Source organism: Microcebus murinus, chromosome 10 (assembly GCF_040939455.1).
Source record: "Microcebus murinus isolate Inina chromosome 10, M.murinus_Inina_mat1.0, whole genome shotgun sequence".
Classification (NCBI taxonomy): Eukaryota; Metazoa; Chordata; class Mammalia; order Primates; family Cheirogaleidae; genus Microcebus; species Microcebus murinus.
Window position 1 is genome coordinate 81,355,964 of NC_134113.1, and position 288,358 is coordinate 81,644,321.

The window sequence follows — 288,358 nt, forward strand, 5'->3', positions numbered from 1 at the left end:
TTTTTTCTATATATTTTTAGTTGGCCAAATAATTTCTTTCTATTTTTAGTGGAGACGGGGTCTCGCTCTTGCTCCAGCTGGTTCGAACTCCTGACCTTGAGTGATCCTCCCACCTCGGCCTTCTAGAGTGCTAGGATTACAAGCGTGAGCCATCTCGCCCAGCCTATCTTTCACTATTTCTTATTTCAATAAATGCCATCGCTAATTTTGCCAGTTTTAGCTTGAGTTAGAACCCAGGGAGATCCAAAGCCCGTGCTCTTTCCACTACACTCCCTAGTCTCATGGAACCAGATGCATAAAGATGTGGAAGCATAAAAATGTGTGGTGTCTGGAAGCAAAATTTATTTGCAAATACCTTTGTAGGTTTTTTTTTTTTTTTTAAATGGGAGGGTCTTTTACAGAGTAATTTGAGTAACTGATCTAGGTCTGGACTTTTACCCTCAAAAATAAACATACCCATGAGCTTTTGCATACTACTTCAGGAGGTTTATTGAAATCAGGTCAAATAAGGAATCATGCTAAAAAAAGAAATTTAGAACAACAACAACAAAAAAGGAACCATGCTAAAGGAAGTGTTGGGAATGATTGGGTAGATGCTATTCTCTAGGATATAGTTTGGCTTTTTTTTCTGGTGGGAAAGCCAAGGCATTATAACCATACATTTAACTTACCTGTTTAATTGCTTTAAAATTTTTAATTGACAAAAAAAATTGTATATATTAGGATACACAACTTTTTATAAAATTGAGACAAAGTCTCACTCTGTTGCCCCTAGGGAGGGCAGTGGCATCATCACAGCTCACAGCAACCCCGAACTCCTGGGCTCAGTTCCCGAGGAGCTGGGCCTACATGCACACCAGGACACCGGCTAATTTTTTCTATTTTTGGTAGAGACAGAGTCTCATTCTTGCTCAGGCTGGTCTTGAAATCCTGAGCTCAAGTTATCATCCCACTTCAGCCTCCCAGAGTGCCAGGATTACAGGCGTGAGCCACTGCGCCCTACCATGTATAATATGTGTTGTTTTGAAATATGTATACATCGTGGAATGACAAAGTTAGGCTAATTAGCATGCATTACTCCACATACTTATTCTTTGTGTTGGGACCACTTAAAATCTATTCTCATTAATTTTCAAGAATGCACTACGTTATTAACTATAGTCACCATGTTGTACGATAGAGCTCTTGAACTTATTCCTCCTAATTGTAATTTTGTATCCTTTGAACAACATCTCCCCAACGCCCCACCCCTGGTAACCACCATTCTACTCTCTATTTCTGTAAGTTCAGTTTTTTAAGATTCCATATATACTATGTGAGATCATGTGGTCTTTGTCTTTCTGTGCTTGGCTTATTTCACTTAACATAATGTTCTCCAGGTTTATCCATGTTGTCAAAAATGGCAGGATTTCCTTCTTTTTTAAGGCCGAATGGTATCCCACTGCACATATATATCACATTTTCTTTATCCATTAGTTCGTTTATGGACACTCTTAGGTTGATTCCGTATCTTGGCTCTTGTGAAAAATGCTTCAATGAACATGAGAGTGCGGATATAGCTTACACATACTGATTTCATATTCTTTGGATATATACCCAGTAGTGGGATTGCTGGATCATGTGGTAGTTGTATTTTTATTTTTTGAAAAACCTCCAGACTGTTTTCCATAATGTCTACTACTTTACATTCCCACTAACAGTGGCAAAAGTTCCCTTCCTCCACATCCTCTCCAACAAAGACTGTGTATTTGTTTGATTGATTGATTGATTGAGACAGAGTCTCGCTCTGTTGCTATCGCTAGAGTGCCGTGGCTCAGCCTAGCTCACAGCAACCTCACACTCCTGGGCTCAAGTGATCCTCAAGTGCCTCAGCCTCCCGAGTAGCTGGGACTACATGCCACCATACCTGGCTAATTTTTTGTTTCGATTTTTAGTTGCCTGGCTAATTTTTTCTAGTTTTAGTAGAGATGGGGGTCTCACTCTTGCTCAGGCTGGTCTCGAACTCCTGAGCTCAAGCCATCCTCACGCCTCGGCCTCCCAGAGTGCTAGGATTACAGGCATGAGCCACTTCACAAGGCCTAGGTCTGTATTTTTTTAAATTTATTTTTATTTTTTTTAATTTCAGCATATTATGGGGGTACAAATGGTAAGGTTATGTATATTGCCCATGTCCCCCCGCCCCCTCAAGTCAGAGCTTCAAGCGTGACCATCCCCCAAATGTTGCACATCTCACTCATTATGTTTCTATATACTCATCCCTTCCTCCCCCCTCCCACCCGCCCGACACCCAGTAAATGTTATTCCTATATGTCCACTTAGGTGTTGATCCATTAAGGACTGTATTTTTAAAAATAAAAATATAAAAATGTTTCCTCTGCTCTTTGAAAGTATTATATCTGTACAAATTCTTTTAAATAAACATATGTTTGTTGGAGTTTTTTTAAAAAGACTATATCTAAATATTTTAGGAACCCTCAAAATATCTAGTAGAACAATGCTCCTCCCACAAGATGTCCACATCCTAATCCTGTGACTATATTACATGACATGACAAAAGTGACTTTGCTGATGTGACCAAGGTTAAGGACCTTGAGATGGAGACATTATCAGGGTTTACCTGGGAGAATAATTACATGGACCCTTAAATGTGGAAAAGGGGGGTATAAGAGAAAGCCAGAAAGATTTGTGAGGAGGACTCAACGTGCCATTGGTGGCTTTGAAGAGGGAAGACGGGAGCTACACGCCAAGACATGTGGGTGGCCGTCGGATGCCTGGGATGGCTCTTAGCTGACAGCCAGAAACGTAGGGAGGTCTTGGTCTACACCACAAGGAACCGAATCATGCCAAAAAACTCGAATGAGCAAGGAAAATGGATTTTCTCCTGGAGTCTCCAGAAAGGAATAGCGCCTTATCCCCTGACTTGATCTTAGCCTGGTGAGACCATGTCAATTCTAGCCCAGCGAACTGCAAGATACTTAATTTGCGTTGTTTAAGCCACTAAGGTTGTGGTAAATTGTTGTGGTGCCAACAGAAAACTAACCATTTAATTTTGCTACTTGGGGTAACATACAACACGCAGTGCTTCCCAAACTGAGGGTACGAGTAGAGTCATATCTGCTTTATTTTTCCAAGTAATTTGTGTATATCCACCTGAATAATTAGAAGAAGTCCAAAATCTCCTTCCTTTGAGCTCGACTCCACTTCTGGAAGTGCCCGAGAACTCCAGGGGTGCAATGCAGCCCCAAACGTTCAGCTATTAGCCTGCGGGAACCTCCTTGGTTCCCGTTGCATTTGCTCCTTGCTGTCACATGGTGTCGCTGTTGGAATGGGTTCCACACAGCAGAACCGCGATGATGCCTTAGAAGCCGAGACTCCTGCACAGGTTTCCAGGGTTCTTTGGCCATAGTCTTATTTCTTCCATGCCCACTCCAGGCGTGGAAGCCTGCTCAAGCTTAGTTTCTAGTGCCCAGCCCAACCCTCTTGTTCTCATTCACAGCTGCCTCCCAGAGGACCAGGAAGGCCCAGGGGCTCCCTACCATAACTCATTCTGGGGTCTGTCTCTTCATACATCTTCAAGTGCTTCCAGGGGCCTTGCCTTACTCTCCAGAGGGAGCCATGCTAGAGAATTCCAAGGTATTCATACTCACCCCCCCCCTTTTTTTTTTTGAGACAGAGTCTCACTCTGTTGCCCAGGCTAGAGTGAGTGCCCTGGCATTAGCCTAGTTCACAGCAACCTCCTGGGCTCAAGCAATCCTATTGCCCCAGCCTCCACGGTACCAGGGACTACAGGCATGTGCCACCATGCCTGGCCAATTTTTTCTATGTTTTTAGTTGTCTGGCTAATTTCTTTCTATTTTTAGTAGACACAGAGTCTCGCTCTTGCTCAGGCTGGTTTCGAACTCCTGAACTTGATCTATCCTCCTGCCTCGGTCTCCGGGAGTGCTAGGATTACAGGTGTGAGCCACTGTGCTTGGCCCATACTCACCCTTTTATAAGGAGGGTTTAGCAAAGTTAGGATGATTTTCTGGTAACAGCCAGAGGGCTTACTGGTACCTCTCTTTAAATCTTTTAGGACATAATTCCACTTTTTTTTTTTTTAACTTTAAGGATCAGATTTAATTAGAGAAAACAAAAAACCCACACCCCAAAGGATGGGATTTTACATCTCAAGACATCTCCCAGGTATTAAGTCTACCAATTACAAATCATTTTCATAGAAGTTATTTCTGTACAAATTTTACATGTATTCAGGAGCAGAACATACATCAATCCGTTTCTATTTTAACAGTGGGGACAAGGTAGGGTAGTGGGAAAACCAGCTTTTTTGGATACAACTCTTTGGAAGAGAGTAGACACGAAGAGGGAAAACCCTAGTTTTTCATTATCTGCAATCAATGTTTTTTTTATTTTTAAATCCTTTCATCCTTGGGTATTTCTCTTTAAAAGCCCACTTCCTAGCTACTAGCCAATCTGTGCCAATTATTTAAAGTTAATTCACTTAAGCTACCTTTTATCCCCTTGGTAAATTATTCATTATGCTGGCTGCTGAAGCACACATAAACCAACACCTCTGCATGGCTGGACAGGGTCTAACCTAGGGCTGATGGGAAAAGGTCTTGCAAACAAGAGATCAAGGTGTCATTTCTCTGCAAGTACTGACATATTGCCCATGATGGAGAAAGATACTGTCTACTGAGTTGATCCCTACAAAGTTGCACGTAGAAGCAGGCAAGTTTAGCTATTGTGTTGCAAGAGAAACCAGGACCTTGTTAAATAGTTCTCTCCATTACTATTTGCTCTCTCAAGGGAAGCTTAAAAAAACCACACACACACACACACACACACACACACACACACACACACACACACACACACACTGGTCTAGGCCACATAATAAATCCAAGCACTGGTGTGGAATTTCAGTGGAAAGAAGGAAAGTTGAAAACAAACCAACCCCAACCAAGTTTGTAAGAAAGGCTCGCAATTTAACTGTCCCTATTTATCCACTTTTATTTGTCACCCAAGACTGTCAATTCTAGAGTAGTCTGATCTGTAAAAGAGCTCTAAGCAGCAGGAGCAAGCATGGGTGGAGGGAAGGAGTGAGAGTCAAAAGACATCAAGGGACCAATTCTCTCGAGAAAAGCAGTAATTCTTCTTTTCACGGCTCCCAGTGGCTGAAATATGAAATGCCATAGAGATCAGGTATGTGACTTAAATAGAGGTAAGAGGACCACGAAGAACTTAAGACAGTGACAAGAATCTAAATTTTCAAAGCTTCAAGGTTTCAACAGAATTTATTTGAATATATTTGAATTTTCAAAAAGGAGAGTGTTTGAGAAAGGGCAAAACCAGTACACATAAAAGATTGGGAATTGCCACAACCCCTAAATGCTCCCTGCTGTGGGAAATAACCATTCATGTGTTTTTTGGAGGTCACACCATTTTCCCCCGATTAGTTGGTGCAAAATGATTCATCACCTCCCAAAAGCTTCTTTTCTAACCATGATTTTCCCATTTATTCTGGTTCCAAGCAATCCTATTTTTTAGTGGCTTATAGACTCACTCCTAACTACCTCCCTGGGGGGTAAAAAATGAAGGAATTCCCCCTAGGCTGGCCCTAATAACTCAGAATTAAATAAGAGGAGGGTCTAGCAACCTCCTGGAGACAGACTAAAACTGCTTGAGAGGCTAAATCTACCTTTCCAAGGATGAAAAGTTTATTCAGATAACATTTGGGAATTCATATTAATATAAGCCACAATAGGATAAGAAGAATTAAAATGTAGAAATCTCACATTCCCTCTTACACCTCCCTGATTGCTCAACCAGATTCTAATCACTATCATTACATTTGTGCTAAATGGAGTCTCCCAGGCACGAAACACACAGGCAACTGCATGGTGTCATAAAAAATGCACCGCGACTTTTCCATTAAAAGGCTGTGGTCTCAAATACTTTTTCTGCATCTATTGAGATGATCATAGGGTCTATGTTTTTGCTTCTGTTTATGTGGTGGATCATATTTGTGGATTTATGTATGTTGAACCATCCTTGCAACCCTGGGATAAAGCCCACTTGATCATGGTGGATTATTTTTTGATATGATGCTGAATTCAGTTTGCTAGAATTTTATTGAGAATTTTTGCATCTATATTCATAAGTGATATTGGTCTGTAGTTTTCTTTTTTTCCTGTGTCCTTTCCTGGCTTAGGTATCAAGGTGATACTGGCTTCGTAGGATGAGTTAGGGAGGATTCCTTCCCTCTTGATATTATGAAATAAATTCTGTAGTATGGATACCAATTCTTCTTTGTAGGTATGATATAATTTGGCTGTGAAACTGTCTGGTCTGGGACTTTTTTTTGTTGGGAGATTTTTATTGCTGCTTCAATTTCATAGCTCATTATCGGTCTGTTCAGGAGTTCTATTTCTTCCTAACTGAGCTTTGGGAGGTTTTGTGTTTCCAATAATTTGTCCATTTCCTCAACGTTTCCAAATTTATGTAACATTAGGTTGTTAATTTGTGATCTTTCTGTCTTTTTGATGTGGGCATTTAAGGTTATGAATTTTCTCCTGGAACTGCTTTTGCTGTATCTCATAGATTTTATAAAGCTTGGGTCTCCTTTGTTATTCAGTTCAAGCAATCTTGATTTCCATTTTAATTTCATCATTGACCCAAGAATCATTTAGAATCAGGTTATTTAATTTCCATGACTTTGTGTAGATTTGAGTTCTTTTCTTGGAATTGATTGCTAGTGTTTTTCCATTGTGTTCTAAGAAGATACATGATATGATTTTGATTTTTTTACATTTGTAGAGACTTGTTTTGTGTCCTAAAATGTGATCAGTCTTGGAAAATGTCCCATATGCTGATGAGAAAAATGAATATTCAGAAGTTTTGGGATAGAATGTTCTGTAAATGTCTGTTAGGTCCATTTGTTTTTGGGTCCTATTTAAGTCCAATATTTCTTTATTGATTTTCTGCTTTGATGATCTGTCCAGTCTTGTCAGTGGGGTGTTAAAATCTCCAGTAATTTTGATGCTACTATTTATTTCTTTGCTTAGATATAGTAGAATTTACTTTATGAATTAGGGTTCCTGTGTTAGGTGTATATATATTTAGGATTGTTATGTCTTGTTGAATTGCTTCTTTTACCATTATATAATGACAATACTGGTCTTTTTAATTTTTTTTTTACAATAGCTGATTTAAAATCTATTTTATCGATATGAGAATGGCTACACCTGCTTGCTTTTGGTTTCCATTTGCATAGAATTATTTTTCCATCCCTTGACCTTGAATCTGTGAGTACTTGTGAGATAGATGTATTTCTTGGAGACAGCATATCCTTGGGGTGTCTTTCTTTATTCATTCAACCAGTCTATGTCTTTTAAGTGAGGCAATCATAACGTTCATGTATAATGTTAATATTGACATGTGGGATACAGTTCTATTAATCATGTTTGAGGATACTTTGTTGTTTTGTTTTCCCTCTTGTGCTATTGTTTTATTAGAGCTGTGAGCTTTAACTTTTGGATGTTTTTACACTGGTAGGGATCTATTCTGCTGTTCCACGTATCATGCAGTTTTGAATATTTCCTGTAGGGCAGGTCTATTAGTGACAAATTCCCTTAGGGTTTGCTGGTCTAGAAACGTTTTTATTTCCCCATCATTTAAGAAACTTACTTTTGCAGGATACAAAATTCTTGGCTGGCAGTTGTTCTGATTAAGAAGACTAAAAATGGGGCCCCAATCCCTTCTGGCTTGTAAAGTCTCTGCTGTGGACTCTACTGTGAGCTGGATGGGTTTTCTTTTGTAGGTTAGTTGTTGCTTTATTCTTGCAGCTTATAGAATTTTCTCTTTCATTTTGACTGTGGTCAGGGTGATGACTGTGTGTCTCACAGAAGTCCTATTTGCTATGAATCTTCTCAGTGTTTGATGACCATCTTGTATCTTGATATTCGAATCTCTGGTCATACCAGGGACCTTTTCCAGGGAAATTTTCCTCAATAATTCCCTCAAATAGGTTTTCCATGATTTTTGCTTTTTCTTCTTTTCTATCAGGGATACCTATAATTTGTATGTTGGCTTATTTCATATAGTCCAATATTTCTCTGAGTGATTTTTCATTCTTCTTTATTCTTTTTTCTGCATCTTTGGGCTAGCCTGAAAGCCCTGACCACTAGTTCTGAGATTCTTTCTTCTGCTTGGTCAAGCCTTTCGAAGCTTTCGATTATATTTGAAATTCCCCAAATGACTCTGTCATTTCTTTAAGTTCTGTTATATCTTTTCTAATGTTGTCTATCTCTTTTTTTTTTTTTTTTGAGACAGAGTCTCGCTTTGTTGCCTAGGCTAGAGTGAGTGCCGTGGCATCAGCCTAGCTCACAGCAACCTCAAACTCCTGGGCTCAAGCAATCCTCCTGCCTCAGCCTCCCGAGTAGCTGGGACTACAGGCATGCACCACCATGCCCGGCTAATTTTTTCTATATATATTAGTTGGCCAATTAATTTCTTTCTATTTATAGTAGAGACAGGGTCTCGCTCTTGTTCAGGCTAGTTTCGAACTCCTGACCTTGAGCAATCCGCCCGTCTCGGCCTCCCAGAGTGCTAGGATTACAGGCATGAGCCACCGTGCCCGGCCATTATGTTGTCTATCTCTTTAGCAAGTTTTTCATTTTTTTATTTATGTCCTGAATTTTTTTTTTTTTGCTTTTTTGTGTTGGTTTTCAACTTTCTCTTCAATCCTATTCATCTTATTTGCCATCCATATTTTGAATTCCATCTCTGACATTTTGACAATTTCCTTTAGATTGGAGTCCATTGCTGGAGACCTACTGTTACCTTTTGCAGGTGTTAAAACAGCTTATTTTTTCATGTTGATAGAGTTCTTATTCTGGTTCCTTCTCACCTGAAATTTCTTCTCTTAGCTCAAGACAGATAAGCTTTCAGTGCACCTGTTTTCTGCTGGGAACTCTCCTACCTAATGCAAAGAAGGAGAGGTCCCTGGATAGTGCACTTGTTTTCTACTCTGGAGTATTGACCCAGCACGAGAGGGGCAGATGCACTGAGAGCATTTAACATTGCAGCTCTCCTGCCTCATTGCTCCCTTGTGGTTGTCATGGGTGGTCCCCACAATGCAGAGTGACTGAATGCCACCTAGTTCTGTCAGCAGCAGCAACTGTCAGCCCAAGCTGGCATGAGAGCTGCTCATCTGTGGGTGGTGGCATTTGTTACCGTGTGTCATGAGTGCTGTCCTGCTCATGCCCTCCAGAGGTGGCACTTGATGGCCTGTGCCTCATAGATCTGCAGATGGCAACATTTGTCAGCTGAGGCTCTGGCTTGAGCACAGCCCTTCCCCCCCGCCCCCCACATTGAAAGGCAGCAGTGATTGTCAGCCCAGCCAGACCCCCCAGAAGCAGGGGAAGCACCAGCTCCTGCCTACAGAGCTCACGAGAGTTCCCGGCCTCCCTGCCTCTTCTCCCTTACTGGACTGGCAGGCGTAAGGGGGAGGCAGCAGAAATGGGTCTGACCCCTGGGTAGAGGCACTGCTCTGGGTCTACAATTTTAAAATGTCTCCAGCCATGGAACCCAGCGTTTTGCGAACCAGTGGGTCACCATCGTGCCTTCTCTCCAGAACACAGAATCCAGATAGATTTTTTTTTTTTTTTTTTTTTTGAGTCAGAGTCTCACTGTGTCACCTGGGCTAGAGTGCCATGGCACACAGCAACCTCAAACAATCCTTCTGCCTCAGCCTCCCGAGTAGCTGGGACTACAGGCATGTGCCACCACACCTGGCTAATTTTTTATATATATTTTTAGTTGTCCAGATAATTTCTTTCTGTTTTTAGTAGAGACGGGGTTCTTGCTCTTGCTCAAGCTGGTCTCGAACTCCTGACCTCGAGTAATCCACCTGCCTCGGCCTCCCAGAGTGCTAGGATTACAGGCGTGAGCCCTGCGCCTGGCCCAGATAGATTCTTAAGTCAATTTTGCAGGCTTCTGCAGTGGAAGGTGCCTCCCCTGGCTCAGGTAGCAATGATCGTGGGGGGAGTGTGAAGCCCGGCATTTTCCCCTTGACATGTGCGCTCGTCTTCCTTGTGTACCTCCAGACCACAGAGGAGGTTGCCTCTCTTCCTTCTCCTTTGCTTTGGGTGTCTCCTGTCACCTCTCTTTTGATCCACAAGGCTCTCTCTTCTACAATCTATCCGAAGGTGGATGTCCACTCACCACCTTCAATCCTCCCCGTGAGAATAACACGTACAGGCTGTTTCTAGTCTGCCACCTTCGCCCTGTCCCTCCGTTTCTGTTTTTTAAATCCATCTGTGTTTCAATTGAATTGTGAGAGTTCTTTATATATTCTGGATACCAGTTTTGGTCAGGGCGGAGGGGGGTTGGGCAAGATCTGTTTTTTTGCAGACATTTTATTTCAATCTGTGGCTTGTCTTCATATCTCTTCACACTATCTTTTGAAGAACAGAAGTTTTTAATTTTGGTGAAATGCAATTCATCATTTTTTTTTTCTTTTGTGGTTCATGCTTTTTGTGTTCTACCTAAGAAATTTTTGCCGAATGCAGGATCACAAAGATTATCTAGATGTTTTAGAGTTTTTGGCATTACATTAGGGGTACAATCATTTTAAATTACATTATGTATATGGCGTGAGATATGATCAATATTCGTTTGTTTATTTTTGCCTGTAGATAATCAATGGCTCCAGCACAATTTGTAGAAAAGACTAACTTTTCTACATTGAATTGACTTGACATCTTTGTTGAAAATTGTTTGGCCACATATATATTCCTGGATTCTGCCATATGTTCCATTGATCTATATGTCTATCTGTTTTCCAATATTGCACTGTCTTGATTCCCAAAAACTTATAGTTAGTCTGGAAATCAAAAAATATGAACCCTCCAACTTTGTTCATGTGTTTAAAAAAATTTTGTTTGGCTATTCTAGCTTCTTTGTCTTTTTTCTTTCCCCACGTAAATTTTAGAATAGGCTTTTTAATTTTTATTTTTAAGAAACCCAGTTGGTATTTTTTATTGAGATTGTGTTGAATCTATACACCACTTTATAGAGCATTCACAGCTTGACAATATTGAGTCTTCCAATTCATTTCTGTTTATTTAGGTCTTATTTGATTTCTCTCATAAATGTTTTATAGTTTTTGGTACACAAATGTACTTTTTTTGGCTTTATATTTAAGTATTTTAGGTTTTTTCATCCTATTGTTTTGTTTTAATTTTATTTTTCAGTAGTTCTTCATTTTTAGTATGTACAAATATAATTGATTTTTATGTTATTGATCTTGTATCCTACAGCTATTTATTAATTTTGGTCTAATGTAGAATCATTTGAGTTTTCTATATAGACAATCATTGTCATGATTGTGAATAGGAACGGTTTTATTTCTTCCTTTTTGATCTGGATGATTTTTATTTCTTTTTCTTATTCCTTATTAAATTGACCTTAATAATTACTGTATTAAATTATGATGTAATGTATACATATACTACAATGTATGGTGATTATAGTGGACTTCCTAGCCTTGCTCTAGAACTTAGGGGAAAGGCATTTAGTCTTTCACTATTAGGTATGTTATCTGTGGGATTTTCTAAGACACTCTTTTTCAAATACTTATTCTGTATCTATTGAGATGATCATACAGATTTTCTTTTTTAGTTTGTTGATATGGTGAATTATACTTATTGATTTTCAAATGCTGAACCAAATGTTCCTCTTCTTTTACTTTATGGAAGAGTCTGTCTGTAACTGATGCTATTTGATTTATAAATATGTGATAGCATTTGTCAGTAAAGCCATCCAAGCCTTGAATTTTCTTTGCTGGAAGGTCTTTAATTATGAATTAATTTTATTAATAAACATAAGGCTATTCAAGTTATCTTTTTCTTTTTGTATAAACTTTGGTAGTTCGTGTCTTTAAGGAATTTGCCCATTTTTTCTAAATTGTTGAATTTGATACTGAGTTGTTCATAATATTCTCTCTTTTTTAATAACTGTAGGATCTACAGTGATATGTCCTCTATCATTCCTGATATTGGTAATATGTGTCTTCTCTCTTTTTTCTCAATCAGATTAGTTTGGCCAGAAGTTCATCTTGTCTAATCTATTGATCTTTTCAAAGAACGAACTATTGATTTCATTGATTTTTCTTTACTTTTTCTGTTTTCTGTTTAATTGTTGTTTCTGCTCATATCTTTATTTCCTTTTTTATGTTTTTAGTTTAAATTGCTCTTATTTTTCTAATTTCTTAAGATGCCAGAAAGAATCCAGCCTGTTCCACCAACCTGGTCTCTGGGTTTAGATCATTGATTTTAAGCCTTTCTTCTTTTTAATATAAGCATTTAATATGATACCCTCTATGCACTACTTTAACTAGACCCACACACTTGGCTATAGTGTTTTTAAATTTTTTTCAGTTCAAGTATTTGATAATTTCCCTTTTAACTTCATTTTGACATATGTGTTATTTTAAAAAGTATTGTTTAATTTGCAAATATTTGAGGATTTTCCAGATATATTTCCTTTTTTTGACTCTTAGTGTTTGTCCTAGAGTCCAGATATATTTCTGTTGTTGATTTTTAATTTTATTTTCAGAGAACATAGATTTTTATGGTTTCAAGTCTTTAAAATTTATTAAGACTTAGTTTATGATCCAGAATATGACTTATCTTATTAGATTTTCCATATACACCTGAAAAAATGTTCATACTCCTTTTGTCGAATGATATTTTCTGTACATAGTAACTAGGTAAAGTGTAGAGGAGTATTGAGAATTCATATTAATATATGCCACAATAGGATGAGAAGTGGATAATCCAGGATAATCCCCCATCCCAAGAACCTTAATTTAATTACATCTGCAAAGTCATTTTGCCATATAAAGTTACATTCACAGGTTTTTGGAGATTAGGATATAGATACCTCTACAGAACATTCATTATTCTGTTTACCATATATGTATTTACAGTAAAGTGATAAGTAGCTTCAAGCAAATTAACATACCGATCATCTCATATAGTTATCTTTGTGTGTGTTTGTGGTAGGAGTACCTAAAATCAACTCTTTTGGCAAGTTATCAGTATACGATACAATATTATTAACTATAGTCCTCACGTTGCACATTAGATCTCTATCTTTATTCATTCTACATAACTGCAACTTTGTACCTTTTGACCTACATCTTCCTATTTATTTTTAAAATTTTATTTCTCTAACAAGGCTAAACTTAGACTTCTACCCTCCATGCAAATAAACAAGGAATTAATGTTACTAAGTAAACGTAAAATAATTAATATCAATTCAGAAACATTTCCAAAATGCTCATTTAAATCTATATCTACTTGTTGAGTTTGAAAATGTGTTTGGCAAATGATCCAGAATGTTTGATAAAGTTGGTTTCTTTCTCCTTGCTAAATAATAGAATCTTTTATTATGTTTAACAAACAACTCTTATCTATGGGATTTAATTATAGGAATTTGTGTCGATAGTGGCTTTTGTATATTGCTTCAGCTGTTCTTGGTGTATTAAGTAGAGTTCTACTACTTAGCGGCACAGAGATTGATACATAATAAGGGTACAGTAAATATAAATTACTTATAAAATTTATTACATATAAAAAGTGTACTAAAAGAAGTATTCTGCCACAGCGAGAATAGGTACTATGTATTTGAAGACCCTCCTCCGGTATATCAACATACTGTTTTTTCACTGTGGTGGTTTTTGAAGTAGGTTCAAGTATAAATGGTTAATTGGAAAACTTGATCTTTCTAGCAGTAATGTTTTCTTGACAGGAAATTATTTATTTGAGATTGTTTAAGGGAATTGATTAGATTTCTAGAGAAGATGAAGCTTAGGATGAATAATGACATATGAAGCTTAGGATGAATAATAACCCATCATCTATAATGGTTAGAAGAGTTTTTCTCCTCCTTTTATACTGCAGCCAGTCACAATATTTTATCCTCACAGATAAGATTTTTGAAGAAACTGCCAGAGACCAGGTTGGTGGAACAGGCTGGATTCTTTCTGGCACAAGGATGAAGGTAACTATTCCATACCCCACAAGATAGAAACACACACACACACACACACACACACACACACACACCATTTTAATAGCAGAGTAGCCTCATTAAGTTATTCTTGCCTGCCTTGGGTGGTATTTGTTAGGCTTATTTAGAGAAACTGGTCTATTTACAGATGCCATTTCTATCTCATTCTCACTGTCTGAAATTGAGGAAAAATGATTTCTGTTTTTGCCTGACCACACTCAGTTATGTTTGATGGACCTCCTCAGAATTTAAATTGGTCAGTGTCCTAATCCTCTACGTTGAAATAAAGTACTCAGCTATTGTTGACTCCCAGTATAGATACTGAAAATACTTATTGGTCTATAAGGTTTTCCTCCACATGTTGGCGCAAATATCTCATTTACTGAAGTGGTTATAATGATGGAAATTAAAGCTGAAGCATCGATTCTTAATGGGTGAATGCAGTGGGGTGCAGCTGGGCTCAGTACATTGATTGCTATTTGTCCTCTTGGGCATTTTCCAGAAAGGCTTTTCCTATTTATTCTTATTATGTTACAGAGGCATCAATCTAAGGGGTCTCCACTTAATGGGTCCCAGCTAGAGACCGGTTTTCTTTGATATTCAATGGAATGGACATAGGCACCACTGTAACCCTCGGACTTGGGCTGTGCAAAGCAACATATGTAACCTACACGTTTGTACCCCCATAACATTTTAAAATAAAAAAGTAATAATCTGTTTATAGTGGCTTTTTGATGTCACTTCAGCTGATCTTGGTGTATTAAGAAGAGTTCTACCACTACCAGCGCAGAGATTGGTATATAATAAGGATGCAGTAAATACTTCTTACATATAAGGTGAATAAAAACATTTTTTTAAAAATTAAATGCTGTTATTTAGGGTCCAAGATAGACAGACTTTGAAGCATAAAGCTCTTTAAGCTAAAAACCAGTTAATCCTCTTAGTGTTTATGTGTTTCTAATAGCTTGTTACCATTTTAAGATCATTCTATTTGAGTTTTAATCTGTGCTAGGCATTACCTTGTGTGTCTGTGTGTGTGTGTGTGTTAACATTTTACTATTCTTTGCTCCCAATGTTTTATTATCTTTTAAAGTTATGCCATTTCTTTTGCAGGCTTATTTTTAGAATCTTTAAAACTAAAGTTACTGGCCAAGAACCTTTGAACTAATCCCTTCATAAACGTCCTGATATTTGTTTTTTTGTTTGTTTGTTTGTTTTGTTTTTTAACAGAGGCTCACTCTGTTGTCCAGGCTAGAGTGCCGTAGTGTCAGCCTAGCTCACAGCAACCTCAAACTCCTGGCTCAAGCGATCCTCCTGCCTCAGCCTCCTAAATAGCTGGGACTACAGGCATGCACCACCATGCTCGGCTGATTTTGTCTATATATTTTTAGTTGTCCAGCTAATTTATTACTATTTTTAATAGAGATGATGTCTCACTCTTACTCAGGCTGGTCTTGAAGTCCTGAGCTCAAATGATCCTCCTGCGACGGCCACCCAGAGGGCTAGGATTACAGACGTGAGCCACTACACCCAGCCCCTGGTTTTTAAATACCTGCTATATAAACATCAATCAATCAAGGAAAATAATGAAATGCCAATTAGGTCAATTATCCCTTACCCCAGCCCCCAAGTTGATAGAGTCTTCAATTCTAATATTGGTTTTGTCTAACTATTTAAAGATTTGGCAAAAGTTCTGAAGAGTAAGGAAGTTGACATTAAACATTTCTTGCTTTGTTTGTTTTTTGCATTTCACAGAGATCTGTCTGTGCTCAGCCTCAGGGTCCTCAATCTCCAGATGTGGCTGAAATGTCACTTTCTGGGTACAGAATTGCTCCTTTATAAGCCTCAAGTCAATGTCTAAAAAATTAGGGAGCAACTGCATGATCCACCAGATAAGCTATATATAGATATATGCACCACCTAGCCCTGCCCAACATGGCTACCTCCACCAATTAATTTCGAGGGCCTTAAACTTGTTCTACATCTACCTGTGCAATGTTTTAGGAGGCTCTATCTTGGATATAGTGAAAGGACTGAAACTGTTACATCAGTGAAAGGACTGAAACTAGAATAAGGAAAACAGGGATCCATTTTTTCCCCACACATTATTTTGTTTCCTGTACATTCTTCTGTTACTGCAAGTATCTGGCTCTATTATAATTACTTGCTTCCGGCTGGGCGCGGTGGCTCACGCCTGTAATCCTAGCACTCTGGGAGGCTGAGGCGGGCGGATTGCTCGAGGTCAGGGGTTTGAAACCAGCCTGAGCGAGATCCCCCTCTCTACTAAAAATAGAAAGAAATTAATTGGCCAACTAATATATACAGAAAAAATTAGCCAGGCATGGTGACATATGCCTGTAGTCCCAGCTACTTGGGAGGCTGAGGCAGAAGGATCACTTGAGCTCAGGAGTGTGAGGTTGCTGTGAGCTAGGCTGACACCACAGCACTCTAGCCTGGGCAACAAAGCGAGACTCTGTCTCAAACAAAAATAAAAAAAATAATAATAATGACTTGGTTCCTGCCTGTTTCTTTCTTTAGGTTATGAGATCCTCCTTAGAGAATGGAGTAAGGACAATGGACTATGTTGTTAACTAAAGGCAGCATATTCCTTGGTTTTATGTATTTTCGTTTGTTGGTTTTAAACATTCTGGGGGGAAACAGATAATTTATTGTACTTTGTTGCCTCAGAAAACATTTCCTTTTGGTTACATGACACAGAGTATCCGTGCCTTAAATTTCCCTCAGAGCCTTCATATACTTGGCACGGTGCCAAGGATTCTCACTGATGTGGGAATCTTCTCTTCCCAGCAAAATTTGAATTTCTACTTTCAAGTCAAAATCAAAGAAGTATTAGAAAGGAGTCCATTTCAATATTTAAACACCACTTCAGGAATACTTATCCTATCCTACCAGTTCTGAATAGATTACACTTGCTAAAAATGGCTAAGTGCCCTGCCAAATTTTTGTTAATTTTTGTTAATATAATCAAAGGTACTTAGTTGTTGGTATTTCTACAGCCACTGAAAATGCCATGCAATTATATACAGACTATATTTTTTTGCTTTGAAACTGCAAAGCCCCAGAGATTCTGACTAATAGCCACCGTCTTCCAGGTACATTATTCATTTTAAACTAGTATCCTAGAATTCTAGATTATGGAAAACTAATTACCTGTCACATTTTAAACCACTTATATGCTACTTTATTTTCCTTTCTGGGTCAACTGTGTTTTTTTTGTTTATAATAACGACACTGAACATTTTTTTTTGTAATGCTTAAAAAATAAAAAAATAGCAAATTGGAGATTTTGACACAATTCATTACTAGATGAATGACAAACAGGTAAAATGGAAGATGGGCAACAGACTGATTTACTGTATCAACTGTTTAAATGCAAGTCTTTATTGCTTATGATTCTGTATAGATGCTGGGTCTGAAATGGAAGTGATAAAAGGTGTATCTCCCAATTAAGAACATGAAAAACTTTTTTTAGTATTTCATGGTTCTCCTTGTATAAATCTTTCGTATCTCTCGTTGCAGATGATTTAAACAGATGGAAAAATCTACCATGCTCATGGTTTGGAAGAATCAATATTGTTAAAATGTCAATATTACCTAAGGTGATCTACAGAATCAATACAATTCCCATCAAAATAACACCAGCATTCTTTACAGATCTAGAAAAAATAATCCTTCACTTTGTATGGAACCAGAGAAAACCACGCATAGCCAAAGCAATCTTAAGTAAAAAGAACAAACTGGGAGGGATCAGTCTTTCTGACTTCAAGCTGTACTATAAGGCAATAATAGTAAAATCCACCTGGTACTGGCACAAGAACAGAAACATTGATATCTGGAATAGATCTGAGATTCCAGAGATCAAACCATCTGTATGCGGTAACCTAATCTTTGATAAAGCAGAACAAAAATACACTATGGGGAAAAGATTCTCTCTTCAATAAATGGTGCTGGGAAAACTGGTTAGCAATATGCAGAAGAGCAAATCAGGACCCCAACCTCTCACCCCTCACAAAACTTCACTCAAGATGGATAACAGACCTAAACCTAAGACATGAAACTTTAAGAATCCTAGAAGAAGATGTTGGGAAAACCCTATCAGATATTGGTCTAGGCAAAGAATTTCTGAGGAAGACCCCCAAGGCAATCACTGCCACAGCAAAAATAAACAAATGGGATCTGATCAAATTAAAAAGTTTCTGCACTGCCAAGGAAACGATCATTAGAGCAAATAGACAACCCACAGAATGGGAGAAAATATTCACTCTCTACACTTCCGATAAAGGTCTAATAACAAGAATCTATCTAGAACTTAAAAGAATAAACAAGAAAAAAAATCAAACAACCCCATCAAGAAATGGGCAATGGAAATGAACAGAAATTTCTTCAAAGAAGACAGAATAATGGCCTGCAAACATATAAAAAAAGTTCAACATCTCTAATCATGAGAGAAATGCAAATCAAAACCACAATGAGATACCATCTAATACCAGTGAGAATGGCCTGTATCAAGAAATCCCAAAACAACAAATGCTGGTGAGGATGTAGAGAGACAGGAACACTCTTACACTGCTGGTGGGACTGCAAATTAGTGCAACCTTTGTGGAAAAGAATTTGGAGATATCTCAAACAACTAGAAATACCATTCGACCTAGCAATAGCATTGTTGGGCATCTATCCAAAAGAACATAAATCACTCTATTATAAAGACATCTGCACCCTAATGTTTATGGCAGCACAATTCACTATTGCACGATCATGGAAATTACCCAAGTGCCCGTCAATTCATGAATGGATAACTAAAATGTGGTATATACTCACAATGGAATATTACTCAATCCTAAGAAACGATAGTGAACTAGCACCATTTATGCTATCTTGGATTAAGCTTAAGCCTATAATACAAAGCAAGATGACACAAGACCTGGAAAATGGGCTACACATCTATGCGCCATCAAATTGGTACTGACAGACTAAAACTATGGTGCTCAAAAAATTGTAGTGTTCAACAGGGATCTGGGAGGGGAGACCCACATTTTAAGGATGTGATGAGCATTGTAGGGGGGAAAGGATTACCTCTATCCATTTTTAGGGAGAGGCAAAGAAACACACTGTAACCAAAATGTCTAAAAAAAAAATTTGTTAATGGGAGGTGAACAGGTGGAAGGGGGGGTGGGGAAGGGCACGCACTTTCATGGTGGGTGCAGGGCGCACCACTTGGAGACTGGACCCGCTTGAAGCTCTGGCAGAGTGGGGTGGGAGGGGGGGCAGGGGCAAGATATGTAACCCTAACAATATTTGTACCTACAGACTTTGAGATTAAAAAAAAGAACATGAAAAACAAGACTTATGGGTTGTCAGGAACACTTTTGGGAGGATCAGAGGGGACACTTTTGCTAGGTGGCCTGCATCCTACATATGGAAGCTTCCCAAAAGACAACATATAGAATTAATTATATGTCTGTAGAGGACTTTCAGGAAGTCACCCAGAGTGGTCTTCTCGCTATTAAATTTGTCCTTTGTTACAATTTTTAGGGAAGGATATTCCAAAACTAGTCAGAGGTTTTAATTATCAAAGACCTTGGGAATTCTTGCAATATTATCATGTGTTGAACAAACATAGAGCAAAGTTTTAAAAAAAATCAACAGCAAAGCAGATACAATTGTATAGAAACACCTAGATCACAGAGCTCCCCCCATCAAGCCTCCCGCCCATTAACGCCACCAGCCCACATTGACTGGTTACATTTAGAATGAAATTAAAGTGGTGCGAGAGTCTGTACGAATTGTCCCCTGCCTCCCTTTCTGACATCAGCTTCTGCCACTCCCCGGGTATCCCAGCGTCCTGTTTCAAACACTGGAAGGTAGCAACAATGTGTCCCTTGTTCTTCACTGCATCCCTCACACTGTGTTTAATAAATATTTTTACAAGTCTACAAAAGATGGAAAAGTTTTACATATAAATTATTGTATGGATATATATGTAATTATTTTAATAGTGGTGTTTTATAGTTTTCAAGGTGCCTTCACGTGCTTTTTTTTTTTTCCCTTAGAGCTCCCTCTTGCTCCCTAGTTTCTTAAAACTCCCACATTCTTGCTATTCTTGCTAGTGGTTGGAATAAGTCATTGATAAGATAGATGAATCATTCAACACGGCTTGGTACTGGTATTGAAAAAAAAAACAGCAGTAGTTGGGGAAAACGAGTTTATTGCTGTCTGAAAAAGTCAGAGGCTCTGGTCAGAGAAGTCAGACTGCAAATGAGTATTGTAGCCCAGTCCTTCTGGAAGCAAAGCGTACAGACGCAAGATGGAATGACTCAGCTAGCCAAGATTCAATTAGTGTAAGGTACGGAAGCTGCGTTTAGGGGGAACTTTGTGAATCATAGACAACAGCCCTGAATCAGAGGGAAAAGTCATCGTCCTTACGCTGGAAAGTCTGTTGTCTCTTTCTCGCTTGTGCCAAGGTGGTGACAACATTTTCCATCATGGCAACACTTAATGAGAAACGCTGGGCAAATGTACCAGTGACAGGAAGAATAATTACATGGGCATTGAGATTCTGTTTATGCTTCTGCTGTGAATGGAAGCCATTTTCTAGGGTGAACGAAAACAACCTTCCCCACCTCGTCCTAGCTCCAGTTTCAGCAAACGTGAGCTGGGTATGGGCCACACTGGCTGAGCTCACTCACTCAGCTCTGAGCTTCCCCACCTCCACTCTTGATATCACAAAACATCAATAGAAAGCACCTGCATGTATTTTACATATCTCTGAGGTTCAGGTGTGAAATGAAACGGTTTGGTTTAAAAGGCCAGATCGCTGCAGTGTGTCAAATGAAGGTACTATAAGCAACAGGAGAATGATACATCCTTCTCCCTCCCAGCCCAGTTTCTATCCATAAACATTTAAAAGAGATATTGGCCCAGCTCAGGAAGGTCGAATGAGTTCCTGCCATGAGTTACTGTGAAGCAGACTGTATCTTTTAAAATTGACACTACAATATTTTCAGTCCCACATGGTTTTCAAGAACATTGTCTTTTACCTACCAAGAGGTGGGTTGGTGCTCCTCCACTTGAAATTGGAAGCAGAACAGAAGAAAATAGAAGAGATGTTGCCTGAATTCTGAGGCTAGGTCGGTCCTAGGAGGTGACACATTCAGTTTCTCTTTCTCTCTCTCCCTCTCCCTGCTCACCTTTGGAATGTAGCCATTATGTTTTCAAGAAGCTCAAACTGGGCGATGTGAAAAGACCACATAAAGAGGCCGTCAGCCCCAGCTAAGCTCTCAGTAGATAGCAGTATTGCTGCCACTCGTGACAGAGTGAGTTTTAGTTGATTCAAGCCCTCAGCGTGTTATGCAGCAATTGATAACTAATATGGATTTCATGTTCTTTGTTCATTAACTTTCATTCTGGTGAGTTGCTGTAGCCAAATTCTACATGATTTGCATTGGGCTTTTGCATGGACTCCACTTGGAAGTATAAAGGGTGTGAGCTATAGTATATATGACAGTCCCTGCCATATATTAAGAGCTATATAACTGTTAGTTACTACTATTACTTCTTTGTACAAGTATTAATATACAGTACTCAGAAAAATTTGCACTGTTCATAATTTGTATTTATTAAGACTACTTGTGTAATGAAGGCTACTTATGTTTTGCTGTAAGAATCTTGACAGATTAGTACATAGAATCCATCCAACTATGGTTTCTAAAAGTCAGAATGCTTTTTTCTTTTATATTATGTTTTTACAATAATTTTAAAAAAAAACTTCTTGAGAGCAGCTGAACTTGCACTATGACAATAGACAATTAGCCATAAATAATATAAAGAATGATAGAAGTTTCCAGCCACTGCTCATTAAGGAGCCGCTGATAATCCCTAATCAATGAGCAATTAAACTGGTTCTGGTCTGGTGTAGGCTCTTCTTCACATTTCTAGGTCTCTTCTCAAATGTCCCACAAAATATTGGGACAGCTACCTCTTGAATCAAAGCCCTATTACCAAGCCCTAATCTTTATTAATGTATGTAAAGTACAAATGTATAATAAAACTAAGTCTTTGCCAATGGCTTCTATGGAAGACTTTGCTTCACCCCAACTTGCATGTATAAATCTAGGCTTCTTGCTTTCCAGGGAAGCTGCCTGATGTCAATGCTGTAGCTTAGCGCTTCTCTCTTGCACTTGAGTAATTGGTCTTATGTTTCCATTCTTCCAGGCCGCTACTGTCTCCTTAGAATGCAAGGATGAGGTGAAGGCTTATAGTCCATCTATTGGCAGAGAGAATAATTTCCTCATTGTGATACAAACTGAAATGGATTCTTTTGCAAAACTAGAATTTGGTCTTCTCTCTGTTAAAAGGACAAAGTTTTCTTCAATTATTGGTCTGCTTTTGATAAGAGATTATGAGAATTTTCTCTTTACCTCTTAAGTGACTTGCCTAAAAGCAAACATTTTTTTGTCCTATCCAAACAATTTACTGTGCTTCATGTTGTCTTGACCAAGTCCTTGATTACTTAAGAAACTGAGGCTTCTCTTTTAAAAGTTTTTTTCTTTCCCCAACTATGTATTTGCCTTTGAAATCTTTAGCTTTCCTTTTGGTTATACAGATAACTAAGTATTGTTTGACAGTGAACAGTGATCCTATTTAATCAGGTGTTTAAAATCTTTTGACATTTATGACAATTTTGCCCTCTCAAAACCAAATCTTAAGTGCAATCTTCTTGACCTAAACCTAACTTTGAGATTGCCCAGAGGGTCCGTGGAGAACTTCAAAAGATTTCTCTCTCATCTTATCAAAGAAAGATGCTAAAGTAATTAAGTTTATTTGGTATGTTAAATTATGCGGGGAGCATTATTAAATACAAAATGATGATAAACCTTTAGGTTATATTTATGTTGATATATGTGTTCCAGAAACTGTATAAAGTTCCTAGAAAATTTTCAACATTCTTACTGTCTGTATTATGCATTATAATTCAAGTTATTACCTTAAAATGTTATATGTCACAGACATAACCAAATTTCTTTATTAATATTATTAAAATAAACTCTCATCAGATCTTTTAACTATGGTCACTTTGAGTCTTGTCATTCATGGACGGTTATTGTTTTATTCTCATGCTTTTGTAAAAGTTTTGCAAGAAGCTATGTTATAAAATTGCAAGAGAACTCTGACAAATACAGGTTTCTGATAACTTTCAGCTGATACCATTGAACTAGAGTTGTTCCTAGACTTGCAGACCTACAGCTGAAGCTGGATGTTTTGATATAAATGTCAGTGAAATCACCTCAATGGCTCATACATGGACAATATTCATGCCTGTTGCTGGGTGGGCAACGCAGAAAGTTCACCAGAATACCCAATGACATTGCCAGAGACATTCCAACTGCAAACCAGGAAAATCCATTCCATTGGAACTTCCATCTTAGAAAAAAACAATATGCTGCTTCTACATCAATGCATCAGGAATTATAACCCAAAATGTTGGGGATCTAGAAGATCACAAAAATAAGTTAGGGTATACTTTAAAAATAACTAAATTGGAATAGGAATTGGAATGTTCCTAACACAAAGAAATGATAAATGCCTGAGGTGATGGACACACCAGTTACCCTGATTTGCTTAATTTACATTGTATGCCTGTCGCAAAACATCAAACATAACCCATAACAACATACAACAGTTATATACCCATAATAATTAAAAAATTAAAACAAATTAAAAATAAAAGATCAGATCTAGGTATTCCACCAGCTTAGGGGAGGACAATCAATTGATTTATTTAATTGGTTAGATTTTGGCCATTGGGGACCTTGGCTTTGGGGTATTTTTCAAAGGCTTAATATTATGCTCCCGTTACTCATATTTAAAATATCCCTTCTGTGTCATATTCTCTCAAGAATTTTGAATGCTTGTCAGCAGCCACTAACTCAACAGATGATCTCCATGAGGACCGAATGACAAAAACTACAAGAACAAGAATCACTGAAAAAAAAAAACCTAATGAGATTCTATTAATTAACAACTGTAGACCAACAGATGTCTACAGAAAGAAAACAGGTGGAGACCGAGTAAGGCTGACTAATCAGTCGAACTCAGTTCAACTGGGAGAATGACCAGAGAATGACCTGGGAGAATTATTAAAGAAAACTAAAAATGGAGACCACAGTTGAGATATATACCTCAAGGCCAACCATCCATAACCACGTACCCAAAACTAAAGTCACTCTGATTTTCTTGAAATGCTAGCTCTAATCATAAACTAAACACAAAATGTGAGCTTTTGCCCTTGTCAGTATGATTCAATGAAATTAAATCAATCAGCTACAGACAAATCAGCTTACACAGCTCTGCTTGCCTGGAAAAAAGAATGTTAACATACAACAGCCAATCAGGCAAAAGGTCAAAATACTTTCTTATCTATGCTTTGTAAGCTCCACTGTAACCATGTATCAGAGGGGGCTTCGTACCATTTTCAGTTTCATGTCTGCTGATTGCAATCTGTGCTTTCTTTCATTGTATGAGAATGTAGTTTACAAATTTTCCTAACTTAATCTGATTTTATTTTATTTTTTGACACTATTATATATGCAAAAGACAACGAAGAGCAGGCTGTTAATGATGGTACTGCAGGTGCTTGCAGGGGAGGTGGCTGGCCTTGGAGCTGGGGAAGGATATGCAAGAGGGTTGGAGAGTTTCAGGAGCAGCTGGAATTCCCTTTACTGAATGGCATTTTGGACATTTATCATTCTTTTAAAAGAAAGATATGCATTGGTTTCTATTTTCCGTTACATCACTGAAAACTGCTAAAATAGAAATTACTGTAAATGCTCAGCAGATGTGGGCAAAAACATCTTCTGGCTGCCTTTTACCAGCTAAACACAAAGCAATGTCTTGCTGATATTCCTTGTGGAAGTCGAGGAGGTGCTTTGATATTTGTGTCATTGAGGTTATAAAAATGAAGAAGTGGAAAAATTGTATGTGTGAAACACCAAGAGAAGTTCCTGATTATTGAATGTATTTTTATTTTAAAAGCAAAACTTTTTTTTGAATGATATGATTTCTCTTCCCAAATTCCAAGATTTTTTTTTTTTTTTTTTGCTTTTTTGGATTGAGATTCCACTGGAGGGTGGATCTTAAATGTAAATTAACAAGGAATCTATGTTCATGTTTCAATAATGAGCCTTCACAGTCTCTGTGTGGATACTTCTGTTAGGTAGATAGCCAAGAGGCCTCCAGCTCTCTCTGGGACAGGGGACGAATGTCCCACTTGAGCAGGAGAGAGGGGGAGTAAACTGCTAATCAGAACTCAACAGGCTAACCTCAAAGTGGCTGGGATCCTCGGAGACAGAAATTCCCCAAAAGCCAACCAGCACAGGTGCAGCTGGGGCTGGAAGGTACCAATAAAAGTAACCTCGGGGCAAATGATCTTGTTGATAGCATAAATCTGCACTGTGGTTTTGCCCCAGCCCCCTAGTGGGCTAGCAGAGAGGCTCACAGGACATCCACATGCACAGTAAGACTCTGGTTTTATAACTAACAGCCTTCCATCAGGGAGAGGCACGAGTCAAGCCTGCCTGGGAGGGTCTAACCCGCATAACATAAATTGAAAACCCGGGCCCAGAGTGTGCACTCTCCAACGATCTGAGGGACAGCGAACTGGCCCCCTGTTTAAAAAGTTTGGGGACCCCTGGACTCTAGAGGTTAGGATTCGGAGCTCCCACTGCTGTGGTGTGGGTTCGGGAACCAGGTTGAAACCTGACACTTCCTGTGACAAGAAACTTAGTCCTCACAAGGCTGCTTATTCTATTTTAAAAATGCAACTAAAGGCCGGGCGCTGTGGCTCACGCCTGTAATCCTAGCTCTTGGGAGGCCGAGGCGGGCGGATTGCTCAAGGTCAGGAGTTCAAAACCAGCCTGAGCAAGAGCGAGACCCCGTCTCTACTATAAATAGAAAGAAATTAATTGGCCAACTGATATATATATAAAAAATTAGCCGGGCATGGTGGCGCATGCCTGTAGTCCCAGCTACTCGGGAGGCTGAGGCAGAAGGATCGCTCGAGCCCAGGAGTTTGAGGTTGCTGTGAGCTAGGCTGACGCCACGGCACTCATTCTAGCCTGGGCAACAAACCGAGACTCTGTCTCAAAAAAAAAAAAAATGCAACTAAAAATACCAAAACACTGATATCAGGTGATTTCCCCAAAATGTTTGCATACTTTGTAAAGAAAAAATATTTCTCGTGGTTTGTGGCTAACCATCTGACAGAGGTGTGGTAAGATGTTTCAGATCTTTAAGATGATTATAAAACTACTAGTTTAACGGACTCCTCATCTCCTCCCTCTTTCCCCACCCCTAGGGTTGGCCCCTGTGGCTGCAGGCGTGCTACTGTTCCCCCCTCCACGCTTGCCCAAGACTCGACCTGAATCCTTTGTACATGCTAATGAGTCCCGTACACAGTGACACTGTACTACCTGAAAGGCGTGGCCTTGCAGAAATAACAGCAAAATACCTAATCCCACAATTTCCGCAGTAACAGTTAAAAGATCAACCCTATGAGTTCCCTCGCTAACAGGTACCGTGCAGGAGATGTTTTGCACAACTTCTGAAAACAGCCGAATGAACGGAAAAGCATCGTTAAGTCTCTTACTTTCAAAATTGTTTTTTTTTTCTTTTTTCTTTTTTTGAGAATCTGCTCTTACAGAGTTCCTGAGTAAACAGCAGGACATCAAGCTCCAAGCCTCAACCATAAGGTGAGGTCAGTCACATCTCCTGTGATAATCCTTTCTTCAAGGAAAGGCAGGAAACCAAGTCTTGGACTTTGATGTCCTTACAGTTTTTGTTATCTACCTGCTGCTGCTTTTTTTTTTTTTGAGACAGAGCCTCGCTTTGTTGCCCAGGCTAGAGTGAGTGCTATGGTGTCAGCCTGGCTCACAGCAACCTCAATCTCCTGGGCTCCAGCGATCCTCCTGCCTCAGCCTCCCGAGTAGCTGGAACTACAGGCATGTGCCACCATGCCCGGCTAATTTTTTGTATATATATTAGTTGGCCAATTAATTTCTTTCTATTTTATAGTAGAGACGGGGGTCTCGCTCTTGCTCAGACGGGTTTCAAACTCCTGACCTTGAGCAGACTGCCCGCCTTGGCCTCCCAGAGTGCTAGGATTACAGGCGTGAGCCACCGCGCCAGCCTGCTGCTTTTGTTATCAACTGACAGCCCTCTTTGGTTTTTTTTTTTTCTCTCTTTGTCCCATAAAAGCAGCAAGCCACTTGTCCTGGCTGCTGGCATCTCCCTCTTCCTTTGGGACGTCACTCTGTCTCTCTCCCTCTCTTTCCTCTTCTCTCTCTCTCTTTCTCCTCTGAAAAGGATAAAATAAACTTTTGTTTTTTACTTTTATATATCTTAATTTCTGCATGAGAAATCTTTCTCCAACTGTGCCGTGAGCACCTACTAGCCTTTCTACCCTAACACTACCAGTTCTGACATAGAGAATTCTTCATGTAGAAAGTGTAGAAGAGCAAACCTCTATGACTATATAACATCTCCTACATGGGGTTGTTTTTAGTTTTTCTGATCCTAAAAGCCAGACTCCTAACCAAAAGAGTAGACTTGTTTCAGAAATGTCATTGAAAAATTGTACTGGTAAATGAGAAAACTTACCATTTTCATTGTAATAGTGACAAAAGCAAGTTAAAATTCTAATAAGAGAAGGGATTAAAAAACACCCATAAAATACCTTCACTGAAGTTCTCAAAGGGGGATAAGACAATGGCTAGTACTCAACACTCATCTGGGAAAAAGGGTCAGAGAAGTAAATACTGGAACTTGTCCTAGAATGACAAATGATAAATCATCCAAGGTGTTATCATTGTCCTAGACAGAAAAGTTATGATATCTACCCGCAAAACATAATATTTGTTACAAGTAATATCTGAAGAATATGTGTGGGAAGAAAATATTACCAGTACTTTTAGCAGCTTTTCTTCAGGGCTGAGAGTGTAACAGGCATGCAATTGAAATAGTAAAGTGATATATTTTCCCTCCCTTTAAGTCATGGTGTTCTGAGACTTTTTACCTAATGAACTAATGGGTTTCAGTCCTTCAAAGGAAGGTCAGAACAAGCTATTTACTGCACAAATGCATTTAGGGCTCTTGTCAAAGTGGGTTCTTGGGAGGCAAGATTTGTTAGAGAAAAAGAATTTATACATTTCCATACTCTTAAAAGATTGAAGGACTGAACTTCAAATTTGACAAGGGATCACAAGAAGAGGTAGAGTACAGGCTGTGACGTGGAGAGGCTGCTGTTTGCTTGGGAAGAGGAAGAGATCTGGGAGTGAGGGTGGAAAAGTAATTGGAGAAGAGGAAAGAAAAAAAGGATGTGGTCACATCTCTGACTTCTTCTCTCCCCACTTCAGGCCAAGCTCTGGGGTGAGGTGTTAAAAACAATTGGATATGAAAAGGATACAATCAGCAGAGTGAAAAAGCAACCTACAGAATGGAAAAGAGTATTTGCAAAGCATATATCTGATAAGGAGATAATATTTAGAATATATAAACTCCTACAACTCAATAACTACAAAAAAAAACCTGATTAAAAAATGGACAAAGGACTTGAATAGAGATTTTGCCGACAAAATGCAAATCAAAACCATGAGCATCATCTCACACCTGTTAGGATGGCTACTATAAAAAAACAAAACAGAAAATAGCAAGTGTTGGTGAGGATGCGGAGAAATTGGAACGCCTGTGCACTTTTATGGGAACGTAAAATAATGCAGAAGCTATGGAAAACGGCATGGCAGTTCCCCCAAAAATTGAAAGTGGAATTACCATATGATCCAGGTATTTCACTTCTGGGTGAAGCGAATCTGATAGATTTGAAAGTAGCATCTTGAAGAGATATTTGCACACCTATGTTCATACCAGCATTATTCACAATAGCCAAGAGCTATAAGCAGCTCAAATGTCTGTCTATGGATGAATGGATAAACAAAATGTGTTATATGCAATACAATGGAATATTATTCAACTTTTTTAAAAAAGAAAATTCTGACACATACTACGACATGGATCAACCTTGAGGATATTATTCCAAGTGAAGTAAGCCAATCATAAAAAGACAAATACTGCATGATTCTACTTATATGAAGTACCTAGAATAGTCAAATTCACAGAAACAGCAAATTTCCAGGGGCTAGGGAAAGAAAGAAAAGGGGAGTTGCTTAATGGGTATAAAGTTTCAGTTTTGCAAGATGAAAGTTCTATAGAGCAGGTGCATGATAGTGTGAATATAGTTAACACTACTGAACTGTACATTTAAAAGTGTTTAAGACATTAAATTTTATGTTATATATATTTTACCACAATTAAAAAAAACAAAATATGGTTCAGGCATGTGAGTGAATGGTCTGCCCCAATTGATAAACATAATAAATACATACTAACATAACAGTTACTTCTTTTACTCACAACAAAAATGTCAAGTGCTAAAAATATTGTTATAACAGTGCTATGGAGAAGAACTAACAATATGACCTTCTGAAATATCACGGGCAAGCTAGGAAGATCATTAGAAAGTATCTCTTCTCCATGAGCTACTAAGGTGAGTTCTTTTAATATTCAATACTGAGCTATGAAAATATTTTTTTAAAAGGCACAGTTTTCTGTAAAAAATAGTGTGCACAGGCCGGGCTCAGTGACTCATGCCTGTAATCCTAGCACTCTGGGAGGCCGAGGTGGGATGATCGTTTGAGCTCAGGAGTTCGAGACCAGCTGGAGCAAGAGCGAGACCCCGTCTCTACTAAAAATAGAAAGAAATTAATTGGCCAGATAAAAAATATATATAAAAAATTAGCCGGGCATGGTGGTGCATGCCTGTAGTCTCAGCTACTCAGGAGACTGAGGCAGGAGGATCGCTTGAGCCCAGGAGTTTGAGGTTGCTGTGAGCTAGGCTGATGCCATGGCACTCTAGCCTGGGTAACAGAGTGAGACACCGTCACACACACACACACACACACACACACACACACAAAATAGTCTGCATAAAGTTGTTACAAGGTCCATATGGTATAAAAGTTAGTTTATCTCATATCAAAAGTGAAACCATAGGTTACATTTCTTGAAATGATATTTAACATTTCCTACAACTGAGGAGTAACAAGTGTCTTTTGTGCTTATAATGATTGCCACTATTTAATTTTAAGGATGATTGGACTGACTTTCCACCTGCAAGATAAACCATCTGAATAGTTTTCCAGTAACAGAGACAGGTTCATACATACTTATTCCCCCACCCACCCACCCACCCACCTTTTTTGTTTTGTTTAAGGGCAAATTGCACAACATAGCATGAAAACAAAGAAAACTAGCCCACTAGGGGATTGAACACATAACTTGGACTTCATTACTGGTACGTTTAACACCATTTTTTACTCAAAAGAGCAAATCTGCCACAGATTCTAGGTCTCCGTCATTATAACAAGTATGCAATTTTCTGCTTTCATGAGGTTCCACAATGGGTACAATTTGACTCTATCACCCTTAATTATATGTCTGTTCAAGTAAAGAGTGTGACTTATTCTTTTCCTCCTAGAATCTATCATTCTGGAATTCTATGTTTTATAAAAAAAAAATAGAAATTTCCTGTTTGGATTTCTGGATGATTTAATTTCTGACTACCCAACCGACTTTGATGACGGATACCTGCTATGGCAAAACTGGTGACAGTCCATAATGATCCATGGATGATGCTATTTCCTAAACTCATGCACTGATGTTTGTTTTCCAAGCAGATTTATGTTGTCTATTAAGTCTTCTACCATCATCTGGTATAATGAAGGACTGTACAAGTTACCTCTTGTAGCACAAAATCCATCTCATGGCAAACAATGCAGATGGGCATTCTTTGACAGGAGCCAAGATATTGAACACAAAGGCCTTCTCAGCGCTGGGAGCAGATATATGAAAACCTCTGCCACCTGGACTTTATTCTCCTTCCCCCCTCATTGTCCCAGAACACAGAGGAACAGCTAGAATTTGGCTACAACTGAAACTGAAGCTTCAGTTAGCAACAGTATCAACCTAGCCTGGACCCAGTCAGCTTCTGGATGTTGACGCCAGACACTGTCTGCCAGTATCTTTGTGTCCTTGTTCTTTATTCACACCTCTGTTCTCCCTTTTATCTCTCCCTGACCTCACAAATTGCCATTTTTTCTATCTCTTTTTTTAGAAGTAATGCATGCTTATGATAAAAACATTCAACATTAGAAAAGTATTATAAAGCAAAATTTGGTATCACAAAACAGAAATCAACATTAATAGGTTCTCCTTTTCGTTTTTGCTTGGATAAATATTATACTTTATATTATACTTTATAAGTGTAGATAATATTATACTTCTACATCTTTTACCCAAATGAAACCATATTATACTACTATTTTGGATTTTCAAAAATGTTTCAACATATTTATTGAAAACAAGCTACCGTGTTTCCATGAAAATAAGACGGGGTCTTATATTTATTTCTCCTCAAGAAGACACCCTATGACTTATTTTCAGGGGGTGTGTTATTTTTTTAAGTACGGTACAACAGTCTACATTTATTCAAATATAGCTAAGTCGTCTTCTTCTGGAATATCTTCATAACTCTCCAAACCCTGAATTCCATCCTGAATTTCTTGCGGCTCTATTTCCTTTAGAACCACTGGCCTCAATCTCTCATGTCGAGCAATAGAGCTCTCATGGGGCAGATGAGAAGGGCTGCTCGTCGTCTTTACTGCTCCACGACCAAATGCATGGGTTGTGCAGATACGCTGTGTAGCCACGCCCATCACTAGGTCTTATTTTCAGAGTAGGGCTTATATTGTGCAAATGCTTAGAAATCCTGCGAGGGCTTATTTTATGGGTAGGTCTTATTTTCGGGGGAACACGGTATGCTTCAACATATTTCCATATCAGTGCATACAATTTCAGCCCCTTTTTAATACAATGAGGGACATTTATTATGTGAGGAACAAGAAGTCCTGAGATAAGAAAGCTTACAGCAGGTTAATTCAAAGGGGCGAGAATATCATCAAATACCCTACTCTTTCCAACTTTCTACTCAACTGACATTGGCATGTTGGCTTTTTTCTCCTGGTTACAAAACAACTACAGAAGTAATAGGGATCATGTTTAGAGAGGCCAAAGAACAATATTAGAAGAGAAGCTGTCTTCTCTTGTCTCTGTAAGAGTGAAGAAACCTTTCCCAGAAGGCATCCAATAGACTTTCCCTCACGTATTGTTGGCCAGGTCACACCCAATGCCCACACCTAACCTAATTACTGGCAAACAGAGTGGGCTGACATCATTACCTAAGACTGATCAGGATGTACTCTGAGAAAGCCCTAGAAACAGGGTTATTCCTTCAGTCACATGGAAGCAGGTAAACAAAAACAGAGCTCTGCTAATAAGAAAGAATGGGGAAATGACTGTTGTGTAGGTAACTAACTGTATTAGTTATCTTCCCTTTACTCTTCTTTTTCAAAATTGTGCCAGTTATCCTTTGCCATTTATTCCTTCACCTAAATTTGAGAAAATCTTTGTCCTTCTGTTTCAAAGTCCACTGAAATCACAGAGAATTTATATTAATAGATTATTTTCTCTGTATACGTCTGTGTATGGGGAAAATATTTTTTGCAATCCATGTCTTTCAACTATGAAAGATATTGTATTTCTCCATTTATTAAGTTTTAAGGCCTAATAGAGTTTAAAATTGTTCTTTGTAAAATTCTATTTATACTTTGTTAAGGTTAGTTCCTAGATATTTTATAGTTTATTGCTCCCCTTAAGGGTATTTTGTTTGTTTGTTTGTTTGTTTTTTTGTTTGTTTGTTTGTTTTTTTCTGAGACAGTCTCACTTGTTGACCAGGCTAGAGTGAGTGCCGTGGCGTCAGCCTAGCTCACAGTAACCTCAAACTCCTGGGCTCAAGCAATCCTTCTGCCTCAGCCTCCTGAGTAGCTGGGACTACAGGCAAGCGCCACCATGCCCAGCCAATTTTATATATATATATATTAGTTGGCCAATTAATTTCTTTCTATTTATAGTAGAGATGGGGTCTTGCTCTCGCTCAGGCTGGTTTTGAACTCCTGACCTCGAGCAATCCGCCCGCCTCGGCCTCCCAGAGTGATTACAGGCGTGAGCCACCGCGCCCGGCTCCCTTAAGGGTATTGTACATCCTAGTACATTTTCCAGGTGGTGGTTGCTGCTGTAAAGGAATGTTGTTGATTTTTTTATATGTTGATCTTGTATTGAGCAAACTTGCTGATCTCTCTTATTCCAATAAGATTCTCTAGTACCAATATTGGTTATCTTGCTTCTTTCCTTCCAACTCTTGTACCTATTATTTCTTTTTCTTTCCTCTTTATGTTGGCTAGGACTTCTAATAATGAAAGAATAGATTGGGTAGTAGATAATGTCTTAATTCCAGTTTTTCTTTTCTTTTTAAGACAAAGTCTCACTCTGTTGCCCGAGCTCGAGTGAGTGCCATGGCGTCAGCCTAGCTCACAGCAACCTCAAACTCCTGGGCTCAAGCAATCCTCCTGCCTCAGCCTCCCAAGTAGCTGGGACTACAGGCATGCGCCACCATGCCTGGCTAATTTTTTTTTCTATATATTTTTAGTTGTCCAGTTAATTTCTTTCTATTTTTAGTAGAGACACAGTCTCACTCTTACTCAAGCTGGTCTTGAACTCTTGACCTTGAGTGATCCGCTTGCTTTGGCCTCCCAGAGTGCTAGGATTACAAGCATGAGCCACCACCGCGCCTGGCCTTAGTTCCAATATTAAACAGAATGTATCTAAAGTTTATTTATAAAATCAGGTGATTACTATGGCTTTTCAGTATGTAGTTTCTATTAGGAAGTTCCATTCTTTCAGATAATCACAATTTCACCCCCTGCTCCCATCCCACTACAAAATTAAATCAAAACAAAACAAAAATCCCAGGCTCCGAGAGAAGATGTACCCCAAGCAAAATGATATTCCTCAAATGATATTTGGAGTACTTGGCAAACTCCAGTGATGGGAAGTTTGTGGAAACAGAGTGAAGGTAGTGGACAGAGAGAGAGAAAACTTTGATTTCAGACTTAAAAAAATGCCAGGCCTTCCAAGCCAGCTGTTTGGATTCCACGATCTGTGGATGTCAGTTCATCGGAGGTAATCGTGGTACTTCGTGTTTCCATGTGAAGGGAAAAAAAAAAAAATACACGTGCATATACAATCATCTCTCTCAAGAATGGAGACCTTTCAAAGGTGGTGGCCCCAGTCACCAGGTCTTGTCTGGGTCTCTATTGTTGCCTCAACAAGAATATGCAAAATTTCATTTCCACTTTCCTTTCGAGTGTGGGCATCGTCTGGAAGCAGCCTCCGATCTCCTGTGAGCCAAGTTCAGTTCCTGCCACTGAGGCCTATGCAACTTGCTGTTGCTAAAGAAATGCCCGTGAAACCTGCTGCTTTTCACTTAGTCTCCACTTTTGTTCCAACTGGAGAAAGAGCCTCAGCAGCTTCCCCAAGCGAAGGTCTCCTCAGATCTCAAGCACGTGCCTCTGGGGGCGTAGGTGGGCAAATACTTCTGCCGTGTGCTCCTCAAGACGTGTTGCCCTCAGCCTTTGCATGTTTCAAGCCTCGGGTAGCATTGCTTACTTGTACATCTTTATTTTCCCGGTTGTGGGCTATGTCTCCAGTGTTTCTTTTCCCTCTGCTCTTCCTCTACTCCTTTCAGGAAGCCCAGCTGAATCCCTCACATTTCGACTGCTTTTAAAATGACATCCTTTACTTCTGTTCTGCAGAAAAATCCAAAATTGAGGGCATTTTTGTTTTTCATTCCTCTTTTTATCCTGGCCCATATGTTTGTTTTCTCATGTGCTCTTCTAGAATTTCTTTTGTGGAGTCTCCTATTGTAAGAGAGATGAGTCATTAAGTTATGGATCCACTGAAAGCATCAACTGTTGAAATAAACCTCCTCCATCTTCACCTTTTTTTTTTTTTTTCATCTTCACCTTTTTAAATTGACTAATCTGACACAGGAGGTATTTTTCTATCCAACAAACACCAGACAGAAGTTTACACTTGTTCTATTGTTGTCCTGCCTGGCTTCCTTTTATCTTACCCTATCTTGATGACTTCTCTTAGAGTCCCAGTTCCATACATTTTTGGGACATGCCCCCACAAGGCATAGCTATCACCCACTTACAATAAACTTTGTGCTACTTTGAAACCCATCCAATAATTTCTTGAGTATTTGATTCTGTTCTTCTTGGTTTTTCCCTCTTGCGTGGCCCAAATTTTATTTAGCAACTTTGCATACCTTTCCCAATCTTCAAAGGTTATTCTTCCAATTGATCTCCCTGTGGCTCTCTGCCCCTTTAAGGAAGGCTGCTTCATCTTGGCTCCTGTGAAAAACAAGGGTGAAAAACAAGGGCTGGGTTATTCCAGGCCGTCTGAGACCTCATCTCTCTTCCTTTCTCAGTCATATCTGGGCTCCAATCATCCTCTTTCTGTTTTTTCTTTTTCTTTTTTTTTTTTTTTGAGAAAGAGTCTCGCTCTGTTTCCTGGGCTAGAGTCCCGTGGTGTCAGCCTAGCTCACAGCAACCTCAAACTCCTGGGCTCCAGCAATCCTCCTGCCTCAGCCTCCCAAGCAGCTGGGACTACAGGCATGCACCACCATGCCTGGCTAATTTTTTCTATATATTTTTAGTTGTCCAGCTAATTTCTTTCTATATTTGGTAGAGACAGGGTCTTGCTCTTGCTCAGGCTGGTTTTGAACTCCTGACCTTGAGCAATCTGCCCTCCTCGGCCTCCCAGAGTGCTAGAATTACAGGCGTGAACCACCGCGCCCGGCCCATTTTTAGTATAGCTTTACTTTCTTGTGATCTATTTCCATTATGATTTATTAATTGGATCATAGATCAGTTAGAAGCATATTTCTTTATTTACAAACATGGAATTTCTCTCAGTTATATTTGTGTTACTGACTTCTAGGTCAATTGAATTACAGTCAATCAAATAGTATATCATCTGTATGACTTTAAACCATTGACAGTTGTTTTGGGGCCAACTTGATAAATTTTTGTAAATGGTTCATGTGTTTTTGAAAGAATGTGTTTTGCAGCTTGTAGAGTGTGCTATTTAAATATTTTATAGTTTCCTTTGTTTTTTTTTTTTTTTTTTTTGAGACAGAGTCTCACTCTATTGCCCGGGCTAGACTGCCATGGCGTCAGCCTAGCTCACAGCAACCTCAAACTCCTGGGCTCAAGCAATCCTCCTGCCTCAGCCTCCCAAGTAGCTGGGACTACAGGCATGCACCACCATGTCCGGCTAATTTTTTCTATATATTTTTAGTTGGCCAGTTAATTTCTTTCAATTTTTTTTTTAGTAGAGATGGGGTCTTGCTCTTGCTCAGGTTGGTTTCGAACTCCTGACCTTGAGCGAACTGGAGTCTTTTTTGCTCTGATCATCCCGGGTTGGGTCAGGTGCCCATTCCTCAATCAATCACTGCAGTAAGGGAGCCCAAGTGTTCCGACTCTCCATGCTTATGTCACAGGCCCGGTCCTGGAATTGGCCGGAGTCAGCCTTACCTGAGTTACAGGAATAGATACTAAAGGACCGTGGTCTGTCGCTGTGCTGGGACTAGAAGAAGGCGCATTAGGGAATGGGAAGGCAAAAACTACAACGTCTATTCTAAGTGTGCTCGCTGGGAATGCCTGGAAGAAAATTCTACCATGTTTTGGGTTGTAGGTTGGAAACCATAGCGTATCATTCAAGATCATTCTTCTCAATTCATCCCAACAGACAATGCATTTAGTGGGAAGCCTCAGAATTTGGTATATTGTCTTCTCTTAGCTTTTATTTATAGTGCTCTTTCCAGTCTGTCTTTTTATGTCTTTTCATTGGTATTTTAGTGAATATAGTTTGATTTGAAGAATTTACTGTTTTATTTTAATGAAAGAAGTTATTTCCTATGATATGAAGACACCCACGTCATATTGTACTGTTACAAATGTTAAAGTACTACAGAGTTTATTGATAACTTTATGGTAATCTTTATCTGGCTTATAAATTGATTTCAATGTTGTTTTCAACTTATTAATAAAATCTATGGAGAAAGCAGTTTTTCTACATTTAAAGGATATGAGAACTTGCCTCAGAGGTACTCATGAAAGAACATTTAGACAATTTCATTTTCTGAGATAGACAGTTATATTTTTACATGCTAGCGCAAAGGGAATATAATCAACAATCTTTTTTTCAATGAGGGAGACTTTTAGTAATTTGTTTCACTGTGTGAGAAAGTTAATTCAACTTACCAAAAAGAAGAAACATTTAGTACTCACTTGACTTTGTTTTTGCTTTATAGCTACAGCCATGGAAAATATATTCTGCATAAGAAACACATAAAAATCTTACACACTTCCTATTTCTTCTATCATATTCTCTTCTCCCTTAATCTTGTCTTCCTTTTCCAACTTTCTCTCTCTCTTCCCTTTTACCCTGCATTCTTCCCTTTTCACCCTGCCTTGCACTTTCCTGTCTATTCCTTTGGGATTGGTTTTCTCATCTCTTAATAGTTTATCAAATAGCCTGCCATGATTTTTGACTGTCTCTTTATGGAGGAGAGAATTGCTACAGTTTTTTTTTTTCTGCCACCTGCAAATTTTTAATCTCCTCATCCTTTTTCTTTATGGGCCTTTATAGAAAGGGTTTGCATTAGTGAATAATCCCATGCAGCATTAAACTTTCTATAGTGAAGACTACTAATTGTTCACAAAAGTCTATTCATCACTTACACTATAGTCATAGAATTGTGGCTAAATATAAGGAAAAAGCACACTGGAGTGGAAAAACTAAATGCAGAGAGGATCCAACAAGATTAGAATTTAATTTATTATATTTTAAACTATATGTCTATGATTATGTTTTAATTTTACATATGGTAAAATTTACTTTTTAATGTACAGTTCTATGAGTTGTGAAACATATATTGAGTCATGTAATTGCCACCAGCACAATCAAGATACATAACAGTTTGTCACCCAAAGAAGTTCCTCATGACACCCTCTGCAGCCCGAACTCCTGACAGACACTGATCTATTCTCTGTCCCTGTAGTTCTGCCTTTGCCACAATGTCATATATTTGGGATCATGCAATATGTAGTTTATTGAGCATATGGCTTTTAAAACCTAGCATGATGTATTTGAGGTTCATTCTTGTTCTGTATCAATAGTTTGATTTTTTTTTTTTTTTAATTGCTGAGTCATTTTCCTTTTTATAAATGTACCAGAGTTTGTTAATCATCTACCATTTAAAGGACATTGGGGTTGTTTCCAGTACTTTGCAATTATTAATTAAGCTGCTACAAACAGCCATGTACAGGTTTTTGTGTGAGCATAAGTTTTTCTTTCTCTGGGATAAATAACTGGAAATGGGATTGCAGAGTTTTATAGTAAGTTATGTTTAGCTATAAAAGAAACTGCCAAACTGTTGTCCCAACTGGCTATGCCACTTTGTATTTCCATTAGTCACATATAAAAGTTTTGGTGCTTTACATCCCCACTAGCGTTTGATATTGTTAATGGCTTTAAATTAATTAATTAATTAATAATATTTAGCTATTGTAATAGGTGTTTAGTGATATCTCACTGTAGTTTTAAGTAATTACTCATAATGGAAAATGATGATGTGCATTTATTCATGTGCTTATTTTCCCATCTGTTTATCTATTTTGCTAAAGTGTCTTGAAATCTTTTGCCTTTTCCCCCCTGGATGATTAATTTTCTTATTGCTGAGATTTGAGACTTCTTTATTCTTCATACAAGTCCTTCGTCAGTAATGAGATTTGTAAATATTTTCTCCCAGTCTGTGGCTTTCATTTCACTCTCTTCACAGTGTCTTTCAAAGACTAAAATATTTTAATGTTCATGAAATCCATTTTGACAAATTTTTTTTACAACAGCTTATATTTTTGGTGTCATATCTATGAAATCTTTGTCTAATTCCGAGTCATAAGAATTTTCTCCTATGTTTTTTTCTAAAAGTTTTATGCTTTTATGTTTTGCATTTAGGTCTATGGTCCATTTGCGTTAATTTTTGTATCAGTTATGTGTTACGTGTTGAAGTTCTTTTTTTTTTCTTGCATATGGAGGTTTCAGCACCATTTGTTCAAAAAACTATTTTTGCTCCTTCAAACTTCCATTGTGTCTTTGTAAAAAATTCATCGCCTATATTTTTGGGAGTCTATTTATGGATTTCCTAGTCTGTTCCATTATAATATATGTCTGTCCTTTCACCAGTACTACAGTTCTCATTACTGTAAATCTTGAAATTATGTGATATGAATCCTCCAACTTGGTTCTTCTTTTTCAAAATTGTTTTGGCTATTCTAGTTCCTTTGCCTTTCCATATAAATTTTAGAGTAAGTTTGCCAATATCTATACAAAATCCTGCTGAGAGTTTGTTTGGGATTTTCTTAAATTTATAGACAAATTTTGGAAGAATTAGCTGCTTAATAATATTGATTAAGCAGTCTATGGCCATCGTAAATTCATTTGTTTAGATTTTTTTGACTTTTTTCATCAATGTTTAACATTTTTCAGCATGCCTATCCTGCACATATTTTGTTATATTTATATGTATTTCTGATGCTGTTTTAAATGATACTTTTCCCCTCTGAATTTTTATTTCCACTTGTTTGTTGCTAGTATATAGAGTATAAATGCTAGTATATAGAACTACAATTAGTTTTTTTATATTGACCTCATAGCTTGCAAACTTGCTAAACTCATTTACTAGTTTTGACAGTTTCTTAACAGATTATTTTAAATTTTCTATGTAGACAGTCATGTCTTCTACAAATAGAAGTAATTTTATTTGTTCCCTTTGCAATCTGTAGGACGTTTATTCTTTCTTCTTCTTCTTTTTTTATTTTTTTTGCATTATGGCATTAGCTAGGACTCTAAATATGATATTGAACAGGAGTGAATGTAGACATACTTGCCTCACTATTGATCTTAGGAGAAAGACTTCAGTCTTTTATTAGTAAATATAGTATATAGTATATAAGGTGTTTTTTTTTTTTTTTTTTTGGTAACTTGCCCATTATCAGGGGGCAAAGCATTCATTCATTCACCATTTAGTATGATGTAGGATGTAGAGATTTTTCAGATCTTCTTGATTAGGCTAATATCGTTTGTATTCTTAGTTTGCTAAAGGTTCATATCAATGCCTGTCGAATTTTGTAAAATGCTTTCCTTTTTGAATCTCTGTCTTCATGTAGTTTTTCTTGTGTTGATAATGTGAAATACATTAATTGACATTTTAATATTTAATTATCCTTAAACTACTGGGAAAATACCTCTTGGTCACGATACATTGTCTTTTTAACATGTTGCACATCTGCAAGATACTATTGCTAATATTTTGTTGAAAATTTTTGTGTCCATATTTATGAATGATATTTTTCTATAGTTTTTATTTCTTATAATTTCTATGCCTGGTTTTGGTATTGGTAATGCTGGTCTCATAAAATGAATTGAGGTGTTTCCTTCTCTTCTATTTCCTGGAAAAAGATTATATAAAATAGATATTGTTTGTTCTTTGAATGTTTGGCAGAATTTGCCAACCAAATTCTCTGGGCATGGAGTTTTCTTGTGCAAAGGGTTGTAAGTAAAAATTTAATTTCTTTAATGAATATGTGATTATTCATTTTATCTATTTCTTCTTGAGTCAATTTTGGTAGTTTCTGTCATTCAAAGAATTATCCTATTTTATCTACCTTTTCATATATATGGGGCATAGATTAGTTTATAGTGTTCTTTTCTGTCTTTTTTTGGATTGTTGTATTTTTAAAAATATTCTATTTTATGTTATTATTGGTTTTTTCACTACAGGTTGCATGTGTGCACGTGTGCCCTAGGAATTGCAATATACCTATGAAATCATTAACAGTCTTCCTAGAGTTAATATTTTGCCACTTCAGGCAAAGTTTAGCACCCTTCTCTTCAACCTTTTCCTTTTATGTTATTTTATAATAATTGGCATATATTTTAATCTAAATAAACTGAAAAGCCACGCCAGAAAATGCTACAATTTTTGTTTCTGATGGCTAAACATATTAAAAGAACTTCAGAGGAGAAAAGTAATTTTTAAAAATATTTACTCAGCTATATACCCACTCGTGTCACTCTGCCTTCATTATTGAACTTCCAAATATTTCCCTGGTATCATTTTCCTTGAACTGGAAAAACTTCTTCTATCATTTATTTTAGAGCAAGTCTACAGGCAACAAACTCCTTAATTTTCCTTCATTTGAGAATATATTTATTGTGCTTTCATCCCTGAAGGATATTTTCATAAAATTAAGGGTTGGCAGTTATTTTCTTTCAGTACTTTGAAGATATTGTTCTACAGTCTTTTGGCCCTCCTAGTTTTTAATGAGAAATTTATAGTCATTCAAATTGTTATTTCCCATATATATAATGTATCTTTTTTTATGAGTCATTTTATGGCTTTTCTTAATCTTTGGTTTTCAGCAATTTTCTTATTACATGTCTGGGTTTTTTTTTTTTAGTTTACCTGTGTGTACCTTGCCAAACTACTCAAATCTGTCGATTTATGCCTTTCTTCAAATTTGGGAAGTTTTCAGTGTTATTTCTCCAGGTATTTTTCCCTTGCTAATTGTTTCTTCTCTCCCTCTGCAATACCAATGATATGCATATTAGACCATTTAATATTGTCTCGCAAGTTCTTAAGGCCCTGTTAATTTATTTTCAACCTCTTTTTCTCTGTTCTCCAGATTGGATAATCCCTTTGTTATCCATTCTCCCCCCTCACCTCCATTCTGCTATTGAGCCCATCCACTGATATTTTTGTTTCTGATATTCTAATTTGTGGTTCTAAAGTTTTTATTTGGTTTATTTTTATAGCTTCTATTTCTCAGCTGACAGCTTCTATGTTTGCATTCATTTTAAGAGTTTTCACCTTCGCCTCACAGAGTGGAGTTATAATGGCTATTTTATTGTGTTTTTCTGATAATTCCAATATCTGAGTCATCTCAGGGCTATTATCTCAATTGTCTTTCCCCTTGATAATTGGGTACATTTTTCTAAATTTTGATATTTTCAGAAATTTTAGATGGTATCCTAGACATTATGGATATTATGTCATGAAACACTGAGTCCTGTTCAAATTGTCTGGAGAAAGTTGATTGTTTGTTTTAAAAGACAATTAGGAAAAACTTACTTATTAGGTACAATGAACACTATTCTGTTTAAAGGCACACCAAAAGCCCTGACTTAAACAGTATGCAAGGAATCCACATAACAAAAATGTAAGTTTCCTGGTGGCGGAGGAAGTGTAATGAGGCCAAATAGATGCTAACAAACATAGCGCTTATTTTAAACGTTCCCGGGCGAGGTTCAAGGGTCCCAGAGCAGGGGTCCCAGAAGTTTGCGCCACCCAGGACTGCAAGTTACTTTTTATAGGGGGCTAGCTGTTGTTGTTGTCTGTCTCTGGAGGTCAGGGCAGGATGTTTTGCACCCAGGGCATCTTCCTGCTTTGCCTTGGTGGGGGTGGGGGTCCAGGCTGAGATTTTCCATTGGTAACAGGATGCAGTTAGGGCAGCTGTTGGGCAAGGTCTGTAGGCTTTGCAATGCGGTGACAATAGGGGAAAGGGATGCAGCCACCAGCCTTACAAAAAACATTTGTACCCCTTAATATTTTGGGGAAAAAAGATAATTAGGATTTCTCTGGTTGTAAGACAAGATGAAAGAGACAATCTTTTCCCTAGTCCTTCCATCAAGTACCGCTAAAAATCCGGAACATTATATATGAAGCAAACATAGAAGACTTCAGAAAGCAGAGAGAAGACAGACAGGCTATGGACCTATGACTTGAAGAAAACCTTGCAGAATTCCCTGGTTTGGTTTTGTTCTTGTTGCTGTTGATTTATATGCCCTGGACTGAGTGCTGAAGAAGGAGGCAATCCGGACATACCAAGGGGCATAGACAAAATAATTCCCGCAGAAAACTTATTCTGTCTAGTTAAAGGAACAGGAGAGTGGCAGTCCAGAATGAAGCATTTTAGACACTCACCACCCTAATGCAATCACTACAATGCAGAATAAACCGTGACTACACCCCTTCAGCAGATGCTGCATGAGGAAGCTAGACTTCCACCCTCATCTGGCTGTAATGAACCCCTTCCTTCCCCTGTGGAAGCAGTAGAGAACACATGGGGAACTTGGGCTTCCGTCCTCACTTGGGATTAATGAGAAGGTTCCTCCTCTTTCCTCTCCCTCAGTGTCAGAAAAGGACTGCTAAACCAGAATATTTAAATAAGCTCTAGAGACTCATAACAATGCTCAAAATGTGCAGAATATTATCAAAATCACTCATCATAAGGGTCAGGGCAATCTTAACTTGAATGAGAAAAGACAACTAACCAATGCCAGTACTGAAATGATAGAGATGCTAGCATTATCAATATCTGACAAAAAATTTAAAGCATCCATCATAAAAAAATATTCCGGTAAGCAATTTCAAACATACTTGAAACAAGTGGAAAAAATAGAAAGTCTTAGCAAAGAAATAGAAGATATAAATAAGGACCTATTTTTCTGGTCCTTTGGCAAGAAAGAGAGGGTGTCTTTTGAAGTTCTTGTTAACTGTGCCTGCCGTGCAGTGGTCACCCTTGGGTCAAGGGAGGGTGACAAAGGAGGGAAAAAAATGAAAAAACGCTCCGTTATCCTGGTCATTCTTAAAGTTTTGGTTTCTCTTCCCACTCTGCCTCCTACTGTTTAATTTATAGAGCTCTCAGGCAGTTGCTTTTTGTACCTTGTCCAGAGTTGTTATGAGGCTACAGTAGACTTACTCTTTCTTGGCCGGCATGGAAATGGGACAACATTTGGAAGCCAGGATGGTTGCCTACCCACCATAGGTTCGAAAGAGTAAAAGGTCTTTGAAAGATTACCAGGGACAAATATTATCAATGGAATTTGGATGATACAGCGTTGACTGTTGTAGAATTGACCAGATATATTAAAAAGGAGAGACAACACGAGAAGGAAAGAGCCAGAAATACTGCTCACAACAAAAGCACTTTAGTGAAAATTATATTCTCACTGTCGAGGCTGGGGGAGGAGAGTCAGACCCCCAGGAAGTTGAAACAAGTATTTAGAAAAGAAAGGAAAATGTGTCCACGTTGCACTTTGCCAGTTTGCACATTATTGCGAGCTGGGAGGAAAAAAAATTGCTTCTGCAGAGGCAATCGCCCTGCCTAATTTGTCCTGTTTAACCCAGCTTGGATGAATTTAAATCCAGTGGGAAGTGGGAGAAGAATGTGTTAGAGTCAAGGACTGAGTTTACTCCACCCATTGAGGTAGAGAAAGAAAAGAAGATTGACTTGAATTCCACTGGGGGATCCAAGGCCATATGTTATGTCTACATTGCATAGCCTTGCAGTGATGGGACTATTGGATACTGGTGAACAACCTATACCTGCTATATAGTGGGATGAAAATATCAGGAGACGAGTAAACAAGCCTTTAGGGCTATGGTAGTATTGTGAGGTCAAGTACTAGGGTTGTGGTGAAACCACTGTTTGGGAAGTGAAAAATAAGCAAAACAAAAATGAAAACCCAAATTCACAAAACCTGCAGTGTCATGACTTATACCTGAGTGCATAGCTGGAATGAATGCAATTATGAATAGAAGGCTTTGCCATTGCTAGCGGTTCTACCCTTTGCCTGATTTTAATTGATAATGTTAATTAGGAAATTTTAAAATTGCTCAAACTGTCCTCCATAATGAATATTAAGCAGTACCCAGTCCCAGGAGGACAACAACAAATTTCAGGTTTAATTTAAATATATTATAGAATTGGTGGGAATGCAGATTGGTATAGCCATTATGGAAAAAAGTGTGGAGGTTCCTAAGGAAATTAAAAATAGAACTACCATACGACCCGGCAATCGCTCTTCTGGGCATATACCCAAAGGAAATGAAATCACCACTTCATCTACACTCCGGTGTTCACTGCAGCATTATTCACAATAGCCAAGATATGGAAACAGTATTCAGGATACCATTTTAATTCCTCCAAATTTGATGCAATGTATTATTTTTTTTTATTTCAGGAAAATATGGGAGTACAAACATTTTGGTTACATTTTGTATCTTTGCCTCTCCTTAGCAAGGGTTAGAGGTATGCCCTTCCCCTCCACAATGCTCACCGCATCCCTCAGTTGTGAGTGTACCCCCTCCCCCCCAGCCCCTAATCCCTGGAGAACACCACCACCATTTGAGCACCATAGTGTTTATCAGTCAGTACCATTTTGATGATGTAACATATTCTTAAGGGCACAGTGACCTGGACAGTGACTTTATGTCATATGGCTACCAAGGCCTGACCATAAAGGGCCACCTCACTGCCTCGTAGTAGAAGTAGTCCCGTCATTCTTAAGCTTTTTAACACAACTCTTCTTTCCTGGACAGGGCCAAAAGAGAAAACTCTGGCAAGGCTACGTCTGCTGCCTGCTCTGTGGTTGGGCAGAGACTCCCACCCAGGGAGGCTGAAACTGGGTAATAAGCAAAAACAAATGAAAATTGAGGGAGATGGGAAGTATATAACCGGCAACAATGCCAGGAAATGGAAGCATCATTATTCTTTTCTTGAGACAACATCTTCAGAGCAAGAGAATAATGCTTTTAGCCATCTCAGATGTGGTGTTGAATCTTGGCCAATGCTAGGCAAAGCCCCTAGCTTGTTTATCCCAGATAGATTTGTTTTCCCCTGAGAAGGAGAACTGGAATGGATCCATAATATAAGATTCACCCAAAGACTGTACTTGGGAAATTTACAGAAAAGATATTAATCTGCATCCCTTGATGACTCTCTTTTTTTAAAATTTATTATTATTTTTTATTTCGACATATTATGGGGGTACAGATTTTAAGGTTTCAATAAATGCCCTTTCCCCCCCACCCCCCACAAGTCTGAGTTTCCAGCATGACCCTTGATGACTCTCTTGAACATAAGCAGGTTGCAATTGCCATTTGGCTTGTGTTATGTTGATTGCATTTATTGTATTGATACTTTTATAGTTTTTAGGGGAAACCTATTTTTGAACTGGAGGATGCATTGTGAATTTGGCCTCTGTAGCTGATACTATGCATTGCTGAGAACCAAGATGACAGCCTGTTCAAGCAACTGTGTACGATGAGAAATGTCTTGCTGCACTGCTTGCCTGACTTATAGATCACAGGGTCTCCTTCGCTCATTTGACAGTACCAGATGCGAATGCAGATAGAGTGCTATACACACTCGTCCTGCTGGGGCTGTGCCCCAGATGATGACTATTGGCTTGATATGCATATTATATATCAATGATAATTCATTCCTGACACTTCACAAAGGACAATTATGGGAAATTTCATGGCTTACTCAAAATGAACTGTACCTTGGAGGCTCAACTAACACAATTCTTGAATTTCACTCAAACCAAAAATATACAGTGGTAACATGTGTTGTGCCTTAGCCAATATGGGCTGGAAGCTCCCCATTGTGATAGGAAAGAGCTGTCAAGCCAGATAAGGACATCTAGAGGGACTACTGTGGGCTTGGCAGTTGGTCTGGAAAGAAAATAAAGCAATATGCAGGTGAATGTTGCCAATTACCAAACTGATGGAGAATCATCAGGCTTGGTAACATGTCTGGGTGTAAGCATGTTGTTTACAATAGAATCTGATGTAGTCAAAGGGCAGTGCCCAGGTTTAAGAGAGGATCAGGCTAGAAGGATACAATTGTGAGAAAGCTATGATCAGCCCCAAACTATGGCAAAGCTATCACTGGTAGGTGTGTTCTCTGTACCAATTCCAACACGCTCACAGTGCCACAAGTGATTAATAAAAAGGTTCTTATATTCTCTGTGCTACAAATTGGTTGGGTTTTGGCAAATTAAGTATCATTGCCTACCATTCAGAATAGCAGGCCCTGACTTCAAACCTTCTGAATCAGAATCTGCATTTTAACAAGATCCCCAGATGAATTGTATGTATGTTAAAGTTTGAAAATCACTAGAATAGGCTTTGTCTACCCTTCTTATGATACAAGAATGTCTCCATTTCTGTCTGTAGAGTCGAAGGAATAATTAGGGACTGGCTTTGATATTTTCACATGTGTTATGTTGCACAAAAGAGATTTGTCAAAAGCCAAGTATTTATCCAAAATCATCAGGTTAAGTTTTGATTGATCCATTTGCACCCAAACGTGTCTATCTGTAGTGGCTGGGCAGTAGTTCTAGTAAGGATGGTGGGAGCTCATCTGAATCTACATGCTGGCCTCTCTGACCACACTGGTTCTATCCCATTTTCATTTATGATTAAAGAAGTTTTTTCTTTGTTTCTCATTCTTTACTATGTTTACCACTCTCATTCTACCTCTAGGAGGTATGTATATAAGTATAATCATAGAATTCTATAACTTGAGAAACCTGAAACATTATCAAGCATAATTCTCTAATTTTAGAAGAGCAAAACATGTGGCCCAGAAAGATTAGGAGACTTTGTAATCCATTTGGTATAGCGTATATATTGACATTTAGAGAAAAATGAATATATTATGCCAGAGGGAGCTGGCATTTAGTCTCTACTGGGTCTCATAAAATAGATTATCTTACAAAGTACACAAAGAACTTATTTGAATATGGCTCCTATGATAAAACCATCTACCATAAGCCACTGCTATGGCTTGAATATTTGTGTCCCCCTCCAAAATTCATGTTGAAATTTAATCTCCAATGTGGCAGTATTGAGAGATGGGGCTTTGAAGAGGTGACTGGGTCATAAGGAATCTGCCCTCATGAATGGATTAATGGGTTATCATGGGAGTGGAACTGGTGACTTTATGAGAAGAGGAAGGGGGACCTGAGAGCTAGCATGTTAGCACCTTAGCATGTTGGCATGTTAGCACATGAGCACACTCAACCCCCTTGCCATGAAGGGAGTCCCCATCAGCAACAAGGCCCTCACCAGATGTGGCCCCTAGACCTTGACCTTCTTAGCCTCCCAAGTTATAAGAAATAAATTCCTTTTCTTTATAAATTATCCAATTTTAATTATTTTGTTATAAGCAACAAAAAATGGACTAAGACAGCCACTTAAACAGCATTCAGTACCGATTTGCTTCTGGATATTTTTCCTGAGAGGAGAAAAGATATTTGGGTAGGGAGAAGGAGGGGATTTCTTTGTGTTAGACTTTAAACTTGGGAATACAGACTTGTCTTCATAATTTTTTTTTTCATGTTCCACGGGTACTTTGTATAACATACAAAGTCTGATTTGTGATATGCTAGCAGGAATCATGTAAGCATAGTCACTGATCACAGCCTTATCTCCACTAACACACAAAAGGCTGGCTGGAGCTAGAGAGGATGGAGACCGTATGCACTGTGTGAACTGGGACCGTCTGTCTTGTTTATAGCGATGTCTTTCCTCTACCTTAGTGGCTTGGCTTGAAAAGGTGGCCTTTTATTTGCATTTTATTGGTGTCTACGCCGAAGGAGTTTAAAGTATAACCGGGAAGCTAAATCATGTAAATCTATTATGTTCATAAGAAAACAAAATGAAAATTCAAACCATGTTGCAGTAGTTTTTGATGCACTACTGCAAAAGGTTTATAGATATTGGCATAAAGTCACAAGGGAAGAGATGATCAGGACCTGGAATGCTGTGAGGGAAAAGAAACATTCGTGAAAAGGCTGAGATTTTGAATATAGGTGATATATGGATAGGCAGAGAAAGTGGAACAGAATTTCAAATGAAGGTAGCTGAGTGTGGGTGGTGCATGCTGTAGTCCCAGCTACTTGGGAGGTGGGGGGATTGCTTGAGCTCAGGAGTTTGAGGTTGCAGGGAGCTATGATGACACCTCTGCACTCTAGCCTGGGTGACAGAGACCCTGTCTCAAAGAGAGAGAGAGAGAGAGAGAGAGAGAGAGAGAGAGTTTCAAATAGAGAAGCTTACATGAGTGAAGCAATCACAGAAAAGCTGGGACACAGTGTAGAGTGACTTGGATGGAGGCACTTGTGTGTATAAGGATGTGAGGCTGAGAATAAGGGTTGCTGAGATTGTGGTGCATCCCGCCTGCTGGGTTATGGTTTTTAAACACATATATGTAGGCAATGGGGAGCCCTTGTTTAAATGCAGAATGGTGCAATTAAAAGTGTCTTAGAAAGATAAATATGTAAGTGTTACACAAGATGGATAAGTTAAAGAACTGTAGGCAAAGAGAATGTTAGGAAATAAAAGGAAGCTAGCATCAGAAGTAGGATGGTAGCAAATGGACTACAAAGGGAAGATTGTATTCTAAAGGTACAACAAAGGAAGAATTGGCAGAACTTAATACTGAGTAGCTGAGAGGAATTCACCAATGCTTCATTCTTTCTACCCATGACCTGGGGACCTAGGATTTTCTTAAAGTTAAGACAAATATTTACCATATATAAAATTAAACCATAATATATTCTTTTCATGGAAAGAGGTTAACAGATTATTTTTAAAGTAATCTTTGAATATACATGGGAAGAATAATACTCTAAGTCCCTTCAGTTCTGTTGTTCAGGGTTACTTAATAAGGAAATCGTCCATTAACAAAAAAGTTTTTCTCAAGATATTTCTAGGCAGACCTTGAAAAAGAATATAATGTTGTAAGTTGTTTGATCTCTACATGTCTCAAATTGCTCCTTTGAAAAACAGAGATAACAATAAGTAGTACATCCCAGGGCTGGCCTGAGGATTAAATGAATCAATACATGTTAAGTGTCAAACTTAGTGTCTCAGTAAGTGTTAGCTGCCCTCCTCATTCTCCTCCTTATTTTTTGAGACAGAGTCTCCCTCTGTCACACTGGGTAGAGTGCAGTGGCGTCATTGTAGCTCACTGCAACCTCAAACTCTGGGCTCAAGTGATCCTATTGCCTCAGCCTCCCAAGTGGGTAGGACTACAGGTGCATCCCATGATGCCTGGCTAATTTTACTATTTTTTTTTTAGTAGAGACGAGGTCTTGAACTCCTGAGCTCAAGCAATCCTCCTGCCTCAGCCTCCCAGGGTGCTAGGATTACAGGTGTGAGCCACCATGCTTGGCCCTGATTCTCATTTTTAATGCATCTGAAGTAGACGTTTTAAAAATCCTGGAACTGTTTCTGGATACCAAAATTGCCATTTCCTCTTCAAACTATAGTTTGGTAAAACTATAGTTGTGAAATGATTAAATATCAATACAGAAAATTATCCTTTGGTATGCCAACCAGACTGTGACCTTGGATCACCTAAAATTTACAGACCACATGAAGGGAATAATATTCTTTTTTTATACACCACTGATCATGTCTTCCTCCACCCAATCCTCTATTCCCTTGCCTTCTGTGGTAAACCTAGTTGATAGCGAAATATGGTTATATCCAGAAGCAAATTTGTATTGAATCCCGTTTCAGTGGCTGTCTTAGTCCGTTTTCTGTTGCTTATAACCAAATACCTGAAACTGAGTAATTTATAAGGAAAAGAAAAACATAGAAACCCCTTTCTCCCTTCCTCCACCATCATGGTGTGTGTGTTTGACTCTGTTTCTCGCCATGTCTTCTTACAAGACTTTCAGAATCAAGCAATTTCTGGCCAAGAAATAAAAGCAAAATCATCCCGTTCCCCAGTGGATTTGGATGACAACTGGTAATAAAATCAGGTACAACTCCAAGAGGAGACATTGGAGAAGAACCAAGCTGGGTCTATAAGAAATTGTACACAAGATGACGGCACACATATTTATGCTGTATCAAGGTCACTATCATCTTACCATATCAAGCTGAAAATGTCACTGCTATCCAGACAGTCAGACACATTTCATTGGGAAAATGATTTTTCTCTTTGTTTATATGATCTGCGTTAATAAGCTGGTTCAGTAATAAATATGTGAGATCTTTTGTTTGAAATTAAAAAAAAAAGAAAAACAAAGAAAGTAAACCATACTTTCTGGATTTTCATTCCACTTCTTGTGCCAATCCTTTTCTAATTATTTCACACACTTCTTCTCTTCTATCCTGCCACCTGCGTATTGAGTATTCATAGCTCAGTCTTAGGCCCTCCTCTCTGCTCTATGTTTTCCTCCACTAAATAGTTTTGTCTATGTCATCATCCACAAGCTTGTGATTTCCAACTATATAATCATGCCCAAACCTCTCCTCTAAGTGCCACATACAAATACCTCCCTGCCTAGAAGATATTTCTACTTGGATGTCTCAAAGTACCTCAAATCCATATGGCCAACACCAAACTCAAGTCCTCAGACCCAATTTGCTCCTCTTCTAGTCTTTCCTCTGTTTAAAAAGAGCATCTTTTATTATTTAGCCAGAAACCTATGAGTTACTGTCAACACCCACCTCTTCCTCATGTTTGCTTCCAAATTCATCTTCAACTCTCATCAGTTTTATCTTCTAAATGTTTCTCTAATGTACCCTTTTTTCTTCATCTCTACTGTAAGCATCCCAGACTCTTAATGATCTCCCTGGATATCCTTTGGCTCTTCTCCTGCTTGTTTTTTTTTCTTTTCTAAAAGTTACTTTTTTTAATTAAAAAAATGAATAACAACACTTATTTTTAAAAGTCAGGTAGTACTACCAGTACTACTAGGCTTGAAATACTAAATACATAGACAAAAACACAAACAAGTAAACAAATAAATAGTACTACTTACTTGCTCCCTCCCTAATTCACTACTCCAAAGAGGAAATCACTTTCATCTTTTTTTGTTGTTTCTTTAGGCAGTTACTTCATCATTCTGAATGTTCTTATGTTGCTTTTTCTTGATTTTTTTTTAAAAAAAGTTATATGTTGTGTCTTTCTGAGGAAGACGAGGATTTTGTTGTCTTATATACCCATATTACCCGACCCTCACCCAATAGTATTGTATTACATGTTTGGTTAAATTAGCATTTATTATTTATGTTATTAATATTCTGGATTGAATGTACTGAAATGTTTCTTGCACAATTTTTTTGTTTTATCTGGGGTTAATTCTTGCCTTGTTTTTTTTACATTGGCTTAGTTTTCTATATACCTGTTAGTATTTCAGCCCCAAAGGAGCTAACATAAACGTTCATTCTCAACACACCCAAACTTACCAGGAGGCCTCTCACTTTAGTCTCATGTTCTTCTGAGAAAACTCCTTTCTCAGGCCCTCTGTCTTTCTGCTCCAAGGTAGATTGGTTGTTCTTTTTCCTCCCTCTCTTTTTTAGCCCTCTCTGGTTTTAACTGAGCACTTTATATGACTCCATTTTATCTCCTCTCTTAGTATATCAGTTATATCATATGAGATTGGAAGAGATTTCAATATACATTTTTAACTAGTCTAAGTCTGACTTCAAATGACACTATACTGCTTCAAGTATAGTATGGGTAACTTAGAGAATTTCCAATTCCTCCTTCCTGACCCTTATGATTTTGCTATCATTCATTTCACTTATAATCACCCTATATATTGTTACTACTATTACTCTAAACATTATTTTTTTAGTTGAATGAAGAATAAGAAAAAGAAAAGATTTTATTTTACCTTCCTTTATTCCTTCTCTGATGCTCTTCCTTTCTTTAGCTCTGAATTTCTCACCTTTACCATATCCTTCCCTCTAAGAACTTCTTCTAACATTTTTTTCTAGGGTCAATCTGCTGGTGATGTATCACCTCAGTTTTTGTTGAAGAAAGTCTATTTATCCTTCACTTTCGAAGGATAATTTCACTGAATACAGAATTGCTTGGTGATTTTTTCCCCATCAACATTTTAAATATTTCACTCCATTATCTGTTTGCATGAATGGTTTTTGATTAGGTCTGTTGTAATTATTAATCTTTTTCCTCTTTGGGTAAGGTGTTTTTCTCACTCTGGCTTCGTTCAAGATTTTCTCTTTGTCTTTCATCTTCTGCTGTTTGAATATGATATTAATATATCCATGCACAGATGTTTTGCTATTTATCTTGCTTGGTGTTCTCTGAGCTTTCTGAATTTGTAGTTTGGTGTTTTTCATTACTTTTGGAAAATTCTTAGCTGTTATCACTTCAAATATTTCTTATTTTCTTTTCTATCTTTTTTGTTTTTCTGGTATTCCAATTACATTTATGTTACACCTTTAGAAATTGTCTCATGTTTCATCTTGGCAAATTTTTTATTGACTTTCAGGTTTACTGATTCTCTTCCCAGCCATATCTGATCACTGATGAGCCCAACAAAGGCATTCTTCCCTTCTGTTACAGTGGTTTTGACTTCTAGCATTTATGTTTTATTCTTTCTTAGAGTTTCCATTTCTCCGCTTACTGTTCTTGTGTGTTGTCTACCTTTTTTCATTAAAGGTTTTAACATCTTAATCAGAGTGGTTTTAAATTCTCTGTTAATCCCAACACCTGCGTCATATGTTCTATGCTGTGCCTGGTTCTGATGCTTGCTTTTTCTGTTCAGAATCTTATTTCTTGCCTTGTAATTTTTCTTTGTTGTTGTTGAAAGCTAGACAAAATGGATTAGATAATAGGAACAAAGGTAAATGGGCCTTTAGTGTGACATTTTACGTTAATTTGGCTGAGAGTTGGGCCATGTTTAGAGTTTTCTCTAGCTGTAAACGTCAGAAGTTTCAGATTCCTCCAATGTCCTTGTTTTTATCTCTCCTGTTGACTTTGGGCTTGCCTAAGTACTTCTCTTTAGAGAGAATCTGTGTGCTGTGGGTCTTTCAGTTGTGATGCATTGATGCTATACCAAAGCCGTATTGCTGTGGTGGGAAGGGATGGGGAAGGGGAAGTGTCCTATAATCTTATGACTAAATCTCAGGGTGTAGTGGCCTTGAGGCCCTGGACGATGAACTTTACAAGTGTTTCTTAGCTTTATTTTCCCAGCTTGGGGGAGACAGAAATCTAGAGGGAGATGAATTAGAGAAATGCCTTTCTCCCAGACAAGGACATGGTAAGATCTCTTTCCTTGGAGAGTAGGACTTTGCTGTAGAGAATCCGCTTGGCATATTTCACGATGGTTACTTTTCCCCTACCCCTGAAAGAGTCCCATGATGCTCTTTCTCAGTTTCCCATGCTGAAAACCTAGTGGGATTCTTGGAGGTAAAACTCATAGAAGTGTGGGGGCTCCCTGACTATGAGCCCCAGGAATTTTTCCCTCACACACGAATCCACATTCAGCCTCCAGCAATTCCACTTTACCAACCTTAAGTCACCATTTAAGTGCTTGCACCATTTTACGACTCTAGCATCTTCTGCTCCAGATAAACAGATCTCAGCTCTGACTCTGAATTTATCTGTTTCTCCACATTGGGGTGGGGTGTGGTTTGCCTGTAAAATGTTTTATGAGTTGGTAAATGCTTTATGATAGACAAGTTAATTAAAATATAATACTTATCGAGGAGGCATTTATAGCATTGCTGTTGTTTTTTGGTAGTTAGGACTAAATATGTTAGAATATTCTTCCCTCCACTCTTACATTGTTCTTCTAAAAGAAGACCCCGGGCTGGGCGTGGTGGCTCACACCTGTAATCCTAGCACTCTGGGAGGCCGAGGCGGGAGGATTGCTCAAGGTCAGGAGTTCGAAACCAGCCTGAGTGAGACCCCATCTCTACTAAAAATAGAAAGAAATTAATTGACCAACTAAAAATATATATACAAAAAAATTAGCCGGGCATGGTGGTGCATGCCTATAGTTCCAGCTACTCGGGAGGCTGAGGCAGCAGGATCGCTTGAGCCCAGGAGCTTGAGGTTGCTGTGAGCTAGGCTGACGCCACGGCACTCACTCTAGCCTGGGCAACAGAGTGAGACTCTGTCTCAAAAAATAAATAAATAAATAATAAAAAAATAAAAGAAGATCGGGGACACCAGTAAAATAGAGTCATGCAGTATTGCTGGTTTTCATTTAGTTGTATGTTCCATAATAACAAAGTGAATATTATTATTTTACAGATGGGAAAAACAAAGCTCAGAGTTTATGTAACACAGTAAGACACATAACAAGTAAGTGACAAAGATGAATTTTGAGCCAGGCTAGCCTGACACTAAAGCTGGGGCTCATTCTACCTGATTCCTGCCTCTATATTTTTCTAATAAACATTTCTAGAGTTTTAAAGGTGGTTGTCCCTAAGCAAATCCTATTTGTGTCCTCCAAGCATACTCAGACTCGGAAGTATAAAAGAATACCTAAGCTACCTGCTATAAGTCATACAAAAATATGGCTATATATCTGGTAAACTATTTTATTTAAAACATTAAAACTTGGGGGTTCACTTTTTCCTTAAACAGTGCTGCTTTACCAATAGTCCGAATAAATCTGAGGCTCTCATTATAAAATCAAGCAACAATTATTTGTTGAGTGTGTATGTGCTAAAGCCTCAGTTGGTGCCTGGAGGAACATGAGGAAAATATGAAATATTGTTCTTGCTCTTCCCCTAGACATGTAGGCATGCCACGTGGAGTCCTAATTTCATCAAAAGCACAGGCTTTTCATTTGATATATGAGACCAAATACTCTCCCAGCATAGTTGGTGAGACAAGGTTACATATGAAAAATGCTAGCAACACAACACAACATGTCCAAGTGTTTAATCACCTGTCAGGTACAGCAAATACTGCAGCATTCAGAGCAGGAGGTCAAAGGGAAAAGGAGCAGAAACCACAAATATTTATTGAATTCCTGCCCCATGAAGCCTCTGTTTTAGGTGGTCTGGGAACACATTATTGGGTGAGAAATTTCTAGCGAGGTGGGCTTGTCTTTGAATGATGTATTGGATTTGCACAGAGAAAGAAAAAAAAAATGCATCCCACGCACATAAAATGCAGATGGCAACACTGTGACAGAAAGGACCCCCGTGTGACTTAGAAGGGTGAGGGGAATGGGCTGATTAGATTTGGTGTTCATGCTAAAGAAAACCAAGGAATAAGGTTGGGTGGTAGGGTGGAGCAAGAGCCCACAAAGGTAGAATTCTTGGCTTGCAGAAGAAAGAAAAACAGCACATTGGATCACAGAAATCTTTTGCTATAAGGCATCACGTGGATGCATTTTTATGATATTAAATGGGGAAACATTTACACAACTTCATAATTGCAATATGCCTTATTTTCGTTACTTTATTTATTTTTTATTTACTCTACAAGTATCCCTTGGACTTGTGGAGGAAAAGAGAAGTTGGGATGGTTTGTGTTTTATTTAAATTATAAAAATAAAGGTGGCAGATGATTCATCCATAGCCCTGGCAACTATAGGAAAAGTCCCTCCTTCCTTCCCGCTTTCTCGAATAGAAGAGGGCTGGCTGGTTACTCTGCAGGACTTCAGGTGATCTTCATTTTAAAGAATCTGCATTAAGCTCCACTGTGGTGAGATGTAACTTTGGGATTTCAGGGATTCCCCTTGTCTCTCCTGATTTACGCAAGTAGGAGAGACGTTTCTGGTGCAAGCCTGCCAGTGGAGGGCAGTAGGTTATTCCACTAGAAGAGCACAGCAGTGTGAGAACAACACGACTGTAGTTATCTGGGATACTACTTCCTTTTTGGTAAATAACTTTGCATCAACTCGTCAAGTTTCATCTCTTATTGGAGAAAGATGCTAGAAAAAGATACCAGGCCACCTGGCAGTTTCGTGCAGGCTATTCTGGGCACCGCAGCCTGGGCAGTCGAGCAAATGGATCATGGCCTTTGCATTCTGGTTTCGTGATGACTGAGCTGACCAGGTTAGCAGGCTTTCCTCTTTGTCCTCGCACACTTCATGCTTGGCGAGATGCTTAAGCAAACGGAATAGGCAACCGCTAGGGGGTACCCGAGCTCTGCGTGGCCGCCGAGGCGAGCAGAAATGGCTAACGGCGGCTCCCTGGGCTCCGCGGGTCCGGGCGGGTGGCGCTTTTCCAAGGTCAGGGTTGCGAGAAGCTCGTCGGTGGAGCGGGAAGGACTTTTTAAGAACTAACGGTCTTTTAATCTAAACCGCGGGGGAGGAGAACGCACCTCTAAACGCACTGTCACACCCTGAGGTCTGCGCGCTTGGGCGCCAGCTGCCTGCACATCTGGATGCAGCAGTGCCTTTCCCCGCGGGGCGGAGGCGAGGCGGAGGACCCGGTGTGCACGCACCTCCCCGTGCGCGCGCTTGCGCCCGCGAGCGGCGGGCTGTGTGTGTGTGTGTGTGAGTGTGCGTGTGTGCGGTGTTTGTGTGTGTACGCGCGCGCACACGACAGCCGGCTGGAGCCGCGGCTCCGGGACCGGCTCATGGGGGTGGAGGTGGGTGGGGGCACCCCAGGAAGGAATAAATCTCCGCCGGCCTCCTTGCGCCTCGCCGCGGCTTAACACCCACCCCCCAGTTGAAGCAAGATGAGGGTGACGGGGGCAGGGTGACAGCCCGGGCACGCCGGCCGCGTGTCGGAGCGTCGCAATATCGGCCAGTCCCCGCGGCCGCACTCCTGTGATGTATACACATTTCCATCTTGGGGCGGGGGCTGCTATTTTGCATTGTCTGCCTCCGCCGGGGGGCGCGGGCCGGGCGCGGGGCGCGCGCGCCGGGCGAGCGGCGCGGCTCTGCCCGGGTCGAGGGCGGCAGTTTCGCGGGTGGGGGAGGGAGGGGAGACCTTGATTTCCACCAATCCCCGCGCGCGTGTCTGCGGAGTCCGGGGCGCAGCGGAAGGCTGCGGCGCGCCGCTGAATGAACTGATGAGAGCGAGTTCTTTTCTTCTCCGGGAGGGGTGGGGGGCGAGGGTCCCGGCGGGCGAGGCGGGGGAGCGCGGCGCGGGGTAGCGGTCCTGGGCCGCCGTGGAAATTTCCAAGGACTTGGCGCGGCGCGGAGAGCGCGCCCGGGCTGCGGGTGCCTGGCGGCGCAGCGGCGCGGGAGGCGGCGAAGGGCGAAGGAGAGTCGCTCGGAAGGGGACGCCGCGGGCCAAATGTCCGGGAGGGAGCCCAGCCTTTTCCCGGACCCTCGCCCAGGGCGACCGTGATGCTGCAGAACCGGCGGGAGCGACTCGCCGCCGCCGCCGCCGCTCTCCGCTCCTCCGGAGACCCCCAGCGCCCGCCTTCTGCAGGGGAAGCGACCATGGCCAGAGCTCGTTGTTACTTGCGTCCCGGGCACTTCCCCTAGAAAGAAATCCTTCAAAAAGTTGCATTTTAAAACATCCTTGCGCTGACCTTTGGGGCCGCGGGGGCCGAAGAAGCGTGCGTGCGTGTGCAAGCCAGGAAGCCCAAGGGCGTCTTGCGCATGGGGGGCTGCCGGTGGGGTGACCCTCCGCTGCCACTTCGCCTAGCTTTGTGCTGAGGCTCCGCCCCCGCCCCCGGGACGCCGGGGTTGTGATGACCCCCTGCGGGCGGGCCCGGCGACACACATCCAGGGGGGCCATGGCTGCACTGGCGTGGAAGTTCCCGCGGACCCGACTGCCCGTGGGTGCCAGTGCCCTCTGTGTCGTGGTCCTCTGTTGGCTCTACATCTTTCCTGTCTACCGGCTGCCCAACGAGAAGGAGATCGTGCAGGGGGTGCTGCAACAGGGCACCGCTTGGAGGAGGAACCAGACCGCGGCCAGAATGTTCAGGTACCCCTGCCCTCGCGGCTCTTCCACTCTAGCGTCCTTTCCTCCCAGGGAGCCGGGGACAGGGTCACCGGCGAGGATCGCCTCTCGCCGTCTCTCGCAGGCATCCCTTCCACCTGGTCTTCCTTGTCCTGTCCCCCCTTTTGTGCCATTCCCAACCTGGAGACTTTAGTCGGGGTCCCTTCCCACCCCTTACCCCAAGACATGTGCAGACACCTGCTCTGCGCATGGAGAGATTGCACACTTTTTCTTCCCAGCCCTGAGTTGTGTTTAACAATTTGCCGATAATCAGTTGGGAAGGAGGACCCAGGAGAACTTTCGTGGTTTGCACTGAATGAGGATTTATTTTCTTGGGCTCTGCAGACATTAGAAGCTATGGAGCACCAGAGGCAGGAAAGAGCCGTCTTTCCTAGGTTAGACGAGCAGTTGCTAACACAAATCACCAGTGTGGGAGTGATGGGCAAGTCTTGGGCAGTGAAAACACGATCGGATCCTGCAGCTTTGTGCAGTGTGCTCACCGCCAATACAGAGCTCTTACTGACTGTGCAATTTTATGTTGAAATACCAACAACTTCCTAATACAATCTCTTCATTGTATGCACCCCGAACTGATTCTTTAGAAGGGTGAGTTACTTGCCCAAGGTCATTACCTTTGACGTGGGGGTGCTGGAATTTTCATCACTTACAGCTCCAAAGCTCCCAGCTCTTTTTCTTGGCATAGGCTATGGATGCCTCTGGAAGATGGGAGATCTAGTTTAGGTAGGGACTTGGAATCAGAAAACAAACAGAAAACCAAAGCCAGGTTGGAAATCAGGACTCTGAGGATCACTCAAAGAGGTTGTAGTTTCCCTTCCTCTCTGGGAATTTTAGATTAAATGTCTAAAAATAAGTTCCTGGCAGCAGGGGGTTGTGCTGCTAGATTGGAGGGAAGGCAGAGGTGCTTCCTTCCTCTGTCTCCCCAGGCATGTTGAGGGTATTCTGCTTCCACTACTGAGATGCCCCTTTCACCTTTAGTCTCTGGGGCCAAAGATGCTGCGGTTGGCTCTTCCTGTGATTGTATAGCCTGGGTGGGGAATGTTTTCCTCTGCTCTGCAGAGGATCTTTCTAATCAGGGTATGGGCAGGTGAGTTCCAACTGAAATATTGCTCACAGCAGCCATTTACAAATGTTCAGAAGCATATGTACGTTTTAAAAAACTTTTTGAAACATATAGTTCCCCTCCCCTTTTCAGGCCTGCTCTTGGAAAGGTCAAAAAGATAATACAGCTAATTCTTTCAGATGAAGGTAGCTGAAAGCTGAATTCTCCCTGGGAGGGAATGCTTTTCTTCTCTCTTTGTAGAACGCTACTATCATTATGTTTAAAAATAACTACACTCCTCTTAAAAGTGTATAAGGGTTAATTTCCCCTTTCCTTCACAGTATTGATTGTTGGACTCAAATGCAGGCGAAAGGCATAGCATCCAGCAATTCTTTTCTCTAAAGATAGATTGCACTTTCATTTCAAGTAATACAGAGAAATAAGTTAAGAACTTTCCATTGGTTTGCAATGAAAGAGTCCACTTTTTTATATATATATAAGAGGGGGAATAATGAAGCTCTGTTAGAGAATAGATTTCCTTTTAGAGAACACATCAAGTGGAAAATGCTTCATATGCTGAGAAGCGCAGGCTGATAGTTTCTGAGACACATTTGCTCCTCGCTGTCTGTAACCTGGAGTATTCTGCAGTGTGTTTGGCTGTCATTTGGTCTGGTCTCTATGTGCAGAGAATTACTTACGAAAATCCATATACTATAAAAACTGCCCAAATACACATCTTTCAAAGTTAGTGTGTGTGAAAACTGTTTTAAGAGGCATCATTGCTCATTGAAAAGACTTTGAACTTCAGACTAGAATTCTGAATTTGTACATTGACTGTGTCATGAGTAGATAAACAGCAGAATATCTTTGGTAAGTTATTCTAGCTCTCTGAGTCTTAAGACTCCTTATTTATAAAATAAGGAGTCCTTATTTATAAAATGGGGATAATAACATTTACCTTGCAGGGTTGTTATTATAAGGTTTAAATTAAAAAAAAAAACTAATGCCAAGTATCTAGTACATTGTGTACCCAGGAAAAAGGTTGTTTTATAATTGGTATAAGTTATAATTCCCTGCATATGTTGCAACTTTAATAAGGGCATCTAGCTAGCCCATAAGAATTTGGAATGCTCCACCTGCTAAATTTTTTTTTGTGTGTGTGACAGAGTCTCACTCTGTTGTCCAGGCTAGAGTGCCGTGACATCAGCCTAGCTCACAGAAACCTCAAATTCCCGGGCTCAAACGATCCTTCTGCCTCAGCCTCCTGAGTAGCTGGGACTACAGGCATGCGCTACCATGCCTGGCTAGTTTTTTCTTTGTATTTTTAGTTGGTCAATTAATTTCTTTCTATTTTTAGTAGAGACGAGGTCTCGCTTTTGCTCAGGCTGGTTTTGAACTCCTGATCTTGAGTGATCCGCCCGCCTTGGCCTCCCAGAGTGCTAGAATTACAGGCATGAGCCACCGTGCCGGGCCCCACCTGCTAAATTTACAGAGAAACATTATTGGTCCCTGTTCCCATCCCCACCCACATACACTTAAGCTAATAAACAGGGGCAAGGAATTTTAAAAGATAGGAAAAATTTCATGGTTTATGTTAAGAATTTGTTTTACTCTGCACATTTAGTAAGATCCATTGTTTTTTTTAACATCTAGATTGTTAGTAGATTGTTAGTATATGGGTAATAGTGCATATTTGTTAAATATTAGGTCAGCCAGGAGTCTTTATTATGTTAAGGAGACACAACTTTGGCAAACAAGTACCTGTGCTTCTCCAATCTGAAACATCTTCTGCACAAATTCATGTATACCAATGTACTTACTTATATGTGTACTTATATGTAGAGATATGTGCACATATATTTATTATTACATTTATTTATAAACCATGGACTGATGTCAGATATGTGTATAAATATATATGTATATACATTCCTACAAATATTTGCAATCAGTCAACGAGTGTTTAATGAGTGACTACTGTGCATAGATATGAGTTAGGCCCTGGGAGATAGCAGTGAGTAGGAAGGACAGATGCCTCCTATAAGAGAGCTTACCTTCTACACTAGTGGATGCCTGACAAAAACAAATAAGTAAATAAATATGATGATTTAAAGGACTGTTAAATGCTGTGAAGACAAAGGAGTCTTTTACTGTGTTTATAAGCATCAGAATTTCAGATTTTGTTTTGCCCTCTGTGCTTCTGTTCACTGTTGTGATTTTCTTCTTCTTCTTGCTCAGCAGTTGTTCTGTACTGACTTCTCCTGGCAAATTGCACAGGAGATGGCAGCAAGAACGTGATAAAGCTGCAAGAGTTTGAACTAAATAGGAAGCTTTCCTAATATTTATATGGTAACAGGAAGATAAAGAAACCAAGTGACCCTGTTATTAAGACACTTTCTTAACTCTTACTGCTTCTGGTTGAGTAGTATTGTGGGAATTATGAAACCAAAGCAGGGTTTGTCTTTCCTGCCAGATCCTTACCTATTTCATTTGCTCCTCAAAAATGAAACTCAGCTCAGAATTTTTTTTTTTTTCATTCTTGGTACCTGACATGGTAGCAATAACAGTAACAGCAAGAAGCCCAATAAATTTTAGGTGCTTGTTGTCTGCTTGACACCATGCTAATGTGTATTGTCTCATTTAATCCTTACGAGCACATTGTATAAATGGATATATTATTGTCCACAATTATAAAAAAGAACATGCCCTTGTTTCTGCCATCAAGGGACTTGCTGTATTACCATGGGAGAGACAGATTTGTGTATAATTAACTAACTAACTAGAAATAGGACCATCAAAGAGAAGCAACATAGAAGAGTGAAAAACTTACGGATTTGGGAGCTGTCAGAACATGATTGGAATTCTAACTGTATCCCTTTCTAGTTGTGTGATCGCTGGTAAATCTAACTCTCGGAGCTTCATCTTTCTCATTTGTAAAATGGGGTTTGTAATCATGTCTCACAAGTCTGTAGTGAAAATTACACGACAGCATCCAGAGAACACCTAGAAGGATGCTTGCCACATATCTGTTTAATAACGTGGTCATTATAACAACAGAAGCACAAGGAAAGTCCTGGGGAAGTTTGCAGAACATGACACTTAATTCTACTGAAAGGAGGTTAATCAGAAGGTTTCAGAGAGCAGATGGTGTTTCTATGAAGCGTTGAAGGATGGTAGGAGGGTCCAGGCAGAGAGAACTGGGATGGCCAAGGCAGAGAGCTTTGGACGTGCTTGGGGGTGTTTCCAGTGTGGAAAGTTACTAAGTTGCCCCGTGGAAAGGTAGATTGGAAGATAAGTGGAAACCAGGTTACAATCTTTGGATGTATTTAAGGTGTGGCTCATGCGAAGTAGACAAAGATCAAGCATCCAACGGTGATGACTGTGTGTTAGCTATGAGCAGAGATAGCACATCGCTGTTATCAGTAGATTTGGGGATCTAAAGTAGAGGATAACAAAACAAAGTGGTTATTTGGAAAATTCTGTTGACTCACTGGTTGGCAACCATTACTCTAAGCATTCGTTTTCTTCTTTCATTTTCCAAATTCTGAGCAATCCACTACTTCAAGCAGTTTTACCTTTCTGTGGCTTCTTTGCTTTCCCTTCTTTCAAATCCATGGATGTTAAAAGCTGTTAAATGTATCTCCATGGCTGTCATGGTGGTGGCAGAAGGGCATTGGGAGTCGGGGGGATAAGAAATAGGTGTAGCCATCTGTACAGATGAGATATAAGTTTTTGTAAGTTGGGGATTTGTGGAATTCACTTTTAAAAAGTAGTTTAGGCCAGGTGCGGTGGCTCACGCCTGTAATCCTAGCACTCTGGGAGGCCGAGGCGGGTGGATTACTCGAGGTCAGGAGTTCAAAACCAGCCTGAGCAAGAGCCAGACACCGTCTCTACTAAAAATAGAAAGAAATTAATTGGCCAACTAATATATATAGAAAAAATTGGCCGGGCATGGTGGTGCATGTCTATAGTCCCAGCTACTCGGGAGGCTGAGGCAGTAGGATTGCTTGAGCCCAGGAGATTGAGGTTGCTGTGAGCTAGGCTGACGCTACGGCACTCACTCTAGCCTGGGCAACAAAGTGAGACTCTGTCTCAAAAAAAAAAAAAAGTAGTTTAGGAAAAAGATGGTTTAATAACTTTTAGTGCTTAAGAAAATAAGGTACAATTATGTTGTGAGTTTACAAATGGGAACACACCTTAACAGCAATAATCATAATAGAAAAATCAACCATTAACATTTATTGTTAATGTTAGCAGGCCCAGTTCTTAGAGCTTACATACGTTATCTTTTATCCTCAAAGTAACTCTATAAAGTAGCTTTGTGAATGTTCTTTGTTTTACAGATGAGGAGGTAGAGGTTCAGAGAGATCTATGAACACAATAATGGAGTTGGATTTCCAGCCTGAGCTATTTAATTCTAAACCTCATGCTTGTTTCCGTGATAATCTTGGATAAATGAGGCATTGCTATATACATTCTTTTATGATCTGGCCCTGAGTATTTCGTCAGTGTCATCTCTCATCAGTTTTCCTGTTTATGCTCTAGTAGTATTGGACTCATTGGAGTTCTTGAACTAGGCAAGGCTGTGTTGGTTTTGCTTGAGCCATTCTCTCTGTCTGGAATGATTATTTGAGGGCCGCATCTTCCTGCCCTTCACCTGGCCAATTCCTACTCATGTCTTGACAGTGCATTATAGTGGTTAAGAGCAAATGTTATGAAGTTGGCTATGCTCAAAACCTGGTTCTGTTTCTTGCTGTAATCTGTAAAGTGTGGCTTGTAGGACTGTTGTGAGGATTAGATTTGATAATATGTTGAAAACGATTAGAATTGTTTCAGGCATATATTATGATTAGTGGTCAGTCCATGTTAGCTCTCCTTACTCCTTCCTCCCTGTCAGAAGCATTTCCCTTCTGCCTTTTTCTTTTTTAAATACCACGTGCATATTATTGTATTTCTTTCAGTTATCCAAAATATCTACTATTATGTGTCAATGACTATTACCATAAAAAATGCTGGGACCATGGCAATGAACGTAACAAAATTCTCGCTTTCTTGGAATTTATAGGTTAATGAGGGGAGACAGAAAATAAACATGGCCGGGCGCTGTGGCTCACGCCTGTAATCCTAGCTCTTGGGAGGCCGAGGCGGGCGGATTGCTCAAGGTCAGGAGTTCAAAACCAGCCTGAGCAAGAGCGAGACCCCGTCTCTACTATAAATAGAAAGAAATTAATTGGCCAACTGATATATATATAAAAAATTAGCCGGGCATGGTGGCGCATGCCTGTAGTCCCAGCTACTTGGGAGGCTGAGGCAGAAGGATCACTCAAGCCCAGGAGTTTGAGGTTGCTGTGAGCTAGGCTGACGCCACGGCACTCACTCTAGCCTGGACAACAAAGTGAGACTCTGTCTCAAAAAAAAAAAAAAAAAAAAAAAAAAAAAAGAAAATAAACAGATAAATATACAAATATCTGGGAGTGACAGGTGCATTAATTATGCATTTTAACAGTTCTAGTGTATTTGCCCAAGCTCCCTAAGTGCAGGGACTGTGTCTCATGCGTATTTTCAACCCAGAGCCTAGCGTGGTCCTAGCACACCAAGCTTTGTTTAGTTATTGTATAAATGACAGTTTTAGAAAGGCTTGGAACCAGATAGCCCATAAGAAAGTCAACACATATTTAATGAAGACCTACTGTGTGTCTGACACTCTGCTTGGCAGTTTGGGGGATCCAAGAAGTATGGTGGCCTCTGGCCTCTGGCCTCTGGCTTCTGCCCACTAAATAAGACAATCAAATATGTCTCGAGGCTTCGCAAAATATCCCCAGGGGTGCAAAAATTGTCCCTGGTTAAGAACCACTGCTTTAGAGAAACAAAATCAACCCAGTTGACAGGATTTAAAAAAACCCGAAAATATATACAATTAAGAACTACATTTGAAAACCACAGTTATAAATGCTTTGATTATTTACGGAATGGTGGTGTCTCTGCTGGCTCGAGGAGTGGGAGAAGGCTTCCTGTAAGAGGAGGAATTGCACATGTTAGATGGGCAGATCCTGGTTAGGGAAGGATTGGGAGAGAGGATGCATTTTAGGATATTTACTATAAGCAGCTGTCTCCACTAAAAGCTTATGTTCTCATTAATGCCCCTGTAAGCCCTTGAAAGAGGAGTTCATTGCTTTGTGCCCTACACTTTAGGGAGCCACACCCTGCTTGTCCTCTGGTTTTACCCCTTCTCAAGGAATTACCTGCCCAAATGACCCAAGTCCACTTCTACAGCCTGCTTCCCTGTGTGGGGCCTTTTCTCCAACCTTCTTCCTGAGAGCAGCTTGCCCTGCTGGTCTGTACAACCCTAGTGCCAAGGGACAGCTCTTTGAGGGAGTGGGAGGCTGTGAAAGGAACTTGGATATGGGACTGTGGGGTCCACATGTGCATATGGGGTGGTCTCTCCCTGCATCCCCATGTTCTAGTAGCAAGCTTCCTAGAGTTTGAGAAGTCTAAATTTGGATTTGGCATTCCAGGTTGCCAGGGAGGAGGATACAACATATTTTGTCCAGGGAGGAGGATACAACATATTTTATCTATTTGTTGGTTTGATTGGAACTTGTCAATATTTAGATACATTTGTATTTTTGTCTCCTGCCTTGCAAATGGGGTTGGTTAGAGTGCCTTTGGTTTGCACTGAACAATCAGCACTCAACTGAAAAATTGTAGTGAGTTATTTGCAACTTAAGAGTCCATTAGTTTTCATTTGAGAGAGGAGTGTTTTAGGAAACTAGTTGGATCAATTGAATGATTATGTATGTTAATATAGAGTATGACCAGTTAGTCTTTTGACAACATTGTGAATCCGCTTGGAAGTGATGCCGTCTGTATATCTTTAATGTACTCTCTCATGATGGAGTTGATAGAGTTCTAGTAAAATATAATACTTTTTAGCTTTTCATTCTAATCTGGCTCTATCAGGAGCTGGGTGACTTTGGGAAAGTTGCTTAAGCTCTCTTACCTTTGTTTTGTCATCTGAAAAATAAGTATAATATGTTAATCAACTTCCTAGGTTTGCGATGATAATTAAGTCAGATAATTAATGTAGACTCCAGAGCCATCGGTACCTGGCTGGGTGAGATGATAGGAAACTTGTTCCCATTTGGAAAGAGTCTGGACTGTGGGGTCCCAGAGATCAGGATCTGATCCTGGTTCTGGCATTTATTAACTTTGTGACCTTGAACAATTTGCTTGGCCTTTTTGAGCCTTAGCCATGAGTGGCAATTGTTACCTTGAGAGGATTAGGCTCTGAATAATTGCTAATTATTCATCTATAATGAGGAGAGAAGCCATGTCTTGGCACACATTCTATACCTATTAATTTTACCTTCAGTAAAGGAATATCTGACAATGAAATATGACCTTATGACACACCCTCTCCTTCCATAGAGTTAGTATTAAGAGTGCTGGAATATGGCAGAATTTTAAGGAAGACAGCAGAGCCCAGCATTATGTCACCTGACTTGATTTATTCAGCCTCATTTGCTCAATCAGTGCCTGTTATGTGCCCGTTAGGTATAGGGGTGACAGTGATGAATATAAGACATGGTCCCTGATTTTATAAAATTTGTAATCTAGTCAACAACAGGCTTATCCTTAGCTTTGCTGTCCACATTTCTGTTGCCCATGGTCAAATGCAGTCCAAAAATATTAAATGGAAAATTCCAGAAATAAACAAATTAGTAAGTTTTAAATTGCCCACCATCTGAGTAGCATGATGAAACACCTCAGCATCCTGCTCTCTCTCTCTCTCCCAGGACATGAATAATCCCTTTGTTCGGCGTCTCTGCTCTGTTGAGTTTCCTTACTGCTAAAGGCTTAGTAGCCGGCTGGGTTATCGGATTGACGGTTGTGGTACTGCGGTGCTTGTCTTCAAGGAACCTTTATTTGACTTAAACAGTGGCCTCCACGTGCAAGAGTAGTGATTTTGTCATATTGTTGTAATGGTTCTATTTCATTATTATTTATTGTTAATCTTTTATTGTGCCTAATTTATAAATTAAACTTTAGTTTAGGTATATATATATATATATATATATATACATACATACATACATACATATATATGGAAAAACTGTATATCTAGGTCTTGGTTTCAAACTATCCACAGTTTCAGACATCCACTGGGGGTCTTGAAACATATGCCCCACAGATAAGGAGGACTACTGTGATTTCATTAGTTATGATTTAACTTGAAACTAAAGAAATTGAGTAATGCGATATTCCAGGGGTTATGTTTGTTTTGGACAATTGTGATGAATTTTGGAGTGATTGATCTTTCCCCATTTGAACTGTCTTTTAGCTGTGGCATTGTGTGAGAGGGAAGCAGCCAAGACCGTACGAGATGTCTCACTCCTTTAATTAGGTGCCAGGAGGAACCAGGAGGAAATGAATTCAGAGCCACACATTCTCCATTTTTCAGGTCTTAAGTAACAGAGTCCGCTACCAGTGATTTCTAGATAATCGTAATGAGAAAAGAACATTTTGAACAAAGTGTTTGTTTCCATTATTGGTACAGAAAATAGATACGGTGCATGAGTTTATGTCCCTAATGTTCATTTTAGAATTTTATAGTGTTTATTACTAATATTTGTCTGATTTTGGAAATAATATATGTTTCCTGTGGAAAAAATTTTAAATGTAGCAAAAAGGAGAAAAGAAAAACCCTACTCATAATCCCATTGAAACCACCTTTTATATAATTAATAAAAGGCCATAAGATGGAAACTGTGGTAAGGGCCTGAACTTTGAGAAGGTATAGGCATAGTTAAAATATGTATGTGTGTGTGTGTGTGTGTGTGTGTACACACTCATCTCCCCAGCCATTGGTTCCTAGCTTGCTTTCCTATAATGGCTTACTACTCAAGAGTCACATAGCCGATGGTCATAAAGATCTTAGCTTTCTTCATTGCCTCCATAGATAACATCACCCTTGTGAAACCTAAGGCTGGTCTTGGAGACTCATTCCAGGCCCCACATTCTAGTGGAACAGTTGACCCACCCAGACCAGTGGCCCCTACCAAGGCACCTACTTTTGTGACTTGAGAACTGACTCAGCTCAAGAAGCAATTTCTACTTCCTGACCTTATGAGTTCATCCCCAGCCTATCATCAGACCCAATTCCCTGGTCCTTTGCCTGCCAAACTATCTTTAAAAACCCTGGCCCCCAAATTCTCGGAGAGACCGATTTGGGAAATTCCTCCCATTGTCTCACATGGTGCTTGTGATATTAAACTCCTCCTTTTTCTTTTTTTTTTTCTTTGAGACAGAGTCTCGGTTTGTTGCCTAGGCTAGAGTGAGTGCCTTGGCGTCAGCCTAGCTCACAGCAACCTCAAATTCCTGGGCTCAAGCAATCCTGCTGCCTCAGCCTCCCAAGTAGCTGGGACTACAGGCATGCGCCACCATGCCCGGCTGATTTTTTTCTATATATATTAGTTAGCCAATTAATTTCTTTCTATTTATAGTAGAGACGGGGTCTCGCTCTTGCTCAGGCTGGTTTCGAACTCCTGACCTTGAGCAATCCACCTGCCTCGGCCTCCCAGAGTGCTAGGATTACAGGCTTGAGTAACCACGCCAGGCCTTAAACTCCTTCTCCTTTGTAACCCCTGCTGCCTCAGTGTGTTGGCTTCCTGTCTAACAGCAGGCAGTGAAACTTTCTTGGGTAGTAACAAATTTGGGGGCTCATCCAGCATCACCTTTGTGGGCGTTTGCCTGCCGTTTGGTGGCCTGTTGCTGGTGGGGTGGACTTAGAGATGTGCCCCACCAGCTACTCAGTTCTCTTGGACTGAGGGCCATCTCTGTCGCCATCCACACTGGGGGGACATTATTCATCCTTGGTGCTTGGACTTGTTTACAGTGGAGAAATGGTTTTTGGAACTAGAAGACGTCCTTGGTGAGCGTTCTAAGCACGCCCAGCACCCCGTTCCTTCTCCTGATCGTTGGCCCCTCTAGCAGCACTGTGGCTCCTTTGCAGGTCTTGGTTGGCTCTTGTATAGTTTAGGAAGAGTCTCGTCTTGGGGAGACATCTCCCTAACTGGACAGAGAATAGGGGATGTGTCTGGAGGAATACTCTTGAACTTTTGGCTTGATTTGTTTTGGAAAGCCTTTTGTGTGATTTGTTAGACATATCTATGTGATTCCCTTTGATCTCAGAAATAGCATTTCTCTTTGTTGCTCTATCTTTCCAGGGTGTACTGCCATGAAGAGGAGTACCAGGTAAAATTCCCTCTTGTCTTGCTTTGTTTTCCTGAGGGCATGGCTTGTGACCACATAGGAGCACTCCTCCTTGGTCTTCACCATCCAGGGATGCAGTTGTTGGGTTGCATTTGATGACCAGCATAAAAATAGCTGGGAACCCAAGGTTTTTTTGTTGTTGTTGTTATTCTGACTGTAGCAAGCTCTGGGCAGTGTTTGTCCTAAAAGATCCAATTCATAAGGGGCTTTTGTTGCTTCAACTTTTGTTTTTATCTTAGCTTATTTCTGGGAGAATGAGGGGATCTCTGGGATTACATCTGAAGAGGCTTTTGGATTAATTCTCTTTGGAGTAAGTACATCATTAAGAATCAAAGGCTAAAAATGAATCCTTTAAATTAAAAAGATTCCTAAATTTTTTTGAAAAAATAGATTTTAGAGATCTCTTCTTCTCCGTAGTTGACTTATTTGTATTTATGAAAAGATCAAACTAAAAGGAAAACATGTAACAATTTCATGGCTAGCCTTAAAAATTCTCTTTCCAAAATGCAAGAGCAAGTGTCTGATCTAAAACAAAGGTGGAAGATACTTTGCACACACACTATCCCTGGGGGCCTGGCAATAAGGGCTGACCTACCTTAATATTTTAAAAAGGTTAAAGTTCTGTGCTTTTGCCTCAGAAGCCTAAGTTTGATTCCTGGGCAGGGAATGAGTGTGTTCTGGTTTGATATTTGTGTAACTTTTGTCATTTATTGATTATTTTCCCTTCTGCACACAACTTTGATTTTCTGTGTCTGGGGGGAGGTGGTCATATGGGGCTTTTAGACACTTACATATAAATGATCAGCCAAGAAGCTGGGACCCTAGAAAATATGGCCAGATAGAATTGTAGGTTACACCAGGTTTATGGCTAGCGAGACTTTCATTTCTTTGAGCTGTTTTTGTGGCTTTTCTGGATCTCATAAAAACTGTTTTCCACGTCTTTGGAGACACATCTTGCTTCCTTGATTGAATTATAACCTTAGTTAAGGCTTATTGGTTTCCACTTAGAAGGGTATTTTTAGTTAAAAAGTTCAAAAGCAAAAATGTCAGCTGTTTGTCCCAGCTAAAGTCTGCTCCATTTACCTTAACTTACCTCTTTGGTCTTTGGAGGTACCAGAAATTACTCTGTTATTAGGAAAATATTTAACCTTGGTATTATTAAATTAAGTTTGGCCTAATGCTACCTCCTTACATGATTTTTAATTTGGTCTAAAGGTTTCTCTGTACTCAATGAGTTACAGCTATTCTGTGCTAATCACTGATTTTTGGCCTATCAGAGACGGTCAGCTGTTCAATCTAGGTTTAAATAAGGCAAACGCTGAGCTGGACCCAATCCAGCTCTTTTATTACCTCATGTCTGTTTTCTGCATGTCACTCTCCTTTTTCTGTCCATGAATCTTTGGCGCTGGAGTCTCTCTGGCCCTGTTCTCGTTCTAAGGGCTGCCCTGTTTGCGAATTGTTCTTTGCTCAGTTAAAAACTCTGTCAAATTTAATTTTTCTAAGGTTTTCCTTTTAATAGAAGATGTCAGAAGTGGGTTCCAAAATAGAGCTCCCAGAGACCCCCAGGAGCACTGAGTGATCAAGCAAGGTGCCCACCAGGCCCATCGTGTCCCTTGTTCTCTTGAAGCCTCTGGGGATCGTGGGTAAGTTCTCTCTTGGACCCTGAGACTCCACAGATTTGTGTTTTGAGCCCTAGGAGTTTGTTTGAGCAAATTTTTGATTCTAACTGGGTTTGGAAGTCAATCAAAATGGGGCTGGGTCTGGAGATCAGATTGGATCCCATAATGAACTGGCTTGGATCCAGTTCGAGGCCTAAGATGTCTGACTGGGTCAGGCAGAAGCTGGCAGGAAATGACAATACTACAGGTGTAACAGAGGGACTGGCCTGAAAAAAAAAGGGGGGGTAACAAAAAGATTTTCTGTCTTTTTAAAACTTCCCCCACTCTTTTGGGACCTGCATTCTGGCCTGCATCTCCCAGACAGGTCTTTTGTTAAAACTCCCAGGTAGCACCTGCTGCTCAGGTGGGCAGCTGGCAGAGTTCACAGGCTTTGTTTTTGGCTGAGATGGGACCATTAGAATCGTTAACCACAGTAATTGCCTGAAGCTGAGAACCCTCTCTTTAAAATCTCTTGTGTTTCTGCCTATGTTGAGGAAATTTGAGATTTTGAGAAGAGAAGGTCTACCATATTTCTTCCTTTGCTGGCAAAGTAGTCTCTCTTTCCTTCCTCCTCAAACAGCTTGTTTTCATTATTCGGCCTTGTGGACTAGTGGCCAAGCTTTTGGTAACACAAGGGGCGCAAGCTCTAACTTTCAGGCATTGGCAGAGATTTCTGTCTTCTAACTCTTTGCTGCCTTTTTTTTTTTTTTGCATGCTTGGGTAAGTAAAAGTTACCTAAGTTGATCATGTAGATGTGAGAGCCAAGCTGAGATTCAAGGTAAAAATGGGATCTTTAATTTCTGAAGAACTGAGTACTCTACATTCGGCTGTGCCTACCTACATGTAAGTATTAGGCCCCAGAAGTAGCAAATATTTACAGGATGGTAAAATCTTACTGAAGGAAATTTAAAATTACAGTGAAATGTTGCAAATGGACAACTTTAAGAAGTGCACTTAAAAATGAGGGCCCCCAAATTAGTCTCATCCAGGCATGCCTATTAATACGCAGAAGCTTGTAAAGAGATTTAAAAATATCTTTACAAAAGGCAAACAAGAAGCTTAAGTGATGACTTAATAAGAAAAATTAAATTTGCTAACCTTTTGGCTTAGGTAGTATCCTGCCCTGAAGGCAAAAAGAAAGCTATATTTGATAAAGTGTTTGCAAAAGGTAGGCCCTCAGGTAAAATAGTCTTGCTTCTTTTTCAGATGTGCCCATCCTGATTCCAGGCATAGAAATGCCTTTTTGTTGTTTTTTTTTTTAACCCTATTCCTTAGTGGAGTCCATCCTGAACTCAGTAATTTTAGTTAAGTGGTAGCTGAGTTAAAAGACCACCTTCCTAGAGCACACCTTTCTGGCATTTAACTGGCTATATCAAAACCCTTTTATAAAGACATTTAAATCTGTAAAGGAAATTTCCATTTGTAAGGGTATCTGAGAGGGAGGACTGAGTCACCAGAAACTCTTACCATTGTTCTAAATGTACATGCTTAGGATACTTTGCCTGGCCATCTTGCCTTAACTGGGACTGTAAATAAAATTTTTTTTTCTCTTAGTATGAGCAAATGATGGTATAATACTTAGGCCTGAAGTCTTAGCTCTGTGCTTTTTGAGATTTAATTTTTTTTGTTTCACCTAGGGGGTCATCCATCTCTTTAAAAGGCAAATTGCTGCCTAGCTAACAATTGCTTAGGGGAATAAAACAGGTAATGAGAAGATTGGTAATCTGAATGGGAAAAATGTATTTAAAAGCCAGCAAATGAAAATTCCTTGTAAAAGCTATACGATCTGCTTCTGTCTGTGTGTCTGTATGTCTGTGTGTCTACTGATGTCATGTGTCTGTGATTATTTCACTGCCAAAATATAAAAAGGGCTCTGATTAATTGGCTTTCGGAAAAAGTGCTCAAATCAAATATTTTATCAGGAAAATTGAAATTAATTCAAATGCCTTTTAGTTCATCTGACTTTACTAATCTTCGATAAATAAAACTAGTTTTAAAACTGTTATTAAAGTCTAGATGTTTTAAGGTGATAGCACTGCTGTTTCTGTAGTATTTTTTAATACTTGCTAGATTTGACTGTGAGCTTATGTTTTTGATTTTGGAGCCTCTGGATTCTGAGGTCTGGATCTGTGGCCACAGTGAGGTCTGGGGACATGTCCCCAGTGCCTGGTCCAGCAGCTACAAGGCACAATCTAGCGCAATAGAGCCCCTGCCTAAACTTTGCCTTCTTGCGATTCTGGGAGGGGTTCGATCCTCCAGGCATCTTGGGTTCTACTGTGAGCTCCACACCTGGTCTGTAGATTGAGGACTCAGAGAGGCCCTGCCCTTTGTAGCCATCTTGGATGCCACGTGGATACTTGAGACCTGAGAAGACTGGGGAGGACATTAGGGATGGTACCTGTATTGTAGTTTCAAAATTCTTTTCAGTAATCTAAAATCTTAAAATCGTGTTATGTTAAATTAAAGAGAACAACCATAAATGAGTCATTTATAAGTTAAAATACTAAAACAATAATTATTAAACATAAGTTTAAGTTTATATACTTTGACATCTTGTTTTTATATGATATAGAAAGTTAAATATATTTAGATGTGCTAATAAAAATTGGGGACTGATAGCAGTTCAAAGGTACTTTAACTTCCTGAGTTTCTCTAAGAATTGGCCTTGTGATTGATAAGTATAATTAGAGCTACTAGATACAAGAGAAACAGTTCTATATGCAAAACATATAAGAAAAATGGGATATATTTTTTGATTAAAAAAGGGTTATGGGAAGGCATACAAATATTTTTGTCAAAAAAAGGAATTTTGCCTAATTTAAAGGTCTTAGAAATTGATTTAAATTAAACAATTAAATAAATAAGTGACAAATAAAACTAAATGGGTATAAAAGTTGGAAAAATTATAAAAATTATAAAAAGTATAAAAATCTTATGGCCAAGTTGATTAAAATTAGATGGATTTACTTATAAGGTGTTATTAAAATTAGCTTTATCAGCAATAATAAAATACCAAGGTAAACTTTTGTTTTCTCTTTTGAACAAGGTTTTCCTATAATGTTAATAGAAATGATAAAATATTTTTGTTCACCTTTGGAGTAAACTGCAAGAAAAAAAAGAGAAGGGAGAGAAAGAGAGACAGATGCAGGTCACCTCTTTATTAGGTTGTCTTTCAGTTTGTCTCTATAAGATCTCATGATTGTTTGGGAAACTGAGTCTCCTTTCTATCAGAGAGTAAGGTTTTTGCTTTTTAAAATCTTTGAATCAATCAGTTTGGCTAAATGAATGACAATAATTTTGTAGTAACCTGTGATCCTGTTTTATGATAAGTCTCTTAAGCCTTTGATATTTGACAAACTTTCCAACATCAGAATTTTAAATTCAGTCTTGACCTCAAACTAGCCATTTTCAAATATTAGGGCCAGTGAAAGTCTAAGAGAGACAAATTAGGTTTATTTGGTATCTTAAAACTATACAGGAAACATTGTCAAATATAAAATAGTGTTTAACTTTCTTATATTTGTATATATATTTGCCTTTCTTATATTTCGCTTGCATTTGTATTAACATTACATAAACATTTTATTAATACATGTTCCAGAATTATATGAAATTCCTAAAATTCTTGGTATATGTTAACCATAATAATTATGGTTATTATGTTAACTTGTTGTATGTCACAGAAGTAACCAAATTTTTTTGTCAGTTGTCTCTTTAACCATGGCTATTTTAAGACTTTTGTCATCCACAGACAATTATTATTTTACTTTGATTCTTATCAAAAAGCAGTTTTTAGCTGGCTGCATTCCAAAGTTTGCTTCTTCAAGGAAAGTCATGGAAAGGACTGACAAGTTCTCTTGAATACAGGTTTCTGATAACTTTGGAAATTATATACCATTGGACTAAAACAAAACAAACTTCCAGGACTTTAATTAAAAAGCTGATGTACTCATAAGGATTGCTAACCCAATCCTTCTGTTCTTAAACAAAACAAAAATTAATTGTAGGGGACTGAACTAAGTCTAACCTGAAATTCCTTATGAAAAAGTTCCAGCAAAGCCAACTTGAAAAAAGAAAGGCCTATTTGGCCAATGATTATTCTTATTGCACTTTATGCAAATAATCAGTCCAAGTATAATGAGACTGACATTTATTTTTTTCAAATAAATTGATTCTAGTATAATTTGTGTGTAATAATGTGAGACTGGAGAGAGAAAAAATTATGTTTCAGAAAAAATCTATAGTCCACCTGTTATTAGATTCTAGCCTTGTCCACTGTTTTTGAGTTTTTGTTATTTGCTTGCCATTTGGATTGAATCCTGAATTCTTTCCTGGCTGTAAGTCTCCAGATAATGTTTTCAAATTTTTCTTCCATTTTTCTGACTTAGAGTCAATGAAATTGAGACTATTTTTTCCTGAGTCCCTGCAAGCATACCTTGGGACATATAAACTCCAGGTGAAAAAAAAAAAATCTGTCAGATTGCCACTGCCTACTTCCACTTTAACTGAAGATGCTTTGAGTTTAATATCTAGACACTTCAGCTGGATGCCCTCCAGACTCTAAGGAAACTACTTTATAAACTGTTCCAAATATTAACATTAACCCTTATTTTCCTTCTGTTTGAAAGCGTGTCTGGGATGCCAGCTCCTGGAATGGGACACAGCTATTCAACTAAACTGATCTATTCGTAGGACTAAGAGACTGACCGAAAAGATATAGGACAATATATTTAAATTTGCTCTAATTTTTTTTTCCCCCTCGCTCCTTAGTCTAACACTAATTTCCCCAAAGATAGCAGCTTGGCTTTTAATATGTGAAACTTTTTCATTTCAGAGTGGGGACTGAAAGAAAGTAAAAATATGTTACCCCAAAATATATTTCTTTGACATATTTTGGGATGGCTGCCACAGAAGTAATGCCGCAAAGCTGTGTTGTGTGTGCTTGTGCGTGTGTGTGTGTGTTGGGGGGTGGGTTTGCATTTACATCTGTAGAGAATCTCAGGCAGGTCTTTCTGTACCGGAACTAGAAGAGATTAACCCTCTTCCCCATAAACTTAAGGTTGCCAGGAAGATACCAGGGCACCTGGTAGCAGAGCTTGCTGGGAGTACTGGTCCCTAGTTTTGGAATATATACCAACACAAACATGCTTTAAAATCTGTCTGCAATTCTAGGACTGATCTTAGAAGAAACTGCAAAGAGCCATAGGGCTCAACAAAGATCCTTCAGCTCTTTAGCCCTGGTAGTCCTGCATAATCAGGCAGAGCCAGACTTCCCGTTGGCTAAACAAGGGGGAGCCTGTGTGCTGCGGAGCACTACCTGCTGTCTCTGTATTTCTCAGGAAAAATACAATGGAAACCCAAATAGAAAAAGTTTCCCTCAACAAGCTGTGTGACTACAACAGAGCTCTACTAGTGACGCCACACCTGACTGTGTTTCACGCTTATTCACTTGGATTCCCCAGGACTTCAGATCAGTTCTTCAGGGACTCCTGATGCTAGGACTGTCACTCCTACCCTAGGGCTCATTATCTGTCTTACGGCCCACTGTTCACTTAAGTACTGTGCTAAGACTGTAAATGAGGGCACTGATGCTTGTCATGCAGACCTTAGGTCTGCAACCAGGCTCCTGTGAATACTTGAAGACAACTGCAAAACGGTTCCGTTCCTCTTACCCTGAGCTCAGTCCCACCTATACCCTTTGTCAGCAGGAAGGATTCAGATCAGTCATCTGCCCTTTTCCATCTCATTAGCCCAGACCACATGAATGAGGTAGGATGAAGCTTAGGGGGAATGGAAACTGACCTTTATAAAATTAATAAAAGGGTATAAGGTAGGAACTGTGGTAAGGGCCTGAACTCTGCGAAGGTATAGGCATTGGTCAAATACATATATTATATTTATATTATATATATTTTATTATATATATATTTTAAAATATTTTATATCTATCTCAAAAACCAGCCATTGTTTTCTAGCTTACTTTCCTACAATTGCTTACCACTCAAGAGTCACATAGGTGATGATCTTAAAGATTCTTAGCTTTCTTTATTGCTCCCATAGATAACATCACCCTTGTGAAACCTAAGGCTAGTATTTGGGATACCTAAATTTCAGACCCTGCCTTCTGGTGGACCAACTGACCCAACCAGACCAGTGGCCCATACCAAGGCACCAACTCAGCTGGTCTTGTGACCTGGGAACTGACTCAGCACAAGGAGATAATTTCTGCTTGCAAACCCTATGAGTTCATCCCCAGCCAGTCAGAAGACCCAATTCCCTAGCCCTTTGTCTACCAAACTAACTTTAAAAATCCTGGCACCAAAATTCTCAGACAGACGAATTTGAGAAATTTCTCCCACCGCTTAACAGGGTGCCTGTGATATTAAACTCTTTCTCCACCGTAACCCTTGCCGTCTCAGTCCTCTTGGGCAGTAGGCAGTGAACGTGGTTGGGTGGTAACACCATCACTCAGAAGTACTCATTGTAAATACTATCTTTTTTGTGTTTATTTGTTTGTTGTATGTACTATTAAATTGTATGTATTTTGTATATTTCATTTTATATCCTCTTTCATTCACTCAAAATTGTGCCTTTAGCATTTTTTTACATAAATAATTTATAATTTCCAAACTTGTGATAAATAAAATAGCTTTATGATTTTTATTTTGGGAATAAAATATTTATTTTGGGAAAAAATATTTATTGTCCAAATGTTCACATATTGGAACAAGTTACTTTCTTAAAAAGATGATTCATACTGCTGACAAATTTGCATGTTAGAATGTTTTCTTTAAAGATTTCTTCATTTGTATTTGGTGAATAGCTAAGCACAGGAAATCAAAAAGCCTCTTTAAAGGGATCTTCCTCAAAGTTGGCACTTGAATGATAAAAGCAACACTATTTTCATTTGTAAAAGTCTTTGACATTTAACAAACATGGCTAATATTGTGAGATATATTTTTCTGGACCATTCATTGCCTGTGTATAAATAAAACAAAAATATCATGAATTTGACAGCACATTGCAAATATTTTTCTAATAACAGTATATGTAGACTTACATCATTCCTTTTTAACAGCTTGAAAATTTTCCATTGTTCGGATAGGTAAAAATTTATTTAATCCACCATTATTGGATATTTATGTATTTACAACTTCTTACTTTTATAAATAACGATCTGATGAACATCCTTTTGTGTACATTTTAAGCACTTACCTGGTTATTTTCTTGGTATACATTTCTATGTTTTTATATACTTATTTATTTTGGGGGGACTAGGTCTTGCTATGTTGCCCAGGCTGATCTTGAACTCCTGACCTCAGTCCTCCTGCCTCGGGCTTCCGAAGTGCTGGGATTATAGCTGTGGATGGTATAAATTTCTAGAATTAGTTCCTTGACAGTTTTTTTTTTGACCATCAATTCTTTTTTTATTTTTTTATTTTTATTTTTATTTATTTATTTCTTTTACAGCATGGTTGTCCTATGCATTGACCATCAATTCTTATAACCGCTTCTTTGGTTGTTCATAGAAAGTTTTTGACTTTGGCTAAGGTCTGATGTGGGCTTTTTCCCCCTTTCAGTGTGGACAGTGACTTCATACATAGCAGATGTACGGTGATTGCTAACATCAAATGATGAAATTCCCCTTAGGTGGATTTTCAAGTGGCTCAAAGCAGCTGAAGAAGATTTCCATATAAGTAGATGTCTACAGAGGGGCAGAGAGCATTGCAGAGACCCAGCTATGAGGAAGGCATTTAGGGCAGTAGCTCATGTGCCTTTTCACGCTTCTCCTCTCCATCCCAGCACAGTTGACACCGAGCACAGTGTTTTATCTGCATGTAAAAGGCAATGCCTTTGTGGGACTGTTTACGTCGTTTTTCTAGGACTTATGCAATTAAATAAAACTGAAATTCAAAAAGGAAAATGAACTTTTTTAAGCCCCATGATAAGCTGGAGTTTTCAAGGAAAAAGAAAAATGTCTTAAAATAGAAACATTTGGTTGGCTCTGTCATTTTAAGAGTCATTTTCCTATTTACCAAAATTAAAAATCGTGAGCATGAATATGGATTATCTCATACTCACCTGGTTGGTGCAGGGTGAGAGCGGAGGGAAAAGGCATGAAAATCCCACCCTGCTACTTTGTTGGTTTTTTGGAGGTTGAGTGTTGGTGATTTGGATGACATTAGCCTTTATCGTCTGTACCCTGTGTCCTCCTCCCTTGCCCCTGTGCTTAATGGCTCCACACACTGTTGCTTTGTTCCTTTGGGGCCAGAGACTGAGTCTCCCCTATATTTGTCTCAGTTCCCTGGTCACAGTCTTACTAAGTGTCTAATAAGTATTTGTTGGATGAACGGAAACAGTAGATTGTGTGAAAGGCCAGTAGACAACTGCCTGAATAAATACCTTTTTAGGGAAAGTTTCACTTATTGCCTATTATTAAGGCTCTGTGCTATGCATATTCACTATCAGTTCATTTATTCACTCCTTCATTCATTCCTTTGTTCAACAAATACCTATTCAGTGCCAGGCACCATGCTACTTGCTGAGAATAGAGTAGTAAACCAGGGGGACATAGGCCTTGCCCTTAGAGAACATGTGAGCACACAGGGCGTGTCATAAAAGGAACAGCGAAATGCTCCAGACTCTCAACTCCTTTTTATGGAAGGAAAAACATAGGTTTAACTTCAGTTTCAGAACTTAGCTGGTGATGTATTTGGCACAGTCCAGAAAGGGCCAAGTCCCTCCTCTGGTCCATTCAGTTTTGGGCCTGAGGTCTCCATCCTGTTCTGTGGTATGATATCTTTGGACTCTTGTGAACGTCTGCAGCATGCAAAATGTTAGAGAGTAAAAGCACTTTAAAACCTTGCTACAAGATACACGAGCCCATGGGGGAAAGCCAAGCCCAATTACTGCTGGAATCAAAGAGACTGAGAGGCAGGCTGGCTCGGATGGGGACTGCTCACTTTGTAAGCAACCGTTCTCCATTCACCCCGCCACCTTGCAATAATAACGGAAAGGAAGGGAAGGGGTGAGCAATAAGACCACAAAAGCTGTGAGTTGAGGAGTCTCTCCACTTGGAGTACAAACACAAAGTCACTGTATTTTCCCCTAATAATAGCCACAACCATGCCAGGTCAAATCTACCTCCTGACCCCTCCCCCCGCCCCAATTAACTGGCTCTAATGAGTCTCTGAACTCATTAACTTGGCCAGATTTCTTTAACTTTCATCCACTTGGATGACTGGGACAGTCTCATTCTGGCATTTAGCTCAGTTTTATTTGTTTTAAAGCACAATGACAACTCTTGTGTCTGCCATCTCTGCCTGTTCATGTTCGACCTGAACTTCTAGGAGCGCGTGGTAGAAGGCCAGAAGGGGATTCTCTAATGTGAGAGCCCACTGTACCCCTTCTAGGAGCTTCTTCTTCAGTTTGGGCAGGGAGGGGGTGAATATTTGTAGTCCTTTCTCTGTCAGGCATGGCGGCTTCTCAGGTGAACGCTGACTGGCTGCCATTGTCTTCTAAGGGTAGACTGTCCTGGATCCTCTGCCTGGCTGGCAGCCTTCTTTTAGGAGGAGTCCTGATAAACACTCCATCCACAGGGAGCTCCACGCTGTCCCTGCAACGCCAAAGGGATCTTCACTGCCCACCCTCTGTTAGCCTTACCATGTTTCCATTTCTCTTTCCCCTTTCTCCATAGCGTAGGGACAGCACATCACGTGATCGGAGGATGCCGTGCCTGGTTCGCCTATTGCAGACTCTCTCTGCCTTTCCAGGTGATTTGGTGGGAGCTTCTTCCCATGTTGCCAGGGGAATAAAAAAGCTCATCTCCTCTCGGCTTCCCTGCAAAACCATGGCACTCCTAAGGCTGCTCATTTCTCCCTATCCTTTTCCAGTACGGATCAGCTGAATGGTGGGAAGACTGGTTCTCTGGGTTAGCACCTCAGAAAACCTGTAGAGAGGTGGCTGGTTCCAAAATCAGGGGGATTTCTGTACTTAAAAAATGGGGCACTTAGCCTATGCTGGGTTTAGTGTGGGGCCTTGACTGTAATTTTCAGAGTAGAGGGGAAAAAACCCTCACATTTGGTTATACTTATCCCCTTGGATAAGTTTTTGTGCTCTCACAAAACTTAGTCATGGTACACAGTTTCTTAAAGGGTCCCAGCAGGCCCCTGACGTAGGGAAATACTCAACTGAATCACTTCAGTTTGAGCAGGAAATCAAGGGTTCCCTTTAGAAGCAAAACGTCTAAGCACTCGACCCCCTTTTTAAGAGACTTACCATGAATGTTTCAGACTGTCTTCTCACCATTTAGAATCAGTCTTCCACTGCCTGCCAACTCTTCCTCATTTCCTTTTCTTCTTGCTCAGGAAGCTCAGGGCCAGACCAGCCCATCTCCTAGCTACGCAGACTCCAGCTGGGAAATGATGCCTCTGACCCAGTACCCCCATTATTGAGTCTTTTGGGTCCTCTTTCTTTAGGGAAGGGAAAAATCCATATCCTCTACAGGTTTTTCTTACTCTCAGTTTTCTTTTCATGTTGGCCAGGGTGAGGGCTAGTTGCAGTGCTGGGGCTGGACTTCTGATGAGACCCCTCCACCAGCCCTGCGGAGGGCTGGCCACGCGACCCATGGCTCTCTCAACCTATGTGGGGTACTTAACAGCTTTGTCCCCAGCTTTGGACTTAAACCATAATCCCAGTACAAAATCCCACCAAACATCTTGTTACAAAAGGAAAGAACTGATAAAGAAGCTAGAACATCACTCCTAGTGTATCAAATGTCAAGATTTATGACTTGCAAGGGGTCCAAAAAATTCTCTTTGGATTTTTAGAATAGAGATGCCATATGGAAAATTAAATTCAAATTTAATGAATGTTCATTGAGCACTAATTATGTGCAAGCACTGTGCTAGATGTTTTTATGCACAGTATTTTAATCTAACCCTGGATCTTAAGATCAGCTCCATTTTTCAAAAAAATGATATTTTTAGTAATATAGTTGTTATTTATTTGTGTCTGCCATATGCCAGGCACTGTTTTAAGCACTTTTTACACAGTGTTATCATTTAACATTCACAAGTACAAAATGAGGAAGATAATATCATCCTTATTTTGTAAAGAAACAGGCTGCATGTAATTATTTGCCTAACGGTAGTTAGATTATCAGTGATGCCCAAAGCTAGCATTTAATGAACACTCACTATGTATCAGCCCCTCTTTTAAGTACTTTATGGATGTTAATATTATCATAGCAGCCCTGTAAGATAGTCTTCTTTTATTGACGGAGAAACTGAAACGCAAAGAGCTTAAGGACCTTGCTTAGGGTTACATAGTGAGTAGATGGTCCGTCTGGCTCCAGGACTCATGAACTTCCTTGCTGTGTGGAACCTTTGCAGTAAGACCAACATTCACGTTCAGGGCTTCAAGTCAAAGCCTGGCACCTCCTTAGATTGCAGCGTCTTTACACAAAGAAATGAATCTCGAATGGTAAAATTTCAGTCTGTGAAGGTGAATTAACACTTTATTCTGTTTCACTAGTATTAAAATGTTAAAATCGGGGGCTGTTTATGTCATCCATTCCTCAGGGATCCTACAGATAAAGCAGTGGCTCAGATCAGGGGGTAGGAAGTTGTCTGTTTCTTTTCTGTCTCTGCCTAACATCTCTAATTCATCCCAGCTGCTTGGCTTTAGGACCCGTTTGCTCTCCGAACTATCTAGCTATCATGTCCCACTTTATCTGTGGGGTGGATGCCAAAGGAAGGTACCAACCACACCGTGGTCAGGGGAACTAAAACCTGTACAACTGTGAGAAACAGGAATGAACAGTGAACCCTGTGGAGACTCTTGCTTTGTCACCCAAAAAGGGAAATTATTCTTTCATTTCTCTCCATTGCTGAAACCCCCCGGGGACTTTTCTTTTGGGTTCAGTCACTGTCTCTGAGATGGAATCTTTGTGATAATATTTTGAGTTGCTCGGAAATCATCTAGAATCCAGTGTGTACTTTTTATTAAACAAATGCATTCTTATTGTAAAAGTTGAAGCTTTATGCAAGTGTATCAAGCAAACATAAAAACCTTCTCAGTCGCATTTCCTAGAGATAAACAACGACATTGTTTTCATGTGTATCCTTCTAGACGTTTTCCAATTGAGAGGATAATTTATTATCCAGACAGGGATATTTGAGGTAAAATACTGTAATTTTGCCAGGAAAACAGTCATAAACTAGGACTATTTCAAACAAACTGAGATATAGGATCCCCCTACTGTGTATGAATTTTTATATCTATATCTATAGAAACATCTGGATACATTCCATATATATTAATATTATATATGGTGACGCGCAACCTCTGAGATGGCTCCCAGCGGTCTCCACCTCTCGGAATTCATGCCCTGTGTCATCCCCGCCCTTGGAGTGTAGGCCGCATTCAGTGACTCACTTCATGAATAAGACAACTTCCTGCGGAAGTGACGGCGTGCCACTTCCGAGATTAGGTTCTAAAGAAGACCACGGCTTCCATCTTGGATGCCCTCTTTCCCTCTCTTGTGGTATCCCTTGCTCTGAGAGAAGCCAGCTGCCGTGCTGGGAGGGCACGCAGGCGGCCTGTGGAGAGGCCCACATGCTAAGAAATCGAGGTTCTGGTTCACAGCCCGTGAGGAACTGAGGCCACCAACGACTGCATCAGTGAGCTGGGAAGGGTATCCTCCAGCTTCTGAGGACTGTAGCCCCGTCAGACAGCCTGGCTTGTGGCCTCGTGAGAGACCCTGAGATAGGGCCATGCAGCCAGGATATACTCCTGACCCTCACAAACTGTGTCGAAGAATAAGTCTTTGCTCTTTTAAGCTGCTAAGTTTTGGGGTAATTTGTTATACAGTAATAGATAGCTAATATATATATATTTATTAAATAAAAATCAAACCATAATAAATAATAATAATAAATTATATGATAAATTATTATAATTTATAATATTTTAATATTATAAATATTAATAATAAATTATTTCTAATAATTAGAAATAATTATAATAATAATAAGTTATTTCTAACAACATCCTTTTCTCTCTCCCCCACCCCACAACTTCTGTCAGCAGATACCTCAAGTGATACTATCTCATTAAAAAAAAAAAAGATGGAAAGAATATAAAATTCCATTTTAGGGATAACCATAGTAATTTTCCTTTATTAAAATAAAAAAATGCTCTAAAAAATCCTTGGAAATGTGTTTTGCTTCTGTAGTTAACTCCATAGGGTAGCTGCTTAAAGGGAAAATTTCAGAGTTATGGAGCAACACAGTTTTGGATAGGTATTTATGAATTGTCCTTCAATTACAGTCATCTGTTTTGTGACTGAGTGTTCGTATGAGAAAGTCTGGTTGTCTTTCCAATACTGAATATTTTCAACTTTAAATAATTTTTCCAATATATAGGTGAAAAATTGTAATTTTACTGATTAGTGAGACTGAACTTCCTTTTACCTGTGCATTAGCATACCTGTGGATTTCGCCTTCTGTGACGGGCACATTCATGTCTCTTACTTACTTTCTTCTTGGGTTGTTCATCTTTTCTCTTTTGATACCAGAAGTGTCCTTTATTTGTTAAGGGAATGAATGTAGCCAATATTTTTGTCATATCTGTTGCAAATCCTTTTTCCCAGTTTGTCTTTTTACTTTGCTCATGTTTATGTTTAAATTTTTTTTTCCCTGTAAAGCCTTTGACAATGATCAAGCAGTTAACTTCATCAGTTTTTTTCTGTTATGGCTTTTGAGCCTTTGTATCATGAATCTTGCAGCCCAACATGTTTTCATCTGGTATTTTTATGGTTTAACTTTCTGCATTTCAATTTGAGATCTGTGATTTGTTTTAGTATAGTGAGGTAGAGATCTGGGTTTTTTCACCGTATGTTCCAGCATCATTACTAAAACGAAAACAAAAACTCACCTCCCTGCACTGACTTGAAATGTTGTTTATCTATATTATATAATCCTATATGTGTGGGTTTATTTCAGAATTCCTACATTTCTTCATCAGATTTGTCTCACTAGTCCTATTCTAAAGCTATACTGTATGTAGCTTTATAAGTAAATTTTAATATCTGCTAGAGCCAGTCATTGTTTCTTTGTCAGAATATCCTTTGCTATTGTCATATTTTTATTTTTTTATTTCAATAGATTTAGAGGGTATAAGTGTTTTTTGGATGAATTTTATCATGCTGAAGTCAGGGCTTTTGGTGTATCCATGGCCAGAATAGTGTACATGGTAGGTTATAGGTAGATTTTTATCCATAACCTCCTCCCATCTTCCCCTTTCTTGGTTTTCAATGTCCATTACACCGCTTTATGACCATATATAACCCATGTTTAGCTCCCACTTATAAGTGAAAACATGTAGTATTTGCTTTTCCTTTTCTGAGATACTTCACTTAGGATAATGGTCTCCACTTCCATCCAAGTTGCTGCAAAATATATTATTTCATTCCTTTTTATGGCTGAGTAGTACTCTATGGTGTGTGTGTGTGTGTGTGTGTGTGTGTGTGTGTGTGGTCTCTCTGGAAAGTATCCAGCCATGTAATATGAAAAATAGAGACATTTACTGAAGAAGATACAAAATACAAGAAACATTGTACACAGGGCAATGATACCTCCGTCCCCTTCCAAGCAGGCACCTTGGGACCTCACACAGTTCTCCCAGCATCTCTTAACCTAACCTGCATGTGTTCAACATTCTCAGGTGTTCTGCTTGTTGCATGCCTTCCAGAGCATGGATCACTTTCAACAGATTATTGACCGAGTGTTTGTGCCACGCTTTTATTTGAGGTGCACTCATTGCATCATCCTTGAAAGCTTCTGAGTCATCTGAACAGTTTCTGTGGAGGAATGTTCAAGCTTAATGCAAAATCTGATGCAGATTTGTTGCTCTGTTTGCTCAGTCATTTTGAGTGCAACGACCACACACAGTGCACATGCTCACTCAGCAGCACCTAGAGCCCCACTGACAAGTATAGTGGAGTAGTCATTGTTCATGCATGTGCATTACAGTCCACTTTCCTTGGCTGCCAGATTACATTGATGTCATGCAAATTGTTCTCATATATTAACAATGGCTGGATACTTTCCAGACAGCCCTTGTACACATAATATACACCCCCCCTCCGCATTTCCTTTATCCACTCATCAGTTGATGGGCACTTAGGTTGATTCCATGTCTTTGTAATTGTGAATTGTGCTGCAATAAACATTCAAGTGCAGGTATCTTTTTTATAAAATAACTTCTTTTCATTTGGGTAATACCCAGTAGTGGGATTGCTGGATCAAATAGTAGGTCTACTTTTATTTATTTGAATAATCTCTCTACTGTTTTTCCTAGAAGTCGTACTAGTTTACATTCCCACCAACAGTGTATAAGTGTTCATTTTTCACCACAACCACGCCAACATCTATTATTTCTTGACTTTTTTTTATAATGACCATTCTGACAGGATTAGGGTGGTATATCATTGGGGTTCTAATTTGCATTTCTCTGATGATTAGTGATATTGAGCATTTTTTCATAAGCTTTTTTTTTGTCATTTGTCTATGTTCTTTTGAGAAGAATCTTTTTCCACTTTTTGATGGGATTATTTGTTTTTTCTTGTGGATTTGAATTCTTTGTAGATTTTGGACATTAGTTCTTTGTCAAATGCATAGCTTGCAAATATTTTCTTATATTCTGTGGGTTGTCTGTTAACTCTCTTGATTATTTCCTTCACTATGCAGAAACTTTCTAATTTAGTTAAGTCCAATTTATTTGTGTTGTTGCTATATTTGTCTTTGGGGTCTTAGTTATAAATTCTTTGCCTAGGCCAATGTCCAGGAGAGTTTTTTCCTAAATTGTCTTCTGGAATTTTTATTGTTTCAGGTCTTACATTTAAGTCTTTAATCTATCTTGAGTTAATTTTTGTATATGGTGAAAGATAGGGATCCAGTTTCATTCTTCTACATGTGGCTGTGCGATTTTCCAAGTACCATTTATCAAATAGGGCATCATTTTCCCGGAGTAGTTTTTGTCTGCTTTGTTGAATATCAGTTGGTTGTGAATAGATGATTTTATTTCTGTGTTCTCTATTCTGATCCTTCCATTGGTCTGTGTGTCTACCTTTATACCAGTACCATGCTGTTTGGGTTGTTAAAGCCTTGTAGTATAATTTGAAGTTGGGTAATTTGATGCCTCCAGATTTGTTCTCTGTGCTTAAGAATGCTTTGGCTATTTGGATTCTTGTTTGTTTCCATATAAAGTTTATAATTGTTTTTTCTAGATCTGTGAAAAATGAAATTGGTATTTTTATGGGAATTGGGTTGAATCTGTAAATCACTTTAGGCCATATGGATGTTTTAAAATGTTGATTCTTTCAGTCCATGAGCATGGGATTTTTTTCATTTATTTGGGTCATTATGATTTTTTTCATCAGTGTTTTGTAAAGGTATTTCACCTCCTTAATTATATTCTGGTATTTTTTTTTTTTTTTTTGCAGCTATTGTAGATGGTATTGAGTTCTTAATTTGACTCTTAGCTTGACTCTTATTAGCATATAGAAATGCTACTGATTTGTGTACATTAATTTTATAACCTGAGACTTTACTGAATGTATTTATTAATTATTGAAATCTTTTGGTGGAGTTTTTAGGGTTTTCTAGATATAGGATCATATCAGTGGCAAACAGGAGTAGTTTGACCTCCTATTTCCCTATTTAAATGCTCTTTATTTCTTTCTGTTGCCTAATTGCTCTGGCTATGACTAGCAGTACTATGTTGAATAGAAGTGGTGACAGTCAGCATCCTTGTGGTGTTCTAGTTCTTAAGCAGAATGCTTTCAACTCTTCGTCTTTCAGTATATTGTTTGTTGTGGGTTTGTCATATATGGCTTTTATTATTTTAAAGTATGTTCCTTCTATGCCTAATTCATTGTGGGTTTTTATGATGAAGGATGCTGGGTTTTATTGAATGCCTTTTCTGCATCTATTGAGATGATCATATGGTTTTATTTTTAATTCTGTATGTTTTGAATCACATTTATTGATTTGCATATATTGAGCCATTCTTTCATCACCTGGATGAAACCTACTTGATCATGGTGAACTATCTTTTTGATGTGCTGTTAGATTCAGTTTCCTAGTATTTTGTTGAGGATTTTTGCATCTATGTTTATGAGGGATATTGATCTAGGTTTTCTTTTTTTGTTGTACCCTTTCCTGGCCTTGGTCTCAGGGTGATACTGGCTTTAGAGAGTGAGTCAGAGAGGATTCCCTCATTCTCAGTGCTATGGAACAGTTTTAATAGGATAGGTGCCAGTTCTTTGTAGGTCGGGTAGAATTCAGCTGTAAATCCGTCTGGTCCTGAGATTTTTTTTTTGTTGAGAGATTTTTTAATTACTGTTTCAATTTCACTACTCATTATTGGTTTATTTAGGATTTCTATTTCTTCCTGATTCAAGCTTAAAGGTTATGTGTTTCCAAAAATTAATCCATTTCCTCTAGATTATCTACTTTGTGTGCATAGAGATTTTCATGGTAGTCTTTGGTGATAGTTTGTGTATTTGTGGTGTCAGTTGTAATGTCTCCTTTTTCATTTCTGATTGAACTTATTTGAATCCTTTCTCTTATATTTCTGGTTAATCTAGCTAGTGGTCTGCCAATTTTGTTTATTTTTTACAAAGAACCAACTTTTTGTTTAGTTAAGTCTTTGTATTGTGTTTTTGTTTTCCATTTCATTTAGTCTGCTCTGATCTTTGTTATATCTTTTCTTCTGCTAGCTTTGGGTTTGGTTTGTTCTTTTTCTAGTTCCTTGAGGTGTGACATTAGGTAGTTAATTTGTGATCTTTTTATCTTTTGATGTAAGCATTTAACTCTATGAACTTCCCTATTTGCACTGCTTTTTATGTATCCCAGAGATTTTGGAAACTTGTGACACATTTGTCATTCAGTTTGAAAACTTTTTGATATTCATCTTGATTTCTTCATTGACCCAAGGATTGTTCTTCAGCAGGTTGTTTAATTTCCATGCATTTGTGTAGATTTCAGAGTTATTTTTGGAATTGATTTGGATTTTATTCCTCTATTGTCTGAGAAGATACATGGTATGATTTCAATTTTGCTAAATTTGCTGAGACTTGTTTTATGACCTAACATATTCTCTATATTGGAAAATATAGACAGACAATGAGAGGCACCCAAAGTAAAGGACAGGGAAGTGGGGTGACTCACTCATTGGAAAATGTCCCATGTACTGATGAGAAGAATGCATATGCTGCAGTTTTGGGGTAGAATGTTCTATAAATGTCTGTTAGGTATATTTGTTCTAGAGACCTGCTTAAATCTAGTGTTTCATCATTGATTTTCGGTCTTGATAATCTGTCTAGTTCTGTCAGCAGAGTGTTGACGTCCCTAGCTATTATGATGTTGCTGTTTATTTCTTTGCTTAGATCTAGTAGAATTTGTTTTATGAATCTGGGAACTCCTCTTTTAGGTGCATACATGTTTAGAATTGTTATATCTTCTTGTTGATTTTATCTCTTTGTTATTATATACTGACTGTCTTTAAGCTCTGAAATTCTTTCTTCTGCTTGTTCTAGTCTATTGTTAAAACTTTCCACTTTATTTTGAAATTTCCTAAGTGACTCCTTCATTTGCAGAAGTTCTGTTATATTTTTCTTAGATGATCTATCTCTTTAGGGTATTTTTCATTTATACCCTGAATTTTTTTTTTGGTTTCCTTGTGTTGGTTTTCAACTTTCTCATCAATCTCATTGATCTTATTTACCATCCTTATTCTGCATTCCATATCTGACATTTCAAAAATTTCATTTTGGTTGGAGTCTGTTGTTTGAGAGCTAGCATAATCCTTTGGGGGATGGGGGTGTCTCAAAACAGCCTGTGTTTTCATGTCACCAGAGTTCTTATGCTGGTTCCTTCTTATCTGGAGCCTCTTTTCTCAGTTCAAAACAGATAGCTTTTCAGTACACCTGCTCTCCTCTGCTGGGTACTCTATTGCGAGTGAAGAGAGGGAGAGGTCCCTGGATGTATGCCTGAGTTCTTCTCTGGGACATTGACGAGGCAGGAGGGGGGCAGATGCACTGTGAGCCTGAAATACTGCTTCTCCCTTGTGTCTCACCATCCTCCTTTGGTTATCACAGTCCAAGCAGGTGCTGGGGGATACTCATGTGGATGGATGGGCCGATCCTGAGGCCACTGTTGAAAGCTTGGGTGGGGGTAGGGCAGGTCCCTCTCTGTGGAGTTGGGTGGCTTTGGGGGTTTGCTCTGCCTGGATCCCCTGGTGGCTACAGCAGTGGTGGCTGGGTGGGACTTCTTAGGTAGCAGCAGTAGTTCCCAGGGCTGTGAGTGTTTGTTCCACCCAGGTCGGTGGCAGTGGTGGTGCATGGAGGGCAGACAGCGTGCAGTGGTGTGTAGCAGGCAGGTGGTGTGCAAGGGCCAGGTAACATACGGTGGCATGGCTATTTTCCCTGTCCAAGTTGGTCAATGGTGGCACTACCCAGGCAGCAGCAGCAGCGGCTGCACTATCCAGACAGCAGTGGTGGATGCCAGGGGCTTGGGGCACATGCTCCTCCCAGGTCCAGGTCCTGTGGACCCGCTCACGGGGCATGCAAGAGTGCCTGACCTCTCCGGTCTGGCAGGGGTGATGGGGAGGTGGCAGCAGTGGAGCTGACTCCCGGGGAAGATGCAGTGCTCTGGGGCTGGGACCTTGGAATGGCACCAGCTGCAGCTCCCAGGGTTTGGAAGCCTGTGGGACCCTGCTGTGCCTTCTCTCTGGGGCAGTGCTGCCGAACCGTCTCCAGGAAGCTGCCTGTGTCAGTCCAGAGACCTGCTGCAGTGGAGGAACCCTCCCACGGCTCAGATAGCAATGTCCTCAGTGGTAGCCCCGGGGTTCTCTCCTCTGTCCCTTCCCCATATGCAGACACCCTCTCTGGCTACCTCCAGTCCTGCTGAGTGAGTCACCCCACTTCCCTCTCCTTTACTTTGGGTGCCCCTCATTGTCTCTCTGTTCATTCCCAATTCTCTTTCCTACATGATTGATGAGAAGGTGGATCTCTGCCACTTTGGATCTTCTCTGTGAGAGTGGCATGTGCAGGCTGTTTCTAGTCTGTCACCTTGACTCCTCTTCTGTCCTATTTTTCTTTTAGCCACAATTGAAAATGGTTTTCAAGTTCAAATATTGAGAATTTTTATTTGAATTGTATTAATTTATGTATTATTATTATTACAAAATTGAAACTTTCTATCCAGGAATAAGGCATATTTAATCATTACTTGTATATTTAATCTTTCTTTTCCTAAACAGAGTATTTAGTTTTTTTTTTCTGACATTCTGCACATTTTTATTGAGATTATTTGTAGACATTTTGTTTTTGCTGCTTCTATTGTCATACCCAGTAGCATCTTGTTTTTATCATTATTTCTAAATGATTATTGTTTATATATAGGAAAGTCATTAATTTTTAATTAATAGCCAGCCACCTTACTGAAGTTTCTTAGTGTATATATATATATGTGTGTGTGTGTGTGTGTGTGTGTGTGTGTGTATACATACATATATATATATATATATTTATCCTCTGGGGTTTGCCACATAGGTGCTTATATACTTACATATTTTTTAAATAATGATAATTGCTTTACTCTTCTAGTATTTACTTCTCAGGTTCTGTGTTCTTTAATGGGCATGTTGTTAGTGTTTCTTCAGTAAATGTAATGCTGGATTTCTCTCTTCCCTATTTCAGTGAAATCTCATCCCTCATCAATTTCTAGCCCTGTGACCTGACTAACATATGAAGAGGGTGAAGCTTAGAGAGGCCATGAGTGAGTGACTGATCAAGGATCTAAACTCAAGATTCTCCAGCCTCAGGGCTGACTCTCTTAAGAAGTATCTCTTGTTGCCTGTGTAAAATATATGCTTGCTTCCAGTCTCTCTCCTTCCCCCCTCCTTCCTCTCTCTGCATATCATTTACGGCTACTATCAGTCTAGTCAGCAAACCTCACTCCAGGATGCATCCCGTTTTAATAGCTGTGGTGGAAGTCTGCAGATGACACAATAAGTATCCAGAAATCAGGGATAGTGGATTTCTGACTTTAAGGACAACAGATTTCATCACACAGCATTGCCTGTCTGTGAGGGGATTTTTTTCCTTGGGGGGCAGGGGTTCCTGACTTTATGTGTTTGTCCTAGCTACTCTGATTTTTTCTGGATTGTTCAAAAGCCCCTAGTTCCCTGACTGCTTCAGGGATGGCTGCTGCGTATTCTTCTCTTGCCCCTCCCTACTGAAAGGTCCTCAGTTTGACAGGAAACACAGCTCACTGGGAGATGCTTAAATCAAATGAGCCTGGTTTCTGGAAATGTCATTATTTTAGGAGGGAGCACAGGAGAGAGGGAAGGAAAATAGTTTAGATTTTTGTGGGGAAATGGATAGCAAAAGGCAAAATAGATGTTCTGTTCAGAAGAGAGGAAATGTCTTCTCTAGTTTTAAAAAATTGATATGTGTTAATTTTGCTGTGATTTTTTAGCAGTGGGAATACTGCATGACTCTTACTTGGGAGAAAGATTGGCTGCTCTAAACCACGTCCTTTGTTAGTGATGCGCAGGTCTATGATGGGTGGCTGGGACGGGGATGAATAAAGAGTAGGAAAAATGACAAAAATAGAAACTTCTTACTTAAGTGAAAGAATTTACAACTCTGCTTAGCACATTTTCTTTTATTGAACAAATTATCCTTGAGCTCCTACTGTATGATAGCTTCAAGGGCGAATACAAAGGAAGTATAAGGCGTGGTTCCTGACCTCTAGGTGATTCTAGCCAGTGGGTCAGACAACTAAGTAATGGTACGTGGAAGTGGAGAATAGTGCCGACCGTACTCCTGACAGATGAGTGGGGTCTGAATTGGCAGAGAAATAGTCATGGCATATTCGGGGCCTGGGAAAGAGCCCGAGAAATGGTTTTTGGTGGAGAGTTAATGCTGCATGGTTAGTTTGAACAGAATTATGTAAGTGGGAGAAATAAAAGAAGATCTTGGGGAGTCAGGATGAGGTCGAACAGGAGTTTGAGAGCTGTTGTCAGCTCTGGAGTGTGGAAGTAATGTGATAACTGTGATTAGGAGCACAAATCCGGCAGAGGCAAGCATGAAGGTAGGGGTGTGGGTTCAGTGGCAGCCATGCCAAGAGCCCCAGTCTGGAGTGCGGACAATGGAAATGGCATAGAAGGGGCGGGTCTGAGGGTTACATCTATCTATCATAAGGAAATGGTTTTGTAGAGTTCATGGAAGAAAAGGAAGATAACAACAAATAAGATTTGAGTCTCAAAACTGGGTAGACAGGCAAATATGACTCTACCTAGGTACTCTTGCCCTGCATCATGGAATCTGGGCTGGGATCATGTTTTCTTCTGCTAGTTGAGCCAGATAATTCCTTTTTTTTTTTCTTTAAATTTTTCTTCCAGTTATTAGATAGGATTCTCGATGCCTTCCCTTAGCTCTCTTATCAATTATTTGTTGAATTGTCTTTGAGTTCTCCTCCCAGCAGATGCTCTGGTGAGTGAAAAGTTAAAACTACCACCGCAAAAACAAATCAAGAGGAAGTTAGGAAGGATACTGTCTGGCTTCCATCTCTCTTTGGGTTAACATATTTTGATAATGTGGGATAATTATATTTAAGAGCTTTTTGATGGCTAAAGATCTGCAATGAATGCTAGCACTAGTGAGTGTGAAAGAGTGCAGGGGTTCCCATGGCCACTTTGCTAGTTCCTCTGCTCTGGCCCACTATGTGTGGCTACTTGTGCACCTGGTGGGATGGAGCCAGCAAGGGTCTAGAGGGATGGGAGAGACAGCTTCCTGACATCCTTACTCACTTCCTTTATTAACTTCCTCAGAAAAACCAACTCAATGCTTTAAGGACCACAAAGTGCTTATTCCAAGTGCAACCGTTGTCTTGCCACAAACCCAAACATAGACACACACACACACACACACCTGGAGCAAATAAAACCAAAATATTTTTTCAAGAGACAGACATTTAAAAAACTGAAAATTTCTAAATCTGCATGATGTGCTAACACCAAGGCATAAATAGAGTGAATCTGCTGGTGCCAGGTATCTGACCACTGGTTGGTCAGTCCATATGGCCCAGGACACCTTCCCACTGGTGACACATGCCGTTGGCTCCAGGGGCGTTCCTAGCACATTCCAGATAAAACTGTGCTTATGTGGAAAGTTAAAGTACTTAACCACAAACACTGGTAAATTGGGCTTATGCATAAATTCGTCAGTATTGGTACAATGGAGTGTGCATTCCAGTGATTCTTTTTTGTTGAATATTGGGGGTATCTAGTTTAGTTACCTTGGTTCACTGAAATAGGGTGACATTTGTGGACAAATGGTTACTCATGCCCTTTGGCACAGGCTGGAATCCTCTTGCTTCTCATTTTGAGCTTTCTTGGATATCATTTTCTATCCTGATGGTTTCTGTGTGGAAATAACTCTTCCAACATTTGTTCTGTGCTTTTCCTATTTTCTTCATTGGCAAAACTCGAGTGCGTTTACTTGGTGGCTTTAATGCATTGAGCTTTCTTGTCCTTCTATCACACCTGTTTTTACTCTAAGTTGAAAAATTAAACTCAAATACTACTACCACTACTACTAATGGCTAACTTTGATTGAGAAATGTGACACGTTTCATGCAAAGAGATTTATATGTATGATCTTAATTAGTTCTCTCTACTAATGTATGAGGTAGGCAGTATTTTATGTCTGTTTTTCAGTTGAGAAAACTGAGAGAGGTTATGGAAGTCTCATGTGGTAAGAGATAAGGCCAAAATTCAAATTCAGGATAACTTGCCTCTGACTATACCAGCACATTTAGCGATGATTCATATTTTGAACTGAAAATAATACAGATATGTCTGAAATTAAAATTATTCGAGAATTATAGCATAAAATACTGCAAAGTACATTCTCATCTCCATACACCTAATGGTTAGGCCAGCAACTCACAAGAAACTAAAGTTGATTGCTAAGTTAATCAAAAGCTCTTAATACAGCTTTCAGAGGACTTAAGCATTGAAAAGAATATGGTCTACTTGGTTTAGTAAAGCTTTGAAATTGCCCATCATCACTACATCAATGCTTTTTTAAAAATTCAAATTATTTTTACAAATTTGTCATTTTTTTTCCCATTTCTGTGATGCCCCTACTTGGTTGGCACACCAAATTTAAACATAATTCTGCCTTTTGGTTAATTCAGCAATGACTGAAGTAATTTATATTTACCAACAAGAGCAGTAGCAATTGAAAAGCATAGCCAAGTCCCCACAACACTGATGATGCACTGATAAAACATGTCTTTTCTGACAATTGTGGGAATTTCAAAACCGTGCATGTGTTCATGCACAAAGGAAGCATTGTTACATTGCCAAGTGCTGCATGGCAGCCAGGCTTCTTTGGAGAATGCTGAATGAGAATCCTTGGTAAACTCTCAAAGTGTGGTAATTCTAGTATTTCGAATGCCAAATTTTAATTACCTCTTGAAAATTAACTTAGTAGACTGCGAATAGGTGGTCTCCCATCACAAATAAAAAAAAATCAAAGTCTATGGAAAGATGTGCCATTTGTCTGTTAACACCCAAGAAGTGTCTTTCTGTTTGCATCACTTCATGTTTTGTCACTAGGACACTGGTAACCCAGTATCCTGGCCAAAAGTGATCTAGGAAAAAGAGCCAAGAAAGGAGATTTTTAAAAGGTGTTTAGTTTATATATTAATTTAGAGGAGAGGAGGGAGAATCTTATCAATATTAACCCTCTACTACCTTCAGAGTAACACACTAGAATTTGTGGAGAATTTCATCCACTCACCTTGAGTGTGATTATGCACCTAAAAGTCTTGGTAAGTGGGGTCATTACCAGCATCAGCATTTTACAAAGGAGCCCAGAAAAAGGGTAAGTGAGTTGTCTAGCATTACTAATGCTTGTGAATTCCTCACCCTTTTGAAGGTCATCTCCTCTTTTTTGCCTAGGAGATAAAGTCTAAACTTCCTAGCCAGCCACATAAAGCCCTTCATAATGAGGTCCTTGGGCCTACTTTCTGAATTTTACCTCCTCTGTGAACTATTATGTATTTATTTGTATGTGTCCTCTGCTTACTGAAGATGCCAGGTGCTGGCAGTTCTGTTAGTGAGTTGTGCTCAGAGTTTCCCAAATTGAGGATTTAATGGACTCGAAAATTGCCAGCTAAATAAATAAATAGACAGTGTTGATGGTTTTGTATTTTGGCAAGTAAGGAAATTGTAAAATGCCACCGTTTCATTAAAGTCTTTCTATGTTAATGTCAAAAAATAGAAAGGGCATAATCTCAGAATAAAGGCCACTAATGAAAATAAAAAATGAAAACCTCACTCATTGCCTATATTTTCCTCATTTTGCCAGAGATGAAGAACTCGTTATGGACTGGCACTGGCCTATGGTGTTGGGGGCCTTGTATGTGCTATTTACGATAGTGTATATGATACATGCTATTTATGATAGTCATATGCTATTTACGATAGTGTATATGATACATGCTATTTAGCCTTTCGCCTGTGTGAGTAAATCCTGCTAGTCCTTTGATTCTCAGTTTACACCTTGACCTTAGAAATTCTTCTATCTTTCTCACCCGTTCTCATTCACCTCCCCCTCCCCCACCATTCACCTCTCCTGTCTCAATCCTTGAGTCCTCTCCTAACTAATAATAAACCGTGCTGGGGTTGTTTGTTGCTCTCTCTTGCCACAAGACCACGAGATTCTTGAAGACGGAGACTGCACCTTATTGACCGTCCTTCCCAAAGTTTAGCATGTAGTCTGTGGCACACACTTAGTGCATCGTAAGTATTTAATAGATGGATGAATGAATGAATGAGTCAGTGATTACCTGGGTACCCTTCCTGCCCTTTGTCTCTGTATTGTACGTCTTCTGTGACCCACAGTTGCAAGCACATAGGATTTATTCAAACGAACACAAACATTCATTGAATGGAATTAATTTACGGGTTTTGACCTCATCAGTTCTTCTGTTTTTCTTTGCCGAGGAAAACTAATTATGTCTCTGTTATCAAGAGTGTCTGGGAACAGTCCGCAGCTGCCGTCTGAAATACTTCCATGGGCTCGAGTGCTTCGCTCGGCTCTTCTGGTCAGCCTGTGTTTCTCTTTAGTCCATTCGTTTGGGGTTGCCATGTTGATTATCACATTTTTATTTATTTTTATGGGGGAAAGGAATGTAAGACATGTTATAAATGATCATAGAGAGATTCAGCATTTTTTTTTGTAGTCTGATCTCTCTAAATCCATATAGGCTTATGATGCTTTGCCTTCTTGTTGTTATTGTTCCTTTCAAAAATGCACACTTCTTTTTGCCTTTAAAGAAATTTATCAAAGCAACTTATCCAACTTATCTGCTTCTTACAGCAGAGGTGCAGCTTCTTATAAGATTCGGTGGTGTTGCATGTGCTCTCCTTTGGGGAAATATGGTGTCTAGGCAATAGGAGACCTCCTGAGATGACTGTGATGAGTTATTTTTCTCTGATCCCTGCTCAGTGACCAGGGAGGGGGACCAGCCTCTTTGCCTTCCTCACAGACATACCTCCTAGAGACACAGAATTGGGAACTGCTCTGTCTCTAATATGCTGCAGCCTCTAGGAGCCCGGGCTTCAGGTGGGGTTGGGTCTATGCCTTGAAAGAAACATTAGCTCCTCTTCTTAAAATTCTCCTTCCTTTAACTCCCCTGGCATTCTTTTTTTTTTTTTTTTTAATTATTTTTTTTTTATTTTGGCATATTATGGGGGTACAGATTTTAAAGTTTCAATAAATGCCCATTTCCCCCCCTCCCCCCAAAAGTCTGAGTCTCCATCATGACCATCCCCCAGATGGTGCACATCTCACTCACTATGTATGTATATACCCGTCCCCCTCCCCCCTCCCACCTGCCCAATACCCTATTACTGTAGCACCTATGTGTCCACTTAGGTGCTACTCAGTTAATACCAGTTTGCTGGAGAATATATCTGGTGCTTGTTTTTCCATTCTTGGGATACTTCACTTAGTAGTATGGGTTCCAGCTCTAACCAGGAAAATATAAGGTGTGCTATATCACCATTGTTTCTTAGAGCTGAATAGTACTCCATGGTGTACATATACCACATTTTATTAATCCATTCTTTGATTGATGGGCACTTGGGCTGTTTCCACAGCCTTGCAATTATTCTTTTTGTTACGAAAATAACCCGTATTTCTAGAGTCAGACTAACAACCACCACAACTATTTATGAGCACTTCCTGTGTGTAACGCAGGTACTTTGCACACCTTATTTATAAACCTTTTATTCATGATCAACTAGTTTTATCTCCGAGAAAACTGAAAACCAGAGAGTTGCATTTGACCGAAGCCCTACAGCAGTAAGTGGTGGAGTTGAGGCCGGGAGACCACCAAGCCTTTGTTCTTTCCATCACACCATTCTGGCTTCCTCCTCTCCTAACCCAGATCATAGCTGTGTGGTTTTGTGCTGCAGCTTAACTCCTGCAAAGAGACATAAGAGTTCCTAACTCAAAGGGTTACGTAATATATATGAATGGACTTGGCGTAGTGTCTTGTGTATAGTAAAAACTGAATATTTTTCTTAATTTCTTCTTCTTTTTCCTCTGGATCCTCCTCTGTCCACTGTCCCAGTCCTACCCTCCAGTGCTTGACATCTCCTGATGGTCCATCTTAGCTCTGTTCTGTTTCCTATCTCTCTTGAAAATCTTATCAGTTCTTTTGAGATGGGTGTAAGGTATGGGGGCTGTGATTCAGTCCTTCGTTACAGTCAGAATAAGAAATGCTGAGAACCAAGGTTTGGGCCTTAGGACATAACTGCATATAGGTGATGGGAGGAAGAAGTGCTGTTTTAGCAAGAGAGAAAAAGCAATTGGAGAGGAGGTGGATGGGTCAGATGACAGACTACCATGGGTCTCCTGGGCAGGGCAGCTGGTGAGGAGGATGGAGTTGGTTATGTCAGATACTACAGGGCTCAGGATGAGTAAGACATGAGGAAAGGTTGTTTGATTTGATGCGATCATTCGATGTCTCTAAAGACCTTGGAGAGGGCAGTTTCAGGAGGGCAAATAAAGAGGATGGTGAGGAAATGAAGGCAGAAAGTATTTTGAGATATTTTGTCTGCAAAAATCTTCAGAGAGATTATATCACATCTTGAAGAGGTAGCATATTTAAGGGAATTTTTCTTTAATTTAGTACAGAAATCACTACTTTTATGGGAAGAAGTTAAGTATCTAGTTTAGAAAGAGATTTTGAAGATGCCAGAGGACCGGGATAATTGATTAGTGTGTATCAATTTTGAAGAAAGCTTGAGAATATAACATGAAGATCACAGTGAGAAAAAATGTTAATAGTATTTTTCTCCATATGGTTGTATCATTTTTAACTTTTAATTTGTTTCTTTATCCTTCCTTATATTTTTTATAATAAGCATTTATTACTTTTTCATTTTTAATAATTTTAAAAAATTAATCACATTTAAAATGATAAAGTAATATATAGTCATGGCACTATGAAGGTATAGAGACATGTAAAATGAAAATTAAAACTTCTCACATGCCCTAATATTTCATTTCCATTTCTTTAAAGCAACCACTGTCAAAAGTTTTCTTGGTATGCTGGGTGTGTTGGCCATGCCTGTTGTCTCAGCTACCCAGGAGGTTGAGGTGGAATGATTGCTTGAATCTAGAAGTTCGAGACCAGCCTTGGCAACATAGTGAGACCTCATCTCAAAAAAAGGAAAGATTATATTTTTGTTGGTAGCTCTTCAGTAATTTTTTGTACACATACGTTTTAAAATCAGAAAACATTATTGAAAAATCATAGGTAAAGAAGCTAAGCTTGAAAAGGACAACACCATCTGGCTTCTGATCCTTCTTGAAAGACTAATAAAATGAGAAGAACATAAATAGGCATAAACTTGTAAGAATGAAGATAATGGAAGAGGAGACAATAGCAGAGAAAAGATGTCAACAAAAGTTGAGGAGATGGAAAGCAGATGGCCCAGTGATATCTGACTGGGAGAGTACAGAAACCTAAACCTTGCATGCTCGCAGCAGAGGAAGCAGCAGGAAGGAAGTCAGTTCATGCTGCAGAATTCATGTAAGACTCAAGAATTGGAAGTGAAAGTGCTGATGACACTAAGAACAGGAAGATTGACTGGAAGTGTACCCCCTGTCCACCTACCCACAAGTTCAAGAAGTTGTCTTGCACATCTGTTAGAAGACTGGAGATGAAACAGAAAGACTCTGGACTTGGGACATTAGCTGCAAACAGGGAGGTTACATGGAAGGTTGTATACTGCAGAGAAGGACCTCAGCCTCCCTTTTCACCCAACTCTCAGAATGTTGGTGATGAGACTTAAACCTTATCAAGAAATTGGAGGCTTCCTCTCTGGGGAAACTGACTAGCTCAAGCAGAAAAGACTCTGGATACTGACACTTGTGGGTCCCCTGTGAAATGGCTAGGTCCCTGTTGGATCAGCCTCTAATGATGCTCAGCAGTTGGTAACTACCACCCAGGCATAAAGAGTTTACAGTCAGCTGTTGGTGCCTCTTTCTTAAATGTAAATGGATAGCTATGGACCAGTAAATATTCTAGAAAGCTTCTCACATAAAAAACAGACTAAATAAACCAATGGAAAAAACATGGGAAACAGACAATGCAGGAAACAGAAGAGTACATAACAAATGATATAGTTACGATCCTTCCAAAGAAAATGCATTGTATTCACAAAGGATAGGAAGCTATTTAAATAGAACTTTTTTGTTATTGGAAGTGTGATAGTGGAAATTAAAATGTCAATAGATGGATTTGTAAAATAATGTTTAGGAAATCACTCCCCAAAAGGTAGGAAGGAAAAATAAAGAGGTGAAAAATCAGAAAAAAGATGAGAAGTTTGGATAATAGGAATTCCAGAAAGAGAAAAGTTTTAAAAAGGAAAGTTAAAAGTTACTAAAGAAATAATAAAAAGCTGTTTCTAGAGCTGAAGGACCTGTTTCCTGGTGTCAAGGGACCACCAAGTGTCCAGCACAATGAATGCAAAAAGTTGTATCCAAGCTATTTTAGTGAAATTTCAGAGCCCCTAAGTTAAGATTTTGCAAACCTTTAAGGAAGAAAATGATTATAATCAAATGATTACCTATAGGAATGATGCCAGATTTCCAAGTAGAAACACTGGGAGTCAGAAAACAATGGGTAATGCCTTCAAAATCTGAGTCAGATTATTTCTAATCTCTCAAGAATTTTGCACCCAGCCAAACTAGGAAGTGTTTTCAACATTCAAAGGCTCAAAAAAATACATATACTTTGCTTGTACCTTTTCTCAAGAAGGAAATAGAGTATATGCTATACTAAAACAAGAGAGGACCAACAAAGAGAAAAAAATGAATGAAGGAACCTGGGTAATGCAATACAGAAAAGAGGTGAAGGCAGTTCCCAAGATGACAGTGTTTACTAAGGCTAGAGAGCAAGCAGCCCAGATTATAGCAGGAGGACAGAAGGCTCCAGAAGAGATGTTTCCAAGAAAAAAAAAAAAAAAAAGGAACTGATGATTTCTAATGTCATCAGTGTGTTTGACCACACTGAGAAAATTTTACAGTTCTTTAAAGAGTTAGAAGGGGAATCATTGAAAGGTACATGATAAATGAAGCAGATGAAAAAGAAGGCAATAAATAGTTCCAGGAGTTTTTTTAAAAATTGTAAAAAGTCTACAAAAAAGGAAATATAGTGGTAGTATACTATGTGACTCAGCTACTCAATTATACTTAGAGACTTATAATGCTATGATAATACTGCTTTAACTAAAAATTTTTAAGTGATTCTGTGGGGAATATAGGGTGAAGAAAAGCCTATGTATGTCTGTTTGGGGTAGGATTAGAAAATGGTATCTTTACCTTCTAGTAAGCCAATAATTAACATATAAAGTTGAAAAATAAAAAAATAATACTATACTATTTGAATGATAACTAGAAATAATAAAAATCATTGCCTTTTCGGCTGGAGACATGGAGTGGGTTATGTGAAAGGAAGCTGTTTTTTTTCTTATATTATAGTAGTATTATATTTAAACTATGTATATACTTTATTTTTCTAAAAACAAAAATGTAAAAAGTAGTGTAACATCTTTTTGAAGCAGGAAGAACCTCAATAGCATATACCTTTTGATTCATCAAATCTTCTAAAAATGTATCCCAGGAAAATCATCCTGTATGTGTTCACAGATGTAAGTATGAGGATATTTATCACAGAATTGTTTGTAGCATCAATAATTGTGCACAGACTAAATCATTCCAAGAGGGCAAGCACTGTACCCGTCTTATTTACTTCTGTGTCTTCAGTTTCTAAAACAGTGTCTAAGACATATTAGTTGCTCAATAAATATTTGTTGAGCATTTACTCACTAAAGGATTAACTGAATTAACACACAGGTACATAAAACAGGTACATAAAACAGTCTTTTAATAGTGGTTATCTCTTTGTGGAGGGATTATCTGTGATATTTATTTTTACCTATTTCTCTAACTTGTATTTTTGAAAATTTCTAAAATTAACATTTAAAAATTATAAATTTATAAAAATTTAAATATATGAAATTTAAAAATATGGCACATTAACATTTTTAAAGCAGCAATAAATATGGGAGGGATAGGTGTCCGTGGAATTGAAGCTGAGATAGTCTTAAAACTCTACTATATTTACTTCTGAATTTCCTGATGACACAGACCAAAGGGACACTTCATGAGTCAAAATAATTTTCATTATTTGAAAATAATAAAAATATTTAATATTTAAATAATGAAATAGCATACATATATTTATGCAATTACAAAAAATTTTTCCTGAGCCGGGCGCGGTGGCTCATGCCTGTAATCCTAGCACTCTGGGAGGCCGAGGCGGGCGGATTGCTCGAGGTCAGGAGTTCGAAACCAGCCTGAGCAAGAGCGAGACCCCGTCTCTACTATAAATAGAAAGAAATTAATTGGCCAACTAATATATATATATATATGTATATATATATATATACATATATATATATATATATATATATATATATATATATATATATATAAATTAGCCGGGCATGGTGGCACATGCCTGTAGTCCCAGCTACTCAGGAGGCTGAGGCAGAAGGATTACTTGAGCCCAGGAGTCTGAGGTTGCTGTGAGCTAGGCTGATGCCACGGCACTCGCTCTAGCCTGGGCAACAAGCGAGACTCTGTCTCAAAAAAAAAATTTTTTTTCCTGACATTAAATTCAAAGCAGTTATGTAGATAAATAAGGCCAGGGTAGATAATCTTCAATTATACAGAAAATTGAATGCTGTTCTTTTTTAATTTTTTTTGAAGAAGTGGAGGGTTGTGAGGAAGGCTGTTCAGTGCCTTGTTTGTTTGTTTTGTTGTTGAGACAGACTCTCACTCTGTTGCCCCGAGCAGAGTGCAGTGGAGTCATTGTAGCTCACTGTAACCTCCAACTCCTGAGCTCAAGTGATCCTCCCACCTAAACCTCCTAGAGTGCTAGGATTACATGTGTGAGTCACCCTTCCCAGCCTGAATGCTGTTCTTGATACAGCTCTTTCTTACAATGATGCAAAATAAAAACCACAACTTCGTAAGGTAACTTGGCAAAGGCTTTTCTATAGTATGGTTAGTTAATTCAGAACTTCTCGACTTTTATGTAGGTTATAATTCCAAAGTTGTTTTTAAGCCCAAAATGACCAAGAGGATTTCAACCTTGTGTTTCCCAATACATTTCTACCAAATAGAATGTCCAAAGATAACTCTTTTAATAAAATTTCAAAATAGAGTTTCAAAGTGTCCTTTGAAAGCATGTCCTTCTGCTTTTTGGTTTATAGCCAATTAGGTAGATTTTCTCAAAATGGTTAGTTTTCGTCTGCGTTGAAGGATTTTGAGGCAATAAGCACTTTTCCTTGATTATCTCCTCGAATATTATGGAGGATTCCTCAGCAGATACTCTTATCCTGTCCCTTCTAATGTGGCCTTGAACATAAGGAACACATTTTCATCAGCAGTACTTGTACATCTCTTTTAAATTTTTTAATAATGCCCTACCATTACCCTGAGTTATCACTGGCTTAATAGGCATTTGACATCTGTGTTTTTTCCGTTAGCAATAAACTCAAAACCTTTCTGTACTTCTCCCAGTTATATGCAGTTTTGTTAATCTCTGAGCACTGAGTATATCATAGTAAGTTTATATAGTCTCTAGTTTTCAGCCTCTGCTTATCTTGTTGACAAACCAAAGAAAAAAATTCTTCCATTTCATCTGTCATTTTCCTCCCCCTTTGCCAATTGTTGTTTCTTTATTCACTCTTTGTCAAATGATTCATTCCATCTACACTCGAAATATCCTTTATTTTCTCAGGGCTTTCAAGTTAAAAAAAAAATCATCTCTACTTTTGTTTGCATTTCTAAGCCTACGCTTCTCCTTAACTGTTCCTGTCAACTCTCTCTCAGTGCCTCTGCACTTTTCTATCACGATGGCCAGTATTACTCACAAAACAATGCAAAATTAAGTGCAAACGCAGTGAATATAGGTAGCCACAAAGTGAGGGCTGATGGGTGCAAGAGACAGTGATGCCTGCCTGACCATTTCCAGGGTATGTTCGTGGGAGCTGAGTTGACACAGTGAATCCGAGAAGAGCTCTGTTCACAACTGGGAAAGTTTATTGAGCGGACGTTTAAAAAGAGTTACTTTTATGTGATGCATATAGCGGACTTGCTTGTGATTTGACTTGATACAGAAAAAGAATATTGACAGTAGAAAAAAACCCACACACACACAAACTCAAAGTGTTTTTTCAATTCTCCTACTCAGCCACAGTCAACATAGAAGATTTCTGTGGCCAAATATGTGGGGTTTTCTCCCCACCAACAAGCAAGCAGTCAGTTCTGCAGTGGATGCTAGCTGGGTGTCCTCTAATTCAGTTTTATTATGATACTGTTTACTTGGAGACAGGGTCAGATCCCTCAGGTTGAGGGCTCCGTGGCCAACTGTCCCCTCCCCCCACACTCCCTTCCTCCACCTTCACCTGCCAATCACAGGCTCCATTTTGTTTCACTTGTGTCTCTGACCTACCGGCTATAAATGGGGGATCCCATGAGCCCCTCCTTGGGTTTGATTAATTTGCTAGAGCAGCTCACAGAACTCGGAGAAACACTTACTTACATTTACCAGTTTGTTATAAAGGATATTGCAAAGAGATGCATAGGATGAGGTATGGGGAAGGAGGGCAGGGCTTCCATGCCCTCCCTGGGCACACCGCCCTCCAGGAACCTTCACGTGCTCAGCTATCTGGAAGCTGTCTGAACCTAGTCCTTTGGGTTTTTATGGAGGCTTCATGACATAGGCATGATGGATTATTACATCATTGGTCATTGGTGATCAAGGTAATCTTCAGCCCCTTTTCCCTCCTGTAAGGTTGCAGAGTGGGGCTGCAAGTCCCAACCCCCTAATCCTACCTTGGTCTTTCTGGTGACCAGCTCCTATTCTGAAGCTGCCTAGAGCCTGCCAGCTACCAGTAAAATCATTAGCATACAAAAGACATCACTGAGGAATTTCTAAGGGTTCTAGGAGTTGTATGCCAGGAAATGGGGTCGAACATCTATTTCACAATATCACAAATATAAATAGTAGCTCCTGGAAGAAAATTTAGCTAACATATGTCTTTGTCTCTCCCAAATACATATTCTAATTCCTTTAACCACATATTTATTGGGAACTAGATGCCAGTCAATTAAGGGCTGTTGACAACCTGAAATGTTGATATTCCCTGCTGAATACAGAGAGACCCATATGTTTTAGACAAGCAGGTGGCACAGTTGATATTCTGCAAAGAAAATTAAGAATCTCTGACTTGTGTTTACACAGAATTCCATCCTGTGAAAATGGGTCAGAGCACAGAGCCAAAATTTTTTTTCAGAAAATAATTTTGAGTATTACTCCACAGAAATACCACGGATGTGTGCCATGAAATCACGAAAGAGACAATCATGGTCTGGAAAAATTTCAGGGCAAATGCTACTGTCCTGCGTCTGGCAGGCAGTGCGGCCGGGTTGAGTCCAAGGAGCTTGACTGCAGGACTTCACTCTCTAAAATATGCCACCTCCTGGTCATCTTCATGTTTGCTGGTTCACTTCCCTAGCTTAGAAAAATCTGTACAATTTGGAAATTTGTAATGCTGTTTCTTGTCCCTTTTTTCCTCCTCTTTTTTATTTGCTTTGCCTCTTATTAACTTCTGCCCATGTTGCAAAGACATAAACTCAGACCTGTGTGTCGTTAGAACATGAATGAAAAGGTGTTTCTGAAAAGAGTTATTTTATCTACTAGATAATGTCTGGCCTCCCCAGCGCTGTGCAGGAGCATGACGGACTGTGATTGGATAAAGACATCCCTGCTGCATCCCACCCTCCTATGCAAACTTGTTTGTTGGAGAAGCAGCTCAGTTAGAAATCAGTGGGTGCAGTTTAGAGCTTCTGCCACTTGGGCAGTGGTCTAAACCCCAGTGAAATATAGGGGCGTACGTGAGGACTGGCGCTTCTGATCTGGACTGTGTTAGAGCTGTTCTATCAATGACAGCCCCACTACTGTGTCTCTCTTGGTGGTTGCACCTGCCTAACCCTGTGCTCCTGCCTAAACCTTCAGAAGTCAATCCATCACACCCCTCCAAGCCCACGGGTTAAGTTTCAGAACCCTGAAAGCATACTATCCAGGTTCCGTGTGTATCCACTTAGCTGTTTTGCTGTGATGCTGTTAATGGACTAACAGAAGTAATCGTATTCATAAAGATTAAACATGTATAACAGAATTTTTTTTTCCAAATGCTTGCATTCTCCAAAGGAGAGGGAAAGATACAAAAACAACAACAAAAGAGTTTGTATAGTGGGCTTTCTGATACCCAAGTGTGGTATTGATTGATTACAAGGGGAATCAAAATTGGAGAATCGACTAGAAGGATGGATTGCTGTGGATAAGACAGAGATGTGAGGGAGAGAGAGTCGGCTCGCGTGGATGGTTAGAGAAAAATGTTAGAAATGTGTCTGGGGAGAGACAGAAACTCATTGGGAGATTTTACGAAGTTTCTGCAAAATCCAAATGTCACGCTATGATTTTGGAGTTGGAGTTACTCGTGAGGGTCGGTAGATGACGCCACAGAAGGTGGTGAGGGCAGATTCTTCTCATTTCACTTCGAGGAAGAGCCACATGCGCCCAGCCCTACCTGAGCCTCTTTTCCAACACGCCCACGCTGTGCTCACTTTGTCTGGCTTCACTGGTTTCCTTGATGTCCTTTGATGTCCTTGTGTCCTTACCAGGCTAGCTCCTCCTTAAGACCTCTGCACTGGCTGTTTGCTTTACCTTGGAATGTTCTCGAAGGGTGGCAGAATATCCCATCCCCAAGCACGCCACTTTGACGTGAGGATTACTTCGAGCTGAAGGAGCCCGGAATACAGCAGATGCAAGAAGGGCACCCTAATTTCCCCTTTTTCTTCTTGAAAATAGGAGATTAAAAACTCCCATGTGAAAGGTGCCCTCCATATACCAGGAGAAAAGAAGCATCCTTTGATGGAGGATCACAGCCGAGAGAATTCTTTACAACAGACCTTGTTAAAATAAATTCTTACCTTCCTTTGGCCTCCCCACATGATTTAGTTAACTTTTCCAGGATTACCTCTCTCTGTTCAACCTAATGCAAAAGTGTGTAGGTTTTGCCAATTCTTTAAGTCTTCATTTTCTTATGAGGGCTCCCATGTTATGTCAAGCTTACATTAAATACGTTTTGTATCCTTTTCTCCTGTTAATCCATCTTACGTCAATTTAATTCTCAGACACAGCTGGGATTCTAAGAGAGAACAGCCAGAGTTTTCACTCCCCTGCACTCTTCTCTCAGATAGTCACATAGCTTACTTCCCCACCTCCTTCCGGTCTTTACTCAGATGTCACTTACCCAGTGAGGACTTCCTTAGCCCCCCTGTTAAAAATTGCATCCCTCTCAACTCACTCAAGTAACTTCTTTATCTTGTTTATCTGATTCCTCCATTAGAATTTAGGATGGCAAGGGGTTCCCCTCCCTCTCCCTCCTGATTTATTCCCTGCTCTGTCCTCAGTGCCTAGAACAGCACTGGGCACATAGAAGTTGCTCAGTAAATGTTTGTTGAGTGACTGACTGAATGAGTGCTGTCCAAAGGAACCCAGTCACTTCCAACTACCAAAATAGCAAACAGGCCGGGCGCGGTGGCTCACGCCTGTAATCCTAGCTCTTGGGAGGCCGAGGCGGGCGGATTGCTCAAGGTCAGGAGTTCAAAACCAGCCTGAGCAAGAGCGAGACCCCGTCTCTACTATAAATAGAAAGAAATTAATTGGCCAACTGATATATATAGAAAAAATTAGCCGGGCATGGTGGCGCATGCCTGTAGTCCCAGCTACTCAGGAGGCTGAGGCAGAAGGATCGCTCGAGCCCAGGAGTTTGAGGTTGCTGTGAGCTAGGCTGACGCCACGGCACTCACTCTAGCCTGGACAACAAAGCGAGACTCTGTCTCAAAAAAAAAAAAAAAAAAAAAAAAAAAAAAATAGCAAACAGGTGATTCTCAAAGAATAATATTAGACTCTTTCTAGCTATATAGACCAGTAAGCATAAGGAGGAAGACTGATGATAAGCATTCATTGAAATCTTTCCTGGAAAGAAACCCTATATTTTTAATTCAAATAGCCATAAGTCCATGTTCAATAAATTACAAAACAAATATGTATTAGGAAAAATAGATCATCACTGAAACATTTGTGTTCCAAAAGTCCCTTTGGCTCTGCCTAGAGAAATGCAAATTATACATGGCACTAATCTACCTTTCTTTGGAGCACATTTCTTTCATTATGCAGCCATTTCAAGTGTGAAGAATGAAATGCTGCTAAATACAAGATTACTTGCTGTCTTAAGTAGTGGATAAGAGCTGCTTTTTCTCCGTGTTGGCAAATTATCCAGAAGATTAATCTTTCAAAAGACATTTTATTATATCTGTAGAAAACATTATTTTAGGCAATAGTTTAATGGAAGTATTTCTCCTTTAAGAGAGATTCAAGAGATTTTGGTGGAAAAATAAGCTGAATACAAATCTCCACCCTATAGTGAGTGTGTATTTCGGATCTCTTAGGCGCTGGTATAAGCCACTGTAGGGAGCCATTCTGCAGGGCAAGGAAGGTTTTGTCTTTGCCCAGAGACACCCCTGTCACCACTTGCTCTCACTCTTCCACCACAGGCAAAGCCTGGCTGCTCAATTGTTAAAGCATAAGATTAGAATCTTTCTAGCTACATAAAGTAGAAGTTGGGAGGCTGAAAATAAGTGTTCATTGAAATTCTTCAGAGTTAACTTCTGCCGGTTTTTGCTCTCGATCATAGAGAATGTATGTCTGGGCCTTCAGCCAGCAGCAACTTTTAACTTTTAAACTTTGTTTCAAAATTGATAATTTAAGACAAAGATTTCTTTAAGTCAGGGGAAAACATAACTTTATGACAACAGCCCAAAGTATATCTTCTGTAATCTCTGTGAAATTGGCCAGTTAGTTTTTAGAGTAAGAAGTTTCTCTGATTTCTCTGGAGGCCACCAGATTCTTCACTTCTAAGAAAAGCCCTCTTTTATTGGATGCCAACCTTTTAGCTTCTAGTCTTAATATGGTGAATATGTAATTTGTCATCCAGATAGGGACATGTTTGAAAATAGAAGGGGGAATTATTAAAAATGATTGCCCAGAAAACAGTTATAAATTAGTATTGTGTGAAGCAAACAGAGTTGTATGATCTCTATTAAGAAGGGGAATGAAATTAATACTTACTGAAACCACATAATATGCTAAGTACTATATATATATATATATATATATATATATATATATATATATATAAAATCTCAATTTTAGAGCCATCCCATGATATTGAGACTTGGTCACATTTTCAGCCATGAATCTGAGGCTCTGTGACATTAACCCAAGGAGCCAGCATATAATAATTTAAAAGGAATTTTAGGAACTCAGCTCAGGACAGTTTACAATAAGGACTATTGATTTAACTGTCTGGAGGAAAGGCATTAGATACGCATTTTGGCCAAAAGCCAAATGTTAAAATCAATAATTGACTGAAGTCAGATATTACTAGAATAGAAAGGACTTTGGGGAGACAAGATTAAATTTGAAACCTCATCAAACATTTTAAAAGTCAGATTTTGAAAGTTTGACATTATGGTGAAGGAAAAATAATTTATCAGTACCCTCAGCTGGTGGATTGTTCCTGTGGTCCCTGTGCTGTTGTCTGCAATCCTAAAGACATGCTTACTTTAGCTGGACTAACGTTTAGCGCACAGTCTAAGGAACCTGGGATTTAGTGCTCTGCAAATATAAAAAATCCTGAATCATCTGCTACTGAAAACGTTTGCCAGCCTATAGCAGTTATTTTGACAAGCTTTTGTATTTTAGACTCCATAGATGAAAACTATAGAGAATTGACTTCTTAAATTTGAATTTTGATTCTGGAAACACACAAATGCACATTGAGACACTCTTGTTTCTCTAACATTGTCTTCTTTTCTTCTTATTTGTTACTTATTCATTCAATCAATATTCATTAAGCAGCATTTCCCTGTAGCAGCCACCATTTCAGGAGATGAGGATACAGCAGTGAGCAGAAGAGAAAAAGTCCTTCTTTTTATGGAATTTACATTCTGGGGCTTGGCGATACGGACAATAAACAAAATTATAAATTGAATATATAGCATATAGAGAAAATATGTGCAAGCTTTATATCTGATAAAGGGCAAATAACCAGAATCTACAAACAGCTCAGCAAATCAGCAAAACAAACAACCCAATTAAAATGTAGGCAAAAGACATGAACAGAAACTCTTCAAAAGAAGATAGACAAATGGCCAGTAAACATATGAAAAAATGCTCAACACCTCTAATCATCAGAGAAATGCAAATCACAACCACAATGAGATATCACCCAACTCCAGTGAGAATGGCTTTTATTAGAAAGTCCAAAAGCAGGAGGAGGATCAAGATGGCGAATGAGAAACACCGCCAGAAAGAGTGTCTCTGCAGAAAAGACAGATTCTAGCAGAAATTAGAAAAAAGAAGCAAGAAGGCAAGCATACAGCAGACGAGGGCTGGAAGGAGGGGTACCTGAGACCCCGGGAGACTCCACGGGAGGAGGCTGCGGAGCAGAACTGGAAGCTGAGACCGCCGGAGCAGCCCGGAGACCAGCGGGAAGGGTAGGTGGATAATTCACCTTTCCCCTCCCCTGCATATGGGACGGCTGGTGGGCTCCCCAGCAGGTGGAGAGACCTAGGGACACCAGCCCAGAGACGGCCGCCGCCAGCTAGCGGTGAGCCTGTAGCGGACACGGCACCAGACTCCCAAATCCCTCGGGGCACCTCCGTGTGCACATTCCCGAGCCGTGCAGCAGGCGCCATATTGCCTCCTTCTCCCCTCCGCCAACCCTACCCGCGGCTGCCCAGAGAGACAGTACAGCCACCAGCTGGAGGCACCTCCAGGGAACGGGACCTTCCCTTTTGGGACCCTACAGCTGACTAAGGGGAACTCAGACTGTGAGCTCCCTACCCGCCAGCCCTCCCAGGTGCTGCTGGCACGGTGTTCTCAGGAGAACGGTGCCGACTCAGAGGCTGAGAGACACAGACCCAGCTTGGGATCCCTGAGGGTGAATTGGGACCGGAACTCCTCTCCCTGGTGGGGATACAGTTTGAACTCTGGGACCCAGAGGTCGGACCTGCAGACCAGATCCCGTGCACTGAGGTCTAGCATTGCCCGGGGCACAGAAGGGATATTTGTGAACAGCCTGCGGAGGTGTGTGTGCCTCCAGGGGCAGATCAGCGTCCTAGAGGGCAACCCCCCCACCAAAGGGAGGCAGTGCACCCAGCCCAGGCGGCGTTTCTGTGCAGGGAACCTCCCTGCCGGCATCACAATCCGGGGAGGCCTGGTGGCATGTGGTCTGGCCTGCTGGCAGAGGCCCAGGAGTAGCTGTGGAGTTGGGGAGGGTGGAAAGAAGTGAGGCCCACTCCAGACTGTGGGTCTCAGACAGCCCCACCCCCACAAGCAGACTTTCTGGCTGAGCGGGACCATTCTAGCCCCGCCCTGACAGCTTTTCCTGGAAGCAGAGAACAGAACTTTGACCCCTGCTAACAGCATTGGTGGTGCCTGAGGGCAGGCTTACCCAACCCAGCTCCGCCTAGAACAAGAGCTGATAACAGGACACAAAAACAACAGCATACCCTGTTCCTCCAAGCAAGTGCCACCTACTGACAGGGACGGCATCCTGCACAGCCTTTTCACGGCACCCACTGACTCATTATACAGGGAGTGGTCCAATCTCACCCACAGACACCACCTAATGGCTCAGAAACTAAACAAGGCGTGTGAATACCCAAACAAAAACCTAAAGGAAAGAAACAACAACTGATTGACATGGGAAGAAATCAGCGAAGGAACTCAGGAAATATGAAGAACCAAACAGAAAACACACCCCCAAAGAGGAGCACCAGCCCCCTAGAAACGGACACCAACCCAAATCAGGCAACCAAAATGACAGAAGAGGAATTTCGTATGTGGATCATAAGAACACTCACCGACCTGCAACAATTCAATAACCAACACAAAAAACCACAAAAAGCCTCCAGGACCTAGAACAAAAGTTCACTAAAGAAATAGACACAATGAAGAAAAGTTTAACCGAACTCCTGGAAATGAATAGTCAATTCAGGGAACTACAAAATATAGTGGAAAGTCTCAATAACAGGGTACATCAAACAGAAGAAAGAATCTCAGAGATTGAAGATAACACCCTCCAACTAAATAAAACCATCACAGAGATAGAGCAGAGAAACAAGAGAAAAGAGCAAAGCCTACAAGAGATGTGGGATTATGTGAAGAAACTTAATGTGAGGGTCATAGGGTTACCAGAAGGGGAAGAGGACAACACCCAAGGGTTGGACAAGCTATTTGAAGATATAATAGAGGAAAATTTCCAGGCCTTGCTCACAATCTCGATATACAAGTTCAAGAAGCTCAGAGGACCCCTGGGGGATTCAATGCAAACAGGAAGACGTCACGACATGCAGTCATCAGACTGACCAAAATATCAACTAAAGAGGCCCTTCTAAGAGCTGTAAGACGAAAGAAGCAAGTGACATACAAGGGAAAGCCAATTCGAATAACACCAGACTTCTCTAATGAGACTTTACAAGCAAGGAGAGACTGGGGCCCCATTCTCACTCTTCTGAAACAAAATAATGCCCAGTCTAGAATCTTATTCCCTGCAAAACTAAGCTTCATATATGAAGGAGAAATAAAGACATTCTCAGACAAGCAAAGTCTCAGAGAATTCACCAAGACAAGACCAGCCCTACAAGAAGTACTCAAAACAGTGTTACACACAGAACACCATAATAAAAACTCACGAATATAAAAACAACCAAAACCCAACGATTAAAGGCCAGATAACACAATGGCTCAAGAGAGAAATCAAAGCAACAACATCCAACCCAACAGAATGAACAGTTATCTACCTTACCTATCAGTTCTCTCAATAAATGTGAACGGCTTAAACTCTCCACTCAAGAGACATAGGCTGGCTGAATCGATAAGAAAATACAGGCCAAGTATATGCTGTCTTCAGGAAACACATCTAACCTGCAAGGATGCATATAGACTAAAAGTAAAAGGGTAGAGATCAGTATTCCAGGCAAGTGGAAGCCAAAAGAAGGCTGGCGTGGCAGTTCTAATTTCAGACGATTTAGTTTTTAAACCAACAAAAGTAGTGAAAGACAAAGAGGGTCATTATATAATGGTGAAGGGCACACTTCAACAAAAAGAGATAACAATTTTAAATATATATGCACCCAACTTAGGTGCACCCAGTCTCATAAAGCAAACCTTACTGGATCTAAGCAAATGGATTTATAGCAACTCCATAATCACTAGAGATTTCAATACCCCACTGACGGCACAAGACAGATCCTCCAAACAGAAAATTAATAAAGAAATAATGGACTTAAACAAAACCTTGGAACAATTGGGTCTGACTGACTTCTACAGGACATTCTACCCCAAATCCACTGAATATACGTTCTTCTCATCAGCTCACGGGACATTCTCTAAGATTGACCATATCCTAGGACACAAAGTAAATCTCAAGAAGTTTAAAAAAATAGAAATCATACCATGTACCTTCTCAGATCACAGTGGAATAAAAGTAGAAATCAACCCTAACAGAAACTCACATTTCTACACAAAAATGTGGAAATTAAACAACCTCCTACTAAATGATTACTTCATAAATGAAGAAATCAAGATGGAAATAAAAAAATTCTATAATCCTACACTGCTGGTGGGACTGCAAATTAGTTCAACCTCTGTGGAAAGCAATATGGAGATACCTTAAAGCGATACAAGTGAATCTACCATTTGATCCAGCAATCCCATTGCTGGGCATCTACCCAAAAGATCCAATGACACTCTACAAAAAAGACACCTGCACTCGAATGTTTATAGCAGCACAATTCATAATTGCAAGGCCGTGGAAACAGCTCAAGTGCCCATCAATCCAAGAATGGATTATTAAAATGTGGTATATGAATACCATGGAGTACTATTCAGCTCTAAGAAACAATGGTGATATAGCACATCTTATATTTTCCTGGTTAGAGCTGGAACCCATACTATTAAGTGAAGTTTCCCAAGAATGGAAAAACAAGCACCACATATACTCACCAGCAAATTGGTATTAACTGAACAGCACCTAAGTGGTCACATAGGTACTACAGTAATAGGGTATTGGGCAGGGGGGAGGGGGGCGGGTATATACATACATAATGAGTGAGATGTGCACCATCTGGGGGATGGTCATGCTGGAGACTCAGACTTGTGGGGGGAGGGGGGAAATGGGCTTTTATTGAAACCTTAAAATCTGTACCCCCATAATATGCCGGAAAAAAAAAAAGTCCAAAAACAATAGATACTGGTGAGGATGCAGAGAGAAAGGAATGCTTATACACTGTTGATGGGGCTGCAACTTAGTACAACCTCTATGGAAAACAGGAGATTCTTCAAAGAACTAAAAGTAGACTTAACATTTCATCTAGCAGTCCCATTACTGGGTATCTACCCAAAGGAAAAGAAATCATTTTATCAAAAAGACTCCTGCACTCGAATGTTCATTGCAGCACAATTCACAATTGTAAAGATGTGGAATCAACTCAGGTGCCCATGAGTTTATGAATGGATCAATAAAATGTGGTATATGTATTTCATGGAGTACCTACTCAGCCATAAAAAAGGATGAATTAATGCCTTTTGCAACAATTTGGATGGAACTGGAGACCATATGTAACAGTATATCTTGGCCAAATACTGAGACCGAGGTAGAATTCCCGTCCACCCCTGCTATCTCAAGTCCAGTCATTCCTTGGAAGTCATTCTTGTCCGTCATTGGAGTGGCAGGCTCCCGGCCTTCTTAGCTGTTGACCAAAGTGTTGAAGTGGCATCTGCTAAGTGTAGTATCTCGAGATTATAAAAACAAATACCACATACACTCATTATTAACTTGGAACTAATGGATGAGCACACAAGTGCAAGAGGGAAGTAAAACTAAGTGGAAATCAAGCAGGTAGGGGGAGAAAAGGCCCATTAGGTAGGGTCAAAAACCTGCCTAATGGGTACAATGAACACTATCTGGGTGATGGGCACGCTAACAGCCTTGACTCAAAGTATTACAAAAGCCATCCATATAACCAAAAGCATTTGTATCCCCTTTATATTTTGAAAGTAAGATAAATAAATAAAAGACCTAAAAAATTAAATACATAGCATGTAGTATTAAGTGCTTTAGAGAAGAATAAAGCAGGTTAGAGGGAAATGAGGAATTCTTTATTATGATTGGATCAAAGATGATTTCTCCTGGTTATTGTTTTAAACTATTTCTCATGGAATTTTTGGGGGGCAGTTTGACATTTAATTATTAATTCCTCATAATAAGATTTAAAGAGTTCCTATCTAGGACATTTCTTTCCCCGAAAAACTCATTGCCTAAATGGAATTTAAAAAATGAAAACTAAATATAATTCTTAAAGGTTTTGTTTTGTAAATCTTTTGAACGCTAGTAACATCAAATCTATGAAGATTTGAATTATTTAAGGCAGAATAACCTTTGTTATTCTGCCTTATGTTATTTAAAATTTTATAAATATTCATTGGCAGAAAAATGACGTAGTATTTTTTCCTATCTTAACATTTCCTTTAGCTTACAACTTACTCTTCTAGGTATTCAATAATTCTTCACACTTTTTGTACATAAAATCAACAGCTTTTATAATAAATTTAGTACTGTAACATTTTCCTCTTGCAATATTAAATATTTCTTTATACTTCACATGACTGATAGAATTTCAACACATAAAGCATATAAAGAGATTTTCACTCTGTTTACTTCCAGATTGCTTATCAGGATTTTAAATTGCGTATTCAGCTAGAAATAATAAACTCTGATGGTGTTCCCTGTTTGTGCTGCCCACATTGATACCTTGTTTAGGCATGATGGTAATATGCACAATGACATAATCATTTGTCACACACATGTTCAGGGATTCCTGGAATGACATAGGTTTAAACGTTTGTTTACCTAACTATTGAGCTTTCTAAAATCTGGGTCTAAAGCTGAAATGTAACAGTATATCTTGGCCAAATACTGAGACCGAGGTAGAATTCTCGTCCACCCCTGCTATCTCAAGTTCAGTCATTCCTTGGAAGTCATTCTTGTCCGTCATTGGAGTGGCAGGCTCCCGGCCTTCTTAGCTGTTGACCAAAGTGTTGAAGTGGCATCTGAAAGAGTCTCAATAGGGTTTGTTTTGATTCTGGGTATTATCTACTGAGTGGTTGGATTTTCACCCTTATTTGCCTGTTTATTTTCCTTACAATCTCAGTCTTTCTGGTATGTAGGCATGATCTGCAGATAAAGGCTTCTTGGCTTAATTAATCTGTATGGCTTCCATAGGAGGAGAACCCAAGAGAACCCAAGTGACACTTTAGCAGGTGGCTCCCAGGCTTCACAAATGTTTACCTTCATGATGCAACAGCGTCATCAGCTGTGACGACTGCTGCAGCTTGAATTCAAATAAAATGCATTGAGATTTTAATTCCGCTACTCAACTCACACTCATCCAAAACTTAATGATCTGTCAGTTTAAACTTGAATCTAAAAAAAGGATTTCCTTTTGTTTTTTTGACTCTGTGATTTATTATCTGCCCCCCCCCCACATACACACACACACACACACACACACACACACACACACACACACACACACACACAGAGCAAATAATCAGCATCAGTATATAGATATACTGGTATATATCTTCTCTTGAGAATCACCTGATGGTTGGATGGAGGTGAAGGTAGTTATTCCACTTGACAGTTTCTTAGCGATCACAGACTTAATATTCAGGTTGCACATCTGATAAAAGGATGCAACTCACTGTCTTGTGTCTCTGTGGCAGCTTCTCTGTCTGAGATGACTTGCCCCCATCTTCCTCCTGCCCCCTCCTCCCAGGCTGCAAATCTCAGATTAGGAAACTTTGCCTGAAACCCCAGGCATGACCCAATATCCTCCTTTTTCCAAGCAACCTGAGATACCTGTGTACATTTCTGTCGTGGCTCTGGTCCCATCTTCCTGCACACACAGTAGTAACTTGCCTGTTGGTTGCCCCTGTCTTGATCATGTTCTCTGAAGGCAGCTCTGGTTTTTTGTTCAATTTTATATCCTAAGAATCTAGCACAGTGGGCCGGGCGCGGTGGCTCATGCCTGTAATCCTAGCACTCTGGGAGGCCTAGGCAGGAGGATTGCTCAAGGTCAGGAGTTTGAAACCAGCCTGAGCAAGAGCGAGACCCCGTCTCTACTAAAGATAGAAAGAAATTAATTGGCCAACTAAAAATATATAGAAAAAATTAGCTGGGCATGGTGGCACATGCCTGTAGCCACAGCTACTCGGGAGGCTGAGGCAGGAGGATCGCTTGAGCCCAGGAGTTTGAGGTTACTGTGAGCTAGGCTGACACCATGGCACTCACTCTAACCTGGGCAACAGAGTGAGACTCTGTCTCAAAAAATAAAAAAAAAAAAGAATCTAGCATAGTGTTAGGTAAGAACTCATTAAAAATTGTTACTACTACTTTTTACTATGACTGCTACTGCTCCTAGTGGCAGTCCTAGTACTGCTGTTTTTGCTGCTGCTGCCTTAGCCGGTATAGCTGGAGAGCTAGTGTGGGCCCCTCCCAGGTATGGGGGCTGCTCACACATGTTTTCACATTGTGGTCCCTTTTCAGCCACCCCCTGGAGATGACATAGCAGAAGGGAGATGGGGAGGCATTCTGGATGGAGGGAAAAGTTTGCAAGTTTATGATAGTAAAATCACTCCTGTGTTGCAAATGGTGATACGATCACTACGAATTTGCTATAACTCTTGGATTTTTAAAATATTTGTGTGCATGCGACACTTCTGATCTTTTGTGGAGCATTTGGTTTCCCTCACTAAAGGTATGACTGCCCTGAGCATGGTGATGTTATCGACAGATGTGAATTTGATTCCATACCATCTAACACACATTTTCTCAATAATTAAGAAAACATTTACTAACCTACTGAACTTGAGCGGGTCTCTGGGCCTGAGCATCAGTTTTGTTGTCTGTAAGCTTAGAATAATGTAACCTACCTTCATAGGTTTTCTTGAGGATGCAAAGAGGAAACAAACGTGAAAGAGATTTGTAAGCCGCCAGGTACTGAGCAGAGGAAGGTGTTATTATTATATGGCTATGACAGACATTTCTTCTGAATTTCATGTTGCATTTGGTGGGAAGTGAGAGGTCTCGTTGGAAAATAAGTACCTGGCTTGAGGTGAAATACCTGGGGGTGGAGCTGTGCTCCTACCACTTCACTGGTCATGTGAGGTGAATTAGTGAGAAATGAATCTTAAAGCCATCCAGCTCAAGGGCGACTGTGAGAATTAAGTGGAAAAATATGTGTGGAGGCATCTGGTGCCCTGTGGGTGGTTGGCCAGTGTTTGCAGAATGTCCCTTCGGGGCAGAGAACGGTCAAAAGGAACCAAAATGGCCGTGAGCAGGGAGCATGCTGGGAGGGAAAGCCTGGACGCTGACTCAGCAGACGTGGCTGCGTGTTCTGCTCCGTGTGGCACAAGTATTAGAAGTCCCGTGAACACGCTAAGCCTGTTTTCCTCCGATGTGAATTGGGCATAATAAAAATACTTATAAACATTTTCTTAATTATCTCGTAGGGTTGCCGTAAGGACTAAAAAAAAGTTAAGGTATCACCAGACATGGAGTAGGAAACCGAAAGCTGAGTTTATTCTCCCCCCAAAATTGAGAGTCATGCTCATGATGATTCTTCTCATTTTTAAAGCTGGTCTCAAACCATGCCTTAGGTGTTTTCTGTTGACCGAATACAGTGCCCAGGATGCCCTTTTGCCAAAATGTAGGCAGTTCGATGTAAAACGTTACCACCTGTGATCCAGCTGCCTTTTGGGTAGTCGAAGGCCAATAAGAATTAATGAAAGAAGCTGGAGGAGAAAAGGAAAGGGAGACAAAGCTGGTGAGAAATGGACGGATGGGTGACAAGTGACACTCGTTCTGGCAACTTTGATAAGAGGAAGTCTTTCTCCCCGAGCCCCTCTGTGGAGGGGAAGCCAACCAAGATCTCAAAGAGCGGGAGAGACAGCGCAGTGTGGCCGGAAGGGCACCTCCACCGGGGCTGAGGAGGCCTCCCCTGGCCACCAGGCCTCTGCAGCTGCCGCCTCACTGACTAGTTGTGCTCACGTCAGCAGTGAGGCTGGGACTGTGTGATAATAATGAGGACAGCACCTCACATGCTCTGAAGTTCTACTCTGAGCTTTAAAATTCCCCGGGGGTGGCTTGGCCAGACACTTCGCCCTGTAGTGGGCTTAGTCAGGGGCAGAGCCAGGACTTGAAGCCACATACTGCACCCCACCGTCCCCTCTCAGCTCTGAGTTTCTGGACCGTGGGTGGCTAGAGATGTCCAAGCAAGCACATCTGTGTGGTGTCACCATTCAGCCGTGATTTATGTCAGCCATTCATTTCGTTCGTCTTTCTAGAGCGGGAAGCAGGGAATATGCTATTTATTTTATTTTATTTTATTTTATTTTATTTTATTTTATTATTTTATTTTATTTTATTTTATGACAGAGTCTCACTCTGTTGCCTGGGCTGGAGTGCTGTGGCGTCAGCCTAGCTCACAGCAACCTCAAACTCCTGGGCTCAAGCAATCCTCCTGCCTCAGCCTCCTTAGTAGCTGAGACTACAGGCATGCGCCACCACGCCTGGCTCATTTTTTCTACATATTTTTTTAGTTGGCCAATGAATTTCTCTCTATTTTTAGTAGAGACGGAGTCTCGCCCTTGCTCAGGCTGGTCTCGAACTCCTGACCTTGAGCGATCCTCCCACCTCTGCCTCCCAGAGTGCTAAAGTTACAGGTGTGAGCCACCCCGCCTGGCCGGAATGCGCTTTTTTACTCATGAAAGCTCGATGAGTAAGCAAACGGATTTGGCTTCTGACAGACCTTTAGTTGGGGGAGCAGATAAATAGTGCCCCATAGAACAGTGACAGGCGAGCAGCAGTGTAGCCTGCAGGCCGGACCAGAAGGTGAGGCGCCCTGGGAAACTGGAGTTTCAGACACTGAAGGAGTGAGGAGAGACCTTCACAAAGATCCCAGTGCCCAGTGGTGTCAGAAACTGCCAAGAAGCCAGACAAAATGACAACCCAAATGGCCCACACAGATTTAACCATCAGAAGGCAGGTTTCTTGGCCAGTGTCTAAGATCACATCACTTATTTCCTCCAGTTTCTATCCAAAAGGGGTTGTTCTCTGTCTTGTCTCCAGTTTGGGGGTGTGCACCCTCTGTGGGGGCCAGTCTGCACATTCCCTTCTTTATACAGCTCACGTAGAGTCTCTCCTCACCGAACTGAACCGCCTGACTGTTGAGTCAGGATACAGATGCGTTTCTGCTACAGCTGAATAGCTCAGCAGCCTCCAAAGTTAGCCCTCCAAGTCTTTTCTGGATCTGACTGTTTGAATCAATCAGTACATTTGCAACTATAAGATGATTATTTTTTCCCTTTTGACATATTTCAGCTGCATCTGAGAGCTGATGTATTTCCCTTAAATTGTTTTTCTTTATTATTATTATTATCATGAAATATTCCAGTCATGCATTCGGATGGCTGGAAGAATGAATTAATAGTAAGTAGTCTAATCACCCTGGAGAGGCTGATGCTTCTGTGAGCTCGTGCTGAGGTAAGGCTGCACGTCTCTGTGGGAATGACGAGTGAATGAATCTGTTGCTCACTTAACCTGCTGTTCTTTTCTCCCTGCGTTTTCTCTCCTAGGAAACAAATGGAGGACTGCTGCGACCCCGCCCACCTCTTTGCTATGACTAAAATGAACTCCCCCATGGGGAAGAGCATGTGGTATGATGGGGAGCTTTTGTACTCATTCACCATTGACAATTCAACTTACTCTCTCTTCCCCCAGGTGAGTATGGAGTTCGTTGCATTTTCAATATAGTTTCTTAAACTTCTTGATGTCACAGGAAAGAGATAAGATTGAGTTTGCTCTAACCCATTGGGTCTACTTTTCATCTTCTTTCTTCTTCATTCTAAATGTTTCCTTTATACCTGTCATTTCGTGTGGGTGAAGAAATCACATAATGTTTTTGATGCAAGGGAAGAAGTAGGATTTTGTAGGGTTGCAGGTGCCCTAGCCTTTATGATTTGAGTTGTGTGCGAGTGAAGGAAGCAAGCAGAGACTGTGCAGGGAATTGTGGAATTCTGGTGTTTTGAGGTTAGCTGTGGAATGATCTGGAGGATTTGTGATACTGGAATGTTTTCTTAGGACTGATGCTGCTCTCAGGGAGTGGGCACCATATGGTAGGAAGTTTTCTTCTTAGTTCTCTTGAATGGTAACCCCATGGTTAGATTATTGCTGAGAAGTGGAGGAGTGATGGATATGGAGAGAAGGAATTCAGTTTGACCACTTCTGAAGTGGTCTAAATCAAGCTTTGCTTACTTGATGTTTTTCTTCTTTGTTTTCTGAACATTGAAATAAGGCAGTTTCCTAGCATATATCTAGGCAGCAAGTAGGAGAAAAGAAAAAAAGAAATCTTTATTCTAGGGAATCCGAGTCAAGGGGAAGGGAGATCTTAGGTGAAATTGCCATTAAGGAAAAGTTGAGAAGTGACTGTTGACCTCCTCAAGTTGTCTTCTAGCCACTCTTGGTTTGGCCAGATGATTGTACAGAAAGAGAATTCATGGTCAGAGTAGGAAAGTGGGACTGAACCTTTCATGTATGTCTATTAATAGCCAATGAGTCTTTAGAGGAGGGATCGTATAAAGTTTGAGTACAGGTTCTATCCGATCCAAAGTCACACTCTCTATGAAACAGCTTATAGTTACTAGCTCATCTGTAGGTGTTTTAGTATAGTTTAATGGTTTTAGAGTGTAGGGATAAGTTTTTTTCTTTAATTTAAATAGGAAATAAAAGGTTTAATTCATTGCCAGCACCCATGTGATTTCTATCTCTCTCTTCTTTATTTGCCCTTAGGAGGCTTCTAGTGTCAAAGGCAATGACTAAGAGTCATAAAATGTGGAATCGAATTTTGTCTCCATCTCTACTAAATGCCTTGGATAAGTCACCTAAATGTTCTGAATATCAGCTGTCCCATCTGTGTAATGGATAGAGCACTACCTGTCCTGTCTACCTTGCAGAGCAGTGGTGGAGATCAGTTTAGATAATGCATGTCAGTGTCCTGTGTAAACTACAAAGCATTATGTAAATGTCTGGTGTTAAGGTTGTGCTGATTCATACTTTGCATCATGATATTGGGAAATGAAAAATATAATTGTATTAGTCAGGATTTAGGCAAGGCAGAGAAATTTCCTTAGGTATTTTTTGCCAGAAAGATATTTCACATAAGGAATTAGGCACTTAGAAAAAATCACTGGAAGAATGAAGACATGGGAGTCAAAAGGTGGTTCTTGGAATTATTGAATTCCAGAACTTACTGCTGTAACCGAGGGCTAGGGTTTGGGAAACCCAGCTGCCACAGCTACCTCCAACAGAAGCAGTGGCAGGAAGATGGGTTCCAATTCTCCTCCTCCTTCCATGTCTCCCTGAAGTGCATCTAATGGGTAAAGATTAATTTGCATCCAGAACGTTAGTTGCAAAGAAGTCCAGGAGAGGCAGTTTTTAACTATCAAGCTGGAAAGGAGGTGGAACAGAGGCTGAGCAAGGCAATCCCCAGGCTCCTCTGTGTACAAAAACTGATACCAACTAGCTATGGCATGAAGAAGAAATAAGGAAGCAATCTTCCTTCACAGCTCACCAACCAGAAACAATTTAAAAGAAATTTAAAAGAGGCTTTTTATAGATGAGAGCTTTCAGTCGGGCCAACTGACTTCTAACTTTGCATTAGAAAATGGGTTTAAAGAAAAGAGATGATTAAAGAAATAAAAACTAGCCTCCTATCTTATCTGTCAGTTGCAGCAGTAGGATGGTAGGACATATTTACTTTTTAAAGTGCGTGCAAATGAATTCTGTGCCCCTTTGTTCCAGTTGCAAGGCCAGGGAGTCATTCTTGAATAATGAAGGAAAAATGCTTTCTTTTCCTTAGGCACCCTAAGTCATTACATTATTGTGTGTGCACAGTCATATCAAAAGGCTGAACTAATAAGCCAATGCTTAGATTTTTTAGGAAAAAGTTACATACGTATTTTTTCTGCTGAGAATCTGAAATGACTAGTCAATTTATAGAAATCTTGGAAAACCAGTTTGCATCACTGCAAACATGGTATATTTCCCCCTGCTCTCACCATATTATTATTTCTTAGTGAAATGTTTCTGGTTGTTATCAGCAAACTGAATTGCTGGTTAATTGACATGCTTCTTTCACGTTCCCTGTGGAAAGAAAGTAGCATGTGCAGATGAGGCAGAAATGCAGGTGAGTGGGCCAGGTTCAGGGTTGTCAGTACGAACAAAGCATCTCTCCTTTCCCTGAGTTTCAGCAAAAGAATGCCAAGTCACTCGTTCTCTGATTATACATCGGCACATTTGTACTTTTCCTCTAAATGCTCCATACGCGGTAGCCATCATTATTATTGTTATCATTCCTTTGCCTACTTTTATCCATTGTATTTTTGCTGTTGTTGTCAAGACGCAATACAAGAAAGGAGATGCTCTGTGCATTGCGAAATGTTAACAGGTCCTACCTAATCAGGGCTGTATATCCTCAGGAAGAGACTGTTGGAATGTTCTGTCCTTTGAGATGCCACATTGAATCTCTTTTGTTACAGTAGTTAGTTGCTTCCTATTTGGACCTTTCACGATTTCCTATAGTTTTATTATCAAATTCATTCAGTTCTGCCACATGTTGTAGTTATCTACGTAACTACACATCTACATATTACAGTTTTCTGAAAGTTCTTACCTGCTGATCTCAGTACCATCTCGTGAGCTTTTGAAGAAAAACAAGAGGTTTTTCATTTTTCTGCTCAGTGTAATGCTTCCCACTCAATATAAATATTCATTTCCAACTACTCCTGTTTGCTAAGAGGGTTCCCCGTGTCCCATCTGGGCTGGACCATTGCAGTTCCCTTGCATGAACTGTAGGGAACTAGGTAGAATATTTTGATGTAGCTGTTTCCAAGTGTACTTTGGTGAAATGTTTGTTGAATATTATTAGGCATGAAAGGCAAAATTTTTACCTTCACATAAGATTTTAAAAATATGCAGTGTGTTTGTGTGTGTGTGTGTGTGTGTGTGTGTGTGTGTGTGTGTGTGTGTTTGAAGAGGTTGGTGTGATACAGTGTGATGGTATGTGTTCCCACTTTGAGAATGCTATGTCCCTGGCTTGGGATGAGCTCTTTCCTCCTTAGCCAAGGACTGTCCCTTTTAAGTCTGCCTGGTTCAGTGTTTGCAGGAATTACTGAATAAGCTCTATTTTGGCCTAAGATACATTTATGCTCAGGAAGAGCATAAATTTCCTTGAAAATGAGTGAAGGGAGTATCAGGAATGTTAGAAACCAGAGCTGTGCTGATATAATCTGAGAACTATTTCCTTTTGGTGCAATAAAAACATGGTTGGCGCTCCAGTTCTCTTATGTAATATAAATTACAAACTAGGCTAGTCATTTGTCCTCCGAATATTCACCCAAGGCCATGCATAAAGAATCACAAGGCATCAGTGCACCCCACACGGACACTCATTTCCTGCTCCCTAGGTTGGCCAGAGGCTCCCTGTTGTGCCCCACTGGGCCTGAACCCACAGTGTCCTTGGCCTGTGGGAAACCCAGTAGGACATTGTGAAGCGGTTTGTCAAAACAGCCTTGTTCAAATGAACACACACATTTTCTTTTCTTCACAACAATGTGCTTAATAGACTTCTCTGAGCTCCTAGATATCCCTGGGTCTCACAGCAATTTTTTTCCTCCTTATGAAATTTGAATCCTACTGTATAATCTACCGAATTTGGTAGTTTGTTTCTTAATTTCTTAATATTATTGTAATCATGTCTCCAAATGCATACCTTTGTGACTGGAAGGAAACTAAGGGGAATGGTGTTTGGTGGGCATGAATCTTTGCCAGACTTTCATTAGGCTCGGTTGTTAGGCTTGTGTCTGGTTATTTTGCAACAGAAACCTGACCTAGGGGCTTAACCAAATGGTTATTTATCTCAAGCAGTAAGTAATTCGGGAGTAGGTAGTTCAGGGATGGGCTGGATGGTAGCTATGCAGTGCCATCAAGCTGTCAGGCTCCTGTCTTCCTACTCAGACATCCTTAGCTATTGGCCAAGGAACTGCCAAGCGTTAGCCCAGGATCCCAGTAGAAGGAAGAAACAGAAAAGCAAAAATGAACAGATTCCTGCTCACTGGTCAGGACTGAGTCACACGGGTAGGTCTAACTGCAAGAAAGGTTAGGAAGTTCGGTGTTTTAGCTCTAGGCTGATGCAGCACACGTGCCGACGGACTTACATTGTCTGCCTCGATTTTTGCATGTGTTGTCTCTATCTTGACAAAAACTCTGGGCTTGTTATTATTGGTGTCCATTTCATGGATGACACTAAGACTGAGAGTGGTTAAATAACTTATTCAAGGTTCCGGAGCTGGTAGGTGGAAGGGCTGGGGTGTAAAACTTGGCGTGTCTGACTTCAAAGGTTTTAGTTTACTGTCTTGTTGAAAAGGCATGGCTTCTAGTGGATTGGTTGTTCATTCTTACCACTCAGTTACCTGGAAACCATTTTAAGGTTTTTCGCTTCTCTTATAAGAATACATTTATAAGAAATGGAAACACTTTCTTTTGTAGCTATTTGGAAGCAAAAACCTGGAGTGTAGATATGCAGGCTACAGGATCCTATACAGTACTGAAGTTTCCCTTTGAAACTGTACTTTCCTATGCAATACTGTAGTCTCCCTTTGGCTTTAAGATATCCAGCAGCCCATGTTGAAAGAAGAAATAGGAGCAGTTCCATTATTTTGATTTTTATAAAAGGGAAATCCAAGTTCTCAGAGAGAAGCCAGATTATTCTTTGCACATTGCTTCTTTGTTACAGGAATCCAGAACATGGTTCCACTACTGTTGGATAATTCACCCTATTATTCTTGACTGAATTCTGACACTAGAGAACTGTGTAGGGTAGAATCTAAAGATATGGCCTTTCTAGGGTACTATTTATGGTCCCAGACAAGTCATATAACCATTCTCAGCCTGAATTCTATAGTTTTCAAATTGGAGCAATTAATACCTGGTCTTCATATTTCAGTATTATTATAACAAAGTTAAAATGAGATAATGGATGTAAAAGTGCTTTGTAACAAATGCACTTCACACCATGTGATGATAATATTACTGTCATTATCTGTCTAAGCATTTATGGACTTAAAGATTTCCTTGGCATTTTGGTAATGCCAGGGATGGATGGGGGAAAACAAAAACAAAAACACTACTAGAAAAGGGGTGAGATCAGTTTTACCAGAACAATTAAAACAAATCTGTTGAGTGTGGGATTTAGGGAAATATTGTCTTACTATAAAGTATTAATGGAGAATGCTACAGACTCTGCTAATTGTTCATTTGCATCATTATATTTGGGTAATTATTATAATAAACTGAAAGTACAATGTGAAATAAGTTATTAATTTCCAGTGAATTAAGATTTTGTTATCTGAACAATGGATTAATATCCACTATTCTTCAAATTGCTCTGTAACTGAGAAGATGAGTGTGGATCATCACAGGGTGTCTAAATATCAATTATCTTCCTAGGGAAAGGAAAAAAAACACATGATTAGAAATGGGGTAATACAATGGAATTTGCCCAAAAGAATAGCTGAAGGTAAAACTTGTTTTTCACATTTAGAAATAATTAAAAGTTAACACCTTGCTCTCATAAAAATTTGCAGGTTGTCTATGTTTGAGAATAAAATGAAAAACAAATGTAAGGAATGATCTCTCTTGCATGGTGTGGATCTTTCTGAAGTACTTGACAGTCTGTAAAATTTAGAACAAAGACTGATTATGGTTCAGGCTTCTAGCTTCCTGGGAATAATTGAAAAGAATGCACCAATTACCACCGAGTTAGATCTCATCCGGTAGGTCTGATGGGAGTGGTAAATTTTCTCAGGAGATGTTACTGTTCCATATAATAGTTTCTTCTTAGGTTTGGTGGCACAACGGGGTGTTTTCCTGCAGAAAAAAAAAAAAAGCTGGTATATCTTTCTTTCTTTTTCTTTTGTTGTTTTCTTCATCTTGGTCCTTCGTACAAGCAAAACTTCAAGTACAGAAAGGAATTTCACCCTATCTTGATTAAGTTTTGAGCCTTTATTTGGATGCTAGGAAGCCTCCATTTCATTTCTATTAATATGCTTATTTGTAACGGTATTAGGATTCTCTTAAATGCAGAAAGATACATTTGGTTAACTTATAGAGAACATCGCGTATCAATGCAGAATTTTCTCTGGCTTAATTAATTTGATCAAGGAATCAGGAAGTACAGATAGGTACAGAGAACTTTCTTTAATGTTTGTTATCTACTCAAATCAATTCACTATTTTCCTTCTAATTCACTGTCTTCCTTCTATGAATTGGCCTAAAATTCTTAGATCATAGGTGGGATAGCACAGCATTCTTGTTACCACTCATGGCCTGACTAGCCATACCCTGTTAACTTCAGGGTTCAGAACTTCTGGGTAGATGAGAGATGGATCCTAAAGCTAGACTTGCCCAACAGGGTGGAGGAAGAGGTGGGGAGAGGACAGGGGTGTGTACATAGCTGTGGGGGCTAAAAGGAAATCCAGCCAATAGTCAGACAGGGCTGTTTCAATTCTCACCCATATAGGACACTGTTAGCAATAACCAGAAAATAAGAAGGAGTAACATGATGTGCCAACAGTATGCAGAACTCAGAGATCAAAATGGGGATGGATAGAGCTATACCCAGAGATCCAGATAAAACAGCATTGACTTCAAGTTCCCAGTCTCTAGACTGGAGGCTTTGGCCACTGGCAGCTGCCCAGAGGCACTGCCCAGAGGCAGGCAGGGCCTCCACCTTCTAAAGGCTTGGGGATTGATCATGTATCATAGTAGGGATGCTAGTGAACAAGCAGAGGGTCCCCAATATTGGGGTCAAAATTAGGGACTGAAGTGCAGTTACTGGAACTTGGTATGAGCTGGGAGGCAAGGTGGTATGTTTTGGAAGTAAGACATAAGCCAGATTGCTACAGCCAAACCTCAGAGCCCGGGCCAGAAGGGAAGTGCAACCTAATGATAATTCCCAGGGCTCTGGGTGACCACGCCCAGATCATTCTCCTAAAGGCCGAGATTGACCCACACCTCGCAGGGCTCAGTCTGAATCTGCAGTGACCCAGCTGTAGGTTCAGGATATATATATATGGAGGTTGAGAATTAGGCCTGATAAAGCAGTAGAATTTTTCAGACAAAACCATTAGGTTTTGATCCTCTCCTATGTCTAGCTCTGTGAAGGCTGACAGCACACAGGGAGCAAAAACTAAGTGTATGGAGGGAATTTGGGTAAATTGTTAATTAAGGAATTATTGGAGCACCTTCTCAGAAGAATGGGTAAGTGGATAAGCGTGGTGAGAAAATTTAGGATAGATGGGACATGGGTCAAAATCTGCTAACTATAAAGGAAATAGAAGTGCTTTTTGAGGGTAAGAAAAGATTTTATACTCCAAAAAATTATTCTGCATAGGATTTTTCCTGCGAAGTATTATTTTTCTTCTATACCGAGACTCAGAGCTTTTACAATTGTAACTCTTTGCTAAGAAAAAAAAAAAAGATGTTGAGAGAAAGGCAATTACAAATTAAATTAATTTGGTAATCTCTTTACCTGGGAGGGAGTCTGTTCTTAATAAAACACTGGCTAACAGCCCCGTATAAAATATGTATCATCTGATTATTTTGCATAAATTTGTCTGTTTCTGGAGTTTAGTCTACTCTGATTTCATATACATCTTGGATCTAACCTACGATTTAGAAGATAGCATATTCACAAAGCATTGTTAATTCAGGAGCCATAATTTATAAATTTTCTAATTGTTTTGTCTTGTTATAGCCAGATGTAGCCTTTGACTGTAACACCTAAGGTCAGTAAGAACTGAAATAACTATAGTTTGCAGGTGCTGGCAGATGTCTAACATGGAGATTGTTTGAGGACTTTTTTTAAAACCAAAGGCCAGTGATATTTATGGACACAGGAAAAAAAAATACAGTACTTTTCTATATGAGCCATAAAACTTAGTGTAAACTGAGAATCTGAAAAATACAATCAAAGTTGAAATTAAATTTAAAATAAGGATTTGGTGCATCAGAAAGTCCCTTTCACATTTATTGGACTTATTACGCCCTGCTGCCAGCACAACTATCCTTTCCCATTTTGATGATTTTTGATGAATTTTGATGATTCTATGTAAAATAAGTCTTCAGCCATTCATTCAACAAGTATTTATTGAGCAGCTACTATTGTGTTGTAGGGACTGTCCTAGTTCCTGGGGAAATAATGGTGAGTAAAAATAGAGCCAGTCCTGCACCCATTGGGTACTATCCTCAATGTTGCATAGGTTCTTTACCTTTGATGTGTTTCAAGTTAAACTCTTCCCCTCCTTCCTGCTTCTCTTCTTCTATTCCTGGTCTCGGGTAATGACACTATCACCTACTCAGCCACTTGAGCTGGACGTCCAGCTATTATGTTTGAACTTCACTCTCCAAATGTGGTTTTATTTCTTCAATATTTCTTGAATCCGTTTCTTCTTTTCTTACCTCACTGCTGCTGTGTTAGTTCAAGGCTATCTGACTATCTGGACTAATTCAAGAGCTTTCTAAAAACTTTCACTATTCTAAACTCTTCTCCCTAAAATACCCTATACCTCATCACCTGCCGTGCAAACGAGAGCAAATGGCCAAACAGCACACTCCCCAAGCCGGCTGGTGCAGTGTTGATGGAAAAAACACATGGAGAAGGACAAGCAGCAGCTAGCAGATACTCTGCTGTCTTTTCATTGTTAAAACTGATGACATTCTAGAGTCCAGGAAACGGACTCTGAAACTTGCCTGAGGTTTTTTGTTGTCTAATTAGGGATGTACCAACCCCCTGGTGTGATTCAGAGACTGTGATAGAATAGTATGTTCTAAGACATGGCAGAACTTAGGCGTTGGCTTGCTTTATCAACTCATTGTTTGCAGATGGTGGAAAGCTGGTGCAGCCATGATTGGTGACCAGGGTACAAGTCTTGCACGTACAGTTGAATGACAGAGAGAGCCAGAAACAGGATTCATCACATCAGCTATGGTTGGGCAAGAGCTAGCCCCTTCCCTGGCATGAGGGGAGTACTGGGATCCAAGCCATGCTGCTGACCAGGACTGAGGGCCTTAAACACTGGGTCCCAGCTGGTTTCCATGAAACTTGACAGGAGGTCACTTGCTCTTCCTATTTGCAGGGGATCAGCCTTGGACTGCTTAGTCCTTCCTGATTACCACCTGTAGGATAAAGTTCCAACTTCTTAGAGTGGCACAAGTCTTCAAGATGTGAATTCTCTGAGAATATAAGCTAATACAAGCTTATCAACTACCACTCACCTTCTTTCCCCTACTCCTCATTACTTTATACTCTGTTATATTTAATACCAAGTGACTTGCATTTCTCAAAACAAAACAATCATCCTCTGAATGCTCTTCACATCTGCACATTCTGTTCCCCCTGCCAAGAATGCCCTCCCTATCCTTGTCTATCTGATGATTTCTTGTTTATCCTTCAAGGTTCAGCTAAAGCACCTTAATTTCTGTAAAACCTTCCGAGTTCCCCCTCTCAAATCTTAGCCGCTCTGGCTTGTTGACTAAAAATCTCTTCTTTTCTCCCCCACATTTGTATATATGTCTGTTACTGTGCTGTTGAGTGACAATCATTTGTTCACATGACTGTGAGTCCCTTGAAGGCAGCACCTGGACCGGTCCCGGCACATAACACAGCAAGTGGTAAAAGAAAATGTGCTAAATGGACACTAGAATGGGTGGCTATTCTCCCAAAGCATTTGCACCCACATGGCATCAACCTAAATCTTTTGGAAGGAGACTCTGCCCTTGCTAGAGTAACCCAGGGTCAGTCCCATGCAGACGACAGCAAGGGAAGGAGGAACATCCTGGGTGTTCATGATAATGGGTGGATTGCGGGATAGTGATCGACAGTCATCCTCTGAGTGCTCAGAACTTCATGCTAATCTTGAGATGAAAATATTATACAGTTCTAATGCCGGGTCACAATATTGGTTCTGGACATGTAGTTATTTTATTTTTGTTTGTTGTGCTGTTCTTACTCACTTTTAAGTCATGTTCTTAAACTGTTATTGGATGAAGTCGAAGGGCATTTTGGTGTTGGTGAAGATAATCTCTTTCTCTTTCTCACATCCATTCCTTGTTTTCCACCATTGCCTTAACCATCCTATTCCAAGTGACGGTGGCCTCTCGCCTAAAATTCTACAAACGTCTCTCGTTGGGCTTCTTGTATCTTATGTGGCCTTCTCTCCAGTCCATTTCCATGCTGTAGCTTGAGTTTTTTTTGTTTTTTGTTTTAAGTGCAAATAAGATCATGCCATCACTTTGCTTAAAACCCCTTTTTTGTCTTCCCATTGATTTTAGGATAAAGACAAACTCCTTAAGGCCTGGCCTCTTCCTGTGGCTCCAGTATTCATGTCCACAGTGTTTTCTCTCACCCTTCACACTTTGCCTTACTGGGCTTCTTTTAGTTCCTCATAGACACTGTGCTCTCCTTCTGTAGAACTTCTCAACACACTGTCTGTTTGCCTGGAAGACTCTTGCCTCGTCTTACCTGGTTAACTTGTGTTTATAGCTGGCATCCCGTCTGAGCATTGTTTCCTCGGGGAACCTTGCTCACAGCACCAGGTGCCTCCCATTTGCAATTTCATATTCAATTGTATAAGTATTTGATGTAAGGTTCTTTCTCTCACTAGCTGGGAAGCTCCCCAGGGATAGTGTTTAATCTGGGGGGAGGGATAGGGCGCTATAGTATCTCAGTTCTTAGAGTCGTGCCTGGGATGTAGTAGACATTCAACAGGTTTTAGTGGAGTGAACATGTGAGTGAGTTGAGCTGCTTAGTTTTGCTATAGACAATCACCATGTGTATCCTGGTAGACCCATGGCCTATGTTTGGGTATAAAGGCCCAGGCTTCATTAATAGAGAGTGAAGGGGAAAGTTCTCACACTGGGAAAGTTCTCAAGCAGTCAGCTTGAGAAAGCTCAGAATGACTGTCACATGCTGGAGGTTTTAGAGGTGACCATGGAGATAGTCCAACAGGGTTATGCTGAGCCCCTTTTGCTGCTGTGACGCTGTGTCACCCTTCTGTGCTTAGATATCAATACAAGTCTCGGGTGTTGCAATGAAACCAATCTTACAAGACACCATAATGGAGAAATTGCTGATCATTCTGAAGATTGAAACTCATAGTCAGAGATGTCAGCTCAGTGGGCCTCAGTCCTCCCCCATCCAGAACTAAATGGCAGAGAGCAGTGAGGGAGCAAAAACCGTAGCTGGCTCCTGGATGTCTTCCCTGCCAGGAACTGGGGTCCCCAGTCTTTCGCCCCTATGCTGGGACTTTGGTGCTCTTTCTTTTCTTCAGTCTTCTAACCATCAGATAGTCCTGTATCAATTTCCCCTGCAAAATGAATGAGTGGGATTTGTATTTTGAAATCACTGCTATTATAATATCACCATCTTGAAAATTAACGTACTGCCTCCCTGCTGGTTTTCAAGTTATCTTGGCCCAGCTGCTGTAGAAAAACACTTTGTAGTCTTTGTAGCACCATGGAGCCAATATGTTTAGGAAACAAGCCAGTCAGTATAGCTCCCAAACAACCTCTTGCCAGAGACAGTAATCATTTTTGTAACCCCTTGGAACTTTAAACAGGAAAAAGGTTTCAGCCAGGTTAAAGACACTAGACAGAGTGTGTAGTGCGGGCTTTTTGAACAACCATCCTTTTACTCAAAAACATTGTGACTTTTCTGGAATTAGTAAAGGACATAAATTAAGTAATCCCTGAAGACTCTTTTTAGATAATCACATTTCGAGGAGATGGCCTTGTAAAAGAAGTAGCAAAGTGCTCTGCAGTATTCAAAAGTAAAAATAAAACAGGTCAAAAATTACAAAGTAAATTACAGTCATTAACTTCTTAAAGCATTTTATAATTTCATTGCTGACCTTTTATTTTGTTTTATTTTTTTTGCATTGTGAACAAATACAGGCAAGGAAGGATTTAGAAGCTGAAGATTTGGGCTTAGGGAAATAAATATTTAGAGGAAAGTGTTTATAAGATGTGAGGGCCAGGAAACCTTGGGGAGGAAAGGCAAACTATTATTGTATGAATAAAAATAGTGGTAATTAAATGTCATAGGTTATGTTGTGTCTTTTGGAGAGGGTACCTAAAGGAGACATAAATTTCACATTTTAGGTATATTATACTGTGGGAGTCTTGATGTATAGAAACTTCCTTTCATTCTTTCATATGCGTTGAGAGAAGATGTAGGAACAGAGGAGGGGTGCAGAGAGCAAGCAGGTAGTGAAGCCAGCATACGGAAGAGGGCATCATTAAAATTACATAAAGCAAGGAAGACCCCAGAGCAATGTGATTCTTGGAGCTTTCATAGCTTAAAGATGTTAAAAGCTGAGTGACTTCGAAGTTCCAGATGTGGCACTTTTCATAATTATTATTGATTTAATTCTTTCAATGACTCTGTGGAGGTAATTTCTTATATTTTCCCCCCTCACTCCATTTCACAGATGAGGAAGCCGAGGCTGGGAAAGGTTCAGTACCCATCTCAAAAGTCACCCTAGCAAGTGGCAGAGAACTCTGATACTATAATTTGTGTGAACAACCATTTTAGTCTTCATGACTTGGGTGTCATTTCTATGACGTGGGCACTGAGTAGATGACTGAGGAATAATTTAGATGTATTACATGTATAAATACAGTTTATATATGTTAGTGTTCCATCTCTGTGAAGTTTTGTTCAATTAAGATGTACTTGAGAGAAGTGTTAAGGATTCAATTAGCCAACCTTGAACTTTCTATTGCCAGTGTTTCTTGTGGGCTTGGCATTATGTTTAGTACACTTGAAAGAAAATCATTCCAGCCTCAAAAAATCATCCTGTTAATGCAGTTTTTTTCCCCTCATTGTATCAGTTAAGGGATGTGTGAGCCAAAAGGTTCATGAGAGCTACTGCTGACAAAACAACCAAAGCCCCATTTTCGTGAGGCTCCTATTGGGCAGAAAAAGGAAATCTATGTATCTATGGGAAATGCAGAAATGAAGAAACTACCCTCCCTCATGGGAAAGGCTGCCACAAATTGCAGGAGAGATGGGCTGGCAATGAAGAGTGGATGCAAGTGAATATGGCCAAATAAATAGGAAAAAAAAATATGACTCTATGGCCATGTATGCAAATAAAGCCATGAATATAAACTGCTTGTAACTCCTACAAAAGTTTCTTAACTGAAGTATATCTGTTTAGAGGAAAAATTATATTGAACATAGTTTTATCTTAACTCACTGTTTTTATTTTAAATTAGAAATAACAGATAAGTTCATTTAGATAAATTGACTCATTTCCCCCAAGTGTAACATTTTAGGTAAAATGTCTAGGAAATAATAATGAGAATCCAGTATATTAGGGAAAAAAAACTACCAAAGAATGAGTTGTTATGTTTCTGTAGTTTGATTAGATTTTGTGGATACGCTCTACAGCTATAGTTTGTTGAGAACTGACTATGTGCTAGGCTCTTTGCTAAATGTTTTGCGTGCAGTATCTGATAATCCCAACATATGATGCTCATATTATTGTCTCCATTTAAGATGTAGAAACTGAGACTGAGGGATATTAAGTGACCTGCTTACGATCTCTTAGCCAGACACTGGTTTCCAAGCTGTGATTTCAAGTCATGATTAAAACTGTGAAAGTCAAAGTCTGCAAATTGAACCATTTAAACTGCACTGACCCTTTCCTCTCGGATTAAGTAATACACCATAAAATGATTACAGCACAATGAAGTCTTTCCTGTGGCATGTCTGAAGTATCTGTAATAGTACATAAGGAGAGTCCCATTGTGTTTTCCTTATGGACATGCATGCTCCTCAGCTGCTAGTTTCCATTGATGTGACCCAGATTGTTTCAAGGAAGCCAGATGAGGAAGTTGAGGCAGAGGTGCTCTCGGGCGCACTGGTGCCAACAAGCCTGGTACAGTTTCTCTGGTGAGTAATTAAACAGTATTAAGTGTATCAAAAAGCCTTACATATGTGCTTATCATATGACCCAGCAATTCCACATATAAGGATTTATCTTAAGGAAATAATGGGATGAGTGCTCAAAGTTATGTGTATCAGCTCAGTAACAGTAGGAGGAATTCTATGTGGAATGGATTAGTGACAGATAGTGATTGTGTTACAAGGGCATCTTGAAGGGCCTCTTGTAAGGTGCTTTACATAAAATTAAGCAGCCTTTATTGTCCATGTCAAAGAAGAGAATAGAGTGGACTGATTCCTACCTTTCCCAGCTGCCTTCTGGGATCTGCCACAATTCAAATATGAGTATAACAATGTTGTTTATCATAGTGAAAAATGGGGAACAACCTAAAATTGTCAACATTAAGGAATTGGCTAAGAAATGAACCACCTATACAGTCAAATACGATGCTGATATTAAAATCCAGATGGAAAGATATCCATAATATCTTGTTAAATAAATGTGCAAATTGCAACGGTATGGTTAAGATGACCCCATTTTGATTAGTAAACAAACAACTGTTCAGGATGAGAAGCTGAGAAATATCTGTGGGTAATATCTGAATATTACTTAATGTTATTTTGAAAAGAAATTACGGAGACTTCTCAAAAATCCTTTGTTACTTAGAATCCTGAATTTTCCACCAACTGTCTTATAAAAGAACCTCTTATTTCATTTGAGCCTGGCAAGGAGAAGGGACTCTCTCCCGATCTTTGGATAAAAGTTCCCTAAAACGTATCTTCCTACATCTTTCTGAATAATTTAAAATTTACACTCATCTGTAACCACCTACTCTTCGAATAAATCTAAGTCTGCTAGACCCCTGTCTGGGTCTAAAGTAGGATATGCAAACTGGCTACTAGCAAGCCAAATATGGCTTTCGAATTTTGGTCTTCACTGTTTAAAAAAGTCATTTGAACTATATGCCAACATTTAAAAAGTAGGAGCTTTCACGTTAAAATCTAGATTTTTAGTGTTACTTAGGGGGAAAAAATCAGAATATCTGGCACGCCTGGCTCCCATGCCAACCCATAGGCTATGAGCAGTTCCTGATTCTGCTGGTTTGGTCATGCGTCCTTTGTTTGCTACAGTCCACAGCATTCCTTTTTGCCTTCTTTCCCCTCATTTATGTTACCTGCCTGAATTGTATAGGCATTTGATTTTGCAACTCCTGTGCACTAGACTCTAAAAGAATCTAAACAGTTTATCTGTATGTTTATCATTTAGCAATTTCCTTGACCTTTATATCAGTGGTCTGAAAAAGTGAACTAATTTGCTCCATTTGCTTAGATTCTTGGCATTTCTCTAGAAGGCCTGGAGACAGATTAAATCAATCAATCAAAGGAAACATCTATGTGCCCACTATCGTAGGCTTTGAGGACACCAAGAGTTACAAGACATGGTTTATACCCCTGTGGGGTTTGCTCTCTATCTGTGGGTGTACAAAACAGTAGCCAGTAAAGTGGTTCCAAATACCAAGTGCCTAGAGAGTCTGTTTAACAGGACCGACAGTAAGTGCTGTAGGTGTTTCTGTGGGAGTAGGCAGGATGTGGATGGCAATTCCAGAAGATGACATTGGTCAGGGCAAGTTCTGGGGCAGGAATACCTTAGGTTGTATCTGAGAGTTGGCAGGATCTGGTGGGTCACAGACTTTATTGTGAACTGTATAGGGGAACTTCAGATTTCCAAGGCTCTATCCAGAGATTCTATTTCAAGAGGGCTGAAGTGGGACCAAGAATGTGTATTTTTAATGTGTGTTCCATGTGACTCTGATATACGTGGGCCGCACTATGGAAAAAGGGTAGAACATAACCCAGGCAGGTTGGCTGAAACAAGTAGAGGTCTGAGTGTGGGCAGGAAATTTACAGGCTACAGAATTCAACTGATTGGACGCTTGTGTGAGGGAGTCCTGGAAGATTGATTGTAAAGGGAGGAATACTAAGAAGAAAGGGATGCTCTGGAAATTCTTTCTTTTGTTGTTATCAGCAAGAAAGTATGACAGACACGTCTTTGTAAAGTTGGGGAAATAAAGCAGCAGCAGCAGCAAGTTATTCCCTCAAATAATATTTTTTGCTTGATTTCTTCAGCTCTCAAAGGAATATTAATATAATAGTTATATATGAGACAATCAATGATGGGCATGCTTTTTTTTAAAAAAAATGCAAATAATAGTTAATTAGCAGACAATTGATCCAGGTCCTGCTAGTTCAGGTGCCTAATCAGTTAAATTGGATTAACAGTGTAGCAATCTGTTACATTAGTGCACACTATTTATAGTTGAACACAAAGTGGATGTCCTCATTCACAACACCTTTCAGTGGAACAAATACTGAACTGAAGTAAAGGGGTTTTGACTCGGCAGCTTGTATGTATAGTGACTAGTATATGGTTGGTTGGTACTCAGTGAATACTTGTCCAGTGTTCTTAACTGAAATTTGCTTGATGTTTATAGTTCTTCATTTCTGAAAAAGTTGTTTGGTTAGATTAGTGGTTTTCAATATCATAGCATTCCTTGGGGGTGTCTAAGTGTCATTGCAGAAATAAGAGAGAGACCAAGAAAAAATGGGGGAGGGGCACCCACCTCTCTTTCAAACATTATCGTCTCTTTAGTTTTTCTATGTTTTATTTTCAAATGGGGGTTTTCTGCAAATGACCTTGTTTGAGAAACAACAGAAGCTTCCATTTTGAAGTAAAAAAAAAAAATAACAGTAGCAACAGTAAAACTTTGGGAGTCTCTGAAGGATTGAAGAAATGATTTGATTCAATTCCACATATATTTACCAGCCACTGTGCGCGTAGCTTTCATACATCATTCTCCTGACTTACTGAGCATAAATGAGCTCTTGTCTACCTGAGTTTTTGAGCATTCTTTGCACTTGTAGGGCATCTTATCGGACATTGTGCCTACACACACTTCACAGATCTTAAGGTTGAAAAATAACTTGGTAGGTAGGTAACAGAATAGGCAAAGTAGGAGGAAGCGGAGACTTTGTAGCAGCTTCAGCAAAGGTAGGGAGACAAATTCAGGCTGCGTTTGAGGAAACACAGATGAGTAAAATGGTGTGGAGGGAAGACTGGGTGCGTGCATAGACAACGTGGTGGCAGAGAAGAATGAACAGGAAATTTGGCGCGTTGGTGGGTCCTAGGAGGGTGCCTTAATGAAGATACCAGACATTTTTGTCTGCTGGTAAGGGGAAACATGGTACATTTTTTTTTTACACAGAAGCGATTTGCCGCAGCCTTTGTTTCAGAAGCATTAGGATATGAGAGTGAAGGATTGGTGATGGGCGAGAACTAGAAGCCAATTTATCGTAATAAGCCATTAAAAAAAATATTCACGTTGAGAGTGGAAAGAGGCGAATTAGAAGAGACTCCACACAGAGGTGGGTAGGTGTTAGGGTGATTTGAAGAGAGAGAAGCAAGAATGACTCCCAAGATTCCCTCACCTGTGTTGCTGAGAAAACACTGGTCTACTAAAAATAAAAATAACAGTACTGATCATTTACCTTGTGCCAGACATAACTCATGCAACCCTCACAGCTGTACAAAGTGGGCTCCATTATTACAAATGAGAAGACCAAGGCACTCAAGTTACATAACTTGCCCATGGTCACAGGGGAAACGTTAAAACCAGGGGTCGAATGCAGGCAGGCAGGCTACAAGATAGATGCACAGGAAGATGTGCTTCCTGTATTTAGAGAAAAAGAATCCTCCAGTGGTATTTCCAAGGAGGGAATTGCAAACACAAGGTCTAGCACTGGCATGAAGCTGAGTTCCTGCTGCTACTGTGCTTCCATTTTTTGCTTCACTCCTGGTTGGCCACTACCTTTGAAATGTTGCATTAGTACATGCTCTTCATATTTCCTTTCCTTTCCACCATGAAAAACGAATAAAACCCAACAGTTTTGAGGACTTTTGAAATGCGGCCAACGTGCGGCCAACAAGTATAGGCACAGCCTTTGCCGCTGCTTTGGCATTTATGGGTCAGAAACACCAGTAAAAAATATCAATTAATTGGAAATTGACTATGAAGTGCTTAATACATATGCTGGATGATCACATGAACTGATGCTGTATGGGATTGTACCCAAAATACAGAGCATATGTGACACACGCTAACTATTCCTTGGAATGCTTAAGTGTTATTTTTATAATGGGTTGAATAAGAAAAGATAATAGGCAAATAGTACCCAATATATTCACATCGGTCGATTTCCAAAGAGACATCTTGTGTAGAAAGCATAATAATACTAATGTTATTAGTAGAATGGGGAATATAAATCTTAGCAGCAGCTTTCTGGAAATTCGTTTTCATATAATTGAAGAACAGTCCTTGAATGGTAGGGATCTGCAAATATTCCATAATTAGTACTTACAAATATATATCCCCAGGGAAAGTTTTGGGTAATGTTTTCTTAAGAGTTCAAGAATTAAATATCTGTAATGAGAAGCATTTTTTTTCTCTGAAATAAACGAACTAATTACCAGATAGTTTCATTGTAAAAATGCTCATGCATGCAAAGTAAGAAAACAGCTGAAATTTTAATTTGGACTTCCAAGGGGATAGTTAAATGACTGAAAAAGCAAATGCACGTTAGCTTACTTACTGGAAAGGACCAAAGCTGCGTTTGATTCAGCTGCATCTTGTCATTATTTTGCTTGTCTAACTGGGCACCATGTTTGCTAGGAATTCACATGCAGGAAGTTGCCAATCCTTGGCTGAAGTAATGAAGCAACTGGGGTACAGGGATAAAGAGATGTGCGTCTGAGGAGTATTGTCGGAGGGTTGGGGGCTTAATTGGTGCATTGGTTAGAATGTAATTAGGTCCTTGGGCAGGGCAGTGCATTTAAATATGTCAAGGAGGGCATAATTAGGTGGGTGGCTGAATGATGTAATTACATTCATAAGAGGGGGGCTATAATTAGATGCAAGGCAGGGGTGTGTACTTAGATGCCGAAGTTGAGGATATAATTAACATATGGGCAAGAAATTAAATTACGTGTGTGGGTGAAACACAATTATGTGTGGGAGTCCATGTGGACATGTGGGTGAGGGTACATAGAAATGAATGGGTTGGAGAGCAATTAGGTGTGTGAGTTGATGTTCTTATTGGACAAAAACTTGAGATTTTCATCAACAGGGGCAAATGTGTTTTGATATAGTGACTAATAGCAGGTGGCATGAAGTGACAGCCTTTCAGACCACTCTGAAGACTTGCAAAGCAAAATCTGCTTTTCCAATATGATTGAGGCCGACGTCTAACACTGATGATGATTCTTAATTGTGGTACTTGTCGCTCTTCTAAACACCGAGCGGCTGGATAACTTTTCTAGATTTAAAACACAAGTGTAAGACAAAGAAAATGTGCTCCCTCTTCCTATCAAAGAGAAAAAGACTTTGGAGAAGAGTACTAGGGCAAACAAACAAACAAACAAACAAACACAAAACCACACTACTAACACCACAACCACAAAAAAAAAAAAAACCCACAAAAAAATAATTTACCTTTGTATTATCAAGTATGAAAATGAGCACCACCTTTAGTTAAAAGAATATTACATAAACTTACATGTGTAACAAAAACACAAAACTTAGTTATGGTAGCCTAATTATTTTAAAGTTCTAAAACAGTATTTACTCATAAATAATTTTGGCATTCTCCCAACATACAAAAGCAAGAAAGAAACAAATGCAGGCCGCAGGTAAAAGAGAAACTAGGGAGTGGTAGAAGGGAGCTAGAGGAAGAATAAACGAAGGCAAGATAGGTGAAAAAATTATTCAGTGCATCTGAAAGACTTCTGTTGAAGCAGTGAAGGATGTTAGGAGTTATAATAATAATAGTCCGATACATCCTGTATTGAATTTAAAACATGGAGTCTTCTTTTGTGGTCTTCAAAAGCAAGAGAGCATTTAAAATATTGGTTTGTTGCTTCATTGTTGCAATTTAGAGATATTTAATTGGCTACTAGTCTGATTAATCTGATTCGGTCTAACACTCAGTTCTCTTAGACCCTGGAGCCTCTGAGCCTCCTTAATTCAGTTCAGGGCGTGTCGGCTCAGACAGAGCTTCATTGTTGAAGCAGTCCTGTGGGTTGCTGCAGGGATTCAGAACTTTTGAGATTTAAAAAAGGATCCAAACAGAATTCAAGAAACCTAGATTTAAGGTTATTTTCTATAATATAGATGTAGGGACATCACAGCCTGCCCCCAATCTTTGGTTCTGCCTTTTACCTTTAGTGGTTCTGCAGAACATTCTTTGTTCTTAGATTCTGATTTTACATCAATGCATGATGCTGATATTTTCAATTAAAGAGATGCCTCAAAGGTGGCCAGGTGGCCTCTTTACAAAATTATTGTGACTTAATTTTTAATCAGAAGTGTTTTGTTTTTGTTTTTGTTTTTTTTTTGAGACAGGGTCTCACTCTGTCAGCCAGGCTGGAGGGCACAGTTATAGCTCACTGCAGCCTCAAACTCTGGTCTCAGGCAACCCACCCTCCTCCTCTGCCTCCCAAAGTGCTGGGAGTACATGCCGACATGGGCCACGGTGCCCAGCTCGGAGGCACTTTTAATAAAATGTTGTGTATTCCTGTGAAAATAATTATCATAGCACTGTTTAATCCAGTTCTCTATCTACTAAGTGGTTTATGTTTTTCTTTTCCTCCTTGTACTTCCAACTTTCTCCCCTCCCTCCAAGACCAGCTCAAACGCTACAGTTAATGATTTATGGTGGGTAACTCATGTGCTTATAGAGATCATGTAATTATCATTCGAGACATCTGGTTACGTCCGTGGGCTGGAAGATGAGTAGGTACCAGGTCTCCTTGTGCCAGTGGTCAAGGTCAGTGCTGGCACTGCTGTTCCGGGTAGGGGTGGAGTCCCAGCTCACTGGCTCTTTGTCCCCTCCTGAAGGGGAGGAAGCTGAGGCTTCTGGCTTTGGAAATGACTCTGGTAAATAAGCTTTTTTCATTTAATTATAAAAAACCATTTTGGAATACTCTGGTACTATTTACATATGGCATGAACAACAGAGTTTAATTTCTTTAGATTTTCATAGCATTCTCCCAGAAGTCATATTGTCAGCTGGGAATATTTTCACAGTTGGCATTGTGGTTTGTTTTTGAAAAAGTCTTCCAGCCTGTAACACATAACCTCATTCATGGCATAAAACATCAAAGACCCTAATTTTTGTTTGCCTTTTTTTTTTTAAAACCTTCCTAAGATTATCTAATAGAACAGAAAGCTCAACTCCATTTCTTATGCCTAAAAACTGCAGATGTCAGCTCAAATGCCACTCTTTCAGAGAAATTTTCCCTGTCTTTATAGTACTGTGCACTTTCTTATCACTTTTGTTAAGTTCTGTTTTTCTCGTGAAAGTGTAAGCTCCGTGAGCGGGTCCACGTCTGTTTTGTTCACCATCCCACTTCCAGCTTCCATCACGGCTCCTGGCCCATAATGGATGCTCAACAAATAATTGTTGAACAAAAAGGAAAGTTAGGTATGAGCTAGTAAGGAGAGGAACAGGTGATGCAGCCTATGGAAGATTAGCGGAAGGAGTACCTCCCAGGCAAGATTCTGAAAGGCTTTATTAACTGACTCATATTTAGAGTGACATGGCTCGAATTTGTTCTTCAGGGTTGGAGATTTGTGTGTGTGTGTGTGTGTGTGTGTGTGTGTGTGTGTGTATCTCCATTACAACGTAAGAAAGGCCATCTTTAGTCCAGGCACTGCTGAGAATAGATTAGATGCTTGATGAAAATTTGCTGATTAAATACTTTATAGAACAAATTTTTGATCATCTAATCTGTGCTTAGGGATATAGAGTGTCAAACAAAAAAAGATAGGATACTTGCAATGATTCCTACAAAAATATATTAATACATTTTTAAACTCATGGCTTCATAGAAGTGGTGGATATGCCCTCAAAGGATCAGTGATCAAAAATATTTTATCCAAAGTCTATATAAATCTTTGAAATTGGAAATATCTCACATAAAGATAGAACTGCATATTATAGTGATCTAGCAGAATAATGATAATTTTCCCCCTACGGAGTTTAATTTTGTTAGTACATAATAATGTATTAATATCGTATATTTATGTGGGACTTCAGAGTTTCCTGATGATGTTCAATGCCTCACCTTATTTTAATTTGCATGATCACCCTGGGAGATATGTGGGATGTTTATGATCATGCCTGATTTCCAGTGAGGCCCTGAGAGGTTAAGGGGCCTGGCAAATCAGAGCTGAATCCAAATGCTTAATAAATATGGTCATTAAGAAAATGGCTGTTAACAGATGGCACAGTTACAGGTGAAAAGATTTGGACAAAAGATCCAAAGGATGAGTTTGTGGCTGAGCAAGACCTAGAAACAGTTTTGAGCTCATTGCTGTGGTTAATCTGTCTACTGTATCCTTTCACTTAGAGTAGATTCTTTAAAATTGGCCAGAGTGTTATAGTATGCTGTATTCTCAGATCAATAGATATGTTCTTGCATGGGTACAAGGAGGTACACTTGAAAAGACAGCCTGCAAAGCCTTAGTAAAAATACTCTCTGTTAAAATCATAATATTCCTGTGGCAAGGAATGACTAAATTCTTTCTATGTAGTATACCCCAAAAAGGAGAACACTCGTTCATATGTCATTCTGGAAAGCATTGGCCATTGCCAAGGTGGGATATTCCATGTCTCAAATAGGATAATGAGAGTATTATCTCGATTACTTTAAAAAATCCACAGCATTTTCTAAATTGAGTATTTTTTCTGTAAAGCTTTGATGTGCTGTTAGTGTTCACTGATGTGTTTATCAATGCCCAGAGAGTGCACTCAGGCACTCAAGAAATATTTATTGAAAGGAAATGAAATTGCTTGTGTGAGGGCTAGCAGCTGACAGAATGAAAAACGAGCAAGTAAATGTTATTAGGGGGAAAAAAAGTCAGAAATGGCATTGTTTTTCATTCTTGGACTTTTGTTTGAGGGCTTTTGTGGGGAGCATTTTAATAGTGCATGGATATGGTAGTTAAATTTTCGGCTAGTAAAATTATTCTTCATTATTAAGTTTGAATTAGATAAGTCACTGTTTTACCATGTCCCACAAAAGCCATGAAATGTAAGCATTTCGTGGCTTGAACAAGTCAGTGAACTCCACTAGAAGGAGAGAAGAAATGGAAAAAGGGAAGGAAGAAGAATGGACCACCATGCCAGTGGCTTGGTGAGATGCTTTGTGTACGTGATCTCATATAATCTCGCATAATCCCGTGCAATGTTATCCTCCTGCAAAGATAGGAAGCAGAACACAGAGGAGTTTGACAGCCTGCCCACAATCCCATATTCCCACAATTTGGAAGCTGGGAGGTAATATTTGTATCCAGGTGTATGTTGTTGCTGCTGCTGCCGCCCCCCCAGATCTGCTCGTTTGGGGCCCATATTCTTGCCAGAAAGCCTGGAGTTGCCAATACACTGGGTCCAATTAAGAACCTCTCTTTAACGACAATGAGAAGTGGTTTTAAAGTTGGATTTTATAAAGCAAACTGAATATTAATATAAGTGGAGGATGAGTGAATGAATTCACACTTTTCAAATGAACTATATCCAAATAGATAGGCAAATATACACGTACAACTCACTGAACTCAGGTTTTTGTCCTTACGACTGAACCAAAACTGTCTTTGTCAAGGTCACCAGTGACCTCCATGTTGCTAAGTCCATCGCAATTTTCACTGTTATTGCACTTAATTTATCAATAGCATTTGATGCAGTTTTTTTCCTTCCTTCTTGAGACACTTCTTTTTTAACGCATTGACTGCCACGCTAGAAAAAAATTTTTTTTTCCTTGGGGCCACAGTGTTTCATTACAAAAATAAAATAAAGACTTTGAAAACAAAACGATCCTTTCTAATTTAATGAAAAATTTGTTATTTTTTATTGTTTTCTGTGAGTGAGTTACATGCAATTCAATTGTCAATATTGTAACGATAAGAACATCAGTAAGCAAGATTTTCATGAACCAACTGCAGTTACATGTGCTTCACGAGGAGGCCCTGGGCTCAAAACTAGTGTGAGTTACATACAACTCACATGACAGTTAATGCATTAAACTTGAACCATTCTTAGACCTCTTCTGTTTTCTGTCTGTACTCATTGACCATCTAGTGTCTTGACTTTGAATCCTGTGCTGATCACTCTCAACTTTCTGTCTCCAGGAAAGACCAGTTCCCTGACTCATATATTCCATTGCCTACTTAACATTGCCACTTGGTTGTGTACTTCTCACTACTCCCACTACTGTCACCTGGTCCAAGTCACCAAAACCTCTAGCCTAGATCTAATGGCCATCATACACATGAAATATTTAAGATTGAGGTCCAGGCTGGGCACAGCTGCTCACGCCTATAATCCAAGCACTTTGGGAGGCTGAGGTGGGGAGGATCGCTTGAGTCCAGGAGTTCACGACCAGCCTGGTCAATAGCAAGACCCCGTCTTTACAAAAAATAGAAAAATTAGCTGGGCGTGGAGGCATGTGCCTGTAGTCCTAGCTACTGGGGAGGCTGAGGCAGGAGGATTGCTTGAGCCCAGGAGTTTGAGGTTGCTGTGAGCTATGATCACACCACTGCACTCTAGCCCAGGCGACAGAGTGAGACACTGTCTCAAAAAAAAAAAAAAAAAAACCAAACCTGAAAGGTTCAGCTTCAAATTCTTTCCCCCCAAACCTGCCCCACATGTAATCTTCCATATCTCAGTAAATGGCAAGTCCTATTTTATAGTTGTTCACACCAAAGCTCTTGGCATCATCCTCGGTTCTTCTCTTTTTTTTCTTACCCTGTTTCCATTGCATCAGCAAGTCTGGTCAGCAGTTCCTCCTGAATATCTCCAAAATCTGGCTATTTCTCACTACTCCCACTACTGTCACCCTGGTCGCCGTCACCAAAACCTCTAGCCTGGGTTGTTCCTGGAGATTCCTAACTGATTTCTCTGCCCATGACATCCTCCAGCCTGTTCACACAGCAACATAGCAGTTGCTCCAAAATATGCCATGACGTCACTCCTTTGCCCACCCTACATCGACTTGATTCTCGTCTCAGAATAAAAACCAGTCTTTATAATACTCTACAAGGCCCTACAGAATTTATTCCCTGACCTCCCTACCAGTTAGCTCTCCTCTCTTCTCCTCCATCTCTCTCCCTGCTTCTTCATCTCTAGACAGAAGGGGCCCTTTGCTCACCCTTTCCTTTGTTCCCTCCTTGAGATCTTTGCACCAGTGGTTCCCACCGAGCTCTGTATGGCTCGCTACCTCCTCTCCTGCAGAAATGTGCTCACATGCCCCTTTTGAGCCCTTGTCTGATTACCCTATTTACATTGCAATCCCTCTCCAAAAGCATTTCCTAATCCTTTCATGGCAATGCTTTATTTCTTTCCAGAGCTCATGTCACCATCTGACGAACTGTTCGCTTTACTCATTTATCTTTGTTTATCACCTCTCTTCCCCCACTAGAATATAATCTCCGTGGGAACAGGACTTTTCTTCCTTATGTCCCCGTCACCCAAGACCATGCCTGTTGTATAAGAGGTGCTCAGCAAACGCTCGTGGAATAAACGAACAGCTAACTTGAATGTAAATTCTTAAATCTTCATCTGACAAATTATAGATGTAGGGAATGTCTTTCTAGTGTTGATACCAAACCCTTTTCTCAGGAGCGACTGAGAAAAATGCCGCGTATCATCCTGGACCCGTGAGGGTGCTGTTCCTTGCCTGTCCCTCCTCTGTGTGTCTTCTCTGGAGTTTGCTGGACTGACACAGGGGACTCTTACCTCTCTGCAGGCAAATGAGTAGATGGGACACTTGAATGCATCTTTATCAACCATATTTTTCCGTAGCTCTGGCTGTTCCTTTGGCAAACTCTAGAAAGCAAGGGAACAAAATTCTCTTCCTGTGCTGCATAAAGCGCCCATCTCGGCTACCGATGAACACGGAGACTCCTGGAATTTTATTTTTCTGGTTTAATTACTTCATGCCCATATGAGGCTCTTCTAGTGTGTATTTATGTATTTATTCCAATTTATTCTTCTGGCCTAGTCCGTGTTACTTGCTTGAGATTCATCCAGGGTGGGCCTACTTAGTTTCAGTCTGGTTGTTTTCCCTACCAGTTACGTGCGTGCGTGGAGGAGGGTCTTCCCTCAGCAAGCTCCAGCTGGCCTGCATTGTTTCAGCAAGTAGGAAATTCTGTACCTGACACTTCTTGCTGACCCAAGTAGAAGTGGCCGAATGACTCATTTCCCTTTCAGTGGCTATTGCTGGGTTTCTATATTCCCGGGGACTATAAATAGCACTTCAGGGCACACTCAGGTACACTGAACATTTTCTGCGTGGTCCGTTCCAGCACAGTGACTGTAGAAAGCAAGTCACATGCTGTCTGGTTCCACACTAGCTGCTTGTCCTTTGGTGCCACCTAGGTTCTAGACGGACCCGCCCAAGGGTGTTTCTTTGCTCGTAAACACTGCACTTGCTCTCAGCACATACTTCTGTGCCTCCGTTGATGTTGTTTTCTCTGCCTGGAAAAACCCTGCTTATTCTTTAAGATTCATCTCAAGTGAGAAAGCTGCCCCTGTGTTGCCTTGGCAGGAATGTTGTTTTGTCCCACAGTGAGATGCCCTTTAGCACTTGGTATGTATCTCTCCTGCAGCAACATTAGCTAGATATTAGGGCTTGTTACCTGAGTACGTATGTTCACACTCTCCTTACCCCTTTCTCTCCTCACACCCCAAATTGTGAATACTGAGGCCTGCGACTTCTGCATTTTTATATCTCTCCCCAGCAGCTAGCATATGGAAATGCTCAGAAACGTTTGTTGAATGAATGGCTGATTGTATGAATGGATGAAATGGCACTCACACAGGGAAATAGAATTCGCTTGAGTTTGTTCCCAGCTTAATGCCTTTAAAAATAATCCTGTGTTTAAGTTTGGAGTTTTCTATTTTCCCTAGCAAACACCCTCTACTATGTGCATGGCCAATTGGAGACAGCAAAAAAAAAAAAGAAAGAAAGAAAGAAAGAAAGAAATGTTGTTACATTTAAATACACTTCAGGCAGCTTTTTTGTTTTGCTGTTTTAAAAGGAACATGCCAGCCAGCGTGTTCCTCACAAACTTCTTGGCATCTTTCTTTTCACATGCTCTTTTTCCCTCAGCCCAGTCTGCAGTCAAATTCCTCCAGAGGGCCTGCTGTAAACAATGATTTTGGGAGCGGTTGTGTGTGTTCTTTGCAGTGAAAACCCGCCTTGTTTTCTGTTGCTAGGCAACCCCCTTCCAGCTGCCATTGAAGAAATGCGCGGTGGTGGGAAATGGTGGGATTCTGAAGAAGAGTGGCTGTGGCCGTCAAATAGATGAAGCAAATTTTGTCATGCGGTAAGAGAGAGCACCCACAGCGCGGCCTCTGCCTTCTCTCCTTTTCCCCACCCCTCCCGCGAGCCCCGGGCCCTTTCAGAAGCAGTCACTGTGATGAATGGGTTGTAGCCCTGCTCCTTGGCTTCCTTTTGAGCTCAGATACAAGGGAGTCTAGGAGAGGAGTAAGGGGAGAGAGGGAACGTGCCCCCAGCAAGTACAAAGCCCAGAAGGCACCGATGGAACAGAGATACCCACTCTGCTGCGAGTAAAGGCAGCAGGGAAAAGTGAAAAAGTTCCGACCTTAGTGTAGATAGTACAGTCAGGTGATTAAAACTTCTCAAATTGTTCTTTTGTTAAGGCTAACTCTGCATAAATAAACATGTTAATGTATTCATTTTATTCTGCACCGTGTTCCTCTTAGTTTTTCACAAAAGCACCTGTAAGTAGCGAATGGGATCTGAAGAGGGATTTGATCTGTGCATGACTAAGAAAACCGGAAAGGAGGAGCAGCGGTGGTAAAATTCAAACAAGGAGGACACTCTTGGTCCAAGGACTGAGCGAGTGCCGATGTGCACAGTGAAAACTGCAGGTCCCTGCAGGGCATGTAAAGGAATGGCCAAGACAGGTCCAGCCAAGGGTAGAGACCATCAGATTGTATGGGCACCAACCTGCATTGTTGGGTGATTTTTGACCTGACATGCTTAGCAGCCAGGTATAGAAGCAGAGGCAGCTAATAACTGGAAGAATGCAGGTTTGAGATTATCTGGGTGAGAGGCAAAGAGGACAGGGAATGACAACATGGAGACTTTTGGCTAGAGACAGTGTAGAGTAACACACCTTGAAGTCTGGGCTGGATGGGAAGAAGGGTCTGAGGCAAGCATGAAGAGGCCAAATAATGGGGTCATTCAGAGCCAGCAGGGAGCTGCTGGCTCCTGACTCCTGGCTGTGAGTGAGAGAGAAGTGGAATAATAATAAGAAGAAGCTAAAGTCAAAGAATAGCCTATAGAGGATAAGATTTCAGAGTTTAATTTTTTTCCCCTATTTTAGTTGCCCAGCTGATTTCTTTCTGTTTTTAGTAGAGATGGGGTCTCACTCTTGCTGAGGCTGGTCTCGAACTCCTGAGCTCAAGCAATCCTCCTGCCTTGGCCTCCCTGAGTGCAAGGAATACAGGCCTGAGCCACGAAAAATTAGCTGGGCATGGTGGCACAGGTCTGTTGTCCCAGCTACTTGGGAGGCTGAGGCAGGAGGATCGCTTGAGCCCAGGAGTTTGAGGTTGCAGTGAGCTAGGCTGATGCCATGGCACTCTAGCCCGGGAGACAGAACGAGAATGTCTCAAAAAAAAAAAAAAAAAGAGAGAAAGATTTTAGAGTTTAGCTTATTTAGGGATGAGCATATATGTGGTAGAAATGGAAATGTTTATTTTTCGGGAAGTAAAAGAACTTTGCAGGTAGACTCTGGAGGGACCCTAAGGTCTTTCAGGTGGACCCTAAAGTCTCACTGAAGTGGGAATGTCTATGAGCCAGGTGTCAAAAGATTCCTTGGCTGGAAAGGCAGAACAGTGCAGCAACGCAGAGGGCAGAAAACTAGCAAAGGAGGGACGGAGATTATGCGTTCGTGTTTATTTTTAAGGATCCATAAGTATCAGTCTAGGAGTGCCAAAGGCAGCCAAGAGAACACTAAGCCTTCCCTGAGCCCCGAGGCAAGTGGGGTCGGGAAGAATAAAGGCTGTTTGTGAGAGGGTTTCAGGTGAAGCCCTGGACTTGGGGGAGGGCCAAGTTCCCTCTCCGAGCATGCGGGCTGGACTGCTTGATAGACATTTTATTTCACTTTGGTGAAGCCTGCAGCAGACTGGGGAGATCCCACTCTATCTCCCTTTCCTTCCTGGAGGTTCCCTAGCGTAGTTTTTCCAGCACAGGACAGTGTTTTCCTCTCCGTTGCATTGTTTTTCTTTTTGGCAACATACACGAACAATTGGAAAATTAAAGAAAATAATAAAAATAAAAATGTAGTTTTCTGAATTTCAGTCATTGCAGCATGTGTTTACTGAGTGCCCACCACACATTGGGCCTTAAGCTGGGTCCCCAAATGGTGTGTTGAACAATTCTGTCGTGGACTCGAATCCAGGAGATGCGCTTGCTCTGACAGGAGGTGGGTGGTGGGTGGGATTCAGATGCACTGGAGCCTCTCGAGAGAGGTGGCGTCCTTTCTCTGTCCCACCCCGGGCATAGAAACAACCTATTCCAAGCTCTTATGTGGCAAAGACAGCAAGTGCTGCTGCTGCAGTGTCGTGAACAAGGAGGAGAATGGCGTGAGATGGAGCCAGAGGGGTATTTAAGGCGCATAGGAGAGGCTAAAGTCACCCACGGAGTGTGGATAGATGAGAAGAGGTCTGGGCCACTTTCAGGCATCCACTCCAGTGTTTTGGCATTAGGTGAGGAACCCGGAAAGACACAGAATTAGAAGGACACACTCTTGACTAGGTCTGCCACCTGCAGCCACCTGTTTGACCCTGGCTGGGGCTCAGCTTGCTGACCTGTGTGAGGAGGTGGGAGTAGATGATTCCTCAGGCTTTTCCACTGTGGCAGTTCAGATTCCATCTGTGATAGTAGGCAACTATCTGGTTGTAACAGTTTATGTCATTTAGTTTAAATTTTCAAATTGCTTTTGTGTGTAAGTTGATTTGCTTTCTTGAAAAACCATATAGGAAAAAAATATGAATAGATAATATCAAACTCACAGATTCAGGGACATTCAGTGATTTCAAGTGGCCTTCATGCAGAGTAGAAGGAGTCAGTACAATAGATGTATTTTTATATCATTCCTGAGTGTGTATGTGTGTGTGCCATTACATTTAGGAAGACGGATATTTTAAACGTAAAACTTTAAACTAGTGAAGACGACTAGGCCTAAGCACCTTAGAGGGTTATATGTAGTGGGCCCACATTTATCACAAATAAACAAGACCGAGTTGGCCTTATACGCAATCTGGTTCAAGTTCAGAAGTAAGGAATGCCCAGAACAACATTAAGCATGATGTTCACAGACTATGAGAGAAGTGAAGATTGAAAAGAATTCAGAGAAGGTAGCATCATAACTAAAGCTATGTATGCATGTGCCCGGGGTTTAATTTCAACAACAGTGCCATTTTCATAACACATTTGAATTTTTAAAAAGCTTTATTTATGGTTTACAATATGGGAGTAATACATGTTGATAAATGATTTTAAAATTATTTGACCATTTACAGATCTATTTGTAAATGATTGCTCAATAGACATTTTTGGAGCACCCTTAGAATATTGAGATAATATCACGTATTCAAAATTAAACATTTAGTGAGTAAATGTAGATTAGAAGGCACATGGTATGTCTGATCCTAGATGATAAGGTGCATGGACGGATGTAGTGAGAGAGGACATCCAAAAATAGTCTGCCTGTATACGGTGAAGTACCATATAACAGTTCAAAATGTCTTCTAGGACTAGGACTAGGATGTAACAATTCCATAATTTTCTTTGCTCAGATAGTTTCAAACATGTCTTCCAGTCCTAAAAATCAATTTCTCATTTTTCAAAGTAAACATTTGCTCTGTAACCAAAAGCAACACTTTAAAAAAAATAATATTGTTGCATTCAATTTATCTGGAAGGTCTGCCAAACAATTCACAGTGATTGCATCTTGGAGAGGAACTGGGTGGCTCAAAGATATAAGTGAGGCACCAACAAAATTTTGGTGCCTTTTTGAATTTATGCTCAAATGCATGTTTTGCATACTCAAATATACACATTTTTAATTTTATGAATTTTTAGTTTAAATAATCCTCTCTACCAAGCCCATTCCCCACCCACTTCCACTCCCCAATTCAAAGTATTCATTTCTCATCAATTCTGTGATCAGGTCTCTTTTAGACTTATGAGCACAGTTACTAAGACACTTTAGCCATTCATATCTGTCAATTGTGCTAACAAGCGATAACGCAAAGTTTGAAACACTTTTACACAATTATGCCTTATTAGAAACAATTTGACTGTATGAAATGTGCCTTTTATGTTAATCTGTGTAATTATCAACTTAGTTGAGGAGCTAAAATTATGGTGTGCTTTTCCTGAGAGAAGAGATATAGGAAAGTGCCACAGATACTTGCACTTGACAAGAAAGTTTCTGCAAAAAAACTTAAGACAGATATTTACACCAAAATGTACTGTCATTATTTTCCAGAAATGCATTAAAATGCATATAAAATATTATCTTTATTTCATATACAATGCATATAAAATATTATCTTTGTGGTTTTAAACATTTCTCTCTGTTATAGGATATAATCAGTTCCTACGAATTTTTCTTATGCTGTTACTCCGTGGCAGAAAGTGTGCAGAGACCCAGACATATGGGCCAGGGAACACACAGAAAACAAAGTATTTACTCATGAAAACCAACTCGTTCTGTTTAATCATGACAAAACAGGTTGACAACACTCCCCAGCAATATTCAGAGTTTACAGTTTTAGTACAACACAGTTGATTCCCACGTTTCCAAGGGCAATCAAGATCAAAGCGTCTTTAAGAGAAAAGCGTCCCAATCTTAGTCTGTGTTTTATCTTCAAAGAAGTCATCTTCATCTTTGCAAAGATCAGTTAAATTGCAAGACCACAGTCGGTCACCATAGCCGGATGAGCCTGATTGTTCATGAATAAGCTCACTGCCTCGTGAGAATCCTCGGGAAAACACATGGGCCTGGGGTGACCACTAGACTGTAGATGCCTCAGGAGCAGGCTCTGGGACCTGGGCACTCCCGAGTCCTCCACAAAGCCCACTGTGTTTGCTCTCAATGGGCGATCAGCAAAAGCCACGGCCTGGCTGCCTGACCTGTGGGTTTCTGCCAGAAGAAGCAGTATCTCATTACCAAAGAGCAGAGGGAAGAAAGATTATAAATCAACTGAGACAAATTTCTGCCTAGGACACCCTGGTGTGGTGAGAGTCACAGGGTAAATTCGAGACAAAATCAGGAAACTTGAGCTGATCAGCTGAGCGGGCGCGTGGATAAATCCATTTCCTGGGGGAAATTTGTAGGGAAAGCTTAGTAGTTAGGGGCCTCATAGAGACCTTAATATTTGTAAGCTATCTTTACCTACAAATAAATGATGCTTTGGTGTGCTGAAGTAATAAGAAGTTAGGGCTACCCCGATGTGGTATGGGTCAAGTTAGGGATATGAGTGGAAAGGAGACATTAGGACACAGTAATAAACCTAATGGAAACTATAGGCTCATTTGGGGTTTTCATAGATAATAAATGTATATTAATTATACTTGTATGATATTTCTGATTTGTGATAATTTTGAGGTTTTACTTTGTGTGAGACATCAAGGTTACAGACTTTTATACATTACTTCTTTTAGTCCTTAGAATTCAATAAAAGAGAAAAATATCGTTATCCTCATTTCGTATAATGGGGAAACTGAGGCCAAGCAAATGAATTAGTTGTCTAATGACCCGCAGGCAGAAAGCTATGGGATTTGGATTTGCAATGGCAGTATTTTCCGTTGTAAACAGTCATAAGACATTATGGCCAAGGAAAGCAACTGCAGCAGGGTCGTGTTTTAGAGGTGGGATTGGCTGGTTATTTCCACTGTCGGAAAAACATCACCTGCACTCTTTCACTTGGCTGAACTGGGATGGTGGGGAATCATTGCACTTCTTTGGATGACAAATCATTATGTCTTCACGGGTAATCAGCCTATGCTTTGGCCGTGTATACAAAAGTCAGACACACATTGATTTAGGTGAATAATACATTGCTATGAATGTACTATTATAATTTAGATTTGGGGCGGGGGAAATATGAAAAACACGAGCAAATATATTAATTCCTTCCTGTCTCTTAAGGTTTATGGGTATGCAGGGAATACTTAGGCTCTGTGTCCCACACTCTACTGAGTCTAATGTCAAGTCTAATATTCCCCATCCTACCATCTCAAAAATATTTCGAATGGAGTAAAAACATTTTAGCTACTGTCTCTTTCCTTTCATAGATCATTGACCTCTCTAGGCTGACATTTTCTTTCTTCTAAAACAGGACTAGTTTTTGTGACAGCATTTTGAAGATGCTGGTGGTTAATTAGTCATCTAATATCTATTAAAAGGGAGAGATGGTAAAAACAGTTATTTGTGAATTGAGCTAGAATGACTAAAGTTCCTATTTGTGTCATTATAACCGACAATTTAAAAGTATGTAAATAATTCTAAAGCGTTTCTTCTTGTTTCTGTAGATGCAACCTTCCTCCTTTGTCAAGTGAATACACTAAAGATGTTGGATCCAAAAGTCATTTAGTGACAGCGAATCCCAGCATAATTCGGCAAAGGTAAGAGTGTATGATTTCTGTTTGTAAGGAACTAGGAGGAAGGCTTTTGAAGTATTTAGTATCTCAGAGGCAGTAAGCATAGTTCAGTTTGGGAAAGAAAGAGGAAAACCATCTGGACTGGCAGGAAGGATGGAGGGGAATTGTAAATAAACGAGGTAGAATTAAGGGAATCCAAACAAAATTTTATATTTCCTCTGGGATTCTGTTTCTTGCCTTTAGAGATGATAGAAATAACATGAGAACCAATTATTTTGCTCAAAGAACAGGGCAGTATTCTTACTCATTGCTACTACTTCCCAGTTTATTGGCTTCAGCCTCAATTTGTTGACTGGCAACTATGAGCCAAATTAATATCAAGGATAAAAACAAAGAAATGACCAATGTACTGTACATACATGAGTCAAAATAGCAATATTGTCAGAATGTACAAGAGTGTGTGGTTATACTATGTTATATTCAATCAGATATGGGAAAGCAGATGGAAAATTCTTGTTTCAGTATCAATTCCAGAAATCTTGGAATTCCAAACAATTCCAATCTTGGAAGCTGCTATGGTAGCTTCTGGGGGGTCAGTATCTGGCTAATGAAGCCTATCAGTGAGCCATCAACTATTTCTCCAAAGTCTGTTCATTGTAGAGAAGGAGTCAGTCTCTGAGGAAACAGGGATCAGCGTTGTTTTTAGACCCTCCTATGGACCTAGCAATCAGGAGTGAAATATCCAGATGTTCTGGGTCCAGACACTTGTCATCTAAGCAAGTCCTATCCAGCTGAACAGCGTGTGTGTGTCACTTTATACATAATGTAGCACTACTTGTTTTGCTTCATAAGTAAAGTGTTCCCACAAAATAGATAACTAGAAATGCAATCAAACAATTTTTAATTTTGAGAGATACTGTGAAACTACCTTCCCAAAATATACAGTTTACTTTCTCTTTGGTAATGGATAAGATTGCCTGTTTCCTCATATCAAAAGCAACATTATGCATTGTTAATCTTTTAAGTTTTCATGAGTATGTTGAGTGAAAAATGATACATTATTTTTTACTAAATTTGCATTTTTTCTGAATGTAAGAAGGGCCGAGTGGGTACTGATTATTAGTGTTTCTTCTGTGCATTGTCTCTGTATTTTTTGTTTATTTTTTGCTTTCATTTAAAGAATATTTTTCTGCTGATTTATAGGAACTGTTTATATTAGGGATATTAGGTCTTTTTTTCCTATATATGTAGCAAATATTTTTTTTCTAGTCTGTCACATATATTTTAACTTTCATCCTACTAGAGTTTAAATTTTTTTTATACACAGAGATTTGTTAGTCTTTTCTTTTATGGCTTCTTTTATAAAAACAAACTTTCTTTGGGCCATCTTCCTTAATTACTCTCCCCCTCCTCCTCTATCAAAAATATCTTGTATTTGTCTAGTGCATTTATAGTTTTATATTTATATTTAAGAAATGTAATCTATGTGAAAGTATTTATTTTTTATTTTTATAATAATAATTTTATTGTTTTTCAACAAAAATATATGTTCATTATAAGAAATTAAGCAGAAGAGACAAGTACAAAGAAGAGGAACACTCACTGAAATATTTTCTTTGATTAATTAAAAGTTTTTAAAATACTTACAGATTCACGGGAAATTGCAAAAACAAAACAAAACACAAGAAGGTCCCATGTACTCTTTACCCAGTTGCCCCCAAAGGTTACCTCTTTCATAAACATAGTGTAGTATTTTGACTGTTATTTTGATTTGGGAATAAAATAACTTCTAAGAAGGAACACATGTTTCTGTGAAGAGGAATGAAACATTCAGGGTATTATATCTAGGAGCAGAAGATTCTGTTTTTATACCCAAATATACAGAGTTGGTGTAAGGTTTAAAATGAAATGTGAAAAGGAATATTTAGAGCAAGATTGAGAACAAGATGTTGGGGGGGGAAGGAGGGAACGAGGAAGAGAAAGAGATTGTTTTTTTGAGGAACAAAATATAACTACAAATGGACCAAGGACAGGGTCAGACGTTAAATATTGAAGAGGAAAGTGAACCTGTCTTTGGTTAAGACTTAAGTTCAATATGAAGAAAAATTTATGGACAAGCAAGAATCATTATTATAAATACTGGTAAGCATTTATTTAACATTTCTATGTGCCAGGTTCTGTGTGCTTTATATGCATTGCCACATTTAATCCTCAAAACAATCCTCTAGGTAGAAACTATTTTAGTTTATGTATTTTCCAGAAGAAGAAGCCTGTGATGTTGTAAGTTGCAGAAACTGCTCATACTCGCAGCTGCTAATAAGTGGTCTGGGACTTTACCCAGACCTCTCTTATTCCAACACCCATGGTCTTAATCTTTGACCATCTCAGAAAGGAAAAACTCAAGCCATTTTTTCCTCTCCTCTTGCACCACAACAACAATGGAAACAGAAGACTTTGGTGACCAGATATGTGTAGATTTCTCCCTACACACCAAGCAAGCAACCGGTTCTACAATGGACACCAGCTGGGTGTCCTCCAGTTCAGTTCTGATACATCTACCTGGAGACAGTGTCAGATCCCGCAGGGTGAGGGCTCAGTCCCATAAGAATAGACACAGCCACAGGTCCAGGCCACTGAAACTTATGACTGACTGGCTTCGAGTTGGGGATCCTATGACTCCCTCTTTGGAGTTGATTAATTTGCTAGAGAGGCTCATAGAACTCAGGGAAACACTTAACATTTACTGGTTTATTATAAAGGATATTACAAAGGATGCAGATGAAGAGATGCATTTGCCAAGGCATGGGGAAGGGGTATGCATGGAGCTTCCGTGCCCTGCCTGGGTGCAGCACACTCCAGAAACCTCAGCTATATGGAAGCTCTTTGAACCCAGTCCTTTCAGGTTGTTATGGAGGCTTCGTTATATAGGCATGAAAACCACCGGCCATTGGTGATCAACTCAACCTTCAGCCTCCCTCCCTTCCCCGGAGGTCTGAGGGATGGGGCTGGAAGCACCAACTCGCTAATCCTTCCTTAGTCTTTCTGGTGACCAGCCCCATGCTAGAGCTACCTTGGGACTGCCAGCCATTGATCAATCATTATCATACAAAAACATGTCACTGTGGAGTTTCTAAGGATTTTAGGAATTTGTATACTAGGAAATGGGTCCAAAACAAATAGATATTTCACAATATCACAGTCCACCGCCAGTCTTTGGACCTGTATCCCTTGCAGTAGGACATACAACTCAAAAGATGCTGCCACATTAGTAGGATCTCATTTAATCATTAATAATTAGTCTGTCGTATTGCATGGATATCTCCCAGGGAGACCCCTCAGGTTTGCGGGCTTCCATTCAATCTTGTTAGGGTCGAAAAGCAAGAGTAGAATCAGGAAACATATAATTTCACCCCTTTGGGCATCTGGTATAATTGTGCTGAGAGATAATATTCTCTTACGCCAAGCCTCTCTGGAGGTGTTAATACAATGTTGGATCTCCCTCATTGCAAAACCAACTTATTCATTTCTTTACCCTCAGCTATTATTTCTACTTTTCTCCATTTGTTTCTTACTTTTACCCAAACGTTTTTAGCTTTGGAAGGGATGTTAGACACAGCCATTGTGCTGGTCCAGATTGCTGGCAACAGTACTTGTCTAGCAGGTGCCTACCCCAATCCACTCCTACTCATAAAGGGTGAAGGTACATAGGTACACAACCAGGGGGCTGTCCCGGCCATCAGAAAACATAGTGGCATGTTCTGTTAGCCCTAACTTTGCCAGATGGGGTGAAGGAACAATCCACCCTATTATCAGGCTTTCAGGAATTCTGACATAGAGGTTTAAAGACGTAGCTCTTGCTTAGGAACCATCTCTGCTTCTAGCACCAGCATCCCCTCCCAGCACCCCTTCCCCAGACACCCCAGAAGGGTGGAGGAATCTATCCAGTGGGGACCCTCCCTTACCCCTCTCGTGTTGAGTGTGAGAACACACTCATGAAGGCATGTGAGCCTTCATGCCTTTATCTCCCCCTGTTTTAGATAGCAGATGGTTCAACTACCCATTCTAATTTTCTGTTAAACCATTTCTCTGAGGATGGTATATAACATGATATGTCTGTTTGACGTGGCATTTCTTTGTCCACTGTTGGATGTTATGGGCATCCCTTGGTCTGAAGAAATGTAATCCGGAGGTACCAATTGGTACAGTATCTTCTGCTTTAATATTTTAATAGGGTTTTGGGTATTGGTCTCTACCAGCAGGTATGTAATGCCCAGTTTGGAATAAGTATCTATTCCAGTCAGGAGCCGTTTATGGACCCCCCCCCAGGGCTACTGGTGTTGGTCCAGTGTAATCCCTTTGCCCTCTGTGCTATGTTCGGGGCCCTCTCCCCCGGGATCTTACCCATAACCATTTTGAAGTCTCTCTCTCTCTCTCTCTCTCTCTCTCTCTCTCTCTCTCTCTCTCTCTCTCTCTCTCTCGTTGACAGACAGAGCAGTTCTTGTTGGTGTTTTGTGCCGCAAAGGGCACAAGAAGAACAGGTCTAGATTCAGCACATCTCTGCGTGGCTGAAGATCCCCCAAGTCCATTCATTTTGTGGACCTTTTAAGGTTGGGGGTGCTAGTGAAGGGGTCCCATTGCCCACTACCACCACCAATCTGTTGCACCAGCCCCATCAATGTCTGCCATGTCCATCCCGTGTTTCAATAACCGTCTAAAGATTTCCACCCGGCTGAGATGAGTCCCATGACTCTCCCCTTTGTCTCTCCCCGTTTTCTTTTTAATCACTTTGATGTCCTTGGTATCAGTGAGAACCCTGTGTGGAGGTTGAGACAGCAAGTCAGATAAGACTTCTCGAACTGTTGTTTGATTTTGTAGGAGCAACATCACATGGGGCACCCACGAATAAGGGGATCCCTTATCACCATAACCTGGGTAATGGGCACATGTAGTGGGCGACTGTCCCGGTCGTCGTAAAGCCAGTCTCACGTGGCTTGCCTATGGAGCATATCAGCTGCTTTGTCTGGGGTGCTCCACTTGACACTTATTGGGGGAGATAAGCAGTCCCACTTCTCTGGGTAAACAGACAGTGGCTTTTATCCAATCCTCCAGCCTGGCTGTTCATTTGGGAATAACCTCCTGTGTGTCTGGATCACGTATAGCCATCTGCGATTGCTCAGTGGTGAACTGTGGGTCCTACATCAACCCAGACACGATCCTCCACTTTGCAGCTTTTAAACTCCAAAACACTGCTCCTGCCTTAGTTACTCTCACAGTCTGTTTTAGCAAAGGTTCTTCAGAGAGCGCATGTGATACCAGTCCACAAAATGAGACAAATTCCTTCACACCATATCCTATAGTTCCAATGGTTTATTGGTTTCACTCTTCCCTCACATTGACTGCCTTCTTGGTGACCAGAGTTCACAGAGGTACTTTCTGTTGTCTAGGCATAATTTCCCCTTTGTGGGTGACTTTGAGGCCAGTGGTCTGAGCTCAGACAGACCAAAAACTGAGCTTGGTCCAGCCTCAAGGCCTGACCCAGCACTCTCTTTTACTTTCATTTTAGCTATTAAATACAGCAATAATGACAGGATCTTGCGTTTAGAATGTTTTTTTATTATATTGGATTTCCTTGTGTGTCCACTGAGCCAGCTGCTCAGGAGTGGGGTCTGCCACCATCTCTGAATTCCATTGGTAACTTTTACCTTTAGTAACTGAACAATAGCACCGCTGCAGTTTTATACCATGGGTGACCACGTGGGCACCCAGGAACCAAAGGTTCCTCATCCCCTACCCTTTTATCCTTTCTCTTCCCAAACCACGTGTGTCCGTGAGCCAGGGCTGCTCTAGCAAATCCAGTGCACTGACACTAGTTGTGAGTCAGTGGGAAAAACCACTTACTCGAAGTGTGTTTTTCCATTGCTCCTACACCACCACCACATCAACACAGACGACTCGTGTGACCAAACGTGTGGGGGTTTCTTCCCACACACCAAGCAAGCAATCGGTTCTGTGGTGGACACCAGCTTGGTGTCCCCTCATTCAATTCTGACACTATCTACCTAGAGATCCCGCAGACTGAGGACTCAGTTCCACAGGATAGCCCTTCTCTTCCCACCAGTTGGAAGTCTGGGCCCCTGGAACTTCTGAGAACTCAGCTGCAAGTCGGAGTTCCCATGAAACCCTTTTCAGGTTTGATTAATTGCTAGAGCAGCTCACAGAACTCAGGGAAACACATTTACTGGTTTATTATAAAGGATATCACAAAGAATACAGAAGAAAGAGATGCATAGGGCAAGGTATGGGGCAAGGGGCATGGAGAACTCTCCAGTAACCTTCACATGTTCAGCTATCCAGGAGTTCCCAAACTCTGTCCTCTCAGGTTTTTGTAGAGGCTTCAGTGAGTAGGCATAATTGATTAAACCATTGGCCAGTGGCCACTGGTGATCAACTTAACTATCAGCTCCTTTCTCCTCACCCACAGCCACGGATTGGGAACTGAAAGTCCTAGCCCTCTAATCCTGCCTTAGTCTTTCAGGTGACCAGCCCCCATGCTGAAGCTACCTAGGGGCTGCCAATCATCAATCAGTCATTAGTGCACAAAAAGATGTCACTATGTACTATGGGGTTTCTAAAAAGTTTAGGAGTTATATGCTAGGAAACAGAGGTCAGAGACCAAACATATATTCTACAATATCACACCGTCACACCCTCTGATCTTCTCAGGTGATCCATGTATTACACAAAGAGACAGTAGAGTTTTCACAGGTGATAAATCATTCTGGAAAAGTGAAAGTTTCTTTGTTTTGAAAAAGGTATACAGTGTAACAAAGTTTCTGTTCAAATCAACATGCCTACACCAATTCCTTTCATGAAATAAGAAAAATAATTTTATTTGCACTAGAAATGAAACTTTTTTGAATTTCCATTTCACTGTAGAAGGCAATTAGCATCAAATAATGTGATATAGTTGGTAATTAAAGAAGAAAGCAAGTGTTCTATGGAAAAAATTATGAAATTTTATTGAGAGACATTTTAGACATCCTGGTTAGATGTACTATGATTGGAAGACTCAGTATTATAAAGGCATTAGGTCTCCCCAGGCCAACCCATAGATTCATTGAAATTCCAATAGAAACCCTAACAGTGCATGCATGTGTTTGTGTGTGTGAAACTTGATAAGTAGATTTTAAAAGTTATGTAGAAATGCAAAGAGTCAAGAATGGCAAAGAATCTCTTGAAGAAAAAATGATTGGAAGGGTTGCTGTATCAGATGTTAAGATATTATAAAACTATTATAATTAAGGTATTGTGGCTCTGGTGCAGGGATAAACCAATTGGCTGGTGAAACAGAATAGGATGCCCCCAAATACTAATTATTCCATATATAGATGTGTATATATACATATAAGATAGATGTCATATTGTAGATCAGTGAGAAAAGGATAAACTTTTCAAAAAACAATGTTGGGATAATTAGGTACCTATAGTGGAAAATGTTAAATTAGACCTCTACCTCATAACTTATCCCAAAATACATTTTCAGGTGGTTAAGACCTAACTTTTAAAAGAAAAACAAGCAAACTTGTAGAAGATTACATAGGCCTTGTGATTTCTTAATCAAAAACCAAACATTGAGAAAAGGTTGATAAGTTTGACTTTATTAAAAATGAGTAACTTTTATTCATAAAAAGACATGACAAAAAAATAGGGCAAATATAACCACATTGTAGAATAAGGCAATTAACAAAAGACTCATATACAGAGTATGTGAAGAACACCTTTATATGTAACTTAGAAAGAAATTGAGAAGAAAAACACAACCTTGTAGGAAAGCAAATCAAAGAGTTCAACTAGTACTTCAAAGAAGAATACATCCAGATAGCCAATAAACAAATGAAAATATGTTCTACCTCATTCAGGAAAATGCAAATGAAAACCCTAATGAAACACATGCCTCTGTAATACCAGCTATTCAAGAGGTTAAGGTGGAGTGGGTCTCTTGAGCCCAGGGGTTCAAGTTCAGCCTTCACAGCATAGCAAGAGCCCATCTCTAAAACAAAGAAACAGGCAAGCAAACAAAAAGCCTAATGAGATATATCATTATGTCCATCAGATTGGCAAAAATATCACCAACCATTGGTTAGGCTATGGTGCAACACAAACTATCATATTAGTGTATATATAATATGTATTGGTTGGGGGTAAATATGGTTATAACTACTTTGAAATGCATTTTGATGCACATACCCTATGCTCTAGCAGTTCCATTCCTAGGTATATATCCCAGAGAAAAACATAATTAATTATAAAGGAGAAATGTATAATAATTATAGTAGCTAAAAACTGAAAATGCTTGAAAGTGCATCAGTGGTAGAATGAATAAATATTAATAAATTGGGATATGTTCACATGACAGAATGCTTTATAACAATGAACTATACACGCAAGAAAACAGATGCATTTTGCCAAGTGAATGTTGAGATAAAGAAGTGAGTCAAAAAATACAGTTATATTCCATATAAAGTTAAAAATAAGACCAATTAACAATAGGGTTTAGGGAAATTTACATAGGTAAGTAAAACTAAAGAACAGCAAGTGGTCACTTCTCAGAGTGGGAAGAGTGTTGGGTTCAGGTGTGGAATAATGGGAACATCTAGATTGCCAGATGTGATCTTTATCTTGACCTGACTGGTGTAACATGGATATACACTTTGTAATTATTCCTTAATATGTATACATATTTTACAACAAAGTAAGAAAAAGTATCCTAAGCAATTAATGACTATAAAACTTATACTTAATTTTAGAGGTTCTCATTTGTCTTTTTTAACAAAATTGAGTTTCAAAGATGTATACTAGAATATACGTTCTATATAAAAGGGATCTCAGTGTCATGAACATACGAATTGATAAGAAGAGTTGAATAGAAATACAGTTAAAACTTTATCAGCACCACTTTCAGTGATGTAAAGTTCTGTTTTGTTTTTGTTTTTGTTTTTTTGTTGTTGTTGAGACAGAGTCTCACTTTGTTGCCCAGGCTAGAGTGAGTGCCGTGGCATCAGCCTAGCTCACAGCAACCTCAATCTCCTGGGCTCAAGCGATCCTACTGCCTCAGCCTCCTGAGTGGCTGGGACTACAGGCATGTGCCACCATGCCTGGCTTATTTTTTCTATGTATATTAGTTGGCCAATTAACTTCTTTCTATTTATAGTCGAGACAGGGTCTCGCTCTTGCCCAGGCTTAAAGTTTTGTATTAAAATTGGAACACAGATAATGTTTTGACCCAAGAATGATCAACTTTTAATTTTATAGAAGGGATCAAACAGATATCAATCAAGTGCTGGAAGCTTTTGGTTAAATATAGCTTATAGTACATTCATAGCTGCTTCTCCGAAGTGGCTAGCAGTATATGAAATCAGGGTGGTTTAAAAAGTGCAAACACTTGTATATGAAAATTTAAATGTAAATGATAGTATTATTCTAGCATGGCACACTAAAATGGAAGAAATGAAATTGAAATGTGAAAGGCAGTATGTATTCCTATAGTAGAAGGTTATCTCATTTATATTAGATGTTTTATTCATATCTTATAGCCTTCTCTCAAAGCTGTGCAAACCCGACACATCAGCAGTTATCTTGCATTGCCATGTGACTAAAAATTAAATTCACTGGGCAAAGATGTGCAGTAGAAATGCTAAGTACGACTCATTTTCATAGCTGTCCTCCAAAACCTTGATTTTCATAAAAATATTCTATTGAGAGTTATTAGCACTGTGAGTTTGCATTATAAAATCCTCTCAGAAAATATCAGTAACAGCATAAAACAGGCTTGTGAAAAATTAAGTATAGGTATATATGAGAAGCACACATAATTATGATAACAAAAATAAAGTTAGAGAAGGAGATATTTGTTGTTGTATCTAAAAGACATTCTCAGTAAGCAGGAGTTTTGCCACATCCCAAGGAGCCTTTGTTTGGATATTTTATTTACAGTGCATTCTTCTTGACAGCACCCAGAATAAAAAGATTAGTTAGGGTGCCTGGGACATGAGATTAAAAAGGACTTTGCTGTCACTTTCATCCTCTGAATGCATTTTTATGGGCGAGGAGAAGAGAGGTTGTTTTAATATGGCAGCAGAATGGGTTGGATCTTTAAACCCATTGTTTCTGTCCTTTTTTCTTTCTTTGCCAGGTTTTATAGTTGGAAGGCAGACAGGATCCATACATGCAGTTACCCTTCATCAACATAACATCTCTAACTCATTGTTCTTCAAACATTTTTGTTCAAATGCCTTTTGAAATAATTTTTAAAAACCTATCATTTCCTTGATCATTTTTCATTTATCTAATTTTTTGGCATAGGTTAAGTTGTTGCTAAGTATGGATTTTCAGGACTTTATATATTATGTGTTTGCTTTAAATATATATTGTCAAAATCTCAGAAGTGTGGATTTAGCTCTTTTGAGGGTACATGTCCTCATGGCAAAGTCAGTGCTCTTTGTCAAATTTATTTATTATGTTAACTTTCTATTGGAAAAGGTGGACTGCCTTTTTCATTCGAATAAGTGTTACAATGTAATCTAATATAATCATCTTACTTCTGAAGTCTAATTATTAACCATATAAATAAAGTATGGGGAATTGCCAAGAGTTTGTCCACTGGATAAAATAAGGCACAGCCCCTTTCTATTTATTCTTAAGATATTTTTTCTTTTTATCAGAGGATATTCCCTCAGAAACTATGTATTTTGGAAATGTTTCTTTGTTTGGTGGCCTGGCAGTTTTTACCCTCTAGGGAAATGCATCATTATAATATTTCGAATAATAGGAGGTATGACTTTCTTTTATGAAGTGGAAAAATAAAAATTATAAAAGTAGAGTTTGGAAAGAGAGTTCTTTAGACTGTCATATTAGTCTTGAGCAAATAAATTTTAGAAAAGTGTACATATGGAAGTTGCAGATCTGGAAATTCATGAGGAGGAGGAAGATTAAAATGGGAGCCAACAAGTATTTCCTGAAATCTACTCTGGGACAGGAAATAGAAAGCAGACAGCAGACATACCCATGGTCTTGGCGTCCATGGAAGGGGCTTTTGTAAATTTCAGGGAACCTTTCCGAAGTTTATTAAAAAATTCCATGTATATGCATGTCTGTGTTTTTCTTCAGATTTTCCAAGGAATCCATTACTCAAAAAGGGTTTAAAATGTACTGGCTTAAACTGTGTCATTCTATGGCAACATAATGTAAAGTAGAGATTAGAGTTCTCAAAGCTTGTTTCTCAGTTTTTCAATAGAATTGAAAATTCAACAAGCTGTTTTGCCCATTAACAGGAGCTCATGGTATTACCAGGGACAATGTGTATTTGGGCAAATGACTATTAAAAGATAAAAACTGAAACTTAATTGATTGTCCTGTTATGATATTAGGAATTCTTTTTTGAACTTTGAGGCTAACCAGCTTGGGAAATGGTTACTATTTGTAGCTACTTAAAAATGAGCAGCAGTGTATGTGTGTTTCCATGTTGGCACAATAGAGAAATAGCATAGATGTGAGCAGCTTGAGGTCAAGACTCTTTTATTTGTAGTCTCAAGACCCAGCATGTTGTTTGGAACACAGGACATGCACAGTAAATGTTATGGAATGAATGAATAAGTGAACAAATACATTTAAAAATCTCCCCCAAACTGAATTTTGGTTTAAAATTGTCTATTAAAAGGAAATTTAATGATTTGGGGGAGTGTCAATTAGAATGCTCTTATGCATTTGAGCTGAGTTATGTAATAACAAATATTTCAAAATGGTACTAATAGAATGTTTAGCTGGGAACTTTGAGTAACTTTGGTTACTCTTTTCTAAAAAGTTGACATGAATTGGGAAACAAAAGCTTTTGGAATAAATGGAGTGAAATCATGGTGGAGTTAAAATTTGTTAATTTTAAAAGGTTAATTCGCTAGGAGGATTTGATATGAGACCCCTGTATTCATTTGAGGTTCCCAATATTGGGTATAACCTGAGTAATCTCTTCCTATACACGTGGAAGAGATTTTAGCCAACGGTTATTGCCTCTAATTTTATGAGAGGAAACTGGGAACATAGAGGTAATGGCAGGCAGAACAATTGTTTATGTTATTCATGTGCTTTTTTATTTTAAAGAATAATTTGAGCTTTGAGCAAGATAATGGTTCAAAAAGGTTATAACAATTTCTCTTTAAAATTGTGTATGACTCATGTCTCAACATGTGTTCCTAGAACTTCCACATCTCTCCTGCCGTTTGCTTGGCTTCTTTTTCTTTTTTGGCTAAACTGAGAGCAGCTTATCAGTGTTTGCGTTAAGGCTTAACAGTCATTGATAGCCGTTCATTCTAACATCTGCACCAATATAAGGGAATTAGAGGCAGATGTTAAAAGTAGAACTAAGATGGCAAATAAGAGACAGAAAAGAGATACCCCTAAAAGGATGCGAATCTGTGTAGTTTGTGTCTGAGGGGTGATATCACATAGTGGTAAAGAACATGGGTTTGGGCTTTGAACAGATTTGTTTTCAAATGCCAGTGCCCGTTCCAGTAGGTGCTTCTACTTACTAGCTATGTAATTTTAGTTCCTTAACTTCCCATCTACCAATTGAGAATAAAATTATTTACTTTGAGGATTGTTGAGAGACATTTACAAATAAGATAATGTAACTGCATCCAGTAGAAGCTATTCTGACTCATATCCAAAATAGCTACTCAGGAGGACTCTCCTGTTGCAATACATTTTGTACTTGGGTAAAACATATTTTTAATGTTTTAAATGTTTTAATGTTAAAACAATTTTTAACATATCTCCAAGGGTATCTGCACACCTCCCCCAATAAAAACACAAAATGCAAAACACAAAATCTGGGAACTAGCACCAGTCCAACCACTGTGAACTATAAAATCCAAATACCAAAACTTAGAACAAGAGATCAAGCCCTGGACTCACCATGTTAGTGTCATTCCATGTTAAGCCTGGAGAAGGAGCCTAATGTGGTCCCAACTCAGTAGTAGCCCCTGGCTTCCAACAGAAGTGAAAAAAATTTCTTCTGGAGGAAAATTCTTAGAATCCTCATATATTATGTTTAAACAAATATATGCTCATAAGAAAACATTCAAAATACTCACACACCATCAATAGTGAGACAAAAAGCATATATGTGTGTATATATCTAAATATGAAATCTTTATTGGAAAAAAAAGTGAAAAGCCAATAAGAGAATATCAAAATTAACTAGGTAGACTTGAACCAAATTGAAATGAAAAATATAATTGTTGAAATGGACAGAGATAAGATTAGACATAACTGAAGAGAGAATTGGTGAACTGAGAGAACAAATAATTTTCAAGATATGAGGGTATAAAAAAACTGAAAGCAAGACAAAGAAGCAAGGAGGATAGAATGAAAAGGATTACATTAATTGGGAATTGTGGGACTATGCAATAGAGAGAAGGGTTGAGACTTTTTCAGAACTCGTGAATAATGTAATCCAGAAATATAGGAAACACAAAGTATCAAACATGATCAATTAAATTTTAAAAAATGCAAACCTGGACAATTTTAGTGAAGCTGAACTAAAGATGATAAAAAACTTTTAAAAGCAGCCAGAAAGAAAAAGATCACCTGCAAATAATTATACTAAAAACTGACTTCCTCTAACAGTAAAAATGGAAGTCACAATGCAGTGAAAAAGTATCTTCTAAGTGCTGAGAAGAAACTGTAAACTGTGTACTCAGCAAACTGTTTTTCAATGGTTGTTTCAATAAATGCATGAGAGATTGTCACCAGTAAGACTTCACTCAGAGAAAATTTAAAGAATGTATCTCAGGAAAAAAGCATGTTACTTCTGAAAGAATATCTAGAATATCTATCTGCAAAGAAATTGCTAAGCATATATATAAACCTAAACAAACTTCATCTGTCTAAAATAATAATAATTATTATACAGGACCAACCTGTGAATTGTATGGTGAAAACAAAAGACACCTAAAATACTGGAAAATGACATCGCATAAGTTAGGAGGGGGAGATTAAAGTATTTTAAAGCTCTTGTTTTAGTTTATTGCTCTGTGACAAACGATCCTTTGTGGCTTAAACAACAACAACTTTAGTATCTTTCACTGTTTCTGTGGGTCAGGAATTCAGGAAGCACTAGGCTGAACAGATCTGACTCATAATCTCTCATTGGGTGGCTGGAGTTGGCATGGGCAGGGGTCAGAGCAACTGGTGCTGGCCAGACACCTCTTTTCTTTCATGTAGGCTCTCGGATTTCCATGTGGTCTCTTCTGGTGGACTAGGGTTGACACAGGAAAAGAACTTTCAATGCTGGGAGCCACTTGAAGTCTAAGTAGGTCCTTGGCTTCCCGAAAGAAATAATTAAGGAGCAAATTGACAGTATAAAGTGAAAGTGAGATTTATTTAGAAACTGTAGAAAGTCTACTTGACAGAGCAGAGGGAAGTTCTCCCTGAAGAAGAGAACTGCCCCCTTCGTTCCTATTGCCTTTCCATTTAAGCAATGGCTTCATTATAGGCTAACCAAGGGGAGGAATATTCATGACAAGGGTAGTGTTTCACCATCTTGGTTCTAACCAGTTGGTAGTTGCCCTGCGTCCATCCTGTTTTGCTCAGGGTAATTTGAAACTTTGTTTTGAGACTTCCTGACTCAGTTAGGCAATGCTTCAGCAATGCTCAAAGCAATGCCCAAAGCAGTACCTGCCAGTTTCTCAGTGTGGACTCCCATACAGCATGACAGCCTCTGGGCAGGTGGACTGTTTATGTAGTAGCTGGCTTTCCCCAAAGTTAGCATCCATAGAGAATAATCAGAAGTACATGGCATTTTGATAGCTTCACATAGGAAGTGACCTGGTGTCATTTTCATCATAGTCTCCTGGTTGTAGCAATCACAAAAGTCCCACCCACGTACTCGGGGGAAGAGTTTTAGCATAGATCCACCTCTTGTTCGGAGGAGTTTCAGAGTCACATTGTTAGAAGAGTAAGGATGATAGAAGGTTTGTCGTGGCTGTCTTTGGAAAATATAATCTGCATCTGTCTGCCTTTAGTTCACAACGATTTGTACCCCTCACATATTCAAAGTCAACTCAGTTCCTTCCTGAAGCCCCCCAAGACTTATTGCATTATATAGCATTAATTTAAAATCTTAGGATCTCCAAAAAGTTGAAAGAAGGAACAACAAAAACTAGAAAGGAAAAAAAAAAACCTAAAACCAAAAATACAACAGAGGGGGATCCAAAAAGCCAAAGTTGATAGTTTGAAAAATCTAATACAATTAACAGCCATGGGTAAAGTTGATAAATAAATTATTTAAAATAGACTTTTCATTATTTTTGTACTAATCCATTCTAAAAGCCAAGAAAAAACTCTAGCATATATATATATATATATATATATATATATATATACACATACACACACACACATATATGGATAATTTGAAAAAATGACACTCTCTAAACATAAAAATACATCAGTGATTTTTTTTAACTTATAATAATGTCCAGATTGATGGAACATTTACAATGATTTTATAGAATAATATTCATAAATAGTTTTAATAAATGTAAATGCTCATATTCTAATATTAAGTGGAAAATTACATGAATGCCTATGCTCCAAAATATAAAATTATACATATAGAAAATCTCTAAGGAAATCAATCGACGTTTTCCAAAGTTGCTGCAAAATTTTGTAATGGGAAAAAAAATCATTAGAAAAGCAGGTCTTGTTATTTTATAATTTCTCCTAGTTTTAACTGATTTTGACAATACAGCAGCCCTGTGAGCTGGTGGGGCAGACAGTGTGAATGAAGCCCCTATTTTATGTGTATGGGTTCCTGCCCTTCCAAATCTAAGTGAGATTAGCTTGAACCCCGAATTTTATGTACCGAATTCAGAGTCAGAACGTTCTCTGCCTCTTTCCGGTAGCATAGTCCTGGGAGCAACAGAAGTGAGCGTAACACCTGACACAGCAGTTTCTGGATAAACGTTTATTTGTTTCCTTCCTTTTTCTTTCCCTCTCTGAAGCTCTAATCCTCAGTGTTAAGTAGCAGATTGGATCCAATGGTACTCTAAAAGCATAATTAGTACATAATTGGTAAATAAATATTAGAATAGCCTAAGTTCTCATGGTTCTTTCCTGCAGGCCCACTTAGAGTGGGTTGCACCTTAGTGAAGAAACACTGGGGAGGATCCAGCAAAGGTACCAGGTTGAGAACCTTTACCCGGGATTGTTACTGACATGCAGTATATTAAGACCACTGGGCCGATAACTCACACCAGCTTTCTCCTTATCCACTCGCCCTCAGCCGTCTTTTTACTGTTTGTTCAGTTATACATTTTTCCTGATCCATAGGATGTAGGTGAGTTTCAATTTCAACGGAAGAAAAAATGTGCAGAGCGATTTCTGGAAGCCAGTAGGACAGCATTGGCTGTGTGATCTAAGATAAGTTGCCTTAACTACTCTCTGCACACAACGTGGTAGGAAAATGCTTGTAGGCACTTGACTTCAAATTCTGTTTTGAAAGTGTGCTATCTGTGTATGGAACTGTTTCTTATTCTCGTGATTGGGGAGAGCAGGGAGAGACTCAAGGGCCTGGTGTTGGTTCCAAAGTTGGATCTGAGTAATAGAAGAGTGTGGAATTGTTGGGATGAGCCCAGAGAGAGGCGATGGGGAAAGGAGAAGGTCTAAAGAAAGGAGAAGCAGTGAAGGAGCTGGAGAGAAAATCTTCGGGAGTCTCAGCCAGGTTGGCTGGAAACAAACTGAAATGTCTAAAATCAATTGTGTAAATTGTTTTCCAGAAAGTATGTATCCCTTTACCTTATTATTTCCCTTTACCTTTTTTGGCTCTTCATATTTCTAATATATCTATGCATTTTTATATATGGTATCAGTATGTGTATGTGCACCCGTGCGTGTGCGCGTGCGTGTGTGTGTGTGTGTGTGTGTCTGTGTGTGTGGTGTGTGTAAATGGACAGGACTGTGTTTCATCCATCTGCGACCATCATGGTTGTTCTGTGGATGATTCAGCAGAGGGGACAGAAAAGGACCTTGAAAATGTCACCCTCCTAGGGATTTTCAGATTGAAATCCTGGGAAATGCTACTTTTGTTATCATACTTGACTGCATGCCCCATGTAAAGACACCCTTTTGCTTCACAAAGATATTTTGTTACAGCCAAGGCATTTTTTTGCCCCAGCCTAAATGTGGGAGGAAAGCTTAAGTGTAAAGTGTGAAGCTGGCTAATTATCTTACAAACTCCATATGGGCCCAGAGCTTCTTTGAGCAAGATGGTGGGGGTCCATCTGTGAACAATTCCACTGCACAGAGTTGATTATGTATTCATTGATTTCAGATTGTTCAGCTATTAATGAAATCTCCTCATTATCCTCATGAAAAAAGATAAGACAGTAATAATTATTTGTATGCAGGTTGCTATTTCAATTGTCCCTGTGAAAATTACTTTATTGTTAGATTTATGTTTGTAATTAATTTTACTGGTGAATACAAACCATGTAGATGAAATAGACTGTAGTTTCAGAAATTGCTAATGGTATCGTATTTGATTATATATTGGTTAAAATAATATTCTTATCCAACAAAGTTTGGCTCTCCAACTTGAATTATGATAAGCACATGTCTCTATAAGTTTCTATTACTAAGTTGCTTTAATTTATTTAATAGATATTTTTTAAAAATCAGAGCTTTAGCATTTGTTGGATCTATAAATCATGATATGCATTTTTAACTTAAGTTTCTACTATTAGTCTTCATATGTGGATCTCTGGAATACACACACCTGCACACACATGACAATAACAGCAAAGGAGGAGAAGCATCTTAAAAATCAGAATCACAATGTAAATTGTTGAAAGGGGCAGAATGTAAATTGGTGAGACAGATACCGTATTTGATAAATATTATTGCAAGTACTAAGGTAGGGAAAGGCAGAAGAAAGGAAGGGATGTCCAAAAGATAAAATTACCATAATGTATTGATTATGAGCAGCACAATTTTTCATATTTCATCATGTATGAAACAGCTGCCTCTTACAGCCTCTGTCAACCATTTGGGGAGCTGAGGTGTAGCTGACGATGTAAGAACAAGGGTCTCCTTGGTCATCGCGGCTCCTGTGCTGTCATCTCAGTTGTCACGTGCATTGTTGGCACTGCACGTGTTGAGTTGATTAGCATTTGAAATATCTCCAAAAAGATTGAATATTTATCGTATATAAAGAAAGATGGAAACAGAGGAGTAGGCTGTAAATTTGATTTATAAGCAAATTATTTGATAGAAATAATGGAAGCAATTTTATATTTTCTTGTGAAGCAGCAAAATAAAAAGAAGAAGAAAATATCCACGAGTAGATGATGAGATGATGGTTTATTATAAGTAGTTACTAAGATGTGCGCAAAATGATTGTCTCTATGTCACATGCTAAACAATGCAAATGAAGGCAGGAAAAATTGCTCAGTTCCTTAGAATGGATGAAAGAGTTGCCGAAACAAGAAGAGACTAGTGCAGGACTATCCACAGCATTTTTATAAAAACATTGAGTCATAGTTTTATTGACAGCGTTATTTGTTTCTTTATTATTGGTAATTATGGTGGCATCTTAGATTTGACGAAATCTAATTTCTTCTAAGTAAACAATATCTGCCAATTCATCTGAAATAAAAATGATTACATAGAAAATAAAACAGGGACTGTTAAGATGCTTAAAAGAAAGAAATCAGTAAACGCTGCATAACAGGCACATGGAGAGGTGAGTAATGCAGGTATGAGCGTCATCCTGATTTTTCAGTGAAAACATTTGTGGCAGACAAGTTAAGTGATTTGCTCCCATCTGGTATTAAGTGGCAGATTGAGAACGGTCTTTGGACTGTCTTTTCTTTTCTTGGGAAGTAGCTGAACAGATACCATGTGGGGGTTTATTGCTTAGCCATGTTTCACTGGGAGAGAAGAGAAAAACTTCAAGAGGTCAGTAATGCATTTACCATTTAAAAGGGAGAGGGAGGATTCATTGAACTGAGATAATTAGGTGAAACTCTTAGGAAGGCAAGAAAGAAAAAAAAAAAAGGAGTGATTTATGACTTCCTACTCTCTATTTCAGAGATTCTGACAGTAACAGAAGATAGGAAAGGGTAAAAAAATACATGCTTAACAAATGTTAAGGAAACACCACAGTAAGCCACAAGATTGCTACTTTCACATGATGAACCAGCAGGAAAAAGACCGCAGGCTCCTACAAGTTAATACAGGGAAACTTTTTATTAAAGTGTAATTTACTATATCTCCTACTGCCAGTTGCTCTTTAAAGCTGTGTAGAAGCATTCCATCACACAATAATTGCTTGTAGTGGTAGCTTTAAACTAAACCCTACCCATTTCCCATCTGGATAAACAGTGATTACTCATTTCCGGGATAAATTGTGATTCCTCTCTTGTTACCAGGTTCTCTGCTTCTATTTTTATCATCCATCTTTTCACATGCAATTCTCACTGCCAAATTACCTTCTGATAGTTTGACTTCTCCAGGCCTTCTTCAAATTCTTGAAATTGCTTTCCTTCAAATAAGGCTGAGGCATCACCTTCTATTTCAAGCTGCTTTCCCAATGTGCTTTGCGGCAATGTCCTTCCACTGGGCCACCTCCTCTCCACCCTACCCCGGCCAGCCCCACTGGAGTTGACCTCTCTTGTCCTTTGGAGTGACTACAGAAGCTTCTGAGCTACCTTCTCTCCTTCGTGCCTTTTTATCCCCTTACTGTACTGTAAATATAGTTCAAACAAAACACTGCGTCGTGAGTCTAACAATAGAAGCTTAAAACTCCTTATTTACTGAGAAAGTATGCAAGAACTGCTAATTCATGCCTCCATATCTAACAAGATGGCTTCCTTCAGCTTTTAAAGGATACAAGTTTAGGAGACAAAAAAAATTAGACCAACTCCAAATGAAACGAATGGCTCCCAGTATTGGAATAGCTCTGTTTAACAATCCAAAGAGATGATGCGTAGTAGTTGGTGAGCTCTTTCATATGCTACTAAGGATTGATAGGCAGCCCCACAGCATTTCTCAAGTCCGTTCATTCTCCCACTTTCTAGATGACTCTACCATACGTTTTCATCTCTCAAACATCCAACTCCTCCTCCTCCTCTTCCTCCTCTTCTTCCTCCTCTTCCTCCTTCCAGGTAATAATCTTGCTTCCTACTTCCATGAGAACATAGAAATGATATGGAGAAAATATTTATGCCTGTACCCTCATATCAACCAAATCATCTCCATCTGTGACCATATTCTTAAATCACTGTGCACCTGGCTTCCCAATTCTTCCATTTTCCTCTACTCTGTGTTATGATACTGGAACCAGGAATCTATAAGTCACATGTCTCCATTGCCACCTGGTTTCCAACTGACTGTGGGAGGCTGGAGGGGGAAGAAGGGGTTTGCACTTTCTTGGTGGCATCTTGCAAGTTTCCTGTCTCCTTGTAGTTCCTATAACCACCACCCTAGCCATTATTCCTTTCTTATAGCAGCAGCTAAATTCAATTGGCAGTTTTTTCCAACACTTTAAACCAGTCAACACATACTTAAGAAATTCTTATTCTTTTTTGTTTTTTTTAACACTTTGGCATTTGTAAGACCACAATAACCCAGTCTGAGAATAAAGTCTGTTGCATTAGCAAAAAGTAGAAGAATTAGTCTGTCCTCGGCCATGCCAAGCTCCTATGCTGCTTCCTTACTCTTTCCGGGCATTTTCTTCCACATGGGCTGGTTTCTCTGCTTTGAATTTTTGTTTCAGCCTGTGGCCAAATAGAAAAAAAAAAAGAACATCTGTGATGCTCTTCAACTCAAGAAAAAAGAAAGACCTAGTACTTATTAATTTGATAAGATCACTTGCCTCTTACCTATCTTGGAGTGAAGGTGTTATGGGGTGGTGTAGGTAGAGCAATTGGAGTGTCAAGTCAGGAAGTCCAGCCGGGCATGGGTCTTTGGAAAACCACGTGTGGTATTTATTATATTTAAAGAAATGTCCCTAGTATTTTAAAGGTATATATTTAAAGAAACTTCCCTATTATTTTCACAACTCAATTACAAAAAGTCAAGCTCACCAACATATTTTTGGTTGTTTGGGATATGCGGATTTGTGATTTTTAGGGGAAGTCACACTTTCCTTGGGAAATGCATCAGAGTCAGGAGAAGCAGTGGCTCATGATATCTCGCTGTTTATGAAGTACGAATTTGGGTTAAAAAAATGTCTGGCAAACCCTGCTTTACAGTAACCCTTCCCTCATTTTGGTATCCCATCCCCCCATTCCCAGTGACATCATGTTCCTTGGTTACAGGAGCCCTGTCCCCCAGCAATGACTCAGATCTTCTCAACACAGTGTCTCCTTTTTGCTCTTTACAAGATGGTAAACTCATTTGATAAACGTCTTTGTTGACATATTAGTGGTTGACAGTTGGTTCATGTTTTACTCTTCTCTGTGTTTTTACATTTTAACTGGAACCACCTGGATGAAACGAGGTGCGTTAACAAAACAGAGCAATTCTTTAACTGGAGGAATCGCAGACACCTTGACTGTCCTGGGGATGGGGGTTGGAAAGGAATCTTTCATGTCCTTTACATCACACCCTTTGTACAGCTGGTTATTCCTAGAGCTGACCCTGCTACTGCAAGATTAATGATGACTTTTGGAGAGCTAACGGGAAACAGACTCTACTTTTCTGGATTGCAAAGCCCCCTAGAGGGCAGGGTTCACACAGTCTGCTGCTATCCTCCAAGACCAGAGGCTCTCATAAACTTGCCTTGTTCATGGGTGACATCTCACTCCAACAAATTCTGTAAAACAAAGGGATTGCATTTCTCAAATATTTGCTAGATATATAATAGTATATAATAACCTGTGCCTGACATCACTAAAATCCCAGAAGGCAGAGGTTACATAACACAAAATCTCATTAGATAGAAAAGTTTTCTGATTAGAATATTTGTGTAAGAGCTTGCAGTTATTATTTGTTCGAGCGGTTGTTATTAAATATTTTGAAACAGGGATTTAAAACCGTGGAAGATCGAAGCGAGTGGTTGTTAGTACTTAACATCACTTAACCTCTGCTGCACTTGACACAGTTGTTTCTGTATCCTTGAAATTCTTTTCTCCCTGTGTCTCAACACACCTCTCTTTCCTGTTTCTTGCTGTTAGCTTTCTTTGCTGGTTTTTCCTTCATCTGCCACCTTAATATTAGCGTGTCCCCCCAGTGTTGCCTCTCAGCTCTCTTTGTTTTTCTCATTATACTTGCCATCCCATGGGGGAAGATATCCATGGCCTTCACCCTTGGCCATAACTTCCACTAGTGCAGCTCCGTCTCAGGCCTTGATTTTGTCCTGTGCATCGGGCAGCTGTGTGTCTGCTGGCCAGCTCCATATAGAAGTCCCACAGGCACCTCACATTGAGTATGTCCCCAGTGTGAATCAGTTATCTGTCCCGCCAAACCATCCTTGCTCATGTGGTCCCCATCACCGTTATTAGCACCATCCACCCAGTTACTGAGGTGCACAACCTTTAAGTCATTCTTGTACCTCCTTGCTGTCATCATCCATATCTACTCACCTGCAAAACCCTGTCAATCTTGCTTTCACATTATCCATTAACCCTGTTACTCTCTTTATTTTTCATGGCATTGCCTTTGTGCAGGCTATACTACTCTGTCGCCAGAAATAGTGTCCTAAGATCTTCCTTTAATCCCTTGTTTTAAAAAACGGTGCAGATTTGTCTTTTAAAATCCAAAATTAATACTCTTCATTGGCTCCCCATTACCTATTGCATGGAATCTCAGGTCATCATCTCTCAACACTCCCTCCTGTTTGCCTCAAATTCCAGCATCACTGTTCGCTCTCTGAGGACCGAGCTTGCCGGTAGCTCCGCTCATGTGCAGCTCCAGCGTGGACTTTAGCCGACAGCCGCGATATGACTTTTTTAATTTTTCATTTATCAAAATAACATTGTGAACATTTAAAAATAACGTAATGAAAACATATATGTATATGTTACCTATTCTGATTTGCATTACAAGTAAAGCTGCCTGTAAAGTAAAACAAGCTTTCAGTGCTTTAAAGCTTTCTTCATCACACAAGAGCAAAACAGATTTGTCATCAATGCACAGCACAGACTATCGTGCGGACTCTGAGTGCCGGCTGTGGGCAGAGAGTCCTTCTCTGTATTGTCCCTTCCAAGGCTCAGCTCTCCAAAAGCAGCGACTTTGTCTTCTTCCTCTTTTTATTCTCAGTGTCTAGCAGAGTGTTTGACACAGAGTGAGTCTTCAGTATCTGGCTTAGTATGTATAATTCTGGTGAATAAAAGTTGTATAATTCCAACTTTTAAATGATATCATTATAAATAAATATGTAGACCAAAGGATTTTCAGGAGAACTAAAAAACAAGGATAAGAGAAAAATATCGTGCTAAAATCTGCAGGGAATTTCCACTAACTGCAGCAAAGAGGAGGTTGGGTTGAGAGTCATAATCCTAAACTAAGCCTGCTGAACCAGAATAGCACAGAAATCTGGGAAGAAGATAGGAAAAAACTGTGACTCAACCCCCACTCTATACACTGGCAAAGAGACACAAAAATTCCCAAAGCCATGTGAATTCTTTTCTTAGCCGGGTAGGGCCATGTCTTTTCCTCTCCTCCTCAGTTCTTCTCTTTCTTCATCCACTCGAAAACCATACTTCACAGCGTACAGTGCTGCCCCGGGTGGAGAGTGAAAAGCAGAGGCAGTAGCAGTTTGCAGGATGAGACGTGTAACAACTTCAGGAAAACATTCAAGAAGGAAAGATGAGAAGAGGAGCCCCTTAAGATAGTACCACTAAGGTGCAATTTTTGTCTGTGTCACTGAATGAAGACTTGAATTCTGCATGCTACTCTATAGCCATCAGACAACCTGCCAGTTGGAGTAGAAGATCTTCCCTTGGTTTAGCAGAAATTGTAGCTGAATGTTTGCAAGACACAAGAAACCAGGCTCAGGACTTTGCACTTCAGAATTCTTTATAAGTCTAGATCTAAGAAAGAAAATGTACAAGTACCTAAATGATTAGTAACTACAGATAAAAGGGTACCATGTACACCATTTTGAAGGCAAATAGGGTTCTGGGACAAGTTGTTTGCTTTTTTGTTGTTATTGTTCTTATTGGGTTTTTTTTCCCTGCTATTTAAGAAAAATAATAGAAAATATGTTTGGAATAAAGCACCCCTAAAACATTCTGCAACACAAAGCAAAGTGCCTTAAAAAGACTCAGAGGAGAAACACAACTAAAAGTGTGTTTTTAGAGGAAATAGAAGAAATTTCAGAGCCTTAGCTTGATGACTTAAGAATTGACCCATTAGGTGCAAGGAGAATGGAGGATGACCTGAAAGTAGAGATGAAAAGAGAGACGTGTGAGTGCAGTCAAAATTGCAAAGAAAGCAATAAATTCCACATTGGATGCTTCAGAGAGCAAAGATACAATGCAGAGAGTGAAGTCCATCATAGTTCAACTTTAAGAATGTAGAGAAAAAAATTCAAATATATGAACATAATGAGAAAAAGAAGAAAAAAAGGAAAGGAAATCCATCCTATAGAGGACAGGTTTCTGAAGAAGAATCAAGGAAGAATAATAAAATAAGTAATCATCAGACCTAGTAAGAAACAAAAATGTTTTAAGAACTAAAAAACTTTCCAGAGCCAAAAGAGGACCCCGAGTCCACACACAGAAGTACTTATCACATTCCAGGCAAAATTAATGAGAAAAGACTCATATTTAGACCTATTTTGACAAATTTTTACATTTCAAGGATAAAGGGGAAGACTCTATAAGCATTTAGTCAAAAAAGCATGATTTATCTGTTAAGGGGTAAGAATCTGGGTAGCTTCAGATTTCTCCATATCACTAAATTTCAGGGCAAATGCCACAGTAGGGATGGAGATTTGAAGGTCATGCTTCTTTATCTAGTCACCTTGTCATGTATACATAATATAAGGGCTCAGAAAGATTATTTCTCGAATACCCTTGGATTATTTGAATATAAAATATATACTTTGTATATACGTATTATGCATATGTACTACGAGCCAAATACTCAAACATAATAAATTTGCAGTTTAAGATATTGGTAGTAGAATTCAAAAGCAATAATAAATGTAGAGACTGAAACAGTGATGTGCTGCTACATGTATAAAAACCAGCTCTGGGGTTAGAGAGGAAAGCCTTGATTTGTAATGTTTGCTGATTTCTGTGGTCTAAGTACTGTCCACATGGCCAGTATTTTTTTCAACACAGCATTTTTTGAATTTCAAAATATTGCTGGGGTACAGATGTTTTTGGTTACATGTATTGATTTCACTATGCTTGAGTCAGGGTTATAAATGTGCCCATCACACCCAGATAGTGTTCATTGTACCTGTTAGGTAGGTTTTTACTCATCTCCTCCTCCCACTCCCTGCTGTTTCATTTCCACTGGATTTTATTTCCCCCTGGGCACATGCATGCTCATCAGTTAGTTACAATTTAATAGCAAATACATGTGGTGTTTGTTTTTCCTTTCCATAGATACTTCACTTAGTATAGTGGTCTCCAGTTCCATTCAAATTGTTTCAAAAGACCTTAATTCATCCTTCTTCATGGCTGTGTAGTACTTCTTAGTATACATTTACCACATTGTGTTAATCCAGTCATGAGTTGATGGGCACTTGGGTTGATTCCACACGTTTGCAATTGTGAATTATGCTGCAATGAACATTCGCATGTAGGTGTCTTCTTGATAAAATGACATATTTTCCTTTGCATAAATACCCAGTAGTGGGATTACTGGATAGTAGGTCTACTTTTATTTCTTTGAGGAATATCCATACTGTGTTATACATAGGTTGTACTAATTTTCAGTCACACCAAAAGTGTATGAGCATTCCATTCTTTCTGCATCCACACAAGCATGTATTCCATTTGGACTTTTTAATAAAAGCCATTCTAACTGGAGTAAGGTGATATCTCATTGTGGTTTAAATTTGCATTTCCCTGATGACTAGTGATGTTGAACATTTTCTCATATGTTTATTGGCCATTTGTCTATCTTCTTTTGAAAAACTTCTGTTCATGTCTTTGGTCCATTTTTTAATGGGGTAGTTTGTTTTTTTCTTGCTGATTTGCTTGAGTTCTTTGTAGATTCTGGTTATTAGTCCTTTATCAGATGTATAGCTTGTGAATATTTTCTCTCATTCTGTAGGTTGTCTTTTCACTCTGTTGATTGTTTCCTTGGCTGTGTAGAAGCTTTTTAATTTAATCAAGTCCCATTTATTTATTTTTGTTGTTGCTGTGATTCCTTTTGGGGTCTTCTTCATAAATTCTTTGCCCAGGCTAATATCTAGAAGAGTTTTCCCAACATTTTCTTCTAGAGTTCTTATGGCTTCATGCCTTACATTTAAGTCTTTTATCCATTTTTAATTAATTTTTTTGTGAGTGGTAAGAGATATGGATCCTGTTTCATTCTTCTGCATGTGGCTATCCAATTTTCCAAGCACCATTTATTGAATACAGTTCTTTCCCTCCAAGGTATATTGCTGTTTGCTTTGTTAAAGATCAGTTGGCTATATGTGGATGGTTTTATATGTGGGTTGTCTGTTCTGTTCCATTGGTCTATGTCTATTTTTGTGCCGACACCATGCTGTTTTGGTCGATTATAGCCTTTTAGTATAGTTTGAAGCCTAGTAATGTGATGCCTCCAGATTTGTTCTTTTTGCATAAGATTGCTTTGGCTATTTGGGCTCTTTTCTGGTTCCAAATGAAGCATAGAATTATATTTTTCTAGATCTGTGAAATATGACATTGGTATTTTGATGAGGATTGCATTGAATCTGTAGGTCATTTTGGGTAGTATGGACATTTTAACAATGTTGGTTATACCAAGCCATGCACATATGTTTTTCCATCTGTTTGTGTCATCTGAAATTTCTTTCCTCAGTGTTTGGTAGTCCTCTTTGCTGAGATCTTTTACCCCCTTGGTTAAATATATTCCTGGGTATTTTATTTTCTTTGTAGCTATTGTGAATGGTAATGAATCTTTGATTTGACTATCGGCTTGACTGTTACTGGTGTATAGGAATACTACTGATTTTTGTACATTGATTTTGTAATCTGAGACTTTCTTGAATTTATTTATCAATTCCAGGATGTCTTGGTGAAATCTTTGGTGTTTTCTAGATATAAGATCATATCGACAGCAAAGAGTGATAGTTTGACCTCTTCTTTCCCAATTTAGATAGCCTTTATTTCTTTCTCTTGTTTGATTGTTCTGGCTAGGACTTCCAGCACTAATGTTGAATAGAAGTGATGATAGTGGACACCCTTGAATTGTTCCAGTTCTAGTGGAAATGCTTTCAGATTTTCCTCATTCTGTATGATGTTGGCTGTGGGTTTGTCAAATGTGACTTTAATTCTCTTGAGATATGTTCCTTCCATGCCTAATGAATTGAGTTTTTTTTTTTTTTTATTTCAGCATATTATGGGGATACAGATTTTAAGGTTTCAATAAATGCCCATTTCCCCCCTCCCCCCACAAGTCTGAGTCTCCAGCATGACCATCCCCCAGATGGTGCACATTTCACTCATTATATATGTATATACCCGCCCCCACCCCCCTGCCCAATACCCTATTACTGCAGTACCTATGTGACCACTTAGGTGCTGTTCAGTTAATACCAATTTGCTGGTGAGTATATGTGGTGCTTGTTTTTCCATTCTTGGGAAACTTCACTTAATAGTATGGGTTCCAGCTCTAACCAGGAAAATATAAGATGTGCTATACCACCATTGTTTCTTAGAGCTGAATAGTACTCCATGGTATACATATACCACATTTTATTAATCCATTCTTGGATTGATGGGCACTTGGGCTGTTTCCACAGCCTTGCGATTATGAATTGTGCTGCTATAAACATTCGAGTGCAGGTGTCTTTTTTGTAGAGTGTCATTGGATCTTTTGGGTAGATGCCCAGCAATGGGATTGCTGGATCAAATGGTAGATTCACTTGTATCGCTTTAAGGTATCTCCATATTGCTTTCCACACAGGTTGAACTAATTTGCAGTCCCACAAGCAGTGTAGGAGTATAGAATTTTTTTATTTCCATCTTGATTTCTTCATTTATGAAGTAATCATTTAGTAGGAGGTTGTTTAATTTCCACATTTTTGTGTAGAAATGTGTGTTTCTGTTAGGGTTGATTTCTACTTTTATTCCACTGTGATCTGAGAAGGTACATGGTATGATTTCTATTTTTTTAAATTTCTTGAGATTTACTTTGTGTCCTAGGATATGGTCAATCTTAGAGAATGTCCCGTGAGCTGATGAGAAGAACGTATATTCAGTGGATTTTGGGTAGAATGTCCTGTAGATGTCAGTCAGACCCAGCTGTTCCAAGGTTTTGTTTAAGTCCATTATTTCTTTATTAATTTTCTGTTTGGAGGATCTGTCTTGTGCCATCAGTGGGGTGTTGAAATCTCTGGTGATTATGGAGTTGCTATTAATCCATTTGCTTAGATCCAGTAAGGTTTGCTTTATGAAACTGGGTGCACATAAGTTGGGAGCATATATATTTAAAATTGTTATCTCTTCTTGTTGAACTGTGCCCTTCACCGTTATATAATGACCCTCTTTGTCTTTCACTACTTTTGTTGCTTTAAAAACTAAATCGTCTGAAATTAGAACTGCCACGCCAGCCTTCTTTTGGCTTCCACTTGCCTGGAATATTGATCTCCACCCTTTTACTTTTAGTCTATATGCATCCTTGCAGGTTAGATGTGTTTCCTGAAGACAGCATATACTTGGCCTGTATTTTCTTATCCATTCAGCCAGCCTATGTCTCTTGAGTGGAGAGTTTAAGCCATTCACATTTATTGAGAGAACTGATAGGTAAGGTAGATTACTGTTCATTCTGTTGGGTTGGATGTTGTTGCTTTGATTTCTCTCTTGAGCCATTGTATTATCTGGCCTTTAATCTTTGGGTTTTGGTTGTTTTTATATTTGTGAGTTTTTATTATGGTGTTCTGTGCATAACACTGTTTTGAGTACTTCTTGTAGGGCTGGTCTTGTCTTGGTGAATTCTCTGAGACTTTGCTTGTCTGAGAATGTCTTTACTTCTCCTTCATATATGAAGCTTAGTTTTGCAGGGAAGAAGATTCTAGGCTGGGCATTGTTTTGTTTCAGAAGAGTGAGAATGGGGCCCCAGTCTCTCCTTGCTTGTAAAGTCTCATTAGAGAAGTCTGGTGTTATTCGAATTGGCTTTCCCTTGTATGTCACTTTCTTCTTTTGTCTTACAGCTCTTAGAAGGGCCTCTTTAGTTGATATTTTGGTCAGTCTGATGACTGCATGTCGTGACGTCTTCCTGTTTGCATTGAATCTCCCAGGGGTCCTCTGAGCTTCTTGAACTTGTATATCGAGATTTTGAGCAAGGCCTGGGAAATTTTCCTCTATTATATCTTCAAATAGCTTGTCCATCCCTTGGGTGTTGTCTTCTTCCCCTTCTGGTAACCCTATGACCCTCACATTAGGTTTCTTCACATAATCCCACATCTCTTGTATGCTTTTCTCTTTTCTCTTGTTTCTCTGCTCTATCTCTGTGATGGTTTTATTTAGTTGGAGGGTGTTATCTTCAATCTCTGAGATTCTTTCTTCTGTTTGATCTACCCTGTTCTTGAGACTTTCCACTGTATTTTGTAGTTCCCTGAATTGATTCTTCATTTCCAGGAGTTCGGTTACACTTTTCTTCACTGTGTCTATTTCTTTTTCCAGGTCCTGGAGGCTTTTTGTGGTTTCTTTGTGTTGGTTATTGAGTTGTTGTTGCAGCTGGGTGAGTGTTCTTATGATCCACATACGAAATTCCTCTTCTGTCATTTTGGTTTCTTGATTTTGGTTGGTGCCCGTTTCTAGGGGACTAGGGCTCCTCTTTGGGGGAGAGTTTTCTGTTTGGTTCTTCATATTTCCTGAGTTCCTTCACTGATTTCTTCCCATGTCGATCAGTTGTTGTTTCTTTCCTTTAGGTTTTTGTTTGGGTATTCACACACCTTGTTTAGTTTCTGAGCCGTTAGGTGGTGTCTGTGGGTGAGATCCGACCACTCCCTGTATAATGAGTCAGTGGGTGCCGTGAAAAGGCTGTGCAGGATGCCGTCCCTGTCAGTAGGTGGCGCTTGCTTGGAGGAACAGGCTGTGATGTTGATTTTGTGTCCTGTTATCAGCTCTTGTTCTGGGCAGAGCTGGGTTGGGTAAGCCTGCCCTCAGGCACCACCAATGTCGTTAGCAGGGATCAAAGTTCTGTTCTCTGTTTCCAGGAAAAGCTGTCAGGGCGGGGCTGGAATGGTCCCGCTCAGCCAGAAAGTCTGCTTGTGGGGGTGCGGCTGTCTGAGACCCGCAGTCTGGAGCGGGCCTCGCTTCTTTCCACCCTCCCCAACTCTGCAGCTACTCCTGGGCCTCTGCCAGCAGGCCAGACCACACGCCACCAGGCCTTCCAGGACTGTGATGCCAGAGGGGAGATTCCCTGTGCAGAAACGCCACCTGGGCTGGGTGCACGGCCTCCCTTTGTGGGGAGGGTTGCCCTCTAGGACACTGATCTGTCCCTGGAGGCACACACACCTCAGCAGGCTGTTCACAAATATCCCTTCTGTGCCCCAGCAATGCTAGACCTCAGTGCACGGGATCTGGTCTGCAGGTCCGACCTCTGGGTCCCAGAGTTCAAACTGTATCCCCACTGAGGAGAGGAGATCTGGTCCCAATTCACCCACAGGGAGCCCAAGCTGTGTCAGTGTCTCTCAGCCTCTGAGTCAGCACCGTTCTCCTGGGAACACCGTGCTAGCAGCACCTGGTAGGGCTGGCAGGTAGGGAGCTCACAGTCTGAGTTCCCCTTAGTCAGCTGTAGGGTCCCAAAAGGGAAGGTCCCATTCCCTGGAGGTGCCTCTGGCTGGTGGCTGTATTGTCTCTCTGGGCAGCCGCGGGTAGGGTAGGCGGAGGGGAGGAGGAGGCAATATGGCGCCTGCCACACGGCTCGGGTCTGTGCACATGGAGATGCCCCCAGGGATTTGGGAGTCTGGTGCTGCTTCCACTGCAGGCTCACCGCTAACTGGTGGTGGCCGTCTCTGGGCTGGTGTCCGTAGGTCTCTCCACCCGCTGGGGAGCCCACCAGCAGTCCCAAATGCAGGGGAGGGGAAAGGTGAATTATCCACCTACCCTTCCCACTGGTCTCCGGGCTGCTCCGGCGGCCTCAGCTTCCAGTTCTCCTCCGTAGCCTTCTCCCATGGAGTCTCCTGGGGTCTCAGGTAACCCTCCTTCCGGCCTTCGTCTGCTGTATGCTTGCCTTCTTGCTTCTTTGTTCTAATTTCTGCTAGAATCTGTCTTTTCTGCAGAGACACTCTTTCTGGCGGTGTTTCTCGTCCGCCATCTTGATCCTCCTCCCTGAATTGAGTTTTTTATCATGAAATGATGCTGAATTTTGTCAAGTTCTTTTTCTGCATCTATTGAAATGATCATATGGTCTTTGTCTTTGCTTGTGTTTATGTGGTGAATTACATTTATTTATTTACATATGTTGAATCATCCTTGCACTTCTGGGATGAAGTCCACTTGGTCATGGTCGATCATTTTTTTGACACAATACTGAATTGGTTTGCTAGTATTTTATTGAGATTTTTGCATCTACATTCAGAAGGGATATTGGTCTGTTTACTTTCTTGGTTTTGTCCTTTCCTGGCTTTAGTATCAAGGTGATACTGGCTTCATAGAATGATTTGGGAAGGATTCTCTCTTTCTCTATTTTATAGAATAATTTCTGTAGTATGGGTACCAGTTCATCTTTGTAGGTCTGGTAGAATTTAGCTGTGAATCCATCTGGTCTGGGACTCTTTTTTGCTGGAAGACTTTTTATGACTGTTCGTTCTCGCTGCTCATTATTGGTCTGTTCAGGAGTCCTGTTTCTTCCTGATTGAGTTTGGGAAATTGTATATTCTAGGAATTTGTCCATTTCCTGTATGTCTTTGAGTTTATGTGCATAGAGATTTCTATAGTATTCACAGATGATATTTTGTATTTCTGTGGTGTCAGTTGTAATTTCTCCTTTGGTCTTTTCTCTTCTGTTCCTGGTCAGTCTAGCAAAAGGACTATCAATTTTGTTTATCTTTTCAAAGAACCAAATTTTTATTTCATTGATCCTTTGTATTGTTTTTGTTTTCCATTTCATTTAGTTCTGCTCTGACATTAGTTATTTCTTTTCTTCTGCTGGCCTTGGGATTGGTTTGTTCTTCCTTTTGTAGCTCCTTGAGATGTGTCATAAGATTGTTAATTTGTGATTTTTTTGTATTTTTGATATAAGAATTTAAGGCTATGAATTTTCCCCTTAGAACTCCTTTTGCTCAATCCCATAGATCATGATACTTTGTGTCCCCTTTGTTGTTCAGTTTGAGGAATCTTTTGATTTCCATCCTAACTTCATCATTCACCCAATAATCATTCAGCAGCAGGTTGTTTAATTTCTATGACTTTGTGTAGAATTGAGTGTTTCTCTTGGAGTTGGTTTCTAGTTTTATTCCACTGTGGTATGAATAGATACATGATTGATTTCTATTTTTTTAAATTTGTTGAGACATGTTTGTGGCCTAAGATATGGTATATCTTGGAAAAAATTCCATGTGCCAATGAGAATAATGTATATTCAGTAATTTTTTTTTTTTGAGACAGAGTCTCACTTTGTTGCCCAGGCTAGAGTGAGTGCCGTGGCGTCAGCCTGGCTCACAGCAACCTCAATCTCCGGGGCTCAGCGATCCTACTGCCTCAGCCTCCCGAGTAGCTGGGACTACAGGCATGCGCCACCATGCCCGGCTAATTTTTTGTATATATATTTTTAGTTGGTCAATTAATTTATTTCTATTTTTGGTAGAGACGGGGTCTCGCTCAGGCTGGTTTCGAACTCCTGACCTTGAGCAATCCGCCCGCCTCAGCCTCCCAAAGTGCTAGGATTACAGGCGTGAGCCACCACGCCCGGCCTATATTCAGTAATTTGTGTGTAAAATATTCTGTAGATGTCTGTTAGGCCCATTAGTTTTAGAGTCCCATTTAAGTCCAGTGTTTATTTATTTATTTTTACTTGGATGGTCTGTCCAGTTCTGTCAGTGGGGTGTTGAAGTCCCTGGCAATTATGATGCTGCTGTTTATCTCTTTGCTTAGATCTAGTAGGGTTTGTTTTATGAATCTGGGTGTTCCTGTGTTGGGGGCATAAGTATTTAGGATTGTTATGTCTTCTTGTTGAATTGCTCCCTTTACCATTATATAATGACCATCTTTATCTTTCTTTACTATTGTTGAGTTAAAGTCAATTTTATCTGATGTGAGAATGGCTATCCCTGCTTTCTTTTGGTTTTCATTTGCATGGGATATTTTTTCCATCCCTTCACCATGAGTCTGTATGAGTCCTTGTGGGTTCAGTGTGTTTCCTGAAGACAGCAGATACTTGGCTTGTATTTTTTCATCTATTCAGCCAGCCTGTGTCTCTTGAGTGGGGCATTCAGACTGTTCATGTTGATTGATAGAATTGATATGTGGGATGCTATTCTCTTCATCCTGTTGGGTAGTACCCTATTGCTTTGTTTTCCTTTTTGTGCAATTGTTTCATATGATTTCTGAGCTTTAGCTTTTGGATGGTCTTATACATGTGGCTGTCTCTTGTGCCGATCTATGTATGATGCGGTTCTGAGTATTTCTTGCTGGGCAGGTCTGGTCTTGACAGATTCTCTCGGTGTTTCCTTGTCTGGAAAGTCTTCATTTTTCTTTCATATGTATAACTTACTTGTGCAGGATACAAAATTCTAGGCTGGCAGGTGTTCTTTTTAAGATGACTGAAGATTGGGCCCCCATCCCACCTGGCTTGTATGGGCTCAGTTGAGAAATCTTCAGTTAGCCTGATGAGTTTTCCTTTGTAAGTTACTTGATGCTTTCACCTCATTGTTCACAGAAGTTCCTCCTTTGTGTTGACTCTGGCCAGTTTGATGACTATGTGTCTCGGTGATTGCTTCTTTGCAATGAATCTCCCAGGTGTTTGTTGAGCTTCTTTTAGCTGCTTGTCTGAATCTCTAGCAAGACCAGGAAAGTTTTCCTCAATTATTCCCTCTAATAGGGTTTTCAGCTTTTATGTGTTTTCTTCTTCACCCTTATGGATGCCCTGTGATTCTTATATTTGGCCATTTTACATAATCCCATATTTCTTGTAGGCTTTATTCATTCATATTAATTCTTGTTGTTTATTTTTGACTGACTAAGTTAATTTGAAAGAGTTGTCTTCAAGCTCTGAGATTCTTTCTTCTGCCTGGTCTAGTTTATTCTTAAAACTTTGCAGTGTGTTTTGTATTTCCTTAAATGAAATTTTCATTTCTAGAAGTTCTGTTTTCTCAACGTGCAAATCTCTTTAGTGAATTTTTCATTCATTTCCTGAATAAACTTTATTGGTTTTCCATTTTCTCTTAGATTTCATTGAGCTTCCTTATAATCCATATTTGGAATTCTTTATCTGTCATTTAAATATTTTCATTTTGTTTGGTATCCATTGCTAAAGAGCTGGTGGTTCCTTTTCAGGATGTCCTTTCACTCTGATTTTTCATACTTCTGGTCTTCTTTTGCTGATTTCTTCTCATCTGGAGCAGCTGTCATTTTTAATTTTTGTATTTTCTTTTGTTTAGACGGGGCTTCCTCCCCATCCAACTCGCAAGGGTATGTTTGTAGAATATGTTGTATAAGAACCTTTGGCTTTGAAACCAATCTAGGTTCTGGATGGATGCCTTGGTTATATATATTTTTAGTGTGGTGATGTTCTTAGTTGCTATTTATTTATAGGCTGTAGCAGGGGTAACCTACATTTATGGTGGGTGGAAAAGCAATATGGTGCCTGGTGTCTTGGCTCAGGTCTGTGGTGACATCAAGTACCCTAGCATGCTGGCAGCCTGGTGTTTTGTCCCCAAGAAGCTCTCAGTTCACAGGTGGTGGCAGCAGCTTTTGGGCTTGTGAGGGCAGAAAGGCTCTCCAGTAGCTTGGGAACCTACTGACTGCCAGAGATTTGGGGGAGGGAGAAACAAGCTACTCCACCTACTATTTTCACTGGACTCCAAGCCTCTCGGGGGTGATCTCTGCTGACATCTTGCTCCTTCTTATTTTGCTCTGCAACTTCTTCCTATGGAATTTCTGGTAGGTTCGAATACATTTCTCTCAGAATTATACCCAATCTATGTTTGTTTTTTCTATTTATCTAAAACTTTTCCTTTTCTCTGAGACAGTCTAGCAGCTGGTGTCTCAGGTCTGCCATCTTGGCTTCTCTCTCAGAAAATGATCCCATGGCCAATTTCAAGCTACCAGTGTGACGTTAATGTGGAGTTGGGGAGTGATAAAAGGTAAACTGAGGAACAATAAAATTTTTAAAGAGTTTATTTGAACAAACAGTGATTCTTGATTCAGGAAGCATCAAACTGAAGGTCTGTAGAGGAAACCCACGGGAATAGCTTTTTATAGGCTGAATGTGGAAGTAAAGCAAAGAAAACATTTGACTGGTTACAGTTACACAGTTGCCTTATTTGGTCTACTGAAGGAAAGTGCCAAGGTATTTAACTTATTATAAGTTAGTTGGTGGCTTTTGCTTGGTGGATCTTAAGTTTCATTTTTTTTTCCAATATAGTCTTTTACAAGAAATAGCTCAAGTTTAAGTTTCGGTTATGTTTGCAAATCAAGCAAGGTTAAGGTCACTTATGAACTCTCACTGGCTTTGTCTGCTCAGGGATTCCTCAGGCCTGGTCTCCATTTTAATTTACAGGAGAAATGTGCATAATTAGCCCTCACATGTCTTTAGGATCCAAACTATAGCTGGACCAATTAGTTCACTCTTTGAGAAAAAAAAAAATTAAATCCTTATCTCAGGCAATATACCAAAATTAACTGTATTATTATTTTCTTAGTTAAGGGCTGCTATAACACATACCACAAACTGAGTAGGTTAAAACAACAAGTTATCGTCTCAAAATTTTAGAGTCTAGAGGTCTAAAATCAAAGTGTCAACATGGATAGGCTCTTTCTGAAGTCTCTGGGGCTCTAAGGGAGGATCTTTCCTTGCATCTTCCTACCTTCTGGTGGTGGCCAACATTCCTCAGCTTTCTGCATCTTATAGATTCAGCAGTCCATCTCTGCCTCTATCGTCACAGGACGTTCTTCCAGTTATTGTGCTAGGGCTCTAATCTGCTGTGACCTCATTTTAACCTGCCTATTACATCTACAAAGACCCTATTTTTAAATAAGACCACATTCTGAGTTTCTGAGTGAACTCTTGCTCACTTTTGGGAGGGATTAGTACAAGGATTTAACCAGTACGAGGATGAACACATCAAACGTAAGAAACAAACCACAAAAATAAAAAGCACGAATGCAAATACTTATTTGTCTTGAGAATAGAGTACTTTCTGCTGGCAGAAATCACAGAAAAATTATTTGTACACTTGACTCCAAAAATTTCGAATCTGATCTTGCCAAAAACATGAACATAATTGAAAAGCCAGCAATCACTTGGGAAAGAAAATTGCTTCAGATATAACAAGTTAAAATATAAATATCTTTCCTACATATAAAGATGACATGTAAATAGATGTGAAAAACATTGCAACTTTAGGACATAATTGGATAGAGCGGTAGAAAAGTCACAAAGGAGTCATAAAGACTCACAAAATTAGTAACTATTCAATCATATTCATGATTAGATACATTTGCATTACGGCAATGGCAAATTATCTACTTTTAACGAGCAAAGTAGTAAAAATAAAGAGAAAAGATAATAATGCTGGTGTATATTCTCACGCACTGCTAATGGGAGTATAAATTAATATACTCTTTCTTCTAGAAAAACAAAAGAATTGACATGTATCAAGAATCTTGAAAATGTTCCTACCTTTTGAATTAGTTATAGCACTTCTAAAAGAGTCAATTCTAAAGTAATACTCTGGGAATGCATAAAGCATAAAGAAGTCGAAAGCAAAAGACGATCTCACAGAATTAAGTAATATCTTGAACAATTAGAAACACTCTATTGTGGAGGATATTGCAGAGAAAATAATCCATGGAGGCCTATTTAAAGGGATTTTACAGCTGTTTGGAAGGTGAAGAAATAGATCTCAATTGAGGGAATGGGAAACAACTCCGAAAGCCACACTACAGAACAACTTTGGCAGTCGGTAGACTGCAGAATCAGGAAGCCACCTGCCACATTGGGAAGCCACATCTTCAGCTGCTATCTCTGGCCTTGTGCTGCCTTAGTCAGAATCTGACTTTAAAAATGGGTCCCCTCTCTCTCCTCATTTAACTTAGTTCAGAATTCAAGACTCATGCAAGTACATCACATTGGCTGGGCCTGCATCAGAGCTTGAACTCTAGCTATAAAGAAGTCTGAGAAAGGTAGTCCTCAGCTTTCCCACTTTGAACTACAGGAAGACACAGAAGGAGTTTGGAATGAATATTTTGTGATCTAGTCCATATATATTTACCATACCCTAAACACCCAAAATATAAGAAATGCATTCAATGGCTTTCAATGACTCGGAAACATTTTTGAGTCAACATTTTTTAAAAACCATGAAATAGAAGCATATGTCATATATGATCCTATCTATGTAAAAAATATACAGGAGACAAAACACTCTCAAGAAATATGCCAATGCATTAAACACTTGCATAACACTATGGGAGATTTTCTTTTTGTCCCAACTACACCTTTTCCAAAATGAGCATAAATTAATTTGATAATCCTCATTTACCATGCAAATAAGAAAACAGATGTTTGTTAAATAAGTACAGGAATTAACGAGGACATGAATGAAAAGAAAATAAATATGTCCATGGCTATTTTCTTGTACTATTTTAGGTTTGAAGGAACTCAAAAAAGACTTGTTAAGGATATTGTCACTTTGAGTTGGGAGTCTGACAACTTGCCTCATTTGCAGGCAAATCGATAAACTTCTCTTTCCTTCTCCTGAAACCACTTGTCCTCGTTCTTCTGATGTGGCCTAGGGGACAAGTGTCAAACTTTTGTTAACAGAATTTGGTGATCCTGGGTGGGTGGCCCAACAGTGTCCTGGTGTAAGGGCATCACACAACTGCTGGAAGAGTCAGGGAGTGGCCCCGGGTCAAAGCTACGGGTCTTCAAAGGTAGGAGCAACTTCTTTTCGAGGTGAGAAAGCAAAGGATGGCCCCAGTAGCTGCTGGAGCCTGCTTAAGCTCTGGGGAACTCCCGTCTCTGTCTCCCCAAAGTAGATGCAGCTCTCTGCAACCTGAACTGAGTTGAGTAGAAGGAAGTGGAACTAGAAATGTCTGGATAGCCTTGGCGTGTATGCCAAGACCCTGATTCCACCCATTTGGGGAGGGCTTTGAACCCTCTGGCCTTGCAGCAGGACATTTGTTTTGAGGCACCTTTTGGAGGTGGAAGTCATGAGGTTGAGTGGAACTAGGGAACCTGGTTTGAATTCGGAGCTCATTTGTGGTTCCCAGGGAAAGGGGGGACTAGGCCACCCATTTGGGGAGAGTTTTGAACCTTCCAGCCATTTGGGGTGGTGTTTGCCCCCTTTGGATTCCCGTTTGTTTGATAGGCCCTGGCATTTTTGTATCCCTTGTATTGTCTCTTTGTTATTTGTGAGTTTGTTGAAACATGAGCAAGCTCCATCTCAAAGTCCCTGGGGAAAAACTTTGGTTGAATGGTTAAGTTACAGCTATGAACCTATGTGTAAAGAGAAGGGTGTTATTGTAATCCAGTGTATGTGCTGAGGGTGAGGGTAAGTGGTTGTTAAACGAACATTCCCATTTGATCCATAAGCCATTGGCATTTTAGATTGTTTGTGTTGGGATTTCCCTGTATTTTTTGTGTGTTGTTGTTTGTGAGTTTTGTCTGGTGAGTTTTTGTACCTACATCTAAAGATTATTGTGATGTCACTTGTCTGGAGCGTGAGGAAAAGTGGCGGCTGATGTTCTGTGGTTTATTCTGAGCTGTTGTTTTTTAAAAAATTCGGAGCTCAGATGGTCCACCTGCCACTATAAAGTGTTGAGTCTCAAACTCTCGGCTTGAGATAAGCTCGTTGTTTACAGTATACAAAATGATCTGTTTGTGTAATATAATTCTTGATATATGAGGTCCTCTCGCCCCTGCTGGAACCCCCACCGCTGGACAGGGCAAGGCACCAGGCAGGGCCACAGCCCAGGGGGCAGACCCAGCAGGAGGGAGGACTTGCGCGTGTGGCCCAACACAGTGGCCTGCAGCAAGCGGAAGGAACACCTGACGCTGCTGCCATCTTGGCGCCTGGGAGGGGCAGGTAGAACGCTGCCTGAACTGATTCTTCAATCCTGCTCCCATTAGGTTATGACTCAGGGTTGGGAACAGTCTCTCCTTACCCAGCAGGGAACTGAATTTAGCCATAGTGAGCCTGTAGTCAGGGCAGAGCAGTTTCCATTGCGGCATCACTAATATCCCATAGGAGGCTTGAATGTGCAAGGGCAGCCGACATGGCATTATTAGCCTTACACCCTATTTCCTACCTCAGATTTATTGAATTGGGAAACCTCAAGCCCCAACCTATAGAGAAGAAGGACCCTCAGAGAATGGCAGAGTTGTTTACGACCGTCTCTGTGACGCACTGTCACACCTGGGCAGACATAATACAACTCGTTACAGATGAGCATGGGCTAGTGGTGGACAAGGCCAAGGAGGAGGAACGGTGTCTCCAAAGCAACGATCCTAATCAAACCCCAGACCCCAGTGCTGACATTCCAAGAGCAGAACCGAATTAGGATCCTAATGCCGAAACAGACAGCGTGGGAATAAATCATCACCGAAAGTGTATTTTGGCAGGCCTGTGGAGGGGAGCACCCAGCAAAGGAGTTTCATAAGGGTCCGAGAGTTCCCTATGAACTTTTTGGAACGCATCTGTCAGGCATATCATCAGAAACATACAGATGTGGATCCAGAAGCCCCTGAAAACATGGGGGTGGTTAATATGACTTTTATAGGGCAGAGCACCCAGATATAAGGAAAAGGGTGCAGCATGCAGAAGGAGTAATTGGCATGAATCCCTCACAACTGGTTGATAGTGCCTTTAAAGTGTGTAACGCAAGGGAAGAACAGAAACTGAAACCCGTGCGTGTTCTGCTAGCTGCGCCAAGCAAAGGTCCTTTGAGACAGTCAAAAACAAAGGGCAAGAAGGGCCATGCCAGGGTGAGGGTACAGTGTGCTTTCTGCAGAGAAGAAGGACATTGGAGAGAGAACTGCCCAAAGTTACAAAGGGCTCCAGGTGAAAAGAAAAGAGAAGAGAAGAGAGAAGAGAGGAGGGGAGGGGAGGGCAGGGGAGGGCAGGGGAGGAGAGGAGAGGAGAGGAGAGGAGAGGAGAGGAGAGGAGAGGAGAGGAGAGGAGAGGAGAGGAGAGGAGAGGAGAAGAAAAGGACTTGTTATTTCTCTCTACACTTGGCTTTTTCACAATGAGTTGTGGCTGCTGATAAAATATTAATAGTATATAGGTAGCAGAGTTTAGCCATTTAGATTTGAATTTAGGGATGCATGCATATTTATGTGTTCATCTCAGATAATATATAAATACATACATATATATGTTTATATAATATTTATGTTAAAGTATATAACTGTATATAATCTAATATTAATATGTAAATAAACTAATTTTATTTATCAACCATAAATAAATCAATGAATATAGTGATTGCTTGCAATGAAAACTGAAACCCAGAAATACAGTATACATTACATAATCTTTTTCCTAGTTAACTAGCAATAAGATTATTTACTTTTCTTTCATATAAACTGCTACTTTTAATTAAAATTCCTTTGGTATTTTGAGTGAATAATTTTTATTACCTATCAACTGTGACAAAAAGTGTAAGTTCTTCAATGTCTTTTCTGTCTCTTGCTTATATATTAGAGATTTTCTTTTGGGAAGATAAAAGATTTTCTAATGTGAATCTATTACCGAAATAAAAATACTCAAGTACAGCAAAAAGTTTTTTTTCCACAATTCTCCCTTGTGAGGCAGCTTCTCTTGCTGAACATCTGCCTGGACCAAGCTTTCCAACTTAGTGTATGGTCTGGCAAAAGAACTTCACTGGAGATTCTGAGGGATGATTTAACATCCCCACCTCCTTACTAGAGACCCCTTCAGGGGGATGCTAAGAGGTGTGGACTAATATGTCAAAGCAAAATTAACCCAATAATGTATATAAGCGAACAAATTTTCTTTTCAAATTCACCCTTGATACAGATATATTTGGTTTCTTATCCTATAACACATTGCAGTTATAGGACCCGCTATTAAGAACGTTCCAATGTGTACACTGTATTATTTTTCTTTTTTAACTTTCTTTTCCATTTTTTAATAGTGGGGGAAGAATGGTGGTATTAGCCATGTTTTACAGAGGGATCACCGCTATCTATATATAAAATATAAAATTTGTGACTCAAAATACTTTCTAGCTTAGACAGATAGTAACCAAGGACAGATAGAAATGGAAGAAATTGCTGTCTGCCCTACATCCAATATAGGTGTTAGCAGGGAAGAAGGTTTGCTTTGAAAGCTGATGTAATCCCCTAACACTTGAGTCACAACGTGAAATGAAAATAGATGTCCTGTTTTCGACAACTGTAATATAATTAACTCTTTGGCTCTGTTTTTACTTAGCCGCTGAATCAACTATTTTGCAGTCTGCTGAGGTTTGTTTGGGGCTGTTTGCAGTATGTAATTTAAAGAATTGGATGTGAGATGAAATGAGTGTATAATTGGTCCCTGAAGTTGGAGAAAGCAAGTGAGCCATATCCTTGACCCTCCACTTCTTTGTTATCTTCTTCACTTTGCTGTTTCCCTCTCCATCTTTGTTCAACGAGGCAGATCAGTAAATGGGATCAATATAGAAAGGAAAGTGAGGTATTTTCATCTCAAACTCTTTATCACACAAGTTTTTGATTGCCTCATTTTATCTTATCAGTTGCTTCTGGCAATTTTTTTTTATCTACCTCTCTTCCTCTTGTCTCTTTGTTTCTTATTTTTCTGCCCTCTCTCCCTTTTCCTTTTCCTCCCCATCTGTCCTCACTCCTCATCTCCTTTTTTCCAGGTTGTGGTATAAATTGGAGAGTTGGAGGAGGAGGAGTAGTGTTGATGAGCAGGGTGGGTGTCTGAAGGAACTGCGTGCCTCTCTAGGAAGACTGGCTGCCCAGGTGTGAGCCATCTTGGTGCTGGGAGTGAATGAAAAATGGCTGAAGGGTTTGCCCAGGGATGGGCTTCAGAGGCTTCCTCCTGTTCTCCGTAGCCTGCATGTGGTATTTTGAGAATCATGACGTTTCCACACTTTCAGTAGATGGAAAAACACTGAAAGTGCTGATGGAGCACAATGGGACCAAGGTGGAAAAGAGGCAGCCATGGATTGCTGGGACGACAGTAGACTTGAGTGTGGTTGGCACCTGGTGTCCAGAAGAAGCAGAGGTAGCAGCCACAGCTCAGCCGACACCAGGGCTGGGTCCCAATAATGAGCCCAGATCAACCTCACCCCACTGGGGACAGCCATCAAGGCCCACCATTTCCGTGAGGATCTAGAAGGGAGAAGAGGAGGAAAGACCTCCAGAGAGGGAGGAACCAGTTCTGGAGGAGTTTTGCATTTTAAATGGATGGAATATTTACCCCCAAACAGTGTTTTACTTTGAAAGACACTGAATTGCTTTAAATTGGCAACTTTAAGGGGTTTTTCTTGCCTCCTGTCACCAGTGAGAATGGGAATGTCAGACCAAGATGAAGCCAGTTGTAGGGGACAAAAGAAAGTTAGACTTTTTCACATGTGAGTTGTGTATGTGTGAATTTTTCAGTCCTGCTATTAGGGGTGTGCGTACAAAAGAAGTCAGTATGTTAAGGGAGGTCAATTCTGAACGGTGAAATTGTTGGGTGGTTATTGTTTTATTTTCCTCCTATCTCTCTCTCTCTATCATTCAACATATATGTATTAGACATTTACTACATGCCAAACATATGTCTTTGTGCTTATCTGTATTTCCTAATCTGTCTAAAATTAAACAATCACTGTTTTGCCTTTGCAAAGAGTAGGAAATAATGACATTATTTAAATTATTTATTTAAAAATAAATCTGTGCAATTCACTCATTGTGGTATTTGAATGATACATGTTCCACTATATGAGCTGTAAACCAGGCCTTGGAGTTGACTGTTCTGTTCCTGAGTATAAGCTTTTGAGGCTAGTTAAATATAAATTCCAAGGTTTTCAGGAATCATTTTATAAAGCTTATAAAGAGCTTAATTCCCATGAAAAACCTTTTCATTCACAATTTTAAACTATGTTACACACAAACCAGGCTTCTGTTTCCATCTTCAGAAGGAGAGCAAGTTTGCAGAGTGGCCTGATCCTCCAGCACTCAAATGATCATACCCAAAATGGATTAGAAATGTTCATGTCAGGCCGGGCACGGTGGCTCACGCCTGTAATCCTAGCTCTCTGGGAGGCCGAGGCGGGTGGATTGCTCGAGGTCGGGAGTTCGAAACCAGCCTGAGCAAGAGCGAGACCCCGTCTCTACTATAAATAGAAAGAAATTAATTGGCCAACTAATATATATAGAAAAAATTAGCCGGGCATGGTGGCTCATGCCTGTAGTCCCAGCTACTTGGGAGGCTGAGACAGAAGGATCGCTTGAGCCCAGGAGTTTGAGGTTGCTGTGAGCTAGGCTGACGCCATGGCACTCACTCAAGCCTAGGCAACAAAGTGAGACTCTGTCTCAAAAAAAAAAAAAAAAAAGAAATGTTCATGTCAAAGCCAAGTCTGGCTGTTGATTCTGTTTTTTAGAATAATGATTTCTCTATGTGGGACAGATTTTCTTTATCACATCAGATATGATGGAAATTCTTTGCAGATGGGTCGTGGACACCCCGGCGTGTCTCCAAGAGCAGTCTTCACAAGATATAGGTGGCACATGCTGTGAGATGTTTCCACCTGCTTTCCCACAACTAGCAGATACACTGTCCAGTAGCTTTAAGGAACCTGCAGATGATTAGTTCATGATGATTTCACTTTTAAAATTTCCCATCAAGGAGACTCCCTAAATTAGTTATCTTGTGGCTTGCCATAGCCAGCAATCAAGTCACCTCGCCAAAGGCAGGGTGGGTGGCATTAAGTCTTGTTTTGTTTTCTCAGGTTTAGTCAGAGGACTGGGCAGTCGTATCAAGTGCCATTGTCCTCAACTCTGTCCTGGCTCTTAAGTGCAGCTGGCACCCGCGTTCCACCCCTAGATTCTAAGGGGGGAAGAGTCCCTGTCTTCACACTCTTCCCAGATCTTCAGTTTGAGTTTATGTCACAAAAGAGAAATTCAAATTATTTTCTAGCTTTTAAATTAGGAGATAATCAAAGAGACTATAGAGACATAATATTTCTGTATGATTATAGAAACATAATAAAATTAAAGCACTGTGTAATTTAGATTTGTGATATGTTTTGTTGGCAAAACTTTCAATTAAATAGTAATTGAATAATGAAATGCACCATTAATTAATAAAGGCGATACCCAGAATAAATGTGCAGTATATTAAAAATACTCAACGTCAATGCAAATAATTAAATTAGTTGCTTTAAATTAGAGTATGGAGGACATAGATAAGTTCTCTGTGATAAAATAGAGATGATGCATTTTATACTACTCTGGAGAGGTTCTATTCTCTTATAAAACTTTGCTTATATTCGCTTTTTTCTTTTTGATTATAGAAAAGAGAGTCTTTGATTTTCCATTCCTGCTCTAAATAAATGTCAGACAAACTCTATGAGTTTCACCATTTTCACTGACCCCCACAATCATACTTCCTTGTTATGTCTGTGTGTTTCTTAACAATTTGGAATATCAATCAGTCACATGTTTAAGTTTTGTTTTACAAAATAATGAAGAATAAGAAATGAACATTTATTTACACAGATCTCAGTATTCCAGTAATGCCTGTATAAACACAGGTGTAGCCATAGCCAGCCTAGGAGGTGGTTTTTATGTTGATTTATGTCTTGCTTCTTTGGAGATAGTGTTTATTTCTCTAGAAGAGTTCTTTAAGATTCAGATTCTCACCACTTGATCTTACAAAGAGGAGAGGAAGGATGATGATGATGATGATGATGATGATGAAAGGTAGGAATTATATGACTTACTATGTGCCAGGCAGGATTCTAAGTGCATCATACATCTGAGCTCACCTAGTCCTCACAGCAGCCCTATGAACTAGGTGCTGTTATCTTCTTCATTTTTTTCAGATGATAAAATTGAACCATAAAGAGATAAAATAACTTGCTTAAGGTTACAGTTTGCCTATGGAAGAGGTTAAACATGCAGTCCTCTCAAAGTACCTTCTCTATAATTGGAAATTACATTGGAGACCATCATCCATATTAGAAACAAAGATACAAAAATGACAAAATCAATGGGCTTCTAAAATGCAGTCTATTTTTTAAAATACGAGATTGTTGCTCTATGTTGACATGGTCCATATTTTTTTTACTGAAATGGTGCTATTCCACGGAATATGCCTCACTTAATTTTATAGGTCTCAAAATAAATCAGTATCTGTTTTAAAAGTTGGTGTGGCTTTAATTTCATGTGGATACAGAGAGAAATAAGTGTAATTGCTATTCTGAGGACTTCAAAAGGAAGAAACCATAAGAGAAGAACACCTATAGTCAGAAAAGCATAAAGTGCAATTTGATTCATCCTGGATAAAGTGATATTTTCTGACTGATTCCTGAAATTAAAAATGATTGTATGATTCTTGGAAAGTTTGATGTTTATCAGAAATTACCATATTTTGTTTACAAGCAAATGAACTAGTGTCTAATGAGAGATTTGTATTTAAGGATGCTATTCAGTTCTTAATTACCCTTTTTCTGGTTTCAGGCAGGGGAACAGTTTGCATGAAAACCAGTGACAGAAAATATTGCATGATAAAATGTGGAGGAAATCAAAAGTAACTCTTATATTATCTTTGTAGTCCTTAAAAAATGAAAAGCATTTTTTGCTTTTCCTGTAGCATATTTTAGAAAAAATTAAATGTATTTTGTGATGAAGATGCAGAAATGCTTAGAAATTTACTCATTCCTTTATGCCTTTATTCATTCAACAAACACTTATTAGATGCCTACACTATGTCAGGCATAGTATTAGGCTTAGGGTACACAAAGATAAAGGACATTAGCCTTTCCTGAGGGAATTCAGTAAAGGAGACATGAAAATTAAAGAGATAATTACATGACAAGGTGCTAAGAACCTTGATAAAAATAAAGTGCTAAGAGAGCACAAAGATAGATACCTAATCCAGGCTCAGGGGCATGGATAACTTTCTGCAGTAGATGTCAGGAGTTGAGTCCTGAAAGATTAGTAGGAATTAGCAGGGCGAAGGGGGCATTCACTTTAGACAGAATGAGTAACATGTGCAACAGCTTAGAGGCTTGAGTGAGCAGGACTCTTTGAAGTAATTGGGCAGGACAAGAGTGCAGAGTGCTGACAAGCAGTGGCAAGAAGGGAGGCTGGAGATGTAGGCAGGGATTAGATCACCAAGGACTTTGAATATCCAGACTGCTTGGACTTTATCTGAACATGAGGACAATCCATTGAAGATCTCCCGCTTGACAGGGAGTGAGTGACATGGTCACATTGGGGCCTGGGACAGTTACTTGGGGAGTATGGAGAAAGATGCATTGGAGACTGAGAGATCCATTTGGATGCTGTTCAAATGATACAGAGGAGGACTGATCACACATAACCTGACATTAAACTGTAACACTGAAGATGTGTGTTAGTTAGGGTGGGCCAACTGCTGTGACAAACTACCCCAAACCTTCATGGCTTAATATAATAAAGTATTTGTTCTTACCCACGTACAATTTGCGTGTGCACAGAGAAGAGGTTGGGTTCTGCTCCACACTGCCATTTATGGACCCAATATTCTTCCATCCAGCAGTTCCTCTATTCCCCTAGAGCCTTAGAATCCTTGCCGGACTGTTCTGTTGTTGGTGACAGAGGAAACAGCTGTCTTTGACCTGCAGAACCACCATTTCATGCAGCTCAGCCTGTAAGTTCTGTACTAGGTAGAGAGAGACGGAAAGGTAAACTCAAGAGATGTTATAAAAGTGGAATTTAGTGACCAACTGGGTGTAGAAGCTGTAGGAAAGGGGAGAATGTATGTTTTTAGTTCAGTTGAGTCACTGGTGGACGGTAGCACCATCCATTCATGTAAGGAATGTGGTTGTTGTGATAGAGTTTGGAGGGAAGATGTTGAGTTTGTAGTGTTTTGTTGATTGTTAGATTGTTTCCAGTTGGGGGAGACTTGGACCAGAGATGAGGTTGCAGGAAAGGGCCCAGGAAAGGGAGTAGTTAAAGATACGTGGAAAGGGGTAGAGCCCAAACTACAGGTGATTGATTCCACTCATACAGGACAGGAGGGATGTGTCTTCCAGTCAAGGAAAAGCTCCACAGAACAACTGAAAGAACATCAAATCCAGAGTTAGGCTGAGCTGAGTTAGAAGCCGGAGTCTACCACATTCCTGCGATGAAACTTCGTTAAGAGTACTTAATTGCTCTATCCTCAATTTTCTCAACAGCAGAAAAGAAATAATGCCTTCTTCATAGGCTTAACTGAGACAACGTACATTAAGCAAAAAACTTACAGTGGAATTTGTTATTTCTGTAATTTAATTATAGGTTTTTTAAATTTTTATCCCAGATTATCACTAGAGTCATAAACAGGAGTCCATATCTAGTATATTTTTTTGTTGTTGTTGTTTCACCTGCTCCAAGAGGAATGGCGACTCATTTCATTGTCATTTGGAATTTCAAATATGCTTTGAGGGTTAACATCAAAATTGTTGCCAAGAGGCCAAATCTGGGCTGTAGAATTGTTTTACTTGGCTGTAACTTTTTTTTTCTCTTTCCTTTTACTCTGAAATCCTTTAGATGGGACATGCACATTTCCTTTCCAGATCTACTCCCTCTGGTCTTATGCCTGGTCCTTGCATGCATTTTCCTAACCTACTTGGCCACTGTAGACAACCTGTGATCTAGATTGATTTCTGCTGGAATAGCTCATACCACTAATAACTGGCATGTTGCTCAGTCTTTAAAGAGCATTTTCTGTCTTTATTTCACTTGATCTCTCCTCTGCATTTGCCATTGTTGATAAACTTCTGAAACTCTTTCTCCCTCTGAGCACTCTCCTGACTTCCTCTCACCTACCCTTTCCATCTGCCCTTTGCCACAGCTCTGCCTCCTTTGCCCATCATTTCAACGCTATAATTTGTCAGCGTGTTGCTTTTAAGCTGACTGTTCTGGGTGGCTCGTGCCTATGGCTCAGCATGTCCAAAATTAGATAGTCTGACTTTCCCTGCAAACCGCCTTCTACTATTGTGTTGCATATTATGATGAAAGGAGAGGAGTCACTGGAAATCCAAGCCACTCAATTCCCCAAAGTGAAAGCACTCTCACAACAAAGAGTGATAAATATTTAACAACTGGCACAGGATAGGCACTAAATCAGACGGGTCGCTGCCTTGTACACCTCACCATTGCTTCCCAGCTGAGGATCATCTCTTCTCCACCCAAAATTTAAAGCCAGTTCCTTCCTTTCTTACATCCCCCATTGGTAAGACCCTCATCATTTCACCATGATGCTAGTGAGTCTCCATTTTTCCTTCTAGATAAAACCTCAACCTTGAATGGCAGTCGGTCCTTCTTTTACTCTCTCCTGTGCACCAAGCTGGCTTCATCTCTAGCTAGTCCAAAGGCTCTAAGCTTTACCATATTAAATTGTTTTCATTTACACCACCCTCTCCCACATCCATGACTGTGCCGCGCCACTCTCTCAGCCAAGAATGCTCTTCTCCTTCAACTCCGTTCATACAGCTGCCTTTAACTTGTTCTTCAGAAATCATTTCTGATATTTGCACATCTGAAAGCCCTGTCCTAAATTTTGTCTCTCTTAGCAACATTCGCATTCTAGCTTTGAAACTCCCATCCTGCAAATATTTTTAAAGTTTGCATTCTTAGGGTATATTTTTAATATGTCTTATCTATCAATTCAACAGCTTGGTATGGAATGTTCTTTGCAATCTGGTAAGATATTTTCCTGTGGAGGAGACCCACCTGTAGAATGAGAAGATACAGAGGAGGAAAGTATTGTAAATCAATGTAAAGTTAACACTCATTGACAGAAGGAAAGGAAGCAACAGCTGGGTAAACAAACGGCTGCTCAAAGAGACAGAAAAATGACAGTGAGCAGCCATGAATGTGGCAAATAGTCCCAAAATATTAAAAAAGCAAGTAAATAACGTGAGGAAATGAGTTAGCCCATTAGAAAATTGCTGAAGCATTTGAACAGGAAGTAAATAATAAGGAAAGTGTTCAAATTAAAATTATTATACAGAAAAAATTAGGACAAATATTCTGTGTAAACGAAGTAGACTTTTAAAATGCAATACGCTTGGGAGAAAAATTAACTTGAACATTTATGCGACTTATTTTTTATAAATGTGTTTTATACTGCAGACAACCTTATAATAATGTTAAACATTTAAAAGGAATAAAAGTATGCCATAATCCTAATTTATTGTTGTGCTAAAAAGAGTAGACAGAAACTCACAATTGTTTCTTTGTATTTATGTGATTACTGAGGAGCCTGACCTTTCAAAAAAATATTTAATAACACAAGTAGGCCGGGCTCGATGGCTCATGCCTTAATCCTAGCACTCTAGGAGGCTGAGGTGGGCGGATCCTTTGAGCTCAGGAGTTTGAGACCAGCCTGAGCAAGAGTGAGACCCCCATCTCTACTAAAAATAGAAAGAAATTAATTGGCCAACTAAAAATACATAGAAAAAATTAGCTGGGCATGGTGGCACGTGCCTACAGTCCCAGCTACTCGGGAGGCTGAGGCAGAAGGATTGCTTGAGCCCAGGAGTTTGAGGTTGCTGTGAGCTAGGCTGATGACATGGCACTCTAGCCCGGGCAAAAGAGTGAGACTCTATCTCAAAAAATAAAAATAAAATAACACAAGTAACACATAAATGTATTCACCCTTAAAAAATCAAAAGCATTACAGAGGAGGCTAAAGTCCCTTTGACCCTGTAATACCATGAAATATATATTTAGTCTTAGACCTGTTTCCTGATATACAGCTATTAAAATCCTTAGAATCTTCCCAAGGTGATGTCTTTTTATATACTAATGAGTTGACTAATGAGTTGATGGTTGACAGCCCCTACATAGCATCAGAATTGGAGGGGATAACCGGAAAGACCAAGTCAGGGTTAGGGGATTGGGACTTTGAGCCCCAACTCCAACCTCCAAGGAGGGGAGAGGGGTTGAAGGTTGAGTTGATCACTTATGGCCAGTGGCTTAATCAATCATACCTATGTATTGAAGCTTCCATAAAAACCCAAAAGGAGCTTCCAGATAGCCGACAAAGATGTTGTAAAGAATATGCAAAGAAATACAACATATATGAAAATGAGCTGGTCAGGAAAGACCTCTTTGAGGAGCTTTCATCTGAGCCCAGACCTAAGAGAAGTGATGGATGGTGCTTTGCAAATATCATGGCATCGGCTGAGTAATGGAAGTGCAGGGTCAGGAGGTGTGCATACTTGAAATGCCAATCCCATTCCAAACCGTCTGGAATAATTCATACACCCATTCAAAGCATAAAAGTACCCCGTTCCCACACTCTAACACTTGATACTGTCGAGTTCCTTAATTTTTACTATTCAGTTGTGTAGAACACTGTTATTGCACTGTAGGTTTGTTATAACTTAAATGCTAGTGAGATTGTACATGTTTTAATAAGTATATTGGCCCTTGCCATTGCTTATCTCAGACTTGGCAGTTCTACATTATTGTCCATTTTTCTATTGTGTTATTTGTATGTTTGTTATTTTTTATTGTTTGTACTCTGGATACTAATCTGTTGTTATGTTGTGCTACTGATATATCTGTTATTGATTTTTATTGTTTGAATTCTGGATACTAATTCTTCGTTATATATGTTGTAAACATACAATCTGCTGCTTGTATCTTTAATAATATAACTCCTGTAGAAATCTTTGATTTTTAAAGCAAGTCATGTTTAACAGTCTTTTCCTTTATGGATTTTGCTTCTAGTGCTTTATTTTGCAATGCCTTTTATATTCTAAATGTTTCAAAGATATTTTCTTCTAATTTTATGATACATTGTTCTTCAATATGGAACTTAATTTTCTGAACAGTGTGAGGTAGGATTTTATCTTAGTTTTTACTATTGGCTAGCCAGTAGTCACAGTACAAATTATGGAATAGTTGATTTTTTACAAATTGGTTTGAAATGCCACTTTTATCATATAGGGAATCCTCAAATATACATAGGTCCATTTCAAGACTAATTCTAATGTTCTCTCTTAGATGGTTTGTTTTCGCACTAGTTTCATAGTGTTTTTATTGCTATAGTTTTATAATCAGCTTTGATATTGATACGTTCTCTCTTTGTTACTCCTTTGTCCAAAATTGTCTTGAGTATACATACTAATTTATACCTTCCATATGAAGTTTTGAATCATCTTATCAAATTTTACTTTAAAATAATATTGGGATTTTTGTTGAGATTGCAACGGACCTACAAATTTATTTGGGGAGACATCTTTCTATATTCATTATTGTCTCCATAAAAATGGTGTATATTTATTTTTAGGTTTATTTCAAGGTATTTGGGGGCTTTGTTGCTATTCCAAATGAAATATTTGTTTAATTATATTTTTCTAATATATTATTGCTGCTATGTAGGGAAGCAAAAAAGCTGATCTTGCCTAAGTCTCTTTTGGTTGCAATAAATAATTTTTCAGTTGGTTCTCTTATATATTGTAGATAGTTAATTATATCATCTGCAGATATTGATAGATTTCTCCTTATAAACATACTTGAAATATGTTTTTTTTTAAATTTCGAGGTACAATGTGTGTGTATCTTTATATTGCTAACTTATAATTTTGTTAAATTTTTGATCAGAGGGTGTGAATTATTTAATGTGTTGGCTTTTCTTTTGTGACATAATGTGTGGTCAGAAATTTTCTATTGTATGTTTTTAAAAATGTGCATCTTTTTATTGAAGACTCACTATGATTGCATATTTGTGAATTTCTATCTGTAGTATTTTTGGCTGTCTCTATATTTTTAAAACTACTTTGTTAAGTACATAAAATTTATTGGCTATTATGTTTTCTTCCTGGTCTTATGCATTTGATCAATATACATTGTCGTATCTTTTTATGATTTTAAAAGTTAAATTTCTCTTTTTACCAAAATAATGCCCGTACATAGTTTAGAAAAATCCAACAGTATGACAAAGCTCAAAATGAAAGTCTGCAATCGCCTGTTCAGACCTCCCCACTCCCCCAGGTCATGTTCCAAGATATTAATTCCTCTCAACTTCTTCAGCTGATTTTTTTTTTCTTATTACCTTTGAAAGCAGCATGCTTAATGACAATTTTTAAACTTTCGACTTGTCTATCGATTGCTTGTGGAAAAATAAAGATTCCTTCTCTTCACGTGCTCTTCACAGGACCCCTCCCCCAGGCACACTTAGGTTTTCCTGACCCCCCTGATCCAGATCTATGATAATGAAATCACTCGTCAACAATACCTTAGCGTCTGTCTACACAGGCATAGTTCACATCTGAGACAAGATGTCTATTCCAGGTATTTTATATCCTGCCCAACTTTTAGTTTTCCCCCTGAGCTAATAAAACCTTTCCATGCAGCAGTCACTAATCCATCTCCAGACTCCCTCCAGCGCTATAACTCTTCTTCTATTACTGCCAAATGCATTCGTCTATCAGGGGCACTTTTTGTTGTTGTTGAGACATCCATCCTGGAGCTGTCTTCCTCTCTCGCAAGAATCTGATTGATGGCTTTCTAGGCCTACTGCGTAGCTATTTTTCTGGAGCTTTCCTTTATCGGAATCCATCAGTTGTTGTATTTTTAAATTACCAACAGCACTTTCTTATTGCTTAAATATTCTTTTTCTTTTTATGGCATCCTAGCCTGGATATGATAGCTATTAATATTTCTAAACAAACTAATTATAGATTTTTAAGAGTTTTCTTCTGCCTCTTGAATATCTCGGTTTTCTATGAGGTCCCTTGGTTCTTTTATTCTCTGACTCTCATGCTAGAGGCTGTCCTTCAGTTTTTTCTGATTGTGGCTGTCCTTGGTTGGGGACTAGAAGCTCTGTGCAGAGACTGCACCTGCCAACAAGTGGGCTTCACTCTGGGTTGAGAAGGTAGCGACGTTGCTTTCTTTTTTATTATTATTATTTTGTTTTATTGTTTTATTTTTTTTAATTTCAGCATATTATGGGGGTACAAATGTTAAGGTTACATTCATTGCCCTTGTCTTTTCTCCCCTCTTGAGTCAGAGCTTCAAGCGTGTCAATCCCCCAAACGGTGTGCATCGCATTCACTATGTATGTAAATACCCATTCCCCCTCTGCCCTCCCACCTGCCCGACACCAGATAAATGTTCTTTTGGGGCAGCTCTCAAATTCCATGATCTCTAGGGCTTCTCTTGCAGGCCAGTCAGTGTTACTGTTCCACTTGGGAACTGTGAGCCTGACTGCCAGTATTGTATGAGTTGAGAAGAATTCCCAGCCACTATTCCTACCTGGAGACTGACACCATTACCCACATACAATGATAATTGACCAGCGCAAGATTTTAGGGCTCAGCCCACCTGGGTATCTTTGCTACCCTGTAATCTGAACAATAACCTGATGATTCAAAGACATTGATCTTTCCCAGTATCTCCTGCTACCTTTTGGAGAAATATTCAGCAAGTTTAGTTCACGCTCTGGTTTCCTTTGGTAAGCTTTCTGTTTTTCAGAGGTATCCCAGATTTGGGATCCACTGAGGGTGTGGTTTGTTTTCCTTTTTCGGAATAGATATGGATTTTTAAGAATATCTTTTTTCGTATTTCTAGAGATTTCACATAGGAGGAGGTGAGAACTGGACTTTCACCCTTTTCTTATTCTATTCAATTTACATCTTAACTAGCAACCTGGAACTGAATGCCTTAGCATTTTTAATTGAAATTTCCTTTTAGATTGTTTTTGTCCATTGTGAAATCCATATATTTAGAACTCTGTAGTTTCATCAATATTAATCTTCCGTTTATCATATTTTCTATAAATATTTTTCAGAGTAATTCCCTTTTTATTTTACATATCTTATTTTCATGGTAATGAAATTTACATCTTGTCATAATCAGTTTTGTCAATATTTTCTTTTGTTAAAAGATATTTTACAAATGTGTGATAAGTTCACAGTTGTTTTTAGTTTTTTTGTAATGTAGATTTCAAATATTTCTTACTTATCTTGAAATTATTTTGTAATTTTTTGTAATATATGAATCTATTTCTCTCATGTTTCCAAATTGTTAGCTAGCTATTTCAATATATTTTATTAAATAATTTTTAAAATTTTATTGGTTTTACCGCCATTATTGCCTACTCAATTCATTTGTAAAATCTGCTATATTTCTGTGCTTTCTACTCTGTTATGGTTTTTCTTTATGCCCATATTCATTATATATTAATCATTTCTTTTTAATAATTCATAGGCTGATGTGATTTAATTTCTTTTTAATTCATAAGCTTATTGGGCTTCATTTTTTCTTTTTCAATTATTACTTAATTGTTTTCTGTTCATACAGTACACAACTATTCAGAGCTAGATTATAAAAATTAAAGGATGCATAAGACTCGTCCCTTGTCTTCAAAGAGTATGTAGTCTTGAAGGGTATGAACAATTCGTATTGGGGGATTCAAAGAAGAATATTTTTAAAGCTTAGTTGGAAAGAAGGAATAGCTTAATAAAGAAAAGCTTAAGTGAGGTCTTGAATTAGAGGCAGAACTTCACAGGGCAATGAATGAATGAGTGAAAATAAATCCATACATGTGAAAACTATGTGGAAAGTTGCACATACAGGCATGGCTAGAGCATAGGGTGAGGGGATGGGGAGTAGCTGAGTTTCTGAGTTTGAGGCTGGAGAGATGAGCTGGAGCACCACTCTTTTATAATTCTAGTTGAACTTTGCAATAATTTAGTAAAATTCCATGTTCGCCCCATTAAACTCTTGATCAGGATAACATTAACTATCTTAAGTATACCAGTTATTGATTTGAGTTGAGTTCTTAATATCATTTGTTGAAGAATGGGGTAGGTAAAAATAATAAAATATGATCTGTAGGTTGGTTCTTTAACAGTGCCAGTAAAATTAAGCCTATAGTAAATTCAAGATGTGTGCCCCTTTTCAGTTAAAACTCAAGGAGGGAAAACTACCTCTTTTAAGAATAATCAGGGAGCTTTAAGTCAGGGAACACAAAATCACTTGTCCTGATTTTATTGAAGCTGTCTGTGATTCTCCACTAGCATGTAGTCCCCTACAGATATAGGGATCAATTCCATCAGCCAGCAGAGCCCTGTGGAGTGGGAGCCATTCTGCACAGCAACAGGAGGGATGGAAGAAAGAAAGGAAGCCAGTAGGAATATACTAACTGCTCAAGAATGTGGATGATAAAATGGGAGAACTAGAGTGCAGCTCTGAGAACAGTATGGGCATATTAAGAATTTTCTTTTGTTAAATTCTAACCTGACTGTGCAATCATTTTGCATTGTATATGTATATCAAAGCATCATGCTGTACACCTTAAATATACGCAATTTTTATTTGTCAAATATACCTCAGTAAAGCTAGGGGGGAAAGTTCTAACCATGTTAGAAGACAGAAGGGTTTAATTCAGTAGAGATGAAGAGGCAGAATGTTTTAAAGAGGGGAGACACACTTAGAATATGAATTCTTTAGAAAGTGTAAAACAGCGTGTCTCAAGATACAAAGGGGAAGAGGTAACACTTGTGTCTTAGAAAGGCAACAAGAATCAAATTAGAAGATATAAAGAAAAAGGTGTGGAAGGATAGATGCAGAGAGACAGACAGCATACATTGGTGCGTTGATCTTCTGAATAAAGTATATCTCTTAGACACCAGTATCAGAATCATCCAAGAGTGCTAGATAAAACTCCAGCCTCCTGGATCACTCTTACCAGAATGCAGGAAGCTATGATATTAGTGACTCTCCCCATTATTCTAACCAAAGCTCAAATGGAATAGGAAGTTATCTGCATGGTTTGTCTACATGACTGGGAAAGTATCAGTGTTTTAGGAAGAGGGCAGAAGATATGGGTGGGCAATGGAGGGAAGAAAAGAATTGCTGAGCGGAGCTCATTTTGATGTTGGGAAGCAGGAATTGGTATTGGAGAGGCTGGCCCAGCTCCAACCTATGGTTGCAATATGATTCTACAACTTCTTCTAGGGTAAAGTCATTCTGCCTAAAAACCCTATTATCACTTCTCTATTTGTCAGGGCCCAGGGAAAATTGCTAAAGCAGGCTGCTGGCTCAAGGACATGAAGAAAACTTCAAAGATTTCCCTTCCTTCTGGGCTTGAGAAACACACCTCTCTGGGCATGCAGAGTAAATAACACTGCTTACTACATGCAGTCCTGTGAATTTGTGTATTCAGAATTTTAATTTCAAATATGTATGATGAAGCTGCTGACATACCAGGCCAGACATCAGTCTGCTAGTTATAGTTTGGTTCCATTCTTTGATGATGCTGCTGTTCCTACACACGACCAGAGACAGGCAGCTCCTCTTGTGTGAGAGAAGTCAAAAGTTGCAAGGCCCTAGTCTAGTTCACTGTCCTTTTATTTTTTTGTTTACTTGAGTCTATCACCATTCTCTATATCGATCCCCAGGCTCCCAAGCCTCTTTCTTCCCAGATCATCTTCTATAGGACTAGAGTACCTTTCTACTGACAGCTGTCAAAAGTGTTGTAAGTAGTCACTAAGGTTCCCCACCAGGACAGAGTGACATCCAAATCACAAATAAGAGACACATAAAAGGTTTTTCGCAGCATGCCTTTATCTTCAACCACTGCCCCCACCATTCCCATCTCCCACATTCCAGGGACACGAATCCTCTTCATTGTTTCAGTGCACTATATACTCTTGCCTGTGACCAAAGTGGCCCTTTGAGCTTAGCTGCTGTTCTTTCTGTTGTTTGCCTAAAGAAGTGTATCTAAATGTTATCCCCTTTCTGTAGCTTTCCCAGACCCCCACTCCCTCTTTCAAGGCAGAATTATCTTTTTCATCTGCATTCCATAATGCTTTATGCAAATATCAATATTGCGTGTAGAGCATTATATTGTACTCATTTGTGTTTTTGTTTCTAAAACTGGACTTGAATTTCTTAAGACCAGAAATTGGGTCTTTATATGTTTGTTAGCCATTAGTCTATCTTCTTTTGAAAAGTTGCTGTTCATGTCCTTTTCCCACTGTTTGATAGGGTTGCAATTGCAAATATGTGGAAACAACCCAGGTGCCCATCAATCCACAAGTGGATTAATAAAATGTGGTATATGTATAGCATGGAGTTCTACTTAGCCACAAAAAACAATGGTGATCTAGCACCTCTTATATAATCCTGGATAGAGCTGGAACCCATTCTACTAAGTGAAATATCCCAAGAATGGAAAAACAAGCCCCACGTGTACTCACCAGCAAATTGGTATTAACTGATCAGCACTTAAGTGCATATATAGTAATAACATTCATTGGGTGTCTGACAGATGGGAGGGGGAGGAGGAGATGGGGATATGCACACACATAATGGGTGCAGTGCTCACTGTCTGGAGGGTGGACACACCTGAAGCTCTGGCTCTGGTGGTGCAAGGGCAATATACATAACGTAAACATTCGTACACCCGTAATATGCTGAAAAAAAATTTAAAAAAAATACTAGTTTAATAAAAATAATTGGGTCATTAATTTTTTAGCTGCCCAATGTCTGACACCTAGGATATATACCATAAATTTTAGTTGAATACATTTAAACCAGAGATCCTCTCTTTATGTACTCCAAACTGAGAGAATATAGAGTTCTTTGGAGCAAGCCATATGGTAACTCTCTGCATCATTTTATAACAGTAATGAGTTTTTCTTTCTCCATGTAATATTATAGTTATCATGTGGCATTGTTCAATCTAAACACTTATAAAAATCACAGAATTTCAGTGGAAATAGGTGTCTTGGAAGTGATTTCTTTGATTTGCAAGATGAGGAAACCAGTTCTGTACTTACAGACCACACAGGTAGCTTTTTTCAAAATCCCAGCCAACAACCTTTATGAATTCATGAGAATTAAACCATTTTACCTTCCAGGCAAGCGTATTATGGGAGAGAACAAGATGTACGATGCATTTTAGTCATAAGGCAGCCCTATTGAGGAACGTTAACCTGAATTTAAGGTGTTGGTGTCAGGGAAAGCCAGAGTACTTGGTGTGAGATACTTGGTAAATTCAAGGAGGATTTTAAATGCAAGTGAGGTGTTTTTCATGTGTTTTGCTGAGATGGTTTGAGCTATTAGGGCCATCGGAAGATAGTAGAATGGGTTTTGATGAGTTTCTTTTTCTCCAGGTTTAATGGAGCCTCTTTTTCTCTTTAATAGGTTTCAGAACCTACTGTGGTCCAGAAAGACATTTGTGGACAACATGAAAGTCTATAACCACAGTTACATCTACATGCCTGCCTTTTCTATGAAGACAGGAACAGAGCCATCCCTGCGGGTATATTACACACTGTCAGATGTCGGTGCCAATCAAACAGTGCTCTTTGCCAACCCCAACTTTCTGCGTAACATTGGAAAGTTCTGGAAAAGTAGGGGAATCCATGCCAAGCGCCTGTCCACGGGACTTTTTCTGGTGAGCGCAGCTCTGGGCCTCTGTGAAGAGGTGGCCATCTATGGCTTCTGGCCCTTTTCCATCAATATGCGTGAGCAGCCCATCAGCCACCACTACTATGACAACGTGTTACCCTTTTCTGGCTTCCATGCCATGCCCGAGGAATTTCTCCAACTCTGGTATCTGCATAAAATCGGTGCCCTAAGAATGCAGCTAGATCCATGTGAAGACACCTCAACCCAGCCCACTTCCTAGGGACAGTGGAAGAAGAAGGGACTGAGACAGGGTATTTTTGTTAGGTTTTCTATGTGATTTTAAGAGGGAATGGTCAGGTGGTTCCATGGATTTGCAGGGGCCACTTGGAAAAAACAAGAAAAGAACAACAAAAACCCAAGCAAAACTTTGCTTTTAATGTTGGCTTAGAAGACAAATAAGAAATGAAACATCTCATGAAACATTTGATAGCACATGGTGGATTTGCTAATAAAATGCTGATGAAATGCTGTTGGTAAAGCACATTTACATGGTTCAAATCTAGACGATGCAGTTCAAAAACAGGACAAACTAGGCTGAGGAACTAATCAAGGTAGAATAAAGAAAATGCCGGGGCAAAAGTGTTGCTGATTATCAACACAAACTGGCTTAATAATAATAATAATAATAATAATACTGATAGTAACTTGTCTTATTAAGACTGGCATTAGAACAATAGGTTTTTAAAAAAATTATTATTTATTTTTGCCCTATTTAGGGGCAGTGGGTGGGTGATGGGGTAGATTAAAAAAAATCTCTTACTGAGTAATGCTACAGCTGATTATTGTGATTTGTTGAACCATGTCTATATTAACTACAGTTTCCCTCTATTTTTTAAATTTTAAATAAGAATTGCTTCTTCCTCTTTTGTCGAGTCTACTTAGACAATGTGAAGCATTGTTGAATTTAGACTGTGTTGATTCATAGTCTGGATAACATGAGCCACTTTCCGTCTCAGAATTTAGGACATAAACCCAGTTTTAGGTCTGCATTGTGTAAGCCTGTTTGCATTGTCATTGTTATTTTAGTGCAAAAAGACTACAAATGGGAGTGCATTATTTATTTGTAAATTGCCATAATTGTCTTCATAATTTAATGTTCAGAAATGAAGTAAAGCACAATGATGAAAAGCTTAGTCTCTGTGGAAGACAGACCAGAAGGCGAATCCCTTTTCTATCCACCATGGTATCTTCACTCCAAGATAAAGCATATGTCTGCACACATGCAAGAATACATGTATACATGTACACACCCACACTTACACACACACACAAAGTTAAACAAAACTCATTCCTGCACAACTATGAAAGCTGAACTCATACAACGTGTTATGGTAAAATTTTAATGAATGTTGGTGAGCTGCAAATGTGTTATGTCCTGTCCACTACATGCTGAAATAAAATAAGCCAATTTCCTGGTTGCTGTGCATGATGCCCATACAAGCATGAGATGCAAGTCTTATCCCCAGTAATTGCCCAGAATGAGCAGCATTGTTTTTACTCATTCTGACTTTCCCCAGAATTTCATGAATGGGCCCAGGGTTGAACATGGTCACAAAAGGCATCGTTTGTACAAGTAAGGGGTTATGGATTAGTAGCTATTTATTTCCTTGGTAGCAGTTAGGACTGCTTAGACATCTTGTTTCACTGGCTTAGACACACAGCAAGAAAACTCTATAGACAGAAGCAGCCAAATGTGTTTTCATATAAGAGAAACGTAGACAAAGCCTCTCCTTGTCTTTGTGCTTTGGGAGGTCATAAGCTAAAAGGAGACACTGGAACTCACTATCTTTATTCTTTTAAATGTCACCAAAATGTTGATAAAACTGTCCCAAAAATTCTACTTCAATTTTAAAGGGAGAAACTTAGTATAGCATATAAATTAAGACAGGTGACATTTTTTGGTGGGTGAACTTACATGACTTCAAGATAACAAAGCCCTTAGAAAAATTCTATATCATTGGAGATATAGGCAATTTGTAAATGCAATTGAATATTGAGGCTATTAGAGAAGATAGCAGTTACAATATGACTGGTTGACATAATGCAGCTTATACTGATACTTAGAAAGTTAAGAACTTGAGAATATCAATTCTAGGCAGAACTGGTTTGCAGTTTTGATCCTGTATGACAATAAAAAGGTAATGAGAATGCCCTGCGGGTGAGCTGTATTAAATATTCACTTTATGTGTAACCCTGAATATATTTCCTCTTTTGAGCTATTGTTATTATTTAGTAGTTACCTAAAAAAGGAATACATTTTTCCCAGTATACCATTAAAATGTATAAAGGGCTAACAAAAAACACATGCAAAAGTGAGCAAACTATGTGTCACTCATATTAGTGCTTTGATTGCTAAAATTATTAAAATGTAATTCATGAGCTCCATAAAGCCCATACATCACAGTTCCATTGAAAATACTATGTGGAAATTTTGCATCTTGTTACGTTTTCTGGGATAAATTCATACAGTAGACATCTCCATAATGTTTAGGCTATAAATTTGTAAAACTATCCCATGTGGCTTCTGAAAAGCACAACAGAAATGGCTGATACTGGTAACGTTTGATTAGACCTGTGCTCCTCAGCTAGGGTGGTTCCTCTCCCCTCTCTGGTGTCATTTGGCAATGTCTGGAGATGTTTTTCATTTTCCCGGCTCAAGGGTGCTGTTGGCATGTAATGAGTAGAGGTTAGGGATCCTGCTGATTGTCCTACAATGCACAGGTCAGTCTCTCTTATTTTGGGAGCGTGTGCCAAAGTGCAGGTGAAAGAGGGATATGAAAATGAGAGTGTTTCCTTCACCCGACTCGAACACCCATGAAACCACCCCTTGGGGAAGGGAAGGAAAGGGTGTCTGGAGACTGTCAAGGTCCTAGGTCTCACAAATAACTAGCTAATCTAAAACGTCAATAGTGCCAAGGTTGGAAAACCCTGGATTAGACCAAAGGGGAATTTCGATTGTTCCACATTGTCTTCACTTAAGGAGACACACACATGTTCACACCATTCAGAGTATGACTACGATTTAATGAAAATCTAGGGTAGATTGCAACTTGGCATTACTTAATAGTGACAACTCATAAGTATGCCCTACATATGCTTTTTTCCATGGTTGGGTAGATAGATGTTTCTAAACAAGAAACATCCTGTGTGTGTATGTGTGTAGCATCTCTATCCTTATTTCTGCGTGTTCCTAAGTAAGGACTTCTCTAGGGCTCTCCTGCAGAGTACTCTGTAATTCTCTATTATTATTAAGAGGTTGAATTCTAAACTCCCATCATTTTATCTTGTTTGTCTGAAATTAAGACCTTCGAAATTGGGCCTGGTACTTTGCTGAATTTGGCCAATGACATTTTAATATTACTAAGCCGAACCCTTAAGGTTCAGCTCAGAAGACATTCAGGCTAGGACAGACACATTCAATAAGAAAATATTTAATCACTTTTGGTGCATCTGCCAAGAGAAAGCATCACTTTCTACCATCGGACTAATTTTTAAAATTGTTTTTCAGTGGCAAAAATTAGGTTGCTCCTTGGGGGCAGAAGGAAAGATGGAGAGACTGAAATGAGCATCTCGATAGGACTTTTAATTTCTATAGCCCCAACTTGAGAATGGCACTGATGCTAAAGAGCATGAATGAGGGTGACCTCTGTTTAATTTTAATCACACCTCAGGAAAATTAAGATTGCTGAAGGATGAAGTCATCCCATAAGAAAGAAAAATAGTGTGTTATATGAAAAATTTTGATGTGGAAGAGGACTCCTACATACATATGCTTTAAATAGAGTATTTTATCAAAGGTTTATACAGCATTGTTCAGCTAAACTGAAAAAATCTCACATAAAAAGTTAAGGAAGTGCTCACTGGATTTTGTTTCTGTGCAGTTCACTTTTAGCTATCTTAACAAAAGTAGAAAGTAAATTATCCAAAGTGGCAGATGTTCAGACAATACCATGTTTGCCTTTGTGACGTCTCATGCCCTTCTTGTGGCTAACAATTTGTTTAGGCTAAATATAACTTGTACCTGAAGCAGTCTGGACAGCGTGACTAAAAATGGAAAATAACTGAAGAAATCCTTGGATTTTAAATTTACCAAAATATTACCAAAATATTCCCAGATTAGTCAAAAGCTTTACACAGATGATCCAAAATGGAAATATCAATAATGTTTATTCTTGTCAGCAGCTATTGTAGTTTTATAACTTAATATATACAACCTCCTATTTCTTTGTTTAGAAAGTCAGCCATCTAAAGTTTTAATTTCTATGTTTGCAAAATACTGACTTTGTGAAAATTTTAACTGACAAATCCTTGTTAGGAGGGATCTAAGGGGAAAAAATGTCACCAGTCCATGGAAAACTTTAGGAAATGATTATTTTGTCGTGTAAATACTTTCCCGCCGGAACCAGGTAATCATATCTGCTCTATGTTTGTAGAATTCCAAAGGTCAAGAGCTGTAAGGATTTTTGTGTGAACTTGAGGACTGAGAGTAGTACTGTGCTTTTTATTTCTTTATCTTCTTAGTATAGAGGTCAGTTCTCAGATTACATGACTTTGGGTGGGCAAACACCAGGGGTGGAAATGGGTTGACAGTTTCAAGGGCCCTGCGCTCCAGGTCAAGGCTATAATAGAAGTAAACGTGGCTAGCGATTTTGGCAACTTCATTCCACTGTGTGCTAGGGAGACGGTGGGGCAAGTGGAAAGGAGGAGATGGCCCCTTTCCCCAAGCATAGAAAATGTCAGAGAGGTCTATACCCTTGACCACCTATCTCTGTCCTCCCCCAGGGGAGCCAACTTGGCTGTAGGGTTGAGCTGGTAGCATTGTGACTAGAGAGGTGGTGTGGAAATTTGCTGAGAAGCTCAAAATTTCACACTGCCTTAAATTGCTTTGTTTTTGCTTAAGCATGTGTTCTCTAAATGTAGGTGTGTCCTGAGACCGAGTCACCCTGACCTAGTTATGGCACTGATGGTGATTATGAAAAGTGGAGCTTTTTTCCCATTCAGATGGATTTTTTTTTTTTTTTGAGTCTTTGAAGCTAAGGAGACCAGCAAATATTCCACCAGTTCCTACAGAGCTTCTTTGAAAGCCCTGGAGACTAACTCACAGGAACTCTGAAGCCCAGTGTCTGTTTATAAACTCCTAAGTATGAGGCCACAATATTTAGGTTGAGCACTATAAAATGTCTATTTTGTAAGTGGGAGGAGACTTATATCTATAATTGCTGTAGCTTTTTTTTTCTTCCTATCATAAAAAAAAAAAATGGGTACCATCTGCTTTCTCCTCCGCCTAGGCTTGTCTTTTGAATTTTTTTACATACATCCTAGAGGTGAGAGATTGAAACAAGTGCATGAATGGAAAGCTTATGCAAACATAACACGACCTCTGCTCATCCTTTCAGTAAGGAAAAAAAAATACATGCTTCTGTTTCCTTCTTCTCATTCTCTTCTTTGTGGTGCCAGCATTTCTGATTTCTTCTCTCTCTCTAACACATAAGGAACAAATATAATGTTATAAATTGACTTATGAGACCTGTGAACATTTGCATGGTAGCCAAAGCCCATCACTATAACTTTTTAAAGCTCAAAAGAGGAATTATATTGTATGGTCACTAGTCTGTGTTCCTATTGATCTCTATATTGTGCTAAGATCCTTTCTGATTCTGTTTTCCTGTTAAAGCTGTGGGATATAATCAATGATGCAAACCTGTCTGGAACTTTTATAGAATAACATCCAAATATATTGATCCTGTTTTTTTCTCTGCTTTTATGTAATTAGACTTTCTTTAGATATTTATTTTAAAACCCTATGCTTCGCACAATACCAGTAAGCATCTAAGAGATGTAATTTAATCCAAGACAGAGAAAACCAGGAATCAGATAATGTCTATTTTTTTCTCTGCACAGTAAGAGAAACCAAAAATTATAATAAAAAAGGGTTTAACCGAAATGACAAAAAGAGGTAAAATCCTGGTTTTCATTTGAAGGGACCATCGGAAATGAGCCCAGAAGGCAGTTCAGCAGAGAGCAAGGAAGAGGCTGTTGACCTTGAGTGCAGTCCCAAGAATGGAACCTTTTCAAAATATTTTAAAGGAAATACCTTGTCATCCAGTTGTTATGGTCAATGATGAAAAGATGCTAGAGGAAGCAGTGGGCGAGCCAGATGGTGAGACACTTAGGAAGAGAATAGAAGAGTGGCACCTGTTTATCCACTTGGACCTTGACGGTCTTAAGGCCCCACTCTTTCCTTCCCCTCCCCAGGAGGTGGTTTCCTGGGTGTTTGAGCTGGGTGAAGCAAACACTCCCATTTTCATGTCCTTCTTTCACCTGCACTTTGACCCACATTCCCAAAGTAAGATCATTATCTAGATCTCCTGTCATGATGATGCAGTGACAGAAGAACGTGTCACCTTTGCAACATGGTCACCACATCTACACATAGCCGGAGTTAGAAAGCTGTAGTCCCCTGTTCCTACAATTACTTCAGTAAAATCCTTTTGTACACATTATTACTTAAGTAGGCATAGTCTCATTTTCTCCCATGTTCTAGTGTACACACACACACATACACACCTTACCTTATTTATGCCAGTGGAAAAGAGGGAGATGGTGGATTGGTTGTGGGGGGCTGGGGAGTGACAGAGGATGCCTTAACTTTTTCTGGTGTGCCCCCCACTTATGTGTTTCTGTCATGCACCTCTGTCCCTTTAGAGATGTAACCATGTCTGTTTCAAGTTGTATCTTTATCATCAGCAAAGAACTCTTATAAATGTAGCAAACGTGACTATTTTATAGAAACGCACAATAGTACATAGGCCTTGGAGAAGTCTGATAATAGGATGTAAATATCCTTTGTTGATGTAGTACAGCCTTTTGGTAGGAAGCTCCTTAGGTGGTAGCCCCAGGAGGATTCATAGATTGAATGTTTGTTTCTCTAGCAAATTATGATATTCATGGGAAGCAAGGAATCAGTTGGTTGCTGTTTTTCATTCAGTCTTAAGCGCCAATCCCATGGGCTTTCTTTCTGTTATGTTACTATAGACACCCCCCTCATAATATATGAGATTTATAATTTAGGATGATTGATGGCTACTAGGGTACATCATAGTCAGAGACTTTAGAGAGAAGGGAAGAGAAAAGGCAAACATAGTTCCATTGAAAAGCCTGCTTAATCTTTTAAGAGTCTAAGATATTACTAGAGCTCTAGCTAGTTACTATTCAGTATAGTTGGTTTGAGAAGTGTTGGGGGAAGAAAATGTTTCTCTTTGGTCTCTTTAATTCTATTATTGCACATTGTATACTATGCTACCTGTGTGCAAACTGTTTTCTCTGGAGCCAATTCTCAGAGGCTGGAGGTAAGGAGAAAACAGAAAAATTCAAATATTCTTTTTTTTCTCATATAATGTAGTCTGACTATCAAGTTCATGGATATAATAATTCTGGAAAAGAATATAGATTAGTCTATAAAATTGAAATCACCTTCGAAGTGTATATGGAATTGCTTCTTTCTATTAAAGCCAAACTTCATGGGCAGAAAACACGGGGAAAATCAATGCTCTTCATTTCCTTTTTTTAGAGTTTCATATAAAATGTTGCAGGTAAAAAAAAAAAAAAGTTTAATTGGTACTTTTTATTGTGTGACTTGAAAAATAGTATCTATCTCTGTTGGTTCTACTGAGTTGTTTCTTTCCACATAACCTAAATGCAATGTCACGAGAGGAGGTTTGCTGTAAAAACATGTCTTTTTCTTTGGTGTGTTCATTGTAATTATGGCTGGCAGTGAGAAGGTTCAGTAAGTCTCAATTTCTCTACCTCCTTTACTTGGAGAAAACTTGGAAACATACCCTGTGAATAAAATGATTTTTTTTAATAGCATGTGAAGTCTTTTTATTTGCCACAATTGAACGGGTAAGGCTCTTTTCCTGTTCTATTCCTGCTCTATTTTGTATCCATACCAGCTACACTGATATTGTTTTCTCACAGATGAAAAGTCATGCTACCTAATGAAAAACTTATTCTAGAAATATTGAATTATAATTGCTATGAATAGAATGTGAGAACACTATTGGTACCTCTTATGCAAGTGAAAGGCAATGTTTGTTGGACAAAGTAGAAAGAAAATTGAGCATTTGTGTAATATCATTAATACAGACAAGCCCACTTTCTCTAGTGATAAAATTTTTCCTTTTTGTAATGAGTCAATATCAGCATATATGTCCCAGAGTTAATACATTCCAAACGAGATGCGGAACATTTAGATTCCTCTTCTGCTCATATGGGTGACTTTGAAAAGCCCAAGTGTGCCTTCTTATCTGAATTATTTAGATAATTGCTTCAAACTCCCATTTCCCTTGGGCTCTAGTGGCCTCGTTCTGCCAGATACTTTCTCAGAGGGAGTGACATCAGAAAAAGTGACCTTGGTCTGTTCTTTATCATATATTTCTTCTCAGAAATTGATCAAGGTACTTTGTACAGATCTCCTTATTAATTCTCTGACTTCATTCTAACACAATAAGCTTTTTGGGCTACAGCTATTTTAGGAAGGGACATTTTATTACCAAATGGAAAATCTACATGGTGTTTAGCTGATTCATTTGAGGGAAGAAAAAGTCAGAGCTGTAGTATAAATGTGGGTTACCCTAACCTATTCTCAGACCATATGAGGAAAACAGATTTAACTTGTTGTCACCAACTATCATTAAGTCAAAAAAAAATCTAGAATTTTCCAAGTCCTGCTGTTCTATTGTTTCAATGTAAGCATTCAGAAACAGATATTAAGAATCCAAAGGCATTAATTACTCAAGAATTCTAAACCTAAACCTAAAGGAAGGATAATTACAAGTCATAGACTATATTTTTGCTTGAAAACTTATTATTTTGGATATACAGTTAAATTCTTGATGATATGAACAATTAAAAAAGCAGGATGATTGAATTCATTTATAAATGGTATTGTCCAGTTTTCTGGGCTTTTGAAAATATAAGAAAACAAGCTCTTTGTTCTTTCTTTTATACAGATAGAGTGAAAGTTATTTCTTTCCTTCACAAGAGTGGGGGTTTCTGGGCATGAATTTAAAAAATCAGTATCAATGTTTGGGAATTTTTTCATGATAAACAGTGCAATAAAAATTAGATTGAAAGATAATCAAGAGTTGATTGAGCCAGGACAGTGGCACTCATGTAATCTCAGGGCATTAGGAGGCTGAGCCAGGAGGATAGCTTGAGGCCGGGAATTTGACAACAACCTGGCCAACATAGGAGACCTCCATCTCTAAAAAAAAAAAAAAAGAAAGAAAGAAAAGAAAAGTAAAAGAGAAAAAATTAGCCAGCAAGGTGGCCTGCACCTATAGTCCAGCTACATGGGCGACTGAGGCAGGAGGATCACTTGAGCCCAGAAGTTCAAGGTTGCAGTGAGCCACGATTGGGCCACTACATTCCAGCCTGGGCACAGAACAAGACCCTGTGTCTGAAAAAAAAAATGAGTTTATTGGTCTCAAGATAGACATCAAACAAGAAGATCCGACCTTTTTATGTAGGGCAAGGGTAGACAGTAGGAATAGAGTACAATTGGTCATTGGGTGGGTCCACAGAAATCAACCTTCTACCAGGTGGATTACTGACCTCTGAGAGAATAGTTCTCTCCCAGGGGTTTGACAGGGGCCTTTGCTATTGTTGGTTGGGTGTTTGGCAGTGGTGGAAGCCAGATTAGCATTAGTCCCTGTTATTTTTTTTTTTTACTTTTTATTTATTTATTTATTTTTATTTTAGCGTATTATGGGGGTACAAGTGTTAAGGTTACATATATTGCCCATGCCCCCCTCCCCCCTCGAGTAAGAGCTTCAAGCGTGCCCTGTTATTGAATCTGTGTATAACCTCCTTACCTGCCACCAAAACCACTTTGTGTAAAGTAAAGAAGCCATTCGTCCTGCCCATTGAGAAAATGGTGGGTTAATTGAGAAAAGAGACCAGCTGACATCCACTCAACATATTTTTTTCCCTAGACCTGTTATAAAGGCTAAAACTAAGACGGTGACGTTAATTTCTTGAGTGGTTGTCGACGTGTTCCATGCTGGACCCCATGCAGCAATTGGCTCTTACTGAAATAGACATTTATTCTGCCTTTTCTGTCCTCAGTGCTCCTGCCAGCAGCACCATCTATGCACTTACAGAATGACTCATTTCGCACACTGTTATCTTATAGGATGTACAATATCCTTCTGACCAAGGGACACACATGTTATGGCAAAAGAAGTGTAGCAAGGAGCTCAGGCCGATGGAAATAGTATTACTCTAGTATTACTCTAGAGTATTACTCTAGTAATACTCTAGAGTATTACTCTAGTAATACTCTAGAGTATTACTCTTCACCACATCATCTATAGCCTCAACAGGAGTGATACTGCTCCCCAAAAAGGCAAAAAAAAAAAATTGGTTCTAGGAGGCAGAAAAAAATGGTTAGGAAAAAATTTTTCAATGGTTAAGAAAAAATGATTTTAAAAGTTTCCTTGGGAGAGAGGGTGTGGGATGATGAAAAGAACTTTGAGAAACACTGATCTAAAAGTGGCTGCCTTACACATAGCTGGCGTGGCCCACCAGAGATTCATTTTAAGGACTACCTGAGACGCAATGTCTTGAGAGGTCGGGATACCATTTTACAGGATGTGGTAGGCGTATGTTTTGGACAGACAATGACCGATTTCTCCCATTAAATATTTGGACTGTAATCAGAATATTTGGATCTGGGAAGCAAAGGATGGAAGTAGGATTGGCTCCACAAATTGTACTTCTATTATTTTTAAATTAAAAATATTTTCTAATTCCCTCATGATTTTTCTTTAAGCCATGTGTTACTTACTGTCATTTTAAATTTCCAAAAATATGGGAGATTTTCTAGTATCCTTTTCTCTCTTTTGAATATAATTCTTGCAAGACCAAAGAATATACTGTATGTGTTTTTTTAAAAAAATGTATTAAGACTCATTTTATGGCCCAGCTTCCATGAGTACTTAAGAAGGACATATGTTCTCCAGTTGTTGGCAGCAGTGTACTACAAATGTTTATCAGATCAAGTACAGTTGACCTTTGAACAATGTGAGGACCAGGGACACCCACTTCTGCACATTCAAAACTCTGCATATATCTTTTGACTTTCTCAAAATTTAATTACTAGTAGCCTACTGTTGACCAGAAACCTTAGTGATAACATACACAGTTGATTAAGACATAATTTGTAGGTTATATGTGTTATAAACTGTATTCTTACAATAAAGTAAGCTAAAGGGCTGGGCACGGTGGCTCACGCCTGTAATCCTAGCACTCTGGGAGGCTGAGGCAGGAGGATCGCTCAAGGTCGGGAATTCAAGACCACCCTGAGCAAGAGTGAGACACTGTCTCTACTAAAAATAGAAAACAAATTATCTGGACAACTAAAAATATATACAGAAGACATTAGCGGGGCATGGTGGCACATGCCTGTAGTCCCAGCTACTTGGGAGGCTGAAGCAGGAGGATTGCTTGAGCCCAGGAGTTTGAGGTTGCTGTGAGCTAGGCTGACGCCATGGCATTGTACCCTGGGCAACAGAGTGAGACTCTGTCTTAAAAAAAAAAAAAAAAAAAAAGTATACTTTTGCATATATACTGCCTTATGTACTGATTTCATGCTTTCAGTCCTTCTTGTAGAACTGGTATCCTTTCTCACCTGCCTGATAAAATTCCTTTAGCTTTTTTTTTTTTTTTTTTGTGATGCTGATAATAAAGTTTCTCAGCTTTTGTTTACCTAAAAATGTCTATAATTCACCTTCATTTTTGAAGTATATTTTTATTGGCTATAGAATTCTAGCTTGAAAGCTTTTCTTTCAGCATTTTAAATATGTCATTCCATTGTCTTCCACATCTTTGCAATTGTGAATTGTGCTACAATAAACATTCAAGTGCAGGTGTCTTTTTGATAAAATGACTTCTTTTCCTTTGGGTAAATACCCAGTAGTGGGATTACTGCATGGTAGGTCTACTTTTAGTTCTTTGAGGTATCTCTATACTATTTTCCATAGAAGTTGCACTAGTTTTCAGTCTCACCAACAGTGTATAAGCATTCCTTTTTGCATTCACACCAGCATCTATTGTTTTTAGACTTTTTAATAAAAGCCATTCTTACTGGGGTAAGGTGACATCTCATTGTGGTTTTAATTTGCATTTCCCTGATAATTGATCTTCCAGTTTGTCTTGCTTCTGATAAGGATTTTGCTAGAATTATTACCATCATATTATATGTGATGTTTGCTTTTTCTTCCACCCATAACTTCTTTTTTTTTATTTCCAATCATCCATTTTTTTTAAATTTCAGAATATTACAGGGGTACAAATATTTTGGTTACATGGATTTCTTTTGTGCTGCTTGAATCAAAGTTATGTGCATACATCACCCAGATAGTGTACATTGTACCCATTAGGTATGATTTCACCCATTCCCTCCTTCCACCTCCCACTTGTTTGATTTCCACTGAGTTTTACTTTCATGAGTGAATTAATAAAATGTAGTATATGTATTCCATGGAGTACTACTCAGCCATAAAAAATGAATTAATACCTTTTACAACCCTCTAACTTCTAGAGTATTTCCCTCCATTGGATTTCAGCACTTTGACAGAGGATTCATCTGTGGATTTAGCAGTAACCGCAACCCTGGTTCGAGGTATCACAAGAATGTACAAAACTATGTCAGTTCTGTGTGTGTGTGTGTGTGTGTGTGTGTGTGTGTGTAATAGACTTTATTTTTTAGAGCAGTTTTAGATTCACAGCAAGATTTAGAGGAAGGTATAGAAATTTTCCTCTTACCCCTCACCCTCATTCATGTATAGTCTCACCTGTGGTCAACATCTCCCAACAGAGTGGGAAATTTTTTACAATTGATGAACCTACATTGACACATTATTACCCAAAGTCCACAGTTTTCACTAGGGTTCACTCTTGGAGGTGTAAATTCTCTGGGTTTGGACAAATGTATAATGACATGTATCCATTATTATCAAATCGTCATTGTATGTTATTCTGTGTCACACAGAGCAGTTTCACTACCCTAAAAATTCTTTGTGTTCTGTCTACGCATCCCTCCCCCCCACCTACTCTCTGGCAACCACTGAGATTTTTAAGGTCTTTGTAGTTTTGACTTTTCCAGAATGTCATATAGTGGAATCATACAGTACATAGCCTTTCAGATTGGCTTTTTTTTTCATGTAGTAATATGCACTTAAGTTTCTTTTGTGCCTTTTTATGGTTTGATAACTCATCTCTTTTGTGCCTTTTATGGTTTGATAGCACTGAATAATATTCCATTGTCTTGATATATCACAGTTTATTTATCCATTCACCTATTGAAGGACACCTTTGCTTCTTCTAAGTTTTGTCAGTGAATACAGAATAAACATTTAAACATAAAGCTGGTATGAACGTTTTTTTGTTTGTTTGTTTGTTTGTTTTTTTTATAAGAGCTTAAAGCCTGGATGAACGTTTGAGTCCAGATTTTTGTGTGGACATAAGTTATCAACTCCTTTCAGTATATGCCATGGAGCATGATGGCTGAATTGTATGACACGAATATGTTTAATTTTGTAAGAAATTGCCAAACTGTCTTCCAAAGTGGCTGTACTATTTTTCAGTCATTCCCACCAGCACTGAGAGTTCCTGTTGCTCCATATCCCTGCCAGCATTAGATACTGTTAGTATTTTGGATCTTGGCTATTCTAATAGGTGTGTTGTGGTATATCATTGTTATTTTAATTTTTATTTCCCTGATGAAAATGATGCAGAGCATCTTTTCATATCCCATTTTCCATCTGAATATCTTCTTTGGTGGGTGTCTGTTAAGGTCTTTGGCCATTTTTTAATTGGGTTATTTGTGCTTTTATTGTTGACTTTTTAAGGTTTCCCTGTATATTTTGGATAACCCTCCTTTATCTGATATGTCTTTTGCAAATATTTTTTCTTATGCTTCTATTTCTAGTTACTGAAGGTGGACGCTTAGATTATTGATTTTTTTTTATCTTTCTTGTTTTCTAATATATGCATTCAATGCTATAAATTTCCTTCTAAGCAGTGCTTTTTTACTGCATCCTGTAAATTTTGATACATTGTGTTTTCATTTTAATTTAGGTCAAAATACTTTTTTTTTTTAATTTTTTTTTTTACTTTGGCATATTATGGGGGTACAGATTTTAAGGTTTCAATAAATGCCCATTTCCCCCCCTCCCCCCAAAAGTCTGAGTCTCCATCATGACCATCCCCCAGATGGTGCACATCTCACTCATTATGTATGTATATACCCGCCCCCCTCCCCCCTCCCACCTGCCCAATACCCTATTACTGTAGTACCTATGTGTCCACTTAGGTGCTACTCAGTTAATACCAGTTTTCTGGAGAATATAGGTCAAAATACTTTTAAATTTCCTCTTGAAATTTTTTCTTTGACCCATGTGTTATTTAGAAGTGTGTTTATCTCCAAGTATTTGGGGATTTTCCAGCTATCTTTCTGTTACAGATTTATAGTTTAAGTCCATTGTGGTCTGAGAGAAAACATTGCATGATTTCTGTTCTTTTAAATTTGTGAGTTTTTTTTATTTTATTTTTTTATTTTTGAGACAGAGTCTTGCTCTGTTGCCCGGGGGAGAGTGCATGGCATGATCATAGCTCACAGCAACTTGAAACTCCTGGGCTCAAGTGATCCTCCTGTCTTAGCCTTCCGAGTAGCTGGGACTACAGGTGCACGTCACAACGCCTGGCTAATTTTTCTATTTTTTAGTAGAAATGGGGTCTTGCTCTTGCTCAGGCTAGTCTCAAACTCCTGAGCTCAAAGGATCCGCCTGCCTCAGCCTCCCAGAGTGCTAGTATTACAGGTGTGAGCCACCGCACTGATGTTTTTTTTTTTTTTAATTTGTGAAGGTGTGATTTATGGCTCATAATGTTCTGTATCTTGGTGAATGTTCCATGTTAGTTTGAGAAGAACATGTATCCTGCTGTTGTTAGAAGAAGTCTATAGATGTTTGTTATATTCAGGTGATTGTGTTAAGTTCAGCTGTGTCCTTACTGGTTTTCTGCCTGTTGGATCTGTCCATTTCTAATACAGCAGTGTTGAAGTCTCCAACTATAACAATGGATTCATCTATTTTTCCTTGCAATTCTATTAGTTTTTGCCTCACATATTCTGATGCAGTATCGTTAGGTTCATGCACATTATGGATTACCGTGTCCCCTTGAGTAATTGACCCCTTTTTATGCAAGGCTCTTCTTTATCCATGATAACTTTCCTATCACTGAACTCTCTCTGAAGTTAACATAATTACTCCTACTTTCTTTTGATTACTGCTAGCTAAGTATATCTTTCTCCATCCATTTACTTTTATCTATATGTGTCTTTATATTTAAAGTATTAGTAGATCTTTGTAGACAACATATACTAGGGTCTTGTTTTTTGGTCTACTCTGATGATCTCAGTCTTTTAATTGGTGCATTGACATTCAATGTGATTACTGACGTAGCTGATTAATATTGACCATATTGCCAGTATTTTCTATTTGTTGTCCTTAACCTTAGTTCCTATGTTTTGCATGCTTTTTCTGTCTTCTGTGGCTTTAATTGAGCATTTTATGTGATTCCATTTTCTCCCCTTCCTTAGCATATCTATTATACTTCTTTATTTACTTTTTTAGTAATTATCCTAGAGTTTGCAATATACATTTATAACTTATTCAATTCCACTTTCAAACAGCACTATCCTGCTTCACAATGAGTGTCTTATAATAAAATGATCCTAATTTCTTCCTCCATCTCTTATATTATGGCTGCCATACACATAAACATATGTATGTGCACATAATCAAATACATTGTTGCTATCACAATTTTAACCAAATTGTTATCAATTAGATCAATTAAGAATAACAGACATAATAGTTTTTATTTTGCCTTTCTCTTATTTCTTCTTTGATGTTCTTCCTTTCTTTATGTAGATCTGAGTTTCTGATCTACATGATTTTCCTTCTTTCTAAAGAACTTCTTTTTAACATTTCTTATAAGGCTGGTCTACTGACAACAAATTTTCTCAATTTTTATTTGTCTGAGAAAGTATTTCTTCTTCACTTTTAATGGATGATTTTACAGCGAACAGAATTATACGTTGGTGTTCTTTCTCTCTCAACACTTCAAGTACTTCACTTTCCTTGCTTGCACCGTTTCTGAAAATACAGATGAAATTATTCCTTCATAGGTAAGGATTTTTCCCCCCACTTCTGGCTTTTTTAGAATTTTCTCTTTATCTCTGATTTTCTGTAGTTTGAATATGATATGCCTGAGTGCATTTTTTTTTTTTTTTTTTTTTTGGCATTTATTCTGCTTGGTGTTCTGAGTTTCCTGGGTCTGTAGTTTGTTATCTGGCATTATCGTGGGGGAAATTCTCAGTTATTATTATTTCAAATATTTCTCTGTCCTTTCTTCTCTTTCTTCTTCTTGTACTATGTCCATTATGCATATGTTACACCTTTTGTAGTCATCCCAGAGTTCTTGTATGTTCTGTTTTTCTTTTTTCCCCAGTGTTTTTCCTCTTTGCTTTTGCAGTTTTGGAGATTTCTGATGACATTATCCTCAAGCTCAGAGATTCTTTCTTCAGCCGTCTCCAGTCGACTAATAAGTAAGTCAAAGGCATTCTTCCTTTGTATTAAATTCATTTTTATTTCATCTCTATCATTTCTTTTTGGTCCTTTCTTAGAATTTTCACCCGCTTACATGGCCCGTTTATTCTTGCATGCTGTTTACTTTATCCATTATTCATGTCTACTTTAGCATATTAATGATAATAGTTTTAAATTCCTGGTCTGATAATTCCAACATCCTTACCATATGAGAGTCTGAGTCTGGTTCTGACACTTGCATTGTCCCCTCCTCAATCTGTGTTTTGGTTTTTTAATTTTTTTTTTTTTTTTTGCCTCTAGTATGCCTTGTAATTTTTTCTTGACAACCAGATATGATGTACTGAGTAAAAGGAACTTCTTTAAATAAGCTTTTAGTGATGCAGTTGTAAGGTGTGAGAGGAGAGGAATATTCTATAGTTCTATGATTAGGCCTCAGTTTTTTAGAGAGCCTATTCTTATGGACTGTGAACTTCACAAATGCTTCTTGTATTTTTTTTTTCCCCTAGAAAAACTGGGACAGGATGGCTAAAGTCGGCTAGAGTTGGCAGTTTCTCTTCTCCCATGTGAGGGCTACAGCTGGCTAGAGTTGGGTACTTTTCTTCCCCCAGGTCATTGAGGTTCCGATCAAACCTAAACCTCATTAGGCTAGGCTTTGTTTAAAGAGTACTCCTTACATTTTTTTGAAATTAAAAAAAAAAAAAATTGCTTCTCCTAAAGGCAGACGTTGTTAAGAAGAATGTAACACTCTGGCATATTTCAAATGGTTCGTTTTCCCCTCCCTCTGCCCTTAGCATGAGGGGATTTTTCTCTGATTCCCGCTCTGATGACCCGATAGAACTCTTTCTTGGAAGTAAAACTCACAGAAGATCCGGGACTTCCCTATGACTGGATCCCCCTGGAGTTTTTAATTCTCAAAGGTGTCCACACTGAGCCTCCAGCAATCCATCAATTACCATTTGTTTTTCTACCTGGGCACTGGTTCCCACAGCAGTTTCTGCTCATGAGTTCCTGCTCAGGTGAGCTGTGACTCTATTTATCTGTCTTTCTATTCCTCCAATTTTGGGGGCAGTAGTGTATCCTGTGACCTCACTTCTCTCATGGATCTAAAAGGAGTTGTTGAATTCTCACTTTGTCCAGATGTTTACTTGTGATTGGGAGGGAGTAGGGACTTCCAAGATTCTTATGTGCTGGACCAGAAACCAGATGTACTACTTAGTGTTTTTCAGGTCTAACTTAACTCATCTTTTCCCATCAAAATGATTGGTGGGGTTAGTTTAGTAGGGAGGGAGATGTCAGGTCAACGAATTATCATTGCGTCTCAGGATTTACCCAGGCTCCAGTCAGTCCCTTCTGCTCCAATGCCAATAAGCTCCAATGCCAATAAGCCGGTCGATAGCTCGACCGGCTTATCATCATTATTATTATTTAACAGACAAGCTACCCAAGATCTGTGTGAGAGATCAACATTGCATTTTAGTTCAAATGTAATTGAGTTCCTACTAGATTTTTAACAACTTTATTTAGAGATAGCTTATATACCATACAATTTACCCATTAGAAACATATGGATTGATCATTTTTAGTATATTTTTTAATATGCACACCCAAAACTTTCCTAGTTTTAGTTTGTAGTCAATTCCTGCTTCCAGTCCTAACCCCAGACAACCTTGGATCTGCTTTTGGTCTCTATAGTTTTGCCTTTTCTGGAAACTTCATATAAATGAAATAATACAATATGTATTATATATATAGTCCTTTGTATACAGCTTCTTTCACTTAGGAGAGTGTTTTTGAGGTTCATTTATATCATTGCATGTATTGGTAGTTTGTTCCTTCTGATTGCTGAATAGCATTCCGTTGTGTGCATTGACCACATTTTGTTTATTCATTCACCTCTTAATGTATATTAGGCCTGTTTTCAGTTCCTGGGTATTTCAAATGATGCTGCTATAAACATTTGTGTGCAAATTGCTGGTTCACATGGTATAGTTTTTATTTTTAAAAACTTCTGAACTCTTTTCCAAAGTAACTATACTATTTTATACCACCCAGCATCTAACACCTAAGAACTAATGATATCGTACAGGTTTTGGGTGCTTATTAGCCATTTGTATATCTCCTTTGGTGAAATGTGTATTAAAATTTTTTGCACTGCACATTTGGAGGAAGGGGTTCTAAGATTATTAAAAATATAGTCTGTATACAAGCCATTTTTCAAATACAATATTTGCAAATATTTTTCCTTGTCTATGAATTGTTTCTTCATTGTTTTCAATGGTGCTCCCATTGAAAATCAAAAGCTTTTCATTTTGATGAAGTCTACTTTGTATTTTTCCATAAATACAGTTCCTTTGGTGTCATCTTCAAATAAACACACATTTCTTTCTTTTCAATATGCATGCCTTTAATTTCTTATTCATGCTTTATTGAAATGGCTAGAACTGCAAAAACAACATTAAATAGATAAGCTGAGAATGGACATCTTTGCTTTGTTCCTGATGTTAGGTGAAAACATTTCACTTTTCCAGATTAATCTGATGCTAGCCACAATTTTTTGGTAGATTCTCTTTATCAGAATGAGGAATTTGATTTCTGTTCCTGAGGATGTGTTGAGATTTGCTCTCATGAATGATTCTTTGTTACTTACAGATGATTTTTGTGTGATGATCATCCTTGTTATCTTTATGTTATTAAAGCAGTGTTGTAAATTAATCAATTTTAACATATTAAACCAGTCTTGCATTTCTGTGATAAACCCCACTTTCTCATGGTGTATGAAGTTTTTGTGTGTGTGTCAGGATTTTGTTTGCTAATATTTTACTAAAGACTTTGTGTCTATGCTCATGAGGGATATTGGTCTGTAATTTTCTTTCCTTGTGATGTCTTTGTCTGGTTTTGGCATCTGGGTAAAAGTGACTTTATAAAATAAATTGGGAAGTGCTCCTTCCTCTTCTTTCTGAAAGAGTTTGTGTAGGGTTTGTATTATTTCTTCACTGAATTGCTGACAGAATTCATTAGTAAAGCCAGCCAGGCCTTGGCTTTCTTTTATGGGAAGAATTTTAATTACTAACTGAAATATCTTCTCTTGATGTAGATATATTTAGAATTACCATGAATCAGTATTATTAATTTGTGTGATCTATGTAATTTCTTCTCATAAAATTGCTAATAATATTCTGTTATTATTTTTTAAATTTTGCTAAGATCCACAATGATGTTTCCGCTTTTATTTCTAAATGTATAGTTTATATCTTTCTGTTTTATTCATGGCCAGTCTCACTAAAGATGTATCAATTTTATTTTATTTTATTTTTGCTTTTTGCAAAAAAACAACTTTTGGTGTCATAAATTTTCTTTTTTTCCATTTCATTTTATTGATTTCTGCTCTGAGCTTTATTATTTCCTTTCTTCTACTTTCTTTACTCTGTTCCTGGGGAGGTAACAGCTGATCCTTTTGTAGTTCATAAGTGTGATGATCCCATTTGTACACTGATGTGTGAAATGTGCTCCCTCCAACCTTGTCATGATGTCAGTACACTACCTGACTGACATGAAATAAAAAATGTAGACATTTAATGATTACTTCCCATTCTTGAATGAGAGGATTATTTGAGGAGAATGTGAAATTTAGGCTGGACCTTGAAAGGAAAGAGTAGATTATGATTGTGTGGAGGTGTGAGAGGGATAAGAGACGGTGGGGGAAGATATACCAGGAGGAAGGAATGACACCAGGAAGGGCAGGCACGTGCAGAGTGTGCAGGAAACAATGAATAGTTCACTTTGTGAAATAAAGACCAAATATGTCAGCAATCATAATTAATATAAATATACTAAAGTCTCCAATTAAAAGACAAATATTCCATCTTTTCAATGGATTTGTCAAATGAAAGCTTAGACTAATTTTATTTAATATAATTTGCCGCTATGCTATTAGATACAGTTTTAGAACTGCTACGTCTGGTGATTGAACAAGTTGGATTCATTCCAGAATAGAAGGAGGCTTCAACATTAGAGAATATATTAACATAGTTAATCACATTAACCAGATCAAAGGAAAAAAGTCTTGTGTTTATATCAGTAGATGAAAAATCGTGAGGAAAAATATTAACAATTATTTTTTATTTCTAAAAAGTCTTAGCTAACTTTCTTAACTTTATAATGGCATCTTTATAATGATATCTACCTGAAAGATGTATAGCAAACATAATTCTTAGTGCTGGAACATTAGAACGTATCTTTAAAAATGAAGGACAACATCCCAGGGATGCAGGGATGGTTCAACATACGTAAATCTATAAATGCAATTCACCACATAAACAGAAGCAAAAACAAAGACCACATGATCCTTTCGATAGATGCAGAAAAAGCTTTTGACAAAATTCAACACCCTTTCATGATACGAACACTTAAGAAAATAGGCATAGAAGGGACATACCTAAAAATGATACAAGCCATATATGACAGACCCATAGCCAACATCATACTGAATGGGGAAAGATTGAAATCATTCCCACTTAGAACTGGAACCAGACAAGGCTGCCCACTATCTCCACTTCTGTTCAACATAGTGCTGGAAGTCTTGGCTACAGCAATCAGACAAGAAAATGGAATCAAAGGTATCCAAATAGGGGCAGAAGAGATCAAACTCTCACTGTTTGCTGATGATATGATATTGTATCTAGAAAACCCCAAGGATTCAACCAAGAAACTCCTGGAACTGATCAATGAATTTAGTAAAGTCTCAGGATACAAAATTAATACACAGAAATCAGAGGCATTCATATACGCCAACAACAATCTAATTGAGAACCAAATCAAAGACTCAATTCCCTTCACAATAGCAACAAAGAAATTAAAGTACCTAGGAATATATTTAACCAAAGAGGTAAAAGACCTCTACAGGGAGAACTATGAAACACTGAGGAAGGAAATAGCAGAGGATGTAAACAGATGGAAATCCATACCATGCTCGTGGATCGGCAGACTCAATATCATCAAAATGTCTATACTACCCAAACTGATCTACAGATTCAATGCAATACCTATTAAAATCCCATCAGCATTCTTCACAGATATAGAAAAAATAATTTTACGCTTCGTATGGAACCAAAGAAGACCCCGAATATCAAGAGCAATTCTAGGCAACAAAAACAAAATGGGAGGCATTAATATGCCAGATATCAAACTATACTACAAAGCTGTAGTAATTAAAACAATATGGTATTGGCACAAAAACAGGAATATTGACCAGTGGAACAGATGTGAGAATCCTGATATAAAACCATCCTCATATAGCCATCTCATCTTTGACAAAGCAGACAAAAACATACGCTGGGGAAAAGAATCCCTCTTCAATAAATGGTGCTGGGAAAACTGGATAGCCACCTGTAGAAGGCTAAAACAGGACCCACACCTTTCACCTCTCACAAAAACCAACTCACGCTGGATAACAGACTTAAACCTAAGATATGAAACTATTAGAACTCTAGAGGAAAAAGTTGGAAACACTCTCCTAGACATCGGCCTGGGCAAAGAGTTTATGAAGAAGTCCCCAAAGGCAATCACAGCAGCAACAAAAATAGATAAATGGGACATGATCAAACTACAAAGCTTCTGCACAGCCAAAGAAATAGTCATGAAAGTAAACAGACAGCCTACAGAATGGGAGAAAATTTTTGCATCCTATGCAACCGATAAGGGACTGATAACTAGAATATACTTAGAACTCACGAAAATTAGGAAGAAAAAATCAAATAACCCCATTAAAAAGTGGGCAAAGGACTTGAACAGAAATTTTTCTAAAGAAGACAGAAGAATGGCCAACAAACATATGAAGAAATGCTCAACATCTCTAATCATCAGGGAAATGCAAATCAAAACCACAATGAGATATCACTTAACCCCAGTGAGAATGGCCTTTATCAAAAAATCTCCAAACAATAAATGCTGGCGTGGTTGCGGAGAGAGAGGAACACTCCTACACTGCTGGTGGGACTGCAAACTAGTTCAACCTCTGTGGAAAGCAATATGGAGATACCTTAAAGCGATCCAAGTGAATCTACCATTTGATCCAGCAATCCCATTGCTGGGCATCTACCCAAATGATCCAGTGACACTCTACAAAAAAGACACCTGCACTCGAATGTTTATAGCAGCACAATTCATAATTGCAAGGCTGTGGAAACAGCCCAAGTGCCCATCAATCAAAGAATGGATTAATAAAATGTGGTATATGTACACCATGGAGTACTATTCAGCTCTAAGAAACAATGGTGATATAGCACATCTTATATTTTCCTGGTTAGAGCTGGAACCCATACTACTAAGTGAAGTATCCCAAGAATGGAAAAACAAGCACCAGATATATTCTCCAGCAAACTGGTATTAACTGAGTAGCACCTAAGTAGACACATAGGTGCTACAGTAATAGGGTATTGGGCAGGTGGGAGGGGGGAGGGGGGCGGGTATATACATACATAGTGAGTGAGATGTGCACCATCTGGGGGATGGTCATGATGGAGACTCAGACTTTTGGGGGGAGGGGGGGAATGGGCATTTATTGAAACCTTAAAATCTGTACCCCCATAATATGCCAAAATAAAAAAAAAAAAAAAAAAAATGAAGGACAAGAGCAAGGTATCATTCACCATTGTCTTTGGGGACCTAGATGACACAAAAAGAAAATAAAAAGAAATAACACTAAGAATTTCAAAGGAAAAAAAATCTTCTTTTTGAAGATGATAGGACTCCTAAAATTATCTACAAATTCACCTAGCAAAATTCGAAACATTTATAATATTAATGCACAAATTTAGCAAGGTTACCAGACACAAAATGGACACAGGTAAGTTATTTTCATTTTTATAACACTAGTAATAGACAACTACAAAATGCTATTTGAAAAAGGAAACTGTTTACCACAGCAACAAGAATAATGAAATTTCAATCCATAATAAACACAAAAAAATGTGTAGGTCTTTTGAGGAATAATTATAAAATTTATTGAAAGACAATAAAAGAGACCTGAATCCAGAGTACTATATTCACTGATGGGAAGAGTCCGTATTTTAAAGATGTCATTGCTGCTAGAATTGACCTAGACCTGTACAATTTTTTGTATAACTTAATTTATCATTTATATTGAAAAGCAAAGGATCAAAAATTGCCAAGACATTCCACATTACTACAGTTTTTGGTGAGCATTTCTTTAACCATTAAGATACATGGGACATGAAATGAGTCAAAATTCAAACTATCATGTGGGTTATATGAAGCTCTTGGATATCAATTCTGAATGACTTTCAGCCAGTCCACCGTTAGCTCAACCACTATCCAATTATTTTGGCATTTATACACAATGACATTTTTAGAGAAGATCTCATTCTTGGATTTCATGTTGTGCCTTAAAAGCAAATACAGTTGACACTTGAACAACATGGATTTGAACCGTGGAGTCCACTTATACATTTTGTATCTGTAGGTTTTGCATCTACAACCCAACCCTTATAGAAAATATACTGCTTACTGGTTGCAAAACTAGCAGATACAGAGGGCCAACTTTTCCTATACATGAGTTTGACAGGGCCAACTGGCGGGCCTTGAGTATGCTCAGATTTTGGTATCCACAGGCAGTCCTAGAACCAATGCCCTGTGGATTCCCAGGGATGACTGTATATAGAGACGATTTGGGGTCATCAGTAATTATGCATATTATCATGGTCATATGCTAATTTTTATAACTTATGGTCATGATCTTTGTCTCTTTAACATCTGTAATATTGTCGATATGATTTTGAGAAATGCTTCTCCCTTAGGGTTTTACGAGGATTTTTAATTTACCACTTCTAGTTTTTCCCCAAATGAATCATGTATCACTAAACAACTTTTATTCAAAATTATCAGGAAGATACTGAAAAATTGGCATCTTATTGATAGTCTTGCACAAGGAATAAATAGATAACATCTAATAGTCTCTCATTACTTTAAAGTTTCTTTTATCTATTCAGAGGGACCATTGCAAATTTTCCTGCCTCTAGTTGCATTGCTTGGTATGTGAGAAGCAATCTTTTTGCATTAATCTCGGTAATAGAATATAAGCCATCTTTATCCATTTCTTAGAATCTTTCCTTCTTAAGTCTTATAGAAAACTTGGTTACTGTTTTGCAGTATAATCTGGAAATTCTTCCAAAAAGTAATCAGTTTACACTAATCAGTATACATCCTATTACAAATTTTCCTGCCTTTTTGCACATACAATAGCTTTGTGTTTTAATACCTAATTATAACTCTCTGTGCTATATGATATGTATATGTGTATAACATATTATACATATATTTGTAGTCTTCATAATATATCTTTTTAAAGATATTTCAATGGCAGTTAAACTCAACAAAAATGACCCCCAAAATGCCTGTTACTCAACTGATGTGAGATTGAGAAGTGCTGTAATGGAGTTTGCATATGTGTGGGAAAGGATAGTCACGCCATGATATGGTATAGCTAAGAGTAATAGTGAGAGCATCAACTTTAAGTTGCAGTTAGATCTCAGAAATATTAAAATGTGAAAAAAGTATATCTTAGAATCAATGAAACACTTTTATCCTCCAGTATTGGGGTGAAAGAAAAGGCATTTTGGAAGGAAGCTGAAGCACAAGTCAATGTTGCAGTCATGGAGAATGAATGTGCTCTAATTTTCTAAAACTGGCTTTTCCCCTGAGAAGAATAAATCAAGGCAATAAGAAAAAAAAGAATCTTGAATTAAAGGAGTGAGTCAGAGAGATCATTCTCCTGGCAATTTATTCAAATTCCTGTTAATCTGGGCTCCTGTTGACAGATGTTTTTGCACACTAGGGGGCTCTAATACACAATATGTCAAATGAAAATATTGATAGCGTGTTTTTTGTTTATCTTTAAAATTTGTTCTCTCAACAAATATTTATTGAGTATGAACTGTTAGGCGTTACATTAAGTTACCTGCTGCTTTTGCTTTACAGCTTATAAGAGTGCCTCTTTCATGTTTACTTTGGCCAGTCTGATGGCAATGTGTCATGGTGATTGTCTCTTTGTGATGAATTTCCCAAGGGTCCTTTGAGTTTTTTGTACCTGGATATCTAGATTTCTAGCAAGAGCAACAGAGTTTTCCTCAATTATTCCCTCAAATACATTTCCCAGACCTTGTACTGTTTCTTCTTTATCTTCAGAGATACCTATGATTCTTATATTTGGCCATTTTACATAATTCCATATTTTTGTAGACTTTGTTTATGCCTCTTAATTCTTTGTTCTTTATTTTTGACTGACTGGGTTAATTCAAAAGAGCTGTCTACAAGTTCTAAAATTCTTTCTTCTACCTGGTCTAGCCTATTTTAAAGTTTTCCACTGTGTTTTGTATTTCCTTAAATGAAATTTTCATTTCTAGCAGTTCTATTTGTTTTTTAGAAAATATATCTCTCTTTAGTACATTTTCACTCATTTCCTGAATTGTTTTTCTTGTTTCTTTGAGTTGTTTTTTAATTTTCTCTTGAATTTTATTGAGCTTCCTTACAAGTCATATCTGGAATTCTTTATCTGTCATTTCAATAGTTTCATTTTGGTTGGGATCCATTGCTAGAGAACTAGTGTGCTCCTTTGAGAGTGTCATTACACTCTAATTTTTCATACTTCTGGAGTTCTTGCATTGATTCCTTCTTCTCTGGAGCAGCTGTTACTTCTTGGTTTTGGATTCTCTTTTGTTTAGATGGGGCTTTCCCTCCTCTCACTCTTAAGGATATGTCTGTAGGTGAGGATCTTTGGCTTTGCTTGTGGGTACTTTGATGGGGGTCTAGGTTCTGGATGGATACCTTGGTTAAGATATCCTTAGTGTGGTGTTTTTCTCAGTTGCTAGGTATTTGTAGGCTGTAGTGGTGGTGTACTTTGTGTGTTCCCTGTCTCTTGATGAGGGAACATGGAGGTCTTTGAAATCCTTTCTCTTTCCCCAGCCCTGTGGTCTTCTTAACAGTGTGAATTATATTGGGATACCCAGTTTAATCTCAGACAGTAGGTGGTGCTTGTGGGTAAATTTAATCTCAGACAGTAGGTGGTGCTTGTGTGACTAGCTCTAGTTTCTCAGGTGAAGCACTGGAATGTCCCAGGAGATAGACAGGGCCATGGTGTTCCCAGGGGACCCCATATTTTTCACCACAGCAGAAGTGGGTGGAGAAGTGAGTCTGGGTGGGTCTGAGTCTGAGTGAATCTGCTTTCAGGCTTCAAAAAGGCAGGCGTAAGTGCTGTCTTGGCAAGGGACAGACTCCCAGGCTGTTGGGGAAAGCCACCAGGGAGGGGCTGAAGTAGCCCCACCCCAGAAAGTCTGCTTATAGGGGAGGGGCCATCAGATTCACAGTGTTTCTGTTGGGAGTGGATTTCACTTTTCTCCCTCCTCCCCTCCCTGAGGTCTCCTTCCAGTGTCTGGCTGCAAGCAGAAGCCCAAACTCTCAGAGCTCACTGGTAATAGCACCATGAGCTGGGAGCTTCCCTGCCCAAGATTCTGCCCCAGACTGAAAGTGCGGTTTTCCTGTCGGGGGAAGAGTGCTCCACAAGTGTGCTGGGGCTCAGACCCACACTGCACTCTCCTTTCAGTTCTGCCCACACAGGATCCCTCACCTTCCAAGATTAGTTCACAAATCTTCCCTCCATGTCCCCAAATAACACAATTGAGTTGGGGGGGGGGGCGATGGGATCTGGCTTGTGTGTGGGCCTGTCCCCAGGTCTTCTAAGTTCAGTCCCTGTCTGTGCCAGGTAGAAGTGTGTTGGTTCTGAGTTGCTCAAGCAGGTTTGATGTCCCTCCACTTTGGGGTATACCCTGCTCTGATGAAGTAGCTGGGTGAGTAGCACCAGGGAGGGGAGGTGGGCAAGGAGATCAGAGTATGAGCACCCCTGGGCGCACTGCAGGTCTTTAAGAGGAAAGATGTGAGCCCCATTCTCTGTGGAAGCCTCAGTACGGTGGGTATACCAACAGAGGGGGAGCAACTGCTCCTATGAGCCAGGCACAATTGTCTCTTGGGGCACCTGTGCCACTCAGCAGAAATGGGTGGAGGCGAGGGTAAGGAAAAGAGTCTGAATGGAGGAGAGCAGGCATGCTGGCCATCTCTGTCCCTCTCCCTGGAAGGCAGCCCTCCTGGAAAGTCCAAGCTCTGGGATCACACAGATCCCCTGGTACCCACCGGGCCCTGTGGCTACTGCAGTCTGGGCAGGAGTTGGGGAAATGTTTGTATGGGAACAAGTGACATGACAACTGAAGGGCTGAAGCTCCCTGGGGAAGACAAAGGCACATAGTGGGAGGAGAAGCAGTGTGGGGCCCACAGTCTCTGCTCAGGTCTGTGGTGACGGGAAGCAATCGTGAGGGGGCTGGCAGCCTGGTGCTTTGTCCTCAAGAAGCTCCCAGTTCACTGGCAGCAGCAGCTTTTGGGCTCATGAGGGTAGAGAAGCTCTTCAACAGCTCCAGAGCTTGCTCACTTTCAGAGGTGTGAGGGAAGAAGAAACAAATTCCCACCTACCCTTTCCACAGGGCTCCAAGTTTCTCAGGGATTGATCTCTGCTAATATCTTGCTCCTTCTTGTTCTGCTCCACACCTCTTCCCATGGAGTCTCTGATAGGTTCTGGCACTTTTCCCTCAGAATTACACCTGAGCTATGTTTTTTTTCCATCTAAAACTTTTCCTACTTTCTGAGACGATCTGGTAACCTATGTCTCTAGTCAGCCATCTTTTTCCTCCTCAGAAGTTTTAATTTTGATGAAATCAAACTTACCAGGTTTCTTCTTTTATGGCTTGTGCATTTTGTGTGATTTCTAAGAAAACACGCCTTCAGTATGGGATGATTTTCTCCTATGTGTTTTTCTAGAATAATTATAGTTTTATCACAATGTATACATATATCAAAACATGACATTGCACACCGTAACTATGTGTAATTTTTGTTTGTCTATTAAAAACAATATAAAAGGCTAATAATAAAAAGCAAAAAATAAATTACATTGAGCTTTTTAAAAAGAACATAGTTTTGGATCTACATTTAGATCTACAATCCATTTTATAAACCTCAAATCTTTTATCACTCTGGCTTCACGAAAATCTCTTTTTTTCCCCCTCTGTTTCTTAACAGAATCCATCAGGGGACAAGGCTGTGCCCAGAATCAACAAATGCTTCTACGAATAGCTGCAGATCCTCAGCTCCTTTCTGAATGACCTCTCCTATTTGAAATTCTCCTTGAAATCCTTGCTTTCACCACCTTCTGATAACTTTAATATGTGGTTTATCTGGATTTTCTAGTTATTTCTTTGGTGCCTCTGTCATTTTATGAACTGCTCCATCCTATTAGGAGTGGGCCACGTTTTCTGACTGCTTTTAATATATTTTTATTTGTTTTTAATTTTCAACAGTGTGCCTGTGTGTGGTTTCCTTTGTATTGATCTTGCTTGCAGTTGCAGCCCTTCTTAAACTAGATGTTATTCATCAACTGTAAAAAGTATTGCCTGTTATGTCTTCAAAATGCTTTAGCCTCATCTATTTGCTCTTTCTCTTCTGAGACTCAAATTTCATGTACGTTACATCTTTTCACTGTATTGTGTATCTCGTTTTTTCCCTGTGCTTTTTCATCCTTTTTTCTATGATTTAGTTTGAATAATTTCTTCTGCCCCATCTTCCAATTTATCAATTCTTTCTCTGGCGCTCTGTGATTTGGTTTTAAATGTATTCACTGAGATCTTAATGTACCTTTTTAAAAAATTTTTTTAAGTTCTAGAATTTCCCATTGGTTATTTTAAAAACAATTTTGGATTCTATGTTGAAATTCTCCAGTCTGTCATTTAATTTTTGAATACATTTACCATACTTATTTAAATTCTGTGTCTGATAACTTTAATATTTAGGTTTCCTATGTTTCCAATTCTTTTGTCTGTCTTTTTTCTGGTTTTTAGTCGATCTTTTTTGTATGCTAGTTAATTTGGGATTAACTGCTGGAAGTTGTGCATTAGAAATTGTCAAAATAACTTGAGTTTCTAGATTATTATATTTTCCTTCAGGGATGAATCATTTTGCTTTCATAGGAGGTTAGGGTACAGGTAGGTCATCTTAAATGTTTCAAAGACTGAGTTGATAGGAAGACTTTAGTCTTTGTGGTATGATGTATTTCCAGGCCATCCTTACTGCTAGTGTAAGGAATCTTTACCAAAAACCCATGCTCCCTGGAGAGACCTAAACTATAATTTTTGTCCTTTCACTCTCTTGAGAATGTCGAAAACTCTGCCCCATTTTTTGACTCTCAGCCACCCTTTTTGCTTTCAAAAGTTGTCAAGTGAATTGAGGGAAAAGTTGGCCCCCAAATGCCATGTTTACCTCTCATGACTTCTCTCTTTTTCTAGACTTCGGCCTTTAAAATTCTCACTATCTTATTAGTTCTCTTATATCTTTAAATGGATTTTCAAAAATTTGTCTACTTTTTATTATTATTTTCAATAGAGAGGTTGGTCTAAGGCAACCTAAATATACAAGACCAGAAATGGAAACTATAACTGTTTTATATGGAAATATAAAAGGAATGGAAAAGACATGAGGTTTAATATTTTGAGTATGGCCCTGTTTGTGTCCATGCGTTAGATGGCCTGAATATACATTAGAGTCCGACTAAAATAGAACTCCTTTTTTTTTTTTTTTTTTTTTGAGACAGAGTCTCACTTTGTTGCCCAGGCTAGAGTGAGTGCCATGGCGTTAGCCTGGCTCACAGCAACCTCAATCTCCGGGGCTCAGCGATCCTACTGCCTCAGCCTCCCGAGTAGCTGGGACTACAGGCATGTGCCACCATGCCCAGCTAAGTTTTTGTATATATATTTTTAGTTGGTCAATTAATTTATTTCTATTTTTGGTAGAGACGGGGTCTCGCTCAGGCTGGTTTCGAACTCCTGACCTTGAGCAATCCGCCCGCCTCGGCCTCCCAAAGTGCTAGGATTACAGGCGTGAGCCACCGCGCCCGGCCTAAAATAGAATTCCTTTAATTTTAAATTAAATACACTCTTCATTCTGAATTTTCTTATTTATCTTGTTACTATGCCAATCCACTAAGCCCTCAAAAAATTGGCAGAATTATAGTATTTGTAGGAATCTCAAGAAGTCATTTTCGTGAGTTCTAACTTTACTGTCAAATAATTTTTTATAACCTTCTGTGACAGGAATTCTGTATCTTTCAAAGAAATTAATCTCCATTGTAGAGAATCTGTGTTTTTCCTTTGGAAAACTGTATATTAGAATCAATGGTTAAGAACTTAATGGACGGTTTAATTCTGCCTTTCCAAATAAACCCATTCTGAACAATCAGTATTGTAGGATTATGTGGAGGGATAGAAGGAAAGAAATTGCTCTTATTCATTAAATTTTCTTTACTGTCCAGGATCTTGATTGCACCATTGATTTTACCAAATGGTTGATCCTAAGCTATCCTTTTACAGGTAACTCTTCATGATTCATAAAAAAAAAGTGAAACTTTGCATCTTTGCCACCTCGTTTAACACTGACTTCGCTTGGTGTTCGCTAGTGCTGCTTTTTGTAGCCTTTGGGAATTCGTATGTGCCTGTGAGAACGGTGTACAAACTGAGCTGAGTCAATAAAGCAAGACCTATTTGATTGAAAAATCTAATAATCCCTCCCAAATCGATCCCTACAACATGCCTATTCATAGCTAAGCTCTTTGGTAGCTGTGGACCGAAACATGCGTGAGACTCAAAAGAAGAAAAGGAATTACTCTCCCAAACTACAGAGAAACACCCACAATCCGGGTACTAAATAGTTTCCAAAATTGAACCTCATCTGGATAAAGTGTGTCTTGGAATCAACAGCTAAACGAGGAAATAAAGCCCTGATATTTAAAGTCAATAATACTTTGGCTCATTTGCCTTTTAATATGGTGCACTTTTATGGTGGAGAAGAAATGACACACTGAAAGGGAAGATGGGGGGCGGGGGTTGGAGAACTTAAGGGCAAAGCCACTGAGAGGTGAAACATAAAAAATAAGTAATTCTAGCACATGGTATTTCCGACAGGTTTTATATTAATTAAAAAAAACACTAACCAAATTTCTAATTAAAAGGACTTTGACTCATTTATAAAGATAAGTGAATCATCTGAGAATTTCAGCAACAATTTCCAAGACCCACCTTATATATTGAACATATGCATACACGCTCATTAAATAGTAAAGAGCATTACCGTAACCTTTGGATCGTTGGGCTCTAAATATTTGAATATTTCCCTCAACTTTAACAGCTTCATTCAGGTATAATTGGTATACAATAAACTGTACACATTTAAAGTGTACAACTGACGTAGGTACACACTTGTGAAACCATCACCACAGTCAACATAGTGAGCATATCACTCACACCCAAAAGATTTCTCACGCCCCTTTGTATCTCTCCCTTCTGCCTCTACCCACTTCCTTGCCATGCCCAGGAACCACTGATCTGTATCTATATAAATAAAATCACACCATACGTATCCTTTCTTGTCTGGCTTTATTTCATCCAGCAAAATTACTTTGAGATGCATCCATGTAATTGAATGTATCAACTTCTTTTTATTGGTGAATATGATATATGTGATATTGGTGATATATATATGGATATATATCATATACTGTTTATTCACTTGCTGATGGAATTTTTATTTTTTTTAGTTTTGGCTGTTATGAGTCAAATTGCTGTGCATCTTCGCCAGAAGCCTCTGTCAACTTATATCAGGGGCAAGAAAACACTCAGAGAGAGAAAAAGGAAGCAATAAAGTAAAGAAACAAAGAATAAACTTTCACTCACCAGTATTACATTTTAATCATGGCTATTTCTGTGGTTAGCTGAGAATTTGCCCTATGAGTAAGGATAATTTTTTTAAGTTATATTGAGATACATTTATTTGTAAATCTAAAATAATCTTAATCACTGACATGCACTAAAAAATAAACTACTAGTCCTTCTCTTTATTTTCACTCTGTGTTTCTTTTTTTTTTATTTCAGCATATTATGGGGGTACAAATGTTAAGGTTATGTATATTGCCCACACCCCTCCACCCCCCTCCCACCCACCCGACACCTGATAAATGTTATTCCTATATGTCCATTAAGTCTTGATCCGTTAATACCAATTTACTGGTGAGTACATGTGGTACTTGTTTTTCCATTCTTGAGATACTTTAACAATGCCAGAGCTCTCTTAGCAAATTCCTCAATGTTTGCGCTCCTTGACCTAAAGATATTCTTCTTACTTTACACAACACAGGTGAAGGTTCTAGATGAGTGTCCCCCTTTGGATGTAGAAAACAGAGACCAGCCCTCATCAGGAAAGCTTCCCCTGACCACCCAAAGTAAAATAGTCCCCAATTATTCTATATTGCATCACCATTGTTTTTGGTTTTGTTTTGTTTGTTTGTTTTTTGCATTGGACTTATCACTTTGTGAGTTTTCTTGTTAATTTGTTGATTTAAAAAAAAAAAATTATCTGCCTCCCTGAACTTGAATTTGCTTCATGAAAGAGTGAGGTTTCAACCTGAAACTTGGTTCTTGGTGTGCTCATGGCCAAAGAATGACCAGACACGCCAAAGTTAGGCAAGCATGCAAATGAGGTTTATTGAGGAGAGAAAGATAGGATTACAGGGCAAGAGCGAGATACAGGTTTACAGAGCATGCTACATACGCCATAGATGACAACTGAACTCATTGTCGCAGCAGGGCAGGCAAAAGGAAAGGCAAAGAGAGAGTGGTTGGCTATGGTCTGCGTCTTATTTTATAGTGCCCAGATGGGGACCTCCCTTGTGGTTTAGAGGTCACCATGGAATCACTTTGACTAGACAGTTGGGAGTCACATGACCTGAGCCTTAACTATGCATGTGGGTTCTAGGTCACTTTCTGGACTTTATGATCACCATGTGGCTTGGCCCATGGGCTAGAGAGTCCTCTGCATTCTTTTGCAGCTCGTGTGCCAAGTTCTGTTTGGCGGATTTGTAGGGTATTCCGTCTTCCCTCAGGTATGGACAATTAGGGTGGGGCAGGACCAAGATGAGGGCAACAGCACCCACTTTCATCCCTAGGAGACCCGGACTCCCTCGCTATCTACCTAACAAAAGCATGCACCTTTCAGTCTCATTCAGGATCTATTTCCCTTAGCCAAAATAATACCTGGCCCATTGTAAGTGCTCAATACTATATGTTGGAAGAGAGTTTTCTGGCTCTGGCTGTAGAGCAACTGTTACTCCAACAGAAAGGGCTTCAAAAGAAAAATCAACTTATAAAAACAAAATTAGTACCAAAACAAGACTCCATGTTGATTGATATCTACACACTGTCTCTGCTTATGACTTGTGTCACCTGTGACGTTTTCTTGAAATCTCCTTATCTGATTTCTTCTATTCCTGTTGCTTAACATTTCCTGTTCTGGTATCTGTTTTATCTTGGCCTCAAAAGTCACCATCATACCTTCCGCTAATACCAGAACCATGGGAGAAAGAAAAATAACCTCTTTCCCTGAGTTTATTATTTTTGTAAACAATCACTGAACTTTGTGTTTCTGGCTGTTTCATTTTTTTATACTCTACATCCTGCTTCTTAATCCCAGACATTCTTTCTTCACAGTCCTATACCTAAAAACACCTGTCTATTTCCTTGGCCACCTACTCAGTTCAAGCCAAACTTTTTCCCTGTCCTAACCGGGCTGCCTGCTTCCAAGTCCCCCTATTACTTTAGTTCATTTTATACATGACATCTAAGTGATCTTCCCAAAGTAAGTTCTCCCTGTGGTATTCTTTTACTAAAAAACTTTAATGACTTCCTAGGCAAGGGATGCAAATGAGCAGCCTATGGTTCTAATTTAGATGGTCTGGATGTTTTGTTTGTTTGGCTTCCTCAGTTTTAAAGGAAAATTTTTAGCCCTTTCTTAAATGATTCAGGGATTTTTAAAATCAGAATTTCTGATTTCTTACAAAAACCTAAAGGATCTGCAAACACTAGGCCCAGGCTCCCAGGAAGTAATAAACAGCTGAGTATTAGCTGTTTCCTGTAGACAAAGTAAATCTTTTCCAGTTTGCCAAGGTCTTCAACACTCCCTATTACCTTCCTGCCGGAACCAAGTGTAATTTGTTATTTTTGGTTCCGCTTGTGCTGTTGTTTTACTCAGAGTGGAGAAATATTTCTCTCTCTTTGTCTCACTTTCAAACATAAGAAAATGAAAGCCTGAGCAGGCTACATATTTAAATTATAAACGAAAGACAATACGCTATTTGCTTATGGAAGTGAAAACAATTTCTAAGTGTTTAATATGAAAAAAAGTCTATGTCTATGTCTTGCACCTAGCACTCGTCCCTCATGTCCATTGCCTCTGCAGCCTCTGTGGGAATGTGAATTTGTGACCCCATCAGGTCGTGACCCCATACCCTGGGGAGTGAATGGACCCCTCACTTGGGCATCCAGCCCTCTCCAGAGCAAAGGCCCAATGTGACGTTTTTTTTTTTGAGACAGACTCTCACTCTGTTGCCTGGGCTAGAGTGCTGTGGTGTCAGTCCTGGGCTCAAGCAATCCTTTTGCCTCAGCCTCCCAAGTAGCTGGGACTACAGGCATGTGCCACCATGCCTGGCTAGTTTTTTCTATATATTTTTAGTTGTCCAGCTAATTTCTTCCTATTTTTAGTAGAGACAGAGTCTCCCTCTTGCTCAGGCTGGTCTCAAACTCCTGACCTTGAACTATCCTCCTACCTAGGCCTCCCAACTTGCTAGAATTACAGGCATGAGCCACCATGCCTGGCACCCAGTCTGACTTTTTAACCCTCTCTACTGCTGCTCCTAGTCTATCTTCAACCTGAGTTGTAGCTGAACTTCTCATGTACTGTCTTCCAGGCCTAAAACCTCTTGCTGATAGCCCCACTCTTGTCAGAAATCACAGCTCACCCCCACTTGGTCTATGAAAAGCCTTTCCATTCAATTCCCTTGTCGAAGGCCTTGTCGAAGGCCACCTTCCGTAGCAGCCATTACTGATCTGTCCACCAGATGTAACTTCCTTCCTCTCAACTTCCGTAGAACTGTGTTTCTTCCTCGCTCACAGGTCCTGTATTCTACTCTAGGTTTTAATTTCCCACTGGAGATTGGGTCTCGAGTTCTGGAAGGCCCCAAAGGTGCAAATAATACATTTAGACATAGAAGAGAATGAAGAGAGCTTAGGACAATAGATAGCAAATTTAAACGTCCGGTATTTAAAGATTTATTACCCAGGACATTTTAGTCATACATGCAAACACACATTCTCCTGCATAAATACTTCTAGAAGAAATATCACATAGTGATTAAGAGCATGAGTTTTCAAGTCAATGATATTCACCAATAAGGGTGGTATTCTAGCTAAGCGTATTCTTGGGTAAATCACTTAATCCCACGGAATCTGTTTCTTATCACTCAAAAAATTAGTTGAATAATATTTCCTTTATAGTGTTGTTGAAAAGATTAAATGAACATAAGACACTTAGCACAATGTCCAACATGATGTAAGACATACACTATAAATGATATCTGTCATGACAAAGTAATAATTTAAAAATGATTAATATACTTTCTTGTTTTGACTTTCCAAGCACACAGGCTTTACCCCAGTACTACTAGAGGTGGAGAAAGGGAATGAGCAATGTTACAAAAGGCAAGTAAATAAATGACCATTTTCCGCATTTGACATTGAAAGTAGAATTATGCATCAAGACAGTAGCCTAGTAAGCCAGATTATCATTTTGAGAAAAGAGTTTAAAATTTCCTTAATACTCTCCTCATCCCACTCATTATTTTTTAGCATAGCAAGGCTAGCTTGTTTAAAATCATAATCAGGCTTTTGAGGTTAGAGTTTTCCCTAGGGAGGCCCAGACGGCAAGATTAAAGTGGAGAGTTGGCTCTTTCCTGGCCCCAGGGGATTATGGGAGGGAGAGAGATGGAGAGAGAGAGGGAGGGAAGGAGGGAGAGAAAGGGAGGAAGGGGAAAAGGGAATGGGAGAGGGAAGGAGGGAGGGGCTCACAGATGAGTTGCTGCTGGCAGTTGTCCTTTTATCAGTCAGGCTGTCACACTCACTGACACCCTTTCTCCCATTCTAGCACTGCTGTTGGCCTCAGTCACCACCTTGTGGGAAAGGTGGTGACTTTCTCAGAAAAGGAGAAAGCACTCCTGTGAATATGATGCTGGAAGGGGTTTTCCTTCCCATACCGTTAGAGCTATTTTGGATGACTTCCAGGGCTTGAGCTATCACGGCTCTTTTGCGGGATCACCCAGGATCGCATCTAAATATATTTCCTGCTGATAATCAACCAAGCACGCTTTTTCAGTCCTCTTCTATGTCCTGGTATGTTCACTCCAAAAGTTTATCTAGCCCTCATCTCTCCTCTTCTTTTTTATTTAGAATGAAAATAATTTCATTTTTTGAGGAGATGTATAATATATGTTCCCTATAAAAAGTTCAAACAACTATTAACGCACGAAGAAAGAAACCGATATCTGAAATCCATCCATCCTGCGATAACACCATTAAAATATAATGATTCTCCTTATTTATACCTCAATGTGCATATAGACATTTTCATATATAGTTTTCGTATAATTTATATCCTATCATACTTGCTGTTTTTATTGGAAACAATTTGCTACTTCCATCTTTTTTATTTTTTTATTTTATTTATTTATTTGTTTATTTTTGAGACAGAGTCTCACTTTGTTGTCCAGGCTAGAGTGAGTGCCGTGGCATCAGCCTAGCTCACAGCAACCTCAAACTCCTGGGCTCAAGTGATCCTTCTGCCTCAGCCTCCCAAGTAGCTGGAACCACAGGCATACGCCACCGTGCCCGGCTAATTTTTTGTATATATATTTTTAGTTGGTCAACTAGTTTCTTTCTATTTTTAGTAGAGACGGGGTTTCACTCAGGCTGGTTTTGAACTCCTGACCTTGAGTGATCCACCCGCCTCAGCCTCCCAGAGTGCTACTTCCATCTTTTTTAAATGACTTCCTCCCTTCTTTCTTTCTTCACATACAAGGGGACTTCAAAAAGTTTGTGGAAAATGGAATTAAAAGAAAAATATAAATAAATACACTTTATTTCTCAGCGTAAGCTTCATCAAAGTCAAGACGCTTTTGTAAGCAGTGACAACCATTTAGTCCATCTCTAAAGGACTGAGGGTCTTGGGAATTAAGCCATGTCCATGTGGTCTTTTTTACATTATTAACTGAAGAAAAATGGGTGCTCTTTAAAGATGTTTTAAGATTAGGAAACAAAAAGGAATTAGAAGGAGCCACATAAGAACTGTAAGGTGAATGGCTAATCATTTCCTATCAAAATTCTTGCAAAATTGCCCTTGTTTGGTGAAAGAAATGAGCAAGAGCATAGCATGGTGGAGAAGGACTCTCTAGTGAAGGTTTCCAGGGTGTTCTTCTGCTAAAGCTTTGGCCACTTTTCCAAAACACTTTCATAATAAGCAGATGGTATCACTCTTTGGCCCTCCAGACAGCCAACAAGCAAAATGCTTTGAGCATCCCAAAAAACTGTTGCCATGACCTTTGCTCTTGACTGGTCCCCTTTTGCTCTGACTGGACCATGTCCACTTCTTGGTAGCCATTGCTACGATTGTGCTCTGTCTTCAAAATCATGCTGGAAAAGCCATGTTTTGTCTTCTGTTAAATTCTTCAAAGAAATGCATCAGGATTTTGATCCCACTTGTTTAAAATTTCTGTTGAAAGCTCAACTCTTGTCTGCAGCTGATCTGGGTGCAACAGTTTCAGTACCCAATGAGTGGAACGTTTGCTGAACTTTAATTTTTCGGTCAGAATTGTGTAAGCTGAACCACTTGAGATGTCTGTGGTGTTGGCTATTGTTTCTCCTGTTAATTATTGGCTCTATTCAATTAGAGCACCAACAAGATGAATTTTTTCCTCTCAAATCGATGTGGCCAATCTGCTGCTCTGGGCTTCATCTTCAGCATTGTCTCATTCCCTTCTTAAAATGAGTTATCTATTTGTAAACTGCTGATTTCTTTGAGGCATTGTCCCCATAAACTTTTTGTAAAGCATCAATGCTTCCACCCAAGCTTCACCATAAATCTGATGTTTGTTCTTGCTTCAATTTTAGCCAAATTGTTGTTGCTCCGACTTTTCCAACTGAAGTCTTATCTTTCTTAGTGCCTCAAACTAGATCCCGTTCAAATATGTTATAACAAAGTAGGACAAGTTTATTTTGGTGCAAAGAATCTTTGAAATCCATGCATAGCTTTTTCATGATACACATTTTCCATGAGCTTTTTGAACACCCCTTGTATAACCATAACATACATGTGTCGTAAGTTTTCCTATCTTTCTCCTGCTCACATCATCACATACACACAAATATATAGACAGGAAGGAAGGAGGGAAAGAAAAAAGAATGAAAGGTAGCTGGTAGACAGCCAGATGAGCTCCCAGCAGACAGCTGGTGCAGCTCTTAGCCATGGACGTGAGCCATCTTGAACGAACAGCTCTATCTTCAGGTGACTCTAGTCCCAGCTGCCATGAAGGACTCCAGATGAGAATTGCCTAGCTGAGCCCAATAAAATCATAAAACATGAAAGGTCATAAATTGGTTTAATGTAGCACATTTAGGGGTGGTTTGTTATACAGCAAATAGATAATAAAACAAAAATCAATACCAGTAAATGAGGTGTTTTTGTAACAAAAATCTAAAACATGTAACAGTGGCTTTGGGACTGGACAGCAAATGGAAACTCAACAGTTGGGAAAACTGTTAGCAAACTCTTGAAGGATAGTAAGGAAGTTATTATTGGGTGCTGGATGGAAGAGGATGTGAGTTATGCATGGCAGAACAATTAGCAACACTATCCTCCGAGTTTGTGTGGAAGAGAGAAAAGGGACTTGACAAACATGTGACCTCGCTAAGCAAATTTCCAGGCAGAATGTTGAAAGTGATGAGTGGCTTCTTCTAGTGCCTATGATAAAAATAGAAGAAGATAGAGTTGAAGTAAAGGATGAACTGTTCAGTTTTTTATTAGAATTTAGTAGAAAACAGAGAGACTCTATGACAGTGTTTCTAGCTAGCAAAAGATTTTCAAAGTAAGAAATGGGCTCAGAGCAAAGATCACATCCATGGTACAACCAACAATGCAGAGTCTCCGTGCAAAGATAAAGTCAAAGATGTGGCCCATGAGACCCTCACTGAAATCTCAGAAAAATTAAAAACGTGTGTCCTCAAAGACTTCTCAGGTATATAAGAGGGCTTTTACAAATCTTAGGGTCATGTCTCTTTTTGCTAGGCAAAAAGCTCCTAAGAGTCTTTGCATCGTCTCAAGCCATATGATGCTCATTCCAGAGGACAATGTGGCCTTTCCTGAAGATATTTATCAGTGTGGCCTTTGTCTCCCGTGGAGGGAGCACCAATAAGATTCACAGAAAACTTGTAACAGTTTTTTTTTATTTTATTTTATTTTATTTTATTTTATTTTATTTTATTTTATTTTATTTTATTTTATTTTATTGAGACAGGGTCTCGCTCTGTTGCCTGGGTTAAAGCACAGTGCTGTCATCATCATAGCTCACTGCAACCTTGAACTCCTGGGATCAAGGAATCTTCCTGCCTCAGCCTCCCAAGTAGCTCAGACTACAGGCATGCGCCACCACGCCTGGCTAATTTTTCTATGTTTTGTAGAGACAGGGTCTTGCTATATTGGTTAGGCTATTTTTATTTTCTTAATGGTATTCTAGGGCTTACTTTATATATTTGACCTTATCAGAATCTAGGTCAGATTTATATTGTTCATTCCAATGAGATATAAAAACATTACTATTATGTATCTCTATTCCTTCTTCCTTTTTTTTGTGCCATTACTGTTATACATATTATATCTATATCTGTTTTAAAAACCAACACTATATTGTTATAATTATTACTTTACATAATTGGATGCCTTTAAAGAAGTTGAGAGAAGAAGAGTGGGTATGTATTAATAGAGTGCGTTGTACCGACATTCTAATTTACCATTTCTTGTTCTAGTGCATTCAATTTACCATCTGCTGTCATTTCCTTACTCCAGTTCTGCTTTTCCACCTCCTTTGTGCTATTGCTGTCAAATATATTACATTTCTATATAATATATTCAACAATAAATGTATCATTTTATACAATGGCTTTTTAACTCAGCTAAAAAAACAAAGGAAAAGGGCTGGTTTTTGTGGCTCATGCCTGTAATCCTAGCACTCTGGGAGGCCAAGGCAAGAAGGATCGCTCAAGGTCAGGAGTTTGAAATCAGCCTGAGCAAGAGGCAGACCAAATCTCTGCTAAAAATAGAAAGAAATTAATTGGCCAACTAAAAATATATAGAAAAAATTAGCCAGGCATGGTGGCTCTTGCCTGTAGTCCCAGCTACTGGGGAGGCTGAGGCAGGAGGATTGCTTGAGTCCAGGAGTTTGAGGTTGCTGTGAGCTAGGCTGATGCCACAGCACTCTAGCCCTGGCAACACAGTGAGACTCTGTCTCAAAAAAACAAAACAAACAACAACAACAAAAAAACCCAAAAAAAAACAAAGGAAAAAGAAATATGTATTTTTAGTCTTTTATAACTGTGCAATTACCTTTATGGGTGACTTTTGTTTTTTCATGTGGCTTTGAATTTCTGTCTGGGTACTTGATTTCAGCCAGAGGAACTTCCTTTAGATTAGATTTTTTTAAAGGTGATCTGGTACAATTGCATTCTCTCAGTGATTCTTAATCTGGGAATGCCTTCATTTCTTCTTAACGTTTGAAATAAATTCTTCATTTAGAAATAGTTTTTCTAGAAATAGGATTCTTTCAGCACTTTTAATATATCATCTTGGTGCCTTTGGGTCTTCATTCTTTCTTATGAAAAGTCAACTGTTAGATACAAGAAGTAAGTTCTAGTATTTGACAGTACAGTAAGGAAATTATAGCTAACATTAACTTATTGTATATTTCAAAGCAGCTTGAAGAGAAGAATTGTAATGCTCCTAACACAAAGAAAAGATGAATGTTTCAGGTCATGGGTCCCAATTACTTCTACTTGATCATTAAGCATTGTATACATGCATCAGAATATCACATGTATCTTAGAAATATGTACAACTATGATATGTCAATTTAAAATTTTTTTAAAAAAATAAAATTCAATTGTTAATTATACTGGGATTCCCTGGTAAGTGACAAGTCCTTTTTCTCTTGCTGCTTTTAAGATTTTTCTCTTTGGGTTTATCTTTGAACATTTTACTATGATTTATCTTTGTGTGGAACTGTTTACATTTTTGTATTTAGAATTCATTGAGCTTCTTGGATGTGTAGATTAAAGTTTTTCATCAAATTTGCGGACTTTTCAGTTATTAACCTTTTATTTTTGCTTTTTTCCCTCTCTCCTCTCCTTCCGATATTCTAAATGTGTATATCTTGGTGACTTAATGGTGTCCCACATTTCTTTCGGGTTCTGTTCATTTTTCTTTATGCTTTTTGTTCTCTATCCTTTGGATTGTATAATTTCTAAAAATCTAGCTTCAAGTTCATTGATTCTTTCATCTGCCCTTTTAAATTGTGAATTTTTCATTTCAGTTATTATACTTTTCAAGACCAGAATTTCCTAGGTTCTTTTCTTTCAAACATTTTTTTTCTCCTCCACGTGAAGAGACATTGTTATTATACCTTCCTTTACTTCTTTAATCAATAGAACTACTTTAGTTCTATTAATATATGTACAATGGCTGTTTTGAAGTCAGTGTGTGATAAGTATGACATATGGACCCTTTCGAAGGCATTTTCTGTTGCTTGATTTTTTTTCCCCCATTGTGGATGATTCACAGTTTCCTGTTTCTTTTTATGTTGCATATTTTTGTTGAAATTTGTACATTAAAAAATATACTGTAACAACCCTGGATTCTGATTCCTACTCCCTCTCCTGGGCTTATTATTGATGTTGGGGTTTTTTTTGTTTGTTTTTGTTTTTTAGCAATTTGATTTGACTATTTTGGTAAAGTATAATTTCCCCCCAGTGTGAAGCCTCTGATGTCACTTCTCAAAGAGACCAGAAATACTGGGCGTGTGCATAGTCACCCTGAGATAACAATGGTTTTAGCAGGGCTCTCTTTGTCTCTTTTTTTTTTTTTTTATCTTTCTGTTGAGCTGTCTGTTTCTCTTGGTATCTCACCCAACTATTAGACTCTACTACTACTTGCTGGCTGGTTGCTCTATTGTTTTCAGTAATATCCTGGGATATAAATTATTCCACAGTCTGACCTAATTAAATTTGAGCTACTTTGCAGGGGTAGTTTTTGAAACTAATCTTTCTAATCTGGTTCTGACCCCAGGAGATCTCTTCTTAGCTGTCTCTTTCCCTGGTGAACAAGATGGCCTACAGTCTATTTTACTGCTCAGAGAGCTATTAGAATCCTTTTAATTGCTTATCACCAAAATCGCCATTGTTTTTCCAAAGCACCTTTAGTCTGGACCTCCCCCTACCATCATTCTCTTCCAAATAAAGTCAGTTCCTCTAGGGAGAGTATTCAGAACTCTGGTCTTATTATGTCCAGCGTCTCCCTTTGGGTATAATCTCTGAGTCACTGCTCTGGAGCTGGTAGTGGTAACAGTGGCCCGTATGTCTTGCAGTGACACCCCTATTCTATAATCAGGGATCTGGGGAGGGATGGTAGCCTCTGTTCCTCTTGGTTTGCCTGATGTGGAACCTTTGGCCTATGAGTGGGCTGGGCCAGGGCAATGTGGGCTTCTGTATTTTTATCCAGCTGCACCAAGAGCAGCACCTCCACCCTTGGCTGCAGTCACCTGGAAATTACTCTCTATAAAATAGAACTAGAGGAGATGAGAAATACTGGTGGCCTGCCCTTCCCAGAAAGGCATACTATCCCTTGCTTAGGAGCCAGTGGGAGAGGGAAACCCTTATTTGGGGCCATATTTTTCTGTGGTAGAGTTTCCATGTTGAGCTAGCAGGGGTCATGGAGGGAGGGAGGGAGAAACACATACACACACATGCACACATGTGGGATTTTAATGAAACTGAATTGACTTTATAAATCAATAAGGAGAATCTTGATACTTTAATAATATTGATGTATCTGGTCCATGGACATGGTATATTTCTCTATTTACTTAGGTGCACTTTAACTAGTCTTAGTAATACTTTGTACCGTGCCTTGCACATGTTTTACTAAGTTCATTTTTAGACTTAATCTTTTTCAGATTATTCTAAATAGTATTGTTTTTCATATTTTATTTTTAAATTGGTTTCTGCTACAACACAGAAATAAAACTAATTTTCATGAATTGACCTCATAATCCAGCAGCCATGCTCAATTCAAATATTCATTCTAATTGTAGATTCTTTGGAATTTTCTATGTATGCGATCATTTAAGTTTCATTTTCATCACTGTCACGAATATCCTATTCAATTATTTCTCTCACAGTAGACCTCTAATTTTTTTGTACTCAATGAAAATATTGATTGTTTCTTAGTTGGTGTGTAATATCTTTGATGGTTAGACAAGCAAACTAAGATTCAATTGTGGTTCGCTGAAATAGCTGGGCACTTCATTGCTGTGTCTAATTGAATCTGGAATATTATAATATTAGTGACAAAAGGTAAGAGTGACTCAGACAAGAGTTTATTCACTTCAGCCTGACACTTCTTGCTTACATTAAAATTTAAGATATTTCTTTTCTGACTTTGGTCTCCTGATTTTCATATTATTTTATCTAAAGTACTTCTTGTAAGCTTTGTCTTTAGTCACAGATTTATCTGCCAATTCCTACAAAAATTTACATTTCTCTTCTCACTCTATTCCTTTTTTTCCTGCAATGCAATACTATTTCCTTATCTCTGTGTTAATAGAAATATAATTTTCTAATCATGTCCATAGTGACGTAATCCATTATCGTCACTAAAGCCTTTCCTTATCTAGGCCAAAGAATTTGATTTTAGTTCCTTAGTATAATGATTACATTCTCATAGCTTGGTAGCTTTGTATGTAAACTCTCCTGAGCGTCTAGTTGGAGGAAACATTTTGTAATACGTGTTATCAGCAAAATTCAGATAACATCGTTTTCACAGTAGACTTTGGTTCAGTTATAGTTTGGAATGCCAGCTTAGTTACTCCACAATTACTTTCCACTGAGCTAGAGTAAAGATCAAGGACCATACTTGCTCTGAGCCTAGTGGAAGGTCACTGTACTTTTTGATAGATTTGACAAAAGATGTCATCCCAGAACCAGCTAAATGTTCTTCATAAATTCAAGGGTATATTCTTTTCTACTATGTCTTCGAAAGAACTTCTAAATTCTCTGGATTCTTTTGATGCAAGAGAAGATGATGTGTTTCTGGTTTCCTATCCAAAATCTGGTAAGTTTATTTTAATGCATTTTTTAAAAATAGAGAAATATAATAACAGGAAGATACAAAATGCTCATTTTTGCGAAACATTTATTTTTCAGAATTTTCCTACAGCTAATTCTAATTAAAAATTTTGATACTGGAGAGCTAAAAGTGTGTCTTGTAGAAAATCAATTGGAAAATTTAAAGTTTCACTGTGCTTTTGTTTCTGTGTTATTCATCAAGACATATATAGATGTTGATATATACAATAAGCATAACATCTGTAATATTATAAAATTCTCATCATACTTTGCACCAGGCATAATGATAACTTAATAGTGTTTGTTCAGTTTATATACTTAATGACTGATTTATATAGAAAGAATATATTTTTCTTCTAGGCTAATAATATCTATAAATATTTTTATTGTTAAAAGGATTTTATTTCAAAGTTTATTCCCACTTATAAGTATACATAGATGAAGAGATAATTTATTATGAATAATATCATTCTGTAAATACTCAAAATCTATATATCAAAATAATATCATTCTGTAGATAACCAAAAATAACCAATATTTTTGGATTTGAGAGGTGACCAGGGTATACCATGTTCAATTGCTTGCTGCTATTTCCAGAATAGCGGACATGTAGGAATGGACATGCACCTAGAGTTCAGCAACCAAGAGCTGGAGCTTCCTTCAAGTTGCATGTGCATTGTGACTCCCTCATCAGAAGCTTAAGAGGTCTTTGCAGGGAAGACCCAGAGTTTACACAGGGCCAGATCCTCCAGGGTGCTTTTTGAGAATAAATATAAACTACACACACACACACACACACACACACACACACACACACACACACACACACATCTGTATGTGTATTTATACGTATATATAAAAATATTATTTATTTTTAGAATACTTCAGGGTAAAGTTGAAATGTAATAGGTTGCTCTGTGAATAAATATATCTTATCTTAAGCTGATGTGTTAGTTAGAAAGTAATTTGCCAGATGCTTTGGCTCATGCCTATAATCCTAGCACGCTGGGAGGCCCAGGCGGGGAGATCTCTGGAGGTCAGGAGTTCGAGACCAACCTGAGCATAAGCAAGACCTATCTCTACTACAAACAGAACAAATTAGCTGGGCCTGGTGGTGCATGCCTGTACTTGGAAGGCTGAGACAGGAGGATCACTTGAGCCTAGGAGTATGAGGTTGCTGTGAGCTAGGCTGATGTCACGGCACTCTAGCCGGGTCAATGGAGTGAGACTCTGTCTCAAAAAAATAAAAAAAGAAATAAATGATAAAATGAAATAAAATAAAATGATAAAAGAAATAAATGTATGATACTTTAAATGTTCTTAGAGCAGCTGGCTAACTTATACCATATATATACAGCCATGCATAGGCTTCCACTGCATATATTGGTGTCTATAATTTGACATCTTCTGCCATCTAAAGCACCACATGCCAAGAGGTCCCTATCATGGACACAAAGCCTTGGATATTCTCTCTCCTTCATCAAAATAAATCAATACGGTTTGTTAAAATAATACAACTATCACTACTATATGGGTCACATTTGTATGAATACTATAATTACAAATATTTAAGAGTTATTAACATTCTAATTTAAAATGATCCTTCTCTACTATAAGTAGAAAGAAATTAGCCAAACAACTAAAAATAGAAAAAATTAGCCGGACATGGTGGCCCATGCCTGTAGTCCCAGCTACTCGGGAGGCTGAGGCAGGAGGATCACTTGAGCCCAGGAGTCTGAGGTTGCTGTGAGCTAAGCTGACGCCATGGCACTCTAGCCCAGGCAAGAGAGTGAGAGTCTGTCTCAAAAAAAAAAAAAAAAAAAAAAATACAATGAAAAATAAAACAGAATAAAATGATCTTAATATTAAAACACATAATGCAAATGAGAATACTATTTAAACTCTAAATACTCATTCAACTATACATTTGTTAATATTTTATTTCATTGAAATTACAATGAGATAAATGAAGACAAGGCCTGATTTAAAATTTGGGGTGGAGGGCATTGCTTGCAAACTAGCAATGCCCTCCCCTTCCGGCAAACTTCTACTTATCTGCTCCAATTTACTGTTGTCTACAACTGCAGTCCCCAGTCTCCAGGAGGCAGACTGGAACTGGGCCATGGCCTGTTGCAAACAGGGCCACAGAGCTTTGCTTCCTCCCATTCTCCCCACCCCCAACCTGTGGGAAAATTGTCTTCCATGAAACTTAGGAAGTAGCCACAAGCAGCCAGTGAAGCTTCATCTGTATTTACAGCCGCTCCCAATCACTAGCTTCATCTCCTGGGCTCTGCCTCCCCCCCAACCCCTGAAAAATTATCTTCCATGAAACTGGTCCCAGGTGCCAAAAAAGTTGGGGACCGCTGGCACTGGTGCACATCCATCATTTGCTTCATGTAAACGTCAAGTTGTTTTCCTTCCAGATTCCATGGTAGCAGGCTTCATGGTGTTTGAATACAGCATAGGTTCCTTGTTCAAATGCTTTGTTTGCATAACTACTGCGTATCTGCACATAAACAAAAACAAGATCCAGTGTTTATCTTCAAGGGGGACATGGGGAGGTAGACAGGAACAGGAGCAGTGGCAACTATCCTCTGCTGTGGTGGGGGCTCCAATAGAGGGAGGAGCTGGGTGAAGCGTGGGGAGACAGAGGGGCATGAGCAACTCTGCAGGGGGCGGGGATTTAGGGACTTTATGCAAGAGGAAGATGCATGAGCTCGCAGGACCAGGAGAAATCCTACGTGGAAAGATCTGTGTGAATTTGTGACTTGCAGAAGGCTCTAGGGACGAGTAGTAGCATAGAAACGTGTTTCAAGCTGCAGAAACAGAATGTGCAGTTTTCATATACTCCTTCACACTCTTTACCATGTGATTCTACCTATAAAACGAATTAGCATCTCAAGTGTTTCAACAGGTTTCAATGGGTGTCAGGAGGTAATAATGACTATGTGTAATAAAATTAATATGTTCATTGCTTTTATAACATGCTAATTTCCTATATTCATTTCACCAAGAGTGACATTTAATTAAAGTTGCGTTTTATTTTACTTTTGCGTGAAGGCACTCACTGGGTTGCAGAAGTCATTGGGAACATCCCTAGCGCTAAAATTAATCTCACATCTCCTATTGAATTTGGAGACATTTCCAAATTTGAAGAGCTAAAAATGTATTCTAAGAGAAGAGTAATTCCAACGCATTTGAGCTATGACATGCTACCCAGGAATATTAAACAAAAGCAGTGCAAGGTAAGTTCTATGGGAAGGGGCAGAGGCTCGGGAGTCTGACAGCAATGGGCTTTGATCCTTGCTCTGCCACATGGCTTGAAAGTGGCAGAGCAAATGCTGCTTATGTTAATTATTTTATCAATCAAAGCTGCAAGGGACTATATAGAAAAAGAAAAATAAATTATAATATAAAATGCTCAAGAATAATTACTGCAAGCCATTTTTAAAGTGTATATGTTATTATTTTCCTAAAAGTGGATTGCAATTTAAAAGAATATTTTCTATTTTCACATCTTCCGTGTTCAAATTTATTTTTTCATGGAGAAATGCTTATGGGGTCAGGTTAAGTAGAAACCATGTTTTTAAATGCACATTTACTAAGTAATCTCCATTTAGTGAAAATATACATACACATGCATGAAAACAGACTAGATGTAAATATATCAACATGCCAAGTGATTTTCTACAGTGTGCCATTAGTGCTGAGTTTTGCTTTCTTTAGAGATGGATGTATGAGGAGTATTTTAAAATTCTATTTCGATGAGGAGTTAAAAAAAAAAAGAGAATATTTGAAAAGCAAAGGCAGGATACATGTGGCAGCTGTAACAAGCTCCCAGTAATGAAGGCTCTTCAGAAAGCGTCAGCCATATTCTAAACATAAACACAAAACAGCCTACCAGTCAAACGTGCATGAATCAGAGCAGATCTTCCTGGGATTACAACTCTGTGGCCACAATGCCTCTGCGCACGCCATCCGCTCTTCTGCCCAGGCGAAAGTAAACACAGTCCACCAGAGAAGCAAATGTCATAGAGTTTTTTGCCTTCATCCCCAGCAAATCTGTCAGAGCAGGGGAAGGTGTGTTAACTGGGTTGCACTTTTGCTCAACCAATCATTTTCAAACAGACTGTTTCTAAGACAGAGAGGGAGGGAGGAAGGAAAGCAGAGAGGGAAAGGGGGAGAGAGAGAAACAGAGAGAAACAGAGAAAGACAATGAAACAGAAAGAGACAGAGAGAAACAGAGATAGAGACGATCAGAGAGAGAGATGAGGGAGCGAGAAGAGAAAGAAGAGAACGATTTGGGAAGAAAAGGAGTCTGGCCAGCTCAATAACCCTTACTCAGGGTAATGCAAAGAGACTGAGAACAGATAGCTAAATAATAAGCTATGTGTTTTATATGCATAATAACAGCGGCAAGTGTGGGCATTTCTCCCTTTATAAATGAAGAAAGGTTAGGGTGCTTCTCATTGCCATGCTGAGCCTACAGCCTCAAGGTCCAGCACTGTCAGCATGGCCCCTGCTGGGGACTAAGCCTCTCCACTTGTCCCTGTCCTCTGGTTCATCCCCTGCAAGCTCCAGAGCTGGACAAGCCTTTCTTGCTCCAGCAGGGCCTGTCAGACAGGAATGAATTCTTTCCTCAATCTTTCCCTACCAGCTCTCAACCCCACTTGGTCTTCTATATTTTCTTCCTAACTATTGTTTTGTTTTTTTCATGTTTCTAAACTCTCTGATGTGGAATGTATGCTTTCCAGCTCATTTCATGACGTTTTGCTTAATATTTGATCCCTACCCCCCCCCCACGTACACAGTACTGTTCTGCCTTCTCTGCATATGCCCCACTCCCTCCAGTAAGTCTTCTGATTTCTTAGAACACGTTCTTTGGTGAAATAGGCATTCATAGGTTGCATTGTCTTGCCCACTAGATAGTAGAGACAAGTCACTTTGGGGCTTCTCCAAAGGCCCTAGAAAACTCTTTTCTATGCCAAGACAAATACACCCAACTGAATGGCCGAGGGTTAAAACGGTGCCATTTTATCCCTTTTTGTTAAGGCAGGGGGTGTTTAAAGCTGTGTACTCTCTGAGCCCTGGACTCTGAGAATCCGCTCAGAAAGCCCAGAGAAAGCCCGACGTGCTGGGTTCTCCCACAGTTCTCTGTTGGGATAAAGAGAGGACAGGGTGGTGGCGGGAGTGGTGGGGAAGGTGACATTTGTTCTGTATACAGTGACCTTTACACATCTCTCAAAGAGAGGAACAGGCGTGGTTCATGGGGAACACACAGTGCCTGGACTATGAACATGATACAGAAAGAGAATACTAAGAGTGACTCAGCAAACACTTTCTTACAAGCACAATTCATTTTTCACCCTGACTGTCAATTAAACAAAAAGTAGGACATCTGATACTCGTGCAATGGTGAACATGATTGCAAATACACCTGTCGCTCCCAGCTTCTGACACTGGTTTCTCGTGCTTTCTTGTATGCCTGTGCCTACTGCCGTCTGCACTTCCCAGGTTTTAATATAGCTCTCACAGCTAATTGGCCCCCTTCACCTGACTGTAAGTTTTCAGAGGGCTGAGACCATTTCTGTCTTGATCGTCGTCATGCTCCTTGGACCTGGAACACTGCAACCTGCCTGGCCATACAGGAGATACTAAATACATATTTATTGAAATCGAATTGTCTCAGTTGCACTCGTGGTGTTCATAGAAATTGGGAGCATATCTCAGATTCCCTGCTCCTTTGGGGATTAAACAGTAGAAAAAGGAAATGCCAAAACAATAGTCTCTCTATAAATAAGAATAGATGGCAGGCCGGGCGCGGTGGCTCACGCTTGTAATCCTAGCACTCTGGGAGGCCGAGGCGGGCGGATTGCTCAAGGTCAGGAGTTCAAAACCAGCCTGAGCGAGACCCCGTCTCTACTATAAAAATAGAAAGAAATCAATTGGCCAACTAATATATATATATAAAAAAATTAGCCGGGCATGGTGGCTCGTGCCTGTAGTCCCAGCAACTCGGGAGGCTGAGGCAGTAGGATTGCTTGAGCCCAGGAGTTTGAGGTTGCTGTGAGCTAGGCTGACGCCACGGCACTCACACTAGCCTAGGCAAGAAAGCGAGACTCTGTCTCAAAAAAAAAAAAAAAAAAGAATAGATGGCCAGGTGCTGCGTACACTCTTGCCTGTGATCCCAGCACGTTGGGAGGCCAAGGCGGTTTGCCCTGGCTTGAGGCCAGGAGTTCAAGACCAGCCTGGCAACATAAAGAGACCCCTGTCTCTATAAAAAATTAGCTGGGATCAGGATCACTCAAGGTCAGGAGTTCGAAACCAGCCTGAGCAAGAGCGAGATCCCGTCTCTACTAAAAATAGAAAAAAATTAGCTGGCCAACTAAAAATATATATACAAAAAATTAGGCGGGCATGGTGGTGTATGCCTGTAGTCCCAGCTACTCGGGAGACTGAGGCAGGGGGATCACTTGAGCCCAGGAGTTTGAGGTTATTACAGTGAGCTACGATTATTTATGCCACCGTACTCCAGCCTGGGGGACAGAGCATGACTCTGTCTCTATGGAAAAATAAAAAAAGAATAGACAATTTGTAAGACATCTTATTGTATGTAAATCAGTTTTGTAATATATGGATATTAAAAAAGTAATTTTGTCCTATGGATAGTAAGGTTTTCTTCATGACTGCCCCTAAAAGATAAGACCAAACTTAATGCATAAATTTAAAAAGTGTGGTTGGTGGATGAGCAGCAAAACGTCATTGGAAGGAAGCTTGTTAGAAATGCAGAATGCCCGGCCGGGTCCTGGACGTCTAGAACCAGAATCTGCGTTTGATTCTCAAATACATTAAGTTTTGAGAGACACTGGCCTACGTCTGTGTTTAATCATCAGACAAAGCTGCCAAAATAATTGCGACTTACACAGCTAAGTTCAGCTGCTACTTTCTTTTAGGAAATGTTTTGTATTGGGGTAATTTCCATCCAAGAATAAATTAATTTTTTAACAGATTGTCTACATCGTCAGGAATCCAAAAGACGTAGCCGTTTCTCTGTTCCACTACTACAGAGATAACCCAAATCTCCCCTGCATCGAGACATGGCCTGCATTTTTAGAGCTCTTCCTAAGAGGAGATGGTAAGTATAGAAATGGTTTTCGCTGGTAACATACAGTGAACTTTCTCACTCAAAATGAAAGCGTTTTCTAAAAGTTTAAATGGATCTTAAAGGCTCATTTTCTGAAGTGCATTGAATAGATTATTCTTTTGTTCCTTTTAAGCAAATTCCTTCTCACTTTGCTTCTTCCCAGTCTTTCTTATCACCTGTGGGTAGTACCTATTAGTGATTACTTATTGAGCTGGTTTTAATGTTTTCGAAACAGAGATTAATTCTGTACAAGTACCTTTTTCTTTTTTATGTATTATCAGTCTTTTCAGTGAAACAGTTATGCACTGATTGAAGTGCAGAGATACATAGTTAAAACCTCAACAGGTAGCCTGAAATATGTCTTGTATATACCTGGCTGGAAAATAAAACAGCACAAATCAACACAAAATATACAAACACACACACAGTTTCCCAAACAAACGAATAAACAAACTATGAAATAATTGGCTTTATAGAAACTAAATGAAGCACTTTATCTGGAAAACATCACAATGGAACATGACATCATTAAGCTGAGCAGCGCACATTGGTCCTGCCACTGCGCACGACCTTTGAGTTTATTCCACTTCCCCTAACTCGGTGGTGTCTGAAGCACTTAAAAAAGCCAAACTATGGGCCAGGCACAGTATCTCACGCCTGTAATCCTAGCATTCTGGGATGCTGAGGTGGGAGGATCACTCAAGGTCAGGAGTTCGAGACCAGCCTGTGCAAGAGCACAGGTATTTTTCTACTAAAAATAGAAAGAAATTAACTGGCTAACTAAAAACATATAGAAAAAATTAGCTGGGCTTGGTGCCACATGCCTGTAGTCCCAGCTACTCGGGAGGCTGAGGCGGGAGGATCACTTGAGCCCAGGAATTTGAGGTTGCTGTGAGCTAGGCTGACGCCACGGCACTCTAGCCCAGGCAAGAGAGCCAGACTCTGTCTAAAAAGAAAAAAAAAGGTCAAACTATTCTGAGTTCCCAAGCCTTTCATGAAATAAAAAAAATATGCCAAGACAATACAAAATTTAGAAGAGAAATAATTTAGAAATGAATGATGTGTGCCCAAAGAACCCTGCCTCTTACTGGGCTTAGAGTAGATCTTCTTAATTGCTAATTTTGCCTTTTTACCTGCAAATTGTTAAACTTTCATTTGCTCATTTCAGGGAAGTCACACCCAGTGTAACTTTAACCTGAGTATATTGGTGACCCAGCAGCAGTAGGTTTATACTTCGTTTTGCTCTATTCCCTTTAGAAGAATATGCTGTGCTCACACTATTTTAACTCCTCTTTCCCATCTATTTTCCTCCTTGACTTCCCGCTAGTGGCACGCATATAGTGGGATCATAGGGTTTCAGGAATGGCAGGTGCCTTAGAGTTTAGCTCACCCATATGACGTTTGAGTCACCTTTACAAAATCCCCCAGGGTTGTATGGGCTAAGCCTGAAAGTCGTAACTCTGAAAACGGTTTCACCTCCCCTGCAAAGCATCTTGGAACTGCTGAAATCTTTAAAAAAAAAAAAAAATCTTACCATTGACTCTGTGCTGCCCATGTGATAGAGACACTTAGCTAAGTGCTGTGCAAACACGGTCTCATTTCTTCCTCACTAGAGCACCGTGAAGTCGATCTTATTATCCGTATTTGACAGGTGAGGAAAATGCAAAATGCGTCCACAGATGTGTAACTAACAAGGAGCAGAGTCAAGATTTAAATTTAGGTGACAGCTCCCAAATCTTTGCCCTCCCCGCTGTGCCATAATTCATCCATGCAAAAAAAAAAAAAAAAAAAAAAAAAAAAACCTTTTCCAGATTATTAATTTCTCTTCCCCATGATAGGCTTCTAAATATTTGAAGATAGTTAGCATGCCTCACTCCACCTCAGTTCCATTTTTGGAGTAAGCAGAGTTTAAATACATAAATTAAAAAGAAACACAATAGATAGAGCCTGCTTTTCCTCAAGACAAGAAATGCTGTTTTTGTCTCCCATCATTACACACTGTGGTTCACCACCATTTCTCATGGCTGCGTGAGCTGATTTGGCCACATCTCTGTCACTGTGCAGAGCCCAGAAGGCAAAGCACACTGTAGATACGATCTGACCAGGCTAGCACTGCTCTTGTTTGTGAGATTATTCCTCTGTGACTGCAGCCACAGCAATGCCAGCCCAGGCCAGACTTGGTGCAGCTCACTGGAGTCATGGAGCATCTGCCTTTATTACCACCATGTTCCCAAGAGTCATAGCGCAATATCCAAGAGGGGCAGAGTGGAGTTGGAAAAGTACTCCAGGTGATTCTTTTATACCTTCTTAGGAGAATAAATAGATTTATAGTTGTAAAAGATCTTTCTTGTAAGTATTACACAGCTGGGTGATCCATCCTAGGCAAATTCTTTCATCACTGCACCACTAAAGCTTTTAAAACAAATCTATCTGGGCCAGGCATGGTGGCTCACACCTATAATCTTAGCACTCTGGGAGGCAGAGGGGAACGGATCAGGATCACTCAAGGTCAGGAGTTCGAAACCAGCCTGAGCAAGAGCGAGATCCCGTCTCTACTAAAAATAGAAAAAAATTAGCTGGCCAACTAAAAATATATATACAAAAAATTAGGCGGGCATGGTGGTGTATGCCTGTAGTCCCAGCTACTCGGGAGGCTGAGGCAGAAGGATTGCTTGAGCCCAGGAGTTTGAGGTTGCTGTGAGCTAGGCTGATGCCACGGCACTCACTCTAGCCTGGGCAACAAAGCGAGACTCTGACTCAAAAAAAACCCCTCTATCTGCATGGTAGCAATAACTTATTTTTTCATTACTTACAAGATAGGGTTGTTTGCTTTCCCGGCAGTGTGTATGTGTTATATATATGTGACCGTGTTTCACGAATGTTCTTTAATGACTTTTTGAAGAGAGGATTATTTATTTCTCTTGCAAAGGAGTACACGAGGTAATTGAAAGAACAAACAATGGAGGCAGAAGACCTGGCATCAAGTCCTGACTGTAATGCATTCCCTGTGTGGCTTTGGACTAGTAGCTTAACCACTCTGTCTGCAATCCTAAAATAAAATAGGACTAATAAATGATCTGCTTCATCCATTAGTAAGATAAGATAAGAAGTGGCTGGAATACACTGTAGAAATTGTAGGGAGCAAGGCCCCTGGCCCCATAAATGTTTGCTGAAAAATCACTGACATGAGGCAGACTGATAAATAGGAGAAGAAGACAATTCAAATTTATTTTAACATGTATACACAGGAACTTTCAGAATGAAAACTCAGCTTCTCTGTGAGGTACAGAGGTTTTCAAAGAATGGGGGCTTGGATTGTGGCCAAGCAGGTTCTGGCAGCAAGACAGGGGTAGAAAGCCAGTTTGGCTAGCAAAGAGGTGCATGTCATGCAATTGAAACCTCACAGGTAGCTGCCCTCAGAGAAAATAGATGGTGAATATTTCATTTCAGACCTTTAAATTTAAAGAAACCAGTTAATCTTTCCCCTGGACTGGGTAAGTAGAGACCTGGCTGCATTAGTAGAGATTCTCGACAGAGGTAAATTTCCCCCCACAAATGACAGCTTTGCAGCATTCCTTCTATCTGTGAGACCCATGGCAGCCATCTCAGAATATGTCAAAGAAATATATTCTGGGGTAAAATATTCCTGATTTCCTTCCAAATCTACTCACTTGTTATTCTTCTAGATACAGAAGACTTTTTTTTTTTTTTTTTTTTTGAGACAGAGTCTCACTCTGTTGCCCAGGCTAGAGTGCCATGGCATCAGCCTAGCTCACAGCAACCTCAAACTCCTGGGCTCAAGCCATCCTCCTGTCTCAGCCTCCTGAGTAGCTGAGACTACAGGCATGCACCACTATACCCAGCTAATTTTTTCTATATATTTTTTTTAGTTGGCCAATAATTTCTTTCTATTGTTTTAGTAGAGATGGGGTCTCACTCTTGCTCAGGCTGGTTTCGAACTCCTGACCTTGAGTGATCCGCCCGCCTTGGCCTCCTGGAGTGCTAGGATTACAGGTATGAGCCACCACACCCCAGCCATACAGAAGACTTGAAATAGTTTCACACCAGGGTAGAATGTTGCAAGTAGGTAGTTATCTAAAGAGATTATTTTACAACTAAGGCATCAAGATGTCCTGTACCTGCCTTTAAATATAGTCATAGATAAGAATTATATAAGACAGGACAATAAAGAAACATAGATAGCTAGACATTTATGTAATCGTCCAATTTACCTTTCATATATAGTAGTATGTAATTACATGTTAGTTTTTCAAGTTAAACAATAACTGTAAGTTATGTTGTAATAAAGTCCTGACCTATTAATATGTCAGTGAAACTAATACCTTAGCATTTTGCTCTCTTTTTTCCCCTATGGCTCCATCTCAAGTCCCCTGTGAGTGCTCTATATTTCCTAGGTTACTTCACCCCATGGAGTTTTGCTTTTCTGCACAACTATTGTGTTTTCAGAGTGCTTTCTAGAAACTGCAAGCAAAGATGCTCATTATAATCCAATATGTGAGAGGGGCAGAAGGTTTGCAGAAAGTGAGGAAGGTTTGAAATAGCTGATGGGAAGGATAGAATGTGCTAATGTAGAACAAATAGGTTTGTTAGGTGGCTGTGGTGTAAACACAGAGTCATATAAATTCTCCAGCAGTGATCTGCAGCAACAGGAGAAAAGAAAAGAAGGTGAAGAGTTTTGATTAAATACTGGGTGTTTATTTAAGAGTCTGAAATAAGCAATAAAGAGGCAAGGAAGTTGAAGGTTTTGGCAAGCAGACTGTTGAGGGGATGAACAAGAGAAAGAAAGCAAAGGTAGAAAAGTACAAAAATGGCCAGAGCAGGGTATCATAGAAGGTATTTATTAAAGTCACTGCAGCAAATGGTGCCACCTGAGGTGACACAGAAGATTGCGATCTAAAGTCAGAGTCTTCTGTGACTGTAGGGAAAGGCCAGAAGGCCAATGTGTGCCTGAGATAAGGAAGGGAACAGTGTTGTGTTCACATGATTCTCAAAGAAGCCTGAGCTCTATAGGAGGGAAAATTCTGGAAGTTGATAGCAGCAGTGAGATTTCTGACTCACTCTTTAGGCGCAGGACAGATGGATTGGGCAAGAGCGAGCAACCTCTATTCAGGGTGCTGGGCCAAAGGGAAGGCTCCCTGAAATATTACCTCACAATAGAGCAGATTAATAAAAGAAAAGCTAATTTGTTCTAATGTGTATACATACATGCGAGCCTTCGGACTGAAAACTCAGTTTCCCAGTGGGATTCAGAAGCTTATATGCCTTTCTGATAGAATGGGTTGTCAGAGGGGAAAAGAATTCTATGGAGGGGCAATAAAGAGGATTGAATGGGCCCAGGGAGCAGTGGCTCACGCCTGTAATCCTAGCACTCTGGGAGGCCTAGGCAGGAGGATTGCTTGAGGTCAGGAGTTTGAGACCAGCCTGAGCAAGAGCGAGACACCCCCTCGCCCTTCTCTACTAAATTAGAAAAACATTATCCAGTGAACTAAAAATAGAAACAAAAAATTAGCCGGGTGTGGTGGCTTGTGCCTGTAGTCCCAGCTACTCAGGAGGCTGAGGCAGAAGGATCCCTTGAGCCCAGGAGATTGAGGTTGCTGTGAGCTAGGCTGATACCACTAGCCTGGAGACCAAAGCAGGACTCTGTCTCAAAAAGAAAAATTAAAATTAAAATTAAAAAAAAAAAAGAGGATTAATAGAAGGAAGAATGATTAACTAGTAAGTGGTTCCCTTTGGAATTTAAATGAGATGAAGGAATGGGACATTAGCTTTTTAAGTAGTCTGCTCATATGTGGTCACATTCCTGGTCTTACTGGGAAGGGAAGAAAAGGACAATTATTCTCCAAGGTGGGTCTGGATCCTTGATGGACAAAGAAACTTCAATGATTTGGGGAGAGTTGGTGGTGGTCATGGTGGGGCAGGGGGAGGGGGGACAGAGGGGAGGTCAGAGAGATCTTGAGCCTTCTTCAGTCAGTCCAACATGCTAAAATGCCATATTTTCACATCAAAATATCTATAATTTCCTTCAAGGGGCACTCAGGGGAAGGAGTCACTTTGGATAGCAAAGAAAGGGCAATCCGGGTGTTACCCAAAGTTCAGCACTTGTCTCCAAGGTTGCATGAGAAGAATGAGGACAAGTGTTTTGAGCAAAAGGAAAGAGAAGTTCATTAATTATCTGGGAAATGAAGAGGATGGAGATTCTTGTCTTAAAGTACCATCATCCTAACTAGAAGCAGAAATACAGAGCTTGTAAAGGGAGAGTTTTCAGCTTCAGAATATTGCTGTTTAACTATAGTTGATAGTTCCAATCCATCCTGTCTCCAGAGAAGATACTCTCGGGACCTTCACCTGGACAATTCCGTTGAGCCGTCTCCGGTGGCACAAAGAACAAAGGACACTCTCCTGCCCCTCTGATTACTGATCTTAGGCAGAGATGTAGCTTTTGATTCCCAAAAAGAGTGGGGCGAGTTTTTTAAAGAGACAATTTGTAAACTGTTTTGTCCTTTTTCAGGCCGTTCCCTCTGTTACACAGGCATGTGTTAAGGCTAGGAGGTACTCGGGTAATTTTGTGATTAACCAAAGAATGTGGAGAAAAGCATTTCTCAGAAAAGGAACATTTTCAAATTTCTATTTTAGAAGCTACATTTTCTTTAAAGCCACAGGTGTACAAATAACTGGACAATGAGGATTCCGATTTAGAAATTAACCAAAACTGTCATTTTAAAATTCTAACTCTTGAAAAAAAAAGCTTTCCAATTACACTAACACACTTTCCTATTCATACACTTCCTAGAAAGGAAGGCACAGGCAGCCAACTTCTTTAAATTCTTTTGGAGGTTTTAAGTCCTTGTGGAACAAAGGTGGGGTATAAATTAATTAGTCAATAATAGAACAGTTGGCTCTCAAATTGCCATCAGGCTATAGCTACAAAAGTTCATGTTTTGAGGCACGTTGCAATACATTTTCTACTGAAACACCAAAATGGGAGATCAGTCTTCCCACTCCTCAGTGTTGGTGTCTGGGAAAAGATCGGGCTTTTTTCGAAGATGAACTCCTTATCAAAAATATGGTAATTCAGGTAATTCTAAGATAAGGTATTGTGTAAGTCACTGAAACAGCCTAAGGTGGCTGATAACTAAAGACTGTATCAAGGGCAGTTTTTCTAAGCACCATTCTTACTACATAATAACCTTGTGGCTTCCTGGGGTAGAAAACTGAACTGACTCTTTTAATGATACCGCAGTAGTCCAGGAAATTCTTGTTTTAAAAATGCATTATGTACCATGTAACTCTGCAGTCTAAAAAAAAAAAAAAAAATGCATTATGGTTATTTTCTTGCCCTTTGTTACTTCAAAAGCTGAAGCCATAAAAAAATTGTAGTTAGTTTGGAGTTAATTATATTTCAATTTATTCACAGCTTTAATGTTCGAAATGTCTACCACAATGTCTGGAAGATACTCGTGGCTTAATAAATATTTATTCAATGAATCAAAAGTCAGCAGATCTTCAGGAAATCACTAGTAGATTAGTTCTTTTATGTTCGGGGCATTAGTTAGAATTGAAACTTTGGATAATAAGGATGCATGAATGATATATATGTGGTAGTTTAAATTACTATGTTTTATGCTTTAGATTTTCAAGGTAGTTGACTTCTTGTGATGACAAGAAGTTGCTCACTTTTTATTCTTAATCATCACTGCTGAAGAGGTAATTTTTTATGATGCTATTTTACTTCTAAGCCCAGGAGGTTTTATAAGACTGCCATTTAACAACAATAAAGAGATACAAAATCAACTGCAGATATATCCCTAAGACTGTATTTTTCAGCCTTGAAGGAAGATAAGTAAATAGAAGCTTTTTTAAAAAAAGAAGTTTAGAAACTTTTTATGCTAAGAGCTTATAATTATGAAAAACATGTCACATTACAGGAAGAAAATGATAAATTCTCAGTGTTTCCCTATTTCTCCCAAGAGCCAAAGCAGTAATCAGAACATAATTATTGGAAAAATGTGAATCTTTGTATTTCTGTTGCCATTTTTTCTGAATGATAAAATAATATTTACTGGAAATAGGGGGAAAAAAACCACCAACAGGCTTATGAAAAGATATGGCTGTCTTTCTCCATATTACAACATTGTATTTAGTTGGAATAATAGTGGCTTTGAGCTCCTCTGAGGAAAATTTGCACTCCAGAGTCTATGCATGTGCCTTACCTTGACTTCTTTCCCGAAGTGAGAAGAACCCAGGGACGCAAAGCAACAATGTTTAATATTAACACAACAATTCACTTTTCTTCCAGTTGTGTATGGATCCTGGTTTGATCACGTTTTAAGCTGGGAAGAGCACAAAGATAATAAAAACATTCTAATTATATCCTATGAAGAAATGAAAAAGGTAAGCCCTCCCTAATGTTTTGAAAATCAATATTTAAATTAAATTAAGGTAAAACAGGATATTCAGTCAATGGATTCAGGTTTCGGGGAATGAACTGGGGCTTTGATAAGAGTTTCACTTATTTTTTTATTTTCTTACTGCTCAGGATCTTTCTAAAAGCATAAAGAAAATGACTACTTTCCTTGATATAAATGTGAGTGACAGTGAAATTAATAAGATTGCTTGGAAAACATCATTCAGCGAAATGAAAAGCAGCGCAGCCAAAGAAAACCACGATCCAAATCATACCATCTGTGCCCTGACATCTAACAGGAATCTGGTGTTTAGGAAAGGTAAGGTGGTGGTGTAATCTGGTGTTTAGAAAGCCAGGTGGTGCCTTGTCTGGGGCTCAAATTTGGAAGCAGTTCCATTTTGCCATTTTTAATCTCTCATTTCATCTTCATGTAGCCCATATCTTGCACAATGGATGGCATATTGTCACCCCTTAGTGCAGGTTTATTAAATGAAATTCTTGAATTGCATTCGCTCCAGAGCTGAGATTTCCATGCCCAGTTACTAACCAACTGAGAGAGATACAGGAGTGAAACATGTGGAAACAATAAAGCTATTTGAAGACTGTGCCTCAGGTCTGCAGCCTAGTGTGTTGCTAATATTACCTTGAATTATATAAATAGACGTCCCCCCTGGGGCAGGCCACTAGAGTCTGGCAGAGCCCCCTACAGGACACCCCCTCTCTTTAGGAGACAGAAGGGAGCTGAGGAGTGTGGACAGTGCATTTCCCCAAACTCACCAAACAGAAAAATCACCCTCCAGGAGTAAGTAAGGGATTGGGAGAGAAGCTGAGATTGCTCTCTAAGAAAGTTCCTCTGCATGGAAACACAAAAAGAGAAAAACAAACCTTTCCCACTAATTCCGAAGGTTTAACAGAGAAGTAATTTGGGTATATCTAAATATAGAATTGTTTTGAAGGCCATGTGAATTTTTATCCAGGTCTGGAGAAAAATGTATTAATATAACTTAACAAAGGCAAATTTTTCTGCATGGATATACTCAGGTTTCTTACCAGAAAACACATTTTTCCCCCCTTCTTTGGCCCAACTGAATCTAATTTACCCCAAAGCAAATATTTGCCAATTTATGTAGAACAGATATTGTCTTAACTTTGCAAATTATTATTTTCTTTTCTGGTGGCACATTTTGTAATTTCCATATAGCTGCAAAAGGGCTAGAGGGAGGTGAGAATTCAATTCAGCAAATATTTATTAATACCTTGTTACTTCTAGGAACTAAGATTCAAAAACTAAATAAAACACAGCTCTTTCCTTCAGAAGATAATAATCTAGACAGTAAAACAAAGTGACACAGCTGTACTAGTGTATGAGCAGATATGAATGAGAACGCAGGTAAGAGGGAGTTAGTTTTTCTTACAAAGTGGGTTAGGAAATCATGTTGGATCTGGAACTTGTAGGGGTGAGGAGAAACTTCCTCTTTCCCCTGAAAGTTCACTGAAAGATCAACTCACAATTAAGGCAGATTAGTAAGAGAAAGGTTTATTTGCCATGTGCATGGGGAGAATCACAGAGTGAATACTCGATGTTCCAGTGGGATCCAGACATTTTTATACATGCCTTTTAGAGGAGAGGGGAGATGAGGAATATAGGTAATTCTGTTTAACAGCAATAAATGGCTGCTAGGGGGGATGAATGCATGGAGAAAACAGATTGACTTATAAATTAACCTGAGAAGTGGGTATTATGTTTTTAACGATTTGGGCCAGGTCTGGTTGCATTCTTCATCTTCTTTCCTGCAATATATTAAGATAACAGGGAGAGCCGGGCGCGGTGGCTCACGCCTGTAATCCTAGCTCTCTGGGAGGCCGAGGCGGGCGGATTGCTCGAGGTCAGGAGTTCAAAACCAGCCTGAGCAAGAGCGAGACCCCGTCTTTCTTTCTACTATAAATAGAAAGAAATTAATTGGCCAACTAATATATATAGAAAAAATTAGCTGGGCATGGTGGCACATGCCTGTAGTCCCAGCCACTTGGGAGGCTGAGGCAGAAGGATTGCTTGAGCCCAGGAGTTTGAGGTTGCTGTGAGCTAGGCTAACGCCATGGCACTCACTCTAGCCTGGGCAACAAAGTGAGACTCTGTCTCAAAAAAAAAAAAAATAATAAAGATAACAGGGAGAAGAAGGGAAGTCCATTGATCCTTTTGATGGGTCAGTCCGGTCTATCCATATAGAGGGTGAGCCTCTTCCAAGTCCTGTGAATCTCTTAGAGCCTTTAATTTAAAATATTTTTTGGCCGGGCGCTGTGGCTCACGCCTGTAATCCTAGCTCTTGGGAGGCCGAGGCGGGCGGATTGCTCAAGGTCAGGAGTTCAAAACCAGCCTGAGCGAGACCCCGTCTCTACTATAAATAGAAAGAAATTAATTGGCCAACTGATATATATATAAAAAATTAGCCGGGCATGGTGGCGCATGCCTGTAGTCCCAGCTACTCGGGAGGCTGAGGCAGAAGGATCACTCGAGCCCAGGAGTTTGAGGTTGCTGTGAGCTAGGCTGACGCCACGGCACTCACTCTAGCCTGGGCAACAAAGCGAGACTCTGTCTCAAAAAAAAAAAAAAAATAAAAAAATAAAAAAAAAAATAATAAAATATTTTTTATACCAAAGAATCATATTTTTGGGGTGAAATTTCCTGACATCCTTCAAACTGAAAGCAGGAACAAGATATTACCCAGAAAAGTGGTGGATGAGAAATACATTCCCCCAAGAGCTAAAAGCAAGGTGAAAAGCTCAGAACCACCATGGAACTGGATGGCATTTTTTAGAAAGAGTAGGTAGTCTCCTGTGTTAGAGTGGTATACGATGAGCGAAGCTGTATGAGGGAAATAAAGAAAGATTGGTGCCCACGAGCTTGAATGGATAGAGCTTCTTCCCTCCTTGGTCTGTTGTTTTAAGAAGGGAAAGTCCAATTAAGAGGCTGATGTAATATTTCAGTTAAGAGACATCGGGGGCATCCTGGAGGCAGTGGCAGGGGAAGCAGGGCTAGTGGAGAAAGTGATAAAAGATAGAGCCCTGGAGAGCCCAGAAAAGGGATTAGCCAGAATTGGGAGGAAAGCCACGATCACAGGTGGCAATGCGTGTATCATTTGTGAATTCCGAGAGCACAGTGTCCAGGGTCGCAGGGATGGAGGCCAGGGCGAGGGGTTTGAAGAGACAAGAAATAAAGAAAGGGAGCAGAAATTCGGGACCACTTCAACCGGTTTGAGAGTGGAGGGAGTGTAGGCGCAGGAAGAAGTGGGAGCTTGAGAGAGAGGCAGGGTCAAGAGGAAGGTTAGGAGGGGGTGGAGAAAAGACAGAAAGAATTTAGAAAAGGGTACATGAAAGAAACCAAAATAAGCAAGAGGGAGAGAAACAGAGATTGGGAGGGACCCTGGTAAACAAGACAGTGAGAAATGAGGAAGTTCTGATGCTCAGTGGTGTCCATGATCTCTGTTGACATCGTTTATCCCTGCCCTTTGAGATTCCGATGAGCAAGATAATCAGAATTCACACATCTTAGCCTACAAACTTGTGAAATTTTGCTCTACAGGGAACAGAGTTAATCTCTGACTTGCCACACTAGCAAGCCTGGCCAGTATCCCTGGGTGAAATCAGATCAACATAATTGTAGCTATTAATATTCCTTGTAATGCATTTAAATTCTGCTCATAAGCATTTTTCTTGTGCTGGATCCTTGTGCTTCTTGTGCATAAGCCCAGAAGGTTAACAGTGGAAATATCCTTACTGTCACTAGTCACCATGAGCACCTGTTGGTAAATTGGTACTACACAAGGAATTAAACCCAAGGATGGACCAATAGAGACAATTCACTTCATTCCTTGCATTGATTGATTGGATGGAGTGGGAGTTTGGGACCCAACCTCTGAAAATAATCATTTCAAATAAACTACTGAAGTCACTGATTCAGACTCCTTGGCCCACAGAGTTATTCCTCACTTTACAGAGATTTTGTGCTTGCAGTTGTGTTTACTTCAAAGTCAGAAATAGAGCGGATATTTAAGAAATTGACTAAGGTGGCCATGAAGATAGGTGACAAGTGAGGAAACAAGTGTCACAAGTCCCAGGGCCCACACGTGTTGAAAGTTAGGGGCAGAATTACAGGAGCAGGGAAAGATGTATGGACAGGATACAAGTAGCAATGTTGCTTATTGTAGTGAAAGACTAGTATGCACGCAAATGGCTATTAATCAGAAACTGCTAGAATTACATCCACACAAGGAGTCATGAAAATTAAAGAAAATTGTATAAAAAGAACCAGCATTTACTGAGTGTTTCCTATGTGCCAGGCATATCACTTGGTTTATCTCACTTAAATGTAACAGCAGAAGTGAGGATGGTATTCATGTTATCCACCTTTCACTGACACACCAAGTGTGTGAATAATTTGCCCCAAATCACACAACTAGTAGACTGTAGAGTCAAGATTTGAATCCAAACAGTCTCATTTATTTCTGTCTTCTCTCTTTTAGTCTAGCCAAAAGTTTGACAATTTTATCCTCAAAAACCAACTCTTAGTTTTGTTGATTTTTTTTGTGTGATTGTTTTCCTAATCTTTATTTTGTATATTTTTGCTCCAATTTTTATTGTTTCCTTCCTTCTGCTAACTTTGGGTGTGGTTTATTCTTTTTTTCTAGTTCCTTGAAGGGTAGAGTTAGGTTATTTGTTTAAGATCTTTCTTCTTTTTTAATGTAGGCATTTATAGCTATAAATTTCCCTCACAGTGATGATTTTGCAGCACCCTATAACTTTGGTATGTTGTGTTTCCATTTTCATTTGTGCCGAGATATTTTTAAATTTCCCTTCTATTTCTTCTTTGACCTATTGGTTGTTGATCTTACTCAGTCTAAACATAATTTTTATTGTAGATGTACACATATTAACATGATATATGATCAAAATATAAGTAAAAAAAGGTTAAATTGTGTGATTTTTAAATGTAGTTTATATGTGTATATATGTTTGCAAAGGAAAACATCTGGGAGAATGCATGTTAGCAGATCTGCTAGCCATGTTATCTAGGTATATTTCATTGATTTTCATCTTCTTTTGCTTATATGTATTTTCTGTAACCTATATATACAATTACTATATTATTTTTAATAGAATTTTCTCTTTAAAAAAGTAAAAGCAAGTCAAAGTGAAAGAACAAATTAGAAACAAGACAAACAAAAGTCAGGCCAAATGAAGGAAGAGAGCAGTGAGTGGTTCAGGCAAACTGATATAGAAGCTGGAAGGAGAACTAGGAAGGACCAAAGAATATTGATAAGTATAGGCATACCTTGTTTAGTGGTGCTTTGTTAAAGATATTGCATTTTTTTTTTTTTTTTTACAAATTGAAGCTTTGTGGCAGCCCTGCATCAAGCAAGTATATCGGTGCTGTTTTTCCAATAGCATGTGGTCACCTTGTGTCTCTGTGTCACATTTTGGTGATTCCTGAAATATTTCAAAACTTTTTCATTATTGTTATATCTGTTGTGGTGATCTGTGATCGTGGATCTTTGATATTATTATTATAATCGTTTTCGGGTGCCACAACCCATGCCCATGTAAGATAGTGAACCTAATCAATAAATGTTGTATGTGTTCTGACTACTCCAGCTGTTTCCCTGTCTCTCTCCCTCTCCTTGAGCCTCCCTATTGCCTGACACACAATAATATTGAAATTAGGCCATTTAATAACCCGACAATGGCCTCTAAGTGTTCAAGTGAAAGGAAGAGTTGCATGTCACTCGTGTTAAAGCAAAAGCTAGAAGTGATTAAGCTTAGTGAGCAAGGCATGTTGAAAGCTGAAATAGGCTGAAAGGTAGGCTTCTTGCACCAGTTAGCCAAGTTGTGAATGCAGAGGAAGGATTCTGGAAGGAAATGAAAAATGCTATTCTAGTGAACACATGAATGATAAGGAAGTGAAACAGCATTCTTGCTGATAGGGAGAAAGTTTGAGTGGTCTGGGTAGAAGATTAAACCAGCCACAACATTCCCTTAAGCCAAAGCCCAATCCACAGCAAGGCCCTAATTTTTTTCAATTCTATGAAGGCTGAGAGAGGTAAGGAAATGGGAAGAAAAGATAGTAGAGAACAATAGAAGATGGTCTATAATGCAGGGATAAAATGATGTATTGCTTGCTGTAGTACATGTAGACCTCAGGGATGAAGCCTGAGACCGGAAGTGGCAAACGATGGTGGGGGTAAGATCTAGGGTTGGGCTTGGAATAGTGTGCATACTGGAGGTGAGAAAGGCAGTCCTGAGGGCTGACCCAATCGGGCCAAGAAGGGTGATTTATATAATCGGGAGAGGGTAATGAACTATGTGAAGCACATATCTTATCTCAAGCACCACTCACCTTATGACTTGTGTCTATGTTTACCTAACATGGTTTTTATGTTTTCAATTATCTTATCAACTTCATAAAATCAATGTCATTAAAATGAGACCAATTACCCATCCCTAGTGCAGGTTATCAGCATAGCATCTGCTGTGGAGGTGTATGGGCGGGAAATAAATGAAACATCATCATATTCACATTGTCTGCTTTCTGTTTTATTTTTATTTAGTTATTTATTTTTGAGACAGAGTCTCGCTTTCTTGCCCAGGCTAGAGTGCTGTCACAGCAACCTCAAACTCCTGGGCTCCAGTAATCCTTCTGTCTCAGCCTCCCTAGTAGCTGGGGCTACAGGCATGCACCAACATGGCCGGCTAATTTTTCTATATATTTTTAGTTGGCCAATTAATTTCCTTCTATTTTTAGTAGAGACGGATCTCGCTCTTGCTCGAGCTGGTTTCGAACTCCTGACCTTGAGTGATCCTCCCGCCTCGGCCTCCCAGAGTGCTAGGATTACAGGCGTGAGCCGAGGCGATCGGCCTGCTTTCTGTTTTTATTAAGTTTGGGTGATGAACTTCTTTGCCTGCAATAGTACAACCTGTGAAACTTAAGTATTTTAAATCTGCCTTTATTTTTAAGAAATAATTTTTTAAACTACATCAATTAATATACGATCATTACAGAAGAAGTTAGGAACAACATATATGCAAATAAAGAATAACCCCCTATCATCTTATCACCAAGGGAGAGCAAATGTTCGCCTTTTATGATAAAGCTAGCAGACTTCTTTTGTGAATACAGTACATTTAAATTGGTTCTTGTCTGATACATTTCCAATTTTTCCAGGCGCAGTGGGTGATTGGATAAACTACTTTACTTCAAAGCAGAAGAGAGTATTTGATGAACTATTCACACAGAGAATGAAACACAGTGAACTGGCAAGACGCTTTGAGGATTACTCTAAATAGAAATGGGAAATGGAACTAGTTTTCATTTTATGCAATGTGGTCCTTTGGGAATACGTAGAAAATTTTTACCAATGTGAAAATCAGTTGGGTTTTCTTTTTTTGGTGAGAAACAGACACTTTATGAATGTGTCAAAAGTGTCCAGTGTGACAGAATTTTATATGTGGGGATAGCAGAGAATTTTTCATAAAAGGAAGTAAAGAATTTTTGAATAAATTTTATATCTGTTTCCAGGATATTCAGTATAGCAAGGCAATTACCTCTATTCAGAAAGAGCATTATTACTCTAGGTGTTTTATAAGCTGCATTCATGTACAACAAAAGAGGTGAGGAGTTTTCTAAAATAACAAATGTCTGTCAAGAATTTATTTGCTGCCCATTTGGGATGATCGTGATCTCTATTTCAACATTCCCCAGTGTCTGTGTAGAAATGGTCTCAACTGTCATCACGATGACAAATATAATCTTACTACGGTGGAAACCACTAAGAGGTAAATTATAATCACATTCCAGTATATTGATGAGAAAGACAAATGGAAAGATACTCTCTCATACTAACATTTTTTTGGCATTCCGTTTATTTTCTTTCTCTTTGATCAAGTCAGTGAAATAACAAAATTTCTTATCTCACAGTTCTGAAGGCATAATTTTCTTTGACGTGTTTATGATTCTTTACAGTATTTTGAATATGTATGCCTTCTCCTGGAAGCATTTCTAACATTAATCCAATCTCTATAATTCCTTCTCTCCTATAATGAATATGTTTCTATAGCTTTAGCCTGGAGGACATTGTTATGAAATTTCAGTGAACTTATTTTAAGACTATTTATTATCTAAATGACAATGCATAAATTCTGTCATATTGTTTACATTTGTCATAATATCAAACTCAAGGCTTAATGGGAAATCACAAGTGTATATTGTGTATGACTCTGAGCTCTGAACTTCAAGCAATAGGTTGAGTTAGTTAATTTAAATACTTTGATTTTGTACCTTAATGCACTGTGAACTTTATTTTTAGTAACAAATCTGTTGGAGTCTTTTGTATCAAGTTTATCACAGTTTTGCAAGAAATTAGATCTTCCTAAATCTTGTTTATGTGTATCGTTGTTATAAATAAAATACATTCCTGCTGACAAGCAATTCAGTTTTTTTCTTCCAAATTAATATTCAGTCAGTTTTACTTAGACATCTCCCTTCCTCAAGTAAATGAGGTCAGTGAATGGCAAATGCAATCAAGTGTGATGCTGAGAAGTCTTCATCTTCATTTTGGAGCTAAAATCACACTTAGACCTGAAGCCTTCATTGTCAAGTTGGAGCTGAAAATCACACATGTTGGAGTTAAAGTCCCGCCTGATGTTGGTGTTCACAGAATGACAAAGCCATCAGAGTAAGGAGATCTGATGAGGCCAGCAAGTGAAGAAAACAATGACAGTAGTGTTAGAGGAACCAAATCCCATGAGTCTATATATCATCTTTTCTCAACATTAGAATGATCTTTGAAATGGAAAGAACTGAACTAGGACCGTATTTGATGACATTATAGTATTTGAGATCTGTAAAGTACCTTAGAGATGTTCTAATGCAATTTAGATAGGGAATTGCTTAAGGTCAATAATCTAAAGGTCAAGAACCTTAATTCTCAGTTTGTTTATTTATTTTGAAACAGAGTCTCACTGTGTTGCCAGGGCTAGAGTGCAGTGGCGTCAGCTTAGCTCACAGCAACCTCAAACTCCTGGGCTCAAGCCATCCTCCTGCCTCAGCCTCCCGAGTAGCTGGGACTATAGGCATGTGCCACCGTGCCCGGATAATTTTTTCTATATATTTTTAGTTGGCCAATTAATTTGTTTCTACTTTTAGTAGAGACGGGGTCTTGTTCTTGCTCAGGCTGGTTTTGAACTCCTGACCTTGAGTGATCCGTCCGCCTCCCAAATGTGTGAGCCACTGTGCCCGGCCTAATTCTCAGTTTATGATCAGTCAAAAATATTCTTGAGCACCTTTTGTGTGCCAGGTTCCACTGTAGACTGCAGGAACACATGATGAACTTGAAGGAGTCCCTGCTCTCAAGATGCTTACATTCTAGAGGGGGTAGATATATAATTTTTTTAAAAAGTAAACATAGGGCCAGGCGCGGTGGCTCACGTCTGTAATCCTAGCACTCTGGGAGGCCGAGGCAGGCAGATTGCTCAAGGTCTAGAGTTCAAATCCAGCCTGAGAGAGACCCCGTTTCCACTAAAAATAGAAAGAAATTAATTGATCAACTAAAAATATATATACAAAAAAATTAGCCAGGCATGGTGGCGCATGCCTGTAGTCCCAGCTACTTGGGAGGCTGAGGCAGAAGGATCGCTTGAACCCAGGAAATTGAGGTTGCTGTGAGCTAGGCTGACGCCATGGCACTCACTCTAGCCTGGGCAACAAAGCAAGACTCTGTCTCAAAAAAAAAAAAAAAAAAAAAAGTAAACATAGGAGATATGTCAGGCACCAAAGTGTGCTATAAAGAAGATCAAATAGGGTAATACACTGGACAGTGACTGCAGAGCTGCCTTAGCTGGGGTGTTCGGCTGAAGACCCTGACTGAGACAGAGAAATCCCAATGTGAATGATGAGTTGGGGATAGCTGGCTTGGAAGCATGGAAAAGAGTTTGGATTTCATTCTAGGCGGATGATTTTCCAAAGGAGAGTGAGACATTCTGATAGACCCTTTCAAATATCACTCTGACTAGTAGATGGAGGATGGACCTAAGAGATCAAGGGAAGAGGTGCAGAGGTAAATAGCTATTGCAAAGCTGTAGGTAGAAGAAGAGAGGGGCTTGGACTATGACTGTAGCAATGGAAATGGTGAGAAATTTTCAGGACAGTTTCAGGAAATAATACAGATATTGAGCTTGCTAATTTATAATAGAAACAAGAGACAGAAGGGAATCGATGATGAAGCCTCGATTTTGGCTAATCAACTGAATAACATCTGAGGGTGACATTTATTTAGATGTGAAGGCTTGATAGCAGAATGATTTTGTGGGGGTGGGGGGGAAGCGTGTGGATAAAAACTTCTGTTTGAAGTGTCCATTAGACCAGATAGTTGGTTGGATAAGAATCTCTCTGCTGTGTTGTTCTCTGGGATACAGTGAGAGGCTGCGTTGGATTAGAAGATTTACAGAACATTATGGAGATAAGCATCTCTATAATGACCCGGGAATCTTGGACTTCTGTTAGTGGCTGAGATACTTTGGGATAGAAATCAAGATGGATTTATCCTGCAAGTCAGAGCGTACAGTAAATGTAGATACCGGCCATTGCTTGGCTTGCTCCCACTAACATGGTTTAATGATACCTATTAATAACTATATAGATGTTGAAAATTATCCTTATCCTTTCCTTTTCCATTTTCATAAAAGAGTTTTAATAACCAGTTTTAAAGTCCCTTTCCTGGTTAATGTTTCTAGGATGAAAGTTTAGAAAAATGATTTTATTAAAGCTTATTCTGTATCCATGTGTTCAATACTACCAATAAACAACACCCGGGAGTTGCGTCTTGGTGCACACAAATACAACACTATAAATCGTCAATGGTTCTTTCATTGAAGAGGCCAAAATACAACAGAAGAATACCCTTCAGTGGTCACTTTTCTTTTACCTGCTGTAAGTATCAGTTGCAGTCAGGTACCTAATCAGTGGGAATCTACATTTAGTGACAATGCCGCCTTCTCTAACTTCAGCTCACACCCACTGTGAGTGGCTCTGCTTCTGGAGGGCAGAGTGGGGTTGGAGGGTGTACAAAGAGACTCTGGTGAGTTCCTTCAAATCCTACTACTCATCCTTTGCCCATTTCCTGGATCATTGCCCAGACAGCGAAAGCAGTCGCCAGCCAGGCCAGCCCAGGGATTGGGCTAAGTCACTCCCTGCCATCCTGGAGACCGGTGCAGGTTGGTGGCCCTGGGATCCGTGCCCATGGGGGTCTTTCCCTTTCCAGAAGGGATTTCTCCCCCTGAACTCTGACCTGCCACTTTGCTTTTTCACTTCCTTGGAGCTTACAAGCAACTTAAAATGCATTTCCTCATCCAAACCTCCTCTCGCTATTTCCCGATTGATTGATTTCCTCTGTAACTTAGTTTTTACTTTTCTCCTCCTCCATTTCTCCTCCCCGTGCTCCTTTGTAGTCAATGAGTAACTGCTAAAGCCTGATGATACTTCCAGGTTTCATTAGCCAGCACTTCCTCACTTCCAAGCATTTGTTTGTGCCTGAACATCACACCCCACAGTCGGTTTAACACCAGCTCTGACAGTCCCCTCTCCTTGCCCCTGTTATTTCCATTCCTTCCTCATTGAATCTCTGGTGATTCTTCATTTGTGTTTCACTGTCCACACTTAACCATTTAAGCCTCGTATTTTAAGGTAAATGTCCCTCTTCCATTCTAGATGCTAAAGTTCTTGCTGGAGTCCATTCTGTGTCCATTTTTGTATCCTCCACTACATCTAGCCCGGCACCGCCCGCATGATAGATGTTTAACAAATGTTGGTTGTGAATTGAGTTCATGGACCAGCTTCAATTCTACATCTTCTAGAAAACTGAGTTCTAATACTGCAACCCACATGGATCCTATTTTTGTATTCTCCTAGTACTTCACGTCTGCATTAGTCAATTCTTTTTTTTTTAAACTAATCATATGTTCCCTTCCATTATTCTCTAACTGTTTCACATTGTGCAAGTTTTTCTTCCCTATTTTATTGTAAACACACAGAGAGCTTATGAGAAGCCTCTTCAGGGACTGATGCAGTGTATTGCCCACAGAAATTGTTCAGCAAGTGCATGTTGAATGGAAGAATAATCACATGTGATTTAAAGATGAAAGAACACATTCCTGTCTCTTTACCAACTGCTCAGCTTCCTGGTCCTGTAGGCACGAATGCTTAGAGTGGTTTA

At 39.3% G+C, this 288,358-nt stretch overlaps 1 protein-coding gene, 1 non-coding gene and 1 pseudogene across 2 annotated transcripts; all 3 read left to right on the plus strand.

The window, feature by feature from the left end:
* The first annotated feature begins 50,551 nt into the window (after positions 1-50,551).
* On the plus strand, positions 50,552-50,951 carry LOC105882800 (large ribosomal subunit protein eL39-like; annotated as a pseudogene).
* Positions 50,952-57,919: 6,968 nt separating this feature from the next.
* On the plus strand, positions 57,920-223,291 carry ST8SIA1 (ST8 alpha-N-acetyl-neuraminide alpha-2,8-sialyltransferase 1). Its single transcript, XM_012785488.3, has 5 exons — positions 57,920-58,696; positions 122,272-122,416; positions 150,030-150,139; positions 156,385-156,477; positions 215,161-223,291. Exons 1-5 carry the CDS (start codon positions 58,461-58,463, stop codon positions 215,645-215,647), a joined length of 1,071 nt encoding a protein of 356 aa, XP_012640942.1. The 5' UTR covers positions 57,920-58,460; the 3' UTR covers positions 215,648-223,291.
* A 12,256-nt stretch (positions 223,292-235,547) lies between these two features.
* LOC142873651 (small nucleolar RNA U13) lies at positions 235,548-235,650 on the plus strand. Its single transcript, XR_012921636.1, has one exon. It is a non-coding gene; the product is annotated as a small nucleolar RNA U13 (small nucleolar RNA).
* Positions 235,651-288,358: the final 52,708 nt, after the last annotated feature.

What these genes read in the sequence shown, in the direction of transcription:
- ST8SIA1 (XM_012785488.3), top strand. Translation starts at nt 58,461, where the DNA reads ATGACCCCCTGCGGGCGGGCCCGGCGACACACATCCAGGGGGGCCATG. An exon ending in ACCGCGGCCAGAATGTTCAG is followed by an intron (nt 58,697 to 122,271) that starts GTACCCCTGCCC and finishes TTTCTCTCCTAG; the next exon opens with GAAACAAATGGAGGACTGCT. An exon ending in GAAGCAAATTTTGTCATGCG is followed by an intron (nt 150,140 to 156,384) that starts GTAAGAGAGAGC and finishes TTGTTTCTGTAG; the next exon opens with ATGCAACCTTCCTCCTTTGT.